General features: G+C 37.3%; 2 protein-coding genes across 4 annotated transcripts; one reads left to right on the plus strand and one right to left on the minus strand.

Moving 5' to 3' along the window:
- Positions 1–396: 396 nt before the first annotated feature.
- On the minus strand, positions 397–43,534 carry UBXN2A (UBX domain protein 2A). 3 transcript variants are annotated; one of them, XR_003794941.1, is made up of 8 exons: positions 43,298–43,534; positions 24,953–25,007; positions 19,761–19,899; positions 15,383–15,489; positions 12,395–12,532; positions 11,066–11,224; positions 6,490–6,933; positions 2,211–2,243 (listed from the first exon to the last, which is right to left on the minus strand). XR_003794941.1 is itself a non-coding variant. In XM_029232278.1 (7 exons), exons 2-7 carry the CDS (start codon positions 24,991–24,993, stop codon positions 2,198–2,200), a joined length of 630 nt encoding a protein of 209 aa, XP_029088111.1. In that variant the 5' UTR covers positions 24,994–25,007; positions 43,298–43,534; the 3' UTR covers positions 397–2,197. The 3 variants fall into 3 exon arrangements, 2 of the variants coding, with proteins under 2 accessions (XP_029088111.1, XP_029088110.1); XM_029232278.1 differs by lacking the exon at positions 6,490–6,933 and having other exon boundaries at positions 397–2,243; XM_029232277.1 differs by having other exon boundaries at positions 397–6,933.
- A 12,858-nt stretch (positions 43,535–56,392) lies between these two features.
- ATAD2B (ATPase family AAA domain containing 2B) lies at positions 56,393–209,720 on the plus strand. Its single transcript, XM_029231486.1, has 28 exons — positions 56,393–56,893; positions 77,854–78,005; positions 84,622–84,671; positions 85,025–85,178; positions 86,412–86,514; positions 87,920–88,028; positions 91,210–91,326; positions 94,305–94,380; positions 103,007–103,105; positions 104,641–104,752; positions 105,154–105,269; positions 106,753–106,927; positions 114,662–114,750; positions 120,432–120,591; positions 125,506–125,596; positions 131,006–131,317; positions 133,651–133,786; positions 141,784–141,970; positions 152,895–153,080; positions 164,920–165,055; positions 167,097–167,293; positions 170,814–170,973; positions 193,798–193,920; positions 197,012–197,149; positions 200,832–201,515; positions 204,071–204,198; positions 204,508–204,636; positions 207,388–209,720. Exons 1-28 carry the CDS (start codon positions 56,678–56,680, stop codon positions 207,427–207,429), a joined length of 4,377 nt encoding a protein of 1,458 aa, XP_029087319.1. The 5' UTR covers positions 56,393–56,677; the 3' UTR covers positions 207,430–209,720.
- The last annotated feature ends 5,628 nt before the right edge of the window (positions 209,721–215,348 follow it).

Here is a 215,348-nt window from a genome sequence, read left to right on the forward strand (position 1 = left end):
TTCAACAACCTGGAGGCTTGACGAGGCTGGCTGAAGGCCTACGCCCAGACGCCCGGAAGGTCCCCGGGGCCCCTCCGACCCAGCGCCCGCTCTGCGCCCGGCTCAGCCCCCGCTCCCCTCGCTTTGCGCTCACCGAAGCGGGCTCCAAGGTGTGCGCTTCCGGCGGGGACGGCAGCGTCTCAACTGGCGGGGCCGGGGTCCCTTCGGGGGACACTGCCATTGCGCACTGCTGCACGCGCACTGCGGCCGTCGCCCTCGGTGTTATCGCCCGGCCGCCCCCGCGGGGAGGGCGGCTCCCGGGCCGAGAGGGCGCGGCGCGAAGAGGGGCGGGCTAGCGGGCGCGCCCCGGGCCGGGGGCAACGCGCGGGAAAACAGGGAAGCCGCGAAGTGCGCGGGTTCGGTTTCCCGAAGTGAAAAACGCCAGAGCCCACATTTGCCGGGGGAAAGGCTGGCCAAGTCACTCGGGACCGTTTTCCTTGGGGTAGGTCTCCGAGGGAATGAGAGCCAGCGACCGTTCGCGCTAATCTCGCCTGCTAAATCCTCGTGAAAGTCGACAAACAAGTTCATTAGAAAAACGAAGCAATAGAATTGACCTGCTCAGACTAAGATTATGACTGAGTAGGCTTACAACCCTCTTTAAAAAATTGATACAGGATGTCCGAAATACACATTCTCCAGCCTCATGCAGATAATGGGTATGGCCATGTAACTAAGTCCTGGCCAGTGAATAAAAGCTGAGTGGTGTAGGCAATTTCCCAGAAAGGTCCTTAAAAGGGAAGGGGTCACATCATATACAAAAATTAACTGAAAACCCATCACAGACCTACGTGTAAAGGCTAAAACTATAAAACTCTTAGAAGAAAGCAGGAGCATATCTTCATAATCTTGGGTTAGACAAATGTTTCTTAGATAGGACGCCACAAGCATAAGTTGGACTACATCTAAATGAAAAACTTTGTGTTGTAACCTATGCAACCAGTGAAAAGACGACCCACAGAATGGGAGGAATGTTTGCAAATCATAAGGATTTGTACCGGAATATATAAAGAACTCAAAACTAAACAGTAAGAAGATAGCCCAATTAAAAATTAGGTGAAGGGTTTGAATAGATATTTCTCCAAGACAGACAAATGGACAAAAGGCACATGAAAAGATACTCATGTCATTAGGGAAATGCAAAACTACAAGATACCACTCCACTAGGAGGGCTATAATTATATAAAAAGACAGTAACAAGCGTTGGGGAGAATATGGAAAATCACACATTGCTAGTGGGCATGTAAACTGTGCAGGTGCTTTGGAGAAGTTTGGCAGTTCTTCAAAAGTTAAGTATGAAATTATATGACCCAGCATTTATTCCACTCCTGAGGCTGTTAACAGAGATGAAAACATGATCACGCAACAACCTGAACACAAATGTTCATAGCAGCACTATTTTTAATAGCTAAAAAGTGGAAACAACCTAAATGTCCATCAACTAATGGCTATTTAGGATGTTAGGAATATTCATACAATGGACTATTATTCAGCAATAAAAACGACATGGATGAACCTTGAAAACGTTATGTTGTGAATAAAGCCAGTCACAAAAGACCACATATTGTATGATTCCATTTACATGAAAATGTCCAAATAAATAAACCTATAGAAAGAATGTAGACTTGTGGCTGTCTAGAACTGAGGGTGGAGAAAGACTATTAATAGGGTTTCTTTTATTTTTTATATTTATTTTTTTGCGGTACATGGGCCTCTCACTGTTGTGGCCTCTCCCTTTGCATAGCACAGGCTCCGGACGCGCAGGCTCAGCGGCCATGGCTCACGGGCCCAGCCGCTCCGCAGCATGTGGGATCTTCCCGGACCGGGGCACGAACCCGTGTCCCCTGCATCGGCAGGCGTACTCTCAACCACTGCGCCACCAGGGAAGCCCAATGGGGTTTCTTTCAGAGATAAAAATGTTCTAAAATCAGATTGTGATGGCTGCACAGTCCTGTGAATATACTAAAAAAAACACTGAGTTGTACACTTTAAATGGGTGAATTGTAAGGTATGTGAATTACATCTCAATAGCTTTTTTCAAAAAGGGAATGGGTATGCTTCTTCTATTGGATGAAATGCAAATGTGATGGCTGGTGCCAACAGGCTATCTGAAGACCTCAAGTTAACTGGTGCTGAGATCCGCAGATTAACAATACTGGAGTCATGACTTTTGATCTAGCAGCTCTGAACTGCTTCCCTCCGGACTTCTGCATGGGAAATAAAATAAAATGTATTCTGTAAGCCATTATTATTTTGGATTTCCCATTACAGCTAAATCTAACCTGAAAGTATACACTACCCAGTATAAAGCAAGTCATCCCATTTTCTATGCCTCAATTCCTTAATCTAGAAAATGGGTACCTTCAGTTTCCTTGATTGCAGCCCTAGCAAATAGTGCAAAGATAACTAGATAATGCATGTGTTAAATATTTAATTTCTTGGAAACTAAACAAACTCAAGATGAGTTTCTTTGGATAATTTACGTTTGAACACAACACTTTATATGCAATTTCAGCAGGTTTGGAAACACTTCACTCACAATACTTATACTGTGTTACATGTACTACCACAATTTTACTTTTGAAGGGAAGTGGGCAACAGAATAAAAACAAAAAACACCTCCCTCCCTTTTTTGCACAGAAATGTAACTAAAAGGCATTTTTTTCCCTAACAGTTACTATTCTGCTTAAAGTGATGGTATATTCCTAATGCAATTTTTAAAGACAAATAGACTTCAATAAATAAAACAGGCCGACAATAATCAAGAAGCCTGTCTTTTGAAACAAAACTAAAGATTGATACACTTCAAAACATCTGAAAGGATGCACACCAATATGTTATTAGTGGTTATCTCTGAATGGTGGAATTAACAGGTGAGCTAAAGATCATTGTAGCATAACTGTATAATTCTCTCCAATGAATATGAATTATCTGTGCCAAAAACATACAGTTAAATCAAGTGACAAAGAGCCAAATATTAGTCTACTGAATAAGCCACTTCTATTTGAAGATTCAGTGTGATGAGCAATGTTTAAATTAAATGGTTTGTACTAAGAGCAAAGGGGTAAATCTTACTAAGGAGTCTTCATGCTAGTTCAACTAAGGACACAAAGGATGGTGTAAGAAATAAACACAACCATTGAGTTAGTATTAAAAATATCACATTTTAACACTTCTGAGTACTAAATGAAAGTAACATTGGTTAAAGTACCTGGCAAACAGAAAGCACCTAATAAATGTTTGTTGATTCTCAAACTGAATGACTTTGCCAAATAAAAATGACAAATGCATCCATATGTAACTATTTCATAACAAACAAATGTAAATTATCTCACTGATCCTTTTAATGAACAGTAAGTATTTCATCTTCAAGACAACAGTTCTTTAACCATTAGCAAGATTGCTTTCAAAATACTTTAAGGCACTGAAATAGATGCATACATAATTTCAACACAAGTATAATGAAAAGTATTCTGAATGACAGAAGTATATAAAATAAATAAGATCACCTTTAGAACCTGGATAATGCATAGTAATTTAACCAATAAATTAGAATCTGTAAAATTAGATATGTACTTCTGCATATCACCCCCAACAATGGTTTTAAACTGATTGATGCCACTTTTGAAACAACTACTTAGGTCAAATTATATTCCACATCTAAGATGCTGGCTTTATTTTCAAGTTTGCCTTCCCTTGCTAAATTCAGTTTGTTTTCTAAAGTCAACATGTTTTGGGTATTCTACATATTTAATTAACCACTTTAGAATTTTAAACTTTAATGTAAAAAGCTTTATCAGATGGTTCTCACTTTAGAAAACCTTTAAGAATATCATCCACATTAATTAGAGTTTTCACAGTTACAAAAATGAGGGTTCTTGCTGATGACAGGTCTTTCTCTACAGAACTTCTCACTGGGGTGTATTCTGCATGTACACACAAGAAAACCTCTGTGTCTTCTGGTTATTACTATAAACTGGAAAATCCACAAAGAAGGCCTTTTTATATGTACAAGAAAAATATTTCCAACAAGAAGCCCCTTTATAGAAATATATGGAGAATCAAAAATTGACTTATATTTATGCAAATGAAAATTATAAAATGCTTCATGATAGGCCTACATGAAACATTTTCTTACAGATTCTTGAAAATATATTAACAATGACTTACGTTACATCTGATTTTACCATCCCCTCATTTTTTTTAAGAATGCCATTATTTTTGTTTTACTAAAGAGACGACTCTACCACAGACGTAAATGTTACAGACAATAAATATTTTCTATTATATATCTGTTCATTTCTGAGAGTAAATGACAAAAGGAAAAAAGGCTCTCCTTTGTTCTCCCTCTCTTCTTGATAAAAAGACCTCTACCACCTAGAAGGCTGAGAGCTAGAAAAGGAAGCATTCTCAAAATGAACTTCAAACATAAGATATATCTTATAAATCAGGTCATCTAGTTATGTGTATATTTCCCTTCTGTTATCCCTGAGCCTTTAATAAAAACCTCATTTAAATGTTGCAGCCTTGTCTCAGCTGTGCTTACAGAAGATAAAGCACAGGTTTATCTCATGATTAGTTCAGAATTAAAGGGTGGGAGGACAGTCTAAGAACAAACTGGTGGACTACAATAAAATTTAAAGGTCTAACAGTCCGATTTCAGTTGAGTCTTGCACTGTCCATGATGCAGCACACAGGTTTTATTTTATTAGGGTGGAAGCTTAGTGCAGGATTTCCTGAAGACTGGTTCTCCTACTACATACCTAAGAATTACTTGGGATTAAAAATGTAGACATCTGGAACCCATCCCAAATACAATGAATTGTTAAAATGTGTGTGGTAGGTGGCAGGTAATAGGCATTCTGAAAAGCTTCCCAAGCGATTCTTACATATTAAGTCCTGAGAATCACTGCAAATCACTGCTTTATAAGATTAGCTCTTGCAAGGGTTCTGCAAGGTCAAAACTATTTTCGTAATTATACTAAGACGTTATTTGCTTTTTTTCACTTTCTCATGAATGTACAGTAGCATTTACTATAGGCTACGTGATGTGTGATACTGCAACAGACATACAGAAGCAGATGAGATTCCATCTGTCTTCTTTAAATCAGACAGTAAAGGTATTTAGAAAAAATGAAATACAATGCCACGTTTCTCACTAAATCTTTTTAAATTTTGGAAAATAGACATTTTTCATAAATATGTTCTTTATATTAACACGTTTATTATTTTTAATGAATATTTTATAACTTTTTTATTTTAAATATAATATTAGTATTTATAACCCACATAAACAAAAGGTCTTGAGACCAAAAAGTTTGAGAACTGCTCTTTCCAGCAGACATCCAGCACCCTATGAACATTACTGCTGTTAGGCATGGCCACTTAGTTCCTTGGCACATTCAATGTATATTTCACTTTAAATATGATTCAATAGATTGTCTGCAAAAAGCTTCTTAAACTTATTGTCAGGCAAGGGGATTTAATCTGACAGGGAAATACTGAAGTGTAACCAGTTTTAGTTAAAAATCTAGCATGTTTTCCTTAGTGACATCATAATGTAATAAATCCTTTAATATATAAATGGGCTGTGTGATGTATGAAATAGAAAACCATACTTTACACGACGCATTTAAAAAATGTTAATTAGTAACGTGACAACACTAGCATTAGATTCTACGTGAGTGGTGGCAAACAAATGGCCCGCTCCAAATGTTAACTAAGAACAAACCCCTAATTTTTTTTTTTTCTTTTTTTTTGGCGGTACGCAGGCCTCTCACTGTTGTGGCCTCTCCCATTGCGGAGCACAGGCGCCGGACACGCAAGCTCAGCGGCCATGGCTCACGGGCCCAGCCGCTCCGCGGCATGTGGGATCTTCCCGGACCGGGGCACGAACCTGTGTCCCCTGCATCGGCAGGCGGACTCTCAACCACTGCGCCACCAGGGATGCCCCCAAACCCCTAATTTCTGAAAAAAAATAAAGTAGGGGATAAACTGCGGTTCCTAGACAAAAAAGAATTCTTTTAAATTTATACGTTTCGAAAACGTTGAAATGTATGTCAGCAGATTGATACTGACATTATACTAAGCCACACAATTTTTTTCTTAAATGAAAATACATCCCAGATATTGTTGCCAAGTTAATATTTGAGTGTATCTTGCCATTAGACAATGCAAATTGGGAACACTTCTGAGGGTGAGGCATAGCTGTGGTGAAAGCAGTTCCTTCCAGCCTTTTGATGTATCTCAGATATTAAAAAATTGCATTGATGTTTTTAACCTGCCATGTATAATTTTTTAATGTATTGCTATTTTAAAAAATCTGAGACAGCTAACATTTAAACAAATCACTGCTGTTTGGGAATGATGTTTGAATGAAAGATGCTATGAACATATTTGCTAATTTATACCGTATTAAGATTTTAAATGATATAGTTATTTAATATATCTTACGTTAAGTAACTGGTATTTGAAAATAAGTCTATTTTTCTTTCTGAGTAGCCTTCTGGGAAAAGTTCATTGAATATAGTTTCCAGTCATAGTTTATTTTCCTAACTTGTACTTATTTTAAAATCTTCTCATCAGGAGGGAGTTAAATAGTGCAAAGCTCAGCAAATCTGACTTCCCGCCCATTTTGGTGTGCATGTCCACTTATGACCATCATTTTTCTGGAAACCTTCCACTTAGTGTATCAAAAATCAATGTTATAAAAGTTCTTTAAAAGGTTCAGCGGTTTTTTTGAGTCTCTGAATGATTACAGCATTCTGTAAATTGGCTTCTTCCAGTGTGAGTGTTTCATCTAGTAATTTGAGGAAAGGAAGAGCTGTTGCCAGGGAAAAGGGAGGACTTCTTTGTGATCCTTGGTATTTTTCGATGAAGTCTTTGATGTGGCTTACCCTGTAAAATAGCACAAACTATTAATATAATTTTATGAAAACCTGAATTAGTTAATTTAAGGTAATAACTTGTGATGATACCTGGCTATGTTAATCCAGAATAATCAAATTATGTTGATGTAACTACTCACTTGGGCTATCTTTTAAAGGTTCACCCCTGATAATAGTCAGGAATTACTATTCCTTATCTTAGATGTGACAAGGGTATTAGAGTTACATTTTGAGTCTCTATTTTTTAGAAACACATTCTGAAATATCTACATATGAAACTATATGAAGTCTGGGATTTGCTTAACATAGTTCAGTGGGAACTGAGTGATGATGGATCATTATATCATATCTTTGCTTTTGCATATGCCTGAAAGTTTCTGTAACAGAAATATCTACATATCTTGCTCTGAATGGATCAGAAATGGTCCAACCAGTAATCCTACACAGACACAGGCTGTATCTCTTCAATACCACATCAGGCTGTGCTTCAAATCTAGTTAAGATAATTCTTAACCCAGTGCACGTAGATTTTCAGTTAGTATAATAAACACTATAATGTAATATAATCACTGCAACCTTTTTTTTTTAATAACAGTGATTTTAAAAAAATTATTTATTTATTTTTGGCTGCATTTGATCTTCGTTGCTGCACGCGGGCTTTCTTTAGTTGCGGCAAGCGGGGGCTACTCTTCGTTGCAGTGCACGTGCTTCTCATTGTGGTGGCTTGTCTTTGTTACAGAGCACAGGCTCTAGGTGTGTGGGCTTCAGTAGTTGTGGCACATGGGCTCAGTAGTTGTGGCTCGCAGGCTCTAGAGTGCAGGCTCAGTAGTTGTGGTGCACGGGCTTCGTTGTTCCGCAGTATGTGGGATCTTCCCAGACCAGGGCTCGAACCCGTGTCCCCTGCATTGGCAGGCGGATTCTTAACCACTGCACCATCAGGGAAGTCCTCCCAATCACTGCTGTCTTGAAGGTAGCTCAAAGTTATGTTCATGTAAGTATATGCGTGTGTATTTAGAAAGGGAAAGTACGTATACAGTTCATCGAAATTAAGATGCCACTGGGAGTTCCCTGGTGGCCTAGTGGTTAGGATGCTGGGCTTTCACTGCCATGGCCTAGGTTCAATCCCTGGTCAGGGAACTGAGATCCTGCAAGCCAGGTGGCACGGCCAAAAAAACCCCCCTGAGATGCCACTGATTCTAAGACTTGTCATTTTATATACTACTAAAATTTTTAAAAATCCAGATTATGACAAAATAGTTTCTTAAACACTTAGAATTTTTATACTTGTTGAAAGAGCACTTTTAATTAATTTTCACACAAACATTCATCAAATCACTTACTTCCACGATAAGATTAGAATAAAATGGTTAAGTCATTCCTAACAGTTGAACGTTATTCAGACTCAGATCCTTCAAATCACTTCTGATTCAGTTCATTGATGTACATGTTTTTCCATATAATACTCCCTTCTGTATCATCGGGTGTGTTGATGATACAGGAGTACTTTGAAAAGTGCTCCACTACTGTCTCTGGGATGATCTTTCATTGAGCTGACACTTGTTCTGCATGCTTTGAGGCAGATGCCAAGGCAAAGACAATTGTGTCATTACTGCCATATGGCCAACAAGAAATTATAAGGATGTATCCCCATTTCAGAGATGCTAAAATGTGAAAAAATGTGCAAACAAGAATTAATGAAATATGACATCACCAAAGACAGAATTTTCCCATTCAATCAAATTCACCAAATGCTACTCTGTTAATCTGTGCAGGTTACCAACAAAATCAAGAAAATGGTCACTTGTATTTATTGGGTACCAAAAATTGGATAATGAAAGGCTAAAGCTTATGGCAAAGAATATAAATACAAAAAATCCCAATAAAGATTAAAGGAACTGTGCAGTAAAAATTAAAAATGTGTACTGTGATCTCTACAATACTACTACAAGAATAAAGAAATGCCAATCTAAAAAGCTATGAGAGGATAAAAAATAATACTCATTAAGCTCAAAAAGAGGCAAGAAAGGAGGAATGAAGAATAAAAAGCCATGAGGTAAAGAGAAAAAAAAGAGCAAGATGGTAGCCTTAAACCTAACTAGTTCAGGATATTATAAAACATTATAAAAACTGGACTAAACATTCCAATTAAAAAACAAAGCTTGGTTAATTATCACTTAATAAATACCACTGGCCAGTCAAAGGTTTTTAAATGCTTCAAGTCATTCAGGGAAATAAATGGTAGGTGGCTATTTGTTATTGAAAATGCCAGAAGTATTTTTCTAGACAAAGAAGTTGGGATTAAAATAGTTTATTTCCCTAAAAAGAAACAAATCTGAGTTGTAGAGAACAAACTTATGGTTACCAAGGGGGGAAGGGTAGGGGGAGACGAACTGGGAGAGTGGGATTGACATATATACACTACTATGTATAAAATAGATAATAATGAGAACCTACTGGCATACAGGCCAGATATGAGAGGGAGTTGTGGTGGCCCAGATCAGGGAATCCGAGTCCAGGTTGGGTGAAGAGGGCATCTGCACAGGAAAGCGGCCCATCTTCCTGGTGTCAGAGTCTGACCAGCACGAGGAGTGCGCCCATGTAGAGGGAGGCGGGTGGGGACGGTTGCAGTATGAGCAGGGTTAGGAGTGTGTCCACACAGAAGAGGTGCTCAGTGCAGAGTGTCAGAAGCCAAGTTGGGTTAGGAATATAGGAGAGGTGCTACACAGCAGGCTGTCTCAAGCAGAATAAAAAGAGCATTCATACAGAGGAGGGGCCGACTGCAGTGTGTCAGAACCAGAAAGAGGTGGCAAGTGACCACTCATAGGGGAGGATAGGCAGCACTGACTGCCAGAGCCCAGGAGGGCAAACAGGTCATTGGCATGATGTGATATGTCAAGAGACCCAGCAGGAAGAGGGAGGCTTCTGGGCTGGGGAGGAGGCAGCAGCAGAAGAAGGAGATTGGTTACATGTAGGAGAACTGATCAGTAAATAAATATATTGGGGGCTTTCCTGGTGGCACAGAGGTTAAGACTCTGTGCTCCCAATGAAGGGGGCCCAGGTTCAATTCCTGGTCAGGGAACTAGATCACACATGCATACCACAACTAAGAGTTCACATGCCACAACTAAGGAGCCCTCAAGCCGCAACTAAGGAGCCCGCCTGACGCAACTAAGATCCAGCACCACCAATAAATAAATAAGTATTTTTTTAAAATAAATAAATATATTGAGAGTAACTGGAGCCAGGTTTCTCACTGAAGAAAGTTAAACTGAAGAAAGTGAAGAAGTTAATTACAAATACGGAAAGGGGAAAACTAGAATAAACCCTGTGGTGGTGGATTGAAATTAGAGCTATCTATGTGAACTCACGGTTTTCGCTACGCAAAGATATAGAAATACATTTGTAAATGTGTGTGTCAGTGTGTGTATATATATGCATATGTGTATGTATGTACAGACACCTGTAGCTCTTTCCACTCAGAGGGCCTGGGAATGCTGGCAATAAGTATACCTAGTAACCAGATCCTCAATACCCTTGGCCACTAAAAAGAACCAGGGCTTCTTAGAAAACGTACAGAACGAACCTGAAAAAAAATTTTGTGCCAATAAACAAGAAAATGCTCAAAGAATGATGGGAAGATGTAAAAAGTTTAAAGGAGGTCCCAGGGACTTGGAAACCTATATACAATATGTTCCTACTTTAATTAAAATGAAAAAACATTTTAAGACGAGATAAAAGACTGGAAAAATCCATCAAACTAGTAGTAGTGATTATCTCTGGGTAATGGAATTTAACTTGATTTGAATTTCTTTCAGTACTTTCCTGTATTATCATTCCTTTTCTACAATTAACAGAAAAATACACACATAATGCTAACGATCAACTTAAAAACATATTAAAAATAATTCTTTTAAAATTATGTATCTAGATAAACAGGAAAACTAATGAAATGATAATCCATAAAACAGACTGAAAATACTATATTAATGTCCAAGAATGTCCATTGTCATGAAACATTATGTTTAGAGAACTATTTATTAAGATCCTTAGTTCTTAAAAATAGCTGTTGACTGGCCTGAAAAGAAGAAATACAATTAAAACTTAGGGAACAAATCAGACAAATAATGAAATGGAAGACTCACCTATGAGAAATGTTAAATTTCTGGACAATCCTTTCCCCATTGGCTAACCAGATCTGTATATTAGTGATGGGTTCCAGACTGTTTAGTGGGACAGTAGACAACTTGTTTTTATTCTCAACTTCAATAGTCTTTGCTTTAGAAACAATTTTTGGTGTAGCACTAAGAAAATCCAGACAACAAGTCAGATGCATGTTTTTCATTAAGCAGAACTTTATCATTAAACAATTACTATAAAAACTTTACAGTAAGTATAGCTTTTAGGAAGATTTTAGCTAGTCACAGCTGTTCCCTAACACATAAAGATATTAATATCAGTTATATCCATTATACATGATGATCATAGGAATCTAATAAAATTATGCACATCTAAGTTGTAAGCTTGTAGACTGTTACGTAAGTATACTTGAAGAGTATACTTATGTATTTGAATCATGCCTTACAGAACAATTTTATAGTGCTGACAGATCTATGGACTTTACCTTTACCTACTCCCCAGGTTAAAATTTCTAAAAGAAATTATAAGTTCTCTGTAGAGAACAGTCCTTGGGTTATAAAGGAAATGAAAGGAAACAAAGTATTCCCTCATCACTCTGAAAGTCACATTGGGATATTTTTACATGTGTGGATGAATATGCATTTATATAACTTACCAATCTTGATAATTAATATGAGAATTCATAAAAATGAAAGCAATCCTATAGTTAACCTCTTTGTATATTCTGCCACAGGCATAATTAGATAAGATGAATACTGCAAAGTTTGAAAATATTGGGCTGGTCAAAAAGTTCGTTCGGGTTTTTTGGAAGAGCTTATGAAAAATCCGAACGAACTTCTTGGCCAACCCAATAATTAAAGGCTCTGATACCGATACTAACTTTATCAGGCATTATTTCACTTTTATTACCTCAAAATTCAGATACTGATCAGAGAACACAATGCTGAAGGCATTGGTAACTATAATACAGAACCCTGTATCCAAAAGCTAGCCTATGTACTCTGTGACATTAATGGCAAAGCTCAACTGGTGGGTGCAAGGGAGAAAAAATGATTTATCCACCCAATTTTGCCCAATGTCCTCATTAAGCCAGGCACTTTTGATCGGACAAAACCAAAACAGCCACCATGACTTTTTAGTATAGTGCCAGCATATGTTAATTTACACTAAGGTGAAAATGACTTAGAAGTTCTCATAAAAGTTAACATGAAAAATCTCATTTCCAATGGGAGAAACGATAACTCTATATATGTGGTCTACATAGTAAAATAATGACAAGCTGAATATTAGTCAAACCTCTGCTTATGGAAATTACAGATCATGAGCCTACTCACCTTCCCAGTCTGTGACCCTGTCCTGAGAAGGGCTGGAACACAGGCTTCGTTGACATACATACTTCATTTTTCTTATCTTCAACTTTAACATCGACCTCCTCTTTATCAAAAACTCCCTGTAATTCTAAAGGTAATTCTCTTGGAAAGTAAAGAAAGAAAGTGATAAAGCCCCTAATATGTTTTATCTTTCTCTGAAAAACATACTGTGCATGTAAAAAGAATAGAAAAATATACAGAAATAAGAGACATATATATTCTATACAATGAAAACCAAATGTATTTAAAATAATAGAGAAAAATCAAGCTCTTATTTCATTCTTTAAAATGAAAATATAGCTACATGCTGGTTCTAGAAAAACGAGACATAAAAAAATGTAAACACATGTAGACTTAAGAAAGAAAATGACAGCCCCCTCCCCCAAAAGTGACAGTCCTTATAATTCCACTCTCACTCTAATAAAAAGTTTTGCAGTGTATCTCCTAAATTTTCTCTATATATAGTAAAATTCCACATAATAATTATATTTTTTCCAAAGATGGTATCATTCTATGTACACTATTCTGTATTTTGCAAACTGCTTAAAAAAAAAAAAAAGCAATATACCACAGAAATCTTCTCATGTTAGTATATGGATATATGTAATTCATTTTTACCACATGCACACTGTTATTCTGTTATAAAGTAGATCAAATGGTACAAACATACAAAATACTCTTTTCATCTTTTTCTTACTGATTTGTAAGAAATATGTATATATTCCATTTACAGGATATACGAGAAACAAGTATTCCCAGTTTGGCATTTGATTTTACATAATCAAATTTATCTTTCTTATATTGCTTCTGGGATTCATGCCAACTATAGCTATATGCAACAACATGGATGAATATCCCAAAGAAATAAGTTGAGTAGACACAAAAAATAAACACATTGCATTTACATAGAGTTCAAAAAAACAGATAAAATGAAAAAATTATAAAGAAAAGCAAAAAACCATAAAGAAAAGCAAAGAACAACTTACTACTGAAGTTAGGATAGCATTACTTCTGTGATATTACTACAAATAATGTGTAATTTAATCTTATCATGAGGACGAAATCAGATAAATCTGAATTGAGAGACATTCTACATAATTTGGGCCCATAGTCAAGGTCATTAAAAACAGACAAAAACAAAAACTGAGAAACTGTTCCCTCCTGAAAGAGACTAAAGAGACATGACATTTACAAGCAATGTGTAATTCTGAATTGGATGCTTTTGCTATAAAGGATAATATTAAGATAAAAAGTGAAACTTGAATACATTCTGAGGAATAACTGGTAATAATATTATACATCAATAGATGGTTGTATTGTGGTTACATAGGAAAATATATTTCCTTTTTAATAAAAATACAAACTCAAGTATTCAGGATGATGAGGCATCACTTTAGCAACTTACTCTCAAATGCTTCTAGAAAAGTTCTTTGTACCACACTTGCAACTTCTGTATTAGTTTGAAAAAGATTCCAAATTAATTATATTACATAATATAGAGCCATTTAAAATCTGTATATACGTTGTACATATACATACATACAGACCTATATATGTGTATGTATATATTAAAAATTGGTCAGATGTAGAATACTATCAACCCTTCTGAAATAAAAACTGACCAAAATAAGTACAGGGAAGTCCTGGCAGGCGGATTCTTAACCACTGCATGACGAGGGAAGTCCCAAGATAGTCAAAATTAAAAAAAAAAAAAAAAAAAAAGTATATATATATATATATATATATATATATAAAATATTATATTGGGACTTCCCTGGTGGCACAGTGGTTAGGAATCTGCCTGCCAATGCAGAAGACACGGGTTCGAGCACTGGTCTGGGAAGATCCCACATGCCGCGGCGCAACTAAGCCTGTGCACCACAACTACTGAGCCTGTGCTCTAGAGCCCGTGTGCCACAACTACTGAGCCCACGTGCCACAACTACTGAGCCTGAGCTCTAGAACCCGTGAGCCACAACTACTGGGCCCGCGTGCCATAACTACTGAAGCCCGCACGCCTAGAGCTTGTGCTCCACAACAAGCCACCACAATGAGAAGCCCACGCACCACAACAAAGAGTAGCCCCCAGTCACCGCAACTAGAGAAAGCTGCACACAGCAAGGAAGACCCAACACAGTTAAAAAAATAAATAAAAAAAAGACACGTAGGGCTTCCCTAGTGGCGCAGTGGTTGAGAGTCTGCCTGCCGATTCAGGGGACACGGGTTCGTGTCCCGGTCCGGGAATATCCCACAGATATTCCCCTAGCAGAGCAGCTAGGCCCGTGAGCCATGGCTGCTGAGCCTGCGCGTCCAGAGCCTGTGCTCTGCAACGGGAGAGGCCACAACAGTGAGAGGCCCGTGTACCGCAAAAAAAAAAAAAAAAAAAGTGAATTAATTTAAGTCAGATTTTGGTTGGTCAGAATTCAAACTCCTGACCCTTCAAAATTACAGCTGTGGTTCTTTTAAGAAAACTCACCTTGTGAAAAAATCTGAATTTATAAAACAAAAAGTGTCTTTGAATGCATAGGAACATGTGAACAACATTAAAAGGAATCTTCTAAATGAAATATATCTAAAATATCCTTCTTGGACTTCCCTGGTGGTGCAGTGGTTAAGAATCTGCCTGCCAATGCAGGGGACACGGGTTCGAGCCCTGGTCCGGGAAGACCCCACATGTTGTGGAGCAACTAAGCCCTTGTGCCACGACTACTCAGCCTGCGCTCTAGAGGCCTCGAGCCACAACTTTTGAAGCCCACGTGCCTAGAGCCTGTGCTCCGCAACAAGAGAAGCTACCGCAATGAGAAGCCCACGCACCGCAACGAAGAGTAGCCCCCACTCTCCACAACTACAGAAAGCCCGTGGGCAGCAATGAAGACCCAACACAGCCAAAAATAAATTAATTTAAAATAAATAAATAAATAAAATATCCCTCTATTTACAAAGATTGCTTACCCTTTTTTGATGGAGTTCAGAAACTGCTGACTTGCACCATCAGAATAACTTCTGAAATCATCATTGACTGTGAATCCATTTTTCCATAATTTTATACTTACATCTGCCTGCAAAGCAGTAAGAAACAAAATGCATCATGTTAATAAATGAAATGTACTAATAAACTAAAAGTCCCTTGAAACTTTCTTCTATCAGTGTATATTTTATAGATCAATCTTTTCTTTAAAATAGAGATATAACTGACATATAACATTGTATTAGTCTTAGGTATACAACATAATGGTTTGATATATATATCTATTGCAAAATGATTACAGAATAAGTGTAGTTAACATCCATGACCACACACAGCTACAAATTTTTTAAATATACCATTCTTAACAGCAAGCTTCAAATGTAAAATATCAAAAATTATAATGTACACATAAAATATGGTTAACAATGAATAATATTTTAAAATAATTCGTTAATAATTTTCTTTAAGAGAGGTCATTTGCAAAAATATTCTGTGCCCTGTCTTAGAGGACACTAAAGCTTTCTGGCCAGAACAGACTTCTCAACAGTTAGAGAAGGACTTTGAAATGACTTGAACATTAGACTTTGAACATTAAGAATAATAAAGGGGGAAAAAAAACTATGAGTAATTAATGGCTATTCCTTCAAATATAAACTATCAGTGTTACTGTTATCAATATTTAATCTCTCAACATCTTGTTGATCATCTCCTAAGAACATTACTTATTCACTCATTCAATCAAAGAAGTCACTGTAGAAATATAGAAAGGTTCAGAAATACAGTAGAATGCAGGGATGCTTCAGGCTGAACACAGAAGGACTGAAAAATCCATTTAAGAAAATAGACTATTAGAGGCCTTCCCTTGTCTCTAGCATTTATTCATTCAGCATATGTTTATTGAGTAATATGTAACAGACACTCCATTAAGATGTTAGGGAAAACAATCACAATAATGATAGCATATATTATTAGCCTGCCTGCCTATCTATCTGTCTATGTACTTACCTGAGAGAGCACTTGTGTGTACACTTACATGTACCAAACACTGTTTAAAGTACTTTCCCTACATATATTTATTTAATCCTCCTAAAATCTACAGAAGATGGGTATTATTATTGTTATCCTTTTTATAGATGGGAAATTAGAAACACAGATCAATTAAATTGCCCAATATTACATAGTCAGTAAGGGTGGAGCTGGGGTTGGGATCCATACTCTTAACCACTATACTATATTACCTCTTTTTTTTACCTATAACCAAACTGCCCAGACTCTGCTCTCATGGTACTCACAGAAAAGAATGAGAACTAAAAAAACTGTACAAATGAACTTACTTACAAAACAGAAATAGAGTCACAGATGTAGGAAACAAACTTATGGTTACCGAGGGGGAAAGTGGCAGGGAGGGATAAATTGGGAGATTGGGAGTAACACATATATAAAACAGACAACTAATAAGGACCTACAGTATAGCACAGGGAATTCTACTCAATACTCTGTAATAACCTATACAGGAAAAGAATCTAAAAAAGAGTGGATATATGTATATGTGTAACTGATTCACTTCACTGTACAGCAGAAACTAATACAACACTGTAAATCAACTATAATCCAATAAAAATTAATTTAAAAAAAAGAAAAGAAAAGAATGAGAACAGAACAAATAGGAAAAGAGCACATAAAGATACTGAGGAGGGGAATTCCCTAGCAGTCCAGTGGTTAGGACCGGTACTTTCACTGCTGAGGGCCCGGGGTTCAATCCCTGGTCAGGGAACTATCCCACAAGCTGCATGCGCCAAAAAAAAAAAAAAAAAAAAAAGACACTGAGGAAAACAGAAGAAACTTAAACACAAAAATCCAAAAATGATAATTAATACACTTATATAAGAGAGGATGTTTGAAAGGGAGTAGGAGGGAATATTCAGTGAGCAAAAGAGCTCTTAGAAACTTAAAATGGAAATTAAATAAAAGGATTGACTATAAGGTTGAAGAAATATTACAATTAAAATAGAACAAAACAACAAAGAGGTGGAAAACAGGAGAAATAATAAGAGACTCAGTCCAAGAGATCCATTATTGGTGCCCGGGTCCGGGAAGATCCCACATGCCGCGGAGCGGGTGGGCCCATGAGCCATGGCTGCTGGGCCTGCGTGTCCGGAGCCTGTGCTCCGCAATGGGAGAGGCCACAACAGTGAGAGGACCGCATATCGCAAAAAAAAAATAATAATAAAAATAAATAAATAAAAGGCAAATTAGAGTAAAGGGATCTCTTTAATGTCTGACTTCGAAAAGCCAGCTAGATTCTCATAATTGCTGCTGCCTTCAGTCTGCTGTGATATGGCATTTTGATTGAAGTACATTAAAAAAAAAAAAATCAAGCCTCAAACAGATACATAGTTGCAAAAAGCATTTTAATAGCTTTTCCAAGATACTACATCAAAATGTAGTAAGTAGTAGTATCTCAGAAGTTAGTTGAGGGCTTCCCTGGTGGCACAGTGGTTGAGAGACCGCCTGCTGATGCAGGAGACACGGGTTCGTGCCCCGGTCTGGGAGGATCCCACATGCCGCGGAGCAGCTAGGCCCGTGAGCCATGGCCGCTGGGCCTGCGCGTCTGGAGCCTGTGCTCTGCAACGGGAGAGGCCACAACAGTGAGAGGCCCACGTATTGCAAAAAAAAAAAAAAAAAAAAAAAAAAAAGTTAGTTGAAAATATCACATGGTAACACATATGTAGAATCTAAAAAACTGATACAAGTGAATATATTTACAAAACAGAAACAGACTCATAGATATAGAAAACAAACTTATGGCTACTGAAGGGGAAAGGTGGGGTGAGGGATAAATTAGGAGTTTGGGATTAACAGATAAACACTACTACATATAAAATAGATAAACAACAAGGGCCTCCTGCATAGCACAGGGAACTTATATTCACTAACTCGTAATAACCTATAATGAAAAAGAATATATATTACACATATTTTATATTATATCATATATATATTTTATATACATTATATATATTATATATATATTATATATGTATAAAAAGACTGAATCACTTTACTGTACATCTGAAACTAACACAACTTTTTTCTTTTTTTGGCCACGCTGCGTGGCTTGTGGGATCTTAGCTCCCCAGCGAGGGACTGAACCTGTGCCCTCAGCAGGGAAAGTTCAGAGTCCTAACTACTGGACAGCCAGGGAATTTCCTAACACAACATTTTAAATCAACTGTACTTCAATTTAAAAAAAAAAAGTTGAGGGACTTCCCTGGTGGCACAGTGGTTAAGAATCCGCCTGCCAATGCAGGGGACACAGGTTCGATCCCTGGTCTGGGAAGATCCCACATGCCGCGGAGCAACTAAGCCCGTGTGCCACAACTACAGAGCCTGCACTCTAGAGCCTGCAAGCCACAGCTGCTGAGTCCATGTGCCACAACTACTGAAGACTGCGTGCCTAGAGCCTGTGCTCCGCAACAAGAGAAGCCATCGCAATGAGAAGTATGCACACTGCAACGAAGAGTAGCCCCCGCTCGCCGTAACTAGAGAAAGCCCACGTGCAACAACGAAGACCCAACGCAACCAAAAATAAATAAATAAAAAATAAATAAATGTATTCAAAAAAAAAAGTTAGTTGAGAATCTGAACATGGAATCTGAAGCTTAAAGGTACATTTACTAATATGACAATAATCCTATCAGAAATATCTTTTAAGTTTTGGGAAGCTGTCAAGTGCATGATGGCAGATTATCAAAATTCTTACTTTCATGTAAAAAAGTTGATAAAATCATATCTTATCATTTGCAACAAATACTGTAAGTTGTTTCCCTTGAAGTGTCAGACTTACTTCATACATTTTGAGAAAATGTCTGCAGAATATCCAAGACTGAATAACTAGTTGTCTGTAAATCACTTTCATGTAAAAACAGTACACCATGAAAAAGCAGAGTGTTCAGCTTGTATCTCAAGCAATGGTACTTTTCCTTAAGATACTTCTGTATATTGTAGAAATGTTTTACATACACTTCATATTTTATCACATAGAATATTTGTAAGATGTGTATTAAAGAGTTGGGATTTAATGAAATGTGTAAATTTTACTGCTTCATCAAGGAAATTTTTAATTGAAACGAGTGTTTTTTCCCCCTGCAAGTTCAAGGAAAGAATACAGTGTACAGAGTAGTGTCACTACCTCAATTCCTCCTAAGGTGCCAGTTTTGCCTACCATTGCTTTTGCAGTATCAGTGCAAACTCAACACAGTGAAAAAAATAGTATCTTACTATTATTATGAAAACAGTTTTGACCTCTAAAGGGCCATATTTTGAGAAGCACTGGGAAAGAAAAAATTTATGGACACTTACCTGTTTCTTTTGTTCAGTGGGAGACAAACATTTGGCACCAACCTTCTGAGCTTCCTCAAAAAGGCTGTCAACAAAATATTCACAATTTGTTTGTTGATTATCACTAAGAGGTTGGTGGTCAGATCCTGTTTCACAAACCCTATACACACACAAAAAAAAGAAAAATAAGCACTATTAACCACTAATTCTCTAAAAATTTACACAAATTGTTCTAGTTAAAGGATCTAGAGCTGACATGCTACCTCCACGCCTGCAGTTGAGACTCTCTTCTGAATTAACATAGTAGATATGTGGCCTCGGGAAGTCATTAACACTTGTGGTCCAGAGCAGGGTTTTCTCAACTTCAGTCCATTGATATTTGGGGAGGGTTAATTCTTTGTTGGGCAGGCTGTCCTGTACACTGTAGGAAGTTTAGCAGCACCTGTGGCCATTAACCACTAGACGCCAGTAGCATGGACATCCCCCAACCCCCCAGTGTTAAAATAATAAAAAACATCTTTAGACAATGCCAGATGGCCTCTGGGGGTGGGATGGGCAAAACTGCACCAGGTTGAAAACCACTGGTCCAGAGTAAAAAAACAACGTGTTCTTTGTAAAGCTCTCAAAATGGCTTTAAAGGGGGTTACTATGTACTTTTTGGTAACACAAAGCACTCTTGAAACTAAAGGTGGTAAGGTGTGAGGAACAGTCATAATCATAGTTTTGCTCCTTTGCACACTTCAGAATGAAATTTCCCACTTAAGACTTTCATCTGTAGTGGTTTAACACTCTACTGGGTTTTTTTTTTCCTTTCTTTCTTTTTAAATTGAGGTACAACTGACATACAACATTATTTTAGTTTCAGATATACAACATAATAATTCAATGCTTGTATGTACTGAAAAATAATCACCACAATGTCTAGTTAATTGTTAACATCCCTCACCATGCATAGTTACAGAATTTTTTCCTTGTGATGAGAACTTTCAAGATTTACTCTCTTGGCAACTTTCAGATATGCAGTAAGTGCTATTAACTAAAGTCTCCATGATGTACATTATATCCCATGACTTATTTATTCTATAACTGGAAGTTTGTACCTTTTGACCACCTTCCTCCATTTTGCCCACCCCATCTACTGTTTTTGTATGTGTGTTTATATTTTGTCGTATAAGAAATATTACCTAAGAGTTTGTTTGATAAAAGGATGGTTTCTGGTTGATCTTTTCTAAAGTCACATAGAAAATTCATAAATGTACTGAGAGATAATTTCTCAGATAATAATCACACTTTTATAGTGCTTACACTGTGCCAGGATCTGCAAGGCAGATATTTTTATCCACATTTTATAGATAAGGAAAATGAGTCACAAAGAGGTTAAGTTACATGTTAGAGATTACACAGCTAGTAAGTGGCAGAAACAGAATTCAAACCCTGTCTTCCAAGTCTATGCTCCTAGCCATGATACATTATAAAGCCTCTCTTAATAGCTAATATTTATTAAGCATTTATTAATACATGTTAGGAACTTTTCTAAGTGCTTTCAGTGTGTTTACTCTTTCAATCTTCACAGTGACCTAAAAGGCACGTATTGGTTTGTTTGGTTTTTTTTAACATCTTTATTGGAGTATAATTGCTTTACAATGGTGTGTTAGTTTCTGCTTTATAACAAAGTGAATCAGTTATACATATACATATGTTCCCATATCTCTTCCCTCTTGCGTCTCCCTCCCTCCCACCCTCCCTAGCACATATGGTTTTTATCCTCATTTACTAGGTAAAGAAAAAGCTTAAGCAATTTGCCAAAGATCACAAAGCTATTGGTAGGCAGAGCTGGAAACTGAACTCAAGCTTCTAATGCCCCTACTCTTTTTCAATTTATTTATTTATTTATTATTTATTTTTGGCTGCATTGGGTCTTCGTTGCTGAGCACGGGCTTTCTCTAGTTGCGGCGAGTGGGGGCTACTCTCCGTTGTGGTGCACAGGCTTCTCATTGCGGTGGCTTCTCTTGCTGCAGAGCATGGGCTCTAGGCGCGCGGGCTTCAGTGGCTGCGGCACGCGGGCTCGGTAGCTGTGGCTCGCGGGCTCTAGAGCACAGATTCAGTAGTTGTGGTGCATGGGCTTAGTTGCTCCTCGGCATGTGGGATCTTCCTGGACCAGGACTCGAACCCGTGTCCCCTGCATTGGCAGGCAGATTCTTAACCACTGTGCCACCAGCGAATCCCCTATTATTATTTTAAAATTTTATTTATTTTATTTTTGGCTGCACTGGGTCTTCGTTGTTGCATGCAGGCTTTCTCTAGTTGCAGCGAGTGGGTGCTACTCTTTGTTGCGGTGCACAGGCTTCTCACTGTGGTGGCTTCTCTTGTTGCGGAGCACAAGCTCTAGGCATGTGGACTTCAGTAGCTGTGGCGCTTGGGCTCAGTAGCTGTGGCTCACAGGCTCTAGAGCGCAGGCTCAGTAGTTGTGGTGCACAGGCTTAGCTGCTCTGTGGCATGGGGGATTTTCCCCGACCAGGGCTTGAACCTGTGTCCCCTGCACTGGCAGGCGAATTCTTAACCCCTGCACTACCAGGGAAGCCCCTTACTAATTATTTAAATTCAAAGTATTGATACATATTATAACATTATAAAGCTTGAAAACATTATGCTAAATGAAAGAAGCCAGTCACAAAAGACCCCATATTCTATGATTCCACATATATGAAATGCCCAGAATAAGCAAATCTATAGAGACAGAGAGTGTATCATTGGTTGTCAGGCGTAAGGCACAGGAGAATGGGGTATGACTGCTAATAGGTATGGGGTTTCTCTCTGGGTGATGTAAATGTTATAAAACTGACTGTGGTAATGGTTTCACAACTCTATGAATGTACTAAAACCCACTTAATTGTATACGTTTTTGGGTTTTTTTTGGCTGCATTGCATCTTCGTTGCTGCAAGCGGGGGCTACTCTGCGTTGCAGTGCGCAGGCTTCTCCTTGCGGTGGCTTCTCTTGTTGCGGAGCACAGGCTCTAGGCGTGCAGGCTTCAGTAGTTGCAGCATGTGGGCTCAGTAGTTGTGGCTCAAGGGCACTAGAGTGCAGGCTCAGTAGTTGTGGCACACGGGCTTAGGTGTTCTGTGGCACATGGGATCTTCCCGGACCAGGGATCAAACCCCTGTCCCCTTGCATTGGCAGGTGGATTCTTAACCACTGTGCCACCAGGGAAGTCCCTGAATTGTATACTTTAAATGGATGAGTTATATGGTATGTGAATTACGTCTCCACAAAACTGTTAGAAGTCCTAAGTTAATCTTACTCTTTAAAATCAGTCATTCAGGGCTTCCCTGGTGGCTCAGTGGTTAAGAATCTGCCTGCCAATGCAGAAGACACGGGTTTGAGCCCTGGTCTGGGAAGATCCCATATGCTGTGGAGCGACTAAGCCCGGGCGCCACAACTACTGAGCCTGCACTCTAGAGCCTGTGAGCCACGACTACTGAAGCCCACACATGTAGAGCCCGTGCTCTGCAACAAGAGAAGCCACTGCAATGAGAAGCCTGCGCACCGCAACAACGAGTAGCCCCCGCTCACTGCAACTAGAGAAAGCCCACGCGCAGCAATGAAGACGCAACACAGCCAAAAATTAATAAACAAAAAATTTTTTAAAAATTAGTCATTCAACTGGGGCTTCTGTGGTGGCCCAGTGGTTAAAACTCCATGCTTCCACTGCAGCGGGTATGGGTTGGATCCCTGGTTGGGGAAGTTCTGCAAGCCACAAGGTGCGGCAAAAATAAATAAGTAAGTAAGCAAGCCATTCAACTTATTTCTCTGTAGAAAAGAGTTAACATAGCAGGCCTAACTGTTGCTATCTTTTTTACTTTTCTCATGACAGTATGGAATTTTAATATGTGCCTAGTCCCCAGTATAAACCCTAGGCTCATTTCCAATTAACTTCCCTGGTAGACAACATCTCACACGTGCTATATAACTTATTACTGGAGGAATTAAGTGTGTGTCCTGGTGGCTCCACTGGGCAAGGACTCTTAGAAGCTTATGCCTGGTTTCCCCTGGACTTCACCCTCTTGCAAAGTATCTTTTCATTGCAATAAAGCTTAGTCATTAGTATGACTATTGGCTGAATCCTGTGAATCCTCTAAGCAAATCATCACATCTGGAGGCAGTCTTAGGGGCTCCTGACATAACCTCACAATTATATAGTTAGTATCAGATATTTATATAAAACAGTAAGTACTCTAGTGAAAAAATAATAAATAATATTTGTTCGGTATAGAAAGTGTTCACAAAGTATTTGTAAATACTTACCTGTCTCCTTAAATGGACTATGAATGAAAGATATTTACCTTTTCAAGTATTTAAAACAAAGAACATAATACAAAATAAATATTCCACTTCAGAGAAGTGAGAATAAATAATTTTGTATTAATAAGGACAGACTTTGCATCTACCATTTATTGGGTGCCTGCTATATGCTAATACGATGCTCAGTGCTTTAAATTGGCTATCTAATTCTTATAAAAACCTTTCAGGTACCTATGTACACCTCCTCCTTTTTATTTCTTTCTTTCTTTTTTTTTTTTGCGGTACGTGGGCTTCTCACTGTTGTGGTCTCACCCGTTGCGGAGCACAGGCTCCGGATGCGCAGGCTCAGTGGCCATGGCTCACGGGCCCAGCCGCTCCAAGGCATGTGGGATCTTCCCAGGCCGGGGCACGAACCCGTGTCCCCTGCATCGGCAGGCAGACTCTCAACCACTGGGCCACCAGGGAAGCCCAACCTCCTTTTTAGATGAGATATTGAAGCTCAAAGAATCTACCTAAGTTGCTCAAATGCCAGAGAAGTAGTTTTAAGACAGAGATGGGATTCAAACCTAGGTTTATCTGATTCCAAAGCCCTTATATTTCCACTATGACTTCAAGATAGTATAACACAAGAGGCTAATGAAGTAATAAATAGTTACTTTAATTTTCCTCTTAAATAACAGAAAGAATGTGGGCACAGAGAAATTTAACACTTAAAAAAATTAATCACAATAAGATTTATAACTTGACTAAAATCCATTTAATGCAGCTATGGAAAAAAAAACTTTAAAGTACATTACTATTAGGTATTTAACAGACAATCATAATGAAAACTTACTAAGTCAGTGAAATGTAAAAACAGAGAAAGACAGTAACAAAGGCATTAATAACAAAGAAAATGCATAAATTAACTCACCATTCTTCCTTTATACTTTCAAGATTATCTACTTCTTTCATTCTCTTTTGCCTTACTGTAAAAGTAAAAAGAAAAATAAGGTAAAGTTCTTAATACAGTATTTTAAATAAATTCATTCCAGCGTATGCAGTAAGATTCTTTACCATTAAGTTATTATGTACTCCTAAAGTAGCACTAAAGGGGTCTTAAGAACACGTGACCTAACTCAAAGCTGTCACTTTCACTTAAAGTAAAGCAATAAAAAGTAAATTTTGGGTTCAGACAATCTGACAAAAGAAAGATTTCATAAAAGTTATGATGAGGGCAATTCCCTGGCGGTCTAGTGGTTAGGACTCTGTGCTTTTACTACCAAGGGCCCATGTTCAATCACTGGTTGGGAAACTAAGATCCTGCAATGCTCGTGGCCAAAAAAAAAAAAAAAAAAAAAATTATGATGAAAAATAATGTATGCTTTGGTTTAATAACAAACAAAAGTGAATGTAAACATTTCACTCAATCTCCAATAGTAACAAAATATCAAATCAATATAAACTCATTCTTTTTTTCCAATGTAGATGATTTTTATTGTCAATATTTCTTTAAAACATCTTTATTAGAGTATAATTGCTTTACAATGGTATGTTAGTTTCTGCTTTATAACTAAGAGTATCAGTTATACATATACATATGTCCCCATATCTCTTCCCTCTTGCATCTCCCTCCCTCCCACCCTCCCTATTCCACCCCTCTAGATGATCACAAAGCACAGAGCTGATCTCGCTCTGCTATGTGGCTGCTTCCCACTAGCTATCTATTTTACATTTGGTAGTGTATATATGTCCATGCCACTCTCTCACTTTGTCCCAGCTTACCCTTCCTCCTCCCCATATCCTCAAGTCCACTCTCTAGTAGGTCTGCAGAGTCTGTCATACAGAGTGAAGTAAGTCAGAAAGAGACAAACAAATACCGTATGCTAACACATATATATGGAATCTAAAAAAAAAACAGAAAAAAAAAAAAGACCAAAAAATGGTCAGAAGAACCTAGGGGCAAAACGGGAATAAAATAGAGCTCCTCCACAACAAGAGGAGCCACCTCAATGAGAAGCCCACGCACAGCAACAAAGACCCAACGCAGCCAAAAATAAATTAATCAATTTTTTTAAAAATGGAGAGAAGCAAGAGTGAAAAGTTATTTTTGGGGGGGTAAAAAACTGGATTATTTTCTCTCTTTCCCAAACTTTCTGCAATACTCTTGCCCTTACAACAAAAATAATATAAGAAATAAGGAAACAAATGGATGTTTAAAAGAGTCCAAGCCATCTGCCCTTTGGGAGGTCCTGGAAGCAATGACAGACTAGAAGCAATAAGCATACCAAAAGCCTACATCTTGGCTTCTAAATATAATTTTCCAAGAAAAGGAATCATGGCTCCTTAGAGAAAAGGCTGATTCCAGGGCTGGGACAGAGAAAGAACAAATGAGCCTGAAATATCTTGCACCAGAAAGTAAGATGGTGCTCACTGAATGATGAAGACATATCAAAAGGACACTGAAGCCACCTGAAGGGGTTCCCACTGGACAAGTCTGGGAAATGGAACATCAAAGTAAATAATGATACTAATGGATTATAACTCACTGAATAAAACAAAAACCCATGAGGAGTCCATACTATTAGATCTTAAAAAAATCAGGAAAAGATGGACTTGTAAATAAATTCAACAGTCATATGGAATCACCATTACCAAGATAAATTCCAGATATATCCAAGATCTAAAATTTAAAAATTGAACCTGAGGGTGATGTCAGCAAAATGAAAGAATAGGCAGCTCCAAGCTCCTGTCCCCACAGAAACATTGAAAAACAAGCAGAAACTATTAGAACCAACTTAGAACTCTGGAAAGTAGTCAAAGGTTTACAGCTATCAAGCAAATGATGAATCAAGAAAAATACAACTTAAAAACAGCAGGGAAAACAAACCAATTCAAAACTGGGCAAAGCATGTGAACAGATATTTCTCCAAAGAAGAAATATGAGTAGACAATAAGAACATGAACAGGATGCTCAACATCACTAGTCACAATGAGATACCACTTTATACACATCAGAATAGCTATTATTTAATAAAACAAAAATAATAAGTGCTGACAGGGATGTGGAGAAATTAGAACACCGGAATATTGCTGGTGGAAATGTAAAACGGTACAGCTGCTGTAGAAAAGGATTTGGTGGTTGAGGCATTATTCACAATAGCCAAGAAGTGGAAATAATCCAGATGTCCATCAGCAGATGAATGTCTGAACAAAATGTGGTATATACATATAATGGAATATTAATTAGCCGTAAAAAGGAATGAAGTTTTGATACATACTACAACACGAATAAACCTTGAAAATATTAAGTGAATTAAGTCAAACACAAAAGGACAAATATTGCATGATTCTAGTTACATTGATATTTCATACAAAGCAAATTCATAGAGATAGAGAAGTAAAATAGAGGTTTTTAGGGACTGGGAGAAGAGAGGAATGTGGAATTACTGCATAACGGGCACAGAGTTTCTGTTTGGGACCATGAAGAAGACTTGGAAATGGACAGTGGTAATGGTTACACACCATTGTGAATATTATTAATGCTGCTGAATTGTACACTTAAAATTGGTTAAGATGGCAAATTTTATGTTTTATATGTATGTATTTTACCACAATAAAAAAAACTTTAAAAAAGGCAAACTTTTTTTTTTTTTTTTTTGTGGTAGGCGGGTCTCTCACTGTTGTGGCCTCTCCCGTTGCGGAGCACAGGCTCCGGACGCGCAGGCTCAGCGGCCATGGCTCACGGGCCCAGCCGCTCCGCGGCATGTGGGATCTTCCCGGACCGGGGCACGAACCCGTGTCCCCTGCATCGGCAGGCGGACTCTCAACCACTGCGCCACCAGGGAAGCCCAAGGCAAACTTTTTAATTATTAAAGAAAACATGGTAAACTTCCCTATAACCCTGGAAGAGAAGACAACTTTCCTATAACTCAAATCCACAAGCAATAAGGGAAAAGACTGATACATTTAACTATGTAAGAATAAAAAATTAAAAAAAAAATTCCTACAAAGTGAAAACACAGATGACAAACAAAAACAAACAAATAAACAAAGGGAACTGGCATTACAACTAAAAGGTTAATATATAAAGAACTGATACAGAGAAGAAAAAGGCCAACAATCAAAAGGCAACAAATATGAACAGAGACGTCTCAGAAAGAGAGAAGCAAATGGCCCTAAAATATGTGAAAAGATGTCAGTCTCACTTATAATGAAATAAATGCAATTGAAACTATATTATGATACCATTTCTCACCGATCAGACTGGCAAAAACTTACAAGTCTTGCAACACATTTTGTTGCTGAGAGTGTGGGGAAACAGCCTCAAACATTTTCGGTGGGAATGCAAAATGGCACATATCCGGGTAAGGGAAATGTGGCATTACCTAGTCACCTATGCATATGACAAAGAATCTCTCCTTGACCAAACTGTAGTTAGGCTCCTCTGAGGCATCTTCTCAAGGAGGCATGACCTTGGGCTTCCATTTCTGTTCCTGTAGAGCCCAATTTTAGCAAGAATCCTGGTAAGCAGCTTTACCCAGAATCCCTCCACCCTTGATACCTGATCAAATTCCTCACTCCGCACTCCCCCCCGCAACCCGCCATGATACTGATCACCCTGGTCTGCCTTCAGCAAGAATCTTGTAGTTCAGTTTAGCAAGAATCCCCCCTTACCTTTGAGGTTTCTCTTAGTAATTTTCCATCCACTGACCTCTACCTTGCTCTTTGACTATAAATCCCCACTTGTCCATCTTGTTTTAAAATTATTTTATTTATTTATTTATTTTTTGGCTGCGTTGGGTCTTCATTGCTGTGCGCGTTGGGTCTTCATTGCTGTGCGTGGGATTTCTCTAGTTGTGGCGAGCGGGGGCCACTCTTCGTTGCGGTGTGTGGGCTTCTCATTGTGGTGGCTTCTCTTGTTGCAGAGCACAGGCTCTAGGCGCACAGGCTTCAGTAGTTGTGGCACGTGGGCTTCAGTAGTTGTGGATTGCGGGCTCTAGAACACAGGCTCAGTAGTTGTGGCGCGCAGGCTTAGCTGCTCCGTGGCATGTCGGATCTTCCTGGACCCGGGCTCAAACCCGTGTCCCCTGCATTGGCAGGCAGATTCTTTTTTTGTGTGTGTGTGGTACGCGGGCCTCTCACTGTTGTGGCCTCTCCCGTTGCGGAGCACAGGCTCCGGACGCGCAGGCTCAGTGGCCGTGGCTCACGGGCCTAGCTGTTCTGCAGCATGTGGGATCCTCCCAGACCGGGGCACGAACCCGTGTCCCCTGCATCAGCAGGCGGACTCTCAACCACTGCGCCACCAGGGAAGCCCGGCAGGCGGATTCTTAACCACTGCACCACCAGGGAAGCCCCTGTCCATGTTATATTCATAATCGAGTCCAGTTCCACACTGAGGTCTCTTTTCCCCTATCACAATAGTTCCTGAACATAATCTGGTTTTACTGATTTAACTGCTGTCCAGCTCTGTTTCTTCTTTGACATGTATATCTAGAAATCCCATTATCTAAAAATCCATCCCAATGATACTTTAGCAAAAATATAAAAAGGTGAATACACTACACTATTCACTGTAGTATTATTTACAGCATTGATTGTAACAGCAAAGCCTATAAAAAGCCTCAACTTGTCCATTAATAGGACTTCTTTTTTTTTTTTTTTTTTTTTTTTTGCGGTACGCAGGCCTCTCACTGCCGCGGCCTCCCCCGCCGTGGAGCACAGGCTCTGGACGCGGAGGCCCAGCGGCCACGGCCAACGGGCCCAGCCGCTCCGCGGCATGCGGGATCCTCCCGGACCGGGGCACGAACCCGCGTCCCCTTCATCGGCAGGCGGACTCCCAACCACTGAGCCACCAGGGAAGCCCCTAATAGGGACTTCTTGAATAAACTATGGTAAATCCACACAGTGGGATGTGCTGTTAAGTGAAAAAAGCAAAATGGAGAAAAATATGTATGATATGGTACTGTTTATCTAAGAAAGAGGTGAACATGAATATATGTATATTTGTTTACATTAGGAAAAAATGAAAAAGTAAACCAAAAAATAAATAATAAGGTTACTTATAAAGTGGGAGAGAGTGCACTGGGTGAAGGGAGTAAGGGCAGAAGCTGGATTTCTCTGAATGTATCTTGTTTTTTAGATCAACTTTGGACCCATGTAAATATTTTATGTACTTATAAAACAAAGTTAAACTTTAAAAAAGCAATCCCTAAAAACTGAAAGTAAAAATGAAACGAATCAACTGAACTGACAGAGAGGAATTATTTCATGTAAATTTAAAACATGGTAATTTTACCATATATCCTAGTGGGATGAACCCAAAGAGGAAAAATGAAGTTTCTAGTAGTCATATTATTAGCAATAATATATTAGTATTGTTCATATGAAAAGTATGGTATAAAGATAAAGCAGTGGGTCTCAACCAGGAGGCAATAGTGCCCCTAAGAAGATATCTGGCAATGGCCGGAGGCATTTTTGGGCTGTCACAACAACTGAGGTGGAGGGTGCTACTGGTATCTAGTAGATGAGGTTAGGGATGCTGCTGAAAATCCTACAATGCACAAGACAGCCCCCACAAGAAAGTATTGCCCAAAATGTTAATAGTGTTGAAGTTGAGAGACGCTGAGATAAAGCAAAGAAGTAATTATGATCTGTCCCTAAAAACCAAGATTTTTTTTCAGAGTAAGAGTAAAGAGATAGAAATATAAAAATCAAAGAAGCCAAGCAAAAATCCTGTAATCCTATATTTTAAATCAGAAACATCATTATGAACATCATCATTTCTCTTAAGAAAATACGTAGTAGCTCTGTCCACTGAAAAGGCCAAAAAGCAATAAGCAATCAGACAACAATGAGCACAGCACACCTACCGCCCAGATTTGTGGTCTCCAAATACTATTTCCCACCAAAAGGAATCAGTTTCTTAGAGAAATGGCTGTCTCCAGGTCTGGGGCAAGAAATATGCACTTTATGCCTTGTATTGACATCTTGGATTAATGTCAAAAGGAATCAGAAGTTGGGAATTCCCTGGCAGTCCAGAGGTTAGGACTCGATACTTTCACTGCGGGGGGCCTGGGTTCGATCCCTGGTCAGGGAACTAGGATCTCCCAGGCCGCGACGCACAGCCAGAAAAAAACAAAACAAAATGAAAAAAAGGATTCAGAAGTCAGTTTGAAAAGGCTACCATTGGTGAAAGATGGAACTGAAAAACAGCTACATGAATTGAAACACATCAAGTACAAGTTCATATTGATACTCATTAAAACACAGAAACTCATTCACTGGTCATCTTTCCAGAACAGTAGGGTACCAACTTATTTTGAAACCTGGCAAATAAGGGAAAGAATCAAGTATTCATCCTGCCTTTCCTGTATGAACTAACTCAGAGTAATCAAAGAGTTAATAAAAGAAGTTTCCTTTATAAATGAATTCAGCTAAATGAAGGTTTATAGAATTAGAGTATCTCCAATTTGCAACCCCTAATGCAAACAGACCTAGGCAATGATATCAATGGCTGCTAACATCACACAAAGAAAACAGACATAAATATATGCCTCAGTGTGAAAGCTCCAGTCACCACGTGTGAAGCCCTCTTTCTAAAAATGAAACTGAATCCATTCAAGCCTCTAGGTCTAAACATCAGATTACAGGAAATATAGGGCACAGAGGAACATGATCAGATGACATCACAGGGACACAATCAACAAAATCCAGAACTCGGGAAATTCTTCAGGAGAAATGATCCATTTTCAATATATATATTACCAGGGAGAAAAAAGAAGTAATCTTTTTAAATATTTAAGAGATATATCAATTAATTACAACATATGGACCATATTTATGTTATTATTTAAAGAAACTAAATGGAAAAAAGCTATGAATCAGGAACATTTGAACACTGGATGGATATTTGATGATATGTGGAGTAACTTAATTTTAAAGGTGTGACAATGGGATTGTAGCTTTTTAATAAATTTATTTTTTTGTATATATTTTTATTTTTGCCTGCGTTGGGTCTTTGCTGCGCACGAGCTTTCTCTAGTTGCAGTGAGCAGGGGCTCCTCTTCGTTGCGGTGTGTGGGCTTCTCATTGCGGTAGCTTCTCTTGTTGCGGAGCACTAGCTCTAGGCACGCGCGGGCTTCAGTAGTTGTGGCATGTGGGCTCAGTAGTTGTGGCTCGCAGGCTCTAGAGTGCAGGCTCAACAGTTGTGGCGCACGGGTTTAGTTGCTCCGCGGCATGTGGGTTCTTCCCGGACCAGGGCTCGAATCCATGTCCCCTGCATTAGCAGGTGAATTCTTAACCACTGACCCACCAGGCAAGTCCCCTGTAGCTTTTTAAAGTACTTGTTTTAGGGACTTCCCTGGCAGTCAAGTGGTTAAGACTCCGTGCTTCCACTGCAGGAGGCACGGGTTCGATCCCTGGTCAGGGAACTAAGATCCTGAATGCTGTGTGGTGAGGTCAAAAATAAATAAAGTATTTGTTTTAGCTACGTACTGAAATATCTAGATGAAATCCAATAACTAGAATTTGCTGCAAAATAATCAAGTGGAGTGAGAAGTGGAGGGAGTATAATTGAAACCAAAATGGCTATGACTTGATAATTAGTGAAGCTGGGTAATGAGTATACATGGGAGTTTACTATTCTCCACATTTTTATATATGTTTGAAATTTTCATAATAAAAATTGGGATAAAAGAACTATCTTAAAAATACATACATGTAGAGTTGTACAATGTCATTTCATTAGCTTCTTAAAAGACAGTACTTTTGCTCTATCAGTAATGTGAAGTGGGGAAAAGTACTATGAACTCATATTTAAAGTGATGAACATGAGAAATAGATTGATCATGCTTAGGATAAAGATACATCTGTTTTAAGACAACCAAAGAGCTCATAAGACATCTGGTTGACTCACAGCTTGAAGGCAATGTGGGCACAGAGAGAAATTTTAGCAGCACACGGATGTGCAATGTGAAGTCAAACACAGACAATAGTTATAAACTGCCTATTGCACAATTAAAGTTATCACTTGTCAACATTCAAGGTAGGAAAAATCAGATCTGTTCTATGTAACCTGGAATGTCTGGTTATTAAAGGAAAACACAACCAAACTGATTATAGAGAGAAAAGTACAATGCTTTAGTAAACCTATATAGTTATAATTTGTAACTAGACTTTTAAGTCACCCAAACAAGATTACAATTACTTTTTATATGTGCTTAAAACAAACAGTTAAGAGAATGTTACTATTAGGTCACGATAGACTGTTTATGATAATCAAGGTCCCAGAGTCTACTCTACAGATTTAAAACTAAAGAAAAACACTTTTGGACTTCCCTGGCAGTCCAGTGGTTATGACTCCACACTTCCAATGCAGGGGGAGCAGGTTCGATCCCTGATCAGGGAACTAAAATCCCATATGCCGTGCGGTGCGGCCAAAATAAAAGAAAAATAAAGAAAAACACTTTACCAAAAAGAAGATATAATCAAGCTAGACATCTCCAGAAAGCATTAAAAATATTTCAACTCTCAAACAGACTATATCAAATATGTTTCTTAAATTCTCTCTGGAGAATATGTATATAAAAAAGCAAATACCTCTATTTAAAAATATAAGTATTAAAAAATGTAAGTATTAAGCATATTTAAAGAGGGCAGACCTGCTCAGTAATAGCCACTGAAGATCCACCAGATCCATTTCAAAGCAATGAGAAACAGAAAATGGGCACTAGAAGTAGTAGCATACTGCTCCCACTTAAAAGTCTCCGAAGTATCTGGAGGTGGATTTAATCTGGGTAACTGAGGATCCAGCAGCAGCCTTTCACCAGATAACATCAGTCTGAATGATCTTAGGTCCTGACTTCCATTCCAGTTTCCTGCTGTTAATGGAACTGGGCTCATAACCACAGCCAACTTGGCTGGAGCACTAATTCCCACTTAGCATCTGTTTTGCTAGGAATGAAAGTAGGATAGTAGAGTCTGCTCTGGAAAATATCATTGAAAACTGTTTTAAATGCTTCTATTGTCTTCATTACGAATTGAACATAAACTGTTAGTGAATTTATTTCTTAGCCTTTTTGTAACAAAATTGTGAGCAATTCTCAAAGACAAGGAGAAACTGAAAGGAAGGAAAAATGAGGAAATGCAATGAGGCAGAGGAGTCAGTACCCAACATAAGGTGGGGGAGGGCACCTTCAGCAGCACCCCCAACAAGAACTTCACAGGCTGCCTTTTAGCCTTTCAGCTAGCTTTTGGGTAGGAGTTACTAGAACCATATCCGAGAAGATGGCATCCAACAATCAAGGCAAATTGGATGTCTTTATTGTCTCAAGTGGGTATTTTGTATTTCTAAAGACTTCTTAATCCCTCCTGTACTGCTCTTCAAAATTATTCCCTAGACTTAAAAAATGAAAACAGGGCTTCCCTGGTGGCGCAGTGGTTGAGAGTCCGCCTGCCGATGCAGGGGACACGGGTTCGTGCCCCGGTCCGGGAATATCCCACATGCCGCGGAGCGGCTGGGCCCGTGAGCCATGGCCGCTGAGCCTGCCCGTCCGGAGCCTGTGCTCCGCAACGGGATAAAGAAAACAGACTATTATTTCATCCAAAGAATTTTACTCAATATTTATTAAATGTAAGGCACTGGATTAAGCTTTAGATTTACAAAGTATCAATAATAAATCAGAGAAGGGGGGAGATATTTTTTTAAATATCAAAAATGTATAACATCTTAAATGGGTTACACAATTAGATAAACTGTATGCTTTAAAAATGCAACCATTAAAGCTGATTGTTAAATATAAGATACAGCACTGTCAATGTCCTTTTGAGTTTGCAAGTGCTTATTACATTTATTAGATAAATATAATTATGTCATCTTTGGGCCAAGGATAAATCTGAGGTCCAAATGGAAAAAAAATAGTGTATATATTTGTTTCTGGTATGGAAAAAACTTAGCTAAAGCCATTAAAAGAATGTGAAAAGGAAAAGGGGATAAGCATTGTCGACTTAAAAAAACGCACAATGTTAGAGTTTGTCTTTTTTTTTTTTTTTTTTGCGGTACACGGGCCTCTCACTGCTGTGGCCTCTCCCGTTGCAGAGCACAGGTTCCGGACGCGCAGGCTCAGCGGCCATGGCTCACGGGCCCAGCCGCTCCACGGCATGTGGGATCTTCCCAGACCGGGGCAAGAACCCGCCTCCCCTGCATCGGCAGGCGGACTCACAACCACTGCGCCACCAGAGAAGCCCGAGAGCTTTGAGTTAAGTTTTATTTGGGGCAAAATAAGGACTGCAGCCCAGGAGACAGCATCCCAGGTAGCTCTGAGAAACTGCTCCAAAGAGATAGGGGGGGAATGTCAGTATATATGTGATTTTGGTGAAGGGGGAGTATATGCAATCCAGCACAGACTTTTTTGTGGAAGGTTTCTGCTAGTCACGAAGATTAGATGTCACCATGAAGGATTTTAGTGTTTTTCTAGATATTAGGAGATAACAAGAATTGGGCTCATAAAATCAGCTCCTGAAAATACCTAACTATCTGAAGACCTGTTCTGCCAGTTTTTCCTGGAGCACAGAGTGCCTCATTTCTGGTCTCTACCCTGAACTCCTTTCAGGGGGCGTTGAAAATCTGCAGCTGCAGTGGCCATGATTTAATCCTTGTAGAGGTAGATGGCAAGTGCCGATGGAAAATGCCAATTTGTAGCTGACAGCATAATCGAGCTAAAACAGTTATCTATCCTAAGAGCAATACAAAACGCAATGTTCAAAATTAATAACTCAAAACACATACTGTTCAGAAATACGGCTGTAAATTACATAAGAAACAGCTATGAGTTCAAAGCAGTTGTCTTTAGGGAAACGGACTGGGAGCACTTTTAGTTTTAAGTCTTCTGACACTACATATTTGCCTTTTAAACTATATATTGTTTTGATTTTTAAAAAATTTAAAAACCAGAAAACCAACCGAAAGTATATTCAGAAAGCCAGAATTTCATGGTTTTCTCCTAAGACCTTGTCCTTCAAATCTCATATTTCTAAAACTATTTAATTGCTTCACTTTAAGAATTACTTCCTTTTTGGGAATTCCCTGGCAGTCCAGTGGTTAGGACTCGGCACTTTCACTGATGTGGGCCCAGGTTCAATCCCTGGTCAGGGAACTAAGATCCCACAAGCTGCACAGTGCGGCCAAAAAAATAAAAATAAAAAATAGGGGCTTCCCTGGTGGCGCAGTGGTTGGGAGTCCATCTGCCGATGCAGGGGACGTGGGTTCGTGCCCCGGTCCGGGAGGATCCTGCATGCCGCGGAGCGGCTGGGCCCGTTGGCCATGGCCGCTGGGCCTGCGCGTCCAGAGCCTGTGCTCCATGATGGGAGAGGCCACGGCAGTGTGAGGCCCGCGTACCGCAAAAAAAAAAAAAAAAAAAAAAACACTTCCCTTTCAAACACACACAGAAGAATAGAAAAATATAAACACCCATCCCAACTATTCAGATTTCAAAAGCTTTTTTTTTGTTTTTTAAGGTTGCACCTCGATGCATGTGGGATCTTATTTCCCAGACCAGGGATGGAGCCTGTGCTCCCTGCATTGGGAACTCAGAGTCTTAACCACTGATCTCCAGGGAAGTCCCAGATTTCAGAAAAGTTTATCTTTTGACTTATTTGCTTCTTTTTTATTTAAGAACCAGTAATAGATAGTGAAATACTACTTCATTTTAAAATATTACATGGTATGTCAAATATGTGTATCTTACTGCGAATTAATTATACCTAAATAAAGTTGTTTAAAATATTAAAAATGGGGCTTCCCTGGTGGCGTAGTGGTTGAGAGTCCGCCTGCCGACGCAGGGGACACGGGTTCGTGCCCCAGTCTGTGGGAGGATCCCACATGCCGCGGAGCAGCTAGGCCCGTGAGCCATGGCTGCTGAGCCTGCGTGTCCGGAGCCTGTGCCCCACAACGGGAGAGGCCACAACAGTGAGAGGCCCGCGTACCGAAAAAAAAAAAAAAATATATATATATATATATAAAATGTATATTTATTCAGCTCCTACTATATACCAGGCATGATTCTAGGTGGTGCTTGGGATACATACTGAATAAAATAGATCCCAGCCCCTGTGGACATTACATTCTGGTGGTGCTGTTTGCTTTTCAGTTGACAGTTTTCCAACATTATTTTCAACTACTCTAAAATAATCCTTTAGTTTAGATATGATCCTGACTGTCTCATAAACATAACATGTTCATTCCACTTCTTTGTTCACACTGTAACCACCCTTCTGATTTTGGACACAGGCAGCAGTAAGCGGCAGCTTGCAGCAAGCAGTAGCAGGAAGCAAGATCTTAGTTCTGGGACAGGGAGTCCTAACCACTGGACCACAAGGGCCAGCAGCTAGGGCCTGGGTCCCTGTTTCTTACCTGTCTTGTCAGGAAAGAATTCAGGCAAGGAAGCAAAAGGTAAAGAGAAAAGCAAAAAGTTTATTGGAAAAACAAAGTACATGCGGAAAGACGCATGGGCAAACTCAGAGAAGAGTCGCGCCCTCGGGAAGTTTAAATCCTTTATAAGGGGGCAGTCTTCCAGGTCTTTGTCTTCTTTTGACCAATAGTAGTGTTTTGACCCCATGCCTAATTTGCTTCTGGACCCTTCCCTGGGTGCGCACGCACCCCTAAGTTAAGGTGGAGCCCACCGAGAAGGCCTCTGGGAGGAGACAGCAGGACTTACTATGGTCTGGCATCCCCTGCCTTTTTGACCCCATGAAGGCTTTTGCACATGCGTAATGTCTCCCTTGTCCCAAGGATGGGAAGTGTATGACCTCTTGATCCTTTAATAGGGTTTAGTCCCACTCTGTCCCTGCCATAAAAATGCCGAATATCTGGTTATTTACCCTATTCCTGTTGCTGATTTTTATAACGAGGTGCAGATCTTGAAATATAGACAGGAGTCCGGTCATAAATATGTAGTCCTGGAGCCCGTTTGTCTCTTGCTTCAGGAAGTGTAAACATGGGGCTGGTAATGAATATCCAGCTTGGAGCCCATCTTCTTCTCACCCCAGGAGGTGTGAACAGGAGGCCAGTTGTAAATGCCTAGCCTGGAGCCCATCTATCTCCAGCCTCACTTCTAGGCATTCAAATCTAAATTATCCTTCAAGTCCCAGCTCAAGATCTACTTCTACTGTAAAGGTGAAATAGTAAACCCTTATTTGTAATCCTCTCCTAAAGCATTTAGATTTCTGGCATTTAAATCATATTGTCTGATATTATTTACTATTGTTTCTTTTAGCTCTACTAGATCCAAGATCCTTGAAGACAGGTATCACAACTTACACATTTCCTGTTTCTTCCGTAGTGCTTAGCAAGTGCAAAACAAGGACTAGCCATCCTTAGAGTATCTCACTATGTTTCCTGTTAATAGGTTATTGTTCTCTAGCAAATTACTAATGTTTTTCATCATTTCGTAGTTATAAGCTACTGATAATTGTTTTTACTTGTTTCATGACAGCAAAAGAGAATGAAGAACAGACCCTGGATCCAAAGTATCCTGTACTGGAACACTGGCTACATCATTTTTTTTGTTTGTTTGGTTTTTTTTGTGGCTACATCATTTTTGAGCTTAAGTGTTGTTATTTAACTTCTCTAAGTCCTAGTTGCCTAACTTGTAACTTGGAAATAATTATCCTCCTAAGAAGGTTGTTTTGAGAACAAAAGAAATACAATAATGAAAATACAATAATGTTATGCTCCCTTCTCTTTTCCCAGACCACAATCATAACCTCTGTTACAAGGACTTATGGTAAGAAAACACCTTCAGACTTAAGTCTCAAAAGTTTTAACTTGGGGACTTCCCTGGTGGTCCAGTGGTAGAGAATCTGCCTTCCAATGCAGGGGACGTGGGTTCAATCCCTTGTCAGGAAACTAAGATCCCACATGCCGTGAGGCAACTAAGCCCACGTGCCACTACTGTGCTCGTGCATCTCAATGAGAGAGCCCACATGCCCTGCAGCCTGTGCGCCACAACCAGAGAGAGAAAACCTGCATGCCATAACCGGAGAGAAGCCCGTGTGCTGCAACTAGAGAGAAACCTGAGCAGACCTGCGCTGTATCGAAAAGGATCCCACATGCCTCAACAAAGATCCCGTGTGCCACAACTAAGACCTGACGCAGCCAGAAAAAATTTAAGGAAAATAAATAAAAACTCAAAAAAAGAACTAAAAAAAATTTTTTTAATAATAATTTTAAAAAAGTTTTAATTTTGACATGGCTATGAAATTTTACTTTTGATTTCACTAATTAAACAACATTTGTATATTTACTGAACCTCCCACCACTGTGTATAAAGCACTGGTTTAGAACTAATGATAGGAGAGTCAATAGGACAGACACAGTATCTATCACCAGGGAGTTTACAGACTAACAAGGAAAAACATACTGAATGTTTATCCTTGGCATAGAATTATGAAGTAAAAACTCATTCTATAATGGACATAAAGTCACCATTATTTTAGGTATTTCCTACCATAAATCAGTAATATGGAAATGGACCATGTAAAATTTATATCTATTGAGTGTTTACAATCATCAGTCATGTGACACGAACGAACCTAAGTCGTCGTGTACTGTATGTAGAGAATAAAGAAGCCATCTGACAAATATCTTAGTTACCAGTATGAGGCTGGGCATCAGAATGGACTGATGAACAGAATTTCCTTCATTTTGCTTCAGTTTACTTCTAATCAGTACCACTACCATCTTACATTTGTACTGTACATCAGTTTACTCAACATCTTCTCCAATATTATCTCACTTACTCCCAACAACTGCAGTAATAAAATCAGTCAGGAACCAGAGTAGACTGAGCTTTTTGGAACATATCGATCGACTGAAAGGAAAATTCAGTCAAAATAGATTTAGACTACTAAGAAATGTAGTCTTTTAAATGTATACATTAGAATTTGAAAGAAAAACTTGCATATTACAAATTTTACTTATTTTTATAAACATACACTATGGGCTATTTTCTTTAAGATTATGGATTTACATCAAGATATTATGCCACTAGGCCTGCTATGTAGAAGCTGAAGTTTCTCTTTAAAGAAACCATTGGATCACCTTTCAGTTACATCTTCTATGGAATAGGATTAGGCTTCCAAGAGCAAACTATGGGAGCATCAGATCAAACACTTTAAAAGACAGTTTATTTGTATATTTTGTGAATTCTAGTTTATTAACTATTATGTATACAACAAAAAAATGAAATCTTTTGGGAAGTTTCAGCTTATCTTAGCTGTAATTGCAGTAATGAAGAAAATACATTTTTGTTGTCTTCTAGAAAAAATTGTTAATAAGGGAGTTATATGCTCCCAAAGACCAAAGTGATAGTGACAAAAGTAATTTAAATGAGAAAATCCTAGAAGGTGAAACTTCTGCAGAAACTGTTAAGGTTGCTGAGTCAGCCATCCTCTTGACACCAAGATGTTCGCATTTCAGAATGGGATCCATACTGAAATGTTATTTACCTTGCAAAACCCATCTCAAATACAATCTCAAGAAAACCTTCCATAATTCCTCCAAAAGGCATGAATATATAATTGCTAACACAGCAAGGAGAGATCAGTTATGTACTCTTGGTGTTACTGAGTCCAAGCTCGCTCTGCTTGCCACACAACTGGCCAAAATCGGAGACGAGGTGCTGAGGCAAGGAACACGACTTTATTCGGAAAGCCGGAAGACCAAGAAGGTGGCAGATAAATGTCTCTGAAAAACCATCTTCCAGGGGTGTGGATGCCAGTTTCTTTTATAGCACAGAGAGGGGGAGGAGATGAGGAAGTAAAGTAAAAAAGCCATAAGTTTTGCAAATATCCCCTGGAATGGCCAGCCTGGAGGAGAGGATGTGTTAATTTCTTCTTTCTTGTGGCCATCCACAGGTGGAACAGGGTCCAGATGTTTCCCTGAACAAAGTCACTTTGGTTTAACCTTCAGGCAGAGGGGCAGGGTTCCCCCAGGCAGGGCGTTATGTATACACACTATCCTTTTAGTTAACAAAAGCAGCAGAAAGCAAAGGTTACAGAAACGGATCCAACATGGAGTCCAATTTGGCTCTTCCCTGTTACATTAGAATTTCCCCCACCATCACAGCCACAAACCTAGTCCCAGCGACCATCTCTGGGTGGTTTCCCCACATCCATTCTTGTCCCCATTCAATTCAGTGTCTACACAGGAGTCAGGGTGACCTTTTTGATTAAGATACAAATTTGACTGTGTGACTTCCTTGCTTAAAATCTTTCAGGGACCTTCCACTACTCTTCAAATAAGGTCTAAATCCTTTGGATAACATGACAGGGGAGTTCACTGCAATGTCCTCTCACTACATTTGAGTGGTTTGAAAACTTCCCTATAAAAGTTTAGAGAAAGAAAAGAAAAAGCTGGTCCTAAATCCTTAACATTGTTTAAAAGGCCCCACATCATCTCTGGGGCCCTAACCACAGCCCCCTTTCGCTTTCCACACTCTTTCCAACTGCTCTGACCTTCAGTTCCCAAAACCTTCCCAAGCCTCTGTGGAACGGATTTCCTTTACCCGGACCTTTCTTCCCTCACTTGGGAGTCACCTTCACCTAATTCCTACTTACCCGTAATAACTTGAGTGCAAAGATTACTTTCCTAGGGAAACTTTAACTGATTTCTTCAGCTGGGATATGTACCCCAATTATACGCTCTCACAACACCCTACATTCTTCCTTTTTAGCTTCTCTCTAAGTAGACTGGCATTCACTTGTGTGGTTACTTGTGTCCTCCAATGACAATGTAAAGTCTTTAAAGGCAAAAACCTATAATGGTCACCATCATATCGTTAGTACTCAGCACACAACAGGTACTAGAAACACTCAGATGATAAACTAGGTAATTAACATTAAATATTAAGTAATTAAAGTATGCATGTAAAGTATTTTCCACACGCAGGGCTAAGAGTCAGTGCTCAACGCGTTGTAGTTTTTGCCTTGCATCACTGTTTGTGTGCTTAATCACTCCCGCCATCCTGCACACAATTCTTATTCATTTTTGGATTCCATCAGTGCCTCGCTCTAACTTCAGTGTTACACTTACGTGCTCAACATTCACTGGATTTAACTGCTTTTTAAATCAATATGACTTTCAGCATATTTACATAGAAGACACAACATCAACTTTTAAAGAGTTTCCCATTAAAACTAAAGTATCAATATAATTAAAAACCTTATCAACAGTCCAAAAACACACTTGAGCTATGACTATGAAGTGAAGAAGCTGTTTTTCACGTCGCTTATACAATCTGTCACACTTTACAATTCCACATTGACATAAACACAGACTGTCAATTTCCTATCTTTATTATTTTCTTTTTTTTTTTTTTTGCGGTACGCGGGCCTCCCCCTGTTGTGGCCTCTCCCGTTGCGGAGCACAGGCTCCGGACGCGCAGGCTCAGCGGCCCTGGCTCACGGGCCCAGCCGCTCCGCGGCACGTGGGATCTTCCCGGACCGGGGCACGAACCCGTGTCCCCTGCATTGGCAGGCGGACTCTCAACCACTGCGCCACCAGGGAAGCCCTATTATTACTTCTTTTAAATTTATTTTTTTGGTCGCCTTTCGGCATGCGGGATGTTAGTTCCCCCGACTAGGGGAGGAACCCGCGCCCCTGAAAGGGAAGCGCGGAATCTTAACCACTGGACCTCCAGGGAAGTCCCACCTGTCTTTACTTTCTGTGATCTCGAAAAAGTACGAAGGAAGCAACGCTGGATGCCACACTAACGTTCGTCATTGCTAACAAGTAACGAACTGCAAATAAAAATCGGACACAGAAAAAAAGAAATTAAATATGAAAACAGAGACCATCTAGCCTACAAAAGTGAGTTGCGGGAGGCAGCTAATGAAGTTACCGAAGAAATGTCCACCCCAAACAGACATGCTCTGGATTTCTGTACTGCACTTCTGCATTTTGAGAATAGAGAACTCGAAGTTTCCGAGCGCTCGCAGAGAGAGAAAACCACCGTGGCGCTTTCCCGGAGGCCGCCGCTCGGGAAAGCAGCGCAGTCAGCGGGCCCAAAGCCGCGCCTCACCTGCGCTGACCAGGAGTCCCGCCCCGGCCGTCGCGCGACTGTGCCCTTTCGGGGTCACAGACGCGAGCACCAAAACCGAGACAAAGACCGGGTGCGGCGACTCGGCCCGACCCAACGACCGCCACCGCCCCGCCCGGGAAACGCCCGCCCACCCCCGGCGGCCGGCCCAGCGGAGCGCGGCGCGGCCCCAGGAAACTCACCTCCGGGCGCGGCCGCTGGAGGGGGCCCCGCCGCGCCGTCGCCTCGCGGCCTCGTCCTCAATTTGCTCAGGGACCGCGGGCGCCGCCGCCGCCGCGCCGCCGCCCCTCGCACTGGGAGCACTACTGTCCCCAGACCCCCTCAAGCTCGGCTGCCGTGCCGCTGCGACCCTGTGCGCCTCCCTCGGTCACTGCCGCCCGGCGCCGAGGACGCGCCGAGGCCGGCTCTGCGCAGACCCGAGAGCGCGCGCGGGGCCTCGGGGGGCGCGCGGGGGCGCGCGGGGGCGGGGCTGGCGGCGCCGGCCGCTTCGGGCCGCAGCGTTACCCGCGCGAATGGCGGCCGCCTCTTTCTTCCCGTGGGCGCTGCTGCTCCTTGCCTCTTCACCCGACGCGGAAAATGCAGAGAGCTACCCACCTGAGAACCCACCATCAACTTACCTCCGTACGTCGTCAGCCGCTGATTGAATCCGTGGAGAAATTTACCTGCATTCTGACCATGTTGAACTTCACCTGAGACCTGTGATTCTGGAAAGCGAAGGTTAAAAAAAAAATTCTCCCATCCTTTCATGCCCCTGAAAGGGCTGACAGCAAGGAAGAAACCACCCTTCCCCACGTGGTTTAGATAAGACTCAGGGATGCCCCCTTGCTTACCTATGACAAGGTCAGACATAGACCCTCCAAATGCCCCTTTTTTTTTTTTTTGCCTCATAAATGATTAGCTTTACTTATTGTTCTCACTGACCAATCTGGACAAAATACCAGCTACCTTGTTTTGGCCAAACTTAAGCTTCTCTCCTTCCTCCAGGCTCCTAAACTTTGACCCACCCTCATCCTGATCCAGCGTACAAGCTCTCCTTCACCATCACTCCTGAAAAATAGGCTGACCTCCATGTAAACCACTCTGATCTGCCACGCGATCACTGCCACCTCCACCCACCCATTCCACTGTGCCCCACACCCAGTTCTTTGTAGCCTTTGTTCGCTCCTCCCTATACAAGATGGGCCATTTTCTGTCCGACCTTGGAGACAGTTGCAGACTTCACGGTCATAGCCTTGCCCTGTAGCGATGGTTGTTGCCTCATCCCCCAAACCCCATTGCAGTAGTTCCTTTTCCTCTTCTTGGAATAAACCTTTCCAATAAAGTCTCTCTTTATCTAAATCCAGGATTTTTTTTTTTGACAATTGAACATTCTCCCCATTGCAATTGTCCTCCAGCCTTATTTCAGTAGTCTTCCCCCTCCCCCCAATAATCCTTTCAAATATAATCTCTATTTCATATTTGTTTTTACGTGACAGTTTTTTTTTTTACATAAATACTTGGGCAAAACATTTATTATTTTAAACTAAGGGACATTTGTTACAGCAGGAATATTCTACTGGGTTAGGCAGTTCAGTGAAAGGTACATCCTTTGTTCCTTTGTTCCTCCCTCCCTCCCTTCCTTCCTATTTCTTTCTGTCTCTATCTCTCTCTCTCCCTTTCTATCTCTCTCCCTCTCTATCTTTTTCTTCCTTTTTTCCTTTTTTTTAAAAAATAAATCTTGGAGTATAATTGCTTCACAATACTGTGTTAGTTTCTGTTGCACAACAAAGGAAATCAGCCATATGCATACACATGTCCCCATATCGCCTCCTTTCCAGCCTCCCTATCCTACCCCTCTAGGTCATCGCACAGAGCCCATCTCCCTTTTACTTGATAGTTTTTAGTGCTGGAATTCAGATTGATACTGGGCCTCACCTACAGGCCCCTGCCATCCCCACACAGGTAAAGGCACCCTCTGAGTCTTTTGAACTCTTCTTTACGAGAGCAATTCTGGGATCCCGTGGTGAGTTCAGCTTCAAACCAGTTCTCCAGAAATCTTGTCTGTTGAAGCCACTGGTAAGGAGTTACTTTGATTCCTTAGGGCAAAGAGACTTTTCTATGAATGGCCTTGATGTGAGGCCTCTTCTTTTTCCTGTTCTTTTTTGTCCCAGGACCATTTGATAAAGAGAGGACTCTTCCCTGGTCAAAAATCAACTGACCCTAGATATGTTGGTTTATTTCTGGACTCAAAATTCTGTTCCATTTATCTATATATCTGTCCTTACACCAGTGCTGTTATCCAGTGGGGGTTCTGCTGCTTGCCGCTTACAAAGTCAGTTACATACTCACAAATGTTGGTAGTGTAAGGAACGGCACCAAGAAACGGAGGAGAGCTTAAACAAGCTTTATTTGGGCTCGCTCCCGGGCGAGGTTCACTGGTCCGAGAGAGAGGGGCCAGAGAAGTCGCGCCCGGGCAAGGGTTTGGGCAGAATTTATAGGGGAAGAAGGGAAAGGGGTGTGGTGAATCCGGGAGGGCGCAGGTTATTCCTTATTTGGTGGTCTCTTCGGGTATCGTGGCAATATCCAGTGCCGGTTGCATCCGTCTTGGGATCGTTAGTCTCGCCCCTCGAAAGGCGGGAAGGCTGCTCCAGGTGGAAAGTCCCCAGGTCAGTTCCTAGAACTGGGTGGTCCGGAAAGTCTCCAGGTCAGTTTCTGGAAGTGGGTGGTCCGGAAAGTTTCGGTCTGATGCAACCTGTGAGTCTGATTGCGTTCCCCTGCCTCGGGCCAATTGGCCTTACAGGTAGCAAAGGAAAGGTACCTCTAATCAGAATGCTGGGCACTTCCCTGGTGGCACAGTGGTTAGGAATCCGCCTGCCAATTCAGGGGACACGGGTTTGAGCCCTGGTCCGCGAAAATTCCACATGCCATGGAGCAACTAAGCCCGAGAGCCACAAGTACTGATCCTGCGCTCTAGAGCCCGTGAGCCACAACTACTGAGCACACGTGCCACAACTACTGAAGCCTGCATGCCTAGAGCCTGTGCTCCTCAACAAGAGAAGCCACTGCAATGAGAAGCCCACGCACCACAACAAAGAGTAGCCCCACTCACCGCAACTAGAGAAAGCCTGCGTGCAATAATGAAGACCCAATGCAACCAACAATAAAATAAATAAATAATAAATGAATTTATTAAAACAAAAATCAGAATGCTGGCAATCTGGGGTGATGGTGGACTCAAGGTCCCCCAAAAACCACCTCCGAAAATTCTGCTCAGCCATGAAAGTTTTAAAGGGAAGGAGGGAAGTAATCTCAGTTAATCATTGCGATATGGGGTCAGAGTCGTTGCCATCCCCCACCTGCCTGCAGGCTCGTTGACTTCCTGTGATCTTCCTCTAGATGTTATACAGTTTGGTTCACTCAGTTTGGTCACACAGTTTGTGCGGGAGATTACTGAAGGGGAAGCTAGGGGAGAGATTTGGTCATCTGTTAATTACTTATTCTTCATTTCGACTTCTTTGATCTATGGAAAGAACTGACAAGTTAGGCAAAGTATTGTGTGATTAAAAGATTTGAAAGGTGTGTGTGGGCCAGAGATGAGTAGAGCATGGGGGTTAAAAATTAGTTATACTATAACTTTGCTAAAATGACAAGAAAAGGGGCTTTCTGCTGAGGGTGATCTCCTGCAAAGAGCTGCTTACAGTACCATAATGTTTTTGTTTTTTTTAAGATGTTGGGGGTAGGAGTTTAGTAATTTATTTATTTATTTTTGCTGTGTTGGGTCTTCGTTTCTGTGCGACGGCTTTCTCTAGTTGTGGCAAGCGGGGGCCACTCTTCATCACGGTGTGCGGGCCTCTCACTATCGCAGCCTCTCTTGTCGCGGAGCACAGGCTCCAGACGCGCAGGCTCAGTAGTTGTGGCTCACGGGCCTAGTTGCTCTGTGGCATGTGGGATCCTCCCAGATCAGGGCTCGGACCCGTGTCCCCTGCATTAGCAGGCAGATTCTCAACCACTGTGCCACCAGGGAAGCCCCCCATAATGTTTTAATTACTGTAGCTTTATAGTAGGTTTTTAAATCAGGAAGTGTGAGTCCTCCAACTTTGTTCTTTTTAAAAATTGTTTTGGTTATTCCAGGTCCCTTGCAATTTAAGACCAGCTCTTTCTTTTCTGTAAAAAAAAAAAAAAAGAATTTTAGTAGGAATTGCTTTGAATTGGTAGAGCAATTCGAGTATTGACATCTTAACAGTGTTAAGTTTTTTCAAACCATGAATATGGACATCTTTCCATTTACTTGTCTTCTTTGTTTTGTAGTTTTCAGTGTACAAGTCTTGTACCTCCGTGGTTAAATTTATTCCTAAGTATTTTATTTTTATTGATGCTGTTCTGAAAGGAATTGCTTTCTTAATTTCCTTTGGGATTTTTCATCATTAGTGTATACCACTGATTTTTGTGGGTTGATCTTGTATACAGCATCTTTGCTGAATTCATTTATTAGCTCTGATAGTTGTGTGGGTTTTAAAAAATAGATTCTTGGGAATACGCTGGCAGTCCAGTGATTAGGACTCCACGTTTTCACTGCCTGGGGCCCGGGTTCAATCCCTGGTCAGCGAACTAAGATCCTGCAAGCCGTGCAGCATGGCCAAAAAATAAAACAAATAAAAATTTAAGATAGATTCTGTAGTATTTTGTACATACAAGATCACATCATCTGTGAATAGAGATAGTTTTACTTCTTCCTTTCTAATTTGGATGGCATTTATTTATTTAAAATTTTTGCCTAATTATTCTGGCTAGAACTTCCCATATAATTTTGAATAGAAACGGCAAAAGTGGGCTTCCTTGTCTTATTCATAATCTTAAGGGGAAAGCTTTTAACCTTTCACCATTGAGTATGATTGCCCTTTCTCATGTTGAAGAAACTCCCTTCTAGTCATAGTTTGTTGAGTGTTTTTATCATGAAAGTTTCTTGGATTTTGTCAAATACTTTTCTGTGTCAATTGAGATGATCATGTGTTTTCTTTTCTTCATTCTATTAATTTAGTGTATTACATTGATTGATTTTTTTCAGTGCAAATCTGTTTATTGGTTTCCTATTAATCTTTTAGTTGGGCATCTGAGAAGGGGGTATTAGTACATCTGTAGTTAACCTTCTATTTTAATCTGCTTAACTATATTCAGTGAATGATCTATTTTAATGCCCTTCCATCTTGCTTATTAAAGAACAAGTTGACATCTTGGACTTAGATCTAGGTATACTTATCTGGTGTAATATCTAATAGATAGAGCTCATGGTCCCAAGACCATTAACAAATAGTCCCTTTTTTTCTTACAAATTTGGAATGCTACCTTATATACCAAATCCCCATCAATGCTGAGGACTGTTCTGGGCCCTGTATTCTGGGCCTGTGTTCTGTTCTGCTGATCTATTTTTTGACTTCTGTTAACAATAGAACAATAATCAAAATACTGTAGGGTTTTTGTTATTGTTTTGGTTTGGTTTGTTTTTTTACCTTTTTTTTTTTTTTTTGCGGTACGCGGAGCTCTCACTGTTGTGTCCTCTCCCGTTGCCCAGCACAGGCTCCGGACGCGCAGGCCCAGCGGCCATGGTTCACGGGCCCAGCTGCTCCACGGCATGTGGGATCTTCCCGGACCGGGCACGAACCTGTGTCCCCTGCATCGGCAGGGGGACTCTCAACCACTGCGCCACCAGGGAAGCCCCAAGGTAGGTTTTATTGTAAAAAAATTATAGTTTTGGCCTTGTGTTTAAGTGTGTGATCAATTTGGAGTTATTCTTTCTACATAGAATGAGGTAATGGTCAAGGCTTCCCCCCCTCCCTTGCCACAGGGATATACAGTTTTTCTATTGTAGAATCATTAATTGAATAGGCTATCCTTTCTCTATTAATTACCTTGTCCTCTTTGCAAAAATCAATTAACCATATATGTGAGTTTCTTTCTGGACTCTATTCTTTTCCATTGAGCTCTTTGATTATATATCTACACTATATTATTATACCTTTGTTGTAAGACTTAAAATGAAGTAGTGTTAAGTTCTCTATTTTTGTCTTTTCCTGATTGCTTAGGTGATGATTCAGTTTCTCAATTTCTACAAAATGTCTGCTGGGATTTCGACTGGGATTGGCTTGGATCTGTTGATCAATTTGGGGATAATAATTTTCATCCTAACAATATTAAGTCATCTGGTAAATCTCTCCACTTATTTAGATCTTCCTTTTTTTCCTTAGCAGTGTTTTTTAGTTTTCAGTATATAGATTACATATTGTTCATTACAACTGTACAGAAATAAATTTTTTATAAATTGATGCCTTGTGACTTTGCTAAACTTTATCACATATTAGACCTACTAGTTTATTTATTTATTATTATTGTTTTTAAGATTTCCCATGAGATTATCATAGGACATAATAGTTCCTTCTTCATTTCCAAATTATATACCTTTTATTTACTTTTCTTTACTATTGCATTGCCTAGGACTTTCAGTCCAGTGTTGAATAGAAATGATTAGAGCAGACATCCTTGCCTTGTTCTTGAAATTAGGGGGAAAGAAATCAATTTCACCATTTATTATGATGCTGGATATAGGATTTTTTTTTTTAATTATTTTTTATTTTTGGCCGTGTCGGGTCTTAGTTGCAGCACGCAGGACCTGCGTTGAGGCATGCGGGATTTTTCATTGTGGCATGCGGGTTTCTCTCTAGTTGTGGCATACAGGCTCCAGGGTGCGTGCACTCTGTAGTTTGTGGCACGCAGGCTCTCTAGTTGAGGTGTGCGAGCTCAGTAGTTGTGGCGCGCAGCCTTGGTTGCCCTGCAGCATGTGGGATCTTAGTTCCCTGATCAGGGACCGAACCCACGTCCCCTGCATTGTAAGGAGGATTCTTTACCACTGGACCACCAGGGAAGTCCCTGTGGTGCTCTTTATAAGGCTGAGGAAGTTACCTTCTATTCCTACTTTATTGAGTTTGCTAAAATCACAAATAGATGTTGAATATGTTAAATGTTTTTTTAGATCTACTCAGATGACCTTATGGTTTTTCTTCTTTATTGTGTTGATATGGTGAATTACACTGATTATTTCAGTTTCAAATGTTTAACCAATCTTGTGTTCCTGGGGTAAATCCCACTTGGTCATGATTTATCAGTCTTTTTATATATTCATGGATTTGATTTCATAATATTTTGTTAAGGAATTTTTTTGTCTCTTTTTATATATGTATAATAATTAGTTTGTGGGTTTATTTTATGCTATTGGTTTTAATATAAGGGTTATGCTGACTTTGTAAGTGAATTGAGAAATATTTCTTCTATATTCCAAAAGAATCAGGGTTAGGGTTAGGATAAAACTGGTATTGTTTTTCCTTACATATTGGATAGAATTCACCAGTGAAGTCATCTGGGACTGGTGTAACATTTGTGGAATAGTATTTAATAACATATTTAATTCCTTTAATTAATAATATGGGTATTCAGGTTATCTATTTCTTTATGAGTGAACTTTAGTAATTAGTTTTATTTCAGGTAATTTGTCTACTTTACCTATGTTTTGGAACTTACTGGCATAAAGTTAAGTGGTTCCTTATTATTATTATTTTCTTTTTTAAAATAACTTTTTGTTCCTTATTATTTATTAGTTGTCCCTTTAAAGTTTATAGTAGAGGTTGGCAATTAGCAGCCTGTGGGCCATATATAGTCTGTGGCCTATTTATGTACATTTGTGAACTAAGAATGGTTTTTACATTTTTAAAGTATTGTTAAAAAACAAGCAAAAAACCAAAAATCAAATCAAAACAAAGAGTAAAATACACCATGGGTGGCCTGCAAAGCCTGAGATATTTACAAACTGGCCATTTACAACAAGAAAATAGTTTGCTACTTGAAGTCTAAGATCTTGAGTGATGTTTATACTTCATTCTTGAAATTTGTAATTTGGGTCTTCTCGCTTTTTTTCCCCCTTTGACTGGTCTGGCTAGTGGATTATCTTTCCTTTCTCTCTTTCTCTCTCTTTTTTTTCCTTTTTACAGAAATGAACCTTTTTTATTTTTTATTTTATTTTGGGCGTGGCACACAGCTTGCGGGATCTCATTTCCCCAACCAGGGATTGAACTTGGGCCTCTGCAGTAAAAGTGACAAATCTGAACTAATAGACCACCAGGGAACTCCCAGGAATCAACTTTTGATTTTGAATTTCTCTATTATTTGCTTTCTATTTTGTTTTATGCTGTCATATATATGATTTCCTTCCGTCTGCTTAAGTGTAATGCCTTTGAGATTCATACATTTTTGTATATATTACTGGTTAATTCCTTTTTATTGTTGAACAGTATTCCGTGTTGGATGTACCAAAGTTTGTTTAACCTTTGACCTATGAGTGACTTTTTTTTGGCTATTACAAATAAAGCTGCAATGAACTATGTTCTACAGGTTTTTATGTGGATATAATTTTCATTTCTTTGGAATAAATACATAGGGTTGCAATAGCTGGACTGTATTGTTAAGTGTATATTTAAATTTTTAAGAAACCATCAAACTGCTTTTCAGATTGGGATTTGCTGTACCATTTTGCATTCTCACCAGCAATGAATGAATAATCCAGTTTCTTTGCCTCTTCACCAGCATTTGGTATTGTTACTATTTTTTTTAGTTTTTCTAACAGGTGTGTAATAATAACTCATCATGGTCTCAATTTGCATTTCACTATTGGTTAATGATGTTGAAATCTTTCTTTTTTTCAAATATTTTATTTATTTATTTAATTTGGTTGTGCTCGGTCTTAGTTGCGGCATGCGGGCTCCTTAGTTGTGGCATGTGAACTCTTAGTTGTGGCATGCACATGGGATCTAGTTCCCTGACCAGGGGTTGAACCCAGGCCCCCTGCATTGGGAGCGTGGCGTCTTAACCACTGCGCCACCCCTGAAAACTTTCAGTATGCGTATTTTCCATCTATATATATCCTCTTACATGAAATAACTTCTGATCTTTTCCTCATTTTCTAATGGATTTTTTTTTTTTTTTTTGCGGTACGCGGGCCTCTCACTGCTGTGGCCTCTCCCGTTGTGGAGCACAGGCTCTGGACGCGCAGGCTCAGCGGCCATGGCTCACGGGCCCAGCCGCTCTGCGGCATGTAGGATCTTCCCAGACTGGGGCACAAACCCGTGTCCCCTGCATTGGCAGGCGGACTCTCTGCACCACCAAGGAAGCCCTGGATTGTTTTTTTTAATGCTGAATTTTGAGAGTTCCTTTTATATTTAAGTGAGTCCTTTGTGAGATATGTGGTCTGTAAACATTTTCTTCCAGTCTGTTGTGTGGTTTTTATAATCTTTACAGGGTCATTCACAGAGCAAAAGTCTTAAATTTGATGAGGTCCAAGTTATTGGTTTTTTTTCTTGTTTAGGTCATGCTTCACCTCTAACTCTAATCTTTTTTATTTATTTATTTATTTATTTATTTATTGGTACGTGGGCCTCTCACTGTTGTGGCCTCTCCCATTGTGGAGCACAGGCTCCGGACGCGCAGGCTCAGCGGTCATGGCTTATGGGCCCAGCCACTCCGCAGCATGTGGGATCTTCCCGGACCGGGGCACGAACCCGTGTCTCCTGCATCGGCAGGCGGACTCTCAACCGCTGCGCCACCAAGGAAGCCCCAATTTATTTTATTTATTTATTTATTTATTTATTTTGCGGTACGTGGGCCTCTCACTGTTGTGGCCTCTTCTGTCGCACAGCACAGGCTCCGGACGCACAGGCTCAGCGGCCATGGTTCACAGGCCTAGCCGCTCCGCGGCACGTGGTATCTTCTCGGACCGGGGCACAAACTCGCGTCCCCTGCATCGGCAGGCGAACTCTCAACCACTGAGCCACCAGGGAAGCCCTAATCTTTTTATTTTTATATGTTCTATCTCATTCTTTTAAAATTTATTGTCATTTTTACTTAATAATATTTTCTAATCTTTGACGTATAGTACATATCTGAATATAAAATTGTGGGTCTCATTCTGTTGTCTATTCTTTTGTGCTGGCTGGCTTTTTGTGTGTGTATGTTTTAGCTATTTTTGATGATTTGTTTTTAACTGAGTCATATTCATGAGTTTTTGCATATCCTGTTGAAGCTGCATTCTTTTGGAGATAGTTTACATTTGCCTTTGCTTTGTGCTTAGGATCACTTTTGACTTAAGCCTATTTAAATTATCGTCCTGAGGTTTTTCATACCTATCAGATTTGGTGACTTTAGTCTGTAAATCTGAGGATCCGTTTGTTGTTTTGAATTCTTAAGGGATATTTTTTTTCCCCTCTCATTCCTAGTGTAAATGTTGGGAAAGGCAGTTCTTGCAGCTTCCTGGAGATTAGTGATGGGAAGGTTGGTTGGTTGATTTCTTCATTTTTTTTATAAATTTATATTTATTTTTGGCTGCATTGGGTCCTCATTGCCGCGCGTGGACTTTCTCTACTTGCAGCGAGCAGGGGCTACTCTTTGTTGCAGTGCGCGGACTTCTAAGAATTGTGGTGGCTTCTCTTGTCATGGAGCACAGGCTCTAGGTGCATGGGCTTCAGTAGTTGTGGCACGTGGGCTCAATAATTGTGGTGCATGGGCTCTAGAGTGCAGGCTCAGTAGTTGTGGTGCATGGGCTTAGTTGCTCCACAGCATGTGGGGTCTTCCCGGACTACGGCTCGAACCCATGTCCCCTGCAATGGCAGGTGGATTCTTTACCACTGTGCCCCCAGGGAAGTCCCAGTTGGTTGATTTCTAATTCACCCTTATACTTAGGTGTATCCTTTTTTGTACCAGGATTTTGCAGGGTTATTAGGTTAGACTCTGTAACTTGAGCAGGTTCTGGACTATGTCTTCTGTCTTTCCTATCTCCTGTAGGCAGAGGAAATAGAAGATCAAATTCACTGGAGTTGAGCAAATGTACTGAAAGTGAAAGCTGTCTTTAGAGCTTTGCTTGCTTTTCTGAGTTCCTGCTGTGACTTAGTTTGTGGTCTAAGTATTCCTTAGTATCTTGCCAGCTCATACAGTTTTTAAAAAAAAATTATTTATTTTATTTATTTTTGGCTGCGTTGGGCTGTTGTTGCTGTGCGCGGGCTTTCTCTAGTTGCAGTGAGCAGGGGCTACTCTTCGTTGCAGTGTGTGGGCTTCTCACTGGGGTTGCTTCTCTTGTTGTGGAGCAAGAGCTCTAGGTGCACAGGCTTCAGTAGTTGTGGCACATGGGCTCAGTAGTTGTGGCTTGTGGGCTTAGTTGCTCTGTGGCATGTGGGTTCTTCCCGGACCAGGGCTCGAACCCATGTCCCCTGCATTGTAGGTGGATTCTTAACCACTGCGCCACCAGGGAAGCCCTCATATAGTTTTAAGTAAAGTTTAAAAACGATTTTAATTGATTTTTTCAATTATTTTCTTCAGGTCATACTGTGTAAAACAAGCAACTCTTTCATATCTTTTTCAAGCTTTCCTTTCTTTTGTCCATGTTTCCTTTCTCCATTTTGTGGTTCAAGATGCATCTCAGGAGTCATCACCTCTCAAAAGCTCCCTGCTTGAATTAGAGGTCTCTGCCTCATTCTTTCTTTCCTTCCTTCCTTCCTTCCTCCTTCCCTCTCTTTCTTTCTTTCATTTGCCTGGCACAGCATGTGGGAATATTAGTTCCCCAACCAGGGATTGAACCTGTGCCCCCTGCATTGGGGGCTGGGAGTCTTAGCCACTGGACCGCCAGGGAAGTCCCTCTGCCTTATTCTTTCTAATCACATTGTTCTGCAGCTTACTGGTTCCTTGCCTGTCTCCATTCCCTCCTTGTCTGTGACCTCTTTGAGGGCTAGAACTATGTTGTTTTCAAAAAAATCTCCATTTCCTGGCCTGACAGAGTATCTAACAGCAATTGGGGTTAGAATAAACATTTGGTGTTAGTAAATGCTATAGGTTATCATAACCTGAGTAACAATCTGGCTTTCTCGATTTAGGACTACAAATACAAACACAGAAACAAAGGAAGAAAGCACTCAAGTCCTTTGTGTGCTAATTTGCATACCATACACCTCTTCATGACACTTCAAATACTACTTAAGGCCAGCCTCTTTCTGCAGGAAATGAAATTGTTTATCCTGCTCAATGATCTCATAGGTAATTGACACAGGAAAACTCAGGTCTTCCATTATGAGGTCTCCACACCCAAAGAGGCCGGTTTTAATTTGTGGGGGAAGTGTTCTGGGGAGGGTGTGGTATGCAAATTAGTGTAAGAGGGACTTGTCTGCTTTCCTGGAATCTATTCTGATTCCCCAACAGAAAACCTATTTCCATTCCCATTGCATTATGCAGTTTTGTTGACCAACTGGGAGCTTGGATGGGTGGAATTTCTAATTTTGATGCAGCTTGTTGATTTTTACAGCACTGTTCTTGAGTCTTCAACTTTTCTTAGCGAGGCAATTTTTGGAAATGAACATAATTCTACTTACAGCATAGCTTTTCATATTAATTGCGTCCCTTAATCTTTTTCTTTGAAAGTTAAATCACACATTTTATATCCTTGTATTCAGCTTTTTGTATTCTTAATTCTTGCGCGGGCGGGGCAGCAGTGCTAAAAGAAGGCTTTTAGTACGAAGAATTCACTCTTCGTGACTACACCTTAGGTCCGGCTAAGGTTATAGAAATCGTCAGTGCCTTGCTTTGTTTAAAGAGGCAGGGTTCCAGCGTTTGCTCTTTCTTAAGCTTATCGTGTGCCAGATACGGCACAGATAAATTTTATCTCAGTTATCATTCACATTTTTACAGCCGTGAAAAGTACAACTCAAGTTCAGTGTCTTGCCTTGGGTATCCCTGGGATTCCAACTCAGGTAACAGCGCCCTCGTCTTCACCGGTCCCCCTCCATCCCCCACCTTTTCGGGTAGTTCCTCGCTCCATCGAGGCCACCTGGGATGATGCTGGGGGTGCGGGGGTAGTCGTTCCTGGCAGGCTACGAAGACTCCACGACCGAACTACACGGCGCTAGCTAATCCCGCGCGCATTCTGGTTTTTCCCATCCCCCCACTTCCTAGGCGGCCGCCAGACCTGGAAACCATAGAGCTGAAACAGTCCAGAGCGTCCCTTCCGTGGCCGTCGAGCGCTGACGGCGCGCCGTTGGGCGGGGCCTACTGGCGGGGCGGGGGAAGAGGAGGGAGAGCCGGCAAGGAAAGGGCTGGCCGGCCTTGCAGCGCCCCGCAGCGGCCAAGTCGGAAGAGGTCTTGTCGGCCCTGCGGCGCTGGAGCCCTGACGCACGGAGCTCGAGAGCGAGAACGGGAGAGAAAGGGGTAGAAATGGCGGCTCCGCTTGGCTCCCGCTGAGTAGGTTGAAGCCGGCGGAGGGTCTGAGCTCTTGGCCTGGAACATCGCTCTCGTCTCCCGCTACCTGCCTTCGCACGCCGACTTCCCTTCCTTTGCCCTACCCTCGCCTGTCCTCGTCTGCGCTGCGCAGAGTCCGGGTCGTCTTGTCTTTCCCGGCCCGGCTCCACTAGCCCTGACTGCCCGGCAGGCGGGCCGGCCTTCCTCGGCTCTCCCCGGCGCGGCGGGCGCCGCGGGCGCGGCGTGGACCCCGTCCTCCTGGCTGGACCATGGTGAACACCCGGAAGAGCTCTCTGCGGCTTCTCGGATCTAAGTCGCCTGGGCCCGGGCCTGGGCCTGGGGCCGGAGTAGAGCCTGGGGCGACCGGAGGCAGCAGCCATTTCATCTCCTCTCGGACCCGCTCCTCCAAGACCCGCGCTGCCAGCTGCCCCGCCGCCAAGGCCGGGGGAAGTGGCGGCGCCGGCGTCGCTCTGGATGAGGCCCGGGTAAGAGCGCGGCAGCCCGAGTCCGGAGGCTTGCGAGTCGGCCCGGCCGCCGGGGCTTTGTCTGGCCGGGTTGGGGCAACAAGCCTCCAGTGGAGACCGCTCGGGCGGCCGGAGACCGGGTCTGCGGGTGCGTTGGAGGATGGCAGCCGGCTAGGTAGGGCCACGACAGCTTTGCTGGCCCCGCTCTTTTGTGTAAAGAACAGGACTTGAGTCCAGGGGAGAGGGCTATGGGGGGGGGGTGCCTTTTCGGGGACATTAGAACAGCCTGCTTTCCGTGTCCTTGTCCTGCCTGAGAGGGGAATTCTAGGGGAGCAAGAGCGAAGGGCCAGAGTTCCCGGGTGGAAGGGTTGGAGAGAAGTGAAAGTTTTATGCGGTGTCAAACCCTTCCTGTAAGTGTGTGAGCTCCTGCCGGTGTCTAACTCCAGCTTACTCTCAAACTGTTTGGGGGTGGTTCAAGTTTGTGAGGAAGTGAACGGAGAGCTCCAGTTGGCAGCCAGGCAGGGATGGTGAAAAAAGTTTGGAGCTGCTCTGACACCAACTTTAAAAACAAAATCAACACTATCGCCTCTCCAGGCAGGAGCGATCAAACGTGATGTTTAGCTGGAGAATCAGCCAGCCAGCGAACCAGGGTTCTAGTAGGGACTCGGTAGAGCTTTCTAGTAGAGCCTTCAGGTCACAAAAGCGGCACGTCGAAAGAAACGTGTCGAATATTATAGATAGTAGGCACTATCATCTCCAAATTGTTTGGTGTCTTGGATGTCTCCATTTTTGCTTTAGGAATAGTTTATAAAAGGTGAATTAACACCATCGTCCTACTACTGCGAAAGTGACATTTGAAGAAGACCGGTGATGATTTAGTATTTTTTTTTTTAAAGTGGTAGATCTTGAAATTTATTACAGGGTAAGGCTCTAAGCTAGCACGTATGTTTTATCACTTTAAAGGAATTGATAAGGTTGTGTTATGAGATTGGTTATGAATTCAGAAAAGAGTGTTGCATCTGTCTAGAGAGAGGCTAATTTTCTAAGTAATTTGACTGGAACTTGTTCATTTAACATAGTCCTTTAAATCCACATCATTTTGTTATTCTTAGGGCAGGAAAGCAATATTTCATTTTCTGTAGGGGCCTACAAGATTATGTTGGCATACAAGTACAAATTATGTACAAATTATATTAAATACAAATTATAAATACAAATTATGTATTTTTTTCTCTGTATCTCATACTGTTCTGCCACTAATCAGAATGAACCAAGGCAAATACAATAGACATATTTTACTGTACTTATCTGAAATATGTTGTATCTTTGAAAATATAATTGGCCTTTATTTTGCTAAAAATCTGGAACATATTTTAAAAATTGCTTTATGAGTAGACTTATTTTGGGTCTTATAGCTAGCTCTCTTAGGTTGAAATAAGAAAGCTAAATCTGAAAGTTGTGCAAACTATTCAGAATAATTACAGACTTTCTGTAGAAATTATTGCAAACATGTACAGACTTTCTGTAGAAATTATTGCAAACATGTACAAGCTTACTGACTTTATGAAGCTAACATATATTTTAAAATAAAAGTAATTTAAGAAGGGTTTGTCCTGTATCCTTAAGGACAAATAAAATATTTAGAGTGTAAGCATTTAATTGTATAATGCTATGAATGCCTAGCCTATTAGAGCAGTGTCTCGTTTATGTGAATCAATTAGCTCATCTGTCACTGATCATTTTGTGGTCCCGTTTTTGAATTCATGGATATTATGCTGTCCTTACCCCCTGAGGAATAAGGTGAGGTAATTTGTCAAGCAGCTGTTATGGAGATGTTAAAAGGCAAGGAATCAATAATCTAATGTAGAAATGAACATGCGGTAGCTTTTCAATTGCTAGAAGAATGAAAGCTATTAGAGCTCTTTCTAGAAGGATACTAATGAAACTTTGTTTCAAAGGTCTTTTTAAAATGTATTAAAAGACCATGAACAACAGGCCAGTGGAGACTTACTTTGAAACATTTGTTTTTCAGTTTTAAGAAGGTTGATATTTTGACCCTAGTAGATGATGGAATGATCTAATTGCTTTCTCCCAGAAATTTAAGAGATTTACTAATCCTATGTTGTGATTGGTCCTTTAGAAGAACATAAGTTATAATTCCGAATTTAAGTTTATGTATATTTATGAAGCCGGTTGTATATTTCCTTGTTGTATATTTCTGAAATGGGTTGATTTGAGTTTGGTAAGCTCTTGCTTTCAAGTTTGTTTTATGTTATAAGAATCTAGCACTCCTGATTTCACCCGTTCTGGTGTACCTAAAGGCACCCTCTGTGTCTGTGGTGTCTTAGACATTTGCTGTCATCTGTAAAGACTTATTTGGTGGAAAATGGGGTTGCTCATGCCGTTACTTTAGGAGACTTATTTTTGTAGGAAGAAATGTGTTCGTCTTGATACGATATAAATTGAAGAGTTTCCCTTTTTTCTATTTTTGTGTGATATTCTTCACTTTACAGTTGATGCTGATTTCCACCCACCCCGAGCCCTGACTCTTTTTAGACTATTTCATCCACTGTGTCTAGAGACATTTTATTTGCTCTAAAAAGCCTTAGGACCATGATCTGTCATAGCTTTGCTTTCCCCCCAAGTGTGTGTAGGGTGGGGAAATACACACATGGTACATTCTGTAGGTTATTAGAATGATTTTTTTGTGCCTATACTTTAATGTCAAGTTGACTTGTGCTCTGCAGTTAGTTGTATAATAATTACTGCTATATATTGATACTTGGCTTTTTTGTTTAACATGTATAAAACTTCACCTCTTTTAGGTTAATCTAAACGTCAGTAATTAGCATTTATTTGCTTCACCTAAGAGTCACTCTTGGCAAACTAATACTGTAGTCACAGAACTGGAAAGCAGTCTTTGAAAATATTTCAACTCTTTTTCTACCTCTTTTAGGCCTGTTTGTTGGTACTTTTGGCTTGTCACTAGCTTTTTGTATTTTTTGAGCTTTTTTGAATCCACATCTTAGTTGAGAGAATCAAAATACATATTTTAAGTAACTTTATAGGTAAATTTGTTTGATTTTTGATTTTATTTTTAGAAAATAACCTCTCAATCCTTCTTTAATATGCTCTTTTATCATTCTGTACTTATTCTTTTCCAACATTCATTCGTTTGCCAATGTAACAGAAGCAGAGTGGTGGAAATTGAGGGTTAAACATGGAAAAGAAGTCTGAGAGGGAAATGTAACCATGTATATAACTCTCAGATGAGTAGGGAAAAATACAAGTTCCTCAGAGTAGAGCAAGTTTTTCCTTATTATCAGATTCATATATGGGGCTTCCCTGGTGGCACAGTGGTTAAGAATCTGCCTGCCAATGCAGGGGACATGGGTTCGAGCTCTGGTCCAGGAAGATCCCACATGCCGTGGAGCATCTAAGCCCGTGAGCCACAGCTACTGAAGCCCGCGCGCGTAGAGTCCGTGTGCCACAAGAGAAGCCACTGCAGTGAGAAGCCCGCGCGCAGTGAGAAGCCCGCGCACCGCAACGAAGAGTAGCCTCCACTCGCCCCACTAGAGAAAGCCTGCCTGCAGCAATGAAGACCCAACGCAGCCAAAAATAAAATAAATAAATTTATGAAAAAAGAAAATAATCTTACCTTAAAAAAAAATTCATATAGAGCAGCATATGGGTGATATTGAGTAATGTTGTAAAACAATTTCCCTGTCACAGTTTTGAACCAAAGCTATGCTATAGAGTTCATAGGATTATCTCCGGTATCCAACTGAAAATGCAACTTTAAAAAATTCATAGCTGATTCACTTTGTTATACAGCAGAAACTAACACAACATTGTAAAGCAGTTATACTCCAATAAAGATGTTTAAAAAAAGATAAAATAAAAAAATTAAAATGTCAAAAAAAAGAGAGGGAAATGTGAAAAAAAATTCAGTTTTTGGCCATTTCTGTAGTTCAAATATACAAACTTGCAGTTTTTTAGGTCAAGGATGAAATTTACACTTGTAGAAGTGAATGCATATTAATTCCTTAAATCATTTTCCCTGGCAAATAATCTTTTTAACCATCCTTGATTGCATGTCTTCTAAATACCTAATTATAGATAAACCTGTAACCTCTGAAAGCTAGGTGGACAGGTGGTAGGATTAATACTTGTTATGAGAACTAAGGAGCCCAACCAGTGTCTGCACCTGAATGGGGTGTGATCCTGTCTCTTTAAGGTTCCACTTCAGAAAAGTGCCGCATTACTTTGAATTATGTATTTGGTATTTTTTTTGGACATACATAATGAAGTTTGATTTCTTGATATTTGGGTTTTTGATCTTGTACTAGGAATATTTTATATATCTGTTATGTCTCTGTGCTGGGGGAGGATTTTGTGAAAAATGAGTTGAGTAAAAAGCATACGGAATTTTGGATAAAAAGTTCTATGGAAGTACAGAGTTAGGGGGAAAAAACATGTAAAATGTGTTAACTTTATTTAAATATGAGCTAGACAGTTTTTAGAGACGTAACTATTGTGTGTGGCTTATATCAAACAATAGAAAAGTTATCTGTTAAAATTAATAGACTGTGATTTGTATTAGCTTTTAGATACTTTGAGCATATGCTGTAAGATTCTGAACTTCAGATGCTTTTGAACTGTATTTTGGTATAAGATTTTTTTTTTTTCATTTTTAGATTGTTATTGTAGTTTTATCTGGAGGTAGAATATATGCCTTTGGTTAAAGTCTTTCTCTCCTAGACTCTTCTATTAGAGTAGGCTGTAAGCTCCCTGGGACCAGCCACTGTATCTTTCTTCCCGACTGCTGCATTCCCAGGGCCTAATGCATCATCTGGCATATAGAAGGTGCTTAATAAATATTGATACTTGTTAAATGAATGAATGAATAGCATATTAAGGAGCCGATCTAGTATGTGAAAATTGTGTTGATTGGACTCTGAGAATAGAGGGTAAATAAACCATAGCCCCTACCTTCAGAGCTCTAAGTATGCACACGGTATACACATGAGAAATTATTAACAGGATAAATCAGTTCAAGATAGGGGCCAGGGCTTCTCTGGTAGCGCAGTGGTTGAGAGTCCGCCTGCTGATGCAGGGGACACGGGTTCGTGCCCCGGTCCGGGAAGATCCCACATGCCGCGGAGCGGCTAGGCCTGTGAGCCATGGCCGCTGAGCCTCTGCGTCTGGAGCCTGTGCTCCGCAACGGGAGAGGCTACAACAATGAGAGGACCACGTACCGCAAAAAAAAAAAAAAAAAAAATCTGAAAAAGTGGAGAAGGATGCCATTGTACAGTCAGAAAATACTGTACGCACTGTGTATAGACAGATTTTTACTAGAATATCTGGAGTTGTGGTGTCTAGTATTGAGACTGGAAGTATGAACAGTAGCCTATAGGGATATGAAATATAGGACAGTGACTTTTCAGTAATTGCTTTGCTGCCTGATTTCACGGGGTGCGTGTAGGGAGAGGAGCAGGCATATCACGTAGAGACCACTCTTTGGCAATATTTTTGCTTCCCAGTATTTTAAAGATGGCTTGGGTAAAAAACCCCTATAAAAAGACTAAGCCTGAGGCCTTGTGGTCTCCAGTGTACTTGTGCTGCCATCTTTCCCTCTACTTGGTGATACTGATTTATCAGTGTGTACATTTATTTTATGCTCTAGGAATCTATTTATCTCTGGGGTAGGTAAGTGTTTTCCATTTGTAAAAAATGTTTCATACTTTAAACCTGTTGAAAAGACATTATATGGTATATTTATATATGATGATACATACTATTGATTAAAATATGTTTAGCGTTATTAGTTTCTATCTGTATTCTAGGACCCAAATTGGGATCTCTGAAACAGTGGTGCTTCAGATACCCTTAGAATGAAGTGTTCTCTAATCTTGCCAGATAGGAACTTGGAAGTCATTGAGTTTAACTTTTGGTAGTGAGACTTGCTTATTCCTTTGTTCTTTCATTCAATCAATAAATATTTATCAACCAGCTACTACGTTAAAGTGTTAAGTGCCATGTAGACAAACATTTTGTCTCTTTGGTTCATTGTTATAGGGCTGCCATGTTGCAAAAGTCAAGGAGGCACCATTCACACTATAGTCTGTGTTACTGGCTCCCCCTGGAATTGTGCAATGTACTCCTTGTATGTTACATACTGCAATTCAATACCCAGAAGTGGAATAGAGTATATGTGTACTTAAATATTATCTCTAGATTTGTTGTTCTGGTCTCCATTTTAGGAGTAGTGTATAGGAGTTCATATATCCCTACACCCCTGCCAGTATTTGTCAATATCTAGCTTTTTAATTGCTTTTCTTTGATTATCAATGAGAATGGGCAACTCTTTATGTCCCAGTAATTTTTTTTTTAAATTTTATTTTGGTTGTGTTGGGTCTTAGTTGCAGCCGGCAGGCTCCTTAGTTGTGGCATGTGTGCTCCTTAGTTACGGCCGGCGGGCTCCTTAGTTGTGGCATGCAAACTCTTAGTTGCGGCACGCATGTGGGATCTAGTTCCCTGACCAGGGATCGAACCGGAGTCCCATGCATTGGAAGGCGGATTCTTAACCACTACGCCACCAGGAAAGCCCCTGTCTATAGTAATTCTTTAAAAAATTTCTTCATCTTTAAAATGCTTGTTAATATTTTTGTTTTCTACTGGAGTTGCTATTTTTGTTGTGTTTTCCAAGAGTATTATAGATCAGTGGCTTTTAACCTTTTTTGTGCCATAGTAAGGGATACTTTTTATGTTGTGATGCTGTACACACATACAGTTTTACTTTTCCTGTTTAGGTCTTTGATTTATTTTATTCATTCTACTAGACAACCTATACTTTGTAGCGCCACTTTATAATATACCATGTTCCCATATATATTCTGCTTTGATCTCTGTATTCTTTTTTGTTGGTTTATTTATTCTTACGGCAGTATCATACTGTTTCTGTGACTGTGGTTTTGAGGTATGTCTTAATATCCTAAAAGGCAAGTTCTTCCTCTTTGTTATTTTCAAAGTTGACTTACATAGTCAAAGATTTTGGTATATATTTCCAGTTAAGATTATGGACTTCCTTTAAAGATCCAACTAGAACTTTGACTTTCTTAAAAAAATATTTACTTGTTTTATTTATTTTCCTCTCTTCTTTCTTCCTTCCTCCTTCCCTCCCTCCCTCCCTCCCTTCCTTCCTTCGTCCTTCCTTTCTTTCTTTCTTCTCTCCCTCCCTCCCTCCCTTCTTTCTTTCTTCCTTCCTTCCTTCCTTCCTTTCTTGTTACATCGGGTCTTAGTTGCGGCACGCGGGCTCTTTGTTATAGCGTGCGGGCTTCTCCCTAGTTGTTGTGTGTGAGCTTCCCTCTAGTTGTGGTGCGTGGGCTCCAGGGTGCATGGGCTCTGTAGTTTGCGGCACGCAGGCTCTCTCCTTGAGGCGCGTGAGCTCAGTAGTTGTGGTGCGTGGGCTTAGTTGCCCCACGACATGTGGGATCTTAGTTCCCTGACCAGGGATCGAACCTGCGTCCCCTGAATTGGAAGGCTCATTCTTTACCACTGGACCATCGGGGAAGTCCCATAGAATTTTGATTTAGAAATTTAAAATTTTTAATTTAATTTTTTATTTTGTTTATTTATTTTGGCCGCTCTGTGTGGCTTGTGGGATTTTTGTTCTTCCACCAGGGATTGAACCCGGGCCCTTGGCAGTGAAAACATGGAGTCCTAAGCACTGAAGCACCAGGGAATTCCCCCAATTTTGATTGGGAATGTTTTTGAATTCCTAGATTAATTTACAGAGAATCAACACTTTCATATTAAGTTGTCCATGAGCAAGGAACAGCTCTCACATAGCATAGTTTGCATATTTTTCTTGTGGAATTTGATGCTTTTTTTGGTGACCTAATATATTGTCAATTTTGGTAAACATTCTTTGTGTGCTTGGGAAAAATGTATATATTCTATTAGATGTAGAAAAATGTAAATATATATATATAAGTATATATATATGATGGAAAACATTGAGATGGAAAAATATTACAGTGTGAATTTATTGATTGTTCAGATACTCAAATATCCAATTTTGTCCCTTATTAAGATTCTACCTAGGGAGTTCCCTGGTGTCCTAGTGGTTAGGACTCTGGGCTTTCACTGCCATGGCCTGGGTTCAATCCCTAGTCGGGGAACTGAAATCCTGCAAGCCGCGAGGTGTGGCTGGAAAAAAAAAAAAAGATTCTACCTAATTTTTTTATTGTTCGGATTCTTCTGGTATACATATACATATATATATTACATAAACTTTTCTTTTAATTTTAGAATAGTTTGTAATTTTCTTCCTTTTTTAAAAAGATTTATTTATTTATTTATTTATTTATTTTTGGCTGCGTCAGGTCTTAGTTGTGGCACGTGGGATCTTTGTTGAGGCATGCAGGATCTTTTGTTTTGGCTCGCAGGCTTCTCTCAAGTTGTGGCTTGTGGGTTTTCTCTTCTCTAGTCGTGGCGTGCAGACTGGGCGGGTGGGCTCTGTAGTTTGCAGCACGCAGGCTCTATAGTTGAGGTGCGTGAGCTCAGTGGTTGTGGTGCGCGGGCTTAGTTGCCCCATGGCATGTGGGATCTTAGTTCCCTGACCAAGGATTGAACCCGTGTCCTCTGCATTGCAAGGCAGATTCTCTACCACTGGACCACCAGGGAAGTCCCTCTAATTTTCTTCTTGCTTTATTCTTTGATCTACTAGTTATCTAAAAGTATATTGTTTACTTTTCCAAATTGTTGAGCGTTTATTTTCTAATTACCTTTTTGGTATTTACTTCCAGTTTAATACTCCTGTACTCAGAGAACATAGTCCATATGATTTATTTTATTTTTAAAAATTTTATGGGCTCCCTGGTGGCGCAGTGGTTGAGAGTCTGCCTGCCGATGCAGGGGACGCGGGTTTGTGCCCCGGTCCGGGAAGATCCCACATGTCGCGGAGTGGCTGGGCCCGTGAGCCATGGCCGCTGAGCCTGCGCTTCCGGAGCCTGTGCTCCACAATGGGAGAGGCCACAACAGTCAGAGGCCCGCGTACCGCAAAAAAAAAAAAAATGTATTGGAGTATAGTTGATTTACAGTATTGTGTTTTCCATATGATTTTGATCTTTTGAAATTTGTTATGACTTATTTTTGTCACCCTGTTTATGGTTAGTTTTGGTAATTGTTCCACGTGCACTTGAAAAGAATGTGAATTCTGCCATCGGCGGTCCAGTGTTAGAGATATGTCCACTAGACCATGTTTGTGCATCTTCTGGTTTTAAAGTTTTCCTTTTTGTGTGTGTGTGTGATTGCTCTTAAGACCTAAATGTCTGTTTATTAACTCTTTTCTTAAAAAAATTATATTTCCTCTAACCACATACTCTTTAACATACTCTTGTAATGTTCTACCTCCCTTCTTGCCCTATATTGTCTAGAATTTTTGTTCTGACTTTTTTATGGGTATAAGTACTTTTTCTTTTTGTTGGAGTTTTTTTCCAATAACAATAAATTTCACTAAGGTACCAGTTTATCTTACTTTTTATGTCTTTGCATTATTATTCTGTATTTATTTCTCTTCTTTGTGAATGCTTCCTCCAAGAATATTTTCAGTCTGGGACTTTTTGTGACAAACTTTCTGAGGCATTACATGCCTGAGAATATTTTCATTATGCTCTTTAATTTAATTTAAATGAATTTAATTTAATTCATTTAATTTAAATGAAAACTTGGCTTGATACAAAATTCTAGGTCCAGTACTTTAAGAATGTTACTTTATTGTCATCTTGTATTCAGTGTTACTCTTGAAGTTTGATGTTTGTCTGATTCTTTTGTAGGTGTTCTTTCTCTTTTGAAACTTTGTAGAATTTTTTGGTCTTATTTTTCATAAATTTTACTGTATTTTAGGTGTGGGTTTTTCCATCACTCTCTTGTTTGGCAATCTTAGATCTTTTAGTCTGCGGTTTTTCATCTATTTGATTGTGGTAAATTTATTTCTTAATGGTAATCTAAAATTCTTATTATTTCTTCAACTATTCTCTCTCTTTTTCATTCCTCCTGGAACTCATTTTATTCAGATGTTGGCACCTAGAAAAATTTTGTCTCTAAACTGATAATAAAGCAAACTTTTTAAAGCACTTTTGATGGCATGCTGGAGAACTTTACTGACAGTTATTTGAGTAAACAAGACTTGGTGCTTCTTGTTGCAGACCTCTGTTGACCATTTGGTACCTGTGTGTCAAGTGGCCCACTTGTCAGGGGATAAAGCCTTGAAGTTGCTTGATGAAAGTTCATTTCCTTTACGACTTAGTAACATCCTTTATCTAACGCATACTTCAGTGCTCACACTTAGGGTGAGTGTTGCAGTTGTGTACTTGATTGTGCAAGTTAAGGGAATCTACTTTTAAAAAACAAAACTGGGCTTCCCTGGTGGCGCAGTGGTTGAGAGTCCCCCTGCCGATGCAGGGGACACGGGTTTGTACCCCAGACCGGGAAGATCCCACATGCCGCGGACCGGCTGGGCCCGTGAGCCGTGGCCGCTGAGCCTGCGCGTCTGGAGCCTGTGCTCCGCAACGGGAGAGGCCCCAACAGTGAGAGGCCCGCGTACCGCAAAAAACAGAAAACAAAAACCACAAAACTACGCCCTGGTGCAGAGCTATACCTCCTTAATCAGTGACACATTATAATAATTTAAAATGTGTATATAGAGACAGTAGGAGAAACTTCTTTGAGATGTGCAAACGAGAGCAACTGGTGCGGGGTGGCTTCTATGTTAAAATTTTGAAAGTATTTTAAATTAATTTAAAAATTTAACTTAGTTTTCATTTTTTAGTTATTACTCTTCTATTTAAGTCTCCAAGTTTATTAGATGGGAGAATTGAGGAGAAATGATAGTTGTCCAAGACCATATGATATTTTAATTTTTTTTTGACCATATGATTTTAAAGGCAACAATTCAACTGGAAATGGAAGTGTCTTTCTTTAATTCTTTAATATCTATTGAGTGACTCGATGTTCCAGAAACTGAAGATAAAGGAGTACACAAGACTCTTAATCTCAGCTCCTTGGCAAAATATTTTTATTTAAAAATTATGAAATCAGTATTTCAAATAATATGGAAATGCACAGAAAAAGGAAGGACTTTCCCCATCTCCCCTAATTCCTCTAGCTCGTTCTTCCTAGGGGTAATCACTGTTAAAGCTGGCGTACGTCTTTCCAGACCATTGCACATGTATGTATGGGTTATTTATATGTGTATGTGTGCGTATGCATATATAACAATAATAATAATTATTATTATTATTATCTTTTTTTGACTGCACCACTCAACTTTCAGGATCTTAGTTCCCCGACCACGGATCGAACCCTTGGCCCCTGCAGTGGAAGCACGGAGTCCTAACCACTGGACTGCCAGGGAATTCCCTATATGTGTATACTTTTAACAGAAATAGAATCATACCTTATATACTATTTATGATAGTTAATTTTTCTACTTAACTGTGTATCATGTACATTCTTTCATATCTGTCCTTCTTGCTGGCTTTTTAACATTTTGTTGTGTCATTACACCGTCACTTTGACTTTTCCCTATTGATACACAGTTACGTTGTCTCCATGTTTTTAATATTATAAATAATGTCACATAAAATGACCTTTCTCTTTTAGGCAAAGTGGAAATAAATACTGAGTCAAAGGTATACTGTACTTTAAGTTTTTATAGGTTTTGCCAAATTGTTCTATAAATAGGCTAAATCAGTATGCACTCCTCTTCCCAGTACTCTCAGCACTGTTAAGTTTTTATATACCTTTTACTGGCCGATTTAAGGAGTTAGGATTTAAGTTTTTTGAAGGGCAGAGTGTTTAATCATCAAGTATCTTTAGTATCTAACACAGTAACAGGTGTTAATAAATTTTGTTTGTGGAAGGAATGGATCCCTGAAGATAATTAATAAGCTTATGAAATTATGTTAATACTACAAAGCCAAACAAGTATCCTTACTTGAGACTGTATCCACTGTCAGGCTGCAGGTGTAATATTTGTTACTTCTTCACCTGGTTCTAACAATCTTATGAGGTAAATAGTCATTTTTGAATTACAGTGGTAGTGCTGCAATATAAGACTGGTTCTGTCTAACTTTTAAGTCTGTGGCATTTTTCAGTATGCCTATTGTCTCTTTGTCATTAAAAATTTTTTTATTATTTATTTTTGGCTGCTTTGGGTCTTCATTGCTGCACGCAGGCTTTCTCTAGTTGCGGCGAGTGGGGGCTACCCTGTTGTGGTGCGCAGGCTTCTCATTGTGGTGGCTTCTCTTGTTGCAGAGCATGGGCTCTAGGGCGCACGGGCTTCAGTAGTTGCGGCACGTGGGCTCAGTAGTTGTGGTGCAGGGCCCTAGCTGCTCCATGGCATGTGGGATCTTCCCTGACCAGGGCTCGAACCCATTTCCCTTGCATTGCCAGGCGGATTCTTAACCACTGCGCCACGGGGAAGTCTCTCTTTGTCATTTTAAGTAATGTAATATTTTCAGGTAAAAGAATTATCTTCCAGGAAGAAAAATGCAGTTTAAACTATAATAGGCTATTTTTATCTTTTTACAACTCCTCAGCTCACTTCTATATATTTTTTTCCCTTTCTGTATTCTTTCATGATGATTGTTTAGAAATATTAAACTAGTAAGCCATTGCTCTTGGGATATTTGAGGAAATTTTAGGACATTTTTGTGTGCCTGAAGTTTTAGGACTTTGTAGAATAGTACTGGCTCTAAGAAAATAAACAGCAGTGTGAGTTTTGTTTCCTGAAGTCATGGTAACTGCTGCCTCTGTGAATTCTTTTTACAAATGAAAGAAAAAGAAATTGAACTTCTAAACTCTCATGAAAACAGGAGTACCTGTTTTTAAGAAAGGTAGAAAAAAGGCTGTCTTATAAAGGAAATTGGAAAAGATTGATTGCACCCATGTACTTTCTGATCTAACCTGTTGGCAGTTCCTGTTCTGTTTTTTCTTGTCTCTTGAGGATCTTTTTCTCATCAGTTATCTTGCTCTTTTTGGTTCTTTTTTTGGCCTGGCTGTGTAGCTTGTAGGATCTTAGTTCCCCAACCAGGGATCGAACCCAGCATTGAGAGCGCCAAGTTCTAACCCATGGACTGCCAGGGAATTACCCTCTTTAAAATTTTATTGTATTTTATTCTCTTCTGTGGTTCCTTTTCTTCTGTTTACAAGAATCCAGGTCTTCCTTTAAAAAAAGAAAATCCTTCACTGCCTTCTTTGACTTTGTAACCTCTTTAAGCCTATTATCTTATTCTTCTTAATTCTGACACATAAGAGTAGCTCTGTAGTTTATCAGCTCCACATTCTTACCACTCACTGGGTTCTTCACTTAGTGATTTCCACCTCAGCATTTTGTAGAAATTGCCCTATCAGAAGTTACAGTGACCTCCTAATTACCAATCCACATGTTTATCAGCTTTCATCCTGTTTAGTCTTTTTGTATTTTAAATTTAATTAATTAATTTAATTTATTTACTTTTTTTTGTGTGTGTGGTACGTGGGCTGTGTTTTGGCTGTGTTGGGTCTTCGTTGCTGGGCGCGGGCTTTCTGTAGTTGCTGTGAGCGGGAGTATACTATTTCTTGCAGTGTGCGGGTTTCTCATTGCAGTGGCTTCTCCGTGTTGCAGAACACGGGCTCTAAGGCACATGGGCTTCAGTAGTTGTGGCACGTGGGCTCAGTAGTTGTGGCACACAGGCCTAGCTGCTCCGTGGAATGTGGGGTCTTCCCAGACCAGGGCTTGAACCTGTGTCCCTTGGATTGGCAGGTGGATTCTTAACCATGGCACCACCAGGAAAGCCCCATTGTTTAGTCTTTTTGTAACCAACTTCCACTCCCCCTGTTAGAGTGAGACACTGTATTTTTCTTTAGTTTATATGAGATCCTTTCTGCTTATCCCTTTAATGTAGGCATTTTTAAAATAAATGTAGGCATTTTTTAAAGGTTTTGACTTTTTTGTCTTTTTTTTGCGGTACGTGGGCCTCTCACTGTTGTGGCCTCTCCCGTTGCGGAGCACGGGCTCCAGACGCGCAGGCTCAGCGGCCATGGCTCACGGGCCTAGCCACTCCGCGGCATGTGGGATCTTCCCAGACCGGGGCACGAACCCGTGTCCCTTGCATCGGCAGGCGGACTCTCAACCACTGCGCCACCAGGGAAGCCCAAGGTTTTGACTTTTGCCCTCTTGTTTTTTATTCTATATATTATTACCTGTGACGCTTTTATTACAATTTCATATCTATCTCTAGTCCTCACATCACTCTATCTCAGAACTGCATTTCTGACAGTCTGATAGACATCTCCCTAGATTTCTGGCTAGAATTCTAAACCTTATTTTCAAAATTGGAATTCAGTTACATTTCTCCCGTCAACATATGCCTCCCGTCCCTCCACCTTCCTCCATAGCTCCTAAAACACAAAATCCACTTTTTACACCTGCCCAGTCTTTATTTTGAATATTGGTATTACTAATATTTTCGTTATTCAGCTTTATGTAATCAATTTCTTATTTTCTACTTTTACAATTCTGTATGAGGCCATCATCAAGACTTGAATTAATCTATTGGTCTGCTAATTCACTTATTTCCTTGAATTTTTCATTTTTTAATGCTGTACTTGGGTACATTCTTTTTGTCTTTACATTGAAGTACAGGTTCTGGATTTCTGACAAATTGTGATCCGGGCAGGCAGCCTTCCCTGAAAACCAGGGCAGCATAAATTCTTCTCTGTTTTATTATTTTCAACATCTTTTACCTATTTTTACAAGATTTATGGTAGAATAGTGTTCAGTATTTGTGGTAGCTGATGAGTACGGTTTAAGAAACTGAAGACTCAAGGAGAAAATCATTTCTGTAAATTGGAAAAATTTTCTGCCTGATTTTAGAAGGTTAGAGTTTAAGAGAAAAAGTCACTTAGGTGGGGATGACTTAAGTTTTCATTGTACTTTTACTTTCTGTAGTATTTGACACTATTACTCTTACACTTCTCTTGGAAGTTATCTCATCCTCGAATCATGTTCCTCTGACCATTCTATGTGTTACATTACTGTTACAAAATAAAGTCCACATGATTTATGATGTCTTCCTTCATCTCTGTTAGCAGTTATCATTTTTTGCTTTCAGAGAATTGTGTATTTCTATTATAGTACTTAGTATAATATGCCGTATATCATTACTGTGACTGTATGTGAACTCAACAGATTGTGTATTGGGTTGTAAGTAGGTTTTACTCTTTTTTTTACCATCTCCCCCCCAACCCCCATGTCTTATGTACCCAGTAGGTCCTTAACAAATGTTTGTTAAATGAAATTATTCCCTTAGTTTGAGATGCCTTTCCTGCTTGTGGATTGTAATCACTCTGACACATATTGCTAAATGACTGTGGGTAGGTTGCATAATCTCTCTTAAATATTTTTGTCCTGAAACTGGCAACGCCTTCCCTCAAAGGGTTAGGTTATAATTAACTAGTAAAATGCTTTGAAGAAGTTAAAGTTGAGCATTATGATCATCCTATTAAAGGTGAACTGTTCGTATCAGGTTTGTAGGTAAAAACTTTCCCAAAGCTTGAAGTTAATTAAATGGTGTTGAAGTAATTATTTTGTAGTATTTACATTTTGGTTATTTGCTTTATTTAAATCCCTGTATTTCTTTGGAGGGAAGGAGTCTTTTGTAATGCTATTTATTCTGAGGTCTCTGTCACTGAGCCAAGTCACGACTGAAACCCTTTCATTGTAAGAGTGGTACAGTAGTGCAGTGCAGCAGTTAGGATGATGTGTGTCATATTATACTTGAACTGTTTTATATGCCAGAGGTCCTCAGACTTTCGTGTACTAAGAATCATTCAGAGGCCCTCATTTAAAATATCCCACCTCCAGAACTCTAGTTTAGCAGGTTATGTTTGTTTAATGAGAAGTCAGGTGCTTTATGATTCAGTTAGTATGTGGACAACACTTTGAGAGACACTCCTGAATGCAACTGTAAAAAGCCAGTAGAACATGAGACAATGAGTAATAAATAAGCACAAACTCATTTAAATCAATATTCAAAGAGTTATATAATAACTCACATTATTTAAAAAATGGCTGGACTTCAAATATTTTACTATTTTGTCTTTAATTTAATAAGTACATAGTACTTATTCTCAGAGTGTGTTTGTGAAACTTCAGTACCTACAGATGCTCCATGAAAAAAGAGCTTGATCAAATAAGCTTGTGAAATGTTATATACTGTCTTCCATACTTAGAGCTATACTGCATGTTAACTTTTTTTTTTTTCTGGCGGCACCTCGCGGCATGTGGGGTCTTAGTTCCCTGACCAGGGATTGAACCCAAGCCCCTTGCATTGGAAGCCTTAACCACTGGACTGCCAGGGAAATCTCTGCATATTAACATATTAAAGACTATTACAAGTCCTGAAGCAAAAAACCTTGGACCTCATCGTTTCTCAAATTTATTTGTCCATGAGCCTTCCTTTGTTTCTGCTAATAATTTCTATTAATTTACAGAACAAACTTGGGAAAGTCTTGCCTTTTTTTTTTCTTGGTATTGTGTGGAATTAAAAAGAAGTAGGGTATTTTTTATAATTAAAGAACTTAAAATCTTGCTATTTTTTATAATTAAAGAACTTAAAATCTTGCTTGAATGTCAAGACTTGGATGTGACACTTTAAAGATGGTAAATAGGGAGCTTCCCTGGTGGCGCAGTGGTTGAGAGTCTGCCTGCCGATGCAGGGGACACGGGTTCGTGCCCCGGTCTGGGAAGATCCCACATGCCGCGGAGTGGCTGGGCCCGTGAGCCATGGCCGCTGAGCCTGCGTGTCCAGAGCCTGTGCTCCGCAACGGGAAAGGCCACAACAGTGAGAGGCCCGCGTACCAAAAAAAAAAAAAAAAAAAAAAAAGATGGTAAATATATAATGCTAAATTGAATATAATTAAGTGCCAAAATGTAGAGTTGCAGCTAGCAGAGGGAAAAAGGTCAATTTAGGTTAGATTCTTCAGGTAAGATTTTGAGGGACAGATGGGTCTTGAAGGATGAGTGGTGAGGTTTGATTAGGAGTAATGCTGGCCTGGACTATCTAAATTGGTTAAGTAGTTTACAGGTATCAGTTTCTTTATTCACAAATATGTCTTAGCTTGGAACGTATGACAGTGCTTCCTCAGTGACTTATTTGTTGAGTATGTTATATAGTAATGCTTTTCAAACTAACGTATATAAGAATTATCTGGGGAATCTTGTCAAAAATGGTTTCTGATTGGATGGGTCATGGGTGGAGCACATTTGAAGTGACAAATGTAGAGGCTGATCAAGTCTTGGATCAGTAGTTGAGCAAGATGACCTTTGAGGCACACTTTAACCTTGGTATTTTATAAATATTCTAGGGTGGAGTGTCTGAGGTAGTAGACAGAACAATATTAGGAATGGAAGGACCTAAATTCTAGGTTTTTTTTTTTCTCAAGTTCTGTCAGTCATTTGTTAGCTATATGACCTTGGGCTAGAGTTAGTTAACTTATGTCTGAGCTTCTCTATTTACTCTGTTAAAGGGTGGGGTTGGAGAAGGCAAGGGCCTGAGGAAGTGAAATAATACAATTTTTAAAAACCCATTTCTGTGACCTCCCTGGTGGTCCAGTGGTTAAGAATCTGCCTTCCAATGCAGGGGACGCAGGTTCGATCCCTGGTCGGGGAGCTAAGATTCCACATGCCATGGGGCAACTAAGCCCGTGTGCTGCAACTACCGAGCTCACGTGCTCTGGAGCCCGCACACCACAACTAGAGAGAAGCCCGCATGCCTCAAACGAAGAGCCCGTGCACCGCAACTGAGACCCAACACAGCCAAAAAATAAATAAATAAAGTAAAAAAAACCAAACAAACCATTTCTTAAGTACATTAAGCATGTTTACTGTTAAATACTATTACATGATTGAATTGCATCTTAAATGGTTTTTCCCACCTCTACGTGGGATGGTTTGGAAGTAGCTAACCAGTTTTTCTGGGGAACTTAAACTAATAAGCGGAAGTGTATGTTACACAACTAACATGTTTATTATCCTTACTTATAGACAGTTTGATGTTTGAATTTCTAATTGTTTTTTCCTTTGTGCCTTTTAGTACAAAACGTGGTCTTGTGGCTTTAAAACTAGTTCATGGTAAATTGTATTACAGCACAAAATAAAAAATTGGTCTTTTTGTGAAAAACATTTTAGTAAGTGGATGTTAATTCTATAGGTTATACTTGGATACCTTTAAACGTATATTGCGAGTATTTCTCATGTTTGTGAGTGGCTACATTTTGACTAATTATTTGTGTAATGTAGTTGTGTTGCTTTGGGAACATATGATACAGAAATGACATTTATGAAATGGATAGTTTTTATATTTTTTCTGTTTTTAAAATAAATTTATTTATTTTTGGCTGCATTGGGTCTTCGTTGCCGCACGTGGGCTTTCTCTAGTTGCGGCAAGAGGGGGCTGCTCTTTGTTGTGGTGCGCAGGCTTCTTGTTGCGATGGCTTCTCTTGTGCAGCCCGGGCTCTAGGCACGCGGGCTTCAGTAGTTGTGGTGCGCGGGCTCAGTTGTGGCTCGTGGGCTCTAGAGCGCAGGCTCAGTAGTTGTGGCACACGGGCTTAGTTGCTCCGCAGCATGTGGGATCTTCCCGGACCAGGGCTCGAACCTGTGTCCCCTGCATTGGCAGGCGGATTCTTAACCACTGCGCCACCAGGGAAGTCCCTATATATTTTTCTTAAAAGAAATTTGTAGCATAAAGGGAAATAACTCAAAAATGTGTAAATGGTAGTATATTGAAAATGATCATACATGCTTTTGAAATACTGATCGATAATCTTAAGTGATAAAGTATTAGCATATGAATTAAATCTTCTCTAAAGAAAAGGTAACTCTTTCCTCCACTCTCTTCCCCACCTATCCAGCATCCAAGGAATTGGGTGGCGAAGCGGAAAGCTGCTCCTCAGAGACAGTGACTCCCCTAGTTTGAAGACATTAAGCTAGGGAGAGATTAGCGGAAGCGTGTTGGATGGAGGTCTCGGGTTGAGAGATTGGTTACATTAAACAAATTAATTAATTGAAAGAGCAAATGAATAAATGTATTTGAAGATAATGGAAGCCGTGTTTCTCATTGGAAAGGACTTACAAACATAAAAAGGGCAAGTCTAGAAAGAAACTTAAGGTATGGAATTAGTTGAACGCATTGGTGTACACACATTTTTAAAATTATTATTTATGCACAGATAAAGAAATAGGTATAGATGTCTATATTTCTATGTATCAATATAAATTAATACATTTCCTAGCTTTCTCTGCTGAGAGGACTCAATAGCAGTGAAACTCCAGCAACATTGAGCACACCTAGTGCCCAGATCTTGATTTCTGAATACTATCCTTGACTGAAAGGAACCTGAGCTTAATTTCTAGGGTCAGGAAGGGAGAGTACTAGATGAGCCTACAGATTTCTTTTGTGCCAGAAAGTAAGGAAGTACTCAAAATGATGGGGACATGTCAAAAGAATATTAGAACCACTTTGAAAGGGCTCCTGATGGCCAAATCTTGTATAATTTGAGCAAAGAAATAGAGTAATGGATTAAAACCCACAGAATAAAGTAAGAATCCATGAATCCATACTGATACAAATAAATGAGTGAATGAATTGAGTAAGGAGGGTTGGGGAGGGAAAATTCTTTTTATTTATTTTTTGGTTGCGTCGGGTCTTAGTTGTGGCACTCAGGATCTTTTGTTGCAGTGTGCAGTCTTCTCTCTAGTTGTGGCACATGGGCTCATTAGTTGTGGTGCGTGGGCTTCAGAGTGTGAGGACTTAGTTGCCCCGTGGCCTGTGGGATCCTAGTTCCCTGACCAGGGATTGAACCGGTGTCCCCTGCATTGCAAGACAGATTCTTAACCACTGGACCACCAGGGAAATCCCAAGAAAATTCTTTAAAGTAGGATGCCAACTAAAACATATAGGAGTGATACGATTAGATAATTACCACCATGATGGTATTGGATAAAGGCAAGAGTAGTCAATGAATGCTGTGGCTAGTGGGTGGAGGTTTGTTGAGGAACAGGATATTGGTGAATTATCAGAATGATTTCACATAAACTAATCAAATACAAAGGGAAAAATAGTGACTTTACGGTGGAGAAACCTGGCAGACACCAACTTGACTAGGTGATCAAGGTTATACCTAATGATGGGTAGGTATAGTATGCATAATATCATGTCTGTATATTCTTTCTATGAATGTTATGGCCTGACTTGGGTTACGAGGAACATCAGGTAGATGCCCACATCACAAAGGGGATGAGGAGCCAAGCAGGAACCACCTTTGACTGACCCAGACTGATAGTCATCCTGGAAAATAAAAAGCCTATATTCTTTACAGTCAAGGGCATGAAAATGGGGAAAGACTAAAGGATTGTTCCAGATCGAAGGAGACCAAGGAGATCTGATAAGTACATACAGTATATGTTCCTGGTTAGGATCCTGAACCAGAAAGGAAAGAGAGACCTTGTTGGGACATTTGATAAAATTTGAATGTGTCTGTGGACTGGCTCTGTGTTATATCAATGATGAGTTCCTAATTGGGAGGGTTGAATGATGCTAATATAGCAGAGTGTTCTAATTTTGGGAGTTACACACTGGAGTATTTAGGAGAGGAATGATGAATCATGTCATAAAAAGTTGTATCTACACATATTCTGTAGGCTTGAAACTATTTTAAAATAAAAACAAACTAAACATGCTTTTCTGAGGATAAATTTATCTTTCTAACTTTTTTGTTTCTGTATTTATAGATTATTACATTTTGCTACACTTGTAGAGAGATTCCTTCAGTAAATGTTTATTGGTTGAATAAGCACTGTACTTTATCCAAGAATTTAAGAATTCTGTTAATTTTAATAGGATAATAAATACATTTTAAACTTTGTCTTTCAGAAAGCTGAAGTTGATGGTAGTTTAAGTGATAGCCATGTGTCTCCTCCAGCCAAACGCACTTTGAAACAACCTGATTCTGTTTGCAAAGACAAATCAAAATCACGAAGTACTGGTCAGCGAGAGGAATGGAACATATCAACTGGACAGGCCAGGTGAGAATGGAGAACTCCTCCATTGTTTTCTCATGAATTATTTGATGTGACTCAGGGCTGATAATTGCTAATTTTCTTAAATTGTAAAACTACCGGGCTAGAAATACTTATAAATTGTATTAAGCTTATTTTATAATTTCTGTATGTAATTTTATTTTCTCTAAATATGCCAGTAATATATGTAGTATGTAATAGAAACTAATATTACTAAAACAATAAGAATTTTGATACGTCTTGAATGTGCATACGTGTTTATAGTCCTGAAAATTTAAATAAAAACATATGGTTAAAATTATATTTTTTACTTGAAAATAAGATAAAATCTCCCCTTCCTAAAATTAAGTATTCCACTTGAATTGGTATACTAAAATGTAATAAAATCTAAATTAATTTTTAAAGAAATCTTTTCATCTATCTGGTTGTTTTCAACTTAAATTTGCTTTGTGTCTGTTTTGATATGTATTAGAAAACAATTTTACTCACTTAACCAAAGTAAGTGGTACTAATTTAATGTAGATAGGATAGGTGTATACACACTGAGAAAAGATTTAAATTTTGAGCTTAGAGTCTTTAGCTTCTCTTTTTTCCAGTGTTTGATGTAGAAGTGCTGATGATGTGCCAACTGCAAACCAAAGGGAATTCCCTTTTGACAATATTTTGATTTTATGTGTGTAGGTAAATTCGGGATACTCTTAGGCTTTAATGAAAATAATCTTTGCAGTTATATAGATTTTGACAGGCATTGTACTTTTACTAGTCTCTAAAGAGTCTTTACCTATTTTAATATGTATTTAAAATTTTTAATTTTGCATTGTCTGGGAGTTAAGTAGATTATGTGAATCATAGTCTATTGATTTTTTTTTTTTTTACTTTACCATACTCCTTCATCTGTGAGATGAAATAGATCCAGATAACTATAATGATGTTACTTAAAATAAGTACAGCCCTTTAATTACACTTCTACACTTGATCTATCTGTTGTAATCTGTATCCTGTATTTATTAAATGAGTGAATCAAGCTTCTTTTTCTAGTATATGCTCTAAAAAGTGTTCTTGTAGTGTTAAAAGTTTGACCTTTAATTGTAAGATAATTTTAACAGTTTAATTCAGGTGTAAGTCTCTGATACCATAGATTTCCCACATCTTATCCACTCAAATCTTTTATGTAAATTAATCTTGATCATGTCTTTCATGTAAAAAGGCTTAAAATTCTTTTGAGGGGAGAGAGTTTTGCTTCCATTTAGGTACCTTAGAGTTTGATATTCCTTTAAAAAATATTAAGTACATTTTGAATAAAAAGCTTAAGAAATAATGAATACTAATAAAATTTACTGGTTTTTTTTTTTTTTGGCAGGAGAATAATGTTTAGCAGTTCACACAATTTTAAAAGTTTTTTGAGTTAAACTTTCATCAAGGGATGTGATTAAGTGCTACATGTTAGAATTAGACTTTTAGTGTTTCAGATGACCTGAAAAGAAAATGCCATTTGACCTATCAGATTCAACATAATTGAATTTTAGGGAAACTTGTAGTTAAAGATATTTTAGATTTTGAGATAGTATAAATACAAAAATCAGGATTTATTTGAAGGCTTGTATTAATTTTTATGTCATGAACCTGAGAACCCTAATTCCTTTATTTTGGTACTCTAAAGTCTTAAGAGCATCTAAGGTAAAATGACTTTCACAAAAGTTCTTTCACAAAAATAATTTGTTAAAATACAGTTCATTGGAGGAAAATTGAATATAGATAAAAATTAGTATTACCTATGAAAAATAATGAATCCTAAAGAACTTTGTTAACAACCACTATATTCTTTTTTTTAAACAAGTTATTTATTTATTTAGTTAGTTTATTTATTTATTTACGGCGTTGGGTCTTCGTTGCTGCGTGCGGGGCTTTCTCTAGTTGCAGCGAGCGGGGCCTACTCTTCATTGCGGTGCACGGGCTTCTCATTGCGGTGGCTTCTCTTGTTGTGGAGCACGGGCTCTAGGCACACGGGCTTCACTAGTTGTGGCACACGGGCTAAGTAGTTGTGGCTCGCAGACTCTAGAGTGCAGGCTCAGTAGTTGTGGCGCACGGGCTTAGTTGCTCCGTGACATGTGGGATCTTCCTGGACCTGGCCTCAAACCTGTGTCTCTTGCATTGGATTCTTAATCACTGCGCCACCATGGAAGCCCAACAACCACTAAATTCTTTAAAGAAACTACTGTTGATTGGTGAAATAACTTATTTATTTATGTGTTTTTTAAAAAAATTTATTAATTTGTTTTTGGCTGCGTTTGGTCTTCATTGCTGTGTGTGGCCTTTGTCTAGTTGCGGCAACCGGGGGCTACTCTTCGTTGCAGTGTGTGGGCTTCTCATTGTGGTGGATTCTCTTGTTGTGGAGCATGGGCTCTAGGCACGCGGGCTCAGTAGTTGTGGCATGCAAGCTAGTAGTTGTGGCTTGTGGGCTCTGGAGTGCGGTCTCCGTAGCTGTGGTGCACGGGCTTAGTTGCTTCACGGCATGTGGGTTCTTCCTGTACCAGGGCTCGAACCCGTGTCCCTTGCATCGGCAGGCGGATTCTTAACCACTGTGCTGCCAGGGAAGTCCCGAAAATTTTGTTTTGTGGTCAGATGATGAGGGAGTAGTGAGGTGAGGCAGAAATGTAATCACCACTGATGAGGCTCATTAGAATGAAGGCTGGTAGTGGTTAAAGTCTTTTCAAATGATTGATTTTGCTGAATTGAGGTTTAAAATTCTCATAAATCATTGAATGCCTTGGGTTTATGTGGGAAAGGGAGAATAAGTAATGATTTTTGAGTCTGATATTGCATTTGCAGTGTGCTTCACATAAAGGTGTAGAAACTTTTTTTTTTTTTTTCCCCGTTACGTGGGCCTCTTACTGTTGTGGCCTCTCCCGTTGCGGAGCACAGGCTCCGGACGCGCAGGCTTAGCAGCCATGGCTCACGGGCCTAGCTGCTCCGTGGCATGTGGGATCTTCCCGGACTGGGGCACGAACCCGTGTCCCCTGCATCGGCAGGCGGACTCTCAACCACTGCACCACCAGGGAAGCCCTAGAAACTTTTAATGTAATAATTATCTAATGCAGAGTGATACTGTCTCCATTTAAAAAATTTAGGATACAGAGATATAGGGAAATATCCCACACCCACACCCCCTTCCCCCCCCCTTTTTAACATCTTTATTGGAGTATAATTGCTTTACAGTGGTGTGTTACTTTCTGCTTTATAACAAAGTGAATCAGCTATACATATACATATATCCCCATGTCTCCTCCCTCTTGCATCTCCCTCCCTCCCACTCTCCCTATCCCACCCCTCTAGGTGGTCACAGAGCACCAAGCTGATCTCTCTGTGCGCTATGCGGCTGCTTCCCACTAGCTATCGATTTTACATTTGGTAGTGTATATATGTCCGTGCCACTCTCTGTTTGTCCCAGCTTACCCTTCCCCTTCCCCCTGTCCTCAAGTCCATTCTCTTAGTAGGTCTGCGCCTTTATTTCCGTCCTGTCCCTAGGTTCTTCATGACCTTTTTTTTTTTTAGATTCCATATATATGTGTTAGCATATGGTATTTTTTTTTCTCTTTCTGACTTAACTTCACTCTGTTTGACAGTCTCTAGGTCCATCCACCTCACTACAAATAACTCAGTTTCATTTCTTTTTATAGCTGAGTAATATTCCATTGTATATATGTGCCACATCTTCTTTATCCATTCATCTGTTGTTGGACACTTAGGTTGCTTCCATGTCCTGGCTACTGTAAATAGGGCTGCAATGAAGATTGTGGTACATGGCTCTTTATGAATTATGGTTTTCTCAGGGTATGCCCAGTAGTGGGATTGCTGGGTCATATGGTAGTTCTATTTTTAGTTTTTTAAGGAACTTCCATACTGTTCTCCATAGTGGCTGTATCATTTACATGCAATAGGGTTCCCTTTTCTCCACACCCTCTCCAGCATTTATTGTTTGTAGATTTTTAGTTGATGGCCATTCTGACTGGTGTGAGGTGATACCTCATTGTAGTTTTGATTTGCATTTCTCTAATGATTAATGATGTTGAGCACTCTTTCATGTGTTTGTTGGCAAACTGTATACCTTCTTTGGAGAAATGTCTGTTTAGGTCTTCTGCCCATTTTTGGATTGGGTTGTTTGTTTTTTTTGTTATTGAGTTGCATGAGCTGCTTGTATATTTTGGAGATTAATCCTTTGTCTGTTGATTCGTTTGCAAATATTTTCTCCCATTCTGAGGGTTGTCTTTTTGTCTTGTTTATGGTTTCCTTTGCTGTGCAAAAGCTTTGAAGTTTCATTAGGTCTCATTTGTTTATTTTTGTTTTTATTTCCATTTCTCTAGGAGGTGGGTCAAAAAGGATCTTGCTGTGATTTATGTCACAGAGTGTTCTGCCTGTGTTTTCCTCTAAGAGTTTTATAGTGTCTGGCCTTACATTTAGGCCTTTAATCCATTTTGAGTTTATTTTTGTCGCAGCCTCTTTTAAAAATAAAGGAGACTTCATAATCATAAAGGATTTATTAGAGGATTAATTTAAGCAGTGAACCCACCTGGTTACATTTTAAGTGATTAATTTTTGGCAACCTTGATTTAAGAGACTTTTTAGGCACCTTTATTGTATAGGCAGACCAACCCTTAAAATCCCAATATTCTCTATTTTTATACCCAAGTATTTCATATTCTATCTCCTTCTTTTTCTCATTTTTATACAGAGAAATGATAATTGTAAAATGATGACAATAAACTATAATTGGTAATTGGATTGATTGAAGAACAAGTTTGTTTCTCCCCCCACCTTAAAATAGATCTTTCATTAGCAATGAAATAAAAGCCAATTAAGCACTGTCTTCTTTTTTTAATTTTTTTATTTTTTGCGGTATGCGAGCCTCTCACTGTTGTGGCCTCTCCCGTTGCGGAGCACAGGCTCCGGACGCGCAGGCTCAGTGGCCATGGCTCACGGGCCCAGCCGCTCCCCGGCATGTGGGATCTTCGCGGACCGGGGCACGAACTCTTTTGAATAATTTAAGTGTGTAAAATTCCAACCATTTGGTCTTACGTACAGCTAAAATTCATATGGAGCCAAGACTTGTGAATTAAGTGATTAAACTGAGTTAATGTTATATTGGGTCCAAAGCCAAACTAAATTTATTATTTTTCTATGTGGTTTTAAGTGGATTTTAAGAGTGATTCTAGGGAATTCCACATGTATAATCTCCTAAGGAATGACCTGTTAACACATCAATTCTATTACTTTATAGTCAAACTCATATACCAGGAGGATTGTGTATTTGTATATAAAGGTGCTAAAAATGAAATACTTTCTAAGAGGTAGTATATTAGAACAAGATGGTTATGTTGTTTTTATGGGGAAAGGAGGGATGGAGTTTATTTATTTATATTTTTTTTGTGGTACACGGGCCTCTCACTGCTGTGGCCTCTCCCGTTGCGGAGCACAGGCTCCGGACGCGCAGGCTCAGCGGCCGGCCATGGCTCACGGGCCCTGCCGCTTCGCGGCATGTGGGATCTTCCCGGACCAGGGCATGAACCCATGTCCCCTGCATCGACAGGCGGACTCTCAACCATTGCGCCACCAGGGAAGCCCGAGATGGTGTTTTTTATTTTGTGTTTTTGATAGTCTGAAGGCACAGAATAGTTTTTGTTCATACCTTGAGTCATCCTATCTGTGTCCTTTATTAGACAGGGGCATTTATAATTAATATTTATAACATTTATAATTTTACATGAAGAATGCTGGAATAACCAAAAATGTTAGAATATTTTAGTTAAAAAATGTTGTGCAAACCACATAGATAAGCGGATGACAGTCATATGTACTGTTTTTTGAATGTCCTCTCTCCCCCCTTTTTTACTCCTTGAAAATGATAATTGTTGGATATTTCAAAAAATACTCTAGTAAGTTTAAATTGATAGCTCTTTTACTATGTAACAATTTAGCTTTTGGTTTTGAATTTCTAATTATAGTAAGGCGTACTGTGACTTTTCATAAGTCTTCATGTTTTAATGACCCTTTAAGTATCTTTCTAGCGACTTAACATTTCTGTTCCTCCACCAAAAGGGAGAGTTGTGCAATAGATTTTGAGAAATTAGCTAAATTTTCATTTATTAGTTTAGAATGTGTAATATAATACTTTGAGGAAATTATTAAGTGGTGTTGGTGTTCAAATACTTTTTTCGTCTTACAGTTTATCATTTGAATAACTTTGTCATTGTTTGAATTTTATGTTCTCAACAAAAACCCATAGTAAATGTCTGTGACCATTGTTACTTATGGCGTCAGCTAACTTTATGATACATATTAAGCTTAAGCCTTTTCATTGGATTTTAATTTATAGAGTTGAAGACAGTAAGTTCAGTTTGTAATCTGTTATTAAAACTTTTCTTGAAGTAATGAAACGACTCTTAGCTAGTATATTTTATTAATTGGTATATTATAAGTTTTAGGGTAAAAAATGTCTTTACTCTTAAAAAAGTAATATTACATTACTGACATTTTAAAGATTAAAATGATTCCACCAGTATTTGCATTTCTTGCTTCTTTAAATGAATGTTGATGTGTTTGCATATTAAATATAATTGTGTTCTAGGTTAACTTCTCAGCCTGGTGCTACATTACCAAACGGACATAGTAGCTTATGTGAGTATTCTGTTATGAAACTGGTTAGTATTGAAATTCTTATAATGTTGTTAAGAGTATTAAAGTGGGGTAAAATAGCGTAATTTACTAGTATGCTAAGTATACTGTTGGAAGTGACTGGATTTCAGTCATGGTAAATATGTAATTGTTAAACACTGAGAAATCAGTACAACTGAAATAATTTAAATTATTATAGCAGATTGTAAACAGTTATAGAAATTTTAGATTTTGGATATTAAAGCCATTTAAGAGGTTATAGTAAGCTTTTTATAGTCTTTTAAAAGTAATTTTTGATTTTTTTTCTTTCTTTTTATACTCTATACTTTGAAATGGAAATTTCTCTCTTCTTGTAGCCCTTCGAAGCCATCCCCTTCGAGGCGAAAAGAAGGGAGATGGGGACCTTTCTTGTATAAATGGTGACATGGAAGTCAGAAAAAGTTGTCGTTCCAGGAAAAACAGATTTGAAAGCGTGAACCAGAGTTTGTTATTTGATCAACTAGTAAATAGGTATGAATGCTTTTGCAGTCAGCAGTTTCATGGAACTGTTGGTTTTTTTAAGCCAGTTATGTTTTAAAAAGTAACTTAAGCACTGACTTAGCAATCAATACAATTATTTAAAAACTTAATTTGAATTAACCATGGCTAGCAATGATTGTCAGTTTCTGGTTACTTTATTAGATTTAATACAATTTATGTGATAGCTCATTTTTTCTCATACTTTTTAAAGCTCTTGTGCATAGATAATATAAAAAGTAATTTTATTTTAACTTCACTACTATAGTCCTTTAATATTTGCTCATTTAACATTTGTGTTTTTGACAATTTTCAAGCAGCATTAAGTTTCATTATTGATATATAGTAGGCATAGTTTTACTTAGTCAAGATTCTGAATTGAAAGTCTTTTGAGACTGCTCATGTTGGATGTAGCCTAGCTGACTGTTCAGTGTCTACATGCAATGAAACTTTATTCTTCTCAGCTAATAAATCATCCTCCTTAATCACTGCAGTAGCCTGGAGAAGTGAGGTCAGTGTAATTGCTATTTGAAATGAGAAGAAATTATATTCTATAGTGGTAGTGTCAAAATTAGTTATTATTCGGTAAGTACTTAGATCAGTATCTGGGCTATGTGTGTGTTTAAAACATAAAATGTGCCAATGTTACCATATATTTTGTGGATGTCAGTGTCCTCTAATTTCTAAAAGTATCTATAAAGTTAACCTTATATTAGCTTTAAACTTTTTACAAATCCTTTTTTCTATACAATTTTTAACACCATCTTCAAGTAAAAAGATTTGAATTTTTTTTCAGTGCCTTAGGTCTGGTAGTCAGTTATTTGTAGTAGCCTTATGAATTTAAATATTTGGAGACTTATAAACAAAGGTCTTATATTTGTAAGTTTTATTATATTAAGGCAGAAGATGTCCTGATTCCATCTTTTTTTCTTTTTTGGCTGTGCTGCATGGCTTGTGGGATCTTAGTTCCCCATCCAGGGATTGAACCTGGGCCCCAGCAGTGAAAGTGCTGAGTCATACCCACTGGACCACCAGAGAATTCCGTTTCCATCTGTTTTGGGGGCATTATCTTCTGGTGGATGCCAGTTCAGAAACATATTAATTGGGATGTTAGGTACAGTTACATATCAGGATTTAATTATGCGTTGACGAAGAGCTCTTTTACATGTATGACACAGTGTTTGATTCCATGGTTGTCTAAACCCTAGTTTTATTATATAATTGTAGTACTGCTGAAGCTGTACTACAGGAAATGGACAATATAAACATTAGAAGGAATCGTCGATCAGGAGAAGTAGAACGGCTTCGAATGTGGACAGATACAGAATTTGTGAGTATATTAACTTTAACAACCTTCGCACGTAGTTTTTGTTTGGACTGAGGAATTGAGAGAGAGAGAGAGCAGCATTTGGATTTTCTTGAATTAACAGAATTGTTCCTTCTTCGTTTCCAGTTTAATCTGGGATTTTATTGTTTTCTTTCTTCTTTTATCCTTACCCCCCTTGCCACAACCTTCCCCAAAAGACCCTCTACACTTCTGCAGAGGGTCATCTTAAAGTCCACCTCTGATTCTGTCACTTTTCTCATCGGAACCTTTAATGGTCTTTTTTTTTTTTTTTTCGGCACTGTGCGGCACGTGGGATCTTAGTTCCCCACCAGGGATTGAACCCGTGCCCTCTGCATTGGGAGGGCAGAGTCCTAACCATTGGACCAACAAGGAAGTCCCTTTAATGGTTTTTTAATGTGTACTGGATTAATTAAAAACACCTTGACCTTCATAATCTGGTTTCAACTTTATTTTCTCACATACCATTGCCCAAATATAAATGAATCATTCTTATTCTCCTATCTTTTACTCCTGTTAATACTTCTGGTTAAGGCCTGATGCAGTTCTACCTTTGTTTTAAGGCTCTTTTCAGATGCTTCCTCCCCTCCTCCCCCAAACACGGCCGGCAGGGGCACATTAATCTTTTTGAATTCTAGACTCTTATGTACCTTTTGCTTGTGGGATCTCAGTTCCCTGACCAGGGATTGAACCCTGAGCACAGCAGTGAAAGCCCAGAATCCTAACCACTAGGCCACCAGGGAATGCCCATGTACCTTTCTTTATGGCATTAAACTTGTTCTAGTTTATTTTATTATTACTTTTTATAAATTTTATTTATTTATTTATTTATTTTCAGCTGTGTTGAGTCTTCGTTGCGGCGCGCAGGCTTCTCGTTGTGGTGGCTTCTCTTGTTGTGGAGCACGGGCTCTAGGCACGTGGGCTCAGCAGTCGTGGCTCGTGGGGTCTAGAGCGCAGGCTCAATAGTTGTGGTGCACAGGCTTGGCTGCTTTGTGGCACGTGGGATCTTCCTGGACCAGGGCTCGAACCCATGTCTCCTGCATTGGCAGGCGGATTCTTAACCGCTGCGCCACCAGGGAAGCCCTCTACTTTCTTTTATAGTTACCTGTGACTTGACTTGTTTTATCCTACTAGGCTGTAATTTGCTTAAGGGAGAAAGTATGTCCATGGCATTGTAGTTTTACATTTTCAAATATTTTATAAGTTTTATTTGTTTTTCCTCTTGTTTCTTACATGTATTGAATTCAGTAAGGTCCATTTTCATGAATCTTTGCCTTGCAAATAGGTCCTCAGTAAATTTTATTGAATGGGCATGTCCCATTGGGTTAATGATATTTATAGCTGGGAATAAAATTCATGTTAATATTTGACAGATTTCTCTCTTTAAAAGGAAAACATGGATATGTATTCAAGAGTGAAAAGGCGAAGAAAGTCACTGAGAAGAAATAGTTATGGGATACAAAATCATCATGAAGTCTCTACTGAGGGTGAAGAAGAAGGTTTGTGAAAGCACCTTATGAAATAAATACTACAAAGTTCAGGTGGGAGGGAAGAAAATATGTACAAGTAATATATGTGTAATATTGCTGGATGGGTGATTTTTGGCTTTAGAGGTCTGTGTTACATAATTTGGAATAATTTTTATTCCATTGGCATTTCTGAGTATTCATTTTCTTCATTTGGAAAAATGCCTTTGCTGTACACTATGCATTGTTATGTAATATATCTTATTAGTAGCTATTGGTAGTCCTTAAGTGACCTAATCTGGTGTAGCATTTGCCATGGGCTGATTTGCGTGTTAGGTGAGGCCTCTTTTGTATTTAGGTACGTTCTAACTGAAAGTCTCTGTCCATAACCACCTTCTATCCATAGCCTCTAAATCCTGGATTATTTGGGTCTCAAATTTAGTTATGGACAGAGGAGTAGTAAATGGTACAGTAAAGAGAGACAGCCAGAATTAGTGGAGGGAGTTGTACTGCTCTTTTCTGAGGCCTGTCTGGGTTTTGAATTGATGAATCCTGACTGGATTTGTCGGGCTGGAGCTGGGAACAGATGAAAGCACGTTTGCCCCAAGGATTATAAATTGATGACCAGTGAGTGCATCCATAAGATTTAATTCTGTAGGTGTTAACCTTCTTTATTAAAATGGATTTTCAGAAGATTTGGTGTACTGTAAATGCAACGTAGTTGTATTTCACCAGGGAATCTTATTAGTTCTATTTGTGTAGCTTAGATGGAGAAGAATGGGTTTATTTCTCAAGTTCTGTAATTAATATATTATTAGCAAGTTTTGATGAGGTGATATTTCTAATGAAGGTATTTTATTGAGCAGATAGTATTGTTGTTACAGCTAGAACCTCTATATTGCTTCCTTTGGAGAAAATCAGTATAGGTGAGACAGATTTATAATGTGATTTTTGCCTTATCTTTAACTGAACATCTTTGTAGATTTCCCAGAGTAGATTTGCCATGTATAGAATTTCTTCCCATAATAAATAATGCAAGGTTTTTTTCCAAAAAGTAATTTTTTTGAAGGTTTAAGGAAACTTATTTGGGTGCAAGTGATTTATAGTGTTATTTAGTTAAGTAATACTGTATTTGCTGATTTTCTCTATAACTTAATAGTAAACATTTAAGGGCTTCCCTGGTGGCGCAGTGGTTGGGAATCGCCTGCCAATGCAGGGGACACGGGTTCGAGCCCTGGCCTGGGAGGATCCCACATGCCGTGGAGCAACTAAGCCCATGCGCCACAACTACTGAGGCCTGCGTGTCTGGAGCCCGTGCTCCAGAGTAGACCCCGTTCACCGCAACTAGAGAAAGCCCACGTGCAGCAACGAAGACCCAACGCAGCCCAAATTTAATTAATTAATTAATTTAAAAAAACGACAGATGTAAAAGAAAATGCCTTTCTTAAAAATATTAGTTCTCTGCTAAATATATCAATATGATCATATTTGAGCTCCTGATTTACCTATGACCTTTCAATCTTTTTTACTACCTTTTTGGTCATACAAAGCAATAATAGGATGACTCAAAACTTTATTACAGCACACTTCATTCAATGCCCAATTAACCACTGAATAAGGTCAATATTCACATACTACTTGATAGTTCAAAAAAAATGCTTAAAAGATAATTACTTATCTTACAGCAAGAGCAATTTTTGTTGGCAGTATAATGATTTGTTAGGCCTATTGACAACAGGTAAACACAGATTAGTCATTTTGGTAGAAAAATTCAGGCAGGGATTGGGAGAGACCATAAAGTAGATTTCTGGGGTATTGGTAATAGTTTATGCCTTGACATGAGTGATCACTTTATGATAATTCACCTAGCTATACATTTAAAAAATAAATTACAGGACTTCCCTGGTGGTGCAGTGGTTAAGAATCCACCAGCCACGGCAGGGACGCAGGTTAGATCTCTGGTCTGGGAAGATCCCACATGCCGTGGAGCAACTGAGCCTGCGCTCTAGAGCCTTCGAGCCACAACTACTGAAGCCAGCATGCCTAGAGCCCGTGTTCCACAACAGGAGAAGCCACCACAATGAGAAGCCTGTGCACCACAACAAAGAGTAGCCCCTGCTCACCACAACTAGAGAAAGCCCGCACGCAGCAATGAAGACCCAACGCAGCCAAAACTAAATTTTAAAATAAATAAATAAATAAAAAAAAGTAAATTATAATGTACATAAATTCTAAAAGTTTATTTTTAAAATGTGGTTTGGGGGACTTCCCTGGCAGTCTAGTGGTTAAGACTCTGTGTTTCCAATGCAGGGGGCATGGGTTCAATCCCTGGTGGGGGAACTAAGATTCCACATGCTGCCCAGCGTGGCCCAAAAATATAAATTAAAAAAAAAAAAAAAACAAAACAGTTTGGCTATAGCTATAATGTGACATCTATTTATAGTTTAAAATAAAAGTCTGGTGAAACTTTATAAGCTTATGGTCCTCAAATGCAATGTACTTTATGATTAACTTTTTAACCACAGGAATTGTCACTATAACACAATCATATTAAGACATTGAAAAAAATGTTAAAACTGTCAGCCATGCCCAGTGAAATAAGAAACTAAAAATGCAAAGGACTTTACAGTTTACTCATGACATCTGAAAGCTTACTCTAAGTTTTTTTAAATGTTTATTATTATTATTATTTTTTTGGCTGCGTTGGGTCTTCGTTGCTGCATGCAGGCCCCCTCTAGCTGTGGTGAGCTGGGACCACTCTTTGTTGCAGTGCGTAGGCCCCTCATTAAGGTGGCTTCTCTTATTGTGGAGCATGGGCTCTGGGCTCTAGGCGTGCGGGCTTCAGTAGTTGTGGTGCGAGGGCTCAGTAGTTGTGGCTCGCAGGCTCTAGAGTACAGGCTTGGTAGTTGTGGCACAGGGGCTTAGTTGCCCTGCGGCATGCGGGATCTCTTCCTGGACCAGGGATTGAACCCGTGTCCCCTCCATTGGCAGGTGGATTCTTAATCACTGTGCCACCAGGGAAGTCCCCATCAGGGTTCATTTTTAATTGTATTGATTTATGCTGTATCATACAATGTTGACATTTTTAAAGCTAACTTGTGCAGAAAGAATAAAATAAAAATATAAATATTCAGTTCTAGAGTGGACCAATCCTTGTGGATTAAAACAGTATTTTATTTTGTGTGTGTGTGTGTGTGTGTGTGTGTGAAACTAGAATCTCAAGAGGAAGATGGAGATATTGAGGTTGAAGAGGCAGAAGGAGAAGAAAATGATAGGCCATATAATTTGAGACAAAGAAAAACAGTGGATCGATACCAAGCACCTCCAATAGGTAAGAGACTCTAAGTAACTTCTTTCCTTTTTGTAGTAGAGTAGCTTATTCTACTCCACCCCTTAAAAAAATCAGTGTTGCTGAATTTAAAAGAATGAAATCTCTTATAGCAGTTCTTTAGGGCAAGTTTCTCTGTGTTCCAAGTGGTTAAGTATTGATAATTCAGCTAAAGTCAGAAAAGGGCAACTTGGCCAGTAACCTATGTTTGTGTTTTGTTTTTGGGTTTTTTTTTTTGAGAAGGAAAAAGTTTATCTTTTTTTTTTTGCGGTACGCGGGCCTCTCACTGTCGTGGCCTCTCCCGTTGCGGAGCACAGCTCCGGACGCACAGGCTCAGCGGCCATGGCTCACGGGCCCAGCCGCTCTGCAGCATGTGGGATCTTCCCGGACCGGGGCACGAACCTGTGTCCCCTGCATCGGCAGGTGGACTCTCAACCACTGTGCCACCAGGGAAGCCCATATCTTAATGCCCTTAAATCTAATGACAGGTAATCAGTTCCACAGGTACCGTTTTACTGACTTTCTTCCCAGCTGTTGGGAAATTCCATCACTATTGATTTCCTCCAATTCTTAAAAAATTGAAATAAAATTCACATATCATGAAATTCACCATTTTTGCTGGGTTTTGCTGATTTCTAATCTATACAATTTATTGCTTTTTAGTTTTCACAAGGGTGTGCAGTCATCACCACTATCTAATTCTAGGACATTTTATTACTTCTACACTTCCATCCCCACAGCCCTTAGCAATCACTAATGTATTGATACTTTCTGTCTCGATAGATTTGCCTATATGTGACCTTTTGTGTCTAGCTTCTTTCACTTAGCATAATGTTTTCAAGGAAGAACCTGGATCATTTTATTCAAACTCTTAACGCTCTGAAGCAGTGATTGATTCTCTGGAATTATTAGAGTTACCTTACAAGAAGCTTGCCCAAGTATGTAGACATTTCTCTACTCCAGTTAAGAATCACTGTCAAAGATAGCCCTGTTAATAATGGGGGAGGTATATTGGGACAGAAAAAAGAATGTGAGCCATTTTCCTAGTTTTTTTTTTTTTTAAAGCGTTATTAAAGAGGTATAATTTATATGTAGTTCGCTGCCATTGCATATATAATATTTCATGTGTACTATTTGGTAAGTTTGAACTATCTGAGGGATATACCTATGAAACTGTCACCGCACTCAAGGTAATGAACATGTTCGTCAACTCCCCCAAATTTTGTTCTGCCTGTTTATAATCTACTCCTAACTTTCTTTTGCCTCCCCACTCCTAACCCTCAGGCAGTGACAGATATCATCTGCTTTCTGTCACCATAGATTAGTTTACATTTTCTTTAATTTTATATACAGTATATACTCTTTTTTTGGTCTCATTTCTTTCACTCAATTATAATAATTGTAAGACTCATCCATGTTGTCGACTTTAACAGTAGTGTTTTTCTTTTTATTGCTGAGTAGCATTCCATTGTATGGGTATATCACAATTTGTTTATCCATTCGTTTGTTGATGGACATTTGGATTGTTGACATTTCTGGTGTCTGGCTATTATAAATAAAGTTGTTATGAACATATGTTTGCAAGTCTTTGTTTGGACATATATTTTCATTTTTCTTATAAACACCTAGGAGTGGAATGGCTGTGTTTTATGATTATGTGTATGTTTAAGTTTCTAAGAAATTACCAAACTCTTCCAGGGTGATTATACTGCTTACATTCTCACTAAGAGTGTATGAGAGTTTCAGTTGCTCCATATTCTTGCCAACATTTGGTGTGGTTATTTTTCCAAGTTAATTTTAATACATATTTATTATAGTTTTAATTTACATTTCCCTAATTACTAATGATGTTGAGCATATTTTTATGTGCTGATTTGCCAACATTATCTCTGGTGAAGTATTCAAATCTCTTGCCCATGTTTTCAATTAAGCTGTTTGTTTTTTTATTATTGAAGTTTTGAGAGTTCCTTATGTACTTCAGGTATCAGTCCTTATGATTTGTAAATAGTTTTTCAGTCTGTAGCTTTAAAAAAAATTCTCTTAATAGTGTCTTTCAAAGAGAAGAATTTGTAATTTTGATGAATTTCAGTTTATGAAAAAATTTATTATTTTTTTTGCGGTATGTGGGCCTCTCACTGCTGTGGCCTCTCCTGTTGCGGAGCACAGGCTCCAGACACGCAGGTTCAACGGCCATGGCTCATGGGCTCAGCCGTTCTGTGGCATGTGGGATTCTCCTGGACCGGGGCACGAACCCGCGTCCCCTGCATCGGCAGGCGGACTCTCAACCACTGCGCCACCAGGGAAGCCCGAAAAAATTTATTTTTTATAAATTTATTTATTTATTTATTTATGGCTGCTTTGGGTCTTCGTTGCTGTGCACAGGCTTTCTCTAGTTAGCTGCGGAGAGTGGGGGCTACTCTTCTTTGCGGTGTGTGGGCTTCTCATTGCGGTGGCTTCTCTTGTTGCAGAGCACGGGCTCTAGGTACCTGGGCTTCAGTAGTTGTGGCACATGGGCTCAGTAGTTGTGGCTCACGGGCTGTAGAGTGAAGGCTCAGTAGTTGTGGCACACAGGCTTAGTTGCTCCAAGCCATGTGGGATCTTCCCAGACCAGGGATTGAACCCGTGTTCCCTGCATTGGCAGGCGAGTTCTTAACCACTGTGCCACCAGGGAAGTTGCTCTCAAAAATTTTTTAATGGGTTGTGCTTTGGTGATGTGTCAAAGAAATCTCTGTTTAACCCAAAGTCACAAAGATTTAGCTTAGCATTCTTTTTTAGAATGTTTATTTGAAACTTACAGTATTTGCCACAAAGTTTTAATTTTTGTTGTGCTTCTTCTAGGCAGCATTTAGAACTTGAAGACATATGACTGGCTTCTGTTCAGAAAGTTAACAGAACTAATTTCTTCTTCTTTAATACATCAGTTTATCAATTTATTATCAGTTATTTCTATGTTGTCTTTTTTTTTTCTTTTTTTCTTTCAGTACCAGCTCATCAAAAAAAGAGGGAAAATACGCTCTTTGATATTCACAGATCTCCAGCAAGAAGGAGTCATATCAGGTATGTTTTGTTCGTTTTTTTTTTTCTTTTCCGTACGCGGGCCTCTCACTGTTGTGGCCTCTCCCGTTGCGGAGCACAGGCTCCAGACGCACAGGCTCAGCGGCCATGGCTCATGGGCCCAGCCGCTTCGTGGCATGTGAGATCTTCCCGGACTGGGGCACGAACCCGTGTCCCCTGCATCGGCAGGCGGACTCTCAACCACTGCGCCACCAGGGAAGCCCTGTTTTGTTAGTTTTTGAAAGGAGGAAATATTTCCATCTATCATTTAGATACCTCCTTTAAGTAATACATAGGATAACGCCTTACAATTAGAATATAGGTATTAATGGTGTTAATGACAATGCCAATGAAGAAGTAAATAGCATCTTTCTTTAGTGACTAATAGTTTTTACCCTATATGTGACTATTATCTTCCTCTTTCAGTTTGCCCAAAGTGGTTTTTGTTTTAACAATTATGTTCCCTAAAGCTATACAGCTCTCTGGTCTCTTAGTAGAGTTGAATCTAAGAGACTCACATTGCTTTCATTGGGTGTATTAATTCAATTAGTCTTTGCTACTTTTAGTTTCCTTTTGCCCTTTCTTTTAGGTATACAAAGGAGGCTTTTTGATTTTGAAATATTATTTTGTCTATTATGTTTTCTGAAAAGGTAATATATTCCCCATGGCTCAAAAATAAAATTAAAAAAATAAACATGAAAAGTTTTTTTCTAGCCTCAGTAGCCTCTCACTATCCCATGGAAACATTTTTATTGGTTTGTATATCCTTAAAGAATATGTTCATATATATGTATGTATATATGTGCTAATACATATATCGATTGTCACCCCTTCTTTTTACACAAAATATACTGTGCACATTGTCCACACCTTGTATTTTTCACTTGATTTATTTTAGCTGTCTTTTTATTTTAGTGAAATTTCACATTTATGTTTATAGTTGTATAACATTACTATGTATAATATAGATATACTGTAATTTTTTAATTAGTTTTTTATTGAGAGTCAGGTTGCTTTCAGTCTTTTGCTATTATAAAATACAATATAATGAATACCCTTGCATAATCATCATTTTACGTGTGTGCAAGTATATTTGTAGGATAATTTCATAGAAGTGGAATCTCTGAGTTAAAGGGAATATGAAATTGTAATTTTTTTTTTTTGTGGTACGCGGGCCTCTCACTGTTGTGACCTCTCCCGTTGCGGAGCACAGGCTCCAGATGCTCAGGCTCAGTGGCCATGGCTCACGGGCCGAGCCGCTCCGCGGCATGTGGGATCTTCCTGGACCAGGGCACGAACCCGAATCCTCTGCATTGGCAGGTAGACTCTCAACCACTGCGCCACCAGGGAAGCCCTGAAATTGTAATTTTGATGACCTTCAATGGTATTGAATCAGTTTGCAGTCCACCCAGCAATGTATCAAAGTGCCAATTTTTCCATATTTCTGCTTGGCAAAACGTATTTTCAAACTTTTGGATTTTTGCCAGTCTGAGAATTGAAAATGAAATCTTGGTTTATTTTTATATCTCTTATGAGAGTAATTTTTCATATGTTTAAAAGACATTTACTTTTTTCTGAAATGTCTGTTTATAAAGTTTGCCTATTTTTTAATAGGTTCTTGCTCTCTTTTTTTTTTGTTTAATAACTATTGCTAATTTTACAAAAATTTATGACCATGTGAAGGTTCTTGCTTTTTAATCTATTTTCAGTAGTTCTTTCTTTATATAGCAGAGAGATCAGTCGTTTGTCACAAATTGCCAGTCTTTTTCCTCAGGTCAGAGTTTGTCTTTTAACTTTTCCTTTGGTTGTCTTTACCAGAAAATTTTTTTTTTTATGTCATCAAATTTATCAGCCTACTAAGACTTTTAGATTTTGAATCATAGTTAGAAAAGCCTTCCCAAATCCAGAGTTTTAAGGAAGTTCACCTTTGTTTATTTTTATTTTATTTTTTTCCCATTTAGTATACTGATTTTTTTAAATTTAATTTTTATTGGAATATAGTTGATTTACAATGTTGTATTAGTTTCAGGTGTACAGCAAAGTGAATCAGTTATGCATATTATAACCTTTGTTTATTTTTAATGTTTCATTTTTTACTTTTGATCCATTTGAATTTTATCCTTGTGTGAGATTTGTAGTATGGATCCAACTTTTTTCCCAGGTGGAAAATGAGTTGTCCCAACCTCATTTATTCAATAAGTCTATAATTTCTCCATTGATACCAGTTGCCACATTTATTATCAAATTATATATAATGTATAAATATTATATTACATAAAAGATGCCCCTGTCCTTTTTTTTCCCCCCATTATTCCATTCTTCATTCTTATATTTATTCTCATGTGGTTATTTCTATATGTGAGAACAGTTAATTTCTGTATATTAATTTTGTACCCCACTTCTTTATTGGGAATGCCTCTAGCATGTCCCCATTAAGACTGATGATTAAGAAATATATTTTGTGGTAATGGTATTATATCTTTGAGGGTTGGTGGTTGTTAATAATCTTGCCATTGGGGCTAATAGGATTTTTGGGGTTTTTTGGTTGTTTTTTTTGGGCCACACTGTGCTGCTTGTGGGATTTTATTATAGTTCCCGACCAGGTTTGAACCCAGGCCCTCCGCAGTGAAAGTGTGGAGTCCTAGCCACTGGACCGCCAGGGAATTCCTAGGGTTTGTGTTCCGATTAAGGATTTTGTACCTCAACCAGCTTTTGAGCCATTTTTACTTCAGTGTTGAATCTTAGCTTCTGATGATCTTTTTTCTGTACTTAATTTTTCCTATCAAAGTAATACATAGACTTGGTTCAAATAGCTAGTAGACTAGGTTTAATAAAAGTAATATTCCCCAACCCACTTTTCCTCACCTTCAATCTTATTGTCATTTAGCAATCAATTTAAACATTTCTGCTTTTGGTTATTTTGATAGCTATTTCCATATACTATATAAATGACATTCTATTTCTTGTCTTTTGATTTCTTCCTCAGCCTTATACAGTTGTAACACTAACCTCAGTTCTTCTTTGGTCACAGGAAATTTGAATCATTATACTTGAATCTCCATTTTTGTTTCATTAACTATAGACAGTATCTTTTGACTCCTCACTTTTAAGATTAGGACCTTAATATCCACTCTCTCCACTTCACTCCTTCTACATTTTTATATTGCCAAGACTGATAACACTTACAGTTTGTTCTGGGACAGTTATTAAGCCTCACTTGATTTATTTCTAGGTTAATTCTAAGAGTTGAAAACCAATGAATAGTTTTTACATTTCTATGAGTAATGACAGTGTTTTTCATCATAGAGCTATGTAGAGTGCTAGAGTTAAATATCCTCTGTGGATTTTTTTTTTTTTTTTTTTTTGCGGTATGCGGGCCTCTCACTGTTGTGGCCTCTCCCGTTGCGGAGCACAGGCTCTGGACGCGCGGGCTCAGCAGCCATGGCTCACGGGCCTAGCCGCTCCACGGCATGTGGGATCTTCCCGGACCGGGGCACGAACCCGTTGTCCCCTGCATCAGCAGGTGGACTCTCAACCACTGCGCCACCAGGGAAGCCCTCCTCTGTGGATTTTATTACTACCTCTGGCCACTCAATGGGAAATGCTCCTGTAATTAAGTTTATTCTTTCATTCAACAAATCTATGTTGTATATCTTCTGTACGCACCAAATATCATTCAAGGCATTGGATATTCAGAAGTTAAAAATGTAAAAATCCCTGTTCTCTCGGAGCTTACATTCTACTAGAGGGAGATAAACTAATGGATACATAAACATAGTGTGTCAGATCGTGACAAATGCTTGGAAAAAGATAGTGGGGTGAAGGGGAACATAGAGTTTAAAGGGATAGGAATGGGGGCGATTGTATCACCTTCTGCACAGCCTACATATTCCTTCAGGGACAGGAATGTGTGGGGCTTCTTGAAGTGATTCATGTAAATGGAGAAAAAGGACCCAGTGAGATCTCCTGATAGTCTCAGTAAAGGTGATGATTTCAAGAGTTCTCCTTTTTAAAAAATAAATAATTTATTTAGCTGCGCTGGATCTTAATTGAGGCATGTGGGATCTTCAGTTGCAGCATGTGGGATCGTAGTTGCGGCATGTAGGATCTAGTTCCCTGACCAGAATTCCGGCCCTCTGCATTGGGAATTTGGAGTCTTAACCAGTGGACCACCAGGGAAGTCCCAAGAATTCTCCTTTTTAACATTCAAGTAGTCTCAAGTTTTCCTAGCTTCTGAACATACCAAAGCATTCATATTTTTTTTGTCAGATGACATCTCTCCTAATGTCATCTTTCTGTTCCACTTTGGGGGGATACTTTTTTAGACCTGCAGCAAAGTGACTGCTGTAGGACTTAAGATTGCTTTCATGGTTTGGAACCACCACTTACTGGATCTGATGTCTTTCTCCTTTTTGCTTTACTGTATCATTTTGCAGGAATATAATCTCAAGTAATTTACTCAGAAAGAATGTGTGGAAGTCAACTTTGCATCTTTGAAAATGTCTTTTATTTTCATAGTTCCCAGTAGTTTTGTGAGTTAAGAGAATTGTAGATCCAAATAGGTTTCCTCTAAACCTTTAAAGTTCTTGCTTCACCGCACTCCATGACATATTGTTGCTGTTGAGAATTCAGTCTGGTTTAATATCTTGTTTCTTTGTAGATGCACATAAATAAATATATATATATATATATATATATGTGTGTATATATATATTTTTGTTCAGTTTTTTGAGCCTCTTGCTCCAGGCCCTATTGGTTTGGAGATTTTTTTTTTCAACTCTGGGATATTTTCTTGTATTATTTTTTGTTAGGTTTCTTCTCTTCATTTTTTTCCTCTTCTGCTTAATAACTACTGTTATGTTAGTCTGACATTGGTCCTCTGTGACACTTGCCTTTTCTCTCATTTTTCTTTGTCGTTTTTGCGCTCCCCTTTTTTTTCCTGAGAGATTTTATTCTTTTTATCTTCCATCCTTGCAATTCTATTTAGGCAAACATTAAAAAAAATTTTTTTTTGCGGTACACGGGCCTCTCACTGTTGTGGCCTCTCCCGTTGTGGAGCACAGGCTCCGGACGCACAGGCTCAGCGGCCATGGCTCACGGGCCTAACCGCTTCGCGGCATGTGGGATCTTCCCGGACTGGGGCACGTACCCATGTCCCCTGCATCGGCAGGCGGACTCTCAACCACTGCGCCACCAGGGAAGCCCTAAAAAAATTTTTTTGAATAGCTTTCTTGTTCTCTGATTTTTCATAGCATTCTGTTTTTATTTCATATTATCTTGAGTCTCTTCCATGATATTTTTGGTAAACATTTGTTGTGAAAACACATAATAAAATAAAAAACCTAATTAGCTCGCAAATAGTTAACATATCCAAAGGACAGTTTCTTATCTAGTAAAAACTATGCTCTAACCACAAAGGACTGGAATAGCATCACTGATGTCTCAGTTAGCTTTTTTTTTTTTTTTTTTTTGCGGTACGCGAGCCTCTCACTGTTGTGGCCTCTCCCGTTGCGGAGCACAGGCTCCGGACGCGCAGGCTCAGCGGCCATGGCTCACGGGCCCAGCCGCTCCGCAGCATGCGGGATCTTCCCGGACTGGGGCACGAACCCGTGTCCCCTGCATTGGCAGGCGGACTCTCAACGACTGCGCCACCAGGGAAGCCCTCACTTAGCTTTTTTAAAAAAAAAGCTTTATTAAGATCCACATCATATAATTCAGCTTTTTTTTTTTTTTTTGGTATATTCACAGGTAACTGGAACTGTTGCCACAGACAATTTTAAATACTGTTTCATCTGCTTAGCAAGAAACCTGTTCTCTTTAACTCTAACCTTCCTACAACTACCCCTATGCTCTAAGTCCTAAGCAACCAGTAATCTGCTTTCTTTCCTCATAGGTTTGCCTATTCTGGGCATTTTGTAAAAATGAGAATATAATATGTGGTCTTTGTGACTGGCTTCTTTCAGTTTACATGTTTTCTAGGTTCATACATGTTGAAGCATTTATCAGTACTTCCTTCCTTTTTATTGTCAAATGATGTTCCAAGGTAGGACTATGTAACATTTTGTCCATCTACTCGTTGGTTGATAGTCATTTGAGTTGTTTCCAGCTTTTGGCTATTATGAATAACGGTGCTATAAAAATTCATGTACAAGTTTTTATGTGGATATATGTGTTTTTTTTTTTTTTTTGGCCATGCTGTGTGGCTTGTGGGATCTTAGTTCCCCAACCAGAGATCGAACCTGCCTGCATCCTTGGCAGTGAAATTATGGAGTCTTAACCACTCTACTGCCAGGGAATTCCCGGATATATTTTTGTATTTCTCTTGACAATATACCTCAGGGTAGAATTATTGGGTCATGTGATTACTTTATGCTTAATCATTTAAGAACTGCTTGAATGTTTTCCAAAGTGACTACACCATTTGACATTCTCTCCAGCAGTGTATGGGACTTCCAGTTTTTCACACCCTCCCCAGCGCTTAATATTGTCTGACTTTTTGATTCTAGCTGTCCTAACGAGTATGAAATGTATCTCATTGTGGTTTTTGAATAGCACTTCCCTGATTACTAATGATATTAGCCATCTTTTCATGTGCTTATTAGCCATTTTAAAAGTTTCCTTTGAGAACTGTCTCTTTGTGTCCAGTGCCTATGTAAAAATTGTGTTGTGTTTTTTTTTTTTTTTTTTTTTGTGGTCCGCGGGCCTCTCACTGTCATGGCCTCTCCCGCTGCGGAGCACAGGCTCCAGACGCACAGGCTCAGCAGCCATGGCTCACGGGCCCAGCCGCTTCGCGGCATGTGGGACCCTCCCAGACTGGGGCACAAACCCATGTCCCCTGCATCGGCAGGTGGACTCCCAACCACTGCGCCACCAGGGAAGCCCTGTGTTGTCTTTTTATCATTGACTTGTAAGAGCTCTTTATATATTCTAGATTCAAATTCCTTATCAGATATATGATTTGCAAATATTGTATCCTATTTTGTGAGTTGTTACTTTCTTGATGGTATTCTTTGAAGCACAAAAGACTTTAATTTTGATGAGGTTCAGTTTATCATTTTTGTTGTTGTTCATTTTTCATGTCATATCTAAGAATCCATCGCCATATCTACCGTCATGAAGATTTACTTCTGTGTTTTTTCCTAAGAGTTTATAGTTTTAGCTCTGTGTTTAGGTCTTTGATCCATTTTGACTTACTTTTGTATATGGTGTGGCCCCTTCCCTTTTAAGGTCCACTCAGCTTTTTGTGGTATTGTTATACATGTTACGTTTATACATTTTACAAACCTAGCAATACATTATTAAAGTTACTTATATAATTCTCTGTTATTTAAAAAAGTTGAGAGAAGAAAGTCAATCAAGTGCATGCTTAGAGCTTTTGGGTAGTAACCTTTTATTTTATTATTCTGGTTCTCTTCATTTGTTCTTGCGCATTTGAGTTATCATCTGGAATCATTTCTTTAGCCCAATACTTACACTGTTGCTTCTGCCTACCTCATTTGTGCTATTTTCAGATATATTACATTTTTATATATTAGGCTTACCACACACACACACACACACACACACACATACAGACATACACACACACACACACACAGGATAAATAAGAAACTTGGAAACAGGCATTTTCCTGATGGAGAGAAAGAAGTAGGAAAGAGGTTATATATCAGAATTGCAAAGATTGAGTAGGTAGTTATTGCAACAGTCTTCCTGAAGTTTTGGGAGACCTTAAGAACTGATGCAGGATGAAATGAAGGGACTTCTATTAATCAGGAGAAGGAATATTAGACAGGTTAAAGATCTTAATGAGAGTTGGGGAAAATCTGGCTTTGCTATTGTGGTTGGTGGGAATTGCAGTAAAATAGGGATGCATAGGCTGTGGACCATCCTTGAAAGCCAGTTTGAGTTTGAAGTAAATTAATTTACAATGATTCCATTTTGTATGATTTCCATAGATATCATAGAGATGTCATCAAGTATATTAATAATGAAGCATTTATTAAGTGTTATTTTTCCTTGAGGATGATTTTAGCTTGATACATTATCTACTCATTCCATAGTAGTTCTGATTGTAAGCTATTTCTTTGCTTATTTCATCAAAAATACTTTATACATTTTATAAGAAATTCAAACAGGATATAAGTTTTTTTTTTTTTTTCAGGATATAAGTCTTAAGTGGAAAGCGGAAACGCTTGTCTCACTGTAAACCAATATATTATTTTCTTTAGTGTCTGGACTGTTTTCTGATTATTTGGGAAAGGGGAAATAAGAAGAGAAAAAGATAAACTTTCTTTTCTAATAAGAGTTCGATGTTATTTATCAATCAGTGATAGACATTCCCTAAATTTGGATGCAAACTCAATTTGTTGCTTGATGCCTTTATGAACTACCCTATTTAAAAAATTATAGCCTCCCTCTCCTCCTCCTCCTGTTTTTCTTTTTTATCTGTAGAACTTACCATGTTTTTACTTCATCAGATGTAAATTGCATGAGTATAGGGATCTTAATAAATATTTGCCAAATGAATGAGTGACTGTGTATATTTTCTACTGAGCTAATAGTAGATATGATGCTCAGAATGTGTTTTTAAAAGCCCTTTGCTGCTGTAATGATTTTACTCTTTAAATAGGAGAAAGAAGCATGCCATTCATAGTAGTGACACAACTTCTTCTGATGAAGAACGCTTTGAAAGAAGGAAATCAAAGAGCATGGCAAGAGCAAGAAATAGGTTAGTAAAGTTTTACTTGTTATTTCCATGATAGAAAAAAGGAATAACAGTTTAAACTTTTTGAATGTGATTCTTACCTGTACTAGCATTTTGCTAACAGTGATACTTAACACATATTTTAGTCTAGAGTAATATACCGACTTGGTATTTACTTAGTAATTTTTAGAGTAGAAATCTAACCTTGGGAAACTTCCCATAAATTACTTGCTTTGTAAGTACTCAATAAAATAGTGTGTGGGAAGGTAAAGAAAGAGCCAGTGGAAGAGGCCAACCTCTTGGACAGTCTTTTTCAGTACCTCTCCTCTAATCCAAATCCACTTAATGAGGTTGATTTTAGATGCTTATAATGATTATAGCACTCAAGAGTAAGTAGAGTTATTTCAGGAGCCCTTGGGTTTTGTTGGAAAACTTGTTTTAGCTCTGGTGATCTTTGCGTAACTAGAGTAAATGACTCATTGCTACATGGCTCACTAAAATCTTGAGAATTTTCAGTGGGTGAGAGAATCAGTATTTTGTCTAGTAAGTTACTAAAGCATCAAATTATAATTTATTCTTTAAAATTTAAGTTAATTTTCTAGCTTATATTTATAATACTAAAGGTACATTTTATTTAGAAATTTTACATTTAGGAAAGCATTTCTATAATTTGGCATTATACATCTATTGTAGAAATACCAAGTTTTCAGTTAGCTGGTCTTGGAAACAAGTTTGGGTTGGTGTAGATTGTATGCTAAAAAGAGTTCCACATGTGGATGATGGAAAGAAAATGTAAGAGAAAAATCTAAGTTTAAATAAAAGAATTTAATGCCTCTTTAATCTGAACTATTCTGTTACCTGCTTTGGAAATAGATTTTTAAAGTAAGTTAGGATTCAGAAATGTCAGTGAAAGTACATTCATTGTAGAAGCTATACTTTTTTTAGGCTATTTATGTCATCTTTTGGTGTTTATGCAAAGGAAGTAGATTATATTTTCTTAGGGGTAATTACATTAATATCATATAGGATTTTAAGTAGCTAAAAATGTATTTTAAGGTAGTTACACAAACGATAATGCTTAATTTTCAAAATAGGGTCTAAAATTGGTTTCCCTTGAATAAAACGGAGGCAAATTTATTTCTTCAATCATGTAAACTGAGTAGACATACCCACATAATATCTGAGGATAAATTTAAATGTTATAATAAAGCTTGAGTTCATTTAATGCCATATATTATAGTATTTATAGTAGGTCTTTTTATTTTATGCTTATATAATGTGGAATATCAGGTTTGTTAAGTTTTCTAATTTAGACTAGATTGGGCTTTTTGGACAAAGAGATTCATGATCTTATTTGCTTTCTCTAGTGAATAAATTTATTTCTGGCCTGTTGAAAAGAATTTAGGAAAAGTAGTTTAAAAATATGAAATCTCTTGTCATTTTCTGGGTTATGAGAAAAGGGAGGAAGATGAAAATGTGTCAACAAAGATTTAAACTTGCTTATGACATTAAGAATATGAAACTTTAATGCTATCTACTTGAATGTTTATGAATTTCAGATGTTTGCCTATGAACTTAAGAGCAGAAGATTTAGCTAGTGGTATTCTCCGAGAACGTGTCAAAGTGGGTGCAAGCTTGGCTGATGTTGATCCAATGAACATTGATAAATCAGTAAGTTTTGTAAATGTTTTTCTATAAATAGTTTTTTTTTTTAAAGGTCATTACTTGTTTCTAACACAACACACAATAAAAGTAGAAGATCACCATTGTTAGTGGGGTTTTTTTTTTGTTGTTCTTTTGTCGCGCGGCATGCGAGATCTTAGTTCCCCAACCGGGATTGAACCTGTGCCCCCTGCAGTGGAAGCACAGAGTCCTAACCACTGGACCTGCAGGGAATTCCCCAAAGTATAGTTTTTTGAACTCTGTTTAACTTTATATATGAACTTTATGTTTAAACTTCAGTTCCTGCTGAAGGCATATATTTTGGAATCATAAGATTATCTCATAAATTAAAAAGAAATCTATAAACGGTTAAAATTATTTTGTAATAAACTTTTCCACTTCTTTCCAAGGTGCGATTTGATAGCATAGGTGGATTGAGCCATCATATTCATGCACTAAAGGAAATGGTAGTATTCCCGCTTTTATATCCAGAAATTTTTGAAAAATTTAAAATTCAGCCTCCAAGGTGAGTAATGTCCTAGATGTTTATTATTTTTATTACTGTTAATTTATCAAATTTCAATTAGTAGGTGATTATAAATCTAAATATTATTTATAAATATTTCATATGTATTTATTTGATGTGTTCTAACAATGAGAATTAGGAATGAAATTTTATTATTTAGGGCTCAAAAGCTGTGGTACTAAGTGTGTTCTTGAAGTTTATATTTCAGCATTTAAGAGTCAGACACAGGATGAGATTCTTTACACAGGCCTTGAATTTACAAGTGGATTGCCTAAGTGGATTTTCCTTAATTTGGTCTCCTAATAGCATTCAGTTTCATACGGTATACTGGCTAGTCTTTGAAAGCACAGTTTCAGCGAAGTGTTGCTTTGACTCATTGATGTGGTATTTTTGAAATGGTAAGCTTGATAGTTTATTTTTATGATCAGATTAATTGTGTTTGATCATGAGGTGGTTAGCTAGTTAACTATTAGGAAAGGCTGAGAAATTATGTCAAAGGAAATTGGGCAGAATAAAATACTTTGAAGATGTGCATACAGACTTAAACTGTGAAATATCCCTTTTTATTTCTAATTTATTATTCATGTGTTTCTAATTTATTATTCATGTGTTTAAGGATGCAGAAAATCTTGTTAAAGAGTCATCTTCTATTTGAGTGGGTTAAGAGTTGGCCTGTAATTCTGCAGTGGCTTTTAGAAATCATAGTAGCAATTTATTTACTTCTTATATGATATAACTTGAATTTTAAAAATAATTGTTATTTTTTTCAAAGCCATTAAAGTAGTATAGCCTTGGGAGAAACTTTAAAAAATGGAGTTATAAACAAAAAGTATTATAAGCAGAAAGTAATCCTACTCCTTAGGGATGAACAGCTTTCTTTTATATATGTATGCATATATTAAGGTTATATTTTGCCTGTATTATGCACATTTAAACATTTAATATAAATGAGATTATTCAATAATACCCTTATGTAACTTTATTTTTCACTTTACAATGTATTATAGGCACCTTTCCATATCCATAAATAATGTGTGTATTATTCTTTTTGACATCATACTAGTGTTTAAATTACAGATGTAGTGGTGTATTTATCTGTCCCTTGTTAGTAGATAGCAGTTAGGTTTTTAAAAAAATCTATCTTTATCACTTTCTTTTGATTATTTCTACATGATATAATCTAAAATGTGAAATTTCTGGGTCATAGGGAAAGTACCTTTAAAATTTTGATGTAGCTTGCCAAATTATTCTCTACTCTGATTGAACTATTTCTTGTGTACCAAAGCTTGGTTCTTTGAGAACATCCTTGAGGACTTTCAACAAAGTGAAACTTTTGTCTGTATATTACAAAAAGCTATATCAGTGTCTAATAATAATAAAATATACATCAGTACAAAATTATATGGGAGGTGCATGCTTTTGTATTGGTTATTAGTGCTGGTGGTAATATTTATCTACTTTTATTGATTCTTTATTCCTCTAGGGGCTGTTTGTTTTATGGCCCTCCTGGCACAGGTAAAACCTTGGTTGCCAGAGCGTTAGCTAATGAGTGCAGTCAAGGAGACAAAAAGGTGGCTTTTTTTATGCGAAAAGGAGCAGACTGTCTAAGTAAGTGGGTTGGCGAATCTGAGCGGCAACTTAGGCTTCTTTTTGATCAGGTAAGTGAAGTCAGGTAATATGAGAATATCTTCTTTAGAATACTTAACACGTTTGGTCTATAAATACAAACTGTTCATGACGAGTCGTATTTTCCAATCAATTCCAGTCAATTTCCAGTGTTAAATTTAGGATCAGTAATCTGAACTTGTATGCCTTAGAGGTATTTAATATCAATTTCACTAGTACTAATTTAAGATGATTCACAAAATATTTACTGAGGTGGCTACTAGGCATATAATACCATGTTAAGTGCTTTTGAGAACCCTGGATATAACATATATATCACTAGATTATAATCTAACTGAGGGAGTAGAACAAGCATAAAAAGTTAAATATCTGTGCAAGAAATCTCAGGAAGCAGTATATTCTTTATTTTCATAAGTTGTAAATATGGTATTAGAAGAACTCAGTATTAAGTGAATGCTTTTAAAAGGCAGAATAAGGTAAGTGAATAATATCATGTAGGCTGTCTTTACTATTTATATATAACAGTAACTTTAAAAATATCATTTCCTAATACTTACAAAAATTAGTCCTGATATAAATTTACTTTTAATTGTTTGAGCTACTGAAGGAAGTCATTCATACTTGGTAATGCAACTTATATTTTGTTATGTCTAAGGAAATTCACATGACTTTTAAAAAAATGCTTTCAGCAAGCATTTGTTGAAGACCCATTACTGAGTTGATGTGTATCAAAGTCCTTTGTAATTGGTAAAGCACTTCAAATATTTTGAGTTAAATTAGTATTAAAAACTACTGTGTTCTAGGTAATGGGGGCTCTAGAAAGAGGAATAAAATAAAATTCCTAGCCTCAAGGTGCTCAGTGTCCATTGGGAAGTCAAACATATGCAGTCTTCATGTTTAAAGAGAATTTAATAATAATTGGAAAATAATATAAAATAACATTGGTGGATTAGGGAAGAGTTAGCTTGGGAATGCTGGCAAATTGTCCATGACTTAATTTTAAATTTTTGACAGACTTATTCCTTTTGCCTCTTCCTACTGGAGTAGGAATGTCTCTTGGTTTCATTCAAAACCATAGCATTAATCTGCTTTTTAAATCTATATTTACTTTGTTTCATAGATTTCTGTGTGGGTAAGAGTATTTGAAATGTGTGCTTTCTTTTTAAAAAAACTGCTCATAGTCATTTTTGTCTTTTTAAATGTGAAGAGTCTACATTCCTAAATTAAGTATATGATCTATTCACTAAATGAGATGAAGGAGGTACAGTCGGCCTTCCATATCTGCTGGTTCCACATCCACAGATTCATGCAACAATTTCGTCTCCAGTTGGTTGAATCCACAGATGTGGAATCCATGGATATGTAGGGCTGACTGTGCTACGCTATTTTATATAGGGGACTTGAGCATCCTCGTATTTTGGTTATCTGCAGGGAGTCCTGGAACCAGTCTACCATGGATACTGAGGGATGACTGTACAATATATTGGCTAAGAGTTTGGCCTTTGGTGTCAGAAAAGTGTTAGTTTATCTTTAGCTCTACTGTTAAGTATGTAACTTTAAGTAAATGAAAGCATCTGATCCTTATTTGCATCCTCTATAAAATGGGGGAAATAATACCTATCTAACTGGACTACTGTGAGTTTTTACCGAAAGGAAGTGTATACAGTTGACCCTTGAACAATACAGGGGTTAGGGGCGCCAACCTCTGCGCATTTGAAAATCCGTGTATAACTTTTGACTCCCCGCAAACTTAACTACTAATAGCCTACTGTTGATAGGAAGCCTTACCAATAACATAAACAGCACGCATGTTTTGTATTGTGTATTATATACTGTATTCTTACAATAAAGTAAGCTAGAGAGAAGAAAATGTTATTAAGAAAATCATAAAAGATTTGCAGTACTGTACTGTATTTATCACAACCAAAATTTTATGTTGCCTGAATACAAGATGGATTCTCTCTCAACCTCCATCAATATTGTCTTATATGATACAAAACACTGTAGATGTTATATATATTACTAACACTAGACATCAAGAATGAAAAGATAATATGAAAAAGAAATTCATATTTGTTACAGGTATAATGATTCATGCATTGATAACAAAGAAGCAGCAGTATGATTGTTTCATGGTAGCCTAGCCTATACACTAGTGAATGAATTGTTATAAAATTTTTATGGCATACACAAATTACAGTCATATTCATAATACAGTAATGGAAACATTGTTATATTAGGAAAAAAACTCTTAACTGTGATGATTGGCTGATATGCAGCTTCTCCAATTACGAGAGAGGGGCATGCTGTATAGTAATATAGTTCTTTGAAAGCAAAGGTGTAAAACTGTAAGAAAATGAACACATTATTAATTTTTTATTAAATATCACTCACCTTATACCTATGTAAGGATATGCTGGCCGTTTCAGTACAAGTCTTGCACACGATAGTCTACACAATGAATACTTTAAGTGGTAATTATGACAAAAATGTCTCATACAGTTCTTGCTGTACAGTTATTAGATTTTCACATGAAGACACTGGCACACATACATAATAGAAAGTTTATTAACTGTACAGAATGATGATTGTTTACTATTCATTAAATGGAAGTGGATTATCATAAAGGTCTTCATCTTTGTCATCTTCATGTTGAGCCGGCTGAGGCGGAGGAGGAAGAGGAGGGGTTGGACTTGCTGTCTCAGGGGTGGCAGAGGTGCAAGAGGTGGAGGAGATGCAAGGCACGGCAGGAGAGACAGGCACACTTGGTGTAACTTTATGAAAATACATCATAATTTCTGCTTGACGTTTTTGCTTTTTCATTTCTCTAAAAATGTTTCTGTATGGGACCAATTCTTCTTCCACCGTTTGCTCTAGTCTCAGTGCCCGTGTCATAGACAGGTCCATGTGGTAAAAGCAGTCAAAAGCAGTTTTGAGTAATCGGAACATTTCTGCCAGATTGTCTAAGGTCAGTTTGTTTTCTGGCACTGCTTCTTCTACATCTTCTTTCTCATTGCCTGACACTAGTTCGGAAGCACTCATATCGATCTTCTGGATATTTCGTCTTCTGTCAGTGCCTCTGGTGTTATGTCTGTTAGCTCTTGAGTTTCTCCAAGATTCATATCTTGAGGCCCTTCATGCCCCACCTTTTTTTTGGCCATATCTACAATCTCTTTTGTGATTTACTTAATTGGCTCTGTCATAAATCCTGTGAAGTCACCCACAGCATCGGGACACAGTTTTCTCCAGCAGGAATTTATTGTTTTGGGCTTGGTGACTTTCATGGCTTTTTCTAACAATAATGGAGAGAAATGGTGTAACCCTTCCAGACATTCATGATGTTCTGTCTATTGGGGCTCTCTTCCATAGTGTTGACAATCCTTTCCATAGTGTCCTGTCTATAATGAGGCTTAAAAGTCCTTATGAACCCCTGATCTAGAGGCTGAATTAGAGTTGTTATGTTTGGGGACAAGTAGACCACTTCAGCATCTTTGGTATTGAACTCATCGAGTTCTGGGTGGCCAGGGGCATTGTCCAATATCAAAAGAACCTTAAAAGTGGGTCTCTTACTGGAAAGGTGCTTCCTCACTTCAGGGATGAAGCATAGATGGAACCAACCCAGAAAAAGATCTCATTGTCCAGGCTTGCTTGTACAACCAAAAGATTGGCAGCTGGTGTTTATCTTTTCCCTTCAAGACTCAGGGAGTTAGCAGCTTTATAGATAAAGGCAGTCCTGATCGTAAACCCGACTGCATTTGCCCAAAACAGTAGAGTTAGCTTATCCCTTCCAGCCTTAAATCCTGGTGCTCATTTCTCTTCTTTACTAATAAATGTGAATAGGGCACTATTGTCTGCATTAAAAACCTGTTCAGGCAGATACCCTTTCTCATCAATGGTTTTCTTAATTGTGTCTGGGAACTTGTTTGCTACCTCTTGGTCAGCAGACGGTGCTTCTGTTACCTTGACATTTTTTTTTTTTTTAATTTTTAAAAAAATGTTTATTTTTTTTCAAAGAAAAATAGCAATAGCCAACTGGAAACCTACTTATTCTTCAACTCCAATTTTGTTTTCTTTAAATTTAGAAGTGACTTACTGATTTACTATTTTAAACAAACCCCAGCACTTCCCTGGTGGTCCAGTGGTAAAGAATCTGCCTTACAGTTCAGGGGACACGGGTTTGATCCCTGGTCAGGGAACTAAGATTCCACATGCCGTGGCCACTAAGCCCCTGCCAGAGCTCGTGTGCCTCAGCTAGAGAGCCTGCGTGCCGCAAACTACAGAACCCACACGCTTTGGAACCTGCACGCCACAACTACAGAGCCCATGAGCCCTGGAGCCTATGTGCCACAGCTAGAGAGAGAAAAACCCGCATGCCGCAACTATAGAGAAGTCCATGTGCTGCAATGAAGAGCCCCCGTGCCGCAACAAAAGGTCCCACATGCCTCAGCGAAGATCCCGCGTGCCACAACTAAGACCCGGACGCAGCCAAAAATAAAATAAATAAATAATAAATGTTTAAAAACAAACAAACCTTCCCTTTCCCCTTTACATGTTTACCATCTACTTATGCTGAATCCTTCCAAGGAGATTGCTCCAGCATATATCTCCAGGTCCTTGCTTTGCTTATTTTACCAAAAAATGCAAAACACAGTTCCCTGCATCTGAAGGGCTCCAATCGTCAAAAGTAGGAAAAAAAACCACTTTGGAATAGCCAGTTAACTTGAATAAAAAAAAATCCACACGAATGCCTTTTGGTTGGGGCAGGAATTCACTCCTATGTTCCCGGTAATATGATCCAGCTCCATAAATCCTTGTAATTCATCCTCCCTAGCCTATGCACATACCTCTATCTAAAATTATTTGCTGGCATTAATTTCTACAGGTTTAGATTTTTCATCTTCCTTTTGCTTTAAGTTTTCATAGAATGACCTTGCTTTTTCTTGAATTATATTAGAGTCTACAGGAATACTTTTCTTATATCCTGCATCCACATAAAAGCTGCATTTTCAATATGAGATAAAAAGGTATTTTGCAAAAAGTTCAAGGTTTCACACCTGTTGGTGTAGCTGCAACAAGAGCTTCAGGGATTTCCTTTTCTTCTTTTTTTTAAAATACCCCTTAAACTGGATTCATTTATCTTGAAATGGCTGCAACTGCAGCTGCAGACCTAAATCTACGATACATATCAAGCAATTCAACTTTTTCTTGTGATGTCATGCCTTTTCTTTGCTTCTTGGGGGCACTTCCAGCATCAACAGTGGCACTCTGTATAGGTCCCATGGTGTTATTTAAAGTTTACCGTATTGCAGTAAACACAAAGGAGAATATGCAACATCACTTTAGGTAAAAAGAGATCACTTTTTACTGTGATATGTAATTTACTGGAGAGAGGAACTGCTCACGAGGAGAAGATTAGCATCACACGGCATTTTAAGCCGATACTTGCAACACTTGAGTTCAGCGCAATAGCAACAGGAGGTGGCTATGAAATTATTACAGTAGTACGGTATGTACCACAGTTAATTTTATGCAGTTATGATTTAATACTGCATCTTTGTTTACATTTCTCTCGACTGTAAATGGAGCAGGTACAGTGTTTATTCATGTAAGTTTTGATAAATTTTAACTTTTTATGATAGATTTGTGTATATTTTATGGTAGTAAATGATAAAATAGACTAGTATCTACGTATATTTTATACACCCATGACATACTGTGTTCTTAATTTCTCACTATTTCTAGGCTACCCAGTTCATCTGTGAGTTTTTTCAAATTGACATAAATCTTCCCCAAAATATTTTCAGTATATTTATTGAAAAAAATCCACGTATACAAAGGTCAGCTGTAAAGTGCCTATCACAATAACTGGTGTTAAATACACTGTACTTCCTTTTTGCAATTGTGTGAGGCCATAGTTCTAAAAAAGAGCTGTGTTTCATGTATGTAAAAGTAATGATTAAATCTTTACTCTTCTTCTCTTATTACATAATTCTAGCCTTATAAAGTTTTTTTTTCAAAAGGGGCAAAGTTTTGTGGTTGAATTGTCTTTCATTTAAAGTTATTAGAGGGACTTCCCTGGTGGTGCAGTGGCTAAGAATCCACCTGCCAATGCAGGGGACATGGGTTGGAGCCGTGGTCCGGGAAGATCCCACATGCCACGGAGCAGCTGAGCCCGTGAGCCACAACTACTGAGCCCATGTGCCACAACTGCTGAGCCTGTGTGCCACAACTACTGAGCCCATGTGCCGCAACTACTGAAGCCTGCTTGCCTAGAGCCCATGCTCTGTCCACAACAAGAGAAGCCACCACAGTGAGAAGCCCATGCACCATAATGAAGAATAGCCCCCGCTCACCACAACTAGAGAAAGCCTGTGCGCAGCAACAAAGACCCAATGCAGCCAAAAATAAAAAAAAAAAAAAAAAAAAAATTATTAGAGAACACTGGAAGTTTAATGAACATCGTTATCAGTAAGGGAGAAATGAAAAATTGTATCTATTCTTTAATAAGCTGACCTTCCTGTGAACTAAGATTTAGCTTTAAGTAATTTTGAAATGAGAATAAACTCTATTAATTTGAGTTAATTATATAACAGTTTTCATTTGTAATTAAAATTTATTTACCTTAAATCAAGTTCCTACATAGATCTGTGATTTATTGAGAAAAATGACACTGTGAAAGTACCAGAAGAAAACTCAGGAGAATTTTGTTTCTAATCTCAGATTAGGGAAAGTCTAACTATGGAAGAAAAGAATCCACTATATAAAATCTTTTTTTTACATTCTGCATGGCAACAATATGGTAAGCAAAACCAAAAGATGATACCCTTTGAAGAAAAATATTTTCATTTCATTTCATAGAGAGAGTCTAATTTTTAAGTAAATATAGCTCCTAGAAATCAGTAAGCAGAAGACCAATGATCCAATAGAAAAATTGGCAAAGGATATGAACAGAACTTGTGTAGAAAAAGCAATATTAATGGCTCTTTTAAGATATGAAAAATGCTCATCTTCCTTGATAATAGAAATAAAAATTAGAATGAAAATGAGGTAACATCCTTTATCTTAAAACGTTAGTCAAGAACAAGAAGTTTGATAATAAATTGTTGGTGAGCAGTCTTAAATATTTCTGGTGAGAAGTGTAAATTGATACATCAATGGAAGGTAATTTGCAAGTATCTAAATTAGGAATGACATGCCTTTTGAACCATAAGTTCCACTTTTATAATTTTTTATATTGATATGTTTATATTCATGTGAAATGTTAAATGTACACAGATGTTTGTTCAAGCATTATTGATAATAGGAAAAGATTGAAAACAGCTTAAATGTCCATGAGTAGGGGACTCGTTTAATTACGGCACATCCATATAGTGTGGCATTTTGTAGCTGTTAAAAAAGTATGAAGCAGATCTTTATGTACTTACATGTAAGCTAATTAAAATATATCAATAACATAAAATAGGCTGTGTTATACAATAAAAGCAATATGTATAGTGTGTTTAAATGTGTTTAAAAATACATGTTTGTTTATGTTTATAAATGACATGTATGGAAGAATAAACAAACTGAAAACAGTAGTTGTCTACTGGGTGGAGACCTTGTGGTTAGAGTCTAGGGTGATAAGGAGCTTTCCTTTTTCCTGTATAATCTTTCTTACCTGCTGCATGTTGTACCATTTGCTTATATTACCTATTAAGAAAATACAGTAATTAAATTAAAAATGAAAGCTAATACAATAAATAATGTTTGTTTTCTTTTTATACTAGGCATATTTGATGAGACCTTCTATAATATTTTTTGATGAAATAGATGGATTAGCTCCAGTTCGCTCTAGCAGGCAAGATCAGATCCACAGGTAATTTTTCCTAATCTGATTATGTTGAATTCTTTTCATTTGTTGACATAGTATTTAGATTTAGCCCTTGGATAAGTGCTATGAGGCTTATAAGATGTGACCTCTGTCCTTGAGGAAGACTTCTTTCATTAGCACAGGGGTCAGCAAACTAGGACCCATGAGCCAAATCTTCTCCCTGTTTTTGTAAATGAAGTTTCATTGGAACACAGCCATATTCATTGCTTTTTGCGTTATATATATCTCCTTTTGCACTACAAGAGCAGAGATGAGGGAGGGGTTGTGAGAGGAAGATCATATGACTTGCAAAGCCTTAACACATTTACTTTCTGGCCCTTTACAGAAAAAGATGCCTAATCCTGATTTAGCATGATGTTTTTGAAATTTATCCATGTCACATACACTAATATTTTGTTCTTTTTAATTTCTGAGTAGTAGTCCTTGGGCAACGTGTGTGTCTCTGTGTGTATGTGTATGTCTGTATGTGTACCACAATTTGTTTAATTCCTCTGATAGAGATTTGGTTTGCTTCTATATTTGGCTATTATGATAATGCTGCTGTGAACATTTGCATACACATTTTCATGGGACCATATGTTTTCATTTCTGTTGGGTAAATACCTTAGGGAGAAATGGCTGAATCCTATGGTAACTGTTTGTTTAAATTGATACTACTTTCCAAAGTGGTTTACCATTTTATGTTTTTAACTGTAATGTATCAGGATTTGGGATGCTTCTCATTCTTGCCAGCATTTTGTATTTTTACTCTCTGTTGCTGTTCTAATGAGTGTGTAGTAGTGGATTAATTTTCATTTTTCTGATGACTAATAATATTGAGCATCTTTGCATGCACTTATTGCTCATTTACATATTTTCTTTTGTGAAATGTCTGTTATATTATTTTACCCTTTAAAAATAAAGAAATCATATTGTATGTCTCATTGTAGTGTAAGATTTTTTTTATGTGCTCTTAAAACAAGCCCTTTGTCAGATCTATGTTTTGAAAAGTTTTCTACTAGTCTGGCTTGCCTTTTTCTTAAATATGACTCTTTGAAAATCAAAAAGTTTTAGTCTTGATGAAGCCCATTATGTAAATTTTTTTGGTATGTATTTTTGTGTCTTGAGAATAATTTCCTAAACCAATTTGTCAACTATTCTGTATTTTCTTCTAAAATATTAGTAGTGTTAGCCCTTAAATTTTGGTCAGTGATTCATTTTAAAGTTAACATTCATATGTCAGCATAAGGTAAGGGTTTGAGTTAATTTTTATAGCTAGTGCAAGGTATGGACTGAAGTTTACTTTTTCCATATTTTTTTTTCCAATTGTTCCAGGACCATTTATTGAAAAGGTTACCTTGTCTCCATTGAATTACTTGGCATCTTTGTCAGAAATTGACCATTAAGTTGTCTATTCCTAGACTTGTTAGTTGGTTCCATTGATCTTTAGGTTTATCCTTATATCATTGACTTAATTACTTGAGAAATTTATACAGTCTTATTAGTATAAGTCCCCAACCTTGTTCTTTGTAACTTTAAAAAAAATCTTTTTTAAAGAGCAGTTTTAAGTTTACAGCATAATTGAGAGGAAGGTACAGAGATTATTCCATTTACTCTGTGCCCACACTGATGCACAGCCTCCCTCATTATCAACATCTTTCATCAGACAGGGTACATTTGTTACAATTGAGGAACCTACATTGACACATGATAATCACACAAAGTGTGTAGTCACTCTGGGTGTTTTGCATTTTGTGAGTTTGGACAAATGTATAATAACATGCATATGTCATTATAGTATCACGCAGAGTATTTTCATTGTCCTAAAAATCCTCTGTGCTCTACCAACTCATCCCTCCTTTCCCTCCCCACCCCACCCCACCCCACCCCCTCAGTCCCTGGCACTAATGATTTTTTACTATCTACCCTCGCCCTTTCCCGTAATGCTATGTAGTTGTAATCATCCAGCATGTAATCTTTCAGGTTAGCTTCTTTCATTTAGCAATATGCATTTAGCAATATGCATTGTGACTTTTCTTGGCTTTTTGTTTGTTTGTTTGTTTCTTCTGTTTGCTTTAGGTTTAGTTTTCTCTTTTTCTAAATCATTCAGATGGAATTTTAGACTTTGATTGAAACTTTTTTTCTTTTCTAATATAGGCATTGAAAGCTATAAATTTCTTTTTAAGCACTGCTTTAGCTGTATCCCAGTTTTTGACCTCTTATATAATCAGTGTCCTACAGTTCAAAATAATTTCCAATTCCTCTTGTTATTTCTCCTTTGACACAATGAATATTTAGAAGTGTGTTGTTTAGTTTACAAGTTGTGTTTTTTATCTTATTGTTTCTAATTTAATTTTTAAATTGAGGTATAATTAACATAAAACACTGTATTAGTTTCTCTAATTTAATTTTGTGGTCAGAAACAATAACTCTTAAAGTCATTTTAAATTCACTGCAGTTTTCTTTATGTCCCAGGTATTGTCTGTGTTGTGAATTTGTATTCTGCTGTTTGTGGTGTAATATTCTCTATATATATCAAGTAAGACAGGGTTATAATAATGTTATGCAGGACGTTTTGTGTTTTTACTGATTTTTTTTGTCTAGTTATTTTATGAACATTAGAGAGATGTGGTAAAATGTCCAACTATGATTGTAGAATTGTCTCTTTAATTCTGCCAGTTTTTGTTTCATTTATTTTGAAGTTTTGTTTTGGGTGCAAACACATTTATTATTTTGGATGTCTTTATTTTGAAGTTGCCTTATTATGAAATGCCCCTCTTTATCTTTGTTAATACTTTTTGTTTTGAAATCTATTTTCATTAGAATCTAATGAAATGATTATCTAATGATTAGATAATGATTAAGCTAATCTAGACTTCTGATGTTTTTTGCTTGGTAAATTTTTTTTCCATTAACTTACTACCTACCTTTCAGTGTCTTAATATTTAGAGTATTACTTTTGTGGATAGTACATAGTTGGGTCTTGTTTTCCTAACTGGACAATCTCTTCATTTTAATTTGAAAGTTTAATCCATTAATGTTTATGTAATCATTGACACAAATGAATTGGAGAATACCATTTCATGTTTGTTTTCTATTTATGTGTGTTTTCTTTTTGTTTTTCATTTCTTGCTTTTCTAAAGAGAATATTTGGAGATATTTTAGAATCTTTTTATTTTACTACTGATTTTTTTTTTTAATTAATTTATTTTTATTTTTGGCTGCGTTGGGTCTTCGTTGCTGCGCGCAGGCTTTCTCTAGTTAGGGCGAGGGGGGCTACTCTTCATTGCGGTGCACGGGCTTCTCGTTGCGGTGGCTTCTCCTGTTGCGGAGGACGGGCTCTAGGCGTGCGGTCTTCAGTAGTTGTGGCTTGCGGGCTCTAGAGCGCAGGCTGAGTAGTTGTGGTGCATGGGCTTAGCTGCTCCATGGCATGTGGGATCTTCCCAGACCAGGGATCGAACCTGTGTTCCCTGCATTGGCAGGCAGATTCATATCCACTGCACCACCAGGGAAGCCCTACTACTGATTTTTTTTTTCTTTTGTGGTATGCGGGCCTCTCACTGTTGTGGCCTCTCCCGTTGTGGAGCACAGGCTCCGGACACGCAGGCTCAGCGGCCATGGCTCATAGGCCCAGCCGCTCCGCAGCATGTGGGATCTTCCCAGACCGGGGCACAAACCCGTGTCCCCTGCATCGGCAGGCGGACTCTCAACCACTGTGCCACCAGGGAAGCCCCCTACTACTGATTTTTTTAAAGCTCATTTATTGAGGTATAATTGATACAGAATACTATATATACTCATTGATATACTTAAAGAGTACACTTGGTAATTTTAACATGTATTTACTTGTGAAACTGTAACTATCAATACATATAAGGATACATATGAGAGAGGTTCCAAATGGTGGGAAAAAGGGATGCAAAAGGTTAGTCACAAATATTCACAGCAGTGTTATTCATAATAGTCGTAACATGGAAATAACCCAAATGTCCATTAGCTGATGAATGGTTAAGTAAAATGTGGTATATCCACATGGTAGAATATCATTCAGCCTCAAAAAGGAATGAGATTCTGACACATGCTACATGTGTTTATCTTATACATGTAACATTGGTGAACCTCACATTCGTTACGCTAGTTGAAACAAAGCCAGACACAAAAGATCACATATTGTACTGTTTCATTTATGTAGAATGTCCAAAACAGTCAAATTCATAAAATGGTATAAAAGTGTATCAAGTAAATACTAACAGAAAGCTACTATTGCTATATTAGACAAAAGAGACTAAGACAGAAAGCATTATTATACATAAAAAGAGGATCAATTTACAATGATAAAATCTTCAATTTATTAAAAGATGTAATAGTTTAAAATTTATAATTCCCTAATTACTACATTTCAAACTGTATAAAACAAAAATTGACAGAACTGCAAAGAGTCAAATTGATAATCATTGTGAGAGATATCATGTACCTCTCAGTAATTAATAGACCAAATGAGCATAAAATAAATTCTCTACAGATTATTTGAACAACTATATTATATTAATCTGATCTTGTGGGCATACTTATCTAAGGCAATTATAGAATGAACACTGTTTTCAAACAAACACAGCATTTATAAAAATTGACCATGTATTGTGCCTTAAATCACAACTAATTTCCAAAGTTTAGTAATATACAAAATATAAGAAACAAATGACAAAAAGATAAGCAGAGAATTTTATGTTTTTTATTAAGAACTATTGTCCTAACTCTAAGTAATCTATGGTATTAGTAAAATAAATTATAGCTAACTATATATGAACTGCAAACAGAGATATGCAGAAATCAGGAAAGCAGAAAGTCACTTCTTTGAAAAAAATAAAATTGACCAACTTGTTGCACAATTGGCCATGATAAAAAAAGACAGTGATAAAGCAATATTTAGGAATACAAAATATGATGTTATTTTAGATTCTGTAAACATTAAAGGTTAAGAGGATGAAGGCCTAAGCTTAAGAGGTAAAAGTATAAAACTTTTAGGAAAAAACCTGTGGAAACATCTTCATGACCTGTATGAATGTTCACAGCTTTTTTGGTAATAGCCAAAAACTGGAAACAGTCTAAATGTCCATCAACATGTGAATCAACAAATTGGGATCCATTCATAAAATGGAATATTGCTTAGCAATGAAAAGGAATAAACTATTGTTAAACCAACAATGTGAATTTCAAAATAATCGTGCTGAGGGAAGGAATCCAGAAAAAAAAAGTATTTACCGTGTGATCCCATGTATATAAAATTTTAGGTAATGCAAGCTAATCTATAGTGACAGAACTCAGATCAGTGGTTGCCAGGGGATTGGGTCAAAGAAGAGCAGTGGGGAATGGATTTTGAAGGGCATGAAGAAGAGCATGATGGATATTACTTTTTTTCATTATGGTGATAGTTTCACATACTTCAAAACTTAGCAATTTGTATACTTTAAAATTTTCAGTGTATTGTATGTCAGTTATCTGCAGAAGACTTAAACCTGTTTAGAGTGATATGAGAAAGTTAAATGGAACTTAGTTTTACTTGTGAACATGGATATAAAAATCCATTTTTTTAGTCTTTAAGACTGATAAAAGTTAGTGTAAGCAGTAATTTTTGCAGCTTTTTCTTTCTTCCCTTTTTAAAATTTTGTCTGAAAATTTTGTTACAGCTCTATAGTATCAACCCTCCTTGCTCTTATGGATGGATTAGACAATAGGGGCGAAATTGTTGTTATTGGTGCTACAAATAGACTTGATTCTATAGATCCTGCTCTCAGGAGACCTGGTCGTTTTGACAGAGAATTTCTTTTCAACCTTCCTGATCAAAAGGTAAGAGTTTTTGATATATTAAGATTTATTTGTGACTCAATTATGAAATATATATATATGTATACATATACTTTGAAAGCGGTATTTTATGAGTTGTCATTTTCAAAATTTTGTGCTTGTTGGATATCTTAGTTACTCCTTAAAAAATTCTTGTCATTATTGAATAATTTAATCTTTTTTGTTAACAATTATCAGAAAGTTTATGATTTTTAGGAAGTAAGGGTATGATTTTTAGGTTACTATAGATGCTTACTTACTCTTTTCTTTAGTTCTCCACATTGTATTAATTATCTTGTACGACAGGTTACATGTCTCTTGTTCACCAAAGTAGCTTTGTTCCCGTAAAAATAACGTTTTTAGAGTAATGGTGGCTTTATGAATAAGAGCCCAATATGCAAATTCTCATAGAAATGGCTGTAACATCTTAATTAAAAGCAGCAAATGCCATTCATTATAGTGTAGTTTTAAAAAGAACATAATAAAAAAAAATAAGAACATAATTAAAACAGGGCAATGTGTAGTCATTGACTATGTAAAATGTTATTTAATATGTTATACAGAGTTCTCTTTTCCTGTTTTTACTTGGCAATATTTTGGTTAGTCTTTGACCAGTTTAATCATTGACTGTCATCTTCACTGCACATTTATATTTGAGAGGGAGGGACATATTCAGAGAAGATTCTGTATTTGACAATGCTTTGCATGTATTAAATATATCAAGCCTAATTAGAACCTTTATAACACATACCTATATAAATATAACCAAAAGAGAGCAGAGAAGCTACTACATATGAATATATATATTTATACACACACACACACGCACACACGAGCACTTGCTGTTATATGGCTTTGATTTTGGATCTCTGTAAAATGCCTTGTTTATGTACATAGATGTGAGAAGCTTAGTGATTAGTACAGTAAGGTAGACTCTAGGGAAATGAAGGCAATGGCTCTGCTGTATAGAGCAGTCTGTGTAGAGCAGTCTCTACCTCAGTTCGACAGTCTTAACAGCCACTATATCTGTCTCAGTTTTGGATTGACGATCCAACTTATAGGCTTTTTTTTGGCACCAAGTTTATTTAGCTTTGTCAGGATGGGAAACATAGTGTATACAGCATCATTTTTGTAACCCGAGTGAGCTTCTAGGGCTGTACCAGTACATAGAGGTACGCTTAGTTATAGGAGACAAGACTGAAGTAGTCTACTTCAGCATGGGGAAGCATCAGCTATCTCATTTGGAACATCTTACAACAGTTCAAGCACATCTTTTAGGCTCTACCAGTTGATGGGGAATGTGCTTATCAGCTCTAAGAGACACAGCCAGTGTTCATTTCGGCACAGGAAAGCCATTACCTTGATTTTCCAATTATCTTCTCTAGTGTCCTAGTCATGTAGGCCTCAAAGTCCATATGCCAACCATAGTCCTCACAACTCATGTATAGTCCACACAAATCAGAGATTTAACAGTAAACGAGGTCTAGAACAGTACTATCCAGTTGAATTTTCTGTGATGATGGAAATGTTCTGTGGCTTACTATATTGTATAAGTATGGATCTTGAACATAGTTTTCCATGTTAATTTTAACTTTCGAAGTTTCAAGAAAACAGTGCTTAAGACCTAAACCTAAGGTCATTTTTCTTGGCCTGGGTCTGTGGAAAAAACCTAGACTGGCTGTTCACCTTTTTTTCCTTAGGTAATATTTAAGGTCATGAGACTAGATGATACAATTCCTCTGTCTTAAGAAGCAGTCAGTAAGGTAAGAGGAAAACTAGGAGAGTGGGATTCTGGAAGCCAAGTGAAGAAACTATATCAATGGGGAAGGTATAATTAACTGTCGGATGTTGCTAAATTAAATCACATGACAGAAGATTGGCGATTGTATTTAGCATTATGTAGGTCATTGGTGAAACCTGATGGGAACAATTTCAATTAGTGGTGGGTGCAAAAAACTTGACTTGAATATGGTTAGTTTAAGAGAGTGGGAGGGGAGGAATTGGAGACAGTGAATGGAGATAAATTTTTCAAAGTGTTTTGCTGTAATAAGAAGCAAAGGATTGAGGTGAGATGTTGAGCAAATTGGGGACAAGAGAAGGTGTTTTGTTATTTTTAAGATGGGAGAAATATCCCTTAGGGAAGGAAGTTTTGGTGATGAAATTGAGAAAGGAGAATTATCTTCTTGCCTTGATAGGCGAGAAGGGGGATTGGATTTAATATATGAGTGATGAGAATGACTTTATTTTTAATTTAAAAAATTTTTATTTATTTATTTGTCTGTGCTGGGTCTTAGTTGCAGCATGTGGGACCTAGTTCCCTGACCAGGGATCACACCTGGGCTCCCTGCCCTGGGAGCGTGGAGTCTTAGACACTGGACCACCAGGGAAGTCCCGAGAATGACTATAGCTAGGAATTTGATAGTTCATCTGTTATAATAGGGAGAAAACAGAATATTGTGGGTACACATGCTAACAGGTGGACAGAGTTGGTATGGGGTACCTTTGGAAGTTTTCTTCTGATTGCTTCAGTTTTCTCAGTGGATTAGGAAGCAAGTTCTGAACGAGAGGCTGAGCATGAAGGCAGAGAAGCTATGAACTAGTCTGCTGGAAGATAGCCTCATCCTCATGAATAGAATAGAGAAGGGTTAAGGGCAGTCATAAGGCTCCATTTGGTCGTTAATTTAAATTGATACCAGTCAGTGTCTAATATTAGCATGCAGTTTGGGAAGTGGAATATCATGACTCTTGCTATTTGAGCAAGTGAAAGTAAAAAACAAACAACAAAAAAAGTAAGTCTTGGTGCCAAATTTTAATAATTTTGTTAACTCTTTATTACCATAGAATAGCATGTACCTTCTTTATGCAGTAATGCTTAATTTCTTTTGTTTATCATCATCAGCAGTATGATTATTGTTATAAATGTTATGTGCATATTCATGAATCCTAAAGAATGAGTGACCTCAGTTTGCCTTTCACTCTTAATAATAGAGGAAGCTACTTTCTATTAGGAGAAACCATATGATTTACTATTCTGTATGCCAGTAGAGTAAATTGTAATGAAACATTTCTTGATTTAAATAATTTCTTCTATTTCTTGTTTTTATGATAAAGAAAGGAGACTCTATATAGAAAAAGAGAAAGGCACTTAAATGTCTCAGAGACCTGACAATAACTTTTGACTTTAGGTAATTAATTTCATTTCCTCTAAATCTTTACTTATTTTGTAAAATGAAGGGATACAGATAGATTTTTTTTTTTTTTTTTTTTTTGCGGCATGTGGGATCTTCCCGGACCAGGGCATGAACCTGCGTCCCCTGCATTGGCAGGCGGACTCCCAACCACTGCGCCACCAGGGAAGCCCCGATAGATCTTTTTTGAGATATCTTCCAGCTTAGATTTTTTTTTTTTGACGTGTTTCTGATTCTCTGAGAGTCTTGAATGAGTGGCGCCCCTTCTGCTGCTGAAGTCTATATAGATTCTTAATGTCATCTTCTAGACTATATAAGCTCTCAGAATTATATTTTTGGGGGGCCTTGATTTTATATTCTTTTAGTATCTGTTCAGGCAGATATTTCAAGTTGAAAGAAAATATTTCTTACATCATTGATTTATTTTTGGTAGCTGAACACCTAACTTAGAACTTGGAATTGAAGCAATAGCTGTTGATTCCAGATTTTGTCAACTTTTTGAGCAAAGTTTATCTTAAAAACTTTAAAGTTCTTTTTGTTTTTGTGCTAGACCCCAGATTCCTCACCAAGGCAATAATATTATCATCTTGGTTATAATTTGCTTTTTCATAGTCTCAAGAAACTCAAGTAGCAGTGTTGAGGAAACAAGTATACTCAATTTTTTTTTTTTTTTTTTTTTTTTTGCGGTACGCGGGCCTCTCACTGCTGTGGCCTCTCCTGTTGCGGAGCAGAGGCTCCGGACACGCAGGCTCAGCGGCCATGGCTCACGGGCCCAGCCACTCCGCGGCATGTGGGATTCTCCCGGACCGGGGCACGAACCCGTGTCCCCTGTATCGGCAGGTGGACTCTCAACCACTGTGCCACCAGGGAAGCCCAAGTATACTCAATTTTAGAAAGCATTGTCTTTCCCCTGAAAGAAGGCAGATGTGAAAAAAAAATTCTGATGTAACTTTTCAGGTGATTATGGACTCATACTTCAGTGTTTATTTTTTACTGTGGGAGAAAAAGAAATTTCATTTAATTTGGAACCAAAATGTTAAAATTTTGATTGTGCTACACATATACAGTTAGATTTAAGGTAAAGAATGCTCTTTTGAAAGAAAAAAATCAAGGTAAAATTGTTTAAACCTTTGTTTTACAGTGAATTCAATTAATATTTATGGAGATTACCTTGTTACATATTAACTGTGAAAGCATTAACTAACCTACAAGATGATGTTTATTATATTTATTTACTTAATTGAAAACTTCTTCAACTTAAAACTTTAATGATACTTTATGCATATTAGAACCAAAAGGCCTGTGAAATCTAAATGTAAGGTTTGCTTAAAAGATGATTATTATAACACATTAAAGTTTTTTTGTTTACATGTTTTCAGATGGTTAAGATGACTTGGAGGAAAGTGAAATTTAGTTTTGAGTTCTAGTCCTATATCAGTCACGTAGTCATATGTGCCGCTAGTCAAGTTCCTTTACCTCTCAGGATGTTAAGTATCTTAGTTTGTGAAACAAAGATCTCTGCTACATAGCTCACAGGGTTATTATGGGAATCAGAGTTGATGCAGATGCCAAGCTGTTTATGTTTCTTTTAAAATAAACAGTTGCTTTTCTGGGATATGGTTAGTTGATAAATTTGTTCCATCTAATACATTTTGGGGTTGAAGATATTTTATTTATTTGTACTTTTTTCCTTAGGCAAGATTTTATTTATCTGTGCTTTTCTTCTTAGGCGAGAAAACACATTTTACAGATCCATACCAGGGACTGGAATCCAAAATTGTCAGATGCTTTTTTAGGTGAATTGGCTGAAACATGTGTTGGTAAGTGCTACTGTTTGAATTTTTTGATTGTCATTGTTTGTTCTGATCAGCCTCCCTTTCCCCTTATGTTTGGAATGTGAATGAGTATAGTTGTGTTTTTGTGCAATAGATGGCTTTGCCTTTAAATGTAAACATTTCACTTGAAGTTTGAACACTTCTAAATTAGAATTTTAGCTGCCATTAGGTGTTTTGATTATCAGAGCTCAGTGGTCATATGCCTTTCATTGAGTGCTGGATTTCCAGTATTACTACAGTGTCTCCTTTTAGGAATTGTTCCCTTTCAGAAGTTTTACTAAGAAAAATAAGCTTAAACGAGAGGTGAAGGTCCAGGGATAGGGCAGGACTGTAGTCTTTTACTTCACAGATTACATGATGGACTCATCCTCATGCTGGTGGTTTAGAAAGAAGTTGAGTGAGAGGAGTCTTCAAAGAAAATACTTAATGACATCTGCTAGTATTTCCCCAAATGTAAAACTCTTCAAGTTAATAAGTTATTCACAAAGTAGAAGATCTACAGAGTGAACGAACACTACTGTCCTAAAAGGATATGGTGAGAGTGTTTTATGTACATACATGATCATACATAGGAGACGGAATTCAGAGGTTTTAGAATTCAGGGTTTTGGCTCTAATTAGGTCTGAAATAAAAATGAATGTGGTATTAAGCAACTGAATATACACACAGGTATTTTTCCTTCATTCTTTTCCTGTCTTTTGTCTGTTTTCCTCTCATTCTCTCAAAAATATAAATTAAAAAATCTCTCCATGAATTTTTTTTAAGCATTATGAAGAAGTCCTCCTAATAAGTCCACTAACAGTCAGCAGTCTACTTGGGAAAACTTTAAAGTTACCAAAACCAAAAAGAACAACTTAGTTAAAAAATCATTGTGGTCCACCATCAAATAATTAAAACTTAAATAGAACATTAGTCCATTCAGTTAGCTACATCCGAATTATCCTCTTCATCCACAGGGACCTCCATCTCCGAAGCAGCATACCTCAGCTTTTGAACCACAAAGACCTCGACATCTTCTGGTGAGGAGAAAACGTAAATCTCTCCAGCACTACTCCAGTTTAAGCTTTGCCTGGTATAAGAGAGCATGCGCCAAACCCATTTCGTGTAAATTTGGCTTGACCTTTGCAAAGCCTTGTGCTGCTTTATGGGAGAGGGTGGTATTTGGTACAAAATCCAGTCTTTGCCCTTTTTGAAATTTGACCCCTTTTATTTCCTGTTACTTTTATGATATTATTGTGTTACAGTATAGATCAGAATGGGAAATATTTGTAGATTCATCTGTGAATTTGTCACAGAATGATCCTTAATTGAAATAAGCAGAAGTCTTCAAATAATTTTGGAAATTCCCTAAGAGTAATTTTAAAATTACTTTTTTAATCCTGTCTACCATCTGAAATGTTATATACTCTAATTCTTCATCTTAAATATTAGACTCTCAGTTTCCTTTTTCATTTCGAAAGGCTACTCCTTCTCATTTTACCAAGTTATTTATTTTAGCTTTTAGTCAGTTTCTTAAGTTAAAAAAATTTTAAGACATACTTTTTTATAGGACTGAAAAAATTCTCTTGCCTTTTTTGGGGGTGGCGTTGCTGGTTTAGAATCTGCTTATATATACTCTATTTTCTTCCTGGAGAGTGACATAAAAATCCATTATAATTAACTGACTTCTGATTTTGATTATGACATTTATTTCATTTAAGTTCACTTTAAAAAAAAAAAAGAAAAAAGCAAATACAGGTCTTTAAACTGGAACGGAATAGCAATAAATTTTTAATTCATTATGAGCTTAGCACTTAGGTATCCCAAAGATGTTTTAACATGTATGGGTTCAGCTGAATGAAATTTATGCCTAACAAAAGAGTATGCAGTCTTAATGAACGACTGCAAAGATAGTTGACTTCTTGTTAGAGGTTATGGATTTGGTAACTTTTACCTTGAAATGAATTCCCAAGTACTTGGAGGTTTGCATGCATAATAGGTGTGATTTTTAGTAGTCTTCAAATAATTTGGTATCCAGAACATGTACACAAATAGTAGGAGCTTAAGGTTAATGAAGAACTTTAATCTAATCATATTTCTCTATTCATTTTCACTAAGAGGGCCAAAACAATGAAAGGGTATCTGTCAATGTGGCATCTTAGCTTGTGGACCTTCATTGTTTGGTATTTTACTTAAAAAGTAACTTCATAAAATTTTATTACCTTTCTCTAATTTATAACCTCTTTGAATAGCTTGTATTTTCATTCTTTCAGACAAATTTCCATCTTAATAGTAGTATTCAGGAATGCGTTTTCTTTGGTATCTAGCTATGTATGTTCATCAGACTATTAGAGTTGTAATGGTAGAACTAGTATAGTTATGGAATTCTTATGGAAGGGATATTGATATTTAACATCAACTTTTAACTCTCAAAAGGCTGTATTTCAGTATTTCTAGAATAGTCATATCGTCTATTTTTCTAAACCCTTTTGAGAGTGAAAAAATACGCTGTTAATTATGACAAGGCAAATGGCCAAAACCAGGACATGTGGTCACCCTTAATATATCCTATTTAGCCATGGTTATGATGTACCTTTAATTCTGTTTTAGAGTCTAGTAAGGAAAGTGTATTATTAATTCAGTAGTTCTGAATTTTCTAGTATATCAGTATCACTTGTAAAGTTTTCGCAAAATACACATTTATGATATTAAACCACCACTTAGTGATTCTGATTCACTAAGTTTGTTGGGAATCTATTTTTGACTCATTTTCATTGTTTATTCAGATGACTAGTCAAGGTTGACAACCACAGATATAAACTAGTAATTCTCATTCACAAACAAATGTAAAGAAGATAAATCCTATCATTTATAGTCTGTTGGTTATGATAATCCATGAGAAAATTTACTTCTTTATTTTTTTTCAAGGATTAGTTTATAACTAATGATGAAATTCAAACTTTCAAGCAAAAATTAGGATTTTTTTAAAAACAGAAAAGGGATTATAAGCTACACAGCAGTTCTCAAAGGGCATTCTATGACTTATATTTGTCATTGTGAGCTGACAGCTTGCCAGCACTTAAAAGACTTTAGCGATGCGATTGGTGATGATATTAACAAATGTGATTTTTTGATATTGTTAATAAAATGTGTCAATATACAAAACATCTATTTAATTCAGTGAAGAAAATTTACTTCTTCAAGTGGAATCTTATTGTTGATAAGCTTTAAAATTATCTTTAATAAATTAAGAAAAATGAACAAACATTGCTATTTATATTATGTCAAACATAAATGTTATGGGCAACATTTACTACATAAAATACCTTTTAGTGGCTTTTTTCTGTTCTGCATTGTTTTTGAACGTTTGCTCTTTTTTAATTAGGTTTTTGCACTTAAAAATAGGGTCATATAGTATGTTCACTAAGTATATATACTTTTAAAGAAGAAAAAGAAATGTGGTTTATATTTTTTTGAAGACAGTAGTTTATTCTTTACTTCCTCTGAAATGGATTATTTAGTTAACTGTTTATAACTGAGCTGGTATTCTACAGTTATTTTGTTGAACTAGTGTAACAGATGTGTATGGAACAGGAAAAGATACTTTTTGTCAGGTTCATTCACTGAGAAATAGAAAATAAAATGAGAGACGTGGTAAACTTGGTTATTCTGAAGAATTATTTGGGAGATTGATTGCTGTCATGGGGCAGTGTTAATGCTTAATCTGCTTATAGTTTTCTGAATTAAATTCTCATAGGTCATATTAAGTTTTCCCCTACCTCTGAATAAATGTTTATGAATATAGTACTTGATAGTTTTCATTGAAATTTTTAGTTACAGTGAGTAAGTTGGTTTAATAGTAAAAGAATTTAGATTTCTTAGAAAAAGAAAAGCCTAATAGATATGGTTCATCCCCCTCTTTTTTGTAATACATGGTAACCTAATAGTTTTACGTTTCCAAACTATAACCTTGGAGTTACTCTTTTCTTTTTTCATTCATTCTTTCACTCAAGAAATATTTTTTGGATATCTACTGAATGCCAGGCCAGGCATCGTTTTTGGTAGTTGAGATACATTTAGCGAACAAAACAAACAAATACCCCTATTCTTACAGAGGTCACATTCTAGTTGGGGAAGGCAGACAGTAAACATAATAGGTAAATGATAAGGCTGTAAGTGCTATGGAAAAAGGAGAGCAGGGTGAGGAGTTTTCTGTTATGTGTAGGACTTGTTTAACGTGATCATTTGCCCTACTGAGGGATATAGGGATAGAATTTATTATAGATGTGTGAGTCAGTTTGATTTATATGGTTTTGTTCCTTAATGTTCTTTTTCTGCCAGTTATTCTGGTACTATTTCTTCTCTGCTCGTAGTTTTCCTATCTAATCACCATTTTAATTTCAGTATTTAAGTGTTCTACAAGGTCATTGTGAGATATAAAAAGATAAATAAACCTGATACCACTCTTTGAAGAGCTTAGGGACTAATGTTCTGTAATTAGTTCGGGTGGTTCCCGCTGCGGGCGTAACTGATAAAGGTGGCCAAATGCAGGTTTAATTGTCGATATAAAAAAACACCATGACTAGTTTGAGGTTTTCTTCCCATTTGTGGTAAAAACGTAAGAGTTCATATGTTTTTCTATGTATTTGTCGCTCAAATGAATGAAATGATTTCAGAGCACTGGTGGCTTGATCTGATGTTTAACTACATGATCAGTTAAATATGGGTAATGGATGATACCTCATATCTTTGTAGCCCTTTGAACTAGATTATCAATCATTTTAAACTAAATATATATATATAAAGGAAGATAATGCAGAAATTTAATGGATTCTCATTCCCTGTAATACCTTTGGAACTATCAGAGATGATCATAACTTTAAAGTATAGTTTTGGGGGTAATAAGATATTAACCTGCTTGTGGGTTGCACTCAGAGTTAGTAGTAGAATAGCTCTGATTTTGAAGTTTCCGCTTATGTATACTACTTTGTACTGCTCCATTATATGTGTTTGGAAATTAGTAATATTAGAAAAATTTATAGAAAACTGTAATGTCATGAGGACTAAACTAATAATTGGAAATATTGATGAAAGATTGATATAAAACTATTTTTTTAAACCTTTCCTGAAGAAAGATGTACATTATAATTGGTTTTGGCACAAAATATATGACTTGTTTTCTTTTAATATCATTAGTTCATGTGTTTGTTAATTAAAATATTCGAAAATTTTTAGTCTTAATGAGTAAACAGTTTTATTAGGTGACTTTAAATGGTCATTTTTCATTTTGCTAGTGAAATTGCACATGATTGATTTAGTATTTTATTTTAGATAAAGATGTGCATATTTGCAAAATAGAGTTGATACTTGGAAAAATGGACTTACCTTTGTTATCCTTTTCCTTTTGTGCATTAGGCTATTGCGGAGCTGATATCAAGGCCCTGTGCACTGAAGCTGCCCTGATTGCCCTGCGGAGGCGTTACCCCCAGATCTATGCTAGCAGTCATAAACTGCAGCTAGATGTTTCCTCAATAGTGCTCAACGCCCAAGATTTTTACCACGCAATGCAGAATATCGTGCCTGCTTCCCAGCGTGCTGTCATGTCTTCGGGACATGCACTATCCCCCATCATAAGACCACTGCTGGAAAGAAGCTTCAACAACATCCTAGCAGTCTTGCAAAAAGTGTTTCCTCATGCTGAAATTAGCCAGAGTGACAAGAAAGAAGGTAGTATAAATTACCTTTTCATATTGTTAAAATGAAACAAGTACAGACATAAGTAAATAAATTCTGAGTTTTCTTATAAGGTTATTTATGTGTTACTCTTTTGTATTTGCCATGAATATAGGAAATGTATCCATTTCACTGGCCACTGTTTATTCTAGGCCTAGCATATTGTCTGGCAGACAGTAGTTGCCTAGTCAGTGTCCATAAAAAGAATGAATGGATGTTTGTTCTGTTTGTTCACTCTTGGGACATTCTGACTATCTTAATGTAAGAGTGTTACCATCTTTAGAAAAGTTGGCTATGATAGTATTGGCTTACATTTCTTTTATTATTATAAAGCCCTTACATAAATTGTCATTTGTTAATTAACCCTCATAACAATCCTGGGGGTAGGTACTCTTACTCTATCAAAAATGAAGATGTTCACTTATATAGGGTCACTCAGTAAGTTCTAGGTCTTGCTCAAACTCAGGGAGCCTGACTCCAGAGCCCATGCACTTAACCATGTTGCTATAATGTCCCTCTGGATTCAACTCATCATACTGTTTTATTGGCACAGCACTCTGCAGTGTGCTGCGCTAATGCAGTGTAAATTACTAGTAGGGCAGTAAATTAGAACCTGATGATAGAAGGTCTTGACTTCTGGCCTCAAGATTGTAGTTTGGATTTGAGATAAAAACAGAAAGCTACTTTTAAAAATGTTACTCATATACAGGAAAGCTCTAGGTTCCTGTGCTAATCAAAGTAAAAGCCCATGAACTTAGAAGAGACAGTAATTAAAAAAAATTATCCTCATTTTCTTTGTTTAACGTGTAGTCTGCACTGTATAAAAAATTGTCCAATGAATTATGTTAATGGTAAAACTGTTATATATAGTAAAAATCATCGATATTCAATGAATTTTGCTTGTCATATATGTATTTTTCAGAAACTTTTTTTAGGGTAGATTCTCATGAAATATCACATCGATTACTTGATTTCTTAAATTTGTCAAATGAGGAGGAGAACAAATATTATGTATGAGCCAGCTACTCTGCCATGAATTGTACATTTCTTATCTCTGATTTTCAAAACTGAGGATATGTATCTTTTCCCAATTTTTTAAAATTTTTAAAAGACTATGTCACCTTTAGAAGGTCATAAAAATCTTACCTTCTCTTCTGAGAGATTGTAACTTCTTTACTTGCATTTGAGAATTTTCTTATGGCATTATTATCTGTTTTCTTACCATTTTATCCCCATAAGTATAAAGTATGCTTTAGTTTCATTTTTTTGGGTCACATACCAGTGGAGGAAAGAAACCAAATTTTCTTTGATTATTAATCATTGTTTTTTAGTTATTTAGATATATTATTCTGGATTATTTTGGTCTTTAATATTTTTCTTAGACAAGTATCCTTTCCTTATATATGAAATTATCAATCACATGGTACTCAATTATTTTCTGATTAACCTTTACAATATTAGTTGTATTAAATACTTGGCTTTTAAAAGCCATTGAAATCTGTGTCTGCCAGAACAATTCAGTATCTCATTTTAGAAAGCATGCCTATTTTTTTTCTTTGTTTTTTGGGGGGAAGGGTATGATTTTTGTCAATCTTAATTTCCTCCCATTTCTCCTACACATGTAGCATTGCTTTTTATTGAATGAATTGACGCTTTTGTTAGGTATGTATGAATTACGGCTATTAATACTTTAGGTTGTAGTCCAGATAAATTTTTAAGTATGGCACTTTCAATAGGAATTTTAGTTCCCGTTAGTCCATCGAACAATAACTTAAGACCCAGTGTTACTTGAATGAGTACATTTTTTAAGATTGGTTTTTTTCCCACTGAAAACCTGAGTCCCTTCTTAACTAAGACTAGATTTTCCTTGAAATATGTGTGTGTGTGCCATGTGAAAAAATAAAGGTCAATTTGTTCCTTGTTGCTTTTGTAAGAACTGGGCCATACTTCAATTACTCTATTAATTAAACCATCTTATTTATATTAAATGTACTGGTTTTGGTCAAAATTAACTTAGAAAATTTTAGTAAGTAGGTGAGTATTTTATGAGAGTGCCATTTCTTTTCCAGAGTTCTTGTAGTCTCCCAAAATGCATCTCATAACACTTAACTAGTCTGTAAAGGTGAAAGAATTACATTGGTTCCATTTATAAATTATTCAGAATACTGTAGTTTGTCAATTTCCTTGGACAATCTGTGTTATTTGATGGATAACTTATTAGTTTTTGCCACTTGATTTGTAAACCAGTTTTTCTTAGCTTTGGTAGGGCACTAATATTAAAGGACTTTTTAAGCCTCATAATCTTTGTGATTTTTTTTTTTAAACAGATATAGAAACTCTGATTTTAGATGATAGTGAAGATGAGAATGCTTTATCAATTTTCGAGACCAGTTGTCACTCAGGATCACCAAAGAAACAGTCATCAGCTGCTGCTGTACATAAACCTTACCTTCATTTTACAATGTAAGCAATTTATATCATTGATTTCAATTTATATTGAAATTTCTTTCAATTTAGAGTGATTTTTACTACTTTATAGTTAGAATTACAGTATATTTTTACTTATGGTTGTAACCTGGAGGACTTTGTTTTTCTGTTGTTTGGACACAATTCTGGAAAACTTTACTGTGTCTATGTTTTTGTGTGGTAATAAATTGGTTTATTGGTCAACTCAAGATATTTTTTCCTAAAATGATTGTGGGATTTTTTTTTTTTTTTTAAGTAGGGTAGAAGGAAGGGTTGCCTTCAGAAAGTAAACCCATGTCCCCAATTTTATTGCTTTTTATTTGAACTAAAGTGGACAGAAATGAAATATTTACCATGATCTAGAATATTTTGATGATAATAAGTTTCATATGATAATTTAGGATTCTAAGGGTACTAAAGAGGTTTTGAATTAGAAATTGCTCAGTAACTAAACAAATAACTTTCTGATTCTCCAAAACCTCATTAGTTTACACTTTACTAATTTAGATTTTATGTTTTTTCTATTTACATTTACCTTTGTCTATATTAAAGCAGCTTTTGCTGTGCACTTCAATGGGTAAACAATTTTAGTGCTAATGTCATTTTAAATTAAGAGACTAAATAGTTTTCAAATACTAACAGCATCATCACTTGCATTTACATAATTATCATGATAGTTAAAGAACCATAATGCTCCAGTCAAGTAGGTCTAATAGGACTTTTATTAGAAGACACTGGATTGTGTATACTTTTAAGTAATTTTTCTTTAGAGATATTTTGAACACATTTAAGTCTTTAATCGAAATTTTTCCCATGTAGATTTTGGTGAAATGTTAATTTGATTATTTGCATTGATAACCCTTCCTTGTTTTTTGGTTTTTAAAATGAGACTAAATTACTTTAATTTACTCTTTAACAGCAAGCTCTTCTATTAGAAACTTTTTTCTTCACTCCAGAGCCTTTCTTTTATGCCCTCTGGGAAGTTTTCTTAAACTGTTTCAGTGATTTTACAGATCTGTTTATTAATGGCTAAGAGAAAACCAAATAATCATTTTTTTTTGACTTTCACCTGGCTAGCCTGTGTGCCATGTGTGTGCTGTTTGTTTTGACAATTTTAGTTATTTGAATTGAAATACATAGTAGGAGCTAAGAAACTATCAATTTTTCAATAAGAACATTCTGTTACTGATTGAATGTATATCAGTGGTATGGCTTATTTTGGTTGGCTTAGCCTTTTTCAAGGAATTGGTTTAATTTTAACCTCTTTTACATACGCTTTTCTAGTTCATTGCTTTGACTTTAATTTAATAGTGAGACAGCTATATCCTAGAATGAGCTGTTTTTTAAAGATATTTTGATAAATTATTTATTTATTCACTCATTCTGCCATTTTTTTTTTTTTTTTACCCTGTGCCAGGCATTGTACTAGGTGCTCGAAGCATGAATAAGATATAACATAGTTCTTACTCTGGAAGAGTTCTTGTTCTTGGGGGTGACAAACATTGTGATATGGCTAAAGTGTTATGAAAGCAGAACTAAGAAGCTTCCACAGGGAAGTCCGGGAATGCTTCACAGAAAAAATGGTGACATTTGCTGTCCTTTTGAGTATGAAGGTATAGGAGTTAGCATTTGTTGCTCTTTACAAACTAGACGTGGTAGGTATATAAAGCTGGGGCTTCGTATATAGTAATACATATAGGCCTCTCAACAGTTATTAGCATTTGTGGTATCATCATTTTATAGATGAGGAAACTGAGATACAAAGAAGTTAAGTAAATTGCCCATGATCATGCTGCTAGTAGGGGGCAGACTTGGTACTGTTTGTTTCCTGGGATCATATTCTTTCTCTTGTACTATGTGGTTCCCAAATTGATTTCTGAGCTTAATAGGTAGATAGGGTTTTTTAGGGTAGGTTGGATGATATGATTTTTCACACTTTCCAAGAAGCATTTACTTTAGAACATAAGCCTTTAATGAGGACTACACATGTATTTTGTTGTTTTGTTTTGTTGATTTGGTTTGGTTTGGCTTTTTTGTTCGAGCAACATGTGTTAGCATGCCAGATTAATACATAAAAGATTCTAGACAAGTAGAAAGCATGACTTTAATGCTGGGGTCAGTAACACTAGCTTGGGCATTGATGGTGGGTTTCTTTTTCTGGGAATAGTTTCCTAAAACAGTGTTGCAACCTTTTCTTTAGATTTAAGATGAAATAGAAGTCAAGCTATTTAAGGCCTATCAATCTGGTAGAGAACCCTTATGATGGAAGATAAGTTTTCTTTCTTATTGTATATTACCATAAGGGGATTAGAAACAGAACTTTTTAAGGTTTTCCAAATGAAAGTAGCTTTGTTTTTTCTGATTAGAAAGATGATATACTCTGTAGAAAATTCAAATAAAAAAGAAGAGCATAAAGAAGAAAGTAAAAATTAAAGCCCAAGCACCTGAAGGCAATATGTGTTAACATTTTGGTGACCACACTTCCATATTCTCTGTATCCATATAGACAGACCCATATATGATCTTATATAAATTATATTCTCCTGTAAGGTTGTTAATGTAACTTGCTTTTCCCCCCACTATGTTGGGAATGTTATTTCATGTCAGTATATGTTTAATGTCATTCTTTTAAAATAGCTGCATAGTATATTTTTTGGGTGTTTCATAATTTATATAACCTTATTGATAAAAATTGAAATTTCCAGTTTTCCTCTTTTATAAACAGTGCTGTGATAGACATCTTTCTAAGTATACATCTTTATAACATTTTCTGATTCAGACCTTAAGGTAGATTTAAAAAACTGATTGCTGTGTCAAAGTGTATATACATTTCAAAACCTGATAGAGATTGTTAAATTACCTTCCAGAAATGTTGTACCAATTTACATTTCATCACTAATATATGAGAGGGTTATTTTTTCTATTCCCTTGTCATTTCTGAGCACTGTTCGTCTTTTAAAATCTTTGCCAACTAGATAGATGAAAATAATATCTTCTTATTTATTTGAATCATTTGCACTTTCATATATTCATTCACTCATACAGATATTTTGTCAGAGTGCCCATCATGTGCCAGATGTTGTCCTAGGTAATTGGAATATGTCAGTGAACCAAATATACTAGGATCCCTGCCCTTATTCAGCTTACATTTTAGATGGAGACAGACAATAAAACAATCAGTGTGATAGATAAAATGTTAGAAGATAAGTACTATGGGAAAAAATGTAGAGAACACTAAGAAGTAAGGGAATCTTTGGGAGTGGGATGAATTGCAGAATATCCTTGGATATACATTTTGGCATATATTTGGCATACTTGCCAAATTTAATTTCAGAAAATTATACTTTTTTCCATTCTCACTATTCATGAGAATACCAATTTTCCCATCATCTATTTGCTAATAACGGTATTCTAATATTTATCAATCTAACAGATAAATGATGTTTCTCAATATTTTCATTATTTTTCATCTTTGTTAGTAACTACCAAATCTTTCTCAAGCCTAGATCACTCTTGAGCTTTAAACTTTGTCCAGTTGCCTGTCACCCTTTGTTGTCACAGATCTTTCGGTATATGCTGGCTTGTGTCTTTCCTTCTCTTCCCATGAGTCTTATGAGCTACCATCCATTCAGTTGTCCCAGCTAGAATTGGACATCATTTTCAACTCTTTCCTCTTTCTTCCCTTCTATATCTAGGAAATGACCAAGTCCTATGGATTTTTCTTACTAAGTAAGTCTAATTCCAGGCTCTTCCTTCTACCTCCTCTGACACTGTTCTTGTCTATACTGTTATTAACATCTCATGCCTGGGTTATTATAGCAAACTCCTAACTGGTCACCTTTCCTATTGTTACGCCTTCTTTCAAAACCCTTTCCTATACTGACATGCTGAGTTAGAGTTGTCATCCGAAGACATGTGTATGCTTATGTCACTTCCCCTGCTTAAGCATCTTAATGCTTCCTCATTGTCTTCAGTGTACATTCCAACTTTTAACGTGGTTTACAGAACCCTTCATAGCCCTTTACAGTCTGATTCTCCTTCCCCCTTCCCCTCCTTTACACCGGTATCTTTACCCTTACATTACCCTAAAACCTTAAAAGAAGCTGGCTGTAATGAACTATATCCTCTACCCCAAAGGGCCAAGAGGTTTTTTTAGCCTCTGGTCCTTTGTACATCCTGTTTTTATTTCTTGAAATTCATCCTTTCTGCCTTCGATCTGTTGGGTTTGTGCTTTCATAACACTTTTGAGTCATTTATGAGTCTCTGATAGCACCCTGTACTTAAAGAGTGCTGCTTATTAATCACACTGAATTATAGTAATTTACTTCCTTTTTCCAATAAATGCACTGAGTTATGAGCTCTATGATAACAGTGGTATTGTTGGATACCATGGGCCAAGGCATTCAACATAGGAAGCATTCTAAAATTGTTAAATGAATGAACATTTTTTAAGAAGTTATTTATTTCTATTTTCTTTTTGAATTGTCTACATTCTTTGTATAAGAAGGTATTTTTTGTTAAAATACTGTCATATAAGCTCTTTATGCATTAAGAACCAATCCTATTAATGGCAAATTTAATTATTTGTCTCATTTGAGTGTTTGCCATTTGGTTCAGATTGTAATTTTTGAGTAACAAAAGCTTTTAGATTTTTATGAATTAAAAATACATGAGGGCTTCCCTGGTGGCGCAGTGGTTGAGAGTCCGCCTGCTTATGCAGGGGACACGGGTTCGTGCCCCGGTCCGGGAAGATCCCACATGCTGTGGAGCGGCTGGGCCCATGAGCCATGGCCGCTGAGCCTGCGCGTCCGGAACCTGTGCTCCGCAACGGGAGAGGCCACAACAGTGAGAGGCCCGCGTACCCCCCCAAAAAAAGAAAAAAAAAAACAAAAAACATGAATCTTCTGGGGTTTTTTTTGTTTCTGTGTTAGAATTCATTTTGTTTTGTGAATTGAGGATCTGAATCCTCCCTATTTTTTTTTAATAGATTTATTTATTTAATTAAGTAATTTATTTTTTGGCTGCATTGGGTTGCTGTGTGCGGGCTTTCTCTAGTTGCGGCAAGTGGGGACTATTCGTTTCGGTGCGAGGGCTTCTCATTGTGATGGCTTCTCTTGTTGTGGAGTACAGGCTCTAGGCACGTAGGCTTCAGGAGATCTGGCATGTGGGCTTCAGTAGTTGTGGCTTGCAGGCTCTAGAGCGCAGGCTTAGTAGTTGTGGCACACGGGCTTAGTTGCTCCGCGGCATGTGGGATCTTCCCGGACCAGGGATCGAACCCATGTCCCCTGCATTGACAGGCGGATTCTTAACCACTGCGCCACCAGGGAAGCCCCCTCCCTATTTTAAAACAATATTTGTGTTATAATTCATCTCTGTTCCATTTATTTTTATGCTTATTATCTTATATAAAACTCTTTCAATTACTATGATTTATTTCCTGGGCTGCTATGTACCACTGATCTGTGTTTCTTTTCTTTGGTGTATTCTTCATTCTATTATTCTGTTCTGTAATATGTATCAGTATAAAGTAGGGCGCATCTTAACTTTGTGTTTTAGAACCTGGACTTTGCAGTTATATGGACACCCAGTTGTATAATCTTATACCTAACCCCTCTTAGCCTTGGGTTCTTTATCTATTTAGTAAGAGGAAACTTATGTATTTCATAGAATTGTTAAGAAAATTAAACAAGAAGTGTGTATGAAGTGCTAATTACTAAAACAGGTTTAAATGTTCTGAAATTGGAGCTAGCACACTTACCTAAAATTTTCTTGATGTTAGCACACTTATCCAAAATTTTCTTGATGTTCTTTTTCTTTAATTAAAAAAAAAACTTATTTATTTGGCTGTGTCGGGTCTTAGTTGAGGCACGCAGGACCTTTAGTTGCGGCATGTGGGATCTAGTTCCTGACCAGGGATGGAACCCAGCCCTCCTGCATTGGGAGTGTAGAGTCTTAGCCACTGGACCACCAGGGAAGTCCCCTTGATGTTCTTACTTGATTATTTTTTCAGATAATGTTGCAAATAAGTTTAAATCTCCCCCCCCCGCCCCCCCGCTCAAATCTTTTTTGGGATTTTGATTTGCATTTTTAAAATCTATAAAATAAAATACTATAAACCAACCATATGTATATAGTTAACTATAGCTAGGTATAAATGCATAGGAAGAATTGACATCTATATTCAGGCTCATGATGTATTCTATATAGTTTCATACCTCTCTCGTTAAGATTATTTAATATTGTTTATCATTTGTATTTTTGCAGTTGTGAATAGAATCTTCCTTTCTTTTTTGTATTGGTTATTGATGGTGTTTAGGAAAATCTTTTGGTTTTTCTATTTCCATCTTCAGTCTTGTTATTTTGCTGGTAGACTATAGCAGTCATTAGTTGATTCTTTTGGATTTTCTAGTGTATAATCATGTTCTTTACAAGTAACAGTGTTTGTTCAATTTCTTTCCATTAGTTCCATTTTTTTTTTTTTTTTGCGGTACGCAGGCCTCTCACCGCTGTGGCCTCTCCTGTTGCGGAGCACAGGCTCCGGACGCGCAGGCTCAGCGGCCATGGCTCACGGGCCCAGCCGCTCCGCGGCATGTGGGATCTTCCCGGACCGGGGCACGAACCCGTGTCCCCTGCATCGGCAGGCGGACTCTCAACCACTGCGCCACCAGGGAAGCCCCCGTTAGTTCCATTTTTAAATTTGCTTTATTCTTATTGCATTGCTTAGAATTTCCTGCATTATCTATAGTGATATTAGATAAACTTTTTTCATTTATCTTTTTTTTTTTTTTTTTTTTTTTGGGCTACGCGGGCCTCCCACTGCTGTGGCCTCTCCCGTTGCGGAGCACAGGCTCCGGACGCGCAGGCCCAGCGGCCATGGCTCATGGGCCCAGCCGCTCTGCGGCACGTGGGATCCTCCTGGACCGGGGCACGAACCCGTGTCCCTTGCATCGGCAGGCGGACTCTCAACCACTGCGCCACCAGGGAAGCCCCTCATTTATCTTTTTAATGGTGCTGTAGAATCTTGAAAATACTAATTGAGTTTGTTTTAATATGTTATCCTAAATTTGCCTTCTCTGGTGTAGGGCTTTAGATATCATATATTAGGGTAAGAACAGTTAGGTTTTTTTGGCCTAGAAACAAAATTGCTGCCACTGAAGGAGTCCTACTTTTTTTTTTTCTATTTTAAAAACTGTGGTAAAATGTAAAATAGATAGCTAGTGGGAAGCAGCCGCATAGCACAGGGGGAGATCAGCTCGGTGCTTTGTGGGATAGGGAGGGTGGGAGGGAGGGAGATGCAAGAGGGAAGAGATATGGGGATATATGTATATGTACTGATTCATTTTGTTATAAAGCAGAAACTAACACAGCGTTGTAAAGCAATTATACTCCAATAAAGATGTTAAAAAAAACTGTGATAAAATATTTATAAAATTTACCATTTTAACCATTAAAAAAAAGAAGTCCTACTTTTTTTTTTTTTTTTTTTTTGCGGCACGCGGCCCTCTCACTGTTGTAGCCTCTCCCATTGCGGACCGGGGCACAAACCCGTGTCCCCTTCATCGGCAGGCGGACTCTCAACCACTGCGCCACCAGGGAAGCCCAGAAGTCCTACATTTTGAGTAATCTTTAGATGTACCTCTTTGTTGGAGAAGTGGAATTCTTAACATTTGACCTGGGTTAATTAATAACTAAATCATACTTACTGTCTGAAGCATTTTCCAAGTTAATATATGTGGTATGATAGGATGAACTTTCTTTTAGGATGGATTTTTATACTTTTATGTCTTGATATTAATATGGCCAGAGAGATCAGTATTTTAAAACTGTAATTATTTAAAAAATGCTTTGCTGTACTTAAAAAAATGAGAGAGGTAAAAAAAAAGTTCTGTTAATTTGGCATTACATTCTTTTATGTAAATATTTTCCTAATATTTTATTTTGGTCTTTAGAGTGTATGGTTTTGAAATAATTGTTATGTCTTATGTTTATTGCAGGTCACCATATCATCAGCCAACCTCTTACAGGCCAAGACTACTGCTGTCTGGAGAACGAGGCTCAGGTCAAACTTCTCACCTTGCTCCAGCACTTTTGCACACTCTAGAAAAATTCTCTGTGCACAGACTAGATCTCCCAGCACTTTATTCAGTTAGTGCCAAAACACCTGAAGAATCATGTGCACAGGTAGGTTTGTCCTGTATCAAAGTACTTCCTACTTTCTTATTGTTTATATCTCGGTAGTGATTATAGATAGAATTTTTTCAAAGAACAGTAATATGAATATTAACTTTTTGTTGGTTATTCATTAACATTCTAATATTAAGGCAGAGGATCCTGTTGATATTTTAAAGTGAGCTCATTGTTTTTCCCATGATACTTCATTCTTCTCTGAAATTTTAATAATCCAATTTCTTGTATTAAAGGTTCATTTCATTAAACAGTGTAGAAAGGGAGCTTCTTTTTGCCTTTTACTGACCCTTTTTTCAGGGCCTCGTTAGACTTCTATCTGTACTTACAGCCTTATCGTAGTAAGGGAAATGATATCCACTTTGAGAATGCCAGGATTTAAAATTAATATAGAAAAGTGATAGCAGTTTTAAAATTATATATATTTGTATCAATAATGAAGTGTGTTTGATATTTGGTTTTCAACTACTTTATATTTGCTAGCTTGTGAAGCAGAATTATAGTGGGGCTGTTTATATTTCTTGACGTTTTAATATATAACTGTGAATTTATTATAAGTGTGTCATGTTGGAACTAGGGGCTAAGGGAATAAGTTTTTTGAACCAAGAGACCATGTTTTCACCATTTCTGTGTCTCTGACACAGTGCCCAGCTCATAGTAAGTACTCATTAAGTGTTTGAATGTCACTTTCTACTTTGATACTTAGCCTACTTTTAGAGATTAGATGGCTGGAGTAGTAACACTTAAGAGCACTGCACACAGTTTTGTTGTTTTTTCAGTTATAGTTCATAAATATTTAATACATAAACTATCTAATTGAAAACCATTCTGTACCTTGTGGCATGAAATAGATTTTTTTAAACAGTTCATAGTGTCAGTTTTATTTCTCTTTTATTTACAATTCTTTGGGTATGAACATCCTAGCAGTACTTCACTACTTCTAAAGCCCTATTTAAAGGGTTTTTTTCCAAAACCCATGGCCTGCCTAAAAAACTATATACCAGTAATTTTCTCCAAGTTTTATACATTTAATTTATCCTGGCTGTGAGTGTTTTCCAATAATGTTGATTTATATGTTTGCTTGTATTTTTCCTTTTTAGTGAGACAAAATTATTGCAGTTTTTATGCAAGTAAGAGAATTACTTGGTATCATTTAAAATAAATCCAGGTGATTTACTAGGAAAATATAAATTAACAAGGTTGACTTCAGAGGAGAGAGGATCTAAATAGACAGTAGTTGTGGAAGAAGAAATTGAGTGTCAAAAAGCACTAAATCCGGGGCTTCCCTGGTGGCGCTGTGGTTGAGAGTCCGCCTGCCGATGCAGGGGACACGGGTTTGTGTCCCGGTCCAGGAAGATCCCACATGCCGAGGGAAAAAAAAAAAAAAAAAAAGCACTAAATCCAAACAGTTTCACAGGTGCATTCTTTTAATTTTAAAGAATAAGATTATTTTGATGCCAGTTAAACTTTTCCAAAGCATAGAAAAATAAGGAAAGACGTGAAATCAAAAGAGTGATGCTAAACCTTTGAAAGAAATACAAAGAAAATTGTAGTCTAATCTCACTTAGACAGTGGTCATAAAGTAAATATTACAAATGGAATCTAGTAGCACATTGAAAGAGTAATATACCATCACTAAGGCATGCAAAATTGATTCAGTTACATGTGAGATATATAAATATTGGAATGAACACACTGAAGTTGTAAATATTTGCCTATGATATGATTGTAGTATTAACTGAAAAACGGTTAGGGCCAATAAGAGAATTCTGTAAGGCAGACAATTTCAAAGTTAATGTTATAAAATCAATAGTTTCCTTTTATACAAACAATAACAAGTTAGAAATATGGTTGACTCTTGAACAATGCGGGTTTGAACTGCACGGGTCCACTTATACATGGATATTCTTAAGCAGTAAATACAGTACTACAAGGTCCATGGTTGGTTGAACCTGTGGATGCAGAGAACCTGCAAATCTAGACGGCCTGACTATAAATTATACACAGATTAACCCCTGCCTTGTTCAAGGGTCAACTGTGTAATGGAAGAAGAGGTCCCATTTAAAATAGCAACTAAGTTTACCTAGGAATTAACTTAAACAATTAATTTGCATGGCCTAAAAGAAGAAAGCTAAAAAGTCACTTGAGGACAGTTGAATAAGTGAAAGACACACCTTGTTTTGTTCTGTTTTGTTTTTTAATTTTTGCGGTACGCGGGCCTTTCACTGTTGTGGCCTCTCCCGTTGTGGAGCACAGGCTCTGGACGCGCAGGCTCAGTGGCCATGGCTTATGGGCCCAGCCGCTCCGCGACATGTGGGATCTCCGCGGACCGGGGCACGAACCCGTGTCCCCTGCATCGGCAGGCGGAGTCTCAACTACTGAGCCACCAGGGAAGCCCCCACACCTTGTTTTTAATTACTGTAATTCAGAGTGTAGACTCAAGTCATAGTGCACAGATTAAAATCTCAGCTACTTGTGTATTGGTTGTGGCCTTGGACAAGTTGCTTAACCTGTTTGAGCCTTAATTTTCTCGTCTATGAAATGAAGATAATGATACCACATAAGATTACTGTGATTATTAAAACAAGCTCATCCAATAGTCTTGGCATACAGTACTCAACAACGACAGCTGTCATCATGTTTATCACTACTGCTGCAGCTCCTTTCACAACTAATGGCTGGTAAGACTCAACATTGGATAGCTATGAGTTCTTTTCTAAATTAATCTATAAATTAAGTGCAATTATAATTATAATCCCTCCAAATTTAAGAGGAGATGTTAAAAAAAGGCTCTTTGTTTCCTCTAGAAAATAAATATGAGCATAGCAAGGAGAATTCTAGAGAAAAAAGTGTAATGAGGATTCCCTTCCAGATGTTTACACATGTAATAGAACTGTGGTAATAAAGTATTTGTACCTGTGCAGGGATAGACAAAACAATAGAACAAAAGTGAGAAGTCATGCTTAGGCCTGTGTAGAAATAGAATTTAGTATCTGATGACGTTGAGTGTATGATGATGATGATGACATTTGATATCATAGAATAGAAGGATTATTTAATAAATAGTCTTAGAAAACTGGCTGGCTCTATGAAGGGAATAAGAAAAAACAAAACTGGATTTCCTACCTTTTTCTTTAGCCCCCAAATAAATTCTAGATTGTCAGTGGAACTATAAAAGTGTTAGGATAATTCACAAGGTCAGTATATTATCTTGGACATGAGAAAGTATTTAATTTCAAGGCAATGAACGGAAGCCAGGAAACATAAAGATAAGAACAAATTTGACTTTATAAAATTTTAAATTACACATGACAAGAAACTTTCTTTAAATAAGATTAATAGACATAACCTGGTAAAAATTTGTATTTGCAACACATGTCAAGGACAAGTTCCTTACTATACAAAGATATATTAAAATCAGGAAGAAGAAAGAATAACAACCTAATAAAAGAATTGGCAAAATAGGAGCATGACATTTATAGGGAAAAAAAAGTAACAAAAGCAACCAGTAAAAATTTGATAAGATTCTTTACCTTACTTATAAGTGAAAAAAAAAAAAGAAGCATATTAAAGCAGGAAGATGCTATTTTAAAACAACTATCAGGCTTGTAAAAATGAAAAGCTTGATAAACCTAATATTGGAGATATGGGTGCTCATACTTGGTTAGTGGAAATGTAAATTTATTTATTGATTTTGGAGTGTAGTTTGGAACTGTCTTTTAAACTTTCAAGTATCTTTTGACCCAGGAATTTTACATTAAAAAACATTTCCTAAGGAAAAAAAATGTCATGAAGAACCTAGGGGTAAGACAGGAATAAAGACACAGACCTACTAGAGAATGAACTTGAGGATATGAGTAGGGGGAAGGGTAAGCTGTGACAAAGTGAGAGAGTGGCATGGACATATATACACTACCAAATGTAAAATAGATAGCTAGTGGGAAGCAGCCATATAGCACAGGGAGATCAACTCGGTGCTTTGTGACCACCTAGAGGGGTGGGATAGGGAGGGTGGGGAGGGATGGAGACGCAAGAGGGAAGACATATGGGAACATATGTATATGTGTAACTCATTCACTTCGTTATAAAGCAGAAACTAACACACCATTGTAAAGCAATTATACTCCAATAAAGATGTAAAAAAAAAAAAAAGAAACGCTTATTGTTCAAAAAACAAAAAAACATTTCCTAAAGATATATTAGCTATAAGTATTCACTGCTGAATGTACAAGGTTATTCATCAAAGCATTGTGTGTAGAATTACCAAACAAAATAAGACAAAAAGAAACAAACTAAATGTCCTTTTTATGGTGGACTGGCTAAAATATAGTAACAAAGGAATACTAGGAAGTCATTAACAAGATTGAGGTAGATTTACATAGGCTGATAAGGAAAGGTGAAGGAGATACTAGTGAAAAAGCAAGTTGTAAATCTGAGTATGATCTTCTTCATGAAAAAAAAACCTTAAAAATATATGTTCATGTTTATATATAAGTAGAAATATTATCTAAGAATACCCCCAAAAAACTGTTAATAATCTTTGTTTTGGCTTGCGGGAAGGAATTTGGAGGATTTGGGGAATGGATAAACTTTGTCATTTTAGTTTATACTCTGCTCTATGGTTTAGAGTTTTTTGTTTCCTTTTACATGTATACTTGACAGTATCAAACAAACTGAAAGATAAAATCACTTTGAAAGAGGAACATTCTGTCTATAGTTGTTCCTTATGGCTAATGTGTGTGTATATTCACAAACACAATACTGGCTTAATGTTAGGTAAGGAAATATGAAGCACTGTAGTAAACTATGTTGATCTTATTGGAATCCTGGGATTTTTTTTTTCTCTGAATCCTACTTGGCATCATTGGGCTAAATTTGAATTCTGACTGCATGTTCTTTGGCCTCTTTCACATATCTTGGCTTTTACTACTTTTCTGTCATGTTGGTGAGGAGGGTGGAGAGAAGTGTCACTTGGTGGTGGGAAGCAACGAAAACCCTCCATTTATTGTTTTGGTTGTGTTACGTTGCATCTAGTATGTCAAGACATCTCATCTTCTCTGCTTCCACCTATGAGCTTCTGGTTTGGAAGTAGGGCTTATTCTTAAGTGACCACCACCTGGATGTCTAATCTAACAAGGCACTGAGACAGAATTTTGTAGTCATGGTAGCTGAAACTCAGACTTTCTCTGAACACTGACCAGAGACCATGTAAACTGTCACGGTTAATCCCTGATTGTTTGTATTTTAAGTGCATATTAAAAATTATTTATTATAACATAATACTGTCTTTTCTGGAAAATTCTTCATGAAGAGGCTATTATATAATGAAACTGAGGAATTTTTTATTAATTTGTAGAGATTGGTAAGCCTGGGTATAACTAGGTATAAAAGTCCTAGGGAAGAGAGCACATAAGTCAGGTGCTGAAATGCTGGAAAGATAAAAACCCTTCTTTCTATCCTTCTGTTCTGTATTCCCTTTCTTTTCTTCCCTTTTGCTTTACTTCTCTTTGTAGCTAGTCCTTCTATAGGTAGAATCCTCTCTAAATACATGCGGAATATAAGGGTTTGGTCTGTGGCAAGTTATTCTTCTGTGATTTTCTTTTCCCCTGCCTCTAAGATATGTAATATAAATTACGTTGGGTTATTTAATAGTGTAACATGAACACGAAAGGTAGTTTTAAAGGAAAGAAGTCTTAAATCACCTTTAAAGATCTGTATTTATGTGTGTGATAAGATGAAAAGGGGGGAAGGGCCCTACTTCATATTTCTTTATGCCATGGGGACCGTGTTTAATTCTATGCCATTCTTTAAAACATCCACACACAAGCAGATATATGACAAAACTTCTGTTTCTTCTGAATGCCCCAGCTATTGAGTAATATTATCAGTTGCATGAAAAATGGTAGAGGAGTTAGTGACTGCTGTAAGGTTTTCTCATTGTTTCTTTCTTACTTTCTTTTTTTTTTAAATCTTTATTTAGTTATTTGACTGCGCCGGGTCTTTAGTTGTGGCATGCGGGATCTTTGTTGATGTGTGTGGGATCTTTTAGTTGTGGCATGCGAACTCTGAGTTGCAGCATGTGGGATCTAGTTCCCTGACCAGGGGTTGAACCCAGGCCCCCTGCATTGGGAGCACGGAGTCTTAGCCACTGGACCACCAGGGAAGTCCCTCATTGTTTCTTAAAATTTAATGAGCATGAGAATCTCCTGGGGGTGCTTATTAAAATTTCTGATTCCCTGGCACCACACCCAGAGATTCTGATTCATGAAATTTGGGATAAGCCCAGAAATCTGCACTTCAAACATGCATCCCAGTTGTAACTATTCTAGGTTTTCAGTAAACCACACTTTGAAATATAGTACTTTAGCTGATCACTGGACAGTAGTTCGACATTTATAACTGAAACAATTGCCAGAGTTCATAAAGTAACTCTGTGTGTGCGCATGTGTGTATGTATGTTACTGAGCATTTCATAGTCTTCCAAAGGCTCTGGAAGGAGAATGGAAACTGATGTAGCCTGGAAGATTTATGGTTGTCCCAGTAAGTTCACAAGTAATTATTGAACCCTACAACAAAGTCAGAGATGTTAGTATCTGTAGTAAAAGACTTACTGTATTAATACTCTTAAAAAAAAATAGCAACAACTATGAGCCCCCTTACTGACATTTTCATATGTATTTTTTTCCCTCTTGTATTATTTCTACTGCTGATTTAGGAAAAAAGGGATTGATGAGTGTGTTATATTTAATCTTTTTCATTAATACAGAGTTATGATCGAATTGATAAATTTAAATATGGTCTGTTCAAAGCTTTGGAGTTTGGGTACTATACGGTGTTATGAGTAATTTCACATGGTCAGGCATTTTTTGGGGTGAAAATTTTAGTATTTTTTGTTCCCTAGAAAGAAATTGTATCTGGAAATTCTCAGGGGAAATCTGTTTTGGTTATGTGGCATTAAGGAATTACTATACTTACCTATGTGTATACTTTGGATGCTCTTGCTTGTGAAAAAGGATTTCTGGGTTTCTCCATAACAGTCTGTATATACTTTGGATACTCTTGTGTTTGTGCATGTGGGTACACATCTGTGTTTTACCATAGCACATTTTGTTTGTGAATTGTAAACAAATTAAATTATCCTGGCCCAAATTGTATCACATTTACTGAAATTATTGATGTTTTTAGCAACGAAAATATCAGAAAAGGATTTTGGGTGTTTTTAATTTTCAAGAAATGTTGATTTGCATTAAATCCATTGTTCGGAAACTCTAGTATAGTTGCGTTTTATAACAGGCTGATTTTATATGCTTGTAAAGAAATTGAGCTTTTTATTTCTTGAATCCTGAATCTTCAGATCCCAGACAGTGCCTTCTTTTCACAGAGATGCTCAGTAAATCTTAGGTCAATAGAACATAAATGGAGTAAGTGACAAATATAATAAAGTTATCAGTAATGGAGACATATTATTTATTTTAGCAGTTTTGATAGCATGGTTTAAGGAATTAAACTTATTTAAATAGTGCTTTTTAGTTTTTATAAAAATTGAGGACAAATTTAGCCCCCAAGATTTTTCTTTTACCTGTGTTTTATAATTTTAGTACTGTAACGTGACCAAGACAAATTCTGGAAATTCATTGATGACAAAAAGTTGTTTTTCTCATATAGCCCCTTTTAGGAAAGTGAAAGCTGTACTGGCTTGGAGGTTTCTGCTTCAGGTACCTCTGTATTTAAAATTATTCCAGTTTTCAGTTTTTAATGAAAATGGCTTGTTATAGGCTGTATATTCTTCATTTTTTAAAGATACAGTGAATTTTCACGCACTGAACATTTTAATTTGGCATCTAACGTACTGATTTGAAATTTAGCTTTTGAGATAAGGACCCTTATAAATATAGGTGCAGTTTATATTGTTAGTGCTTCCTTGCATGGATACTTCTAATTTCAGTGGCCTGATTTTTGCCTTTCATATCATTAATATTCAGAGAAAGTAGTTTTTGATAGTTTTTAAATAAAGAAACTTAAAAAAAGTTATATAAGGGACTATGATGTCTGGAACAAGAAGAGGCCAGAAATATATTGTTTAAAGAATCAAAATGAACATTCACATACACTGGTGTACGTTCATTTTATTTGTGCAAGAGTGCTGGTCATGTCAGAGGTATTTTGAAACGGTTGGTTCAGTAATTTGGCCTACTGTCTTTTTTTCTCTATAACAGTTTTTCTGTTTTCTACTACACCTTGCACATCCACCAATCCAAGACACCCTGTAGGTGAGTATTTTTCTAGTTATCAAATGGCATCACTTGTTTCCAAGACAGTTGCCGCTTCACTAAAACTAGGCTTTATTTTTCTACTATAAGATATCTGGTTAATTGATTTCACAGAGTGTAACTTATTCCATAACTTCAAAAATTACCAGCAAACTGCTGAGGAGCCGATTTTACATTGTAGAAAAATCACAGTAGGTTTAAACTTTTCTGAATTTTTAAATACTATTCTCAGACTCTATTCTTTTTTGAAATTTCATTTCAAAAACAGGAGAATTAGGACAGCTTGGCTATTTAAAGAAAATATGAAAGTTTATTTTAATATTCTGAGATAACATGGGGTAAGGAATTTAAAAAGGAAACTTGTTTTAGTAGTATTTTTAAATTTTTCTGGAAATTAAGGATGTTTTTCCTTTAAAGGCTTCAGAGAAAATTTTGAAAATATTCCCTGGCTATTGGTATTGCATATAGTTAGATTAATTCTCAGTCCATGTAATTATATATTCATGGACCAGAAAGGCAGAGCCTTTTTATTTTTCTATATTTGTCTTAGACTTTTTTCCTGATTTTTTTTTCCCCTCTAGGTTTTCAAATATAATTTCAAAAGGCTTACTTATAAAGATACTTTCCTAAAGTCTTTGGAAATAAAAAGGTTACTAGAGTATCATTATCATGTTCAGTTTGCTAATTTTGAGAGGTTTGGATGAGAAAAGGAAAGAAATAGAAAAAAAAACCCTTATGTATCTAGTTCAGCCTTGCAGATAAGTTTAAAACACCTACAGTATTGCATTGTTTAACTTCTGGCTCTGTAAAGTTTTTTATTTATTATCACTTAACCTTCTGTTGCTTTGCCGATACTGTGATATTTGCTAGCAGCTAGAGGTTCTCAACACATATAGAAAACCTAACCTACAAATACTAGACTGCAAGGCAGTATTTCATTTTTTAAAAAAGGCATGTTGTCTCATCTCTCCCTGGGCATGTGGTAACTTGCATGGCTGAATTAGGGTAGGTAGTTTTGTGAGGTTTCTCAGTAAGCTGTGTAGTTTGTTACTCTTTTTCATATAATCACCTTTCTCTCCCTGCTGACTTTCCCTAGTTTTATCAGCAACAGGTGTTGGTCAGTGTCTTCCACATACCATGCCTGATTGGGTGGCATGTAATAAAAACATTTTTTTTTTTTTTTTTTTTTGGAATCAAATGCCTCTCTTGCCTTTGTGCTCCTGTGTGGTTCCTTCCTTTTGCCAATATTTATGCTTGTTTTTCTCTTATGAATCTTCTACATGAACTTTGGAAAACAGTAATCCTTGGATTTTCAAGATCCAGGATAAGAGGGTGCGTGTTTGCAGAAAAGGTCAAAATTTGAGAGTCCTGAAGGAGTTGTACTGTACAACTGTTCTGGATTGGTGGATATGCAAATATTAAAGGAAGGGAAGGAGCAAATGTTACTTTTGATGTGAGTGATCATAACATCTACATTTCCGATTTGGGGGAAAATTTTATTTGAGTATCTTTCATCTGGCTTATTATTAAATTGGCAGTACATTTTATTTTACACAGGAGATTTAAAGCTATATAAAATATAGTTTTTAAAAAATTCATGCAAGTGGTAGGCTTATTCTTTAAAGAAAAACAATCCTTTTGAATTTTAGGAATGTTTCTGATAATCCTAATCATTTAAATTATTTGATTCTTATTTCTGTATCTTGTATATTATATAGGTTAATTGAAATGTGTTTAAGAGAAAATAGTAGAGAATTTTAGAAGTAGAGTTCTCAAATTAAATTGAAGAAAGATAGTCATTTTTAACTTATTCTTACGCTCGTTAAAAGTATTTAAGAGATGTCATAATAATCTGTGAGAATTTGTTGATGGGCTGTTGAGCTGTTGTTGACTCTTCTGTAAAGGTCAGTAGTTCTGTTTGACAACTTATTAATAGCCAACCTGGTCTTTATTGACATGTGTTGGCAGATTGTGACTGAAGCTATGGTTAAGACTCTTTTTAACACCTGAGGGAACTTTATTTTCTATTTTCTGAAGTGGGAGTATCTCATAGCTTTTAGCTAATGTATTTATTGTTCTTTAGAGATTAAGGGTATTTTGTGACTATTTTATAGAAGATTGAATTAAGATAATGGGAGGTAAACAAGTGGTTCAGCAGGTAGTTCATTAATTTTAAGCTCTAGGGTGGTACATCTTGGTTAAAATATTTATTTAATTCATATGTTGAGTGATTTTAGCCAGTGTGCACGAACATGTAAGCTATGTCTCTTTTTCTTCTTTGTGCTTCCTGATAATCACTCTTAAGTGGGTGACATATAGGTACATGCTTATCTCTTTATTTGCAGCATATTTTATAGTGGTATTTTGCTTTATTTATATGATAGATAAGTGGAACAATTTGATGCCTTTATACTATTAATATATACTGAATAGGAATAATAAAATAACAAAAAAATACTCCTTTTCTTAGGTGGGGTAAGGGTAGATAGAAGCTGTATGTATGGCTTGTGCATATCTTGAACAGCTTAAATACTGGGGCTGAAAGTAATTATAGTAACAGGCCTGACACATTTAATGTATTTGAGGGTTACTGTGTAGACTTTAGAATAATATCTATTTGAATTTTTAATGCCAGTTCTTTCCTTAATTAGATTTTTCGTGAAGCTCGAAGAACAGTACCTAGTATTGTTTACATGCCTCACATTGGTGATTGGTGGGAAGCCGTCAGTGAAACTGTGAGAGCAACTTTTCTGACTTTGCTACAAGATATACCGTCATTTTCACCCATATTTTTATTGTCTACCTCTGAAACCATGTACAGTGAACTGCCTGAAGAGGTAAGAACTCATTAAATATTTATCTTTTCTTATTATATGGTTTTAAAATAGTTGACGTAAATTTGGCACATTTTAGTTACTATAAAATCAGTACTGTCAAGGTTCATGCCTTGGTTGTACCATTTATTAGCCATGTGACTTAAGTTAGTTAACATTTTAAGTTTCAGTTTCTTTTTTTGGTATGTATTTTGATATATTTCTCAGTGTTGTTGTGAATTTTGAGATAATTCATGCTTAGACCAGACCTCGACATATATAGTACCTACTAAGAAGATCTTAGCTGTATCATCATCAATGCCATTGTAATTATCCTTCTCATTCTTATCATCTGTTAGATTATTTGGTGAGATTTGACCTTTCATCACGTTAAGCTGAAGATTATTATGACTGTGCATATTTTTCAAATCTGACATTTAGCGTTTGAATTCAAATCCAACTCAATAGTAAAGATAAAAATCACAGTTGTTTCAGAAAAAAATTAGATCACTCATGTGAATGAAAAAATTAGTAGATCAACTCATGTGAATGAAATTGATTTTTAAGAAATTATTATAACATTCTGAGCTTACTAGGTTTTGAAATAATCTCCTTTCAAAATGCTTAGAAATATTTTGCCCAGGCAACACAGTTCTTATAAAAAATTTACATGTTTCAAATGCTATAATATAAATCTTGATTACGTAGAATTTTATGATTCAGATTTGTTTTTTTTACCAAGTTCTTTTGTTGTTTAAGCTCTTATTATCTATCTTGTTGCTAAACTGGATTTGTACAACTTACTACTCTTGTTAAGAAAATTATATTAAATGTAGACTAGTTCATTTTTTGCTATTCAGAATCTGATATTATTTGGAGACCATTAATCAAAATATTTTTTATCACAGGGAGCAATATAGTGGAAAGATGTATGTAGTAAGAGTCAGAAAAACCTTGGTATTGACTTACTTGTCTTTTGATTTTGGATAAATATTTGAACCTAGAGTAGCTTCAGTTTCCGCACCTATAAAAACGTGGATAATAACAAGACAGGCTTGTTGGTGTGAGACAATATATGTGAGTTTATTTTGGAAGCTACAGAGCTATAATATGTTTGGTATTATATTAGTATTATAAAGTAAGAATGCACTCGAAATTGATTTAGGAGAGTGGACTGAACCTGGACATAACCTAGGAGCCACTTTTAAAAATTAGATCCTCACTGTCAACTAGTTTTATTATAATTTTATAAAAAATAAAGAAAATTGGGATAATTAAGGGCTCTAGTTAGGAATATATACTTACCTGAAGTTTCCTTATATTGTTTGAAAAATTTGTAAATAAAAGTCTTACTCAACCTGTCTTGATACACAGCAATTTTAATTTTGCCTATTCTTGTTGTCTATTTGCATATGTGATTTTATTGTTTAGTTTTTTAAAAAACTAACATTGCATCTATATATTTTCAATGTTGCTATATTGTTATAATTTTTAGTGGATTCAAAAAGCCTACTGGTGAGTAGGCTTTTTTCATTATTTGTTTACCAATAACCTTAATTAATAGCTAAAATATTAAAAATTTACTAGCATTGAATCCTGAAATTCCAGCCCCCCCCCTTTGTCTTCTGTATTCTTTGCCCTTATTATAGCAAATAGCTACTAAAGCTATCATGGATATTCACATTTGTGGGTGAAGATTATGGGGTTTTTCTTAGACTACTGATTATATAACATTTTATACTAATTGTCCTTAGGAAAGCCTCCTCTGCGCCCAAGGCTTTCATTTTAATTTCAGCTTTGCCATTAGTATATTGCTTTGTTTAGGTCACAGACTGAAATAGTAGTGAATAATGCTTAGCATGTACTGATAAATATTTGGTAAATGAATGAAAAGCATGGAGAGTTGCAGACTGAGTAACTAGGTTAGCAAGGTGCCAGATCTGTGGAAGAAGACATGAAGTAGACAGTGGGTATCAAAAACTAAGTGATTCTAAAAGAAAGAGAGAAATATCCAGTTACTATAGTGTATTTAAGAAAATACAATGGTAAGTTAAAATAACAGTAAGATACAGATTTTAACCTATGAAATAGGCCAAAAAAAAAAGTTGGATAAACTCTCTCCAGGACAGTTCATAGTAATAGATTTAAATACGTCTATTCATTTTAGGTCAGCAATACCATTTATAGGTAAGTAGTTTTTCATAGATAAAAAAGATACAACACAGACAACACAGAAAGTATCATAGCCTTTCTTCATGGACAAACACAAAGATACAGCACAGGCAACACAAAAAGTACAAGAGTATTTATCATAGCCTTTCTTCATCAATTGGAAACTAAATGTCCTAGAGTAGAGGATTGATTATAGTGGATTCCTTCCATGAAATACAATGAGACCATTAAAAATATTGATGTAGAAGACATTTAATGTCATGAAAAGATGTTTGAATGTATTGCTAAAAATTGCAGATATTAAATCAATATATATGGCATTATCTGGGTTTATATAGAAATAATTATATATTAGGTATATAGTCATATATAAAAAACTATATGTAACTATTAATAGAAATGTTAATAGTAATTATCTCTGGGTCTTAAGATTATAGTTATTTTTGTTACCTGTTTTCTAAATCTTCTGTAATAAGTGCTGCTGTTCTCATCAGAAAATAAACCCATTCAGAGATGGAAAGTTTCTCTACTCAATTTTTAAAAACAACACCAAACAAAAAAAATTAGCCATCATGGGACTAATATTAGGGATACAAAAATGTTTTCTTTTTGTGGGACAGAGTGACAACCTCATCTTTTGGAGCCCTTTTAAAATTCTCTTGTAAATGTGTCTTTGTATAGCTCTCCCTTTTTAATCCCAAAGTAAGACAATGCATTGGGATATTGAGAAAAACATTAGAACTTCTATTCATTTTTATTTTTCATATTATCTTAAAAATGTGTGTGTATGTTTCATAATAGAAATAGTAATATTAGTAGAATAGTACGTTTAAGTAAGTATGTATATATAATGGAGGGAGTATTTTTTTAAATTAATTCATTAATTTATTTTTGGCTGCATTGGGTCTTCATTGCTGCGTGCCAGCTTTTCGCTAGTTGCAGAGAACGGGGGCTACTCTTTGTGGTGCACTGTCTTCTCATTGCGATGGCTGCTCTTGTTGCGGAGCATGGGCTGTAGGGGCATGGGCTTCAATAGTTGTGATGCACAGGCTTAGTTGCTCTGCGGCATGTGGAATCTTCCTGGAGCAGGGCTCAAACCCGTGTCCCCTGCATTGGCAGGCGGATTCTTAACCACTGCGGTACCAGGGAAGTTCTTTTTTTTTTTTTTTAAGTATCATTTATTGAGTTTGATATGCACAAGTGTCAAGTCTGGAGGTAGTATTTTCAAATTTTTTTACTGATGAGGCGTTTCATCAAAAAAAAAACAAAACAAAACATTGGAAATCATTGTTCTAGACCAGCTGTTATCAAAGTGTGATCCAAGGACCCTTGTGGGCCCCACAAGACTTTCAGAGGTTTGTCACATTCGTCTTTTTTGTATTTTGCAACTATGTATCTTCTTGAATGTGGGTTTTTTTCATGTATACCAATCAGAGCAACATTACTGTAACAGATTGAATTTCTGCAGAGGCAGAAAATGAGAATCCAGTTGTCTTTTTTTCTTTTTATAAATTTATTATTTATTTTTGGCTGCATTGGGTCGTTGTTTCTTTGCCCCTTGGAGGGAGGGGGTGCTGGGGGGACTACTTTACATTGCGGTTGCGCGGGCTTCTTGTTGCGGTGGCTTCTCTTGCTTAGGAGCACGGGCTCTAGGCGCGCGAGCTTCAGAAGTTGTGGCTCCCGGGTTTAGTTGCTCCTCCGCATGTGGGATCTTCCCCGATCAGGGCTTGAACCTGTGTCTCCTGCACTGGCAGGCGGATTCTTAACCACTGCGTCACCAGGGAAGCCCCAGTTGTCTTTTATTAAGCCAGACATAAGAGAGATTTGAAGAAATGTAAAACAGTGCCACTTTTCTCACTAAATTTTTTTAATATATATAATGTTTTATATTTTGGAAAAATATGTCTTTCAAAAGAATATATATATATATATGTTTTACATTTATTTTATTGAAGTATAGTTGATTTACAGTGTTGTGTTAATTTCTGCTGTACAGCAAAGTGACTCAGTTATACATATATACATTCTTTTTCATATTCTTTTCCATTATGCTTTATCACAGGATATTGAATATAGTTCCCTGTGCTATACAGTAGGACCTTGTTGTTTATACATTCTTTTTTTAAAAAATAAATTTATTTTATTTATTTATTTTTGGCTGCATTGGGTCTTCATTGCTGCACGCGGGCCCTCTCTAGTTGCGGTGAGCAGGGGCCACTCTTCACCGCAGTGCGCAGGCTTCTCATTGCAGTGGCCTCTCCTGTTGCAGAGCACGGGCTCCTGGCGTGTGGTCTTTAGTAGTTGTGGCATGCGGGCTTAGCAGTTGTGGCTCGTGTGCTCTAGAGCGCAGGCTCAGCAGTTGTGGTGCATGGGCTTAGTTGCTCCGCAGCGTGTGGGATCTTCCCGGACCAGGGCTCGAACCCATGTCCCCTGCATTGGCAGGTGGACTCTCAATCACTGTGCCACCAGGGAAGCCCTATACATTCTATATGTAATAGTTTGCATCTACTAATCCCAAACTCCCAATCCAACCCTCTCCCTTGGTAATCACAAGTCTGTTCTCTATGTCTGTGATTCTGTTTCTGTTTAGTAGATAAGTTCATTAAAAGAATATATTTTTTAATGTTAACATGTAATAGGTTTTAAATGAATACATAATTTGGAAGGTTCTTAGTTTTAATTTTTAGTACATAAGTATTGACAGATATAATCCAGATAAGCAGAAGCTCTTTTGGGTTCTTGAATAATTTTTAAGAGTTTAATAAAAGTGTGGAGACCAAAATATTTGAGACTCTCTGACCTTTTTTTTTTTTTTTTTTGCAAAATTCTAGTGTAAGTAAATTTACTTCTGTGGACCCTGAAGACCTTTTCTGAGAATAGTAGGAGAATTTTAGTTGCCATATATGAGAATTGCAAGTTATTTCTCTTCAGGAGAATTAGAAAAAAGAATCAAAGGTTGAGCATAGTAAAGAGACTTTTAAACAAGGAAGCAGATAAAAGTAGAAATATTTGCAGGAAGGAAAGCAGACTTTGGAATTGCACTTAAATTTCTGAAGAGATTCACGGTATGTACTTTGGCATTAAAGTATGGGCAGGCTCAGAATGGTATAATTCAATATTAGAAGTGAATTTTAAAGAAATACCTCTTCAGCTACACTGATGAAAGTAAAGATTACATACAGTATTTTGTCTTCTCTGTATTTCATGTCATTTTGTATCTCTCAGTTTATGGTGGGACCTGGGAGGTAAAAATCAGTAACTTAAGTAGAAACATCAAGTAGGGACATTGAAAACTCAGATAAATGATAATGTATACAAGAGAAATATCTTAGTATTAATTTTTTGGTTGTAAAACAATTTTATGATTTCTTAAAATTTAAGAGGAAGGTGATCCTCCCAAGTTTTTCTTTTCTTTAAATTAAAAACGGTATAGTAAATGAACATGAATTATTACTATTTTAAGGTATGTTAAATACTAATATTTATTTTTACTTGATGGATTGTTTACCTGTTTTGTTTTAAGGAAAGCAAACTTTATTTATGAAAACTATTGTAGATTCATTTCTGACCTTTTCCACACCTTTTCTCTTTGAGATTTTGAGGGGTTTTTTTTGGGTTTGTTTTTTGATTTTGAGGTTTTAAACCATTAATTTTGCCCATTACAGAGGTCACATGGACACTACCTTCAAAACTGGGGGCTAACAATTCTAACATTTTAATAAATGAGGTAAAACAAAAATATTTGCTAATGAAAGAATTGCTGCTATTTTTGCATCTATGTGCCAGGCACTGTGTAGGTTAATCATATATATTATCTAACATATGTTCTTAAACTGTGCTGTGAGAAAAGTATTACTTTCCCATTTGACAGATAAAAAAACTGAGGCCAACAGGGGTAAAGTAACTTGCCTAGGGTTTTACAGCTAGTGGCAGAGCAAGAATTGAACCCAGGTTGGTCTGATTCCAAAGGCTATGCACTTATAATGCCCTGTACTCTTTAAAACTACAGAGAGACAGTTTTTGCATATTGTGATGATTAGGCTGATGAGTGGTTAGGGAAATGGCGTTTTTTTGTTTGTATGTTTGTTTGTTTTTGCGGTACGTGGACCTCTCACTGTTGTGGCCTCTCCTGTTGTGGAGCACAGGCTCCGGATGCGCAGGCTCAGCGGCCATGGCTCACGGGCCTAGCCACTCCGCGGCATGTGGGATCTTCCCGGACCGGGGCACGAACCCATGTTCCCTGCATCGGCAGGCGGACTCTCAACCACTGCGCCACCAGGGAAGACCGGGAATGGAGTTTTGTATTCATCACGTTAAGATCATTGTTCATTCATCGAAAATGTATTGCCTGTTTTGTGCAATGTAATGTAATTTATTTAAGACAGTGTCTGTTTTCTTTACTCTTCCATTCACAGTGTCTAACTGCCTAACACAGTTTCTACACACACACACACATACACACACACACACAATACTCACACATAGATGCATGTATACACGTACATATTTCTAGTACAGTATCTTCATTGAATGAAATAAAATAGGCGAAAATTCAGATAGCCACTGTTCTCTAAGAATTTAAGGTTTAGAGGGAGGGGAGATCTGGAAAAAATAATACAGTAGGAGAAGTGCTATAATAGTAGAATATATAAAAGCATGATCCATAAAAGAAAAAAATTGATATGGTAAACTTTATCACAATTAAAATCTTTTATTCTTTAAAAGACACCATCAAGAAAATGAAAAAAAAAACCCAACAAATCACGGACTGGGAGAAAATATTTCAAATATATCAAATCACATATCTGGTAACACTTATATCCAGAATGTATTAAAAATTCTTTCAGCATAATAATAAGACTAAGTCAAATGATTTTCGATAAGTGTGAATACCATTCATCAGGAAAAAAGATGGTCCTTTCAACAAATGGTGCTGGAAAACTGGATGTTCACATACAAAAGAAATGAAATTCGACTTTTTTCTTATACTGTATGCAAAAATTAACTCCAAGTGGATTGAAGAACTAAACATAAGACCTAAAACTATAGGAACTTCCCTGGTGGCACAGTGGTTAAGAATCCGCCTGCTGGGCTTCCCTGGTGGCGCAGTGGTTGAGAGTCCGCCTGGCGATGCAGGGGACACGGGTTCGTGCCCCGGTCTGGGAAGATCCTACATGCCGGCAGTGGCTGGGCCCGTGAGTTATGGCTGCTGAGCCTGCGCGTCCGAAGCCTGTGCTCCACAATGGGAGAGGCCACAACAGTGGGAGGCCCATGTACCACAAAAAACACAATAATTCACCTGCCAATGCAGGGGACACAGGTTTGAGCCCAGGTCTGGGAAGATCCCACATGCCACGGCGCAACTAAGCCCACAAGCCACAACTACAAAGCCCGTGTGCCGCAGCTACTGGAGCCCACGTGCCTAGAGCCCGTGCTCCGCAACAAGAGAAGCCACTGCAATGAGAAGCCTGCGCACCACAACAAAGAGTAGCCTTCGCTCGCTGCAACTGGAGAAAACCCACACACAGCAATGAAGACCCAGCACAGCCAAAAATAAATAAATAAACAATTTTTTTTAAAAAAACAAAAAACCTAAAACTATAAAACCCTTAGGAAAAAACATAGGGGAAAAGCTCCATGACATTGGATTTGGCAGTGATTTCTTGGATGAGACACCAAAAGTACAGGTAACAGAAAAAATAGATAAATTGGACTTCATCAAAAATAAAACTATTAATAGATTGAAAAGACAATACATTGAATGGGAGAAAATATTTGCAAATCATATATCTGATAAGGGGTTGATACCCAGAGCGTATAAAGAACTCCTACAACTCAGCAACAGAGAAAACCCCAAACAGCTAGTTCAAAAATGGGCAAAGTACTTAAATAGATTTTCTCCAAAGATGATAGATGGCAATAAAGCACATGAAAAGATGCTGAACATCACTAATCATTATGGAAATACAAATCAAAGCCACAATGAGATATCACTTTATACCCAATAGGATGGCTACTGACATAAAAACAGAAAATAACAAGTGTTGGTTAGGATGTGAGGGAATTGGATCCCTTGCTGCATTGCTGATGGAAATATAAAATTGTGCAGCCTCTGTTGAAAATAAATGGTTTGGTGTGGTGATTTCTTAAAGAATTAAACAAAATTACCATATGATCCAGCAATTGTATTTCTGGGTATATACCCAAAAGAAGTGAAAGCAGGGATTCAAACAGATGTTTGTATACCCATGTTCTTAGCAGCATTACTCACAGTAGCCAAAAGATAGAAATCAGCAGATGAATGGATAAACATAATGTGGCATATACATACAGTGTAACATTATTTAGCTTTTAAAAAGAAGGAAATTTTGACACATTCTACAAGAGTAACTACAGCATGGGTAAACCTTAGGACATTATACTAAGTGAAATAAACCAGTCACAAAAGGACAAATATTGTATGATTCCTCTTATACAGGGTTCCTAGAGTAGTCAGATTCGTAGAGATAGAAAGTAGAATGGTGGTTGACAGGACCTGGGGAAAGGGAGAGTGTAGGGAGTTAATGTTTAATGGGTAGAGTTTCAGTTGGGGAGGATGGAAAAGGTTTGAAGGTAGATAGGTAGTGATGACTGCACAACCATGTGAACACACTTAATGCAACAGGCTGTACAATTTAAAAATATTAAAATGGCAAATTTTTTTATGACCATTTTACCACAAATTTTAAAAGAAAACTACAATTTAAAAATGGGCTAAAGAGTTGAATAGGCATTTTACCAAAGACTATATATATTCTTAGGGTAATAAGCATGAGAAAAGATTCTCAATATCATTATTCATTCAGGAATGAGATACTACTGCACACCCAACTAGGATAGCTATAATCACAAAGACAGACAACACCAAGTGTTGACAAGAATGTAGGAAACTTGAATCCTTGTGTATTGCTGGTGGAATTGTAAAATGGTATAGCCACTTTGGAAAAGTTGGCAGTTCTTAAGGTGTTAGACATAAACTTATGATACGACTCAGCATTTCCACTCCTAGGTAACTACTGCAGAGAAATATAAACATATGTTCACACAAAAACTTGCACGCCAGTGTTCCTTCTAGTATTGTTAATCATGGTGGAAATAACCCAAGTATTTATTAATTGGTGATTGGCAAAACAAAATGTCGTGTATATACATAGAGTGAAATGTTATTCAGCAATAAGTGGAGTGAACTACTGATACATTCTCCAGTGTGGGTGAGCCTCAATATATTATGCTAAAAGTGAGAGAAACTGGACACAAAAGACTACCAATTCTATGATATGCAATTTCTAGAAGAGACAAATTTCTGGACACAGAAACCAAATCATTGGTTGTCAGCTGGGAGTGTAAGTGTGGATGGACTGCAAATGGGCACCAGGGAACTTCTTGGAGGTAATGGAAATATTCTAAAACTGACCTGCGATGGTTGCACAGCTGAATTAACTCACTAAAAATTATTGAACTTAAAAAAAGTTTAATGAGAGATAGTGGAAGGTATGTCTAAGTTTATCTGGGAAAGTCAGAGAAAGCATCACCCAGAAAGCACTGGCTTGAGTGGAGAGTTAAAAAAAAAAACAGTTTAGGAAAGAGTGAATAGCGCGTATAAAGACTGTTGTGAACCAGTGTGAAAGAGAACATGATTCGTTCAGGGAATTATATGAGGTTTGTCTTGTTGCAGTATGAAGTTTGAGGCTGGGAATGTCAGAAGATAGGAGTGAATTTAAAGAAAAACAAGCTGTTGGTAATAATCAGGAAGGCTGATATCAGGGGGATTATTGTAGACTTGCTCTTGGTATGCTTTTACATTTACCAGGTTCAACACAATGTTGAAAAATGATCAGAAGGAGGAATATTTAAAACTGAAATTAAATGTTTTACTACCCTTAAACAAAATCCTGGTACTTCTAGGGTATTGTGTTCTGTTTATTTTTCAAGACCCAGTTAATGTTAGCATTTTCTGCTATATCTTATCTAATGCCTCTTCACCCATGCCCCTTGCAGGGTCTCCTCTGTTTCACTACCTCTGTTATAACACTTCTGACATGGTATCATAATGCTTTCTTATGAGACTGAAGAGACTTGACAGCAGGAAGTAAGCCTGTTTTCTTCAAGTTTTTAACTGCAGTGTTTGGCATGATATTTGACACGTGATGGATGTTCAGTGGTAAATTTGCTTGCCAGAACTTTCAAGGGAAGGCCAGCAAAGTATAGATCGAAGAATTGGAGGGGTTTTTACATAAAGGTAGTCTTCAAAGAAAATATCGGAAGGTCACAAGGTGAAATTTTATGTAAACTCTTTAAGGATTTGGCTTTGGGTTGACGTAAATAATTTCCCATCTAAATATTGAATTCTGATGGCTACTTTTCATTGTCTCTTCTCTGTCTTAGGGTTTTAGAGTTAGAAAAGACCTTTAGAGCTTATATAATCTAGTCTTCTCTATTTATTCACTTTGTGACCTCAAGCCAGTTACTTAAACCTTTCCAATCCTAGGTTTTTTCATCTGTAAAATGAGGGACTCCCTATGTACCTACCTCATTGTTACAAAGATTAAAATAATATTTAAGTAATTCTTCATTTCACAGTCTGCAATTCAGTAAGTGGCTAGACGTAAAAAATTGAATGGACTGTCCAAAGTTTACCAGAAATATGTACCTATATTTGGGCTAGAATCTGATGTTTTAAATTTTAATCCAGTATTTCCACACTGTCATGGTTGGTACTTATTTCCATATTAGTGACCTTTTCCCTTTTTTATTTGCAGTTTCCAATTTGATGTGGTCTGGGTAACAAAATGACAAGCTTTATTCATTCAGTATATGCTTATTAAGCATTGCTAGGTACCAGGCATGGTGGTAGGTATAGGAAAACAGATGAGTTCTGTTCTCAGGGAGTTCAGTATCTTGAAGTAGGAAACAGACCTTCTAGGAAAACATATGAATTAAATAAAGTGTATCAACAAATGTGGATGATGTAAAGAGGATTTAAACAGCATATCTTGCAAGGGGGACATCTGGGGTCAGAGTCTTTATAGAGCAGGTGAACAAAGGAGAGGTGGCAATTACTAACTGGAAGGAGTTGAGGGATATGAGCGTGACTGGCTTAATTTTGCTTGGGAGTTTTGCATGGAAGGTGGTGTCATTGTGGAGCATTCTTTGGTGAGATCGAAGGTATAGTTTTTCTGCAATGAAATCAGGATTCCAGAGGATACAGAGGAATAGACTTAGTAGGGAAAGAGCCCAGGAAGGGAAGTTAGTGGATAGGAAGCACACAGAAACCGCTTAAGATAAGGCAATGTTGTTAGCATCCTCCCAGCTCTCTATTGTAAATAGGTTGTAGATAATTACTTTTCAGCTCTTATGCAACAGCTCTTTGAGATTGTTGCCATCTGACTATTACAATCAGCTATCCTTTTTTATATTATAGTATAATTTATTAATGACTTGAGCAACTGGATCATTCTTTCATTCTTGTTTATTCCATGAGGTTGAACCTCTCAACAGCATAGGCTAAGACTAGGTTAACCTTAACCACGCATGAATGTTCAATGAACATTGAAAATGGTACCGAAGTTGAAGAAATTATAATTTGGTATAATATGTAAGCTTTTAATTCTCTAAATATTTAATGTCTTTGTGTGTGTGTGTATGTGTGTAGGTTAAATGTATCTTTAGAATACAGTACGAAGAGGTCTTGTATATTCAAAGGCCTATTGAAGAGGACAGAAGAAAGTTTTTCCAAGAACTGATTCTCAATCAGGCCTCAATGGCTCCACCACGAAGGAAACACACTGGTAAAGTTCCTAAAGCCTTTAGGAAAATGGGTGGGTTGGAGTTAAGAGATACCCTATCTTGGAGTCATCTTTTTAAAAAACCCACTTCTTTGTGGAAATGAAGACAGTTTTTCAGGTTTTGTTTAACTTTAGATGAACACATGTGGAAGTGGCCATTGTGTTTACCTGACTTGAGGAGATTGGGAAGTACAGCCTCATTGTTAAACCTTTACTAATGAGTGACTGTTTATGTAGTCTCCTTATCACTTCAGTCCAGATGCTCTGGTAGATTTCACATTCTGAGGCTCAAAAAGTCATAGAAAGTCTTTGGTTCTGCTGTGTTTTAGTCACTTTAAGTACTAAGGACTCGAACTATCAGGTTGTGAACAGCAGGTGTTGTGCTTATTGCTTTCTGGGCCAGGGTAGTTTTGTTGGGCCAAGAACTGGTTAGAACATTTGCCTTTTCTGGTTTATCTTATTTATTGATTGATTTTTCAAATATTTATTGAGCACCTATTATGTTAGATATATTATGCTAGGCACATGGAAATCTATCATGGCTTTCTTTAAGCATTAGAGTTTTCTTGGATTTGGGCCTAATAGCATTAAGAGGGGCCTCAAAATTAGATTTTCAGTCCCCTGACTTAAGTAAGGACTGCATGCTAAGTCATTCAAAAGAGAGTTTCTTTTCCTAATACTAAAGGTGCAAAAAGATAAGATCCCCTTGCTTAATCTTTCATCCTCTTCTAGAAAATAGCACTCCTGTTTGTTAAAAAAAAATTTAAGCCTCTTTCTTTTTGTTCTGCTTTTTATGTTTCTCGTAGCTGTTCTTATAGGATATTAAATACATTTCCCATCCCTGCCAACTCCTTGCTTTTTCATACTTCTTTGTTTTCCAGTGGTTATATTATCCAATACTTTGTTTTTCAGTGCCTATATTATCCAATACTTTAATAATTTTATTGTCCTTTAGTGGCTCCTTTTCACATTTTCTCAGTGCTTTTAAGATGAACATCTATCAAATGACTACAGCTGTGGGGTTTTCCCCACAGAAACTTTGGAATATTCAACATGGAAGTTATACCTTCTGATTATTGGTTGTTGCCTTCTGTTAATCTAAATAACAGCATTTAAAATATTTCATTATTAAAATGATTCATTTTAATAAAGTATCTTGCATGTTCCTAGTCATATTTTAGTCCCGTAGATCTGAATTTTCTATGTTAAGGCTGAACATAATTCTTTTTCTTTTTGAGTTGCTCCTGTTGACTTTCATTTTTCATCTTAGGGGCTATTTAGAAATTGGTGAGAATACTTAGGATTTTAATCCTGAGCTTCAGTGTGATATCAGGAAAATCTTTTAAGGAATTAGCACCATGGTTAGGCAAGTTAATACTTTACCTTCTAAGAAGATGTTTTGTTTGTTTTACAGTAGATAGTGAATACCATAGATTTCATATATCACACTTAAGCCTGGGTTTTCCATCTTCTTCATGTCTTTGGGATTCTTTTTTTAGTTACTACTTTTTTTTTTTTCCACTCCCTGCTGGTGCCATTTACTATCCCAACTGTGTTGTAGTAAGAAAATGAGGGTAGGAGACTTGTCTAAAATTAGAAGTCTTTGGGAATGGGAAAGATCAAAGAATTATTCTTTGCCCGTTTAAATTTCATGCATATAAGGCAACCTCATTTTGAGAAACAGTCTTTAAATAAGGTTGACTTCAGCAAATCAGTATACAAGTACTTCACCTGAAGATATTTATGTTGATTTGAAATCTTTTTCTTAAAGTTGTGTGTAAATAATATCTCAGAATCAAATTATTTAAAATCATATCATTTGTGCTTTAAAGACATCCTGTTGTAAGTTATTTTATAAAAGTAAAGCTATTCCCTAATGTACTTCTGGTTTCCATTCAAATTTTTACCTGCTGAATTCACATGGTTCACATGTATTTGGAATTCTCCTTTTCTTAAAAAAACATTTTGAGAGAGTGTCAGAAAAGTAATTGAGGTCCTGACCCTGCCATGTTGGAATCTTAACATTTTCTTATACTTTCTTTAGGTCTTTGTGCTATGGAAGTTCTTCCACTTGCACTACCTTCTCCACCTCGTCAATTATCAGAATCAGAAAAAATTCGGATGGAGGACCAGGAGGAAAATACTTTAAGAGAGTTGCGGTTGTTTCTCAGGGATGTAACCAAGAGGCTGGCCACAGATAAACGCTTTAACATCTTCAGCAAACCGGTGGATATTGAAGAGGTCTTGTTTCAGTAGTGTGCAAACAGTGAAGTTGAACTGGCTAAAAGAAAAAAATGTTGACATCTTTTTTTGGAAGGAAAAAAACAAAGGCATGGATGAATATTACCCCTAGCCTGTAAAATTTTAATCCATGTGATAACTACCAATGTCATCAGCAAACATCTGGTGACTTTTGGATGAAATTAATGACAATTTGTATATGTCCTCTTGATTAGTATTGATCTTTGTGATCTCCTACTCTTCATTTAAGAAGAGGATTAAAAGTTACTTTAGTGAAATGTCCATACTAGACTATTTTTATTCCAGGATAAATCCTGCTCTCCAAAAGAATATTGGTATTAACCAATCAATAACAATTAAAATTGGCATTTCCCAAATTGTGTATACCTTACTGAAAGAGGTAGCTAAGAAACCTGAAATCTGTCTTTCATATTTTGGAAATGTCTGTGACTAAGATGCTGTATGAGGTTATAAGCACAGCCTGTTATTTTTCTCTCCAAGAATTTTCTCTGCTCCGAGTGGAAAATTTCTCACTTCCTATGTGTATTGTTTTGTGTCCTTGTGGGAGCATGGTTTGTGATGATGAGAAAAGAAATTTTCCATTTGGAATCTACTATAATACTGTAGAATAAATTTTATTTTGTTTTGTTTTATCCTGGGATAATATAGTGTGTGGATGCACATAATGCAGTCTTTACTGGCATTCTTCTTATAGTTCAGACTCCATGTTTGAACAGCTTTGGTGTTTTTAGTTTTAATTTTTTTCTTCATCTTTTTTTACATTTGAATTATGAAGTGATGCAGAGTTTAATGTTGTGTCCTCGTTGTGAAATCTGTACTCTTGGATCAGAGCAGATTCCTTTGGAATCATTACCTCATCTATGCCTGTGAGCTAGCATTATGTTTTTTCCCCTTGGAAAACCTGAAAATATCTATTCCCCCCACCTCCCCTTTTTGGGAATAAAGGGACTGTGTTTAATTTTATTTGTATGTTTATCCACAATACACAGTTTTAGCCATTTGATCCTTTCAGCAGCCCCACAAGGTCATTATTATGTTGCAGTTGAAGAAACTGAGGCTTATTGGCAAGTGACGCAGCCAGCACTCAATGTTTCTTAAAATTCGAAGTCCACATTCTTTATATCACAGCTGTCAATCTTTTTCTACTGGAATAACAGGACTTGCCTATTTGCTCTTGCAATTAATACATATTTTATATTCGTGAAGCATATTTTTTCCCTCGTGGTATTTTCAGAAAGTCTTAAAACCATCAGCCCACTTTAAAGATTGTTACAAATTTTTATTTCAAATTGGGTATGAGAACTCTGACACTTAATTGATAAGGACTTGCCCCCAAGTCAGCCTCCTATGCTGGGAGTGAACCAGTTTTGCCTTTGTCCAGGAAAACTTTTTCTGTCTAACCAGAAGAGATTGTCAGATTTCAAATGCCATCTGTGATAGACTGAAAGTTTTATAAATGATGGTAAGGCAGTGGGAGGGGATAGAAGATGTTGGTCAGTTAAAACTTTAATTTTAGGGTGATGTTTTCTCTTTTTCCTTTTTTTCTTTTTCAGATTCATTTTGCTACTGCTTCTTTGTTTACTTTTAAGGCTGAAAACTTAGGGGTCTCTGGGACAGATAGAGAGGGGAAACTAAGATAACATTTTGATAACCTAAAACACAAAAACTTGTATTAAAGTAATGAATTTGAAATGTCTAAAAACTTTATCAAATTCCAAAGCAAATTGCAGAGGAAACAAAAGTTTAGAAAATAAGTGTTGAATTTAAATAAGCATAGGTGCTAAAATTTTATGGTCTTTAGTAATATAAATTTTTATAGTGCAAAAGTTTATAAAATGTTTTCCACGTGTACACAATACATGTCAATTGTCAGAGCCAAGGATCCAACTAATACCTTCTGAACTGTTCCTTGTTGAGTATAGCTCCACTGTCTCCCCTATAAGGAGATTGGTTGGCTTTTTAGCTCCTAGAGAATGAAAAATAAATTAAAACATGCACACACATCTACCTAAAAATTTAAAAACATATAAATAATATGTATGTATATATATATGCATATGTTTTTGTATATGCATATATGTGTATTTATTCATATGAATATATATTCAGTATGTAAATTTTTAAAAAGGCATCAGTGGACTGCACTGGTGGTCCAGTGGTTAAGGCTCCATGCTCCCAATGCAGGGGGCATGAGTTTGATCCCTGGCTGGGCAAGATCCCACATGCCGAGGCCAAAAAAAAAAAAATCCCCAAAAAGCATCAGTGCCATCTGCAATGGAGAAAACTAGCCTTTAGTTTCATAGAACAGAAATTACCCTATTCCCAGAATTTGGTCCCGGACTAATTAGACATTTCTAAGACTGTGTTTATGTCAGACCTGATTACTTGATTTGAGATTTGCATTAAGGAAGACAATACAGTCATACACATCTTGGAGATATTGTGGGTTCAGTTCTAGACCACTGCAGTAAAGTGAATATTGCAATAAAGTGAGTCACATGAATTCTTTGGTTTCCCAGTATATATAAAAGTTATGTGGACACTATACTGTAGTCTTCTTTAAGTATGCAATGGTATTATGTCTACAAAAAATGTACATACCTTAATTAAAAAATACTTTATTGCTAAAAAATGCTAACCATTATCTGACAACACAGGGTTGCCACAAACCTTCAATTTCTAAAAAAATGCAATATCTGCAAAGCGCAGTAAAGGCAAGTGCAAATAAAACAAGGTACACCTGTGGATATATAGGTTGGAAGAGCTTTCTTATTGGTCAAATGATACAAAACATACAATTTATTGGGCAGTCATGACCAATATCTCTATTTTGGGTTATCTCCCAGAAAATCACACTGAGCAAAATGTATTTTTTGCTTGTAGATTTGTTTATATTTAGGGACAAGGCCAGTAAATTTTTTCTAGTCATGAAAGCAATACTTACTTTTGTTATACAGTTGACTCAGAATGTTTGTAATGAATCCAAAGGAGCAGAAAACTCTTTCCATGAAACGATTCATCCTGGAAAACTGAAAAAGACAGACCGATAATTTTTTTGTTTAGAGATTTTAAAGAGATTTACCCGAGAACATCTCTAATAATAAGAAAAAAAATCTGTGTTTCTTTTTATTTTCCTTAAAAAATTCTTTTCTTGAGGTAACATTTATTGATGCTTATTGGGTATTTTTACCAATACATTTTCTTCTCAGGTGTATCCAAAGGATTAAAAAAAAAAAAAGGCTGACAGTTTGTTTCATATTTCAAGATGAGAAACTTTTCAGAGTTGATTTAGATGTGACTTGAAACTGAAGCTTTTCATGGAAAGTATGACATAGTATCTTTAGTGGCATAAATTGCTCTATAATTTTATCCTTATCTGTAGTTATTTCCTAGATATCTAGATTTAATTTTAAAATAACTGTATGGTTTTGTTTTATGTTTTTATGAGTAGATTATATGAAATATCAGAAGTAATTTTCATTAAAATATCCTGTTTTAGGTTTCAGATTATCTTGAAGTAATCAAGGAACCAATGGATTTATCAACAGTAATCACTAAAATTGATAAGCATAATTACCTGACTGCTAAGGATTTCCTGAAAGATATTGACCTCATCTGTAGCAATGCTTTAGAGTACAATCCAGATAAGGACCCAGGAGGTAAGGATGCACTGGGCAAGGTTGACTTTGGTGATCAATGAGAAGATAGTTTAAAATTTAAATAAAGCTTGCCTATATTTCAGATAGATAAATTAATCTTAATGACATATTACTGTATTTAGCAACTTCTTGATGAGGAACTAATAATATACTTAAATATTTAATTATTAAATTCATTTGTTAAATTACTAAATATATTTAAATTAGAGGATTTTATTCTTTTTTAAAAGATTTTATTGATGTATAGTTGATTTACAATGTTGTGTTTAATTTCTGCTGTACAGCAAAATGACTCAGTTATACATATATATATATTCTTTTTCATATTCTTTTCCATTATGGTTTATCACAAGATGTTGAGTGTAGTTCCCTGTGCTATACAGTAGGACCTTGTTGTTTATCCATCCTATATATAATATTTGCTAATTCATTTATTATTAGATAATATATTTAGATTAGAGGATTTTATTATTCTAATATTGTGTTCAGGGTTTAGTTTCTTGATTTACCTTTCACTTTTTATACTTAGATTCTTATTTTTTTCAGGTAAAATGGAAAACTGAATAGTTGAGGATTTAAGATTTATTTATTTAGTCAACATTACCAGTGCTGATAAACACTGGTAATTTCAAATTTGTGGAAACTTATTGTGGATAAGTTAACTTATCAAAAGACACCCTTTAGGTAGATAGATGTTATCTGTTCTATAGACTGCATGTATTTTTATATAATTTTATTATTTTACTCTTAATCCCACCCTGTACTCAAATCTGTAGTCCCAACTCTGTTAATGCCCTCCAGGGGAGACCTCCAGGAATAATCTGTAGTTAAACAAGATGAATTTATTGATACACTGTAATAAAGGAGAATGTGTATCATGGGGAGCCATATAGGATTTGAGCTAGCATTAAGTGATTTTGGGGAGGGTTTAAGGAAGTAGGGCTTTGCAGTGGATTAGATGCTCTTAGAAAGTGGGAATAATTTGGGCACTAGGTATTTTAAGAACCTGGAAGGCAAGAAGAATGGAGCAAGGCTAAAGTTGTGATTGGTAAAGAAGCGGCAGTCATTCATCTTACCCAGGATAGGATTATATTTGGTTATTTTTGTGGTTAGGACTTTTGTCTGTGTTCAGACATGATTATGGAGTGGTCTTGTTTTTATCTTGATCCATCATGGTCACAGAGTGGTGTTCTGTAAAATTGTTTATGTTTTTTTTTTATTTTTCATTTTTTAAAATTATTTATTTTGCTGTGTCGCGTCTTAATTGCAGCACACAGGATCTTCGTTGCCTTGTGCGGGCTTCTCTCTAGTTGTGGCACATGGGCTTCAGAGTATGCGGGCTCAGTAGTTGCGGCACGTGGGATTAGATGCCCTAAGGCATGTGAGATCTCAGTACCCCGACCAGGGATGGAACCTGCGTCCCTGCATTGGAAGGCAGATTCTTAACCCCTGGACCACCAGGGAAGTCCCTAAAATTGTTTTTATATTTCATATGATACCCCAAGGCCTGGCTGATAGTGCCAGGCCCTTTCCCAGCTGGCAGGGGTCATTACTCTATTTCTCACTCTGTTGAGAATTCTGTTTCTTCAACAGATGATATACAAGTAAGATGCTTTTTTTTTTTTTCTCTTCGGTACGCGGGCCTCTCACTGTTGCGGCCTCTCCCGTTGCGGAGCACAGGCTCTGGACGCGCAGGCTCAGTGGCAGTGGCTCACGGGCCTAGCCGCTCCGTGGCATGTGGGATCTTCCCGGACCGGGACACGAACCACGTCCCCTGCATCAGCAGGCAGACTCTCAACCACTGCGCCACCAGGGAAGCCCAAGATGCTTTTTATTTTTAAAAAATTAATGCAAACTTTCAGTTATCTAAAGATATTCAGAATTCAGTTTCTGCTTTATGTCTGTATTTATAGGCAGTGGTTCTTAACTCAGGCCACCTGTTAGAATGACTTGGATTTCTCATTTCTACATGAAGTTAAGTATTTCTTGTCTTAGTTTAGACCACAGTAAATTGCATACTTTAATTCCAAGTGAAGAGGCAGAATGAACTTTTATATAGCTACTCTTGGTATCTAACAGTTTTTAAGCTTTGCGTCAGGACATTTATATCTTGTTGTTGTTTAGGTTTTTTGTTTTTGTTTTTTTTTTTTTACTTTTCACTGTATATCATATAGAAAAATTTATGAGGATAAAAACAAAGAAAATTAAAGCAAACTATAATCCTGTTACCTAGTGTTTTCTCTCTTTTTCTTTCCCTCTCTCCCTCCCTCCCTCTCTCTCTGCCACACACACATGCACAGATATTATATATGAAATACATGTATGAATAATATTTTTACTAAAATGAAAATATAACTCTTGTAAACATTTTCATTCATGTAATATTTTGTGAAAAGGTTATGAGTTAATGTATTTTTACCACATAATTTTTATCATATGGATGTATTATAGTAGCTACTACCCTATTGTTGGACATACTAGATTTTTTAGCTTTTTTCTCTACTATAACACTGACGAATATGGCATAAATTTTATGTATATCCTTAATTATTTCCTGAAGATAAACTCCTTAAAGTGAAATTTCTGGATCAAAGATTGTATAATAATCTCTCTTAAGGCTTTTAAACTGTGTTGTTAAAATTTTCTCACAATTTAAAAAATCTTCTAGCAGCATCAGGGTCACTTGTTAACCAATATAGCAGTTTTGTGGGACTGAGAGAATCTCCTTTTCAGTGTAGATGGCATCAGCAACAGGGCCACAGTTTGGCTAGTAAAGAATGGGCTGGATGTCAGTCTCCTTTGATTCCCTTGCTGCGTTCTTGGTGAAGGTACAGTTGCACAAGTGTCTATATAGCGGCCTTGAGCAGTGTGTGAGAGTACTTGAGTGCCTATACTCTCATCCTGTTAGTTTTTCAAGACACAGAGGTTACTGAAACTGTGCAGTAGATAAGGAGAGCCTGGGCTTTGGATGTACACCTGGGCTTCAGTCCCAGTTTTATTTCCTAGTTCTTTAACTTGATCAAGTTAAGTCCTCTAAATTTTAGTTCCCTTATCTGCAAATGGGGATAATTATAGTACTCTTGTCACTGGGTAGTTGTAAGGATTAGATGAGAAAATGTATTAGGTTAAACCTTATGAAATTGCCATTTTCATGTGGTTCAACTTGAATATGTTAGGCCCTTAGCATAGTGCCTGAGATGTGAGAAGTATTCCGTAAAGATTAGTCATTCATATATTTATTCTTGTTATCATTATTATTTAAATTATGCTTTAATTTTTTATAAATTGTTTCCTTAGTGGGTACCTACATATTTGCTTTAGAATGATCCTTTGTACTTATTAGTATATTCCCTGGACCACATTTAAAATTTAATCCTATTTTGGAACAAATCTAGGGACTGATAGTGAAAAATGAATTTGAGCGGTTAGAAAAAGCCAGTAGAAAGGATCAGTCCAGATTCTCCCCCCACCCCGCCCCATGTAACTTAATTATAACCACATTGAAATAATATTGCTTTTATGAAAGAAGCAATGATTTCTGGTGCATAATAACCTTTTACTACAGAATGCAGGTGTATAATCAAAGAATATGGCTCTATCTCACAGTTAGAGTTGACATGATACACTTGTAACTTCATTTCTTCACTGTTTTACATGCAAAAAGTGTCATATAATTCAAAAGCATGATTTCGGCTCTGTTCAGATTTTTTCATATCTTCAGTCAAGAGCCCTTTTTTTCTTCTTAGCAACAGAACAACTTGTTATGTATTAGGAAAATAACCTCAGGGTCTGTTGTGTAGCAAGTGGAAATTACATGAATGTTGTATTACTTTTACAAGCTCCCATGAGTATTTGAAAGCTTACAGTGTTCTGTTTTGCAGAACACTTGGCCATTTGGGGAAAAAACCTAGCATGTACATAGAAGACAAAAGCCAACATTCTGGAAGCTGTACATGTTGCCTAAGTGTTTACCCAGATTCTCCCTTGAGGATAAAGTGGACAAAAATTAAATATGTTAGCCAGAAGAATTTTAGTTTGTAGGTTCTAAATGTGACTAGTATCAGATATTTGATCCTAATTACTGTCTTATAAATATGTGATATATTTTATGTTTAACTGTTCCCCATTCTTTGTCTTGTACCACATGCCCCCCCTAGCCCTCAAGTGCATTCACATACATACCCTCATTTAGCTAATTTTGATGAAATTTCAGCCCTAGTCTTGTAGTATTCTCAAAATCTTCTGTTTTGCACCAGTTGTTTAGGAATAAAGCTCACAGATTCAGCTTTTGGAGCCCTCTATGGGCTATGCTTCAGTCAAACTCATTCATATTTTCTATTAGTATTTGTAAGTATCATGTGCTGTTACTGAGCTGAGTGCTTAGAGTACTGTGACAGTCCTTGCCTCTTGAGATGGAGATATTCAAATCAGTAATACATATTGAATAATTACTATGTGACAGACCTTATGCTATACGTTGCAGTATTAATTGCTAGGGCTTCCTTAACAAAATACCACAGACTGCGTGGTTTAAACAACAGAAATTGATTTACCCATAGTTCTGGAGGCTAAAAGTCCAAAATCAAGGTGTCGGCAGATTTGGTTTCTTCTGAAGCCTCTTTCTTTTGTTTTCGGAGGCTGCCTTCTTGCTGTGTCCTCACATGGTCTTTTCTTTGTGTCCGCGCACCCTTGGTGTCTCTTGTGTGTGTCCAAATTTCCTCTCCTTATAAGTACACAAGTCACATTAGATTAGGGCCTACTCTTATGACCTTCTTTTACCTTGATTACTTCTTTAAAGTCTACTCCAAATACAGTAACATTCTGAGATATTGGGGGTTATAGTCTCAACATATGAATTTTGGGGAATAACACAGTTCAGCCCATAACAGTTAATAAATAAGCCACAGTCCTTCCTATCTAGAAACTCACTGTTTTATAGGAATGACAAATATCTAACTATTGGTAATTGTAATAGATTATTAAGGTGTAGAGATAGCATACAGGTGGCGATTTTTGAATTTTGTCTTGAGGCAGCAGCAGATGATTGTAATGCAGTTTCATAAGGTGTGTATTAGATATATGTACAGTGTGAGTAGAGCACAGAGGTGAAGACACTGGAGATGAACAAGATTAAAAAGGGCATTCATTTTAGGCTGAGAAAAGTAGTGTACAAAGGTATAAAAAAAAAGAATATGGCTGGAAAGTAGAGTGTCTGTGGAGGAGTAGTGAGAAATTCACTCACTTCTCCACTCACTGAATCTCCGTTTACTGAACATCCATTTATGAAATATTTTCTGTGTGTAAATTGTGTTCAGTGCTGGAGATACGCAGCTCTGGCCTGAGAGATGCCTAAAGGCTTCTTAGCGGGGAGTCCTGCAGATAAATAAATGTCATACTAAGTTCCCTATCTTCATTTGATCCTGTGTAAGGATTTCAGAGTTAATTCTCTAGATGATAAGGGGCCACTGGGTGATTTTGAGACAGAAAGTGATTTGATTTGATTTGCATTTAAGAGGATAGTATTATAGGCAGTATCAAAGGTCAAGGGAATGATGAGATGGAGGTTGGAAGACCAATTAAGATTTTCACTTGTGGGGAATTCCCTGGCAGTCCAGTGGTTATGACTCAGCGTGTTCACTGCTGGGGCCCAGGTTCAATCCCTGGTCAGGGAACTAAGATCCCACAAACTGCATGGCCTGGCCAAAAAAAAAAAAAGATTCACTTGATATGGCAGCATAGATTGAACATAGGGGGCTTAGTGACCAACCAATTATGTATGACCGACAGAAATCTAGAATGACATCTGAGTTTTTGTGGTCTGGGTGTTAGGAATCTGACAAGTAAACCAATGGAGGAACAGGTTTATGGGCAGTATGCTAAGTTTAATTTTGGATGTGTTAATGTAAGTTACCTCTGGTACACCCAGATAAGATGCATACATTGTATAGTAGTTGTATATGGGGGTTCAGAGATAGAAGTTTGAGTAAAAGACCTGATTGGAGTCATAAGTGTATGGGGTGAATGATATCACATAGGCAGTATACAGAATGAAAAGAGAGGGGAGCCTAGAAGGAACCCTCCTCAAGGGAGTATGGGTCCCAATTCTCAATTTAAGTCTCAGTCTTACTGTTGGTACTTCCAGTACCTCTGTTAAATGTGTTGCCTCTGCTGAGAGTGTGTACATTCATTCTTTCTTTTTTCTTTTTTTCATTCTTTCTTTCTAAATCAGTTTTGTTGAGATGTAAGTTATATACAAGAAAACCTAGTGCATCACTTTTAAAACCATGCTTATCTTTTAAAATCCCACTTATCCTTCAAGGAATATTAAATGCTATGCTCATGAAAGTTTTTTCCGATTTCCTTCCAGTTACAAGTAATCCCTTTGTCTTGGAATCATAACACTATGTAACTTTTCTGAGACACTTATTCCTTTCTTTTATTTCCTGGAGTGATTACTTATTTACATATCCTTATCCTGTATTTTAGACTCTAAGCTGATTGAGAACAGGATCTGTATAGACATCTTGTATGGAGCATATTCTTAATAAATGTGACCAGTGAGTAAATTTTATGAATGTCCTCTTCTTAGATACTAACTGAAGGAGTCTCAGAGTACATAGAAATTATAAAATGGAGACATAATAACATAATGCAGATATGAACCAGTAAATACAGTAAAATTTCTTATTTATGGAATGACTTAGGATGAAAAATCATCCCATAAAAATCAGTTTTTAAAAAAATATTATTGGGCTTCCCTGGTGGCGCAGTGGTTGAAAGTCTGCCTGCCGATGCAGGGAACACGGGTTCGTGCCCCGGTCCGGGAGGATCCCACATGCCGCGGAGCGGCTGGGCCCGTGAACCATGGCTGCTGAGCCTGCGCCTCCAGAGCCTGTGCTCCACAACAGGAGAGGCCACAGCAGTGAGAGGCCCGCATACCGCAAAAAAAAAAAATAATAATAATAATAAATATGTATATATATATATATATATAAAATTAATCTTTCTTAATAATTTTGTTGAAAAAACCCAGCTAATATACTTCTGTTCATCAAAATACAAAAGAAACATAGACACATTGAAGTACCTTCATAAAAGTAGTGATTGTATTAATTTTATTAATACTTATCAATTTATTCTAATAGCCATTACTTTGTTTTTTTTTTGTTTTTTTTTTGTGGTACGCGGGCCTCTCACTGTTGTGGCGTGTCCCGTTGCGGAGCACAGGCTCCGGATGCACAGGCTCAGCGGCCATGGCTCACGGGCCCAGCCACTCCGCGGAATGTGGGATCTTCCCAGACCGGGGCACGAGCCCACGTCCCCTGCATCGGCAGGCGGACTCTCAACCACTGCGCCACCAGGGAAGCCCAGCCATTACTTTTTATTGAAGGCAAAACTAGGTGGCAATATCTTTATTTTATAGATATAAGGAGATTGGGTCTCAGAGAGGTTATGTAATTTGTGTACAAACCCACAAATATTACATGGCACAACTGAATGGATTGTGAACTGTCTTAACTTCAAAGCGAGTATGTATGGGGTTTTTCTGCTATGCTTATGTTACTTTTAAATTTCATGGATTTGGAGAATCTTAAGATTTTAACATATGAGACAAAATAAAAGAACTGGTGGTAAATATGTAGCTATTATTCATGTATAATTTTAAAGCAAGGAATTTAAGTCTGGTGGCCATGAGAGGGTCTCTGAACAACTACATACAAAATTGTATGTATACTTTTCCACCTTTATCACAAGCTTATAAGATCCAGGATGACTCCCCTACCCCTCAAAAAAGATGAAGATCCAAGATATGGACATATCTTTTAATTTTAATCTGTGAGCTTATAGTTCTATTCTATGTATAAACTTAGACACTGTTTGAAGCTAAGAATAATTAAAAAGAATTGTAATGATAGGCATATTTAAAAAGCATTACCTTGTCAGATGCAGATGCTATTTATTTATTTATTTAGGCTGCTCTGTGTGGCTTGTGGGATCTCATTTCCCTGACCAGGGGTTGAACCTGGGCCCTAAGCAGTGAAAGCATGGAGTCCTAACCACTGGACTGCCAGGGAATTCCCACAGATGTTCTTTATTGTTTATTTATTTATTTTTTAAAAAACTTCTTGTTATTAAATTTTTTTTTTTTTTTTGGCTGTATCGGGTGTTTGTTGCTGAGCATGAACTCTGTCTAGTTGCGGTGAGCGGGGGCTACTCTTCGTTGCGGTGCACGGGCTTCTCATTGGCAGGCGGATTCTTAACCACTTTGCCACCAGGGAAGTCCCCACAGATGCTCTTTAGAATAAATTCCTTGTCCTTCAGATCAGTGGGAAATTTTTATGGAATTCTTTTCTTAATTAATTAATTAATTCATTCTTTCCCCCCTTTAATTGGGGATGGAATGTGGGTGGGAAGCATGTGTTTAAAAAAAAACATAAAGATCACTGAGTTATTTTAGAGTATAATGTGCTAGATACATGACCTTTATATTCAATTTTACCTCTTTTTTTAGCTTTTTTTCAAGCTGAAATGGAAAGCCAGTGGCAGAAAGCTGCTTGGGCTACAAATATCAGCTTGAAAGCATAGCTCCTTCTAAGGATGTTCATTATAGTTTTTTGTTTGTAGTGGTTAAAATTTGAAGGAACTTTCAACTTCCAACAATAGAGCAATAATTTTGAAAAATTAAGGTTCATCTTTCTTTGGATTGTTACATAACCATTAAAATTTGGTTTTCAAAGAATGTTTTAAAATATCAGGAGACTTCTGATTCTGGCCAAGATGGAGTAAAAGGGACTGAATTTCCCCTTCTGCCTGAAACAATGGAGAAAAAAAACTGAACAAAATATTTGAAAAAACAATTTTGAAGACGTTGGATATTAGGAAACGATGGAAATGATCTGTGAAGGATGGGAAACTAACATGTTGAGCACTGTAGTTGCCTGGATAGCTTCCAGACTGTGGTACGGGAAAGAAGAAGCCAGGCAGAGCCTGGAAGTCTCCCTGAATTGCTGGGAATGTAAGGAGGCCAAGGTGGATCAAGTTCTCAGGGCAGAGTACCAGGAAGGAGAAAGCTGCACAGAGAGAGCACTCTGGAGATCTGCAGAAGAGCCTCCTCCAGTCTTTAGCTGAATACTGATCAGCACATATGTGTGAGGAAACTACCTGAGGCCGGAGAAAGAGAGGGAATATTCCTTGATGTTTATATAGGGCTAGCAGTAGTGTAGCAAATAGTTAGAGGTGATAAACCAACAAGGAGAAAAACTGAATCATAAAACTGTACACAATCCAAAAGAATTGAGAAAAAAAGAGGAAAAAGGGAACAAAGAGCATGTGGTTCAAGTAGAAAGTAAATAGCAAGCATATTAATAATCACATAAATTATATTAAAAGCAAATGATCCCCTGAACCAGGGATCAACAAACTACAGTCAAACTGACTGCCTGGTTTTGTAAATGAAGTTTTTATAGTTGGAACACAGGCATGCCCATTTGTTTCCATGTTGTCTAGGGCTGCTTTTATGCTACAGGGGCCGCTTTGAATACTTGCCAGAGACCTTATGGCTTGAGAAGCCTAAGATATTTACTCTCTGGCCTTATACAGAAACACTTGCTGATTACCTGGCTTGAACATCACAAATAAAGGCAGAGAGTGTCTTTTGGATAAAAAAGTAAGACCCAACCATATCCTCCCTACAAGAAACCCACTTGATGAGACTGACCCTCTACCTACTGCACTAATGAGGTTCCTTTACAAGAAACCCACTTTCTTGTTTGTTTAAGGTTATTTTAAAAAGATAACTTATTCATTCATTTTCCTCCCATATACTTTTTAAAAAATTGAGGCATAGCTGATTTATAGTATTATACAAGTAATGATTCAAAATTCTTATAGATTATACTCCATTTAAAGTTATATAAAATATTGGCTATATTCCCTTTGCTGTACATTATATCCTGTAGCATACTTATTTTATACATAGTAGTTTGTACCTCTTAATCCCCTACCCTTATCTTGTCTCTCCCCCTTCCCTCTTTTCACTGGTAACCACTAGTTCTCTATATCTGTGAGTCTCTTTCTGGTTTGTTATATTCATTTGTTTGTTTTTAGATTATTATTATTATAAATATATATATATAATAATATAATATTATAAATAATAAAAAATTATTATTTTTTAGATTTGACATATAACTGATAACATACAGTATTTGTCTTTCTCTGACTCATTTCACTAAACATAATACCCTACAGGTCTATCCATATTGTCATAAATTGCAAAATTTCATTTTTTTAATGGCTGAGTAGTGTATATATATATATATATATTCCATGTGTGTGTATGTGTGTATATATATATGTATGTATATATATATATATCATCTTCCTTATCCATTCGTCTGTTGATGAACACTTATGTTGCTTCTGTATCTTGGCTATTGTAAATAATGCTGCTATTAACATTGGGGTGCATATATCTTTTTGAATTAGTTTTGTTTTTTTTTTTTACAAGAAACCCACTTTAAATATAAAGCTACAAATAGATTAAAAGCATGAAATACTATAATCATACCAAGTTGGAGTGATTATATAAATATCAAAGTTGATTTCAGGCTAAAGATACCTGGGTTAAAGAAGATTATTTCATAGTTATCAAGTACACATAATAATTCTAAATATTTATTGCTTCTGATAACAGAGCTTTAAAATTCATGAAGCAAAAATTGATAGAACTACAAGGAAAAATAGTGAAATTTGTAATTTCTTGGAGACTTCAATATCCCTCTCTTAAAACTAGATAAGGCTAGTACACAGAAAGTCAGTAAAGATATAGAAGACTTGAACAACCCTATCCATCAACTTTATCTAAGTGATATTTATAGAACACTTTTCCCAGTGGCAACATATATACACATTATTTTCAAATGCACTGGAATGTTCACCAAGATAGAACATATTCTGGGCCACAGAATGAGTCTTATTAAATATAAAAGGATTCAAGTCATACAAAGTATGTTCTTTGACCACAGTGGAATTAAATTAGAAATCAATAAAAAAGGTTATTTGGAAAAGATATTTGGAAACTAAATACCACGCTTCTAAATAACTCCATGGATCAAGGAAGAAATCAGAAGAGAAGTTTAAAAATTATTAAAGTGGATAAAATGAAAATATAAAAACTTACGAGGTGCAGCTAATGCATTACTTAGGCGGAAATTTATAGCACTAAATACTTAAATTAGAAAAGAAGAAAAGTCTCAAATCACTGACCTGAGCTCCCAACTTGAGAAACTAGGAAACAGAGAGCAAATGAAACCCAAAGTAAGCAAAAGAAAGGAAATAATAAAGATCTGAGCAGATCAATAAAATAGTAAACAGGAAAAAAAATTGAGAAAACCAAGGAAACCCAAAGCTGGTTCTTTTAGAAGATTGGTAATTGATAAATCTCTAGTGGAGCTGGTCAGGATAACGAGAAGTCACAAATTACCATTAACAAGAATGAAGGAGGTAACATTACTACATATTCTACATATATTAAGAGAACAGTAAGGGAACATTATGAACAGCTTTATGCCAATACATTTGACAACTTCGGTAAATTGGATAAATTTGTTGAAAGACAAAAAAAAAGCTCATGAAAGAAGAAATGTATAATGTGAATAGGTAATTCTTTTTCTATTAAAGAAATTGAACTAACAGTTAAAAACATTCCCATTAAGAAAACTTCAGGCCTGGATGCCTTCACTGGTTAATTTTACTGAACATTTAGGGAAAAAAATAATACCAGTTCTACACAAACTTTTCCAGAAAATTGAAGTGGAGAGAATTCTTTCCAACCTAGTCTATAAAGTTAGCATTACTCTGAAAAAGATATTACAAGGGGAAAAAAGAAAAAAGACCAAATAAACTATAGACCCGTATCCCTCATGAACGTAAACAAAATTTTGGCAAGTTATATCCAATATGTTAAAAAGATAATACCTTGTGATTAAGTAGGGTTTATTCCTGCTTGAATATGCAAGGAATGCAAGATAGGTTTAAAATTTGAAAACCAATCGATGTAAGTCACTGTATTAACAGACTAAGAAATGATTATCTCAGTCAGTGCACAAAAGTATTTGACAAATCCAATAGGTATTCCTGAGTACAAAGTGTAAGCAAACGAGGAGTAGAAAGGACCATCCTCAGTCTAATTAAGGACATCTACAAAAAGCCTACAGTTCACATCATACTTAATGACAGAAGACTAAATGCTTCCCCTTAAGGTCAAGAACATGGCAAAGATGTCCACTTTTACCCAACATTATACTGAAGGTTCCAGCAAGTGCAGTAAGGTAAGGAAAAGAAATAAGAGGCATCTAGTTTGGGAATGAAGAAGTAAAACTATCTTCATCTGTAGACAACATGATGTCTACATAGAAAATCTATGGAATTTGCAAAGACACTGTTGGAACTAGCAAGTGTGTTTAGTGAGGTTGCAGGATACAAGATCAATTACAAAACTCAGTTGTATTTATGGAAATACAATACTAGCCCCAAACAATAGCAAATTGAAATTTTAAATTACTATTTTCATTAACATGAAAAAACATGAGATGTTGATAAATCTGACAAAAGATAGGCAAGACCTATACATTGAAAACTACAAAACATTGCTGAGAAAAATTAAAGAGAACCTAAATAGACTGAGTTCTATGGATGTGTTCATGGATTGGGAGACTCAACATTGTGAAGATGTCAGTTCTCAAATTGAACCACCTCATTCGGAATTCCAGAAGGCATTTTATAGAAATGGACAAGGTGATTCTAAAATTCGTATGAAAATGGAAAGGATCTAAAATAGTCAAAACAGCTTTGTAAAGTAAAAACAGAGTTGGAGGACTTAATACCACCTTATTTCAAGACATAAAGTTAGGGTAATCTAGACAGTGTAATATTGGCATAAAGAATGACAAATAGAGCAATGGAATAATATGGAGTCCTGAAAGGGACCCACACATATAGAGTCAGTGGCATTTTGACAAAGGTACAAAGTCAGTACAGTGGAGAAAGTAGTCTTTTCAACAAACAGTGCTAGAACAATTGGATATAAGTATGCCAAAAAAAAGACCTCTTATCTATATAAAGAATCTCAATGGATAATATACCTTAAATATAAAAGCTATCTTGTATCCAGCCTATTAAAAGAATTCTCAGAATTTAATAATAAGGGACTTCCCTGGTGGCACAGTGGTAAAGAATCTGCCTGCCAATGCAGGGTATATGGGTTCGAGCCCTGGTCTGGGAACATCCCACATGCAGTGGAGCAACTAAGCCCAAGCACCACAACTACTGAGCCTGCACTCCAGAGCCTGCGAGCCACAACTACTGAGCCCGCATGCCACAACTACTGAAGCCTGCATGCCTAGAGCCCATGCTCTGCAACAAGAGAAGCCACCACAATGCGAAGCCCGCGCATTGCAATGAAGAGTAGCCCCCGCTTGCCGCAACTAGAGAAAGCTGACGTGAAGCAACGAAGACCCAATGCAGCCATAAATAAATAAATAAGTTTATTTAAAAATTTAATAATAAGAAAACCCAATTAAAATAATAGGTATAAGATTTGAAGACACTTCACCAAAGATGATGTACAAAGGGAAAATAAGAACATGAAGGTATACTCAGCTTCATTAATCTTTAACAAAATGCAAATCAAAAGCATAATAAGATACCACTAAACACCTATAAGAATGTCTAAAATTAAAAAGACTGATCATACCAAGTGTTGACACTTGGAACTGGAATATAGGGATATAAAATGGTACAACTTTGAAAAAGCTTGGCAGTTTTAAGATTGTTAAACATACATACACCCATTGTTGAGCTAGCCATTCCACTCTTAAATATTAACTCAAGGGAAATGAAAGCATATGTCCATATAAAGACTTGTTCATGAATATTTATGTAACATTGTTTATAATTGCCAAAACCCAGAACCATCCCTAATGTCCATCAACATGTGAATGGATAAATTGTATTATATCCAATAGTAGAATACTACTCAGCAATAAAAAGGAATGGAGTGTTGATCATACAATACAATAGGTATTTTTATTATTTTTTTAAAAAATTAATTTTTAATTGAAGTGTAGTTGCTATACAGTATTATATAAAACAATAGGTATTAATGTCAAAATAATTATGACAAGTAAAAGAATCCAGACAAAAAAAGAATATATACTTTATAACCCCATTTATATATGTATTTATAAATATGTTAGAATTATATATACATTAATATATAGAGATATATATGCGATTCATATCTATTATAGTGTACATAATTCTAGAAAATATGAAGTAATCTATGGTAACAGTAAACAGACCTGTGGTTCCCTGGGAATGGAGGGTTGTGTAAAGAGTGAAAGGAAGGATGACAGAGGGGCACAAGGAGACTTTTGGTGATGGTGGATATATTCATTATCTTGATACAATGATGATGTTATGGATTTGTACTTAGGTCAAAGCATATCACAATGTATACTTTAAATATGTGCAGTTTATTATATGTCTCTTATGCCATAATCTTTTTTCTTTTTTTTAAGGCTTAGGGAAGTACAAAATTTTAAATAATAAATACAGATTACACATTGTGGCTTTTGGTCATAAATTGTCGAGATCTATATTCATTTGCCTACATATCTCCACTTGGATTTTTTTTTTGAATTATATTTTATTTTTTTATACAGCAAGTTCTTATTAGTCATCAATTTAATATACATCAGTGTATACATGTCAATCCCAATCTCCCAATCACACCCCCACCCCCACCTGCTGCCGCTTTACCCCTTAGTGTCCCTACGTTTGTTCTCTACATCTGTGTCTCAATTTCTGTTCTGCAGACTGGTTCATCTGTACCATTTTTCTAGGTTCCACATATATGCGTTAATATACGATATTTGTTTTTCTCTTTCTGACTTACTTCACTCTGTATGACAGTTTCTAGATCCATCCACATCTCAACAAATGACCCAATTTCATTCCTTTTTATGGCTGAGTAATATTCAATTGTATATATGTACCACATCATCTTTATCCATTCGTCTATCAGTGGGCATTTAGGTTGCTTCCATGACCTGGCTATTGTAAATAGTGCTGCAGTGAACATTGGGGTGCATGTGTCTTTTTGAATTATGGTTTTCTCTGGGTGTATGCCCAGTAGTAGGATTGCTGGATCATATGGTAATTCTATTTTTTAGTTTTTTAAGGAACCTCCATACTGTTCTCCATAGTGGCTGTATCAATTTACATTCCCACCAGCAGTGCAAGAGGGTTCCCATTTCTCCACACCCTCTCCAGCATTTGTTTGTAGATTTTCTGATGATGCCCATTCTGACTGGTGTGAGGTGATACCTCATTGTAGTTTTGATTTGCATTTCTCTAATAATTAGTGATGTTGAGCAGCTTTTCATGTGCTTGTTGGCCATCTGTATGTCTTCTTTGGAGAAATGTCTATTAAGGTATTCTGCCCATTTTTGGATTGGGTTGTTTGTTTTCTTAATATTGAGCTGCATGAGCTGTTTATATATTTTGGAGATTAAACCTTTGTCCGTTGAGATTCGTTTGCAAATATTTTCTGTCATTCTGAGGGTTGTCTTTTTGTCTTGTTTATGGTTTCCTTTGCTGTGCAAAAGCTTTGAAGTTTCATTAGGTCTCATTTGTTTATTTTTGTTTTTATTTCCATTACTCTAGGAGGTGGATCAAAAAAGATCTTGCTGTGATTTATGTTAAAGAGTGTTCTGCCTATGTTTTCCTCTAAGAGTTTTATAGTGTCCAGTCTTACATTTAGGTCTCTAATCCATTTTGAGTTTATTTTTGTGTATGATGTTAGGGAGTGTTCTAATTTCATTCTTTTACATGTAGCTGTCCAGTTTTCCCAGCACCACTTATTGAAGAGACTGTCTTTTCTCCATTTTATATCCTTGCCTCCTTTGTCATAGATTAGTTGACCATAGGTGCCTGGGTTCATCTCTGGGCTTTCTATCTTGTTCCTATGATCTCTGTTTCTGTTTTTGTGCCAGTACTGTATTGTCTTGATTACTGTAGCTTTGTAGTATAGTCTGAAGTCAGAGAGTCTGATTCCTCCAGCTCTCTTTTTTTCCCTCAAGACTGCTTTGGCTATTTGGGGTCTTTTGTGTCTCCATACAAATTTTAAGATTTTTTGTTCTCGTTCTGTAAAAAATGCCATTGGTAATTTGATAGGGATTGCATTGAATCTGTAGATTGCTTTGGGTAGTATAGTCATTTTCACAACATTGATTCTTCCAGTCCAAGAACATGGTATATCGCTCCATCTGTTTGTATCATCTTTAATTTCTTTCATCAGTGTCTTACAGTTTTCTGCATACAGGTCTTTTGTCTCCCTAGGTAGTTTTATTCCTAGGTATTTTATTCTTTTTGTTGCAATGGTAAATGGGAGTGTTTCCTTAATTTCTCTTTCAGATTTTTCATCATTAGTGTATAGGAATGCAAGAGACTTCTGTGCATTAATTGTCTATCCTGCAACTTTACCAAATTCATTGATTAGCTCTAGTAGTTTTCTGGTGGCATCTTTAGGATTCTCTATGTATAGTACAATGTCATCTGCAAACAGTGACAGTTTTACTTCTTCTTTTCCAATTTGTATTCCTTTTATTTCTTTTTCTTCTCTGATTGCCGTGGCTAGGACTTCGAAAACTATGTTGAATAATAGTGGTGAGAGTGGACATCCTTGTCTTGTTCCTGATCTTAGAGGAAATGCTTTCAGTTTTTCACCATTGAGAATGATGTTTGCTGTGGGTTTGTCGTATATGGCCTTTATTATGTTGAGGTAGGTTCCCTCTATGCCCACTTTCTGGAGAGTTTTTATCATAAATGGGTGTTGAATTTTGTCAAAAGCTTTTTCTGCATCTATTGAGATGATCATATGGTTTTTATTCTTCAGTTTGTTAATATGGTGTATCACATTGATTGATTTGCATATATTGAAGAATCCTTGCATCTCTGGGATAAATCCCACTTGATCATGGTATGATCCTTTTAATGTGTCGTTGGATTCTGTTTACTAGTATTTTGTTGAGGGTTTTTGCATCTATATTCATGAGTGATATTGGTCTGTAATTTTCTTTTTTTGTAGTATCTTTGTCTGGTTTTGGTATCAGGGTGATGGTGGCCTCGTAGAATGAGTTTGAGAGTGTTCCTTCCTCTGCAGTTTTTTGGAAGAGTTTGAGAAGGATGGGTGTTAGCTCTTCTCTAAATGATTGATAGAATTCACCTGTGAAGCCATCTGGTCCTGGACATTTGTTTGTTGGAAGATTTTTAATCACAGTTTCAATTTCATTACTCTTGATTGGTCTGTTCATATTTTCTATTTCTTCCTGGTTCAGTCTTGGAAGGTTATACCTTTCTAAAAATTTGGCCATTTCTTCCAGGTTGTCCATTTTATTGGCATAGAGTTGCTTGTAGTAGTCTCTTAGGATGCTTTGTATTTCTGCGGTGTCTGTTGTAACTTCTCCTTTTTCATTTCTAATTTTATTGATTTGAGTCCTCTCCCTCTTTTTTCCCGATGATTCTGGCTAATGGTTTATCACTTTTGTTTATCTTCTCAAAGAACCAGCTTTTAGTTTTCTTGATCTTTGCTATTGTTTTCTTTGTTTCTATTTTGTTTATTTCTGCTCTGATCTTTATGATTTCTTTCCTTCTGCTAACTTTGGGTTTTGTTTGTTCTTCTTTCTCTAGTTCCTTTAGGTTTAAGGTTAGATTGTTTATTTGAGATTTTTCTTGTTTCTTGAGGTAGGCTTGTATAGCTATAACCTTCCCTCTTAGAACTGCTTTTGCTGCATCCCATAGGTTTTGGATCGTCGTGCTTTCATTGTAATTTGTCTCTAGGTTTTTTTTTTTGTTTTTATTTTTTTGCGGTACGCGGGCCTCTCACTGTTGTGGCCTCTCCCGTTGCGGAGCACGGGATCCGGACGCGCAGGCTCAGCGGCCATGGCCCACGGTCCCAGCCGCTCCATGGCCCGTGGGATCCTCCCAGACCGGGGCACAAACCCATGTCTCCTGCATCGGCAGGCGGACTCTCAACCACTGCACCACCAGGGAAGCCCCTCTAGGTATTTTTTGATTTCCTCTTTGATTTCTTCAGTGATCTCTTGGTTATTTAATAACGTATTGTTTAGTCTCCATGTGTTTGTGTTTTTTACGTTTTTTTCCCTGTAATTAATTTCTAATCTCATAGCGTTGTGGTCATAAAAGACACTTGATATGATTTCAGTTTTCTTAAGTTTACTGAGGCTTGTTTTGAGACCCAAGATGTGATCTATCCTGGAGAATGTTCCGTGCACACTTGAGAAGAAAGTGTAATCTGTTTGGGGATGGAATGTCCTATAAATATCAATTAAATCTATCTGGTCTGTTGTCATTTAAAGCTTCTGTTTCCTTATTTATTTTCATTTTGGATGATCTGTCTATTGGTGTAAGTGAGGTGTTAAAGTCCCCCACTATTACTGTGTTACTGTCGATTTCCTTTTTTATAGCTGTTAGCAGTTGCCTTATGTATTGAGGTGCTCCTATGTTGGGTGCTAATATATATATAATTGTTATATCTTCTTCTTGGATTGATCCCTTGATCATTATGTAGTGTCCTTCCTTGTCTCTTGTAACGTTCTTTATTTTAAAGTCTATTTTATCTGATATGAGGATTGCTACTCCAGCTTTCTTTTGATTTCCATTTCTATGGAATATCTTTTTCCATCCCCTCACTTTCGGTCTATATGTGTCCCTCGGTCTGAAGTGGGTCTCTTATAGATAGCGTATATATGGGTCTTGTTTTTGTATCCATTCAGCAAGCCTGTGTCTTTTGGCTGGAACGTTTAATCCATTCACATTTAAGGTAATTATCGATATGTATGTTCCTATGACCATTTTCTTAATTGTTTTGGGTTTGTTTTTGTAGGTCCTTTTCTTCTCTGGTGTTCTCCACTTAGAGAAGTGCCTTTAGCATTTGTTGTAGAGCTGGTTTGGTGGTGCTGAATTCTCTTAGCTTTTGCTTTTCTGTAAAGCTGTTGATTTCTCCCTGGAATTTGCATGAGATCCTTGCTGGGTAGAGTAATCTTGGTTGTAGGTTCTTCCCTTTCATCACTAAGTATATCATGCCACTCCCTTCTGGCTTGTAGAGTTTCTGCTGAGAAATCAGCTGTTAACCTTATGGGAGTTCCCTTGTATGTTATTTGTCATTTGTCCCTTGCTGCTTGCAATAATTTTACTTTGTCTTTAATTTTTGCCAGTTTGATTACTATGTGTATCGGCATGTTTCTCCTGGGTTTATCCTCCCTGGGACTCTCTGCGCTTCCTGGACTTGGGTGGCTATTTCCTTTCTCATGTGAGGGAAGTTTTCAACTCTAATCTCTGTAGATATTTTCTCGGGTCCTTTCTCTGTCTTTTCTCTTTCTGGGACCCCTATAATGTGAATGTTGTTGCATTTAATGTTATCCCAGAAGTGTCTTAGGCTGTCTTCATTTCTTTTCATTCTTTTTTTCTTTATTCTGTTCTGTGGCAGTGAATTCCACCATTCTGTCTTCCAGACCACTTATCCATTCTTCTGCCTCAGTTATTCTGCTATTGATTCCTTCTAGTTTATTTTTCATTTCAGTTATTGTATTCATCTCTGTTTGTTCTTTAATTCTTCTAGTTCTTTGTTAAACATTTCTTGCATCTTCTCAATCTTTGCCTCCATTCTTTTTCTGAGGTCCTGGATCATCTTCACTATCATTATTCTGAATTCTTTTTCTGGAGGGTTGCCTATCTCCACTTCATTTAGTTGTTTTTCTGGGGTTTTATCTTGTTCCTTCATCTGGTACATAGCCCTCTGCCTTTTCATCTTGTCTGTCTTTCTGTGAATGTGATTTTTGTTCCACAGGCTGCAGGGTTGTAGTTCTTCCTGCTTCTGCTGTCTGCCCTCTGGTGGATGAGGCTATCAAAGAGGCTTGTGCAAGTTTCCTGATGGGAGGGACTGGTGGTGGGTAGAGCTGACTGTTGCTCTGGTGGGCAGAGCTCAGTAAAACTTTAATCCACTTGACTGCTGATGGGTGGGGCTGGGTTCCCTCCCTGTTGGTTGTTGGGCCGGAGGCGACCCAAGACTGGAGCCTACCTGGCTCTTTGGTGGGGCTAATGGCGGACTCTGGGAGGGCTCACGCCAAGGCATACTTCCCAGAACTTCTGCTGCCAGTGTCCTTGTCCCCATGGTGAGCCACAGCCACCCCCGCCTCTGCAGGAGACCCTCCACCACTAGCAGGTAGGTGTGGTTCAGTCTCCCCTGGGGTCACTCTTCCTTCCCCTGGGTCCCGATGGGCACACTACTTTGTGTGTGCGCTCCAAGAGTGGAGTCTCTGTTTCCCCCAGTCCTGTCGAAGTCCTGCAATCAAATCCCACTAGCCTTCAAAGTCTGATTCTCTAGGAATTCCTCCTCCAGTTGCCGGATCCCAGTTTGGGAACCTGACGTGGGGCTCAGAACCTTCACTCAAGTGGGTGGACTTCTGTGGTATAAGTGTTCTCCAGTCTGTGAGTCACCCACCCAGCAGTTATGGGATTTTTTTTTTTTACTGTGATTGCACCCCTCCTACCGTCTCATTGTGGCTTCTCCCTTGTCTTTGGATGTGGGGTATCTTTTTTGGTTAGTTCCAGTGTCTTCCTGTCAGTGATTGACCAGCAGCTAGTTGTGATTCTGGTGTTCTCGCAAGAGGGAGTGAGAGCATGTCCTTCTACTTTGTGATCTTGGCTCAGGCTCTATTAGATATTTTTTAGTCATGTCAAAACTAAACTCCTTAAACTAGCGCAAATCTCTAACTTCTTTTCCTACTTCCTTTCTAATTATACTGTAGGATTGTTTTTTCCTTTTTTTTTTAATTTTTATTTTTGTAAGCGGTACTTCCATCCTCCCATTTTTCATGCAGGAAGCTAGGGAATCTTCCTTGATGCTTATCTCATCCCCTGCTTTACTACCAAGTTGTGTCATTGAGAACACATTTCAAAGCTGTAGTCTTCCTTTCCTTCACTACCACCACCATTACCTGGTTCAGTTCTCTCTTCTCTTTTCACTAAAAATTTGCCTTCCGATTATACTCCCTGGTTTTATGCTTGACCCTCTCAATCCAGTCTCTAGGGAACAGCCAGAGAGACCTTTCGAAGATGAGCATTTAAATCATGTAATTTCTCTGCTTGGATCTTTTCAATGACTTTTCATTGCTCTTGGGATAAGATCTAAAATCCTTTGAATATGGTCAGATTCCCGTTTGCCTCTTGCTTATTGTGTGCTGATCACTTAGGCTACCTTTCAGTTTCTTAAAATCTCCAAGATCTTTTTACTCCAGAACTTTCTCACATGGTATTTTCTGAACCTGCACTGGTTTTTCCCTTTGTCAGTGGCTACCCCGATGCATGCTTTAAGTCTCAGCTTAAATGCCACTAATTCCGAGAAGTCTTTCCTGACTTGCCCATTCAAAATTGGTATCCACACCAGTATTCTGTAGATTTTCATCATAGCTGTTACAGGTTTTTTGGGGGGTGAGGGAGGGGTAGGAGAAGGTGTTTATATGTGTATATGAGATTATTTGGTAAAATACCTCTTTCCTATACTATCCTGAAAAGCTCCTTGAAAGTGGACACCTGTCTATTTTGTTCACTACTGTGTAGCCATCACCTGACTTACTTCCTGGTACAGTTGACAATATTTATTTAGTGAAAGTTTAGAGAAAATACATTGGAAGGAAATATACCAGTGGATTGCTTTTTGAGTGCTGCATGCTTGTTTTTATAAGATTTCTACAGTGAAATATTAGACTTTCTAATAAGAAGTTATAAATAAAATACATCTTTATACTTTTTGTCTTTACTAGAGGTGGAAAAGCAGATGTTATTTTGTGACTTAGATGCTAGTGCTAAATTCTGTTACAAATTAAGTGACCTTGGTATATTAACTTGACTTTTAATATCTTGGAGTTGCACAGCTCTAGGGAGCACTGTTTATGCATATTGTTAGTTAATGAGGACTCCTCTGTTAGTGTAAAGCAGAGACTCTTCTTTTAGTAGCAATTTTAGGTATATAGTTTATCTAGAACAGAGTATGCACTTCTCTCCTAGATCTACCTGCAATTTATGTCATCTTGCATTCTTATCTTAGAGTGCCTTATTGTATTTGTCTGTTCCTGTCACAATTTTTTAATCAGTCACCCTTAATTTAGCATAGTTTTGACCAGTTTTTTCTCGTGGAGAAAATTATGTAAGGTTTTCTGAAATCTCGGTATCTATCCATGGTAGCTCTGGTGCTGGACATACGGTGAATATCCTGTAAATCTTTTAAAAATCTTTATTGAATGTCATACATTTTTGAAAAATATAAAATTAAGCCATATCTTTGAGGTAATGATTTGTTAAGTAGGCTTAGTACTTTGAAGTTCTAAAAGTATAGTTCTCAGAGGATTGTCAACTTGATTGAGTAGCTTATTATATTTATTTTTTGCTCATCATTTAAATGAGCTTGCTTCTTAGCTAGAAATGCTTTCCAGTTTTTTAAATTAATTATTTTGATAAAGCCTTTTTAAAAAAAGTTTTGTTGGCTGTGTTGAGTCTGTTGCTGTGCGTGGGCTTTTTCTAGCTGTGGCGAGCAGGGGGCTGCTCTTCGTTGAGGTGCCCAGGCTTCTCATTGCAGTCACAGTTTTATTTAAATGTTTGTGTTCCTTTTCTTTTTAAGATGCCCTTTGTTCATGTTATTTCACTTGTATGTATAATAAATGTATACCAACTTTTTAACAGATAAAATAATTAGGCACAGGGCTTGTACCCTGAAGGACACTGCGCATGCCATCATTGCAGCTGAATTGGATCCAGAATTTAATAAACTCTGTGAAGAAATTAAGGAAGCAAGAATAAAAAGAGGTAAGTTATAGAAGTGAACTTGCTACTGAAGAGTAAGAGGTCATTGAATGGTGTTTCTTTACGGTTGCTGGTATTATGAAAGTGTATTTTGAGGCCCATCCTTAATTTCTTATATGAAAATGTGTCATGTAAATTCTCAAAGATGTTTTAAAATTTTACCTTCTATAACAGTTTTAGTGCAAATTACAGAAATAAAGTACTTCTTAGTGAAATTTCTTTTGCAGGCATATATCTTTAATTATGGATTTCTGTTCTTAAAGGATTTAGATAGGCTTTCATATTTGAAGAGGGTTTATTTTCATCAGTTTATATCTAATACTGATACTTAAAAATGGTTTTTAGGAATACTTCTTTTTTAAACCTGTTGGAATTTATGTGCAATTTTGTTAATATAAACACAGAATTAGCAGATGTGTTTTGTTCGTTCTATATATAATCCTGTCCTTGAGGAACTCACACTTTAGTAGGAGAGAGTAAGTGTAAAACAAATCGAGTATAGTGTGGCATATGTACTGATTGAAGCATGTTCATAGCACAGAGGAGAGACCTCCTGGTAGGAAACCCAGCATTTTGATCAGAGTTTGGGCAATGAATATAGAAGTGTTGTCTCTAGTGAAGTAGAGGAAGGGAGGCAGTGACGGAGAAGGAGGAGGTATTGTAAGCACAGCACATTACGTGTACAGGCACAGAGACGTGAAATAACGTGGTGTATTGGAAGAACTGCAAACTGGTATTGCTAAAGATGTACAGAATGGTGGGAAACAGAGCTCAGAAGGTGAGCTGGGTCCAGGACATTGAAGTTGTGAAGACGCTTTTCTTCTACTGCCTTAGAGGCCTTCCCTGGCCACCTAATCTTATTAGGCTCTGGTCACCATAGCACTTGGCATTTTGTTACTGTTGTTGTCTCTCTCCTCCTTATTTAGAATATAAGTGCTGTGAATGTCTTATTCATAGCTCTACTGCAGTCCCTAGAACTATCTCTGGTATACAACAGGCTTTTTATAAATATTTGAATGAATCAATGTCTTGCTAAGGAGCTTGGACTTTATCCTGTAGATCTGTGTTTTTTAAAATGTGTTTGTGTTTATTACCCACATCAGCTTAGAACTACCGAATTAGATTCTCTGGCCGAGAATCTGAAGGCCGAGAAATCTGCACTTCAGAAAACTCAAGTGCTTTTTATGTACACTAAAGTTTGAGAACAATTGTCATAGTCAGTAGGATTCATAGAAGTATTTGAAACAGTGGAATGGATTGGTAAATTGCTTTGGCAGCAGGAAATAGCAAGGTCTCAATGTGGCTCAGTAGGAGGATGAGAGACCAGTTAAAAAGCTGTTGGAGCCAGTTTTGAAAACATTTTGGCAGTTTCTAAAAAGTTAAGCATAATATTTACATATGACCCAGCGATTCTACTCCTAGGGATCTACCCAAGAGAGATGAAAACATATGTCCATATAAAGACTTGTACGTGAATGTTCATAGCAGTATTATTCACAACAATTAAAAACCGGAAACAACCCAAATGTCCGTCAACTGATGAATGGGTAAACAAAACGGTATAAGGGCTTCCCTGGTGGCGCAGTGGTTGAGAGTCTGCCTGCCGATGCAGGGGACGCGGGTTCGTGTCCCGGTCCGGGAAGATCCCACATTCCGCGGAGCAGCTGGGCCCGTGAGCCATGGCCGCTGAGCCTCCGCGTCTGGAGCCTGTGCTCCGCAACGGGAGAGGCCACAACAGTGAGAGGCCCGTGTACCGCAAAAAAAAAACAAAAAAAAAAAACCAGGGTATATTGTACAGTGACATACTGCTCAGCTATAAAAAGGAATAAGGTACTGATACATGGTACAGCATGGATGAACTTTATAAATGTTATGCTAAGTGAAAGAAGGCAGTCACAAAAGAGCACATATTGCATGATTCTATTTATGTGAAATACTCACAAAAGGCAAGTCTATAGAGACAAAAAGTGGACTAGTGGTTGCCTGGAACAGTTACCTAAATTGGATTGCTGTGTTGATTGCACAGCTCTGTAAATTCACTAAAAATCACTGAATCGTACGCTTAAAATGAGTGATTTTTATGTTGTGTAAATTGTACCTCAATAAAGCTTTTGGTGGGGGGAGGGCTGTTGGAGTAGTCCAGAGTTTTAATTAGTGAAGTGGGAATGAAGGTAGGATTAACATGAGAGAGATGCAGCTGCAGGGGTGGAGGGCATTGTGAAGGAAAGGAAGAGGCAAAATTGGCTGCCATGTTACTGGTTTAATGACTTAAGTAGATGCTAATACCACCAGTAGAGAGAGGGAATATATAAGGACAGGTTTTTTTTGGTGGGAAAAGAGAAACCAGTTATCTTTAATTTGACCTATCTCTAGGATATCCAGTTGGTGATATCAAGTAGGCAACTGATATGAATCAGAAGCTCAAGAGAGTTTTGGACTAAAGATGTAATTTGGGAATAATTATATAATGCCAGTAGGAGCTGAAGGCATGAATATTTGTGGTGGAAGGTGTAGATTAAAGTGAGAAGAAAAGGGATTCCAGAGACAGCCCTCAGAAACGTTTAAGGAAGGCAACATTTAAGGATGGCATAAAAGAAAGAAATCTAGTAAAGAGAATTGAGATGGAATGGTTATTTTTATGAAGATCAGTGCACGAAAACCAAACTTATGCAGTGTGGTGCGACAGCCAGCTAATGTCAGACGGAAACAGTTCATATGAATGGGGTTCAGTGGCCCAGTATATGCTTATACTTTCTAAGATGGCAGAAATCATGACTTTTAGACTATATATAATCTTACTGTCTCACAGTCATAAAAATGTGAAATGTATCCCTCTGCAAAGTAAAATGAATAAACACAGGGCCCTTTGGGGATTAAGTGTAAATAAGCATGGCCTGCCATTTTATTTTTATGATTTTATATCTAGTTTCTTTCCCATCTTAAATCAATAGATACTATTTCATCCGAATTACAGACTGTCCAAGTATAATTAATGACTTTAAAATTCAGTTTTGTATTTCAGACTTTTTTTTAACCTTGTTGGTTTATGTAGCTGGAAATATTTAAATAGGTATCGCTTATCTTCTGCTTGCAGGCTTATCGGTAACAGCAGAACAAATAAATCCTCACGGTACTGGAGCTCGAAAGATGGAAACTAGAGTTGAAGAAGCATTTCGGCACAAACAAAGAAATCCAATGGATATCTGGCACAGCTCTGCAAATAAATGTGCATGTGAGTATTTGAGATCATGTTATCCAGTAGTGGGAACAACTGCAAATGAGGCAGATGTGTTAGGAATTGGGCACATATACCAAAGGGCTGCTAAGAGCTTGTGGGGTAAAATGCTGAATCAGAATACATTTCTTTAACCTTATTTGCTTTTCTCTTATCTCCATTCAATGCTTGCTGTTGTAATTGAACTAGATTTGAATATCTTCAGTTTTAAACTTTGGTTTTTAGATAGAGATGTGGAGCCAGTAGATTTTTTTTTTTTTTTGCGGTACGCGGGCCTCTCACTGTTGTGGCCTCTCCCGTTGCGGAGCACAGGCTCCGGACGCGCAGGCTCAGCGGCTATGGCTCACGGGCCCAGCCGCTCCGTGGCACGTGGGATCTTCCCGGACCGGGGCACGAACCCGTGTCCCCTGCATCGACAGGCGGACTCTCAACCACTATGCCATCAGGGAAGCCCACCAATAGATTTTTTATCCACCCCGCCTCCAACCCCTTGCTGTATGTTATGCAGAATGTTCTTGTTATGGTGGGAAATGGAAACTCCGGCTTAGGAGAGTGACTGAATTGACAGCAGGAAGTTGATTTTTCTGAGAAAAATCTGTGTAGCCTTCTTTAACTGGCTTTGTTTAAGTCAGATGTATTTAGGGGAAAATTCAGTGTTCTGGGTTCTCCTCACTTTTCCTCATTCATGGTGATCTGTAAAATTTCTAAAAGACAAATGTTAATAAACACAGCATCTTCCTAATGTAATCTTTTTTTTTAACATGTTTATTGGGGTATAATCCTAATGTAATCTTTATGTTTCACTAAAGATAGCCATCTTTGGAAGATATACGCTGTTCTTCTGATATAAAGGTGGTAATTCTGCTCCAACTGTCAGTAAAGATGGCCATAATAAGTTCTTTCACCAGTGGCATTGAATTTGAATGAATGAACCAGACTCAGTTTTTTTATCTTGTTCTCTTTGTGATAAGTGGCATTCATGTGTGAGAACATTTGAAGGACTTAATGGTGCATTTAGTTCCATGAAACTGATTAAGCTATTTATCCTAGTTGTACCTTGGATCGTGACCTGGTTTCTGTGACACAGCACTCTAATTTAAACCTTGAAATCCCTACATTCTCTGCAACTGGTAAAAATATTTACTAACTAAAACACATTGAATACTGGCTTCAAGCAGTTTTAATTTCCTTTAAGTATTAAAATATTGTAATCTACAAATGTGAGTCCTGTTTTCTCTTACCAGTAGATGGCATATGTGACTCATCATTTGTCTGTTTTACATTAAGTTACTTAAATCATATGTCTAAATCTCCCTTTGGAAGAGTTGCTTTTCTAAGGTCTTAGTTTTGGAAACAAACTCAGAGATGTTATAAAACTTGATTTTAAAGATTGTGCCTCTAAATGGGCTTTTCACACAAAGCACCCTTGAAAAAGGAAGTGGGTATATTAAAGATTAGTTCTGTAAATATATACTACCACATACCAGGTGCTGTGGGGATAGAGCAGTGACTAAAACAAAAATCCCTATTCTTGTGGCACGTATATAACCAATTCCTCTTATTTTACCAAAATCATACTAAGCGTTAGAAGTGATTATAAAAGGACGGGGGAAATATCTCTAGTTTGACCTCTCCCCAAATAAGAACATTTTCTTTTTCTTAGCTGGGATGAAAGCATTAGAAATAAACTTACTTCAGAAGGGCTCCTAACCTTTGCTTAGGGTATGAGTACATTTTAAGGAGTTGCGCTGGCTCCTGATCAAGCAGGGTCCAGCCTCTCTAGTGCTCCATGGCTTAGTGAGGAAAGAAAAAGGGAACCTCTTGTACCTTTGGTTATTGGAGAATAAGCAAGGACACAATGTCAGGAGTGACTTGTCAGGTAGTAAAACCTAACAGTTCTACGAAATTTTAGAGAAAGAGCAAGCTGAATACTTTTCTTACACTTTTAATGTGGACTGGATTAGTTTTTCATATAAGTAATGGAATGCTTATGAATGCCTATCACTTATAGCCTGTGCTTTTAAATGTAGACTAATATAGAAATTTCATCTCCAATTACCCTATAACTGTAAATTGTAAAAATAGAAATTAATAGGGGATAAAGGAATGGAGAGATGATGGTAATGATAGTACAGTTTTGAAGGCAAAATAAATTTTGAGCCAAGTGATTAAATAACTTGAATTTTGCAGATGATTTTAGTAGATTTATTCTTAGATGAGAAAGAAGAGTGATAGTTATGACAAAATGTGTCAACACTTGTGAATACCTTGGTGTCTTTACAGAGACTCAGTAAGGATTAAAGATGAAAGGATGGGAAAAGTATGTAAACACACTATATACTGTTGATAGATCACAAGTTCATATTAAGTGCTAGAGTAAAGAAGTGAGGGTTGTCTTAAGACCACATTCCCCTCTATTTGTCTTTCAAAAGCAGTTTTTAAACTGTGGATTAAACAATCTACACTTAGTGGTCTCATATTTGTATTTTCTTTTAAAAATGTCTTTGCCCAGGAAGCTTTCAACATTGACATATTAAAAATATGTATTATCTCTTTTAAAATTAAGCCAGATTTGACATTACATTTATAGCCTTGGAAAAATATGAATTATTTTTACTCTGATGGCTTTCGACAAACTAATATTTAGAATTTGGTGTTTGACACCAGAAGTGATAGGTCTCTAGCTTAACTAGTTTGCTTTAATAACTTTGTATTTAAATTTCTTTGTGAAAATGTCCCACATTGCAAAATAAAAGTTAACTTTTTATTTAAGGGACAATGGGATCGACTTGTATAACCAGCTACCTTTGATACATACATGGGAAATTAAAGATTCCTGGGTCCATCATTACCTGGAAGTACCAGCTATCTACTCATAAAAGCTCATGATAGTTCCTAACATCTAGGAGTATAGTCCCTACAACTTTTGTAGGTCTCCCGTTTCACATAACTGACCAAATATTTATTTTCATTGTTTGTTAATGTTGTTGCTGCCTTGATAGCAGAGGGCTTAATTTTTCTACATATTTTCAAATAACAACTTTGCAAGAAATTGATCCTGATAGGTGAACCATTTGTGGTAGATGGCTAACACCTGGCTAACCACATTGTCTATATAACCTTCATAGGGCTTATGTTTCTTCTGGAAGGAGAGGCAGTAGAGATTGCTTTGTCGGGATACCTGTAACTATTCTCTCTTCATATACTGGATCATACTTTAATTTCCTTTCATGGTTTAGAAGCTCTTGGGTGATCTTGCTGACAAAGCACTCATCTTCCTGGTGGAAGTCCAGGGCTATAGCCCCAAACCTTCCAGGCAGCTTGGTAATGTGGTCATTCCCTAAATGTGTGTATAGTACGCTTGGCCCCTGCATGTTAGGAATTAGGAACAGCTATAAAGTAGAATCCAGGGCAGTGGTAAAAAGTGAGTGCTGAGTAAACTCATACAGGAAATAAATGTAAATTCCTTTCATTCTTCAGAGTTCATCCCTGACTTCATGTCCATTTTACTTGTAGTTTGTGAGGATTAGTCAGCATGGATGTCAAGAGCTAAGTAGTTTTTGTCTGTGTGTTACGCTAGTATGGGTTTACTTTCGTTTGGGTCTTATTTAATAAACATTTGTAAAACAAGCATTGCATTCCAGGTTCTACATATCTTTTTCCCTTCTTTGTCAAATAGTTCGAGTTCGGAGAAAATCAAGGCGGCGATCACAGTGGGGTAAAGGAATTATTAAGAAAAGGAAAGTCAATAATTTAAAAAAAGATGAAGAGGACACCAAATTTGCTGACTATGAGAATCATATGGAGGACAGGAAATTGCTAGAAAATGGAGAGTTTGAGGTAAGCACTGACTGCCATGAAGAAAATGGAGAAGAGACTGGAGACTTATCTATGACCAATGATGAATCATCGTGTGACATCATGGACATGGACCAGGGGCGGAGGCTTAACAACGGAGCGGGCACAAAAGAGAACTTTGCATCTACTGAAGAGGAAAGTTCAAATGAGTCTCTACTTGTCAACAGCAGCAGTTCTCTAAATCCAGAACAGACATCTAGGAAAGAGTCTTTCCTTAAAGGAAGCTGTCTAAACGGTGAGGCCTCCACTGACAGTTTTGAAGGAATACCACTTCTGGAGTGTCAGAATGGCAAAGCTGAAGTAGTTTCTTTCTGTGGTAGTGGAGACAAATGTAGTTCTGAACAAAAGAATCTTCTGGAGGACCAGTCAAAAGAAAAACCAGAAGCTTCAAATGAAAATCACGGAGATGATGCTGAGAAACTAGAGGCAGTGGAATGTAGCAATAATGAGAAGTTCGAACCTGGCCCTGATGTGGAGGTTAAAGATGCAGAACTGGATAAAGAAGGTAGAGCTAATGTTTTAAAATTTTTCCTGAAGGTTTTAACTCCAGAGTTAATTAAGCGCATATTTTATCTGGTCCCCAGTAGCAATAGTTGATAAATAATTATACCCCTTTGAGAATCTGTTGCAGTTTTCACCCCTTTGCCTAGAAAAGTGTACACATACATAATAAATTTTGGTGAATGTTTCAGAGGGTTTGTGGTCCAGAATGCATTGCTTACCTGGCTGCTTCCTCTTCTGCCTCCCACCTGATTATCATCCCTGTCCTAATGGATTTATGACTAAAAACTGAGTAGATCCACAAGTGTTAGGAAGATGGATTTCTAACAGAAGGATTATTGGGGTGGGGTGGGGGTGGGTGAGAAGACTTGGATAGTGTAGCAGTATGGTATAGTAAAGTTATATAAACCCACATTAAATTACCACTCCTGTTCATTATAATCATGTGACTCTGAGCTAGTTGCTTATATTCTCCAACCCTGTGTCTTTTATCTTCTAAATTAAACTTCAGAGTGGTGCCACTGCAGGGATTATATAAGTCATGTATATTAATCGCCTCTCCTGGTAATATACTAAGGTATATTCATGCCAGGCAGTCACTGTTAGTTGAATCTGAGGGATGTTTAGTCTAGGAGACTCTATCTATACGACCAGTGGCGGAAGAAAGCAGCAGAATCCTCACTGTCAAAGTTACTTTATTCTCGCAGAGTCAGAGCACTCTGCCCACTCCTGACTTGCTTTGGATATATGATTCTTCTAAGAAGCAGCAGAAAGGGGGCGTTGAGGGTTTCTGGCCCCACTTTGTTGTTTATCGTTATTCTTTAGCCCATAGTGAGATGGGGTGATTTAGAGATCTACTCTGCTCAGTGTACTGAATTTCCTTCTCGAATAAGCACTCTTCTTATACCAGGTTATCTTGAAATTGTATCATGCTCTCTAAATTGTGTGGAGTATATAGTGTTAGCCTGGGATTTGGGCTATGTGAGAAAGGTTTTTTAATGCCAGTTTTTTGAGCCCTCCAGTAGAATTAGAGAGTAGGATGGTATTCAAAGTCTTAGAATTCTTTTAATGGATAAAGAGAGAGGTACGGCTCTTGAATGCTGCCTGTTGAGAATTTTTCTTTTTCTCCAATATTTAATAATAGAAAGCAATTTTAAGAGCGTTATTTATCCTGGGCTATCATATAGACAGAACTTAAAAAAATGTGTTGAAGCTAGAGTTAAGTAATGAATGGGACAGAGTGGGAAGAAGGGGGAGATTCCTGTTATGAGGCAGAATGGATGGGGAGGAGAAGTTCTTTTTAATGCTAGTTCACTATGAGATTTTAGTAAGCTTGCAGAAAAGGTTTAAATGAATATTACGTTCAACTGGTGATCTAAAAGCTTTAAAGATATTTGTTGTGTAAACGCTTTACCTGAAGCTTTCATTTGTAACTGTCAGGGCAATGTAACCTCGTGTAGTGGTTCCTAATTCAGGTTTTTGGGCCTCTAGAAGTCCATGGATGTAATAATGAGGATCCGTATGGTCTTAACAAAACTCCTAGCATATATTAATTGAACTGTAAATAAAGGCTTTCACTCTAAAGGCTTTCTGAAATATAAAATTTCTCTGGGTATATGTTTTTGAAGGCAACATTTTGGTTCATTTATTATGTATCTATATAGCTGGCATTGAGGAAAAGGAATTGTTTAAAGACTTGCGACTAAGAGAACTAATGCAGGAGGGAGGAGGAAGGGTCTCCTTAGTGGCCCTGAGCATGGGCCAGGTCCTGTATAAAGTTCTGAAACAGTCCAAGTTTGTCCTTGTGTTCCTCCCACCTCGGCCTCCTCTAAGAGTGCTCCTGCTTAGGGAGCGTAAGGCTTGATGGTTTACCTGCCCTCCCTACCCATCAGGGTGCCTGACGCTGTCAAGTTACACTCAGCGACCTCACAGTTTCTGTTTTTTCAGTGTGGCTGGTCTCAGCAAGATGTTGGGAGGAAAGTAATTAGATTATACTAATTCACTCTAAGGTAGGAGGATAGGACACTAGACCTTTTGCATTTTTAATGGGTTTATATTTTTAAGAGAAAATTTTGTGTAACACAGGCAGTATAACAGAGAAAAGTAAGACGTTTCAGGCAATGTTGAAGCAAATGTTTTGCATTGGGAGGCAAATATGAGGCAGGTTGGCCTCACTTTGTGTTGGTATCTGCTTTTCTAGGGTGCTTCCTTTCTTCTAGTTCTGAGAGCTCCGAATTTTAACATGGTTATCATACAGAGAATGAAGACAGTTTATAAGTTACTGCTTAGAGCTGCAGATTACTCTTCTCTTCCTTTTAGGGGATATGTTCGTTAGGATGATATTCTGGTGTGACTTGGCTTTCGTAGTTGTGGTCTAGTTCTCTTTAATCTGGGTTGCTTAGTCTTACACCCCTCAAAAAAATCATTTATTATTTAAAGAATTACACCCTTATTCCAAAAGGATTTGTGGTGGGTAAAAGAATGTATAATTGTTTGTCTGATTTTTCTTAACTTTTATTTGCTGCAGTGCTTTTTTTTTTTTTTTTTTCCCAATTGTAGGTGCTTCTAAAGTAAAGAAATATCGTAAGTTAATTTTAGAGCAGGCAAAAACAACAAGCCTGGAACTGGTTCCAGAAGAGCCATCTGAGCCTGTGCCACCTCTTATAGTTGATCATGAGAGACTGAAGGTAAGCTTAGCTCTTCCCAGGCAGTTTTAAATGAATGGAAATAAAGCTAGATTTGATAATCTTTTGCTTTAACCTAGGAATATAGGTACTTCAGGGCTTCTAATGAAAAAGAGTTGTGTGTGTTTTGAGGGGTTTAGAAATATGAGAATGTTCTTGGTAATAAATTAAGCCCTGGAATCTTCTAAACTCAGGTGTCACTATTACACCATAGCATGTGGTGTCTGTTGCCTAGCATTGGAGTGGAACCATTTCAGTTTGAACAATGAAATCAAATTGCATTTTATTCTTTTTTCTTTTAATTTTTCTTAGAAATTGCTTGATTTGTTGGTAGATAAAAGCAACAATCTGGCAGTTGATCAACTTGAGAGATTATATTCTCTTCTTAGTCAGTGCATCTACCGTCACCGTAAAGATTATGACAAATCACAGCTTGTAGAGGTGAGTGCTTATTACTTCATCTGTGGAATAAACAAATATGCGCTTTTACTTGTCCCAAAGAAAAGAGGAAAAAAAAAAGTTATTTTAGTCTAAATCTTTCACCAAGTAACTGAAGAGTGGTTTGAAGATTTAAGATTAGAAGAATCATTAAGAGTTTCAAAAATATACTCTTGGTACCATTTTGTCTCAGAACAGAAGTAATCTGGGATTGTTTGTTTATCAAAACACAGAGATTCATGGTTGGCAAATACACAGATTAGCATTCACAGTTCTCCCCTCCCTTACTTATCACTGACTTGACCGATTAAGCATATATCACTTTGGCCTATTGAATGTGAGCATGGCCTCACAGTCCATGTTACCACTGCTCCCGAGGTGGCCACTACTGGTTAAAAGGAGTTGGCGTGGGCCATGAGACTTACTGGCCACCCTATTAATGATTGGAAGAGAACTTAAAAGTCATCTCATTTAATCATATCTAGTCCTGTGAAATAACCACATGAAGGAGTTGTTGTCCTTGTGCTTAGACACTTTAGAGGTGAACCGTTCGCTTTCTGGACAACTCTGGGCCATAAGAAAGTTTTTTATAAATACGAGCTTATATCTCTATTCATATAATTTACATGATTAAGTCACACTTCTTTTTGCGGTCATCTGAGCAAATAAAATGAATAAGACAAAAGTCTCTGCTCTCAAGAAGTATTTCTAGTATGTTAAAGATTTATGTATAGAGGATGTGATTATTTTGCATGTGTACTAAAGAATATAAGCATACCTTGCTTTATTGCACTGTGCAGATGTTGCATTCTTTGCAAATTGAAGGTTTGTGGCAACATCGCCATTTTCCAGCATAATTTGCTCACTTCGTGCTTCTGTGTTAATAACATTTTGGTAATTCTTGCAATATTTCAAGCATTTTCATTATTGTACTTGTTATGGTGATCAGTGATTAGTGATCTTTTTAAAAAAAAATATTTATTTATTTATTTACTTATTTATGGCTGTGTTGGTTCTTTGTTGCTGCACGCGGGCTTTCTGTAGTTGCGGTGAGCGGGGGCTACTCTTCGTTGCGGTGCGCGGGCTTCTCATTGCGGTGGCTTCTCTTGTTGCAGAGCACGGGCTCTAGGCGTGCGGGCTTCAGTAGTTATGGCCCGCAGGCTCTAGAGCGCAGGCTCAGTAGTTGTGGCGCATGGGCTTAGTTGCTCTGCGGCATGTGGGATCTTCCTGGACCAGGGCTCGAACCCATGTCCCCTGCATTGGCAGGTGGATTCTTAACCACTGTGCCACCAGGGAAGTCCCTGTGATTAGTGATCTTTGATGTTATTGCAAAAAGATTATGACTCGCTGAAGGCCCAGACGATGGTTAGCATTTTTTAAAGAAAATTTTTAAAGCATTTAAAAAATTAAGGTGTGTACATTGTTCTTTAGACATAATGCCATTACACAGTATAGTGTAAACATAACTTTTATATGCACCGGGAAACTAAATAATTTGTATGATTTACTTTATTTGCTTTCGTCTGGAACGTAACATCTCCGGGGTATGCCTGTATTGGACTTGAATCAAAGCAAGAGAGCATTTAAAAGTTACTTTGTAATCACATTTTTATGAGTCACATTTTTACGAATCTATTCTGACCTTATACAGTATATAGAAATAACAGAAATAAAAACATCACCCATATCCCACCATCTAGAGGAAACTAATCAGGGTTAATCTTTTAGAATATCTTCCATCCTTTAAAAATGTCTAGATGTACATTATGTGTATAAAAGTGTGAATATATATTTAAAAATTGGGATAGTATTGGATATTGTATTTTATAACAGAACTTTTCTCCTACTCAGTAACATGATGAAACATTTAGCAGAAGTAATTTTGATTGGTCATTTATAAGAACTTTTTGATCAGATGATAATCTGTTAGTATGGCCTGTTCTGTAGAGAGGTAGGATATAATTTCTTTGGAGGTGTTTAAAGATGGAAGGGAAAACCAAATGTCTTAGATGTATTTGACATTTGCCCATCTGGATGTAATGTGTGGGGTAGAGTTCTTTACTTTTTAAAAATTCTAGAACTTCTTTGTTCACGTGCTTGACATTTGATTAGCGTGAATGGATTGAATACTCTTCAGCAGTTGAAACATCTTGCAGTATGGGTCTTGGAACCCTGTAATCTGGGGGTCTCATTTAGGAGAGAAGGAATCTATAGCAGAATCACCAGTGAGTGGCATTCCTGGCGTTGATGGCATTGACTCTTTCTGGCTTTTTTTTTTTTTTTTAATTTCAGCTCTGATTGAAGTGAGTAGCACTGGGAGCAGGGTACGTTCTACTTTGGGTACAAGTTTTATTATACTGAATACATTCATTGTGCTTTGGGAGTCAGTCGAATATAATGAGTCAGGAAGGGTGCAGGCTCTGGAGTGAGGCTACCTGTATTCAAATCCTGACTGCTGTTTTTAGCTGGCAGATTACTTATACATGTAAATTTCTTAGTACAGTATCTGGCACAATAAGTACTCATTGTTGCTAGCATCATCCTCATTAGCCTAAATGTAAAGTAGGAGGCATCTGGACGTGTCTAGGGCAGATAGTCTTACACAGTAGCTATGGTACTGTAATCAGGAATATATTTAAAACTTAACTTTGTATCTAAAATTCTTTATCTAGAAAGTTAATTTGAAGTGAATTTTTCTGTAATGCTTTTGTCTTTCCTTTAATAGATAACGTGTACTTTTTCCCCCCCTTATAGGAGATGGAAAGAACAGTTCATATGTTTGAGACATTCCTATGAACCTTTCAAGAAGAGTGGTTTATCCTCTCCCATCTGCTCCTGCCAGAGCAGTCTTCTGAGCCATTCAATTTCAAATTGCACCAATTATGTGCAGAGCCTTGGTGTAAAGTGCTCTCTCACTCATTCTTTCTGTTGAATTTGGTGCTATTGTCTCAGGTACCTGAAACCAACCAGCCTACAAGAACCAAACAGAACTTCAGAAACATGTTGTATTTTCCACAAATAAAAAATACAACCCCACAGATTGGAGATTTTGGTGCTACAGAAACTGCTCTCACTTCTGCTTCTCTTTTTGTGCACTCTCTTTTGGAGACCTCTCTTAGGGAGCAGACCAGCAAACACGAGGAAACTGGATGGGGCAGTTCTAAGTGTGTTGAATTGTTTAAACAGTGGGCAACCTTTCCCCCCCCAACCCCCCTTTTATCATATTTGTTTTTATTTTTTCTTCTGGGTAACGGACTGAAGCCTGTTTTAAAGTTGGCTATGGTATATTCTGGTGGGAAACTGAAGAAACTGGATAAAATTAGATTAGGCTCTTTAGAACTGCCTTTAATGTGCCTTTTTATTCGAGAAAGATAAGGCTAAACACAAGGATGGGCTTACTTGTAGCAAATGGATTAGAATGTTTTCTTTGGTCACAACCCTGAAAATAAGTTTTGATACTCTGTATCATTAAGAGGCAACCAGTGTTGTGGTATAAAATGCCTATCTTGTTTTCAAAACTCGATCAAGACAGTGGTTAAGCCACATAATATACTAAAATGGTAAGTTTTCCTGTATGGTCCGTTTCTGTTTAAGAAACATATAATAAAACAACAACAACAAAAAATTCACAGTCCATCAAAAAACACACACCCTTTTTGGTATGGATGACAATGATGGTCAGAAAATAGAGTGACATTCTATTTTCTTCTGTCAATGGCAGTTTAATAGTTATTCATGTTTGAGTTCCCCAAGAAGAACGATTTTCATGTATAATAAATTGTTTTGGTTTAAAGCCCAGACTTGCCAAATGGACAGAAAAGAGAGGAATTTGTCAGAAGCTCCATAAAATTCATTTTCTATATGCATAGTTGCAAGTGAGCTCTGGTATGGTCCTTGAATAACAGTATTAATGTTTAAATCCCTTATCATAAGCTTACCTTCACAACTATTCGTTTTGATTGGAACCTGTTTTGGATCTTGTTAAGCGATTTCTGTGACTTGTACTTATCTAAAATTAATTATGGGTTACTAGTTTTACAAAAACTTTCTACAAATTCAGAGACACAGTCTAGGCAGTTGCAAAGAGACAAAGGGAGTGCAGTGACATTTTTTATCAGATGATTTTTAAACAGAAACGTAAAAATTTTTGACAAGTTTTCTTGATATCTTCATTCATTATAGCTGTTAGCTGCAGGTGTGTCTTTACAATATATGCAACACATGTAGTTTGGGTTTTAATTAGAGCAAACGGTCTTGGACTACTGCAGAGATAATGAGCTACCTCAGCTTTTTGTATTTTAGTTACCAACAGTGTCTACAGAGTTCTGTATTCACTTTGCCACCGTTTACATGCTGAAGCTAAGGTACTTGTCTCCTCGTCTCTGGCTTTGTAGGGTGCTGGATGCCAGCTCAGAAAGCACACTTTGGCCAAGGCTACTGCAGTAATCTGAAGTGCTTCTTTGCATTTACATTAACATTTTATGCCTTCTAATTCTAGTTTAGTTTTTAAATAATGCCACTTGTTTTCTTTATACCTAGGAAGTTTTCAAAATATTCAGTTAGTCATATATAATTCAAGATACTACCCATGTAGGCACACTGTATTTTAAGGTGGGCAAGTGCGATTAACGATGAACCAATTTTAAAGGGGAGGTTATTTGAAACCTCTAATTTGATTATTGGGAGGATTTTCATGCTTACTTTAGTAATTTATTACCATCATACCAGTTCAAGCTATTTTACAGTCTAATACATTAGCATTTTGTATTTTGATGGAAATTGTTACAGAATTTAAAGATTTGATGAAATAAGATGTAGCAGATTTTTTGTAGCAAGTTTCTGGTAAAAGGGTTTTTTGCAAGTCTCAGGTTCTTGCTGCACTATTTTTCTTTAAATATTTATTCCAGTTACTCTAATTCAGAAGCATTCTGTTCAAGTAACAGCAGCACTTGTGAATGGAAAAAAAAAATGCACATGTTCTTAGTAGTTTACTAAATTTGTACAAGTTAATTAAGATTTTAGCCATCAGTGAGTTTGACAAGGGAAATTTATTTCTGTTTAGCATTAAAATGCTTCCAAAAGATCAAGTTTTTTAATTTTAACCTTGATATAGATGGAGAAATAGGAGGCAACCTCAGTATGATAGGAACTGCCACTTTGAACAGTTTAGGTCTTAAAGAGAAAGCCAATCTAATGCCAAGGGGAGAAAAATGAGGTGAAATTGTACCAACTCCTCTGGCCCCTTCCCCCCCCCCCACTATACCAGTTTTTCTTATTTTACAGATATCTGGTGGTTCTATAGTTTAAAGCAGCTTGTGAAATTATCCAAGTGGACTCAATTTTGTTTACCTTTCTGTAAGTTCTTAATTTTTGCCGTATAGCATTGGCAAAAATATGTACAAATTGACCTCTGTTCTTATTTCCTATTGTGAGCATTATAAATGATACGCTCCTGTGTAGAACCTTGCTCTCAGATCACTAAAATATGTATCACGGCACAGCCCAACAATAATTAATGCTCAGCTGTGGGGACCATAGGAGCCTTTCGAAGATGATGGAACCGCACTAGGGTTGAAACTGATGGCTGTGGAGTTAATTGTGTTTTTGAGCTTGAATCTCACCTGTGATTATTTTTTTTTAATGTCCTTTCATGACTTGATTTTTCTCATATGCCAATAAATGTATTTGTAGGTTTACTGGATTTTATTTTTAGGGAGTGGGGTGGTAATATCTTCCCATTTTTTGATTAAGTTGGTTCAGCTATGGTGCTATTCAGTAGGTATCTTCAGTGTCAGGTCCCGTAGCTGAATGCCATTGTTATTATAATTATTATTTGTAATCACATTGTAAGCTTGAATTTGGACTTGTACCTACATCTTTGTATTTTGTACATTTGGTTATTTTAGACTTTGGGAGTCCTCTTTGGTTTCAGTCATGTATGTCTACTTTGCAGATTAAGTACACTTCATCAACTATGGTCTGTTTTGGGTTTGTAGTTTAATTTAGAATTGTGTTAAGTTGGTATTTTGCATTTGACTTCATTTTACATTAGTTTGAAATAAATTATTTAATTTTTGAATTCTGGAATTTTGAACATTTACTGTAATTTGTAATATAACTGCTGTGAAATACTTGAATAAAGATGACAAGAAAAACATCTTTCTTTAGCTTAATTATGATTACTGTTGGCTGCAAGTGTGATGCTACTTTCTAGCTGAACTCATTATTTTGTAGCTAGGACGTATTGATGTTTATTAATTAAGCATGCCAAAAATCTTGTTATATGCTTCTTTTAGATTTTAGTAGCCCTCAGTCTTTTTTATGTAAAAGTTTTTCTGTTGAGAAAGTGTGGTTTTAACTTCAATTGAAGATTGTCTAAAAGTCGTTGTGTAGCAGCAAATGGATTACTTCTGAAATTTGTTTTTCTCATTGGAAGACTATGCTACAATAGACAATCAGGTAGTATGGTTCGCTTAATCTATAGTGTTTTCTCTTTAATCAGGTAGTTATCAGCGTATTTTGAACAATACATAGAATTTAAATGTGGAGAGAGATTTCATACCAGAATTTTGAGAGGCTTATTCCTTTAAGTGAATAGAATGTTCTTGGCTTTAGATTGCCCATGTTTCTGCTGTCTGCCACGAGACACCTTTTCATGTCCCAAGATTAGTATACTAAACTTCCTCTATATAAATCTTTAATTTTCTTTTTTTCCTTTTTTTTCACAGTAAAAAGGAACTGTTTGAATTTGAGTAAGACTTTGTTTTTCTTGGTTTTGCAGATTGTATAATTTTTACTTTTTTTTTTTTAAATATTAATTTACCTGTCTATATTTGGCTGCATTGAGTCCCAGCAGCAGCACACAGGATCCCTTGTTGCAGCGCGCGGGCTTCTCTCTGGTTGTGGTACATGGGCTCCAGAGCACGTGGGCTCTGTAATTGTGGCGTGTGGGCTCAGTAGTTGTGGCGCATGGGCCTAGCTGCCCTGCGGCATGTGGGATCCCAGTTCCCCGACCAGGGATCAAACCCACGTCCCCCACATTGGAAGGTGGACTGTCAACCACTGGACCACCAGGGAAGTCCCTAATTTTTACTTTTGATTGTCTGTATCAAAAGACTGGTAATGATAAACCTGGGAAACAGATTTTTTTAAACCTTTATCTGGGGCATCCCTCGTGGTGCAGTGGTTAAGAATCCACCTGCCAGTGCAGGAGACATGGGTTTGAGCCCTGGTCCGGGAAGATCCCACATGCCACGGAGCAACTAAGCCCTTGCAACACAACTACTGAGCCTGTGCTCTAGAGCCCGTGAGCCACAACTACTGAGCCTGCATGCCACAACTACCGAAGCCCGCGCACCTACAGCTCGTGCTCCGCAACAAGAGAAGCCACCGCAATGAGAAGCCCACGCAGCACAGCAAAGAGTAGCCCCTGCTCGCTGCAACTAGAGAAAGCCTGTGTGCAGCAATGAAGACCCAACGCAGCCAAAAATACATACATAAATAAATAAATTTATTTAAAAAAATAAAGCTTTATCTGAATGCTTAGAGAGTTTATAACTGCATTTGAGTCTCAGTCAAGTTTTGAGGGCTCCAAGGATGAAGCTGGGTTTATGTATCCGGTTTTAGTTTCCATCAGACTCAAAACTACAGTAAAGTGAGAGACTAATATTTAAGTACCTACTTCATTTTATCCCTATGCCCAAACACCTGAAAAGTTACCTCTTGGCTATTTTTTAAAATACAAATTCCCTCTCTTACCCGCACAGTCATATGTCTGTTATGTCCTAGGCACTATGCTAGACATATGTGATACACAGGTGACATATTCTCTATCCTTAAGGAGCTTATAGTCTTGCTAGGGGCGGTTGGTACAAATACTAGTAGTAATTATTCAGTGGGTTAAGGGCTGTAATAGAAGGAACACAGTGTTGTTCAGAGTTCTAAGAAGGGAACCAATTAATTCTGTTTAGGGATGGAGGCAATGAGGAAAGCCTTCCGAGGGAGCTGGCATTTTATTTGCCCTTTGCCTCTACCTGGCTTTTCTATAGTCTAGTCCCACTTTACCAAAACTTCTTCTTAGTTTCTTGTGACCCTTCACATTATATCATATCACTTTCACCACCTGGAGTATCTTAATCTGTTGAAATCTTGCTCATATTTCAGGAGTGGGCCTAGATTCTACACCAATAAATCTCCTGTATGCTATCATTCATCCTCAGAACTTAGCTGTATTTTGTACTGTGTAACATAGTAAATTACTAGTGTTATGTAACTCTTAGTAATTTATTCACGTGGGAAAGGGGATACAAAAGAAGTATTATATTTTATATTCCTTGTAGGAATTTAAAACAATGCTGGACATACAGAAAATGTGTAATTCTTTTTGGTTTAATTGACAGAGAAAGCTGAAACTTATCTAAATCATCCTTTCATAGATTCAACAAATACACAGTAAGTGCCTACTGTATGCCAGGCACTGTTGGCGGAAGTTGGAAATAAAGCAGCAAAAAAAAACAAAAAAAAACCCCCCCAAAAACCAGAAAAAGTCCCTGTCTTCATGGAGCTTAAGTTCTTTTAGATGTAATGTGCCAGATTTCTGTCATGGTTGATCAGGGTTCAAACTATTTTTTTTAAGTGTTTTTTCTTTAAGCATTGCATGAAGCATTTTGTTAAAAATTTGCCAAGAACTCTCCTTTTTCCTTTTTTTGCTTTTCTTATATTTTCCATCTTATGAATAAGACCATGTCCATCAAGTATCCAAATCTTGTCATCCTAAATTTTATCCTCTTATGGTACATCTCGTTCTAATCATGCAGCATGTTCTGTTGATATTTTTTCTCCCTTTAAACTTGTCAAATATCCATCACCCCTTCTCCACCTTCGTTGCAGCTGACTTAGTTTGGGCACTAATCCTTTAGTTTGGACTAGTGTAAAAGTCATCAGTTTGAGGGAAGGTAAACATGGGCAAGGCATTGTGTCTATCTTCAATGAGATTGTTATAACATATCCATTTACTAGGTGGCAGGGACTGTTCTGAGTATTTCACAAATACAGATAGAAACTGTTTAATCCTATGAGAACCTTATGAGATAAGTTATTATTATCCTCATTTTACAGGCCAGGAAACTGAGACATAAAGTAATTCCCCCAAGGTCACACAGCCAGGATTCAAATGCAGGCAGTCTGGCTCCAGAGTTGGTGCCCTTAATCTCTATGCTTGACTTCTTGTATGGGTAGATGGACACACAAACATCATTTCAGTATAACATGTCATGTGTTACAGTTGAGTTCTGCATAAGGCACTATAGGTGTACAGAGGAGGAGCATGTAGCCCAACCTCAGAGAAGCCTTCCTGAGAAACCTGATGCCTGAGCTGAGGCATCAGGATAGGAAAGGCCTTCCAGGCAGAAGGAGCAACAGAAGCACAGATTGAGAAGTGAAATAGCATGACAGCTGCAGGGGAAAGTACAAGCAGTTCCGTGTCACTACAGGTCAAAATTCATTTAACAAATTAATTTGAGCAACTGCCACTTGCCAAGCACAGTTCTCGGCATTAGAGTTACAGCTGAGGACAGGACAGCAAGGTCCTGCTTCTCTTGGAGCTTACAGTTCAGTGGGCAAAGAGTAAACAAGATGTTATCTAGTAGTGGCCAATGCCTGGGCGACAGTATGTCTACTGGCATCACCCTGTAGTAGTAATAGCAAACATCTTCGTGTTTTTTTAAGAATTAACCATTTAATTATTAATTAACGTACTATTAATTAATTATTAATTAACGTACTATTAATTAACGTACTATTTTAAGAATTAACCATTTAATTATCACGGCAATTATATGAGGTAAGAACTGTCATTGGTTCCGCTTACCAGAAGGGGAAACTGAAATAATGAGTTGGTTAAGCAACTTGCCCGAGGTTACACAGCTAATGAGTGTTAGCTGAGGTTCTGTCTTGTGTTGCTTCAGAGCTTGGATTCTTATCTATCATTAAGGTGAAAGAGAAATTCACTTGCCCTTATTCAAGTTTTTCTCCCCTATTAATAAACATTTTTTAAACTACAGACTACTACAGAGAATAATATAGTGTGCATATTCCCACCATCCAGAATTAAATGCTAACAGTTTGTCATAATTGATTTTGTTCTTTTTTTAAAGAAAAACAAATTCTGGATAAGGTTGAAGTTCCCTTTCTACTCCTCCCCAGTCCCATTCCTTTACTTTTTTCCCCAGAGGGAGCCACTTTGATGCCTTTGATGAATATCTTTCTTGTCTGTGTTTTTATTATTTGAGAAGGTAATAGTGTGGGTGCTGAAGCCAGACTGAGTTTGAATCCTAGGTATGTCCATTCTTGGCTATGTGACATTCTGCAAGTTACGTCACCTGTCTGCACATCAGTCTATTTGGAACATGGAGGATAATGATAGCACTAAGCCCACGATGGTTATTGTGGGGATTATGTATTTGACTCAACATACGTAAAGCACTTGGAACAGTACCAGGCACATAGTAAATGTTCAAGAATTCTTAGTCATTACTGCGCTGATTATACAAATATTATATTTGTATGTACCCATAAAAATGGTTTCGGTTTTTTTTTTTTTTTTTTTTTTTTTGCGGTACACGGGCCCCTCACTGTTGTGGCCTCTCCCGTTGCGGAGCACAGGCTCTTGGACGTGCAGGCTCAGCGGCCATGGCTCACGGGCCCAGCCACTCCGC

Source organism: Monodon monoceros, unplaced genomic scaffold, assembly GCF_005190385.1.
Source record: "Monodon monoceros isolate NGI ecotype Baffin Bay Population unplaced genomic scaffold, NGI_Narwhal_1 Super_Scaffold_19, whole genome shotgun sequence".
Classification (NCBI taxonomy): domain Eukaryota; kingdom Metazoa; phylum Chordata; class Mammalia; order Artiodactyla; family Monodontidae; genus Monodon; species Monodon monoceros.

Bases quoted from the DNA above. Each gene is read 5' to 3' on its own strand.
- UBXN2A (XM_029232277.1), bottom strand. From the start codon at position 24,993: ATGAAAGAAGTAGATAATCTTGAAAGTATAAAGGAAGAATG. The intron at 19,900-24,952 runs GTGAGTTAATTT...GTGTGTGTATAG, and splicing joins GAAAGTATAAAGGAAGAATG to GGTTTGTGAAACAGGATCTG. The intron at 6,934-11,065 runs GTGAGTCTTCCA...GCTATTTTACAG, and splicing joins AAATTTAACATTTCTCATAG to GGTAAGCCACATCAAAGACT.
- ATAD2B (XM_029231486.1), top strand. From the start codon at position 56,678: ATGGTGAACACCCGGAAGAGCTCTCTGCGGCTTCTCGGATCTAAGTCG. The intron at 104,753-105,153 runs GTAAGTTTTGTA...CTTCTTTCCAAG, and splicing joins CAATGAACATTGATAAATCA to GTGCGATTTGATAGCATAGG. The intron at 167,294-170,813 runs GTCTTGTTTCAG...ATCCTGTTTTAG, and splicing joins AACCGGTGGATATTGAAGAG to GTTTCAGATTATCTTGAAGT.